General features: G+C 34.5%; 1 protein-coding gene across 1 annotated transcript; it reads left to right on the top strand.

The window, feature by feature from the left end:
- Window positions 1-78,699: 78,699 nt before the first annotated feature.
- On the top strand, window positions 78,700-246,507 carry LOC119620159 (protein eyes shut homolog). Its single transcript, XM_073006186.1, has 6 exons — window positions 78,700-78,939; window positions 80,066-81,832; window positions 239,851-240,041; window positions 242,914-243,005; window positions 244,977-245,004; window positions 246,325-246,507. The coding sequence occupies exons 1-6, from the start codon at window positions 78,915-78,917 to the stop codon at window positions 246,505-246,507; spliced, it is 2,286 nt and encodes a 761-aa protein (XP_072862287.1). The 5' UTR covers window positions 78,700-78,914.
- Window positions 246,508-288,358: the final 41,851 nt, after the last annotated feature.

The following is a 288,358-nucleotide window of genomic DNA, read 5'->3' as shown; positions in this document are numbered from 1 at the left end:
TTTAAGCAGAGCAAGACTAACTATAAAGATAGAAGTCTTGCAGAAGTTGAAAAGGAATGTTTCTAAATGTTAATGTCCTATATCTGTAACTTTTTCCTGAATATGAATGCTCCCCTTTCAACTAAGTTTTAGAATACTGGCAATATTTCATTTCCCTGTGAGGGTTATAAGATAGGAGTAGTAAAATAAATAGTTTGAGTCACTTATCTGCTTTTCAGGGCTTGGTTCAAGTTTAACCAGAAAAGTTAAATTACTGTTTTTTCTAGTTGTCAGGAAGAGTCACAAAGAGAAATGTATTAGTTATAACTTCTGTCGACTATGCAGTTACTGAATTCAAAAGACCAAGGCACATCAGCTTCAGGAAGTGATTTGGTTTAGTTGCGTAAGGTCTCAGAAATCCAAGTTGATAGTGGAAAGGGAATAGTGAGAGAATAAAAGGGTTGGAATTATATATTTCAGAGGAATTTACATTAGTATGTGAGCAATACAATATCCTCATCATAGAGAGTAATAAAAAGTGAATGTCTCTCTGCTATTTCTTTTATGCCTCCCTTGAATATTTTAAAAGGCTTGAGGGAGGTTCAAATCCCATTATACCTAAATTAGAATCCTAGTCTAAGAAAAGAGGAAGAAAGTTTAGTTTTCAAAGTCATCAAGATATATAGAGTTCATGACAGGGGGAAAAAAGAGAACTCAGATTGTACGTACTTGTATCTAAACAAAGGTGTTGTGTTTTTGTGTGATAGGCTAATGCGTTTGAGTCTTGGAATGCTGTCGTTCTGTGGCTGCTGTTTCATTACGGCTGAGTAAGATGATTTGAGAAAAGGGCAGAGGACAGGGAGTGGGTAATCAGAGATCAGGGCATCAGTTAAAAGGGAAAGGTTATTCAAAAGAAAAATCTCACAAGCTAAATATATATTTGAAAAGCCTCTGGAAGACACAGCTACGAAATGACTTTCCTTTAAAGGTATCTAGATATGATCTAAAACCAGAATAATTCAGTAATAAAAGGCCATATTCATTTAATTTATTTTTAGAATTCAATAAAATAATTGTGCTTTGAAGATACATAACTTCTTCTTGGTGGGTTTCCACGTATTAATTTTTGTATGCAAAATTATTGTTTTTTCCTAAAAGCAACTTTTCTTAAAAATATATTGTTTTTTTCTATCAACATAATAATAATGTTGTTTTCAGACATGTAGAAAATCATGTGCATATCAGGGGAAATGAATACGTTTTAAACGCTGAGCAGGAATATATTACTAGACATATTCTAATGTGGTGAGTGTCTCCCTCTTCTAAAACTACATTTAAAAAAAAATTCTATTGTAATATACAACTAGGAAGCCTTAGGATAATATTTGCCACAGAACTGTCAGATGTGTATTTTCATCGTTAAAATATATAATCAGTTTAGAGTGTCTTATAAACAAAGTATAGCTATGTTGAAGCTCCTTCCTCATCCCTGAAATGACATACCAACATACTATTTCAAAAAGGTGGTTCTTAGCTCATTTAGTCTGCTATAACAAAAATATCACACATGGGTGGCTTATAAACAACAGAAATTTGTTGCTCAAAGTTCTGGAGGCTGGGAAGTCCAAGTTCATGGTACCAACAGAGTCAGGGTCTGGTGAGGGCTCTCTCTCTGGTTCTTAAATGGCTCCTTGCTGTGTCCCCATATGGTAGAATGAGCCAGTTATCTCTCTGGGGTCTCTTTTATAAGGGTACAGTTTCTTTCATGAGGGCTCCACCCTCCTGACCTAATCACCTCCCAAAGGCTCCACCTTCTAATACCATCACATCGGGGACTAGGTTTCAATGTGTGAATTTTTGGGAGACACAAACATTCAGACCATGGCAGACGGTCTGACCCTTTATCTTCCTTAACCCTCCTTCAGGTAAAGAAGTAGATACATTTCTTCAGGGTTTTAGAACGTAAAAGTAGAATAAATTAGAGAAAGTGTTTCTAGCCTTGAGGGAATGGATGCAAAATAAAGTACTTTCTCCCTGTAGGAGGAGGAAATAGTAGGCCTGGGAATGAATTTGAGTTCTTTCCAATATTGGGAGAAGAAATGGGTTCCAGAAGCAGAGTCCGGGACACCACTTATACTTATCATTTAGGATTGGAGGGCAGGGGAAGGAGGCTGCTGGTGAAGGAGAGGGTCTACTGTGAGTTACTATCCTTAATATACCTGAGGGAGTAACTCTTGGGGAAAAAAAAAAAAAAAAGTATAAACCTGAGTTCCAGAGCAATGTAGAGTGTGGGAAAAAAAGTACAGCATTCTCCATGAAATGTATTTACGTCGTTGACCATTTTTTTGGCACTAAGACAGCCAAGATTCTTGAATAAGCCCTTGTTAGCAGACGAAAGGTAGTTCCTAAAACAAGAAAGATTGCATGTTCCTGCTACATGGAAGCTGGCGATATCAAAGATACTGACTGTGGTGTAGTGAAATACAGAAATGCAAAATGTCTCATACTCTATGTTTTGAAGTGTAAACAACTGAAGCTGTGTGAATGCAATAATGGTAAAGAAAAGGTCAAACAACACAGTTCTGCCTGTAATTTTTCTAGTGCTATTAGCCCTTTTTTTTTTCTTTTCTTTTCTTTATTTTTTGGCCAGTTTATATTGTCAAAGTAAAAAATGCACTGGACAAAGTTAATCAGGCAATGAAGACTTCGTTCAAGGCTGTTGAAATAGGGGAGAGGCCATAACTCAGTCTGAGCTCAACTCCTCTAAAACAAAAGGTGGATGATATTTTAAAAATGAGTACGAGAAGGATCCACGAGTCATCTGTGTTTGTTAATTGGCTTTACCCAAAGAAAAAATAGTCTTTCTTCATGATAGGAGGGAGTTTTACAACTAGGAGTAAGGTGCCCACCAACGTTAGGCTCCTACTTTCCGTTAGAGACTGGGAGATCAGGGCACTATCTCTATGATGATTGTATTTCAAAAAGGTGGCTCCTGGGTCCTGGAGAAACTTAGTCCAAGGTTGTAAAGATTGTAAGAGTTTTTAAAAGATGTACGTGTCAAAGGCTAGAAAGTTAAAAGTCCTCTATGGTAATTCCTCTAAGAAAAGGAAGGTAAGGAGTCTAAATAACCTATCTAATGTTAAGCTAAGAAGAACATTAAGGACTTTTTGGTCATGATGCAAAATTAAGTACCATAAGATTAAGAACATTTTGTGAATTTGACCATGTCAGTATAATTATCACTTTTTTCTTACAACTGTCAAATTCTGATTTTAAAGTTGTCTTTTATTCCCACTCTCAACATTTTGAAAAGAACTAAAATCAAGAAAATGTCATTTTAAGAACAAATAAAAAACATAGCCTTTATAAATCCTGAGGCCCAAGCAACCAAGGCTCTGCAGACATTTGCACGTATTATAGCACAGTCCATTGCACAAATAAAAATAAATGCAATCACTTAATTGTGTCTCTTAAGGAACAATAGAGAAAGTTCATTTCATTATTCATGTAATCGCTTTTCAAAGCCCCCTTTTCTCCTCAGTTCTCTTTCACAGAACAGGTCCAGGGCCCTTCAGTCACTGAATTCCACGAAACTCTTACACAAGCCCAAATCTGAGGGCATTTCTCTCTCTCTCTTCATCTTTCCCCCACTCTGCAAACCTATCTCTCTCTCTCTCTCTTTTGCATAAAAGGGTGAATGTCAGTTTTTTAAGAAAAAGATCTACATCTGTACAGGTCATATCCATTCAAGCCTCTTAAGTCTCTTTGCACCTCCTAGCATCTTAGACTAATCTGTAAAGTAAGATAAGATTGTTGTGTGGTCAATATCAAAATTTCTATTACAGTTGCTACTATTTTTAATCCTGTTTGGTAAGGATCAATTGCATATGTTTCAAACTGAAATAAGCCAACTTGTTTTTTTTTTTCTAAGAAATAAGTGAGTATGTAAAGGTCATGTTAAAATGTTATTTTTTACAGCAATATAGAAGATACTGTGAGGGTTCTTCTTTAATTTACTTCAGAGAAGAAATATTGGAAGATACAGGCAGAAACTAGCAAGAAAGAAAAGCACATAGATAACCAACTACAACTGGAAAAATAAATGATTTATTTAAACTAAGTAAATTGGGAAAAATGATGGTCACAGTGCCAGTCAGTGTCCACAAGAATTATGGTACTAGCTGGAAGGCTGGGTGAGGGTAGTGCCATAAACAGGGAAATAAGACACTAAAAAAGGAGCAAATTGTGTTACCTAAAATAGGTGAAAGTAACAAATATGATAAGCATTTGGAGAAAATATTTATTTTGACCTTTTTCAACCTCTACACCCCAGGGAACCTTTTTGTGAAGTATGTTTTGAAGGTAATTCACACTTTTCTGTACGTTTAAAACAACACAAAATGTTATTATGAAAGGTTTTGCTTTCATCTATTACTTCCAAAAGGTTTGTTTTATTTTGATCATTACACACTTTTGTTCTGTTAGTCCTTTTAGCATGAAAGCATTAAAATAATTGATATCTTAACATGCAATTTATTAGTGCTATTGTCTGCATTAACTATATTTGCTAGTTTCAGTTTGCTTTTGGTTTTTCAGTATTTCCAAATATTCTATAGGTGACTTCAAGCAGTAGTTCCCACATTTTGAGCAGCAGTAGCCTTATCTGAGAAGTTATTATCGATGCAAATTCTTACACTCAACTGTAGACTCACTGAATGAAAAACTCTGGGATGGGTAACAACCTGAATTTTTAAGCCCTCCAGATGTTACGATGCATGGTAAAGTTTGAGACATTTGGCTTATAATACTTACCTGCAAATACTGGCTCAAAGTCTTTAGCTGAATACATGGAGTCCTTTCACTCTTCTACCGGCTTGTAGAGCATTTTTTATTATTATATATTTGCATATGAATTTATTCATGATGGACAATAAAATGACCACAATGTACAATAATATTAAAAATCTTAAAACAATATTTAAATTACCTTTTATTTTGAGTGTTTCTAATGTTTTGTGGGTGCTGAATTTCCCTCTATATGAAAATATAATATTCCCAATAAATGAAAGAAAACTACTACTCTTTAGAGAAATTTAACATGATAAACTAGAGGAATGAACTCAGAAAAAAATTAAAAATAACAATATATGTTAGTCATAAAGTATATAAGGAAATAGCAAAAAAAAAAAGTCATAAGTTCCCAAATGATCTTTTAAAATAACTATTTAACAGAATGTCCTTCCCAGCAATCCATCCAAGATGTAAAAGAGATAATGATGCCATCTGCACATTGTGTCCAAAGCTGCAAGGAGGCACTGGGGCATCTGCTCTCTCCACCCACGATGTAACAAAATGGGATTCTGCCATCAGGACATCAGGGGAAGGCTCCATGTATTTGGCATCTTTAAGAAATTAGGAGTTTTAATAAATTAATTTTTATATTAAAAATTAGATAGCAATAAATGATGTTAATCATTTTAAAAGAAAAATAATATATTTTATATTATTATATATTATAAATATAATTAAATATTTAATAAATTCTCTGTGCTCTTATTCATTTCATTAAGCAGAGAATCCTGAGTGAGGATATAGGGAAAGTTCTTGGTGTTCTTAAACATCAACTATGAAACTCCTCTTGATTTCTGTGATTCTTTTTGTCATGTCACAGTGAATAAGATGATTTGCTCCTTTCCCTAAATGCCGTTGAACTGTAATAAAACTATTCTGGTCTGCCCATTGATCTCCAGGGGAGAAAATAAAACAAAAACACAAAAGTGTAGGAAAATGAGAGAATTGAGAAATATTTCAAATGCTCTCAAAGGAGTCGACTGATCAGGATGAAATAAGAAAAAAAAAAAAGAATTCTTACATAGCGCATTAAATATATGGAATCAGGTTATGAGGAGAAAGGATAAACAGATTGGTTATTGGTAGGTTCCTTTTGAGATGTGTGTAGAGCATCTATGTGGAGATAATTAAGTGACCACTGAAAATATAGGTCTAGTTTAATGAGAACAGTTAGCACTAGCAGCACAAGTTAGTAGTCATTGTCATATCAGTTATAAATAACATTGATTTGTGGTTAGTATTATTTACCAATAACTTGTTGAAAAGACGACAACAGATACTAGAGTACTTCAACTGTGTAATTGAAGTTGACAGAGTGAAAGAAAATAAACAAGTAGCAAAAGATTGGAATGGGAATGTCATGGGAACTAGGGGAGAATTAACTTCAAGGAGAGATTGATTTATTGCATTGATCCCAAAATGAAGTCAGGATTAGCAGAGAGTCTTGACTTTTGTAATCATTACATTGGATGATTTTTGTTAGAGTAATTTAAACATTAGAGGTGAAAGATATGTTGTCATGAATTGAGAAGTAAATGGGAAATTAAAAATCAAAGCAATAAGTGCAGGTTTTTTGCTTTGTTTTATTTTTAACTTTTAGGTTTGGGGGTACATTTGAAGGTTTGTTACATAGGTAAATTCACATTACAGTGATTTGCTGTACATATTATTTCATCAGCCAGGTATTAAGTTCAGTCCTTGATAGTTATTTTTTCTGCTCCTCTCCCTCTCCTCACTCTCCACACTCAATTAGACCTCAGTGTCTGTTGTTCCCTTCTTTGTGTTAGTATGTTTTTATTTAGCTCCAACTTGTAAGTGAGAACATGTAGTATTTAGTTTTCTGTTCCTGCATTAGTTTGCTAAGGATAACAGCCTCCAGCTCCATACATGTTCCTGGGCCTCCAGCCACACCCCTCCCCCGCCACTGGAGTACACATTATGTTGATGATAAAGGAAAACAGCAAATTGGGTAATAGGTAGGAAAATCGGGCATTCTCTTTAGAATGGAGAGACAAATATATGGCATGTTGACAAATACGGAGTCCCAGCTTTGGAAAACAATAAGAGCATAGCTTTCTCAGAAGAGCAGGGACTGAACTCAGGATAGAAAAAAGAAAAGGGAGAAGGGGTCTTGGAAGTGAAAACATGTCACAATTGGTTCAATTGAATCATAGTATTAAGTATGCTTTTTATACCAGGATAATAATTTCTAAATTTATATATACAGATACATTTCAGACCCATTAATTTCAGACATTTAAATATAATACAAATGTGCTTTTAGCATAACGATAATTTTGAAACATCCAAAAAACTTAGAATGACGATATTAATGGTGACTAGGGCTATTTCTCCAAGTTAAAATTTTATACAAAACCTGGAACCTAAAACATAGTCTAAACAAAAAAAGTCTATGAGCCAAGCAAGGCTAAATTTGATTTAGCCTATAATAGTTTGAAATCCAATTTTAGATAAATCCCTTACTCAAAGCACTTACAACAATTTAATTATGTTTTGCTTTTATCATTTCTACTTCACTCTTGCATTTTTTCACAATTTGTTCCACATTACCTAAAAAGAATATTTTACTATTTTATTTAAAACACATACGTGAATTTACTAATTATTAAAAACCTCACATGCAGTATTTTATAAATGCCAGAACATTATTACAATGGACAAAATTTTGGAAAAAAAAGTGTTCCATTTACGAAAACTTTCAAAGTCTATACTATTTGTATCACAGTTGTATCATGTTTACACATTCCCACATATGTATATTTACAAAGATAAGACTTTTTGTGTCACTCTTTTTTCACACATATGCAGAAACAAGCAAGAAATTAATATACTCTATAGTAATAATAGATGTATATTAATATAGGTATAGATAATCATTTCATGTTGTGGTACTGTCTTGGTCTATTCAGGTTGCTACACAAAAACCTTAAACTGGATGGCTTGTAAACAACAGAAATTTATTTCTCATATTTCTGGAGGATGGGAAGTCCAAGATCAAGAGGCTAGCAGATTCATGTCTGGTGGGGACCCATTTTCTAGTTCATGGATAGCCAGCTGTCTTCTCACTGTGTCCTCATGATGAAAAGGTCAAATGAGCTCCCTCTGGCCTCTTTGATAAGAATATTACTCCTATTCATTAGAGCAAAGCCCTCAGGACCTAATCATTTTGTAAAAGTCCCACCTCCCAGTTAAATCCAGCCTTGAAGGTTAAGATTTCAACATTTGAATTTGGGGGGCGGGGGTGGGGAGGTGGACATAAACATTCAGCTCATTGCAGTATTTTTTAACTCTTTTTGGCCAAATATCCCACTTCACCTCTTTCCAGACATATATTGAGAGACACGACTAGCTGGATTTCCTAGGCCAACTAAGAATTGCTAAGCCTTGCTGGGGAAGGTGACTGCATCCACCTTTAAACAAGGAGCTTGTAACTCAGCTCACACCTGACCAATCGGGTAGTAAAGAGGGCTCAATAAAACATCAATTAGGCTAAAAACAGTAGGTAAAGAAATAGTCAAATCACCTATCATTTGAGAGCACAGGGGAAGGGACAATGATTGGGATATAAACCCCAGGCATTGGAGCAGGGAGTGGGCAACCCCCTTTGGATCCCCTCCCATTGTATGGGAGCTCTGTTTTCATTCTATTAAATCACAACTGCATGCTCTTCTGGTCTGTGTTTGTTCCGGCTGGAGAGGAGTTATCACTGGCTGTCCACCACTGCTGATCACCACGGTAGCAGACCCACCGCTTACTTCCACCCCTCCGGATCCCGCAGGGTGTCCACTGCCCTTCTGATCCAGGGAGGCACCCATTGCCGCTCCTGATTGGGCTAGAGGCTCGCCATTGTTCCTGCGGTGGCTAAGTGCCCGTGTTCCTCCTAATGGAGCTGAACACTAGTATACTAGTTGCTGGATTCCACGGTTCTCTTCCGTGACCCATGGCTTCTAATAGAGCTATAACACTCACTGCATGGCCCAAGGTTCCATTCCTTGGAATCCCTGAGGCCAAGAACCTGCAGGTCAGAGAGCAAGAGGCTTGCCACCATCTTGGGAGCTCTGGGAGCAAAGGCCAGCTGGTAACAATATGACTGTACATCTAGTTTCCTTCTGTTTGGTTGAAGAAACATCAATGTTTTTCACTAACAAAGTTGGCTGGAAGTAATGTATTCCTCTGTGGGAAGAGCAATTAAATACTCATGAGAGAATTTACAGGCTCACTTTTTTTGCTGATATGGACATTGACAGTGCACCATCAGCCAGGTCCAAAGGGAGGACAATGATCCTAAGAATGTAGCTCTGGTGAACCTATGATAGCTTTGTCTTATAAGCAAGAAATAAGCTTTTGTTACTTTAAGCCTCTGAGATTTGGGGATTTTTTTTTCAAATAGCATAAGTTAGTCTACCTTGACCAATTCACTTATCAACCTTTTGAAAAAGTTGCTAACTGACCAATTATTGGTGTTACCAAATGAAGTGGTATCCAATTAAAGTTTTCCTCACTCAGACTTTCTTGAGACTTAATGAGAATGAAAAGTGAGCAATTTTCCCTTATTACCAATGGCATATTTTGTCAGAATATGGCTTTCTTGTTTTATAGGTATATGTAATTACTCTTGTCAGTGGATTTTGAATTTTTAGCACAATTGTTACCAAAATAACTAGTAACATTGGGAATTCTAGTTCTGTTATTTCTTAGGAAAATCATCAATTTGCCAAGCTCTGATTGACTCTTATAGATTTTTAAAAATCTAATTCTCTTCAATAAAAAGCTATTTTCTTGAATCCATTCCTATTCAAAGATCTGCAACTTTGTGTAATTTCTGACCTGAATATGTACAGATACTTGGTAGTTATGTGTTTAGATACAAACAGTCTAGGCTCCTTTCAGAAAAGGTCTAGAGCTGTAATTCTCAAAATGGGGTGGAGGTATATCAGAAGGATCTCAAGTCAGAATTCCTTGAGTTTGAATCCAAATACATTATTTGCTAACTGCGTGATCTTGGGAAATTACCTAACCTTATTAACACACAATCATTCTCATTTATAAAACAAAAATAAGAGTAGGAGCTATCTCAATATATTATTTAATTAAGACTAGAGAGCATTTGAAGAGTTGTGTATTCACTGTGAGTTTAATAAAGGCATTTGAGAATAACATTTGCTGGATTCAATGCATATCTGATTTCTGTCCCACGGGACAATAAATGATAACCTTGGGGTTATTTTTGTCTTCAAAACAGAAAGTATTTGCATCTCTACTGGACAAAAGTCTATAAGCAAACTAAATCTGGGACTTTTAACTGATAATCTTAATAGCTGCAAATACCTTAGCTCACTCTGTCATGATGTTGTCTAATGGGCAGCTATCACTCCTATTGCTCTGATCCTACCATTTCAACCTTTTACAGCCAATCTCCAGCCAACTGTGTATTTATCTATGAGCTTGAGGACTTTCAGAAACTACTTTCATGCAAAGCAGAACAGAAATTCTGGGGAATTAACACCCTTCCCCTTCTCATCCTCCCAATCCAGGATACAGCCTCCAACAATTACTGATGGCAGTTTGGGTATGCATACCTTAGCTTGTTAGCCCATCAGGTGGGATAATTCTGAAGTGTGTGTTTTTTATGGTTGATCAGCGTTTCCTAGGGGAATAACCTTTAAGCACCCACTTGAATAGTTGATTTAATTTCATTTTCTACATTTTCTTTCATCTACCAACTTACTCAACTTTAGGTGTGTTTTATATCTCCTAAAAAACTACTTCTACTAAAACTTTTTGCTCAAGGTCTGCTTCTGGAGAATCCCAACTAAGGTATTCCTGTCTTGGAAAGGTTCCTAGGACCTACCACATTCTCCATCAACAGTCAAGCCTGTAGGGTTAGTTGACTAAATATGTGTCTGAGTTAAGCCTGTTATTCAAGAATAATTGCTAATGCTCCCCTAACTCACTCTCAAAAGAACAAGTATGGGAAAATCTTCTTTCTCCACCTCCCACCAACCCAGTCAATCAAGTTGTATCTCTTATTAGACACCATCTTAAAACATAGCAGCATTTTTTTTTTTTTCTGTGATACTTGTTTTTCTCTGTATATTTGATTGCAATATCTGCGAAGATCTCGTCTATGGTGCTCATCATTTTATGAAACCTACAATACCTCATAACATAATAGGTAATTGACAAATACTACTTGAATGTTGTTCATAAAATAGAGAAAATTGAAGTAAACATAAAAGTGATGCTGTTAACTTTTCAAAGAGGTGAAGACAAACATAGACAAGTTTCCATCACATGTATTTTTTTGGTAAAATAAAAAGTAGAAATATTATAAATTTACATATTTTTAGGTGTCAACTCATAAAACAGTTAAGAAACAATGCTATGCTCAATTTTAAATTCCATCATCTACTTTTATTTTGATGTATACATTCACTATACTCTTCATTATGGACCGTATTATATTATTAAATAATGTAAGAGCTGTATGATAGAGACCAATAAGCCAATTTATTTGACAATAATCCTTTTTTAAATAATTGCTCATCCATAACTTGTTGTTGTATACATAGAAAAATTATCAGTAAGTCAGTCATATTTGTTCAGAACAGGTTATGTGAGGCATTTTTAGAATTGTATTGATGACCATTTTAAGGTATATAACATGCAGTTTTAAGACACATATATATAGCAAAATAAATATTTTCTTTATTGATATGTCTGTTTTCCTTTTTTTTCTAATTACTATGTGAATTACTGTGAATAATCCACAATGAAGGGCTAAAAGGATAGATCTTAATATGACTCAAACATATAATATGCATTAGATATTTTTATAAAATATTAATAAATTTAGACACTTTTTAGGCATCGAAGATTGATATCATAACATTATTAGACCTTGAGCAGAAAAGGATTCAAAAGCATATTTTAAAAATATGAAACCTACTTATTTTATCAAAATAAAAAATATTTCACAGTAAAATCAATCTCTCTTAATGCAGTTCAGCAAGGTCATTTCTTGTAAGTATTAATGTAACAGAAAAGCATTTAACTCAAAAAATTTCTGGCAGGTCTAAAGATGTTTGAATTTTACAGCTGTCCTTGATCACCTTTCTTGGAGTGGGGGCTTAGGAGGAAGAGGGCTGCAGGTGAACATTGATTAAATGAATGATAAGTTTTTTGATGGATCGATTTTTTTTCACGTTTTTAATTTAGAAGGTAAAACTTTGTATCACAGTTTAAGCAAAAAATTATGGCTGAGATAATAGAGGTCTGATTCCAGTGCAAGTTAAAGAGGAAAAAGTTGCTGCTCAAATGTCAAGACATCTTGTGGTCCGGGATGATTAAAACTAAACTGTTTGCTATATGAATCCCAAGGTGCAGCTATATCTCAGCTTTGGTGACATTTAGCCAGTGACTTTTCATAGCTTGTTAATAATGTATAGCTGTCCCTATATAAATTTGCAGTGACAGAAGTGGCCATTTGGAGTGGAGCAGTTAATGAGATTTATTCTTGACAGAAAATGCAGATTTGAAAATATTTCTAAAAAATCACGATTGATGTCAAAAGAAATCATGTATTTAAAAGACAATAGCATCATAACATTTTTCAGGTGTTTTAACTAAAATCACAGAACTTTGTCAAGCAACGTTTGTTCTATTTTTAATCATTCCATACAGCGCAAGCCCCGGCTCCCTCTGCAACTTGGTTCTACTTATCCTGCCAAATCGGAAAACTTCACCTTACAAATCACTTCCTCAGAGGGCATTTTCTCACCTTTGACTTGGTTAGTTCTATATAATTCATGTTTCCCTTTGTACGACTAACCATATATTTTTGTAATTGCTTGTTTGATGCCTGTCTTCCCCATTAGACAACACTAACATATTTCTTAGCCAATTTTTGGATTTCAATGAATCCTAAAATGATTATTGAATGGTCAAATCAACACTAGCAAGTAGAGATATGCATATTCTTTGCAAAAGTGAGAGCTATCATTAATTTATTAGACAATGAATTGGAAGTTTTATAAGAAAAATTCAGTGCATGGTCTATTAATATTAATCTCCCATTAGTGATTTTGCTCTAGTAGAAAGAGAAAACTGCTGTTTCCAATGACGTCTGTTTCTAATATTTCAATTTAAAACCTGATAGATATACAAATAATGCGTAAACTATAAAATGTCTTAAGGTAAATATGAAGAGACTGAAGGCAGAAAAAGAAATAAAGGAAGGGAAATGTTTTTCAAGTTAGCGATTCATCTTGATTTAACATCTTCATGAATATAAATAATTCCAACGTTTGCTTATTTGAAGAGGGTTGTCTACTTTTTGTGATTATCAAGTTTATTTGGCTATGGACATAACACACATTATGAAAACTTCAAAAATTTAGAGGAGGTTAGGTGTGGTGGCTCATTCCTGTAATCCAAGCACTCTGGGAGGCAGAGGCGGGATGATCACTTAAGCCTATGAGTTTGAGATCAGCCTCGGCAACATAGCAAGACCTCATCTCTACCAAAGGAAAAAAAAAAAAAAAAATTAGCTGGGCATGGTGGTATGAGCCTGTGGTTTCAGCTACTCAGGGGGTTGAAGCAGGAGGATTGCTTGAGCCCAAAAGGTTGAGGCTGCATGAGCCGCGGTCACCCCACTGCCTTCCAGTCTGGGGAATAAGACCCTGTCTCAAAAAAATTAAAAATTAAGATGAGCACAAAAAATATAGAACAAATTGATGAACTGAAACATGTGAAATTGCCATGTTTATAGGTTAAATGTGTCCAGATATTAAAAATTGCATACTAACCCACCTAAATATATTCCCAATAACTGAGCGAGTCACTGTTAAATTTTGTTGCAATTCCATCTACATGAGCATAGAGGTATCTGTATTACTTTCCTGGTTGCCATAACAAACTATCACAAAATGGGTGGTTTAAACAAAATAAATTTATTGTTTCACACTTTGGTGCTAGTCTGAAATCAAGGTGTTATCAGGGTTGATTTTTTGCTGGGAACTGTAAGGGAAAGCTCCTTTCCTCTCTAGTAGCTTCTGGGAGCATCAGGAATTCCTTGGCTTGATGGTGGTCTCCCTGTGTCTAGATAGTCTTCCCTTAGTGCATTTCTCTCTGTTTAGCTCAATTTTCTGATTTTAATAGGGACACCAGTCAGACTGGATTAGAGTCCATTCTAATAACCCCATCTTACCTTCATCCGCAAAGATTCTATTTCTAAATAACCTTACGTACAGGGGTACAGAGAATTAGGACTTCAAATATCCTTTTTTGAGAGATAGAATTCAACCCCTAATGAATAATATGCAATGTGAAGCTGTACGAATGTATGTAAGATGCACAAACAGACACATATATGTACACATACACATGGAATTTTATGCAAAGTTCTTACCAAGGTTGTAAGTAGGCTTTGCAAACATGAGAGTTAATTGCTGTGTGTAGTATATCATATTTTGTTTACCCGTTCTTTATTGCTACATGTGGAGGAGGTTTCCATTTACTTGCTGTCATAAATGATGATTTCATGAATATGGTATTAGTTTCATATTGCTGCATAACAAATTATCACTGATTTAGAAGTATGAAACAACACAAATTTATTTTCTCACAGTATTTATAGACTAGAAGTTCAGGCATGGCGTGACTGGTTCCCTGTCCAGTCTCACTGGGCTAAAATCAGAGTGTTTGCTGGGGTTGTAGTTTCTCTCTAGGCTTTAGGGTTTCCTTCCAAGCTCAATGGATGGTGGCAGAATTAATTTCCTTGTGGTTATAGGACTGAGGTTTCCATTTTTCTGTCAGGTAGAAAATACTTTCAGCTACTAGATACATCGTTAGGTCCTTGCCCCCTTGTTCACAACACAAATTATTGCTTCCTTCCAGGCCGGCCAGAATGAATCTTTCTGCCCCTTTCTGCCCCATCAGAGAAAATGCTCTGTTTTTAATAAGCTCACCTGATTAGGTTAAGGCCCAACCCCAGATAATTTCCCTATTGCCATATAACTTGATCACAAAGTGACATTTCATAATGTTAGTAGGCCTCACTTATACTTAAGAGAAAATTATGTACATGACTGTGGGTCACCTTAGAATTCTGCCTACTAAAAATCTTCTCATTAGTTCATCTTCATGTGTTTGAGAATAACTCTCCTAAAATAGGTTCTTGGCAGGGAAATTGCTCCCTCAAAGTAAATGCAAATTTTTGTAAACTTTTAAAACCTGTTGTTAAAGTCTAATTTTCACTCCCACCAGTACACTTGGAGAGCCTGTATGCCACTGAACGCCAATTAACAGAACTTTATATCAACATTAAACAATAACAGCAAAATATTTTGATAAGTGATATGATAAAGTGGTATCTTATTTTATGTAACTGTAGATTATTAAAATTATAAATAAATGAAAACATTGAATTAGGTTTATTGTTCACTAATATGTCTTTCTTTATGTTCATATTAATTTTGTTCTAATTTTCCATTCTCAGTGATAGGTAAAATCTCTTATAACAATATTGAAATTTTCTCTGATATATATTTTGTGAATTTTTTTTCTTTTTTTGAGATGCAGTCTTGCTCTGTTGCCAGACTGGAGTGCAGTGGCACAATCTTGGCTCACTGCACCCTCTGCCTCCCAGGTTCAAGTGATCCTCCTGCCTCAGCCTCCCGAGTAGCTGGGATTACAGGCTACCACGCCCGCCTAATTTTTGTATTTTTAGTAGACTTGGGGATTCACCATGTTGACCAGGATGATCTTGATTTCTTGACCTTGTGATCTGTTCACCTCATCTTCCCGAAGTGCTGGGATTACAGGAGTGAGCCACCGCGCCTGGCTTTTATGAATATTTTTACAAGTTTGTTTTTTGCCTTGTATTTTTCCTTCCTTATTTATTTTACTTTGTTATTTTTCATATTCTCTCTCTCCCTCTCTCTCTCTGATTATTTGCATAAATCTACTCTCTAATTTAATGGCTTATTTTTAGGTACTTTGGAAAAAACGTAATTTTTGAACTGTGCATATATAGAGATACATTCTCAATATGAGGGATTTAAGTACTATAGAACTATAGACTATAATATTTCTTATAATAACATCTTTCCCCTGGCAACTATTTAGTCTTTTTTCCAGAATAATTACAATTAACAGAGTGATATGTAAGCATTCTATACTTTCTGTAAGCATTTATCCATCTATAATATTCATGTGGCCTTTTTTTAAAGTTAGAAACACATTGAAATCAATGTTTAAGTTATTGACTTTTTTAGTTAATCATATGTAAGCATTCTATACTTTCTGTAAGCATTTATCCATCTATAATATTCATGTGGCCTTTTTTTAAAGTTAGAAACACATTGAAATCAATGTTTAAGTTATTGACTTTTTTAGTTAATCATATGTAAGCATTCTATACTTTCTGTAAGCATTTATCCATCTATAATATTCATGTGGCCTTTTTTTTAAGTTAGAAACACATTGAAATCAATGTTTAAGTTATTGACTTTTTTAGTTAATAATATCTTGGGGGATCTGTCTACACAAATAGTTAAATTGGCCGCTTTATGATAGCAATATAATATTTCATAATATAGGTAAATCATAACTCATTAAAGAGTTATTATCAGACAATAAAGTTGTATTTATTCTTATATTAGTCAAACAATAAACATGAAGATATGTTTTTATATTTTATTATTTTTAATATATTGCTGTGGTCTTTTTGTTTGTAATTTCTTGACTATTTTCAAAGCTATATTTATAATTTATTTAGTGGATAGACGTGCTTACCTGAATTATTTTATTATCAGGTTACTCTAGGTTTGTAGGTAGGTGTGAAAAACCTTTTTTCTATGTTCTGAGACAGTTTATACAACATGAATTTACATATTTCTTAAAATTTTTGTAGAACACATGATACTAGAGCTCAGGCTTGATGACTGTAGGAGTCAAAATTTCTACTATCTTCTATGACAATCTGTGCTTCCCAATTTTCTACCTTTCCCCAAAACAATATTGAAAGTTTATATTTTCTTTGAAAAAGCATTCCCTTAGCATAAGTTTACAAGCATGCTGCTGTATAAAGTTACCTTCTCCTATGAATCTTTCATTTAGTCCACATTTTCATCAGTTCATCTTTCATGTAATTAATGTTATTTATTTATTTATGGGGTTTCTCTTTGTTTTTAGTCATACTGGTGAAAAGTTTTCTACTCATTGATCAAGGGATAAATGCAACAATTAAAAATCTTGGTTTTGTTAAGTATTTTTAACTTACTGTTTGATATCTATCACATGTGTTATCACTTTTATTAATATAATTTTAATTCTTATTTATTTTATTCATTTTGTAGCTACTTATGTTAAATATTTAGTTTTCTTAATTTTTAATATTTTCTAATATATGCATTAAAAATTTTGAATTTTCTCTGAGAATGTTTGATTAAACCAGAATTTTTGCTATGTAGTAGTTGCAGTAGTTGCATCACTATATATCTATATATAGAGATTATGATTTAAATTTATATTTTCTCTTTAACCCATTAACAGCATTTTCTAAAATTCCCAATGAAAATATTTCTGTTAGCTGTGAAATTTTGTTAAATATCAAAGTTTGATTTTAAAAATTGTTCTAAATGATTTATGATTTGGGGGAATTATTAAAATTTCTTTGAGACTTAAAAACTGATTTAATTTCTGTGAGTAGTCCATGGTACCCTCACAAAATGCATTATATGTTTCCTTGGCCCATGGTTCTAGATATATATTTATCAGATCAAATTTCTTAATCATGTATTATAAACATGTTAAAAGTCCTAATTTTTTGTTCACTGCTCTATCACTTTTTGAAAGAAAGATCCTCAAATTTGTCTCTTGGACAATGATTTGTCATATCTTTGAGATATTTGTCAGATGAATTCGTGATAGTAAAATAGAAAACAAAGCAAACAAAAATGAGAAGCAATTATGAATTCTATAAAATGAAAGCAGTTGGCTGGGCGCAGTGACTCGCACCTGTAATCCCAGTACTTTGGGAGGCCGAGGCAGGTGGATCATCAGGTCAGGAGTTGAAGACCAGCCTGACCAACATTGTGAAACCCCGTCTCTACTGAAGTCTCTACTACTAGCCAGGCATACTGGCGGGCGCCTGTAGTCCCAGCTACTCAGGAGGCTGGGGCAGGAGAATCTCTTGAACCCCGGGAGGCAGAGGCAGTTATATAAATATATGGAATCCTAATATTATATGTGAACCATATTATTGAAGTTACAAATATAGATTTAACAAATATGGTTATAACTCAAAAATAAAATTATAGTGGCAAAATCTGGAAGGTTGAGTGTGTTGGGTGGAAAAGTTTTATGATGGTAAAGTGTCTTTTTTCTTTAAATTTTATTATAATTTCAAACAACAGGAAAATTACAGTAAGAGCAAAAAAAGGCTTGTATATTCTTCATTTGTACTCATCAATTCTTAACTGTTAGATCTGCTAAATCATTCTTTTTATTGTTCTCTCTGTGTACATAAGATAGTGCAAAATATACACACACATACACAAATGCATGCAAATTTTTCCTGAACCGTGAGAGAAAATGTGCAGACATTCAGAACCTTACTCATCAATAATTCAGCATTTCCTAAGAATATTCAATTATATAACCTTGGTAAATTATCAAAATTAAGTTATTAAACTCCATATAAAACTATTTGCTAATCCACAAGCTTTACTGAAATTTCATAATTTATCTCAATAAAATTATTTTTAGCTTTTCTTCTATTTCCACTTTTCCCCCTCCAGAATCTCTTCCTAAATTATAGTTAGTAGTTGTATCTTCTGAACGGTTCAACAGTCTTTCTTTTATGACATTTACTTTTTGATGACTATAAATCGTTTACCTTGTAGATTTTGCCTCAATTTTGGTTTATCTGTTGTTTCCACATGATTTGCCTCAGATTATGCACTCTTAGAAGTACTGTGTTAATTATCTATCAGTTTTTTAAGTGCCCTTAAGCCATTGTACTTTAACCTATAGATTGTAGTGGTTTTAGAACATATTCCCAAATTATATGATATTTCTCTTACCAAGAAGTTATATCTATGACACTCTCAAACACAGAAAGAATTTTATGATCATCTCAACCAATAGAGACAGAAATAATAGAGTAGAAATGATGCTTTCATGGGTAGGTTGGAAAAAAGCTTATAGCTTCTGCCAGTTGCTGTTGATATTCTTTTTCTGGGAGTCTATGGCTGTCACATAAGCAGTGTGGTTACCTTGGGGCCGTGACAAAGAGAAACTAGTAAGAGCAGGGAGAGGGCAAGGAGCTCAGCTGTTTCCGCCCCTAGATTTTAGTCTTTTCAGTCCAAATAACAGGTAGGTGAGATAACATCAGTGCCAGCCATCATAAGGCTATGAGTGTATGAGAGACCACACCACCTAGCTGGATCCAGTGAGCACAAGATTTGTATGCAAAATACATGATTAATTAATCAACCATTTAAGCATAACTGGCTGTACAATGGTTATAATTGCCCTGTAATTCACAGGGCGATTGGCATGACCACATCAATTATTAGTAGGCAAATGTCAGGAAATCAGATATTTTTCTACAGAAGCATGTTTTTTCTTTAAAACCATTTATTTATTCATGAAGGCACCCATGCATTCTATAAACCCTTATAACCACCAACTGGAGGTTAAATTTTAAGAAATATGTAAATTCATGTGTCTAAACTGTCTCAGAACATAGAAAAAAGGTGTTTTTCACACATACCTACAAACCTAGAGTAACCTAATAATAAAATAATTCAGGCAAGCACATTTACCCACTAAATAAATTAAAAACGTAGCTTTGAAAATCGTCAAGAAATCACAAACGAAAAGACCACAGCAATATGTTAAAAATAATGAAATATAAAAATATATCTTCACATTTATTGTTTGACTAATAGAAGAATAAATATAACCTTATTGTCTGACAATAACTAATGAGTTATGATTTACCTATATTATGAAATATTATATTTTTATCATAAAGGAGCCAATTTAACTATTTGTGTAGACAGATTCCCCAAGATATGGTTAACTAAAAAAGCCAGTAACCTAAAAATTGGTTTCAATGTCTTTCTCACTTAAAAAAAAAAAAAGGCTACATGAATATTATAGATAGATAAATGCTTACAGAAAAGATAGAATGCTTACATATCACTCTGTTAATTGTAATTATTCTAGAAAAAAAGACTAAATAGTTGCCAGGGGAATATTTTTAAGGGATTGAACAAATGAAAAATGTCAGCCATAATCTTGCCACAAAGTGATATTCATTGGTATAGTGATACAAAGCATCTTTCCTTTGTAATAATGTACACATGTAGAAAATCTGTACATAGCTATTTATTTAATAGTTCATAAAGTTGTAGAGCAGTTTTGATGAACATAATGAACAATTTCAAAACAAAGTTACTTGTATTAAGATAATTCTATCTTGCCGGGCGCGGTGGCTCAAGCCTGTAATCCCAGCACTTTGGGAGGCCGAGACGGGCGGATCACGAGGTCAGGAGATCGAGACCATCCTGGCTAACACGGTGAAACCCCGTCTCTACTAAAAAATACAAAAAAACTAGCCGGGCGAGGTGGCGGGCGCCTGTAGTCCCAGCTACTCGGGAGGCTGAGGCAGGAGAATGGCGTGAACCCGGGAGGCGGAGCTTGCAGTGAGCTGAGATCCGGCCACTGCACTCCAGCCTGGGCGACAGAGCAAGACTCCGTCTCAAAAAAAAAAAAAAAAAAAAAAAAAAAGATAATTCTATCTTGTAGAGTTTAAACAACCTCTAGAAATTCAGTATAGCTGGCTCTGTCTCTCTCAATATGTGTGTGTGTTTATTTAAAAACTTCCTTTCATATGAGATTATGTTCTTTTTTGCATTACTTTTGACCTTTCTTAGTACTACTGTTGTTTGTAGTCATTTTTGTTTAGAAATTCTTTTGTCATGGTGTTCTTTACTAAAATTTGGTAAATAAAAATAGGCATGATATGAAGAATTTTCAAGTGATGTAGTTTAAATTTTTATATGAAATGTTTTTGGACGTATAGTTACTTCAGCTTAATTATGTAAATATTACTTCTTGAAGTAGACTATGTCTCACAGTTACACGATAAGTGATTTCTAAGTTGAAAAATCAAAAAAAAATCAACTTTACTTCTTTATTAGCATAGTCTTTGATGTTCCATTCACTACTCTTTCTTCACCTTTATTAAAATGCCTCACGAATATTTGTCAGAACCGTCACAAAGAAGTATAAGCTAGGCAACACTCCAAGAGCTCATCACATGTTAATAGCATTATTTTGCTTATGAGCAATAATGCAACTCAGCATTTATAAAGAATTTTCTTATAGATATCTCAAGCTTCATAAATATCTGAAAGCAGACAATCATGTACTTACAATATGAGAATATTTGGGAAGAGAATGTTAAATGTCTCTTTAAATTACCATTATATGAGTCAGAATCGTATGTCTAGGGAAATGAAATCTTCATAATGAATTCAGTGTATGATTCACTTTTGATTTTTTTTCCCTTTCTCATGCATTTCACCAAAGTTGATCATGTATATTTGTTGTTCTTTATTGACAGCCCATCCACAACTCAAAATAGATTTTAGGGTTAGAAATACGATATATGTCTCTATGCCTCAACTGAAGTATCAGGGCAGAAGTGATGCTTCCACAACCAGGTTGGAAAATGCCTTGTAGCCCCTGCCGGTTTCTCTTGATTCTCGTTTTCTGGGAGTCTATGGCTGTTACACAAGAAGTGCAGTTACCTTGAGAATTTGGGATCCCCAAATGATTATTACTTCCTAGGATAGTTTTTAAATATTAATATTTCAAACTGATTAACTATAACTCTCTAATATTTTAACACATTGTCTATTTTAGCAGAAGCATCAAAAGATTTAAAAATATACTTTTGTGATAAGAATAGCAAGCTGTATTTATTTTAGAGTATTTAAGCAAATGAAGATAGATTAACCTTAGTCATCTCAACAGTATGCCTTTTGGACTATTAATAAAGTAAATTTAATTATTCAGTAACAACAATCGCAGCAATAAAAGAGAACTAAAAAAGATAATTAAAAAATCACTAGTATTTAAATACCTTTATTTTTGACAGCATTCTAATAAGTTAATTTTTTCATTTATTATTACACTTATTATTTGCATTCATCTTTAAAAAGACCTATGATTTTGGTTCTAATGTAATACTAATATTGTAGATGAAAAAGCTTATGGATATTTACAGATGAAAAGCATCTGTCATTTACCAAGGTCACATATCTAATTATCAGTGATCTTACTCATCTCCATGCCATCTGATGTGAAGAACTTTAAAACTGACTCTTAATATTTCACACGCTTACTATTGCATACTGCTATTTCTTGGTTTCTGTTAAATTAGAAAATGGTCTTCTGGTGAATTTCCCATGAAGTTAATTTCAGATCCATGATTACATACAGGACCGATGTTCCCAGAGAGGATTCAATATTGTAATTTGTCTAAAATCGTTCTACTTTAAGTTGTTTAAGCACCTCATTGAAACCTAAATGCTTCTGTTTTATTTGTTGATTCAAACGCACAACTGCTCCAGTGTCTGATTTTCAATGTTTCATTGCTCGGATAATGATTTGTTCATTTCAATCTCCCAATTGCTTAGTGTTCAGCCTGGATTTTAGCAGTGAGGTATACCTAAAACTTTCTATTAGTCTGGTGGCAAAGAGAAATGGTAAACTATTTAGTTTTCCAAAGAAATTTAGCTACTTCTTAAAGGCTAGTTGATGTAAACTAATATCCTGATAAATGAATTGGTAAGTGATTATTTCTAGTTGTTTACTCACTAAACGTGATTAGAGATTTTAAAAAAACAAAATTTTACACAGAAAATAACTACTAATAAAAGAGTTCAGGAAGCTGACATGCTGATGCTGCATCTTGTAGGCTCATATAGAAATTTCTCTCATCCAGTAAATGTGCATCTTTTTTATTCAGAGCTGTCTGGCATAAGTAAATGATTGCACTAACTCTGAGAATATGACATGCGCTATAGTTAGCAATTGCAAGGTAAGAGAACCCAGACCATTATTTTAGCTGCATTAAAATATACATGTATATCAATTCAGGTAGGCTGAAATCAGGCATTGGTTTGCAAAAATAGTTTTCCATCCATATATAGTTTCTATATAGTTTCCTTGCTCACCATCTTTTCATAATATCATAATGTTCTACTACTTCTCTGGATATTAGTGTATTTAAAATGGTTAAAAATAAGTATAAATCTCCAGAATGTATTAGCTTTGTAATGATTCTTATGAATATATTTTCTGTCTCCAGAGAGTATGCATTCCTAAAAGCATATTGCACATTAAAATGTAAAAAATTCAAACATTCTCATCATGATTCAGCCTCACAATAGAAATAATTTCCTATCTTAATTCCGGTTACTCTCTTGGTTCTTACCCTCTTCACTCCATCCCAATTCTTTTAAATCCTAAGATGACAAAAATGCTGTTTTAATACTGTCAACTGCAAGTAAAAAATAAATAAATAACTCTGCCTAATTAAATCATATGCAGAATTTTTATAGCTCATAAAACTGGGATGCTCCATTATGCTGCTAATTTCAAGCACAGCTGGATCCAGGAATGACTCCGTCCAGAAATTATTTATCTTTTGACTCTGCTCCCCTGTATATAATGACTTTATTGAAAGGTAGACCGTATACATATGGTGGGAAAAATTGCTGCTGGTAACCTTGACTGTATCTTAGGCTACAATTCAAAAGAAAAATCAGGTCATCTCATAAGAAAATTTAATTGATACCACTTGACTAAAATTCTCACTTCCAAAGCAAACAAAATTGCAGGAAATATATTAACTAACTTTTTGGATTAAACACCTTGGATCACTTCAGTGCCTTAGAGAATGTGTTAGTCCATTCTCAGGCTGCTGATAAAGACATACTCAAGACTGGGCAATTTACAAAAGAAAGAGGTTTAATGGACTTACAGTTCCACATGACTGGAGAGGCCTCACAATCATTGTGGAAGCAAGGAGAAGCAAGTCACATCTTACGTGGATGGCAGCAGGCAAAGAAAGAGCTTGTCCAAGGAAACCCCTTTATAAAACCATCATATCTAGTGAGACTTATTCACTACCCAGAGAAAGCAGGAGAAAGACCCATGCCCATGATTCAATTACCTACTGGGTCCCTCCCATGACATGTGGGAATTGTGGGAGTTACAATTCAAGATGAGATTTGGGTGGGGACGCAGCCAAACCATATCAGGGGATATGTGATGGGAAATCACTGTTAACATCACACACTTCCTTACTCCTACACTCACCCCCAACTCTGCCCAGGACCACATGGCATTTCCTTAGAGGAAAAGATGCCAAGCATCCAAACAGCATAGATCTTTCATGGGTAGGATGACCATACATACCACTTTGTCTGAAATTCTTTTTGTTTATTCCTGTTTTTGGCTCAGGACAATTAACATTAAGACTTACTTTAAACCTCCAAAGTATTGGGTTGGTGCAAAATTAATTGCAGTTTTGCTGTGAAAGTGATGACAAAACTGCAATTACTTTTGCACCACCCTGATATCTAAATTTAGATGCAAATTATACACTCTGGATAAAAGCACGTGTCTTTTCTCCCTAACAAAGGAAGTCGGTGCATTTGGACCAACTAAGAGGAGTTGAAAAGTTATCTTTTCTTCAATGTAATTTGTTTTTGGCGGGGAGGAGGGATGGAATTTCACCCTTGTTGCCCAGCTAGAGTGCAATGGCATGATCTCGACTCACCACAACCTCTGCCTCCCAGGTGCAAGCGATTCTCCTGCCTCAGCCCCTCAAGTAGCTTGGATTACAGGCATGCCCCACCATGCCCGGCTAATTTTGTATTTTTAGTAGAGACGTGGTTTCTCTGCGTTGGTCATACTGGTCTCGAACTCCTGACCTCAGGTCATCTGCCCGCCTGTGCCTCCTGAAGTGCTGGGATTACAGGCATGAGCCACCACACCTGGCCAAGTACTATCTATTAATAAAGGAAGGGATGCACATTTCTTCTATCCTCTCAATGTAGAGAAGGGTTTTAGAGAGAATGAAAAGAATAGATACATAGGTTTTGTTGTTGTTGTTGTTGTTTGCTTGCTTTTTAGTACTGCATTAGCTGAACAAGTGTCAACTCTCTGGCAGGAACCCTGGCTACTCACAAATTGAATGTAAGTTTTCCTCACAGGCAGCATTTCATTTATGATTTCTCCAAATAAGAGGAAAATTATATATGTTGAAATAAATAATGTGGATAAAATGATGTAGAGACAAGAGCACAGCACAGAAAGGGCTATGTCATATCTGTCATCTTCACTCACAGTAGAATAACTTTATATGTTAGGAGAAGAAAAGGATTTATCAATTGTAAATATAAGAAAATGTGTGTATACAACCATGGAGAAATACAGAGTATAATATATAGTGGCACATTATATCTCAGCTATCATAATTTTTCAAATATCATATTCTGAAAACTGGTAATTATAAAAAGTTTATTAAGATGAATGTTAAATGTAAAGATAAATTATGAATGAAATTTAAAACAAAAATGTTATAAATCAAGATGCTTTTGACTTTAACCATCAGAACAACAAACTGACTAATGGACAAACAATACAAATTTATATTTTTCCCCAAAATAAGAAACCTAGGATTTGGTGATTCCAGATTTCTTTCATCAGCTTGATGATGCAATTGAAGAGCCAGGATCTTTCTGTTTTCATGTTATTTCCAGTCTAACTGCATTGTTCTTTTTGTGGACACAGTGATAGGAACAGCTATCTCATCCTTACACCAGCAGTCCCCAACCTTTTTGGCAACAAGGACTGGTTTTGTGGAAGACAATTTTTTCACATATAGGAGGAAGGAGTAGTTGTTTGGGGATAAAACTGTTTCACCTCAGATCATCAGGCATTAGATTGGCATAAAGAGCATATAACCTAGATCCCCTGCATATGAGGTTCACAATAGGGTTCACACTCCTATAAGAATTTTATGTGGCTGCTGGTGTGACAGAAGGCAGAGCTCAGGAAGTAACGCTTCCTTACCCACCGCTCACCTCCTGCTGTGCAGCCCAGTTCCTAACAGTCCATGAACCTGTACCAGTCCCCAGCCCGGGTGTTGGGGACCCCTACCTTACACAATAAACTTTTTTAAGTATGAAAGGGAAACTGATAGTGAAATCATTTTTTTCTCTCAAAGTGGACTTCACACCCCACCACGATGTCTCTGTGAAAGGGAGAAAGAGAGCAAGAGATTCCCTTCTGATGCCATTTTGATGCATGGAACCCATTCATTGATTTGGTCTTCTTACTGTACCATACAATCTGTAGCACGTAAAGTTGGCGAACTATTATAAGCATGATATGGTTTGGCGTGTCCACACCCAAATCTTATCTTGAATTCCCACATGTTGTAGGAGAGATCTGGTGGGAGGCAATTGAATTATGGGGGAGGGTCTTTCCTGCGCTGTTCTCGCGATAGTGAATGAGTCTCCCAAGATCTGAAGGTTTTCCAAAGGGGAGTTTCCCTGCACAAACTGTCTCTTTGCCTGCTGACATCCGTGCAAGATGGGACTTGCTCCTCCTTGCCTTCTGCTGTGATTGTGAGGTTTCCCCAGCCACGTGGAACCATAACTCCAATTAAACCTTTCTTTTGAAAATTGCCCAGTCTTGGGTATGTCTTTATCAGTAGAGTGAAAATGGACTAATACCAAATAGTTCTATTGTGAAGATATAGCTTTGGAGTTAAAAAACAAATGCTGCCTGCCCTACCTGGTTAGGCAGACTTTCATTTCAACTGAACATTTTTCATAAAGTAGAAATGTCATGTCATTAATGAATGAGAGGATCCAGAAGTCCTATGCCTCTTGGATAGGGCACCTTAGATTCTGAGCTGCGTGTTCCAATGGCATTTATCTAAAATGAGACACTAAATGTGTTTAGTGGATACAAAGAACAAGAAAATAATACAAAGCTGTTTTTGTTTTGCTTTCATCATGAGGCTTAATGTCTTTATTTAATACTTTGCATGAACTTTGATCTTTAGTGTAAGGGCCTCCCATGCAATGCTTTTTCACTAAAAGCTTCAAAAGGCTTTTTAATTTATAGGATGTTTTGAGGTTTGTATATTAAGAAATGGGAAAAATTTATATAATGCTTTTAACTGACCACAATTTCAAAAGCCACAAATTGATGAAAAGAGAGATGTACATTTACATGTAATACTCATGCTTGAAAACAGAAATGTTCATGAAGTTTCTGAAAATTGATTTTGTAATTTTTAAAGACCTGCTTTAAGGTTTTAGGATATGTTTGAATGTTCAGCTTTACCTAGAAATTCCTGTATTTACTTTCTTTTTTTTTTTTAATTTATTTTTTTTTCTGTGAATGTATTCCTAGATTTTTTCTTCTGGGTGTGAGGGAAATGTTATGACGTAAATGTTGTCCCTTACAAATTCTTTTGTTAAAATCCTAAATCCTAAACCCGTAATAACTCAGAATGTGACTGTATTTGGAGACAGGCCCCTTACAGCGGTAATTAAGGTACAATGAGGTCATGAAGGTGGGCCTCAGTCCAACATGGCTAGTGTCCTTATAGAAGGAGAAAATGGGGTTCACAAACATGCATGGAGGGAAGACCATGCAAAGACACAGGGAGGAGACAGTCTCCCACAAGTGAAGGAGAGGGCTTCAGAGGGCACCAATCCTGTCATCTTGCCCATACATGGATCTTGGACATCTGGCCTCCAGAACTATGAGAAATTGAATTTCTGTTGTTCAAGCCACTTATCTGTGGTGCTTTCTTACGGTAACCCACAAAATCTACTAGAGGGGGCAGGGAGGTAAACAAGGAAAAAATTTACTAAAGCAACCAAGGAACTCTTAAACACATTAAATGGTTAAAGACAAAATGAGTGGCTTGAATATGTTGGTAATTGGTAACATTAAAACAGCATTTGGTAGGGAAGTAGAAACACCATCACCATGTTCTTAACACCCTCAAAAATCCCAGAGGAAAAGATAAATATTCAGAGAAAATTGCTTGAAAATGACTGCACTTTAATATTTTGAGGCCATGGCTTTAAATCCCCCACTACAAAGTATGTGTGAAATAGATGTGTCAGGGAGGATTTTGTTGTCCCAGGGTGAAGACAGTCTAAGAACACAGGCAAGATGTCTTGCTCATTCTAGAACATTGCCAAATAATGAAAAAGACACATGTTAAAAATGAAAAGAAAATGAAAAACAGAGAGAAACTGCCTGAACTAAGACAAGAGCTTTATGTTGTGGAAGTAACTAGATGAATGACAATTCACAGATATTAATAATTATCATTACAACATTATACATTTATTTTAATAAATATTTAATTTATTAATTTGTGTATTCTATTGTAAACACAATTCGTATTCTCACTATTTAGAGTCTAGTCATAGCTTCTTTAGAAAGGAATAATGTGTCTATCTATAACTAAACACTTTCAGAAATAAGTTGATTCTGTTTAAAGTTTAGTCCTGTCCCTGACTCAGAAGGTCCTACATTCTTCCCAACATTTATATACAAAGTTCAAAGCAGTTTACCTGTGTTTAAAATTGTTTTTTTCATAAAATAATTTTTAAAATATCATATAGTTGTATTCTCAGAATGCACTCCTATATATTTTTGAACTGTCAGTTCAGGACTCTGGGTTGGTCTGAAACACTCAGTGTATCCTGAAGGTCAGTATATTTGAATTGTGTTGGGTTTGGTCCATCAGGTGCCTCGAGGAGTTGTTCTTTAAAAAGATGATCTAGAAGTAGCATGCTACTGTAAAAAAGAAAAAAATAGTAATTCTTATTTTTTTCTTTAAAAAATTGTTTCAATTTTGCAGAGTCACTTCTCACCTGAAGGAATGATTTCTTTCTTCTTTTTTACCATAAACTTTTATTTTATCTGTGGTACGCGTACAGGTTTGTTACATAGGTAAATGTGTATCATGGTGCTTTGCTGCACAGATCAACCCATTACCTAGGTATTAAGCTCAGCATCCATCAGCTATTCTTCCTGATGCCTCCCTCTCCCATCTCCCTGTCCCCACTGACAGGTCCCATTGTCTGTTGTGTCCATGTGTTCTCATCATTCAGCTCACACTTATAAGAATGTGTGATGTTTGGTTTTCTGTTCCTGCACTAGTTTCCTGAGTATAATGGCTTCTGGTTTCATCCATGTCCCTGTAAAGGACATAATCTCGTTCCTTTTTATGAATGCATAGTATTCCATGTTATATATGTACCACATTTTCTTTATCCAGTCATCATTGATGAGCATTTAGGTTGATTCCATGTCTTTGCTATTGTGATTGGTGCTATAATAGGCATATGCTTGCATGTATCTTTATAATAGAATGACTCATATTCCTTTGGGTATATACTCAGTAATGGACTTGCTGGGTCAAATGGTATTTCTGCTTCTAGATATTTGGGGAATTGCCACACTGTCTTCAACAATTGTTATACTGATTTACACTCCTACCAACAGTGTAAAAAGTGTTTGTCTTTCTCTGCAACCTCGCCAGCATCTGTTGTTTCTTGACTTTTTGTAAGTCGCCACTCTGAATGGTGTGAGATGGTATCTTATTGTGGTTTTGATTTGCATTCCCTATTGAGCGGTGATGTTGAGCTTTTTTTCATGTTTGTTGACTGCATGAATGTCTTCTTTTGAGAAGTGTTTGTTCATGGTCTTTGGCCACTTTATAATGGGATTGTTTGTGTTTTTCTTGTAAATTTGTTTAAGTTCCTTGTAGACTCTGGATATTAGACCTTTGTCAAATGGATAAATTGCAAAAATTTTCCCCATTCTGTAGGTTATTGGTTCACTCTGATGATAGGCTTTTTTTTTTCCCTTCTGTGAAGAAGCTCTTTAGTTCAATTAGGTTCCATTTGTCAATTTTTGCTTTTGTTGCAATTGCTTTTGGTGTTTTTGTCATGAAATCCTTGCCCATGCCTGTGTCCTGAATGGCATTGCCTAGATTTTCTTCTAGGGTTTTTACAGTTTTGAGTTTTACATTTAAGTTTTTAATCCATCTTGAGTTAATTTTTGTGTAAGGTGTAAGGAATTGTCTTAGTTCTAACTTTCTGCATATGGTTAGACAGTTTTTCCAGCACCATTTATTAAATAGAGAATCTGTTCCCCATTGCTTGTTTTTGTCAGATTTGTCAAAGATCAGCTGGTTGCAGGTGTGCAGTCTTATTCCTGAGTTCTCTATTCTGTTCCATTTGTCTATGTGTCTGTTTTCATGCCAGTACCATACTGTTTTGATTACTATATCCTTGTAGTATAGTTTGAAGTCTGGTAGTGTGATGCCTACAGTTCTGTTCTTTTTAGTTAGGATTGATTGTCGTGGCTCTCCGGGCTCTTTTATTGTTCCATATGAATTTTAAAATAGTATTTCCCCCCCCCCCCCCTTAAATTATGTAAAGAATGTCAATGGTGGTTTAATGGGAATAGCATTGAATCTATAAATTACTTTGGGCAGTATGGCCATTTTCATGATATTGATACTTCCTATCCATGAGTATGCAATGGCTTTCCATTTGTTTGTGTCTTCTCTGACTTCCTTGAACAGTAGTTTGTAGTTCTCCTTGAAAAGGTCCTTCACTTCCCTTGTTAATTGTATTCCTAGATATGTTATTTTCTTTGTAGCAGTTGTGAATGGGATGTCATTCATAATTTGACTCTCTGGACTCCTGTTGTTGGTGTATAGGAATGCTAGAGATTTTGCACACTTAATTTCAAAGCTGTTCATGGGTCCAGGGGAGGTCATCATGTTTGGAATGATTGGTGCATCCTTGTGAGGTAATATATCTAGAGATAGTAAGTTATCCAGAGTGGACAGAGGGCTTTCCTGTTGAAACATTTAGAGTGGCCCGGGTTCTACACACATCTACTTGTCCTAAACCTCATGTTGATCTCCCTGAAGCCATCCTCGAGGAAAGCTTCTATGACTCTCACTTGTTCCTGCTGAAAAATCATACTTCAGTTACCATAGCATATCTTTCCCTGCCTGGCTGGTTTGTCCTTTAAGGAAATCCAGTGGGAGGAAGACTCTGCCCCTCTGCTGCCTCATCTCCACCCCATTCCAGCTTTCTCACCTGCACTCATCTGCCTCACTACCTTGGGGAGCATAGGATTGGCCTTACAGGTAGCCTGCCCCAGCATGGATTCTAACCAACCCATTTTGTCTTCACTTTTCCCCTCCTCAGACTGCCCTGGATTTTTGCTCTGAAGTAGTACGGTTTATTGCTAAGGCCCACTTACCACTAAGGCCTCACCAGCTGCCCTTTGCTGTCCCTGGCCAGAGTTCAGGCACCACCACTCAGTGACCATGAGAAATAAGTTACATGTGAAGTGCTTCGCATGAATGACCACTCCTCAAATGGCAGAAACTATCTACCAGTGTCCTCTATGTATGTAAAACTCTTAAATTCCTTCATCTAGACTTAACTAAGCCCAATTTTAGGTTATCTGCAAATGATTATGAATTCATGATTGAAAGAATTCTTTAGAAATCATGTTATTTGAACCCTGGGAACACAGTTAAAACTGTGACCAGATGAAACTAAGGAAAACTTAGTGTTTCATATAAAATGTTGTCATAAACGTTATTTTTGTTAGATAAGCAAATATCTATACTCTAGGTTTTTATAATATTGTTTAGAAAGTTTCTTAAAATTCCTCAGTTAAAAGGAAAAATAGGGTACAAATGTACAGTTAGAAGAAGTAAAATCTTGTGTTTGATAGATTAATAGGGTTACTATAGTTAACAAAATCTATTGCACATTTCAAAATAGCTAGAAGAAAATAATTTTAATGTTCCTAGCATTAAAAACAGATAAATATTTAAGGTGATGGATATCCCAATTACTTTAATTTGATCATTATAGATTAGATGTATCAAAATGTCACATGTACCCCCAAAATATGCACATCTATTATGTATTAATAAAAAAGAGAAAATATTTTATGTCACAGTTATTTCACAGCTATAAGTTTTATAGAGTTAATGGCATGTTAGGATAAATATGACTCTACTATGTAAATCAGTATCTACAAGTGGGGCTTGTACTTGTTTTCCCTTCATTCAGTTCTCAAATAACAACATCTCAAATTAGAACAATCATCAGGAAATGTTTCATAAGTAAGTGGAGGTAAGAATAGTTGATTAGTATTTTTAAATGCGTAGTAGAAATCATAAATCTTCTTAAAAGGGATCAATTATCTGGATATAAATAATCCTAAAATAATTTTTTAAAGTCCCATTTATGCACTGATTTATTAATTATAAGCTGATTTTCCTGATGAGTGGCCAGTGAGTTTTTAAATTCACTTGTGTTCATTCATGGAGCATTACAGAATGCATACTGGCTTTGTGCTGGAGAATTCCTCACAATGTTGGATATATTAGTGATGAAGTTATGATTAAAAATTCAGAAATTTCTGATTCCATTCTAAACCAGAATATACATTCAAAATTTAGTTTAAAATAAACTTTAGAAATAGATATTATCCAGAAAATAAATTTTACATGCACCTATTTCTCTGCTATGATTTTTGGCAAGATGGGGAAAAGTATTGCCATGCCTTCAGACTTTCACTTTGGTATAGTCATATACATAAAAAGAGAAAAACTAGAGAAGTTTAGTTATTTTCAAACTACATATTATATTGTTAAGTGTAAGGGATATTTTAAATGTGTTTTCATTAGTTAGTGCTAATTTTCCAAATTGTGCTGTTACGAGCTTGTGTAAGAAATTAAAACTTCTCACTTTTAATATAAATCCCAACTGAAACCAGCATTGTAACCAAGTACTACTCACCCATTGAGGAATCAGGAATCAGATACTTGATAGTTGGCAAAAAATCCAATGAAAACACAAAGAAAACTAACTTATGAGTAGAATTTAAAATCTCGTCATAGATGTGGGATCTTCCTAAATTGACAAAAGTTCTGTTGGAGAATTATTTCAATCATACACTATTGCCAATGGAGATCAGACAGAGTTAGACTGGCTAAAATTGAACGAGGGTACATCACCAAGATTGTTTACGTGAGAAGTCATTCAAAAGCTAATTATTTGTATATTGAAGATGAAGAGAGATATTTTGAAAAACTGAGGAAGTCATAAAATAATTTTATTAAATTAATTTTAATCTATTTGTCAAAAAAGAAATAAAGAATACAATAAGGCTGGGAACAGTGGCTCATGCCCATAATCCCAGCACATTGGGAGGCCGAGGTGGGCGGATCTTGAGGTCAGGACATCAGGACTATCCTGTCTCTACTAAAAATACAAAAAATTAGCCGGGCATGGTGGCACATGCCTGTAGTCCCAGGCTACTTGGGAGGCTGAGGCAGGAGAATCACTCGAACCCGGGAGGCAGAGGTTGCACTAGGCCGAGATCATGCCACTGCACTCCAGCCTGAGTGACAGAGTGAGACTCCATCTCAAAAAAAAAAAAAAAAAAAAAAAAAATACAACAAGATTATGTGGTATATGTTAGGATTGAGGGGCATGTTATGAACCATAACTCACAATTTCAAATGTGCTTTGTAAAACCTAAGATATCCTTTAAAATGTCTATATTTTAGTATTTTTCTAAGATTTAAAAACATTCTTGTTTTTACTATATAATGTGAAATTTTGTTTCCCTTGTTAATTTGGTTTATTTTCAATTATCTAGGATTGTTTCTCCTATTAGTCCATGATGATAGCTTCTATATCATAACATATGTATGTATATATCTACCTATCTACCTGTTTATCTACATGTGTGCACACACATCTGTGCCATAGGGCTTATAGGTATATGTGTATATATATGGAATACATTTGAAAATGTACAAATGTAAAACATTAAACAGCTCCACCACAATGCCTCCTTTAGTATTACTCAGATATTTTTTATTTGTTCAAATACAAAAATAAAGTAGTATAAAATGTGTTATTTGTGAAAAGAACTTTGTTTTTTTATCAAGTATGTATGAGTCCACATACATAGACAAATATTAAAAGATCTAAAAAATGTAGTATTAGAGCGTGTAGGGTAGGAGTGAATACCTGGTTGTTGGAAGAAACTGTTCTTCCAGAGATGGGTGGTCATGGCAGTGATAGATACAGAAGCTATTCTTTTGAGAATAGGTGAAGAAAGTTGGGAAGTAAGTATCCCATTGAAATAGGACACTTTTGTGATTACATGAAAGGTGTTTTCAAGTTCATCTAATGGATTAGAATGCTCATGGATCCTTTTTGCTAATAGAATTCTATCAAATGGGTGGAAGAATTTTTAAAAGTATATTTAAGATGGCTGGGTGCAGTGGCTCACGTCTGTAATCCCAGCACTTTGGGAGGCAGAGGGGGTGGATCACTTCAGGTCAGCAGTTTGAGACCAGTCTAGCCAATGTAGCAAGTCATCGTCTCTACAAAAAATACAAAAGTTAGCTGGGTGTGGTGGTGCACACCTGTGGTCCCAGCCACTTGGGAGGCTGAAGCATGAGAATCGCTTGAACCTAGGAGAAAGAGGTTGCATTGGACTGAGATCATGCCACTGTACTCCAGCCTGGGTGACAGAGCAAGACTCTACCATATATATATGTGTGTATATATAGATAGATCATATGTATATTCACATATAGATAGATCATATAGATACACATATATACACACATATATACATATATATGTATATATATGATCTATCTATATATATGTGATCTTTACAATAACAATATGGCAAAAGTCTTGACACTTTGCAAGTATTATAAAAAGGTGGTTAAATTTAATTTTTGATGTTAGAGCTGTTGCAAAACCAAATTTGTTGTCTTGTGAAGTTGTGTGTTTCTTGACACTGGAAGGGTCCTGAAAAATCCAAATAATTACTTCTTGAATGTGCTTTTGGAAAATTTCAGCACTAGAAAATGTGGACTTTCAAATGAAATAAGAATTTAAAAACATTTTATCAGAAACCACTTTTATACCTGAGTACATGAGTGGATCAGGATTTGGACTGACTCTTACCATGGGGAACACTGTGTTTTCAGTGAAACCTAAAATTGTTCCTGTCAACAGAATTCTTTTTAATTTAAACTCAGAGGAGATACAGAGCTTCATTTACTGGTAGACTCAAAATATGATATGTCTTAGATTGTGTTTTGAGGATTTTCAAGTGTATATAAATGACCCTGAAAAGTGCATAGTACATAGCTATAAAAGGTAACTACCATTGACATTATAATATTTGTTTATAATATTTGCTGACTTGACTAGATCAATTTAACATAAATTTGCAAACTTTCTTAATAATTGAGAATTTTGCCTTGAGAAGAGGTTTCTGATCACAGTGGAGTAATATACAAATGGTGATAGATTGAAGTAAGTTTCATTGTCCAGGTTGGTTCTGGCAATTTGCTTGTTATCTCTTAAAAATAATCCCCTTAATAAAAATCTACTTTCTTTTATGTTGAATGTTTTATTCTTAAAAGTGAAATATAGAAGAAAAAGTTATGTTAACCAAAGTTCTCAGTGTAGTTTGAATTTATTAAATTCCTGTGTCCATTTTTTCTTAGGTGTTTTTTAACATATGAAATAGGTTGGGGTTCCTCATATGGCATGTGGAGCAGTTGTTTAATGCTTTTCATCTCATCCCAGCTGTGTTGGACAGTTCCCAAGTATACTGACTAGGCTACACTTCAATATCTTGTACTGTTGTGCCTTAGGGCTCTTTTTTTTTTTTTTTTTTTTTTTTTTTTGGAAGCTGGTGTGTCTTAGTGAGTATACACACAAGATAACCACTCACAGATCAGCCTGGAAGTTTGCCCCATTAGCCTACAAGCTACCTTTGGCTAGTGGGGAGCAAGAATCAGTGAATACTTGCTTCATTCATCAGTCATTCTGAGGAAGTTTCTGATTTGTCTTCTTTACAGATTTTTCAGTTAGTCCTCATTTTGTACATAATTATGCATTGCATATAACAATTTACCCTCAAAATTCTGTTGCTTAAACAACAAGCATTTAGGCCAGGTGCGGTGACTCACGCCTGTAATCCCAACACTTTAGGAGGCCGAGGCAGGCGGATCACGAGGTGAAGGATCGAGATCATCCTGGCCAACATGGGGAAACCCTGTCTTTACTAAAAATACAAAAATTAGCAAGGCACGGTGGCATGCACCTGTAATCCCAGCTACTCAGGAGGCTGAGGCAGGAGAACTGCTTGAACTCAGGAGGCAGAAGTTGCAGTGAGTCGAGATCACACCACTGCTCTACCACCTGGACATCAAAGTGAGACTCTGTCTCAAAAAAACAAACAAACAAAAAAGCACAAGCATTTGTTATCTCACCATTTCTGTGAGTCAAGAATTTAGGAGCAGCTTATCTGGGTGGTGCTGGCTTAGTATATTTCAGGAGGTTGCACACAAGACGCCAGCTGGATTACAATCACATAAAGACCTGCGTGGGGTTGAAAGATCCCCTTCTATATTTACTCATTGGTCAGGTTTATTGGACCAAGTGGCTATTGGTCAAAGCTCCAGTTCTTTTCCACGTGGGCCTCTTTCTGGTGATACATGAGTGTCCTTATGATAGAGCATCTAGCTTGCCTGCCCAAGAGATCTAAACAGAGTAGGAGGAAACTACCTTTCCAATGACAGGGGTGGGGAGGGGGATTAGACTTCATGTTTTTTGCTGAGAAAAGTATGAAAGAATGTGAAAACTACTGCAGTCAGACTAAGTCCCAGTTACTCAGTGTGGCAAACTGTTAAATAATGCATTCTTATGTGACTTTTCCTTTTCCCTGTTTTGTTCTTTCCACTCCTTCATTTCTGCTTACATGGATTACCTTCTAAATAAACAACCTGCACCCAACTCTGTCTTAATTTCTTCATACGGAGCATTCCAAATTAATGAAGTCTAAATACTGTCAATATCAATATATAAAGCAATATTTTACTTAAAACTGATATGAAATAACATCATCTATAAAAAGGAACTTATTTTGAGTTTTATTCATTCATAACTACTGAGACAGTTGTAGTTAATGTCCTTTTTACCTAAATCCTTGTATATGTCTACATACAATGTCAACAGTTATTTAGACAATATTCTAGTTTTTAAAGTGGTTTCAGAGAACTTAGGTTTATGTTACAATAATTGCTTTCTAAGACTAGCTCCTCTTAATCTGTATGCATAATTGATAGTAATAATAGAATTACTCAGGATAAAAGTAAAAATGTTAAATTAAAATGACCTTCAAGATACATAATGTAAACAACACTAAAATTACTTATTTTATAATTCAATTTGGATTATGCTTTATGCAGTTTACTTAAGACTATAATAAAATTAAATTACACATTTGAAAATACATATAATAATTAGATTCCAATCTATCACAATCTCTGCAACAATGAAATGAGTTTAAAATACCTATATTTTTAAAAACTTAGAGCATATAATGTGATCAATTGAGTAGCAATAAAAAATACCGAAATGAGAAGCAGAGTAATATTGAACTGATAATCAAGACCATTCTGGTCAGATCACTGGCTTTGCCTATTCACTAGACATCCCCTACTTATCAACCTGATGCTCCTATTGTGTTTCCCAGAAGCATAGTAGTTTACAATATCATCTATAAAAATAATGTTTTATAGAAGAAAATAAGTCAAATTTGTAAGTCCATGGTCATTCATCTGAAGGATGAATATAAATAGAAATATGTGAATTCCAGTGACCTAGATGAGCTAGATGACAATTTCTGATCCAGTTAGATATTCTGGTATATCATTCAGGACAGAGAAGAGGTCAGGACACATTGGTAAGTGAAGTGTAAAGTGGTTTGGTTTGGTTAGTTCATGGTTATTCCTCAGAACTATAGCTTCTTATGTAAAAACAAGGCAAAAATTCCAAACCGTCAAAATTTTTGGCTACAGCACAGGTAAATAAACAAAATTAAGCAGAGGTAATATCCGAGGTGTGTAGATTTCTAACTGGGGGCTTCCTGTTCATGATTAAGTATGATCAGTTACTGATAGAGTACTATTCAGAGATATATATACTTATAATTTTTGATTATTTTAAAGAAAATAAGTTATGTGTAGTTGTGGTCACTAATTATTAAAAAAGAAGATAAGTCATAGAAAAGAACTGTTATAATTCTGAAAGTGTATGAAGTCATTTGTTTATATATCTGATACTTTTCAGCTATGCTAACTTGAGAATTATTGGCTTCAGTGAAGTTCATAAACACTCAACTTCTGAGCATTTAGAGTTAATGTTTTAAAGTTGATGCTTTGCAAATATAAAAAGTCATGTTATAACATTGTTCCCTCCTTGACAATTATTAAACTGTCAATTCTATTATCAAAGCCCAGCAAAAGGGCTATTAGAAATTATAAATGTAATATAAATAGAGTATAAATTTAATCCTTTTTAAATGTAAATATTTCAAAGGCAAATAAGAATTTAGTGAGTGTTTGTAACTTGAATTAAGTCCCATTTAAATTAAAATATTATCCATCTCAAAAAATAAAAAAAGGTTTCTGAATAGAATAGATTGTGGAGGATGAAAATTCAGTTTTTGAACGCTTCTTATTCTTTCTTACTTCAGTTGTATGATACCAGACACATTTGTCTAATAAATAAAATAATTCTGGAGAATTACTTTGTTATATGCCTCATAATTTATCATAATAAATGAACCAAATGCTGTTTTTGGAGTGGTAAAATCTATAAAATTCCCATGGACAAGACCAACAGGGACATGGGCTATGCATTATCTTTAAGGAACAGAAACAAATGAAGAAAATAATGAAAAATAAATACTACCATGTTGGCCTTAATAAATGAAATAAAAGCAGCTGTATCAAAGGAACGTATCAACAACAATAGTGAGGGCCTAAAGGAGGATTTTCAGGAAGGGCTTTGGTAATAAGTGGTGACTACCAGAATGGTTATGGGAAAGTATTCAGGCCAGCTGGTTATGCAAACAGCTGCAAACCATACAAAATAATTTCATTTACTTCTTATCTGCAACAACAGGTTGTAAGACAGCACTTTCCAATTTGAAGAATCATTTGAGAGTGGCTCCTGTCACCTGTTCATAGCAGTTAAACTAAATCTTTTGTATCAATAAGCTAAATGGAAGCATGACGTTGGGTCCCTCTAATGTTAAGTTCTGAGTTCTCATTTTTAACAATTGTTTTCGTTATTGTATTTTTTAGTTGCTATGCTGAAAAATCAACTTGCCTTTTATGCCCCTTCTCTTAGTATTGCAGAGCAATTCTTATGTTAAAAGCCCAGTGTGACAGTGTCATTATGTAGTAGTGTTTAACAGTTTTTAACAAATCCTTTTGTATAAACAAGTTCAGTATGTAATTTCAATCTGTCGGACATTCTATTAAAATGTTTATAAAGTGAATAAATATGTATGGGATAAAACTGCTTATAATATCAATATAAGTAGCACAATTTCCCCACATGTTATACATTTTTACAGATCATTGTGTAAATAGTTTTGTGAAACATAGGGTTATAAATTGTTATGCACTTCTGTTTTATAAGTATTTTCAAAATCTTTCCTCCATTCACATAACCTTGAAGGAACGAAGAGTAAAAGTTTAACGTTAAGGGTTTAAAATTGAAATCATAGGCTCTTTGCAAAAACAAGAAGATGACTGCGTTAACACACCCTGAAATTAGCAAGTGGAGTTCATTCCAGGAAAGCAAACCTTAGCATTCGTAAAACATTCAGTATAATTCACTATATTAACACTTGATCAAGAAAAATACACATGCCTGTATCAATCATTATCATATCATATATCATTTAATCTATATGATTATATATCAACAGATGAGTAAGTAAAACCATATAATGATCTTAATGGATGCACAAAAAATCACTTGACAAAACCTCATTTCCACTCATAAAAACTGTCAGAAAAACTAAGAATAGGCCTGGCGCGGTGGCTCACGCCTGTCATCCCAGCACTTTGGGGAGCTGAGACCGGCAGATTATGAGGTCAGGAGATCGAGACAATCCTGGCCAACATGGTGAAATCCCGTCTCTACTAAAAATACAAAAAAACAAAAAACAAAAAACAAACAAACAAAAAAATAGGTGGGCGTGATGGCGCAAGTCTGTAGTCCCAATTACTCCGGAAGCTGACGCAGGGGAATTGCTTGAACCTGGTTGGCAGAGTTTGCAGTGGGCTGAGATCGCGCCACTGCACTCCAGCCTGGCAACAGAGAGAGGCCCCATCTCAGAAAAACAAAACAAAACAAAACAAAACAAAACAACAACTAAGTATAAAAGATAACCTCCTTAACCTAATAAAAGCTGCACTTAAAAAATAACTCAGCTAATATCATTCTTAATGATGAAAACTAAACCCTTTCTCCTTCAGATTTGATACAAGAAAGCATTTCCTCTCACAACACTGCTATTTAATATCCTACTAGAAGTCCTACTGACTGCAATAAGATGAGGAATAGAAATAAAAGGTATGCAGATTGAACAGGAAGAAACAGAACAGTCTTTATCTGTTGATGCAAACAGAACAGATGCAATCATTACCTTTGTAGAAGATAATTTTCTCTATAGAAAACTCTACTATCTACTATTTTTGACAAAAAGATCTTGGACCTAATAAGCTAGTGTAACAAGGTTTGCAGGATATAAGATCATCATACTGAAGTCAATTGCTTTCCAGTAATGAACACTGGAATATTGGAAAGAAGAAACATAAAACAAAACAAATATACCACTTAGAACAGTAAACAAAAATGAAGCATTTAGGTATAAATCTAATAAAATAATTATAATATCTCTATGTAGAAAACCGTAAAATATCTAAAAGAAACCAAAGAAGATATGTGTAACTGGAGAAATATTTCTCAACAGAAATTGAAAAAATCAATATCGTTAAGATATTATTTCTTACAACTTGATTTATAGATTCAAAGCCATTTCACTCAAAATTCCGGAAAATATTTTAAAAATATATATGAAGAAATTATTTCAAATTATTTATATAGGCACTTCTCTTTTAAAAAGGTGTGCCTGACTCCTCATCTCTTAAGCATGGGATGTGCAAAGCAACTTCCCTCTAAAGAGTAATGTTGATATAATGTGATGAGAGCCTTTTCTATGATGTCTTTCTCTCAGAAACCTGTAACACCAGTGTAACCATGGGAATAATATTAAACCTAAATTGAGGTATAGTTTACAAAATACTTGACCAATGCTCTTCAAAACAGTCAAGGTCATCAAAAACAAGGAAGTGTGTGAAAATATTACAGCCTAAAGGAGCCTGAGGAGACATGGCAACTAAATGGAATGTGGTATTCTGAACAGCATTCTTGAACAGAAACAAGACATTAGGTAAAAGCTAAGGAAACTGCAACAATACATAGACTTTGGTTAATAATAATGTAATATTGTGTCACTAGTGACAAACATACCATGTGAACGTAAGATGTTAACAATAAAGGAAACTGGATACAGAGTCTATGAGAACATTCTGTGCTACCCTTGCAACTTTTCTGTTATCCCTAAAATTATAGCAAAATACAAATTCCATTAATTTTTTTAAACTATCCTCTTTAAAAAATATATATTAGGTAAGTAGTTTTTTTTCTTTGCAATGGAAATTAAAATAAATGTTAATATTGTTCATAGGTAAGAACGTAGACAAATGGACATTTTACATAACTCTGCCAAGAATGTAAATTGATAATGTGACTGGGCAACATAGCGTGACCCATTTTATATTATGGACACACAGAAAATGTCCATTTTATGTAATGAACACATACACAAAAATTAGGCAGGTGTATTGGTGCATACCATCTATAGTCCCATGTGAACTATAGGTGGGAAGCTGAGGTGTGAGGATTACTTTGAGTTTTATATTACAGTGAGCGATAATCAGGCCACTGCATTGCACTCCAGCCTGGGCAACAGAGAAAGAACCTGTCTCAAAAATAAATAAAATAAATATATTGATAATTTATTCTTGAAGAACAATTTGTGATATTCAAGGAAAGACAATGAACACTTCAGTTATTAACAAAATGAGCCCTGAGTTTATTTTGCATATAAGCTTATTTTGCATATGAGAGTAAACCACTAGTGATGAATTCCTCTAAAAAAAAATAAACTGCTCTGGGTTTCTTTTTGCTACAAAGATGGGGAGGTTCACTGTGGCAGTGGGAATTCAAATGCTGAAGATTTCATCTTGACAGTGCAAAATCCGACCGTCCATAAATCCACCTACAGTAAAGGAAAGTCTTATTGTTTGTTGGTCAGGGAAGTCTTCAGTTAGGTAAGGATCTAGCACAGTGGAGTTACTAACATTCTGGATTGTCTAAAATTCACAGTTACCTAGCTTCAGCTGGGTAGACCCAGTTGCAGTGAAAAACAGAACTTAATTTTTATATCACCTCAGCAACTGTGTATCCAAATAAAACAGAGTGGCTATATTTGGCTAGCTGATTAGTACAGACCAACAAATTCTACTTTTGCAAATTTGCTAGTCTTGCGACTTTGGTAAAGTTATATATTGTGAATAAGTTTTTAGTAAATATTAGCTGTGGTAAAATTTATGATTCAATACTATATAATGATCAAATTTCTATTTATTTAATTTATCCTTTTTCATCAGCATCACCCCAGATTGTGCTTTATTTCAACCATTTAGAACTACTTGCAATTTCTGGATTAACTCACACTCCTTTCTTATTCTTGCCCTTGAATATACTCTGCCATGATAAAAATACGTTCCTCTATATGCTGATTATAGCATTTATCATATAATTGTGTCAGCTACTTGTCTATTTTCCCAACTAGGCTTGGTGCTTCTTGAAGGCGGATGCAGAGTTTTACTTTTGTTTGTAGCCTTAGCATTCATAAGATAGCTACATGTTGTAGGCACTTGACAAATCTGTACCTATAGCTATGGACATTTCACTTTAATCAATATTGTGGATCCTCCATCAGTTCTTGAAGCATGGTTTAACAGCTGACATCTAAATGGTTTATATTAAAGCACCCTAAAATATAATAAGAGGAGGTACAATAATCTCTGACCTATCGACTCTTTCCTTATCTCATCTTCCAATTATGGAGCATACCTTTCATGACATGCCCCCAATTGCTCCATTTAAGAGTCTCCTAGAGACCTCTGTTTTATTTATTTTCAAATAGTTCACTTGGATTTAAGCAGATACATGCAATAATATAATCTCTGTATTAGTTTCCTACGAATGACATAACAAATTACCACAAACTCATTAGTTTAAGAGAACAGAAATGTATTTGTCCATAGTTTTGGAGATCAGAAATAAAATTAAAGTGTCAGCAAGGCCATGCTTCCTCTGAAAACTCTAGGAGAAAATTTGATCTTTCCTCTTCCAGCTTCTAGAGGCTCTGGGTGTTCCTTGACTTAGGACTGCATAACATCAGTCTTTATGTGCATGTTCACATGGCCTTCTCCCCTGTGGTCTTCTGTGCTTGTAAGAACACTTGTCACTGGATTTAGAGCCCACCGAGTTAATCCAGAATGACTTCATCTCAAGATACTAAATCTGCAAAGACGCCATTTCCAAATAAAGTCACATTCACAGATATTTAGTGTTAAGTATTATACATTTTTTGGGGGGGCCACAATTCAACTCATTGTCACCCCAAGGCAGGCTCCCAGCTATATGTTGTTGGAGCTCTGAAAACATGTTTGAATGATGGAATCCCAAGATGAAAAGTGATATTGCTCATGTGTATAACATATGCAAATTTTTTTATTTTTTTTCCCCTTAGATGTCTTCCTGGGTTTTCTGGTCAATTTTGTGAAATTAATATAAATGAATGCTCTTCATCACCATGTCAACATGGTGCAAACTGTGAAGATCACATCAATGGATATGTTTGCAAATGCCAACCAGGTAATTATTTTAAAAATAATAAGCATATTGCATATATATTATAATAATATGTATGTTTATCTAAATGTATATGTACATGTATGTATAATACGATTTTGACAATCCACTCCACCAATACTGTTGTTGACTTTTGTTCAAGTTCTAAGCAATGATCATTCTTTAAAAACCATGAAATGAACGTTGTATAATACTAGAAAGCAAGCACTTAGGCTGTCATCAGGAAACAGTAATGTTTAGAGTACATACCTTATTGATAGATTTTCTAAACATATGTAAGACTCATACTTCTGATCTTTGTATCAATTATGCCTGGCACACAGCAAGTACTTTATAAATGTTAGCTCTTATTAATATTGACATTATTATTTCTTCCAACAATTGTCAGCACAGAGATGGACAAGCTGAATAAACTTGTTTTCTTCAAGGAATAATTGCTGCTATTGTCTAAATATTTGTATCTCCCTGAAATTTATGTGTTGAACCCTAATCAACAATATGATAGTATTAAGAGGTGGGACTTTGGAAAATTATTAGGTCATGAGAGTAAAGCCCTTGTAAATGGGATTAGTGATTTTATAAAGTAGACCCTAGAGAGCTAGCTGGCCCCTTCCACAATGTGAGGACACAGCCAGAAGGCAACATCTAAGTACTGAGAAGCAGGCTCTCCACAGCCACAGGATCTGCTGTCAACTTTTTCTTGTACCCTGCAGCTTCCAGAACTGTGAGAAATACATTTCTGTTTTCTGTAAGCTACCCAGTTTATGGTATTTTTGTTATAGCAGTCTCAAATGAACTAAGAAAACTGCTCACTAAAAATTGGCCTTTTTGACCATCTCTACCTTTGGTCATATTCCTTTAGGTCTATATTGATATAAGTGACTGGTGTTCATGCATTTTTTTCCTTCTTTTTTCTTTAGTTCTCTAACTGCAGATTTGTTGCTCTTTTCCTACATCTTCTGCCACTCATCTTATTTTCAACATTCAGTTACAACAACCCAAAAGGGATATTGAATGCCTAAATTTCCTTGAGCAGCAGTAATTTCTCAGAAATATATGTAGGGGATATTTCTGGTCACTTAAAAAAAAGTTATTGAGCCAGGCATGATAGTAGCATGCCTATAATTCCAACTATTTGGGAGGCGAGGTGAGAGGATTGCTTGAGCCCAGGAGATGGAGGCTGAGATGTGCTTTGATTGTATCTGTGGATAACCACTAAACTTCAGCTTGGGAAACATAGCAAGGCTTCATCTCTTAGAAAAAAAATCACTATTTACCTACCTCACAGAAGTCTTCAGAAAGCCTATGGAAACCCTGGGGTTCTGGGCTTCTGGTTATTGGGTCCACTAAGGAAATAATAGCCGTGTGAGTATTAGGACTAACATGATTTATGTGATGTCATACAAACTAGTGAATACCCATCACCTGAGTGTCATCCACATACTATTTAGAAGGTAAACATCACTCATAGACCTACTCTGTGTTTTGAACATTCATTACTAGTACTAGGTTTTATTTGGTCACATAGAACATCTGGAGAACTTTGCACTTCCCTTTTGAAATAACCACCTTTGCATAAAACTGGAACTCTTGTAGGTAAAATAAGTAGAATGAAATTAAAGTTTTCTTATATAAGAAATGAATACCATTTCAAACATTTTGCCTCTTTCAAGCAAAAAATATCTTTATTGTGCCCACAAACATTTAATACTCTATGGTAGCTAGTATAAACAATAAAAAATTCTACAAAAACAGTTAAGAAATAAGATATCCATATAAATTTTGTTTATCATAACAATAGATATCTTATAACTACTAGATTCATTTTCTGTTTCATGTTAATGAATGTCTTAGAGGCGCTAGATTAGTTTTGATGCTGTAGGTTGATTCCACTACTCCGGATTCACTTGGAAGCATGAGGATATTTTTAAGCTGTTGAATCATTCAGGCTGCTTTTCAGATCCCTATTGGGAAGCAGAAGATCTCAAAATGATATCCACCTGTGCTGTTAGGCATTATTCAAAATCTGCTAATACCTTCGACTTAAGAATTACACTCTTCCCAACTTAGTTATGGGAATGAACACTAAGCGACAAACGAAGAAAACAAATTTTTGGAAAATGCTATTGACACGTCCCCAACATTCCTGTCTCTGCTCCAGCCATAGCTCTTAATCATGCCAATCTATCCTCCCTTTAAAGTTATTTAAGGAATAATCTTATTCCTGCAGATTACTCTTCCTCCCTTTCTCATTTTCTTAATGGGCATAGTTTGCCATGGTTTCAGGGTGTTTTCATTACCACAGTAAAATTAACTATCTTGTGTACAATTTTCCAGCTTTGGCAAATGCATAAAGTTGTGTAACCACCCTCACAGTAAGGCAGTTAACCACTATCCTCTAAAATTTTCTCATGCTGTCCCTTTGTAATTAACTCTTTACCCCCAAAAGGAACTGATTTTGAGAGAATACTAATTATTTCTCCATAACTTTTATTGAAAATTCTACCTTTGGTGAGCACTTCTTTCTCCTATGTATGAATTTTATATTTCAAAGGTCAAATGTGTGAGTTCTTTGGCATGTAGGTGCTTAGGAAATAATAATATCAGTATTACTGCATAGACACCATTTTATTTTAGATGTATTAACTAATTAAGTTTTCCTAACATTGAGAAAAGGACATCTCATTTTACCTATCTAATTTTTCTAATAAGTAAACAGAGTCCCAGAACCACTGGGTAATGTCCCATAACATGTTAGGGGCAAAGCTAAGAGTCACACCTAAGAAGTCTGCACTGATGCTTGTGCATTCATCGTCTCTCATATTCCCCCAAAATGTTATCTTGGTGAAGAGAAACTCCCCATAAAGTTTCAGTTATGCAAGATGAATACATTCTAGAGATCTGTACAATATCATGCCTATAGTTTATAGTAATGTATTGTACAGTTGAACATGTCAAATGGTGAGAGCTCATGTTAAATGTGCTTACTACAGTAAAAAATTGAATTGACCGATCATTAGAAAACAAAGGCCTTCCCGAGTAAAATCTATCAGTGTGGTTCAGCTTAGTCTAGATGTTAGCAATTCTAAACACTGTGAGAATTCTCAGGAAGTCTCCTACCCAAATCTGTTTGATTTTCTCTCTCAAATATTCCATTAGAAAAATATGAAACTTTTCACTCTTCTGAGTAGTTCACAGCAATTTGCTTTCTCCTAAATGCCATAGAAAAACACAAAGACTGATTTGTTTCATTTGCACATGTCCACTTTTCTATGTCATTCATTTTTAAAAAGCTTTAAATAATTCTGATAATTCTTTCCTAGGCTTTGATCTCAGTCACGCCATTATCCTTATCTTACACAGCTCCAGGTAGAAAACTACACTAAGTATTCCTCTGTCTTTAAATTGGTTAAACACTGTAAATCATTGCCATTTTCTTCAGTTGTGGAAATCTTTCTTACATTCATATTATGTTGCTAATTATCAAAATACTCTTTTCTTCATCTAAAAACAACTCCATGGTTGTAACCCTGGATAACTCCTCCTCTATGGCAAAAGATTTTATCTCTTTTCTCCCTTCCCTCTTCATTTTAGTACAAACAGAGCTGCATGAATCCTTCAGTATTCTGAACAGAACACAGTTTGAAAAACTAAATGGTGTTTTCCCCACCAGATATTCTGCAAAACACACTGAAATTTAAACTGGATATAAGTGGATTAGAAGACATTGTAAATGTTGTTTATTTTTGTACCACCAAATCCTAGTAGAGAGTTTGTATCATAATCTGTCCTTGGCGAGTGTTCAGCACATATTGAAAAAGTACAGTTCATTTGTGATGGCTAATGTTGTCCAGTCACTGACAGGGCCATGGTAAGCGTAAAGCCCTCCATCATCTCTAGGCAGAAAAATTATATAAATATGCCCCTTCCTCCAAGCCAACAAGGTATAATACTTGACAAGTGGAGTACAGGTTAGATTTCAGACCTCACTCATCCTCTCTGCATGAGTTCTTTGTGCAAGAAACAACCTGAACATAATTTAGGACAGTCCTAATCACAGAGTTCATCCTGTACCTATATAGGGAATTAAATGGGTGTTTGATCTCATTTCCAATGAAGTATCAATACAGCTATTCAGATGTTTTTTAATAGAAACAGAAACACAGTGTGTTTTTACTTGAAATAGTACCATGTATAACACCCAGTAAGTGATATCAGAGCTATCCCATGAGGTGCAAACTGAAAGTGATAGGGAACAGTTTGTGTATCGCAAATTCACTCAGAGTTGTTCTCTATCCCTGGGACAGTCACTGTGGCCAGATACTTTTTATACACAGCAGGGGTGCAATGGTGTTTATATTGCTGGTGATGTAAACTTCAAATGCATATTTTGCTCTTAAAGTAGTATTGTTCATTTTGTAGCAGAAATGCTGGACTCTCCTTGGGGTAAAAAAACAGAGAAACAAACATAGATAATATCTGCCTCCAGTAGCCACAATTATTTTCAGTGATGAGGCGGCTGCATTTAGAACAGAAGAGATGCGAATAATCTTTCTTTTTAATCAAGATCCGTGAAAAGTAAAGAAATCCTTATTATGAGATAAAAGAGTGTATACTATTGTATTTTCATGAAGATGTACATGTACATTTTTTTATATATTCTAGAGTTAGACTAAGAAGAGAAAATAATTTTATGTATCCAATTATTAAATAATATATTAACTAGTAAGACAAAGTTATTTTAGGTTTAGTTTTATTTTTATTTTATATTCATAAGATCAGATACAAATCACTATGGTCTGAGAGGGAAAATGAAATGAAAATAAGATATATAAATGTTAGAAGTTGTGACATTTATTTTCATTCGTAAACTCAAACTATTATAACTGTTATGTTATAGACTAGTAATATTAAAACTGGTCAATATTTCTAGCTGAATATATCAATGTATTTAAAGATTTGGTTTAGTCTTCAATTTAAGATCACTCTAGCTTTAGGCTGGGTGGGTTGGCTCCCTTGAACCTGGGAGTTTAAGGTTGCAGTGAGCTGTGATCATGCCACTATACTTCTGCTTGGGTGACAGAGGAAGACTGTCTTTACAAAAAAAAAAAAAAATTAAAAATTTACTCTAATTTTATTACAATATGTCAGCTAAAGTTGTCTTTATTTTGCACCACAATTATTTTCTATCATTTATTCCTTATGCACTTACTTATATTATGTGTCAGACATTAGGTTAATACTACAAATTTGACACCATAATAATTTGAATGCTTTTCCTAGATTACTAATGACAATTTTTGGTTTTTGTTTTCAGTTACTAAACTATTTTCTGAATATTTGGTTACCTCATTAAGAATGAACATAAAACCTACATAAGACTCAAAAGAAAATATATTTTGTTTCTGAACATTAAAAAATATCTTATTCAATAAATATTTATTTGCCTGATCTATATTTTCTTATTATGGTCTCATTTCTTACTATTACCTTGTCCCACACCAGTATAAGCACCTATTCATTTTATGCATTTCTTTATACTAATGGGTACCTTTGACACTCACTATCCATTCCCATGTAGTGTGGTTTCCTGTACTGTGGAGGCAAGAGTATTAAAAACTACAATTTCCAGACTCCCTCAAAACTGGAGTTGCAAATATAATTAAGTTCTGCCAATAAGAAACATACCTTAAATCCGAAGGCTCTGATGGAGACCATTTCTGGTTGTCTTACTAGATTCTTCTGGTAAAAAATGTCATGAAGCTATGTGGTTCTTTGCAGCAGATCTCACTGTAGAGTCACTATTTCAGTGCATAGGTACATTGAAATGGCAGCTCCCTGGTAATCAACTTTCCTTGGATTAGCACAATGGGTTATTTGAATTAGAACTCAAAAATTCTAATAGTGCTTTTCTTTTTCTCATCTTCCTGATTCTGACTGAGGGGACATCTCCCAGAAAGTCATATCTGTGGTTCTTAGTGTTACTCCTACAGCTTTCCTTCCTTCTGATAATTTTGTAAGCATCTAATTCCATTCTTCAGATCCTTTTTGCTTAAATAACTAGAGTGATTTCTGTTTCTTGTAATGAATGTTAACTAACTTATTTTCTATCCTTGTTTGTTGTCTTTGATCAAGACAGCCTTAACGTTTTTCTCAGTTTGACTAGGCTTTAGACAGACTTCTTCCTGACTATTAGTCCTGATCTCCCTTCTTGTAGAGCATTTACTTTAGAAAACTTGTAAATTATTTCTTTGTCCCTTTGAGATGTTAATCTTCTCCCAGGCTGTTTCCCAAGGACCTGGGAGTCATTCCTTCAAAATGTAATCCTGTACTCCGGAGGCTAAGGTGAGAGGATTGCTTGAACCCAGGAGATTGAGGCTGCAGTGACTTGTGATCACACCACTGCACTCTAACCTGGGCACTAGGGCAAGACCCTGTCTCAAAAACAAAACAAAACAAAACAAAACAAAACAAAACAAAACAAAACAGCAAAAACAACAATGAAAGACAAATCAAAACAAAATGTAATCCTGGAATAGTGCCCCTATTTCCCAGTCTCTTCGGGAGAGTAGAAGCCTAACCTCAGTAAGAGACACTTAGCAAGTACAGGTGACCTATTGAAATTGACCAAATTCCCACCCACCGAAACATCCCCCCAGTACTTTTCCGTTAGCTCACCCGGCCTTTAAAACTGTTCCTGTCCCATTTATTTCAGTGGGGTTGAGTACAAGCTCTCTACTCTATTGTAAAAATCTCTGTCTCCTATTGCAGTACTCTTGAATGAAGTCTTCCTTGTCTGTATAACTTGTCCAGTGCAATTTTTCTTTTATACTTTCCATCTTAGGGTGTAAAGCTTTGTCATGTTTTTCACAGGATAAGCAGCAAAGGAAAACTGTGTCATTTTAATTGCTTAAAATATATTTAGAAATATTCAATCAGAAGAGGATACAATATATAAAAAATATAAAATACACTGTAATAAATGTGTATAAAACTACATGTGTTCTGAGAAATAGAATATTAGCAATAATTCCTGCCACCTCTATATCCCTCCAGGAATATCCCACTCCCTGAAGTAACTGTTCTGAATTTTATATTCAACATTCCTTTAGTATTCCTTAGACTTTTATTATATATGTATGCATCTCTAAGCAATGTTATTAAGTTTCATATGCATTTGAATTTTATAAGAGCAGTTATCAGGGCGTATTTTTATGCAATATGTTTTTATGCTCAATAATATGTTTGTGAGACTCAACTATGTGAATGACTAGCCCTACTGGCTTTTTATAAACCCTGCAAAGATGTTTTTTTCCATATCACCTTTTATAGCCTCCTTAGTAGAGATCCCTGCAGAATCAGCTCAGCACATGAAAGAGCATTGCAAAGTGGAAAGAGTCTTGGATGAGGATTTGATAAATTTAGTCTCTTGGCAGCTATTTTTAAGTTTGATGTAGGCATTGCCATGTCTTTTAGACTCAGGCCTTATTTTTTTCTTATAACGCAGTGTTTCAATAAATTATTTCTAAGTACCTCAAAATATGTATTTAATTGTTTTGTTGCAATTTATCAGGGAAGAACAATCAGAATATCTTCCAAAGTATAAACAATAATTAAATTTTACATTTCCCAACAGCCAGGGTTCAGATTTATTGGACAATACATAGAAAAATAAAGAAAAGTCAAAAAGTTGTAGTTAGAGTAAGCATAGTCAGTGAGCAGTGAGAGCTGCCTGTAAAGACCTGTTGTCCCTATGTAGAAGAGTATGCTTAGGTTAACATGGTGTTGTGGCTAGCATGTTAGGCATATTAAGATACATTAGAAGTAATTATCTGATAGGAAAGAATCAATGGTTTCAAAAAATGTTCCTAATACGTACCCAGTAAATCATAGCTGAGATATTAGCTTATGGAGTACTTAGCAATGTTGGTTGATAGGTTGATGATGGAAATAATGAAATGTTTGACTAGCAAAAGCCCAACAAAATACATACAATCAAACTATGTTTTGGTATGGAAAATTTTAGATTGTCATGTTTAACAAGAATTCTTATAGCCAACAGCCAAATGTACATAGACACAATACTTATATTCTATAGAACCACGGTATAACAAATACTAAGTGTAAAATACTAACTGTAATACTACAAGTATTACAAAAAGCATCATATATCTAGATGTCTATGGTAGTTGCTTTCCTCTGAATTTAAGATTCATATTAAGGGAATTATGAAGTATCTTTATTCTATTGCTTTCCATGTATTTATTCCAAAGTAAAATAAGTAAAGACATTTGAATATGTAATGCTGAATGGCACCATGGAAAAGCACTGAGACATACCATACATGTACTCACTTTCATTTATACTTAACTGTGTGATTTTAGAGCAAATTATTTATTTTCTCTGAGTTTAATTTTCTCATGAACTAAATATAGATAGAATAATAGCTACCTGATACACTGATCATGAAGATATGCTGAGGTGATCTGTACAAAATGTCTAGCATAATCATTTCAAATGATAAAAGCTAGTAAATATAAGCTATTAGCAAAACTGCTTTTATTTTATCATTAAAAATTGCATATCTGCTTTGTAATTTTGTTGAACAGGATGGTCTGGACACCACTGTGAGAAGGAACTTGAGTGCATTCCCAATTCGTGTGTTCATCAACTGTGCGTGGAAAATGAACCTGGCTCGACATATTTATGCACACCTGGACTTATGGTAAAGATTATTGGTGGTTGTGGTTGTAATAATTTTTTATTCTCTTTGATATGCAGTAAACAATAGAAAATTACATGGTGAAAAATAAGGTTGGAGTAGTTAATCTTCAGTGCATCTCTCCTTCTCTGTCTGTACATGCTACACTTTTCTCAGCGTTCCTCATTCCCTTCTTGTCCATGCATCATTTGCACCCTCAGTCCTTTCTTTCAGGAGAAAAATATTCTGATAAATTGATCCACACCAAGGTGCAAGTAACTTAATGTATTGGCCTTTAATGTCTTAATGGATTTGGAAAGAGGATGCCAGTGGAGGAATTACTTAATACTGTCAGGGTCTTGGCAGAACTTTTATTTTGCACAAGGACATAGTACTACTTCCAGGGTTGGGCTCAGCATATTCTATGTCCGAGGAGGACAAATCTGCTTCCTCAGCAAGTTTGAACTGGCCTGAACTCCATTAGCACTAGAAATGACTTTCCTTGGTAAAAATGTCTCTATTAAAAAATAGCTTTTGACCACAGTCTTTTATTAAAACTGACCGCAGCCCATGAATATAGTGAAAAAAACAACGATTGGTAAGACTGTGTTATCAGAATTTTTAAATGTGTATTTATAAATATCATTATTAGACCAGCCTTCACTGAGATTAAGGCTAAATAATTAGAGAGGGAATATAGTCAGGTGACCCAGTTCAAGAATAAAGAATCATACTTCAAGCATCTGGCCAGTGTATATAAAAGATGAACAAGTGTGAAGGGAAGTATGAATGGAGCTAGAAACTCCTTCTCAGAAGTGAAAGATCAGAAAGGAAAAACTAGAACCAAGAGTCTCTAGACGAGGTTAAGGAATTACACAGAAAAAAAATAACCAATAACTGTCACCAAACACAAGAATTTGAAAAATCAATTGTGGAAGGACTTGGGCTTAATCCAGCGCTGTTCCCTCTTAAAAGATGTACCCAGGGCTCATAAGTTTTTTAGGGATATGAATGAGCTCAAACAGAAATCTTCTTTTCTCTGAGAATGTTCTAATTTTGTATTTGCCCTAGAAAAAAGATTTTCTCTCACTGCTCCCAAAGCAATAGATCTTTGGAGAAAAATTTCAGATGCTCTGATACTTAAATTGGAAGTTAGTTGGTACCAAGAAGTTATTTTTCTGACACCTCGGATTAGACCAATAATGCCTTTCTCAAAGAGTCAGTATAAAGAGCAAAATACTGAGATGTGTCTTTTATTTAGCTGTATCTTCCACCAGTACAGCCTGGTGGAAGATACATAAAAATCTAAATAACTTGGAAAATCAATGCTTATTTTATATGTGATATGTTTCCATAAACACAAATAACTTACTACCAAATATCTCCAAAATTTCCTGAAATAATCTCCTGGTGTATGTTCTTTCACAGGTGAAATATGAATCTATTAATATTTGAGCTTTTTCTTTAAGAAAAAAATCAAAGCTGAAGTATAAATACATTAGTATATGTTAGACATATAAATATCTTGATAAAATATAGTTTTATAAGATCACATGTCTACTAAATAGGAGAAAATGTTATAGACATAATACATTTACATTTTAGTAAGGCATTTACTAAATTAATTTCAAATGGATAGTTTTGCAACTATTCTGTAAGTACTTGAAAGCTGAAACAAAATTTAAAGATTTGTCATAGCAAGAGATAATATTTGTGTGAAATGCTACAACGAGATAAGGGAGATTCAACTTTTGCTAATGCATTAGTTACACTTTAAAATGAGTAGCTAAAGATAGGGGAAATTTAGTTTATTGAAAAAGAATTTTAACACTGAAATGTTATTCATGCCAATGCTATAGCAGTATATATTTACTCTAAATTAGATATTCCTAGGAAATATACTTTTGAAAAATCACATGCAAGTTATTACTTGGAATAGAATATAAAATAATCTGCTGAAGTATCAGAAAATCAAATATTCAAAATATTTGATAAAATATTTGTAGCAAGTTAAATTTGTAAATGTTGAAATAGAATATTGAAATGGATACAGGTATGGAAAATGCATGAAAACATTAGAAAATTGCTTTTTAGGTTTATTTTTCCCTGCCCCACTAATCTTGAGTGCAAATGGGATATTAAAAGAATAAAAATCACAATCACGGGGAAATGTGAAACTTCATGGGTACTTCATTCACAGGAAGATATCAAACTTGAGAGAGTCTTAAGAATAAAGCAGTTATAAGAATTAAACAAAAGATAAATTGATTTGCATTAATACTAAAAATAAAGTGTATATGTAGAGTGTAGGTGAACATGAAAGCAGGTCCATAGTGGAGAGTTGACAATGTACAAGGGGTAAATCATAGCATTCTAGCACAAGAGTAGATGGGAAGAGACTAAACATTGCATCAGTTATCACATTCTGGTGGAACATTTGCTCACTTCTCTGTCAACTCTGAAACATTGTAAATTTCTGAAGGACAAAGATAATGCTAGACATTGCAGTATTCCTAAGAGTACAGAGCACAGTACAGGCGGTCACTAATTTATAATTATTCAACTTTATGATTGTACGAGAGTGACATACATTCAGTAGAAACGGTATTTTGAACATCCCTACAACCATTCTGCTTTTTACTTTTAGCATGACATTCAGTAAGTTACATGATCTATTCAATACTGTAATATAAAATAGGCATGGGGTAGAATGATTATGCCCAAGCTGTTGGCTAATGTAAGTGTTCTGAGCACCTTAAAGTAGGCTAGGCCAAACTATGAAGTTCAGTATATTAGGTGTATTAAATGCATTTTCTACTTACAATATTTTCAACTTATGATGGGTTTATTGTAATATAACTCTATCTTAAGTCGAGGAGCATCTGTACATGTGTTTTGATTTTGGTCATCATTGTTAAAGTTGTTTTATTAGCGTTCGTAGCATATTAGTCACAGTTGTTTTAAATTCCCAGTCTGATAATTACAGTTTCCCCACCATATCTGAGTCTGACTTCAGTGCTTACTCTGTCTCTTCTAACTACTTTTTGGTTTTTAGAATGTCTTGTAATTTTATATTCAAAGACATGATACGTTGGGTAAAAGGAACTCAGTAAATAGGTCTATAGCTTAACATTTTATGTTTATCTGGCTAGGAGTCAGGCTGTGTTTGCTTTGTTATAGCCATAGGTGTCAGAGGTTAAAATTTCCTCTTATATTTTTATTTTTATCTTGCCTGTTGTATTTTGGTTTCATGAGAAAATTCTTTTTAAAGAAATGTGAGGTGTGGAGTTCTTTCAGTTGTAATCTCCTGTTGTTATAAAAGATCCCTGTTGATGTGGCAGTAAGGTATGGGGAGAGGGTAAGTCTTTAATAGTCCTATGATTAGGCCTCAGTCTTGGTGATCCTGTGCCTCTGGCTGTGACCTTCATATGTGCCCCATTCCCTTAGGTGAGACAGAAAAGCTACAGAGGGCTGGAGTTGGGTATGTCCCTTCCCACAGGTCAATTAGGCTCTGGTAAAATAGTTTCACTTGAGGACAAGCCTTGTTAAGAGGAACAGAATGCTCTGGGAGTCTTCAAAATGGCTCTCCTCTCCTCTCCTCTCCACACTGGAAGCATGAGGGGATTTTTCTCCAAACCTCACTGTGAGAACCTTGTAGTATTTTTGAACATAAAGTTCATTACAGTGTGGGATATTCCCTAAGAATGGGGTCCCCTGTAGTTTCTAACTAACTCTCAAGCTCGTACACACTGAGTCTCCAGCATTTCATCAATTCCAGTTTGTTTTTCTACCCTGATTTTGGCTCCAGCAGAGGTTTCTGCTTCTGAATTTCTGCTCTGGTAAGCTATGATTCTTTCTACCTGCCTGACTCTCTCTCCGATGTTTGGGGGCAAATGTTTTCCTTTAATGGGAAATGACTTCAATTTTCTTAAAAATCTGAGGAGAGTTGATTTTTAGTTTGTTCAGTTTTTCTCTTACTGTGTAGATGGGAATGACGCCATCCAAATTACGCGCCAGACCAAAACCCACAATTTTGTGATTGTTTGAGAACGAAAGAACCTATGAATATATTTATTAAGAAAACATGATGGATTTTCTTTCATTCGTGTAATTCAATGTGTCTTTTAAAAAATGGATTTTATTATTCTAATTAGGCTTCTCAGGTATCTCAACTTGAATGGTGATCCTGTTTTTCAGAGTCACTAGAAGTCTTTATGGGATTGTTCAAAAGTCATTAATCGGACTCACAATCACATTCTTCATTAACATGTAAAATACGAAAAATTAAAAATTTTCTTGCATGTGTACTCTAATTACACCCACTGATATGGTAACACATGCAACCTAGAAAGAACATTCAAGTAATTCAAATAATTGAAATATGCTTGTATTGAATTTTTAATTGAACTTGAAACAGCAAAGCACAATTCAAAGCAATAAGCCTTTTCCCTAACAATTTGTAGCAATTCTCTTCACATCCATTCCTTTTATGTTCACCTAAACTTCCCTCTAACATCTTTCTTCCTCTCAGAGATCTTCTGAAAAATGGCAAATTTTTTCCTGGTTACTTTTAGTTAAGTTACTTTAAAAGTTTCACTAATTAGGTCATCATATAAAAATGTTAATTCAGCTACATATTTACAGGATTAGAAAGGATTAATATTACTACAATTATTTTTGTTTAATTATGAAGGTGATGTGGGAGGTAAATAGCCCCTGCTGGATAGGGAGATGGGAACCGTTTTTTTTTTTTTTTTTTTCTTTACTTCTGAGAATTAATTTTTTGAAAATAACATTAAAGGTCTGAACTCTCAGGTTTTTCTTAATGTTTCGAGCTATGACAATCTCTGACAAGCCAACAATTAGTGCAGATTATTCGTTTTAGCAGATCCAATTACAAAAGTGCATCCAAACAAGATTAAAGTACTTACATCATTTTGAAATTCAAATGTTCTGTAAAAGAATTTAAATGACAGAATGCAATTTTTGAATGTCCTATACTTGCTGAAAAATTCAAGAAAAATGATCATTCTCTTTTTCATTTGATCAGAACTGCTCATTTCTTCCTTGGTAAATGAAATTCTGCCAAACAAGATTGATCTCCATGCATTAACCAATGAGTGCCTATTGGTCAGGCTTATTGTGTTTTGTAAATGATAGAGTCGATGAAAGTGTTAATTACAGTTCTTAAATTAAAACACAGATATTTATATAGTGTGGAAGCTGTATTTGTATTAAAATGAGGAAAAAATGGAGAAACTATTTTCTGAGAAAAAAGGTTCTGAGTTCTATAGAAGGACAACTTATTTGTGGTATTCAGTTTTTAAACGTCATCTTCAAATAAACCTAACACAGAAGACACCAGTACAGCAAGACAGACAAACATTTTGATGTATGTCTGTGGTTCTGATCTTTATTTTCTCATGAGATAAACTCATCAATTTTATTAATAAATATTTACCAAGTGTTTTCTGTGTTTGAGATGACTTGTTCTATTAAAAATAATTATTATCTCTTAATAGGAAATAAAGCAAAGATGCGATTTTAGACAAACTCATAATTCCTTTTTAAATAGATATTTTTGTGGTTTTGACATTTATCCTTATTTTAATTCAAGTAATTTGTATTTTAGATCAGTCAAAACACATCCTTTGGATACTCACTGAAATAATGTATTTGGAAAACTTATTAAGGAAATACATATACACTAGTCTTACATTCAAATAAAGGAAAAGAGGACAGGCTCACATCTTCTTGCAATGCACTAAAAAAAAAACATCAATAATGCTTTTATTCAGGTGAAATTTGATACTTTGCTCTAAGGTATGTTGAGCATAATTGTTTGCAGATCCTTAAAATGATATAAAAATCAATTAGTATCAGTTTGTTATCCAAAGAGAACACTCAGCTGTATGGAAGAGACAAATAATGTGTGGGATAATAAGGAAGTCAGCATTGGGTGCAAAATGCAGGAAACCGTATGATGAGGAAAATAAAAACATTAGCTAGGACATTTATTTGGTAGTAATATTAAAAAATAATAAAGCAATTGGCGAACCCTGAGTGAAGTAGTCATTAGAAGAGATTTCTCAATGGACAAAAGATATTGGCTTCCTCCTAAGGATTAGAAAGGTACCTCTAAAAGCACTGAAACTCAATCTGCACCGCGCAGTGGAAGTCCACCCCGAGGGTTTGCTCAGTACTGCTGATGAGAATGCTAAATATAAAATAACCATGAGAGATAAGGCTCCATCTGCTTCTCAGGACAATTTTTACCACAAACAACAACAACAACAAAATACACACAAAAAAATGTATTTTCCTCTCCCCAAATCAATTAGGCTCTGGTAAAAGAGAGCCAAGATCCTTGCTTTTATGAAATCTATCACCTAAAAGCAGAGGATGGCAGTGGGGAAGACACCAAATTATTGTGTTTATTTATTTGTTAATTTGTTTATGGGCAGCAATGAGTGCTATGGGGAAGAAAAAGGTGGAGGGATGGGTATTCTGAGCATTTCTAAGCAACACAGTGACAATATTTTGTAATGCAAGGTATGTGAGGGTTTTGGAGGAAAAAATGGTGCAAACGAATAAAAACATAAATATTAATGAAAAGAGGAAGCTTTCTGTATTAAATAAGGATAATGTATAATGAAAAAATGTAATTTAATATTTTCAGAAGTAGAATATTTAAAATAACAAATTGCCTTACATTTTATGTAATAGACATGGCACAGCTATGATGTACAATCTAAATGTCTTATAACATGATGGGCGCAGTGGCTCATGCCTGTAACTGCAGCACTTTGGGGAGCCAAGGAGGGTGAATCACTTGAGGTCAGGAGTTTGAGATCAGACTGGCCAACATGATGAAACCCCGTATCTACTAAAAATGTAAAAACTATCCGGGCGTGGTAGTGGCCATCTGTAATACCAGCTACTGGGGTGGCCAATGCACAAGAATTACTTGAACTGGGGATTTGGAGCTGGCAGTGAGTCGAGATCTTGCCACTGCACTCTAGCCTGGGCGACAGAGTGAGATTCCAAAAAAAAAAAAAAAAAAAAATTCTTACAACAGTAGTTTTTATTGGTAAATTGAGTATAGTAAAATAATGACCAGCTCATAGACCTATTTAGATATTAAAGATAATGAATGCCCACCTTTCATCTTTATGCATCAGATTTTTGCTTCAATGTGACTGGTGGAAGAATGTATTTGGTAGAAACCTAGAATATATTTAGTGTCATATATTGACTCAAAAAAGTAATGGCTTAACATTTTAGACTTCAATGAGATGGAAAATTCTCTGAGCTTCAGTTTCTTCACTTATAGCATGAACGTGTGGATGAATTAAAAGCTTGGCCATATGGAAGATAACATTGTTAACTCATTGGAGAGTTGGGCACAGAATTTTAAATGCCCATACTTACAGACTGGTAGATCAGTGTTCTTTCCTCCATGCCATATATCTTATGGATTTATTTTTAAGATAGATAACTAAATGTAATATCCATTTATTTTTAAGGTAAATAACTATATTATATGTCAGGGCTGAATAATGTTCCATCGTCCAGATGTACCTTGGATTATCCATTCAACCTACTGAAGTTTTTAGTGATTGTTTCCAGGTTTTGGCAATCATCAATAAGGCTGTTATAAATATTCTTGTGGAGGTTTTTGTGTGAACATGTTGTCAATTCATTTGCTATACATCGAGGCACACACTTGCTGGATTATATTGTAATAGTGTGTTTATTAGAAACTGCCTGTTTTCTGAAATATCTGTACCATTTTGCATTCACACAAGAAATTAGGCAGCATTTTATCATTTGTATAGCAATTACTAAAATTGTAATTCAACAATTATTTTTGTGGCTATGTATTTACTGTTTGACCAGCTACTCTCACCTCCCTTCCTCTCCTTCTCTATTCCCTTCTCCCTTTCTGGTCTGCTTTTCTCCTCTTCAGTAAGTTCCATAAAAACAGGAACTGTGCACACATTACCTACTTCTGTTCTCTAGGCAGATACGAGATAGTAGATTCTAAATAAAATTTTGTTGATTATTATACATGAACAAAAACATGGATGGATTACAATTATTGTGGTGTTCATCACAACTAAGCACAAGAATTCTGTGGAACAGTCTGTTGAATGAAATATCATACACTGTTAAAGATATAATGCATTGTTTTCTACCATAATATTTAGAGTGATTTAAAATATCCCTTGAGCCATAAGCTTCCATTAAAATGTTATTATTTGTGAAGGAAGCCTAACTATTTGCCAGACTAAATGTCTTGGATACTTTGCCTTATTGAATGATTAAAAAAATTTGGAATGTAAGAATCATTATTTATCCCTATTGTGATGATAAGGAAACCGGCTCAGAGAGGTTGGTCGCTTATTCATAGGTAGCAAATGTTAGAATGTAGTCCGTCCAGTGAATCCAAACCCTGTATCCATGAGCACTATGCCAGAAAATTTTCACCCTGCAACCAAATACCGTTCTAGATCTTCTCACTCTGAGCCATACTCAGATTTCTTTTGGTGAGCACAGACTATATTAACTTATATAAAGATTAGCTTATATATTCTGTTATGGCCTGAGTGTTTGTATCTCCCTCACCCAAATTCAAATGTTGAAGTCCTAACCCCTAAGACTGTGGTATTAGAATGTAGGGCTTTGGGGGAGGTGACTGAGTCATGAGGTTTGAGTACTCATGATTAGGATGAGTGCTGTTATAAAAAGGCTGCAGATAACTAGATAGTCCCTTCCAGCCTGTAAGGACATAGCTAGAAGGCACCATCTGTGAGAAAGCCCAGACACTAAACATCCCTCAACTTGTACTTCCCAGCCTCCTGATCTATGAGAAATAAATTTCTGTTATTTATAAGTCAAACAGTTTATGATATTTTTTGTGACAGCAGCCTAAACAGACTAAGACATGGTTCCTTCAAATTCTTTTTTTTGTTTGTTTGTTTGTTTGTTTGTTTTACCAAAACTTCTTTTCTTCACATGGTTCTTACATGATAACAAGTGGAACTGTGCATTTTACACTTGCTAGATTATTCAATAAATAAATTAAATTCTGGCAAGGCAGTGGGAGAAAATATAACTTGCATCTATTGCATTTTTTATGATAAAAACCAGTCTCTGTTTCTCTGCTTTTTCTGGCATTGCCACTGAGAAACGACAGGGTTTTACACTTCTCTTTTGACTTAGAAGTCTTTTTTTTTTATTCATACAGAAACCACCTGCTTTAAGCTTTTTCCCCCTTAATTAAAAATAAATGAAACTAAGAAAAGAGTCAATGTGTAGGAAGGAAGACCTGTTGGTTGTTGCTCTCCATGCAGCTCAGGGATACAGACGTCCAGCACAGCATATCTCGCTTGCTGTTTTTGATGTATTTTGGATGTTAGATGGTATCCTTGTATGATAGTGTTTGATTTGATTTTGCCTTATTTTCTGTAACTGTTTTCATGTCATTTGCACTTGAATTCCCAAGTAAGGAAAGGGCTGTGTGCACATTCCCAGAGTTTGAAGATTAGTTTCAAAGACATTCTAACTATAAGGCTGACTCACTTCAATCTGAAAGGAGAAAGAAAAAAGTGTATTGCCACAGTATGTTGTAGAAAATGAGAGAGGCTTGAAAGTGTTCAGAAGACATTGTTCTTAATGTTCTCCAATGAAGATGCCAACTTTATGTGTCTAATGATAAATCAGTTAAAGAAAAGTATAAAATGATCAGTGTATTCATTGGTGTGTCACATGCACACAACTGTGGCTGTTTGGGTTGGTATAGAATACTACTCCATGGGAGAAATGGATAAATAAATTATAGAATATATTAACAAATATGTGTTGATAGAGGTATAAACACAAGATGCTCTGGATGGCAAAATAAAGGTATGTAGCCCAAATCTCCTCAGATTGGCTCAAGTAATAGCCCCTATAGGAGGTCAAGTGTAGCAAGTCTGCTTGAATATAAAGAGACATTGTTCTAGGGAGAACAGATAGGAAAGCTTGCAAGTTACTTTCAAGGAGTGTGAATGGAAAGATTTGAGGTAATGTTATTTTTTAAATATCCTTTATGACACATATTTTAGCACTTAATATCTATATATTATTAAACTTAGATTCTAACAACTATTTAAGATATTTATCCTAAGAATCTCAAATTCATAAGAGATACAACATACAAAAAAACAATTATAACACAGAAAAGAAATGGGTAAGCAGCCTAAAATGTAAACACGCAACATTATAGTGATTCACAGAATGAAGACATTATTTCCAATGGAAAAATATAAAGTGTTTCATGAAATAAATGTATTTTCTCATGAGCAGTCAGTTGAACATTCTGTGACTAAGGAAAGCTTCCCTAAATGGTATAGATATTTGGTGGTTAAAAAAAAAAAAAAAAAAAAAAAAAAAAGAAAGTTTTAAATTTCTACTTGCCAGTTCTCAAAAATGAGTTTGAAATATTGGGATCCTCACATTGATGACCCACTAATTTACCTGCAGTGTCTGCTAATTCCATGCGTTCTTACTAAAATAGTAGAAAGATCAAACAATTTGAGTTCTGAAATGTTTCATGGCTGTTTTACTTGTACATACTCAGGGTTCTGTATCAGATATCAGCTTCTGGGACTGGTGAGTCATAAACAGTGGTCTCAGGGAAGTCTTTAAGGTATTTGATTTCAATTAGGTGAGAATTTAGAAACAAAAATTCAGAGGATGCTATTGACAGTAGGACCACAGAGTTTTAATTATGTTATATATAACTGTATATGTTAGTCACACTGATAATTTGCACCTGTAGTAATTATGAGTTATTAAATTGTTCTGATATGATGTCTGACACGGAGTAATTTCTTGATTTTGTTATTTGGAGTTAAATACAAAGTACTTAAATTTAAATTAAAAACAATGGTATTTCCAACATGAACTTGGCCATAGTCAAGCATATAACTTTAACATTCAAACTTTTTTTGCTTTTAAAACTCAATATCTACAAATGTAATTAGTGTAAAGAAGGCCATTGACAACTATTTGATTAGGATCATGGATATCAAGAATAGTTGACATGTAATTAAACTTAATCATTGTGAAAAGTCGAGAAAATCCCATATATTTAAGATTTGGGGGTAACCTAAATACCTTTCTCACCATGTTTTCAATAAGAAAAATCAATAGTCAATAAGAAATAGCCAGTGATATTGTGTGCTAGGTTAAATTGTTTTACTTTTTTCTAAGAAGAGTGGTAAGCCAGTGATGATTTGTTGAACTGAGGAATGATCTGGTCAGACTTTTATTTTGAAATATAACTCTAGCATATATTTGGTACATAGTAAATGTGCATCTGAGACCTTGCCTCTAAAACAATGCATCTTGACCTCTTGCCTCATCAGCCTTCTGCAGTAATATTTGTTGCCTGAGCATCTGTCTCTAGTATTAACCTTGACTTCTTCCCCAATCTATGCTTTGCATTTCCCTTCTTATTGCATCTTCTTTTGTATAGACTAGAAACAAAAGTGAGATTCAGTGCATTCCTTAAGATCCTTATTCCTCCATTCTTTAGTCCGCTAGAAGATCTCCCTGCAGATAAAAATTACACAGCAAATCAATGAACTTGTGTTTTCAGAAGCATTTCCATTGAAGCAAATCCCCTGAAGTTCTGGTAGCCAAATGCAATAAGGAAAAATAAAATTGTCCTTAAAGACTTTACTACCAATTGTCACACACCAGGGAAGAAGTGACTCTTTCAGAGTTATATTGTTGTCACCCCATAAAACTTAGATGGAGCTTGTGTGCTTCTATTTTGTGAAAATTTCACATAGTCTTGATGTTCTTCAGACTTCATACAACTTTATAAAATTATGGACCCATAGCTTTTATTTATGGTCTATGATTTTATTCTCTTTAACCTTGAGAAAGATGAAAATAACTAATTTGAATTAATTGACTGACATACTTGAAAATGTTTTGAAAAGCTTGGGCCATACATTGTGATGTTACCAGACAGAAAACATCGTTATCATCCTCCCCCAGGAAAGACATTTTAAACTTTCATGGCAGGATATTGTAGATAACCTAGGAAAATAAATAAAACAATGTTACACTGCAGTGTCCCAGGCAATGACTCTCAGGAGCCATTCTAGATGAATTATTCTAAACTGAGAGAAAGAGACCAAGATACAGAGAGAAGCACATAAATTTGATGTAACATGCTCCACCTAAAAATTAAAAAAAAAAGGAAATAATGCAGATGAGGGGAATGAGAACTCCTGTTGTGTGTTGTCAAGTTGTCATAAAGGAAGAAAAGAATACCTGCACTATATGTATTCTTGAGAGCTTGACTCCCTTTTTGGTAGATGCTTGAGGCAGAGAAAACACACACACACACACACACACACACAAAATCCATTTACTTTACTACTCTACACAGCCTAAGCAGAGCGATAATTCATGTGGTCTGTAGTACTATCTATATAATCCATTAAGATAGACTCTTTAGAGAGGACATGCATAAATCACCCTTACTTCTTCAGATCTGACCACTGACTCACCTCCACAGAACCAGTTTGAATGATGAGCATCTACTTCTGGAAACCCTATCACATATAGAAAACTACATGAAGGGGCTTTCCTTTTTGGAGTCTTAGATAACGTGTTTTTTTAGATCACAAGGTTTATATGAGGCTGTATAAGATTTTGATAAACAGCCTACATGGTTTGGAAATCTGAGAGAGACTTCACCAGACTCCTCTAAAATTCTGAATGATTTCCCATCTAATGGTTTTTTCAAGAAGAGTGAAGTTCTGTGTGCTGTTGGGAGGCAATAGAGGTTTTCCAGTATTTAAAAATCTCCTGATCTCTAATCTCGCTCTTTCCACTTCAACTCATTGTATATCAGTCTCAGTGAAACAAAATCTCTGTGGGGTTATGCTTTTGAAATGAGGAAGAAAAAGGAAGAGGAGCAGAAGTAGGATAAGAAAGAAGAGGAGGAGGATGGAGTAGAAGTTGGAGGAAGAGGAAGAAACAGAAGAAAAGCTAAATGGGACTAATTATTTTGTCCTGTGACTATTATTTTCCTATAAATCTTTCCTGGTTTAAAAGAGTTATCTCAAAAAGGGCCAGAGCTACTACCAGGTAGAGCAGTGTTTGAACCTGGAGGCACTACCTTGTGGAAGATTAGCATCCGTGATATTACATATGCTAATGTCCTAGCCTGGTATAACTCATCAGGAAGTCCACTCAACACAAGAGGCAATTGAACCTATTCTTCTACCAGCTTACATTTTTCCTCTAGTAACTTACTAAGCAACCAGAAAAACTCACACAGGGATCTGTTTTTATTAGTCCCTAAAGCCTAGGAGCTACCTGACACATGTTTAAGTGGGATGGTTGTAAATGGCTTTGAGATTACTTAGTTTTCCAATTGCTAAATTTTCAAATAATTTACCATTTATTTTGAGTTCATGTTTGGCAGCATTAAACATTTCTTTTTAAAAAATTTCTTTTTTTAATTATACTTTAAGTTCTAGGGTACATGTGCACAGCGTGCAGGTTTGTTACATATGTAAACATGTGCCATGTTGGTGTGCTGCACCCATTAACTCGTCATTTACTTTAGATATATCTCTTAATGCTATCCCTCCTCCTTCCCCCTCCCCACAATAGGCCCCGGTGTGTGATGATCCCCTTCCTGTGTCCAAGTGATCTCATAGTTCAATTCTCATCTATGAGTGAGAACATGCGGTGTTTGGTTTTCTGTTCTTGCGATAGTTTCCTGAGAACGATGGTTTCCAGCTGCATCCATGTCCCTACAAAGAACACGAACTCAACCTTTTTTACGGCTACAAAGTATTTCATGGTGTATATGTGCCACATTTTCTTAATCCAGTCTGTCACTGATGGACATTTGGGTTGTTTCCAAGTCTTTGCTACTGTGAATAGTGCAGCAATAAACATACGTGTGCATGTGTCTTTATAGCAGCATGATTTATAATCCTTTGGGTATATGTCCAGAAGTGGGATGGCTGGGTCAAATGGTATTTCTAGTTCTAGATCCTTGAGGAATCGCCACACTGTTTTCCACAATGGTTGAACTAGTTTACAGTGGCACCAGCAGTGTAAAAGTGTTCCTATTTCTCCACATCCTCTCCATTTCTTAATGAAAAATCTTGGAATAAGGTGGAAAATGTTTCTTGGTGCATGTTTAAATGGGATGGTGGTAAATGGCTTTGAGCTTACTTAGTTTTCCAATTGCTAAATTTTCAAATAATTTACCAATTCTTTTGAGCTCATGTTCGGCAACATTAATCATTTGTTAATGATAGACCTTGGGAAAGGGGGAAAATGTTTCTTAACTGTAGAGGACACAGAGAAAGAGTTTAATCATATTAATTGCACTTCCATTTCATCTGTCATCTTTGGTTTCAAGGCAGACTATTCACATCATATGGGCCCTTATTACTCAGAGTAAGGTTGGTGACTCTAGTAATTCAAGACTGGTACTTGTTGAACTGCCATATTTGGATGGTTGTTTTTCTTGTAATATAAAGGCATCTAAAGGGCTATCCTGTGTTTCAAATTTTAATTAAACAAGTTATGGGTAAAAATACTTACATTTTACTGGCTCAACTCTTTAACCTAATGTACAGAGGCAATTTTGTAAATATAATTTTATGTACATTCAACAAACACTAATTGGTTAGCAGCATACAAATAGTGTGCTGAATACAATGCAGAATGGAATGCAGATAAATTTCTACCTAGTGACATTTACAGTGTACCAGGAATTGCATATCAATCAAGGCAATAGAAAAATAAAATATCCATGCATCCATGGATGCGGCTGGAAACCATCATTCTCAGCAAACTATCGCAAGAACAGAAAACCAAACACCGCATGTTCTTACTCATAGGTGGGAATTGAACAATGAGATCACTTGGACACAGGAAGGGGAACATCACAACCGGGTCCTATTGTGGGGAGGGGGTAAGGGGGAGGGATAGCATTAGGAGATATACCTAATGTAAATGACGAGTTAATGGGTGCAGCACACCAACATGGCACATGTGTACATATGTAACAAACCTGTACATCGTGCACATGTACCCTAGAAGTTAAAGTATAATAAAAAAAGAATAAATTATGACAAAAGAAAAAAAAGAAAAAGAAAATATAATTCAAATTGTATTTAGTAGTCAGAAGAAAAAGAAAAAGTTACTGTGATAGAAAAATAATGTAGATAGTAAAAAGTTTTCTCTAAGGAAGGGACCTTGAAGTTATAACCCACGGGATAAAAAGAAATAATCCAAAGCAAGAGTGAGGGTATGGATGTGCTGTCAGATGTATCAGGATAAACAAGGGTCATGGGGGAGGAAAAGATCTTGTCCTGTATGGGACAGAAAAGAATGGATAATGGAAGTTGAGCATGGTAAGTATGGTGGGGGCAAAGGCACAGAAGTGCTTGCAGAAGTAAACAGGGTCAGATTAGGTCGAGAGTCAGAAAAATAGAAATTAGTTTGAATTTTATTCAAATGCAATTGACATATATACTAACAAGTTTTTTCAAAAGGGAAATGATGTGATCTTATTCAGGTTCTTAAAATATCCCTATTCTTCCATAAAGAAAGATCTAGAAGGAGGTTAAAAGTGGGAGTGAAGAAACCAGCTAGGCTCTAACAATTATTATGTAAAAGATAATAATGGATTGATATTTGTGGCAAAGCAGAATCAGAGAAAAGGCTGGATTTGAAATGTGTTATGAAAGAAAAATTAGCAAGACATTGTATTGAGTGGATGTGCGAGATAGAAGAGAATGAAAAATCAGGGAGGACTTCAGCAATAGAGTGATGATAATAAATTTCCTGTGATGGGACAGGTGGTTGGAGGAACATGTTAGAATGGAGGGACTGACTCAGCAGTTCAATACTGTACACGTTATGTTTAAGGTACCCCCGAGATATTTAAATAATGATTCTAAATTAGCAGGTGGTTATATAAGAATGTATTTCAGAGAAGTGTGAAGTAAAGATATAATTTTGGGACTTATCAATGTATGATACCTTTATAGTCTTTTTGAATGTATGACTATGCTTCTGGGGAGAATGGAGAAAGAAAAAAGGTGAATACAAAGCTATGATAAGTTCCAACCTAGAGGCCACAAAGAAAAGGAGTCAATAGAGGAGATTGATAATGAATAGGAGAAAGAGGTAGAAGGCTACGGAGAACATCAAATTTGTTAGAAGGTGGTAGTTAAGTATATTGAATATTGTTGATACTTTTAATAAGATGAAGATCAAAAACTGTGCTTTGTATTTAACAGCACAATAGGATTTCTGGAATTTCACTAGAACAGTCCTATTGGCAAGAAGACATGAAAGCTAGATTCGAATGGTTTGAGGAAAGAATGAAAAGTTTAGATGATATAATGAATATTCCTTTCAATACATTTATCTATGAAAGGGAAAGAGAAAAATATGTATATACTTAGATAAATACGTGTTTTCAATATGTTTCTCTTAGTTTTTCCAATAAATGTTTACTGACCATCAAGTACATCAGTATGTGCCAGTCATCATATTAACCCTGGCCATTCAGTGGAAAATGTAACATAGTCCCCTGCCTAGGGGCACTGGTAGTATGCTGGAAAAGACATATAAATCAATTTGGCACAACAACAGGAATGTCATTAAAAACTATAATTATTACCATGAACCTACATACTGATTTTGTATGCAAAAATATTTTTAAAAACCTAGAAACAAAAATATCTAGCCCAGTAATATAACACAAAGATATCTCAATATTACCCGTTTTGGAGCAATGTATTCTTTACATTTGATATTTGATTATTACTAGAGTTTTTTTATTATTATGGATAAATGATATCTTCAGAATATTATTCACACTTTCTGGTTGCCACCTACTTTGCCTTTTGTCTCCCAATCAAGTTAGATGATCACATAGAGAAATATGCCATGTATCTTTTATAGAACACTGAATCTGTTAATATCTTAATGAGGAAAACAGAAACCATTTCTAACACTTAAATAATAGAGATAATTGGATATACAGGTGAAAAAAAGAGAGCTGACAATAACCAGAAGTTAGTGAGGTAAACAGAGGTCTGCAGTGGCATGAAATCACTCCATTTCATGGCTGGAAAGACAAAGGGAAGAGGAACAAGTCACGTGAAGTATGCTGGATTATTTTCTGTATTATGTACTCCTTATTTCAAGTAGAAAATAAGAATAAACCACAACTTTGTCTTCAAATGTTACTGTAAATAGAGTGAAATGTACTAATAGTCCACTGGATTACTCATCTGACAAAGGGCTAATATCCAGAACCTATAAAGAACTCAATCAAATTTACAAGAAAAAAACAAACAACCCCATCAAAAAGTGGGCAAAGGATATGAATAGACACTTCTCAAAAGAAGACATTCATACAGCCAACAGACACATGAAAAAATGCTCATCATCTCTCACCATCAGAGAAATGCAAATCAAAACCACAATGAGATACCATCTCACACCAGTTAGAATGACAATCATTAAAAATCAGGAAACAACAGGTGCTGGAGAGGATGTGGAGAAATAGGAACACTTTTACACTGTTGGTGGCACTGTAAACTAGTTCAGCCATTGTGGAAAACAGTGTGGCGATTCCTCAAGGATCTAGGACTAGAAATACCATTTGACTCAGCCATCCCATTACTGGGGATATACCCAGAGGATTATAAATCATGCTGCTATAAAGACACATGCACACGTATGTTTATTGCAGCACTATTCACAATAGCAAAGAATTGGAATCAACCCAAATGTCCATCAGTGACAGACTGGATTAAGAAAATGTGACACATATATACCATGGAATACTATGCAGCCATAAAAAAAGGTTGAGTTTGTGTCCTTTGTAGGAACACAGACGCAGCTGGAAACCATCGTTCTCAGCAAACTATCACAAGAACAGAAAACCAAACACCGCATGTTCTCACTCATAGGTGGGAATTGAACAATGAGATCACTTGGACACAGGAAGGGAATCATCACACACTGGGGCATATTGTGGGGAGGGGGGGAGGGGGAGGGATAGCATTAAGAGATATACCTAATGTAAATGATGAGTTAATAGGTGCAGCACACCAACATAGCACATGTATACATATGTAACAAACCTGCACATTGTGCACATGTACCCTAGAACTTAAAGTATAATAATAAAAAAAAAGATTGTAAAGTCATTGAGATAATAGAAACTGTTTTGCACAGATCTTAAAACACAGTTTGTGATGATTAAATTTAATCGACAATGATGTTTGTTAACTAGACTGTCAGAGTAGAAGATTATTTTAGTTTTATTACCTAAAATAATTGACTTTAGCATAGAACTGTTCATAACAAATCTTGATGATGTTTCATATATCAAAAATATAGTATAGTGGTTTGAAGTGTGGGTTCTGGAGTCTCACTTCTTGGGGAAAAATCTTGGCTGTGCCATTTTCTAGCTCTATTATCAGAAAATTAGACAGGACTACAGGTAACACTGCTTTTCATTAAACCATACTTTCTTATTTTATTTAAACTATTTAAGAATAATTCTCAAGAGACTCATATTTTTAACTTGTTACATATCTAGTGCCAATAAGCTTCTCAAATTTAATATACTTAAACAGAAATTGTCATCTATCCTCCAATCTGTAAATGGTCTTCTTTAGTAAATTTGCTTGCCTTATTTAATTTTTATTTCTATTTTATTGATAGAAATACAAATTTACAAATCATTCACCAAACTTCTTTTGTTTTCACCCCATGCAGCTAGTTTATCAGCATATACATTATAGGCTCTGCCTTCCACATATATCCTGAATACAAACTTTACTGACTATATTCACCATTTCCACTCCAGGTCAGTCAAATCATTTCCCTTTCCTAGACCATTGCCTGCTTCCCAAATATACTTTAGCTTCTATTCTTCCCCCCAACCCAAACTCCATTGAGGGTCTAGTATCTAAAGTAACCTTTTTATGATATCAATAAGATCAGAACTTTCTTATTTCAAATATTCCAATGGCTTCCCATAATTCTCAGAATCAATTCCAAATTCAACAACAAACAAGAAACCACATTATCTGGTTTCTAATCACCTCTGTGACCTCACTTCTACCTACATGGCCTTCCCTTATTCTCTTTAACTGTCCATCTTGCTTTTACATAAACATACTAAGCATTTTCCTGCCTGCAGGCCTTTGCACTGTCATTATTTTCACCTTCAATACTCTTTCCTAAAATACTCACATTAATTTATATCGCTGTTCAGAGAGGACTTCCCGGCCACTGCCTCCAAAACAGCGCTTGCTGTTTTTCCTTATTATGTGTTTTAGGATATTTTGTCTTAAAATTACTTATCACTAATTGATATTAATTAATTAATTCAAATCTATTTCCTAAAATACAAAGTATATAATGGAGAAACTTTGCCTATCTTGTTGACCAATTCATTTCTAACAATTACAACGGTCACTGGCACTTGGATACTGATCAATAAACGCTTGTTGAGTGAAGACATAGAGGGCTATACAATATCCATGTGAAAACAGATGACCATATTCTCATAAAGCTCTAATTCAGAAGATCTTATTTGCACGTTCTTTCTCAAATATAGATTCATAAAGAAAAGAGTTTTTTTAAGTTATTGTGTTTCATAGAAATTGCTGTATCATTTTGGTACCTATTAGGGTTTTAATACGTATCAGTGACTCATTATGCTATTTGTAGTAGGCACTAAATACTTGTTTTGCAGATAAATAAATGAGGAAAAGAGAGACAGATTGGTAAAATAAATTATAGTAAGCATGAAGTTGAAAAATATGCAAGTTAAATGTTTACTGAGTTAAAGCAAAACTAAATATTTGAAATTCCTGTATTTGCCCTGTGAAATCAAGCAATTGAGAAAAAGAAATGCCCAACCCTTTTTGAGATGTTTTCTTTTGGTTTTATTTCCTTGTTGGTATTAAATAATATTATCAGAAATATCAGGTGAGGCAAAGTTTTGCGTGTGTGTTAGGGCAATGACAGCTGCTATAAAAATAACCTCCAAAATTCACTAGATTAATATAATAGGAATATATTTTCATTCAAATCAAGTTCAAATGAGTGTCCAATTTCAGCTACTGTCCTTCAGATAGAGATTTAGGGACCAAGGCTGTTTCCTTCTTGTGGCTTCATCATCTTTAGCATGTGTCTTCGTAAGTCACCAGGGTGAAGAGGTTGGAGGTTCATATATAGCAGAGTTTTATGGATCGATCTAGTGGCCCACATAATGGTCATTCACATTTCATTGATTAGAACTAAGTCACTTGGTCACAAAAAATGACTGAGACATATGATCCAAAAGTAGGAGGAAATAGCTTTAGTGAACCTGTACTAAACTTTGCCACACAGTTTGGGATTTAACTAAGGAAGATATAGAAATTTCTCTAGGATAAATTGTATTGACATGCATTGGGGTGTGTGTGTGAGTGAGTGTATCTATATACATATTCAAAATTTGTATTAACATGACCAGTGAATGCATTAATATAATCAATAGATAGGAGAGAAAGGTCACATAGTTATGATCTACTTGGAGGAACATTTAATAAAATTATACACATTGCTAGTTCTTGGAGAACATAAACAGATATTTGCTATTAACTTCAAAATTGAGAAAATAAATTTGCCTTTGGGAGTTAAACTCCAAGAACAGAACATAATAGATGTGAGCCTAGGCATGCAATATAGGAAAGAGAAAGTATGGCTTCCTTTCTGCTGTAGGTTTAACCTGGAATAATGAATGTGGTAATACATCTAATGATTTAGTAGTCCACATTATTAGCATATCAGAATCGTAAAGATAAATGTTGGCAATACCAATGTTAACAGGAATAAGGATAGATAGCTTTAACCAATGAACAAATATTTCAGACCTGTTAATGAGATCATTCTTATGGTAATATCTTACGGGATTAAATGTTTGAATCACCTACTTCTACATGTTCTGATATAATGCTCATCAAGAAAACCTGTTCTTGTATAGCTATGCTGACAGAGAGAGAGGGTTTGATAATTCCCTAATTCTGTGATGGCAGTTTTTCAAGGTAATTGATAATGACTTCTGATTGTGATTTGGGAGAAAACTGCTGACCAGGGCCATGAAAGTATTTATTAGCTATATAACAGCAATATTTTCATTGTAAGCTGGTATGTTGGCATTCTGATCTCTACCTAGTTTTATACACATTTTCTTTAGTCTGTGAAGCCTTTCCAGGGCTTGTTCCTTACCTTAGAGTAGAGAAAAGAAAAAATCACTGGGTCTTTAAGGTGTGGAATCAGATTCCATTATTTTTCTTGCTGTTTCTTTTATCATTTCTAGATTCTCTTTTTATTCTTTTTTTTTTTTTTTTTTTTTTTTTTTTTTTTTTTTTTTTTTTTTTTTTTGAGACAGAGTCTCGCTCTGTTGCCCAAACTAGAGTGCAGTGATGTGATCTCGGCTCACTACAAGCTCCGCCTCCCAGGTTCACCCCATTCTCCTGCCTCAGCCTCCCAAGTAGCTGAGACTACAGGCGCCCGCTACCACGCCTGGCTAACTTTTTGTATTTTTAGTAGAGACGGGGTTTCACCATGTTAGCCAGGATGGTCTCCATCTCCTACCCTCGTGATCCGCCCGCCTCGGCCTCCCAAAGTGCTGAGATTACAGGAGTGAAACACCATGCCCAGCCCCTTCTCTTTTTTCTTAATTTACATGCATTCTATATCCATTAGGGTAATGGATCCTGTCGTTCTTGTGTTTTTGTTTGCTGTGGATATTTTTCCATTTAATGTTTAGGTTTTTATACACAGAAACTTTATTCTTTTGTTCTTTTCTTCTATTTTTAGTTGACACATAATAATTGTACATATTTATGGAATACATAGTAATATTTCAATGCATGTATACATTGTGTAATGATAAAATCGGTAATTCGCATAATATTGAAGATATCTTTTTTGAGTGTTAGGAGCATTAATATTCTCTTTTAGCTTTTAAAAAAATTGTATCAAATTAAGGGTTACAAGTGCAATTTTGTTATATGACTATATGGTATAGTGATGAAATCTGGGATTTTAGTATATCCATCACTCCAATAACAGACATTGTACCCGTAAGTAATTTCTCATTATCCACCCCCGCTTGTCCTCCCCCACCCTTTTAAGTCTCCAGTTTTTATTTTTCTACACTCTATGTCCATATGTACACATTATTTAGCTCCCACTTGTAACTGAGAACATGTGGGTATTTGTCTTTCTGTGCCTGGGTTGTTTCACACTGGAAAATGACCTCCAGTTCCATCCCCATTGCTGGAAAACACCTGACTTAATTCTTTTTATGGCTAAATAGTATTCCATTGTGTATATATACTACAATTTTCTTGATCCAGTCTTCACTGACAGGGTGATTCCACATCTTTGCTATTGTGAATGGTGCTGTGATAAACATATTAATATATGTATCTTTTTTTCTATGATGATTTATTTTTCTTTACATATATACCCAGTAGTGGGACTGCTGCATTGAATGGTAGTTCTATTTTTTAGTTCTTTGAGAAATCTCCATACTGTTTTCCACAGAGGTTGTCCTAGTTTACATTGCTACCAAAAACATATAAGGATTCCCTTTTCTCTACATCCTTGCCAATATCTGTTATTTTTTGTCTTTTTAATGATAGCCATTCTAACTTATGTATGATGATATCTCATTGTGGTTTTAATTGGCTTTTCTCTGATGATTAGTGACATTGAGCAGCTTTTCATATGTTTATTGGCCATTTGTATGTCTTCTTTTGAAAAAAAAAATGCCTATTCATGCCCTTTGTCCACTTTTTTTTGATAGGGTTGTATTTTTTATTGTTTTTGAGTTGTTTGAGTTCCTTGTAAAATTATAAATATTAGTTCCTTGTTGAATGCATTGTGTGAAAACATTTTCTTTCATTCTGCAGGTTATCTGTTGACTCTGTCAATTGTTTCTTTTTCTATGCAGAAGATCCTTAGTTTAACTCAATTCCATTTGTCTATTTTTGTTTTTGTTGCTTGTGCTTTTGAGATCATACTGATACAAATCTTTGCCTATACCAATGTCCTGAGGTATTTACCCTATGTTTTCTTCTAGTAGTTTTATAGCTTGGGGTCTCATGCTTAAGTCTTTAATCAATTTTGAGTTGATTTTTCTTTATGGTGAGAGATAGGAGTCTAGTTTTATTCTTCTTCATATGAATATCCAGTTTTCCCTGTGCTATTTATTGAAGAGAGCATTCTTTCTCTAACGTTTGGTATCTCTGTCAAAAATCAGCTAGCTGTAAATATATGGATATGTCTCTTTCTTCTCTATTCTGTTTCATTGGTCTGTGTGTCTGTTTTTATAGCAATACCATGATGTTTTAAGTTACTATAGCTTCACAGTATAATTTCAAGACAGAGAGTGTGATGCTTTCAGCTTTGTCCTTTTTGCTTAGGATTGCTTTGGCTATTTAGAATCTTTTGTGATTCCATATAAACTTAGAATTGTTTTTCCTATCTCTCTGAAAAATATCATTGGTATTTTGATAGAGATTTCTTTGAATCTGTAGTTTGCTTTGAGTGGCATGGTCATTCATATAGTTTGAATATTTGACCTCGCCCAAGTCCCATGTTAAATTGCAATCCCAGTGCTGGAGGTATGGCCTGAGGGGAGGAGTTTGGGTCATGGGGGCGGATCCCTCATCAGTTTCTGCTGTTGTCACAATAGTTGGTGAGTTCCTGTAAGATCTGGTTATTTTAAAGTGTGTCTCCTACCAGTCCCCTCCCTGGCTCTCTATCTCTCTCTTCCTCTCTCTCTTTGTTGCTCCTGCTTTTGTCATGTGATGTGCCTACTCCCTCTTCATCTTCTGTTATGACTGTAAACTTTCTGTGGCTTCCTTAGAAGCTAAGCAGATGCCAGCGCCATGCTTCTTCTAAAGCCTGCAGAACTGAAAGCCAATTAAACCTCTTTTATTTATGAATTACCCAGTCTCAAGTATTTCTTTATAACAATGCAGAATGGTTTAATACAGTCATTTAAACAGTATTAATTCTTCTGCTCCATGAGCACGGGATGTCTTTCCCTTCATTTGTGTCCTCCTCAATGTCTTTCATCAGTGTTTTGTAGTTTTCCTTGAAGAGATTTTTCACCTCTTTGGTTAAATTTATTCCTATGTATTTCTTTTGTGTGGCTATTGTGACTGGGATTGCATTTTTAATTTCTTTTTCAGATAGTTCATTATTGGTGTATGGAAACAATGCTAAATTTTGTATGTTGATTTTTTTATTCTACAATTTCACTGAATTTGTTCATCAGCTCTAAGAGATTTTGTGGTAGAGTCTTTAGGTTTTTCTATATATAAAATTATGTCTTCGGCAAAGAGGGTCAATTTGATTTCCTCTTTTCTAATTTGAATGCCCTTTATTTCTCTCTCATTCCTAATTGCTCTTGTTGGCACTTCCAGGACAATGGTGAATAACAATATTGAAAGTGGGCATCCTGTCTTTTTACAGTTCTTGGAGGAAAGGGTTTCAGCTTTTGCCCATTAGGTATGATTTCAGGTGTAGGTTTGTCATTCGTGGCCTTCATTATGTTAAGGTATTTTTTATGACAAATTTGTTGAGGGTTTTTATGATGAAGTGATGTTCAATTTTATCAAATTAGTTTCTGCATCTATTGAGATATTTATATAGATTTTGTCCTTGATATTATTGGTTAATATATCACATTTAATGATTTACATATGTTGAAACATCCTTGCATACCTGGGATAAATCCCACTTGATCATAGTGTATTATCTTCTTGATGTGTTGTGTTCAGTTTGCTAGTGTTTTGGGGAGAACTTTTGCATCTAGGGTCGTCGATAATAGTTGCCTGTGGATTTTTTTTTTTTTATGTTCTTATCTAGTTTTGGTGTCAGGGTAATGCTGGTCTCATAGAATGAGTAAGGAAGAATTTCCTTCTCTTCAGTGTTTTGTAATAGCTTGAGAAGAGTTGGTGTTAGTTCTTTTCTAAAAGTATGATCAATGTCAGCAGTAAAGCCATCTGGTCCTGGGCTTTTCTTTGTTGAGAGAAGCAGTTATCTAACATCAGGAATCATCTGACATTTATTTATACAAACTTCTTGGTGTGAGTTCAAAGTGACTACAGAATATGGAACTGTGAAACAACCACCACCTACATCTGAAACAAGAATTAAGTGTTCTGAAAAATGAAATGTAATCTTTAACAAATATTAGAACACTAAAGCAGGGATGCCTATTACGTATGTCTTTAGTGTTAGGAAATAGACATGTATTAGTATTTTAAAATCATTTTGAAATATTATTTTCTTACAAATAAAAATGATTCATATAGTATAACTAGTTTTTAACTCTACATTTATAAAAGTATCTCTCTGGTCCATTTGTACTTATTTATACAGCATCACAATTTTCATTCACAGTTTCTTCATGTGAAAGCTATTTTATAGGATATGGTAGAAACAGCCTTTTCATGTCAAACTAAAACATATAAAGATCATTCCTAATGCAAGCCAATACAAACTAAAATAATTTGCAAATTACAAGAATATATTTTCAAATTTTCTGTTGCAGATACTACATTTTGCATTAGTTTCCAACTAAATTTTACTTTTAGAGCAGAAAAGTTTTATAATTTGTAATGTGACTTTTTTTATATATCCACATTAATTACCATAGAGTACAAATTCCTCATTGAAAAACTATATTCTCAAAACAAATGTAAAAGTAGTATTTTGACTTTAAATTAAAGGAATTAAGAATAAATTTGGGCATTCAACTGTGCATATCTCTAATTGAAAGGATTGAGTCCATTTTGAAATATGGGTAAAATTTACTATAGAGATTTAATTTTCAAGTAAAATATTTTATTTGAGCTATCCAATGTGTCTATGAAAATGCAAATGGATTCCAAAACAAACTTTAAAATTTCTCTCAGGAACAAAGAAATTGAACTTAATTTAATTACTGTAATTGTCATTTTCAGACCTGCTCCATTGGGCTTCTTTGTGGTGATGAAATAAGGAGAATTACCTGTTTAACTCCCAGCTTTCAAAGAACAGATCCCATTTCCACACAGACATATACAGTTTCCCCTTCTGAGACTTTGGTCAATAGCTTTCCATCTATAAAGGCTACTAGAATACCAACCATAATGGATACTTATCCAGTTGATCAAGGTAAGTAGAAGTAAGATATAAAGAAGTTTGAGTTTGAAAAAGTTGTGTATTAAAAGCATATTTTCTGAATTATTAAAATCTTTCTTTCTGAGATACATGATTTTTAGGGGTGAAAATTGAGCATTATTGGTTATGTGTCCTGTTTAAAGTTTTGTTTTAAGCAATGTTGTTTGCTAATACTATTTCTGGATCAGTAAAAAAATGTAAATTAACAGTTTTTATTCCACTGTCCACTGTGTAAATTTTAATAGACAACTGGACCTCAATCCCAGCACATTTTGTTTTAAAAGGGCATTGTGCTACTTGCTTCAGTGTGTCTTTACTTCATAGTCTCTGAGTCATTAATGTAAATTTATATTCCTATTAAATTATTTGACTAACACTCAGATAAAAGATATATGCTTATTTTCCTATTGTGAATTATTTTAACAACTTGAGGCTGTTTTTTACATGTTCAATTATTTAACTTTCTAAATCAAGTGATGTCATATTATAAACAGTACATTATATATTAAATTCCAAATTTACTCTTCATGTAGTCAATGCCACTTCAGATAATCAGAGTAAGAATTGTAGTTCTTAGCAAGGAATTCTTTAAGAAAAAATAATTTTGAAGGCTATTGGATATTCTAAGTAGAAATGTACCTTGTCTATTTTTCATCTATGTAATTTCTATTCTTTTAAAAATTTAAATTGAAATATAGTGTTATCTAATATAAACAGAACATTTTGCCTATTGAAGAAGTAAAACAATATTTCTAACATTTCTAACCCGATAGGTCAAACATTCATTGGTTGTGTCAATGCAAAGGTGTTGTAATTTTTCATGTTTTCTAATTTAAAGGAGTCATTTAGTTGGGAATATGTCAATTCCGTGTAATGCCATTTAGCCTGACTTTAACCCTCCCATGGAGTGTAAATAATAGGAATCTTTGCATTTATGCAGTTTGTGAAATCATTAAACCTCCTCATATACTTTTATTAGAAATATGATTTACAGAACCATATTTGTCTGCATATAATGGATGTAAGGTGGCAGTGCAATTTGCCTGAGATTTATCCCAGTGCCAAAGTGGTTCATTTCTAATTCATTTTTCTAATCTTTTTGACTTTTTCCTTTTTGTAGGTCCAAAACAGACAGGCATTGTCAAGCATGACATTCTCCCAACCACTGGTTTGGCAACGTTAAGAATTAGCACACACTTGGAAAGCTACTTACTCGAAGAACTGATTGTCACTAGAGAGCTTTCAGCAAAACACAGCCTTCTTTCTTCCACAGATGTTTCCTCTTCTCCATTCCTGAATTTTGGTATTCATGACCCGGCACAAATTGTCCAGGACAAAACATCGGTATCGCATATGCCTATTCGAACTTCAGCAGCCACACTAGGTTTCTTTTTTCCTGATAGGAGAGCAAGGACCTCATTTATTATGTCTTCCTTAATGTCAGATTTTATTTTTCCTACACAATCTTTATTATTTGAGAACTATCAGACTGTTGCTTCATCTGCTACCCCAACGACTTCAGTAATTAGAAGCATTCCAGGGGCTGATATTGAGTTAAACAGACACTCATTACTCTCCCGTGGATTCCTGCTTACAGCTGCCTCCATAAGTGCAACTCCAGTTGTCTCTAGGGGGGCTCAAGAGGATATCGAAGAATATTCAGCTGTTTCTTTAATTTCAAGAAGAGAGCACTGGAGATTGCTCAGCTCCTCGATGTCTCCCATTTTTCCTGCTAAGATAATTATATCTAAACAGGTAACCATCTTAAACTCATCAGCTATGCACCGGTTCGGTACAAAAGCCTTCATTCCCGGTGAATATCAGGCTATTACTGAAGCTTCAAGCAACCAGAGACTCACAAACATCAAATCACAGGCTGCTGATTCTTTAAGAGAATTAAGCCAAACATGTGCAACATGTTCTATGACTGAAATAAAATCCTCTCATGAATTCTCAGATCAAGTTTTGCATAGCAAACAGTCCCACTTTTATGAGACATTCTGGATGAACTCAGCGATATTAGCCAGCTGGTATGCACTAATGGGAGCTCAAACTATCACTTCTGGGCATTCATTTTCTTCTGCTACTGAAATAACACCATCAGTGGCATTCACAGAAGTGCCATCTTTATTTCCTTCTAAAAAGAGTGCAAAAAGAACAATTTTATCCTCATCCTTGGAAGAATCCATTACCCTATCAAGTAATTTGGATGTTAATTTATGTTTGCATAAGACTTGTTTATCCATTGTCCCTTCACAAGCTATCTCTTCAGACTTGATGAATTCTGATTTGACTTCAAAATTGACTACTGATGAACTGTCAGTATCAGAAAACATTTTAAAACTATTGAAAATAAGACAATATGGCATAACTACGGGCCCCACTGAGGTACTAAATCAAGACAGCTTATTGGACATGGAAAAAAGTAAAGGATCTCATACACCGTTCAAACTTCACCCAAGTGATAGTTCTCTAGATTTTGAGTTAAACTTACGAAGTTATCCGGATGTTACTTTAAAGACATATTCAGAAATTACACTTGCAAATGACCTCAAAAATAATCTGCCACCATTGACAGGCTCAATGCCTGATTTTTCAGAAGTCACTACCAATGTTGCATTTTATACAGTTTCAGCAACTCCAGCACTTTCAATAGAGACGTCTTCCTCCATGTCTGTAATTACTCCAGATTGGCCATATTTTATAGATTATATGACCTCTCTTAATAAAGAAGTCAAGACTTATTCAGAATGGTCCAAATGGGAACTTCAGCCTAGTGTACAATATCAGGAATTTCCCACTGCAAGCTGGCATCTTCCCTTCACTAGATCTCTTACTTTGTCTTCACTGGAATCCATTGTGGCACCTCAACAGCAGATGATTTCTGGTGAGTTTCTCAGTTTCTGTTCAGTAAACTTTTAGAAATGAGTTTCTTTTCTACAGAGAAGAAAGAGCCTGTCATGGTCACCAGGTGCTCTAAACAGCCTCATTGTAATCAGGGCAGCAGCCAGTTCAATGGAGAAGGCACCTGCTGTTGTACCTGACACAGATGGTTATTCTTTATGCACTGCCACAAAGGCTACCAGATCAATACAGTAGTAGGTTGGAGACAGCTATACTGCTGGCAAGCAATCAGAAACTGAACTAGTTCAATTCATTACAACAGATCTTTCAAAGTTTAGAAATAACTTTTATTATTCTCATTTCTTGAAATAGCTTCTTTGTCAGGTTGAACACAATGTGGCATACTCTTTCTAACGGTATCTTCGGTGGTGGCCTTTTTTTATATGGGAAAGATGAAATCACTGGAACTTTATTGAGATTTCCTGTCCTCTATGGCATGGTATATCATTTTTAAATTTAACGTTTTGATGTTTCATTTTATATAATTCAGAATGTAAGTTAATGTCATGTATTTTATTTAACAAAAGCACTATACAAAAAAATGAAAGAGATAATATCTGTGAATTTGAATTCAGAGCCTTGGTATATTAATGACAAGCCAGTTTTCTTAGATAACAGTTCTTACTCTAAAGCACATTTGAAAGCACTAATCTCTTCTCCCCTTGTAATTGCTATCAAATTGGTAAGATAATGCTATCAAATTGCGCTTATCGGAAATAGAAGATTTTCCATTATTTAAAGAAGTTCTATCTTATGGAATTTTCAAGTGTTACTTTGTGGCAGTGAAATTAATTTTCTTTTGATGATAAACTTATAGTGTTTTGTGTCTGTGTATTTATGGTTGTGTTTTTTTGCTTCATATATTACCTCAATATTTAAAGGGGTTGGGTGTATAACTTACGGCTGAAAATTCAGTAACATGAAAGAACAAGTCATTCTATTTGGTATGTTTAATATGATATAATTTTGTCTACAAAATTTCTTATGCATGATAAAATTAATTACAAATTTAAATGTGGCATTCTCCTTGTACTTTTACAGACTGATAGATTGTGGTTTAGCTGTTACAACTCACACAGAATGCCTAATACGTCATTTTCCACATATAAGGTTCTTGGTAAATGTAGCAGAGTTAAAATGTCTTTCAAACAATACATCCTATAGCCAACTCTTGGAAATAATCAGAACACAAATTCTTAATTGTTAGGAAATAAAACCTTAAGTTTTGTCTTTTAAAACATAATTTTGCTACTTTTCACTCTTCCCATTCTTCATTCCCATTGCAACTATTCTTTGATTATTTTGACCTCACCTGCATCTCCTAATCTCCTTCCAGTTTCTCATGCCTTTCTAGTCATTTAATCATTATGATAAATCATTTGCAAGGCATTTGTTGACATTTTCCAATATGTTTATCCTCTGTGTTGATCAGGGTCACATCAGTGAATAAACACAGTCTAATTGGGTATTTGAGGAGAGTTTAATAGAGTGATTATTTATTAAAATGTGAGTAGAGTTTAAGGAAAACTAAGGATCTTATGGTTCTGAAGAGAGCAATAACAGCAAAACATAGTTACCAGCACTGGGCCTAAAGAGACAGAGGAAAGAGAAGGATCAGAACCTAAAATGGAAGGCTTCTAGGTTACAGAAGCTGTGGCCTTTGGAAGTAGGACACAGGTAATCCAATACGGACAGACAGGGAGGAGACTAGACCATACTAGACAATCCCTTTCCTGTTGTCTTCTAGTCTTTTGCAGGTGCTTCTTACTAGCCAAAGTTGTTCAGTAGCTGGAGGCTAAAGCCAGTCCTTTGAATTGGTCTCCAGTGTTTAGAGGGTAGAATAAACAAGGGTGGGAAGAAGATCAGGAAGAGCAAATGTTGATGTATTAAATTCCTACGTTTGTCAGTTTCCAGCTTGTATTTTGTCAAAATGCATAATAATGGCTTGTTCCACTAAAATTCTTATGAAATTCCTCAACTAGGCTCTTAATTCTTCTAGGCAATCCTAATTAATTTTGAATTGGCTTCCTAAAATTTTCATCACAGTGATTATTTCAATTTTTTCTGATCTTAGCATGAATATCATAACCATCATATTTGTTTAGCAAATGAACTTATTTCTAACTTCTCAACTGACAAATACCATCTAGTCTAATTCATCTGCTTTTCCATCTAATTCATCTTAAAATTATCTGGCAATGAAGGAAAGGAAAATAGAAAAACTTGGTGATACAATTGTTCCAGAGCCCTGTGTTTAAAAGCGTATTCCTTATCCATGGAATTACTTTTACACCTCGTCAAAAATCAATCAATGATATACATGCGGGTCAACTTCTGGAGTCTTAGTTTTTCTCCATTAATCCACATGTCTTTCTTTTACGCAATTCCCAACTGTCTTGGTTACTAAAGTATTTTCTTCTTTTAAAAATGTTTTACGCAATTTAGATGGAGATATTGTCATAGTAGTCATTGTTTTGTATCCATGAAAGATTGGGTTCCAGGGACATGCAGATACCAAAATCCATAGATACTCAACTCCCTTACAAAAATTAGTATAATATGGCATAAAACCTACACACATTCTCCCAAATCTTCATTACTATACCTACAAGGACATCTGTTTCTCCTCCAAAATCTTATAATGCTTCTAAAGCTGGGTTGGCAAACCACAGCCCTTGAAATCAAATCTTTTTCCATGCCTGCTTCTTTAAATAAAGATTTATTAAAACACAGACATGCCTATTTGCTTGCATATTGTCTACAGCTGCTTTGATACTTAATGTCACAAAAGAATGAGTAAGTGTTAAGGAAGCCATGTGGCCTACACAACCTAAAATACTTATTGTCTAATACTTTGTAGAAAATGTTTGTCAGTTCCTACCTGAAACATTTTCAAGGAGTTTAGTTAATGTCTGACTAAAGTAAGTACCATGGAAAAATCTGCCTGTTTACTTGTTTTCCTCTGTATGTATTCCTGGTTTGTCGTTTGATTTTTTTTTTATTTAACCAAGTCATTATCCAGGCATAATGTACTTATATCATTGTTTGATTTAAATCTAATTATAATATACTTTTAATATAAATACAATGAGAAATATTTCCAAGATAGTAAGGGATTGCTATAGTATATATTTTATTACACATATAAGGATCTACAAACATTTTATTTTATCATTGGAAAACCTAGGTATAGAGATATATTTTTGATAATAAAAGAAATTTGATAATTTAACACTGTGTTGCTTATCGGAAATCTGTAATAAAACTAAAGTCAGAAAACTTAAAACTAAACAAATGTATAGATTTGAAACATTTTATAATATTAAAAATATGACTCATTTTTATATATACATTCTTATAAATATGAACTGAATATAAAAAGACAGTTGAAATATGTATTCATTCTGTTTATTTTATAGCATATATTTATAAAGAAAAGACATCATGTTTTTGGCCTAACTACTGAACTTCTCAAGAAAGAATTAATGTTCAGTCACAAGTAAATTAGAACTCCTTAGGGTCCCTTAAGAATATAATGAAAACATATGTTGTTTCTCATGAGATGCATATTCAATATTTATTCCTCCCATAGGTATTTTTATTCTAACATGGTTTCTACAAAAAGAAAAGATCAATTTTTCATCATTTTAGGATATATCCAGTCATATTAAAATGAAAATATGCAAGTTTTCATTTATTATTTTTGCTATTAGTTAAAACATGCAGCAATTATAGTAAAACAGAATGTATTGACAAGAGTTTTTATAAAACCGAAGTTAAAATTTCATTATTATAAGTTTTAATCAAAACAAATTTTCTTAGTAAACTTTGAAAATATCCTCAATTTAATTATTGTCCCATTTTTGTAAACTGCATGTGAGGTGGTCCTATAAAACCTAAAATGATAGCCAGCACCAAGTTAAACAACTAGCATGACATAAGGATGATTTCTGTGTTGTTCATTCTTGTGCACCTAACATATAACACAAAGTGCCATTAAAATAGCTGCTTAATAGTCGTTGTATAAAGTCATTAAAACATATTACTGGAAATGATCTTTATAAAAACTCTGGTCTAATCTCTTCATGTGGAGAAATGATATGATAGGCCATAGTCTAATGTTCTACAGTGGAAAGATCTTGAAAGATTGAACTATTATATATATGACTGTTTCTTACACATAATGGTTTCCATGACACTGCCAAAATATAGAACAAATGTGCAACTGACGAAGAGAGATGTCTGCTTCCAAAGTGGACCACTGAGTGCTATCATTTTCACCATATGTGGTATTCCCATAATAGAAAAGTGGCTAAGATGGCAAGCCTATAATTTTAGAGTCCCTTGCTGATGGTGAATTTCTCACTTTGTATTGGACCACTAGCAAAAAATAAATAAATAAATAAATAAATAAATAAATAAACAAATAAAAAGACACTCTGAGCAACCTCTTGTAATTAACAAAGTGAGGCATCATGGAGCCACCTCTATCAACTTGATTCTTTGAGCTTTGTGTACTTTTTGAAGTGCATGATTGCCGGTCCTGTAGTACAGTGACAGCTGAATGAAATTGAATCGAAGTCCTTTTCTCGGACATCTTCGAAACTGGACGAATTTGTGTGATTTAATTTAACATACTAAGGAAATAAAATTTAAGAGAAAAAGGGAATATTCTAGCAATTTGTCATTATTTCCCTACAGCAATATGACTCTATTCTTTTTCTACCAGTTATTTGGGAAGGATATAAAAAAAGAGCAACCAGAGCTTCATGAACCAAATATTCTCGAATAGCAATGGATAGGAAAAAATAGAGTGTTTGAGTTATGTTTATTCCGTTTTTAGTTGTAAAATTCTAAACTTAAAAATATACACTGTAGATAAAATTGTAATAAATGATAAAGGGGCATTTCTCCAAGAATATAAAGGATAAATCAAGTTAAGATATAATTTACTGCATCATTAAACAAAAAGACTTTAACACTCAATTGATAGATTATTAAATGTGTTCATTTTATCTCTTGATTTTTTTTTCTAAAAAGAATTACATCTTCAAATCTTTTTGGCATCTATTAATATTTCCTAATCATACCAATTTATAAATAGCTTACAACAATATTCAGTGTCTTAATGCTGAAACAGAAGAGATAGTTTCATTAAACTCATTAACAGTTAAAAATGCCTTATGTATACATGTACACAAATTTCTTACACATAATTTAGAAAATATGGAAAAATGCATTAAGCGTCTCAGTCTATTTGTGTTACTATAACAAAATACCACAGAATGGGTATTTATTTCTCAGTTTTGGAGACTGGTAAGTTCAAGATCAAGGTGCCGGCAAGTTCAATGAGTGTCTAGTGAAGAATGTTTCCTCATATATGGGGCATTCTAGATGTCCTCAAGTGGAAGAAATGTCAAAAGGGCTGAACTCACCCCATCAAGCACTGTTATCAAACCCTAATTATATCCAGAAGAGAGAATATTTCACGGTCTAATCACCTCCTAACGACCCTACTTTTTAATACTGCAGTACCGGTGACTGAGCTTCAACATGAATTTTAGAGTAGACACAAATATCCAAGTCATAGCATTAAGCAACAGAAAATTCCAACTACTGCTTATTAAAACCATACAGAACAGTTTAAAAGGTAAAATTTACTAACCATAAAAGTGTATAAATGAACATGTGATATCTTAATTTGAGCACTCAGAAATGTAGGCTCTTAATGTTACATACAGTATTTGAAAAGTGTAAAGATATTCCAAACAAGTCCAAATAAGATAATACTTAGAACTTATATTATTTTTAAGTGCAAAAGTATAATCAAGAAAGTGTTGAATGGGAAGGGCAATAAGAGAATGTGTATGTTTATGTAATACATTAAAACTACAGTTAAAATATTATATTGTTTCAGACAATGCTGACAAAAGGAAATAGAATAGAAAGTCTAGATATACATGCTATATATAAAACTACATCCAAGGAGGGAGGATTGTGAGTCCATAGAGAAAGATTCTTTAATGAATTCTATTGATGCATTGTGTTATTTTGAAAACTCGTTCTCTATGTTTCAGACCAAAATAAATACTATCAGGAATAACCACATGAAATTGCAAAACAAAACATTAAATGATCTGAATAAAAGTTTCAACACTTGTTTTAGATACAGTGGGTATGTGTGCAGCTTTGTTACATGGTGTATTGTGTGATGCTGAGGTTAAAGTACAGATCTCATCACTCAAGTAATGAGCATAGTATCGAATGGGTAGGTTTTTCAACTCCTACAAGCTCCCTCCCCAGCTTCTACTAGTCCAAAGTGTCTACTGGTCCTATCTTTATGTCCATAGGTACTCACTGTTTAGCTCTCACTTACACATGAGAACATGTAGTATTTGGTTTTCTATTCCTCTGCTAATTCACTTAGGATAGTGGCCTCAAGCTGTATCCATATTGCTGCAAATGACATGATTTTGTTCTTTTTATGGCTGTGTAGTATTCAATGGTGTATACGCACCACATTTCATTTATGAGTCCACCATTGACTGGCACCTGGGTTGGTTCTATGTCTTTGCTGTTATGAATAGTGCAGTGATGAATATACAAGTGTACATGTCTTTTTAGTAAAATTATTTTATTTTATTTTGAGTATATATCCAGTAACGATATTGCTGGGTCAAAGAATAGTATTTATTTGATCTCAAAATGGAAAATGTTTAACTCTGAAAGCAAAATTAGAAAATTATAAATTAAATGATGATAGTGAGTACATTTTATAGTACATTAACTAAAACTAGTACCTTTCTAAGACAAAAAAAAATGGTCTTAAGCATTGTTAAAGAAAATATATGCAGCTATGTTTTACCTTGTAAGACAGACATATGATTTTTAAGTGGTCTTTTAAATTAATGGCAAAATGCTGACCACTAGAACAGTAAAACAATTTGCAAAAAATAACTATATGCAGTAAAATATATTCAAAAATTATTAAGAGCAACTCAGTACCAAATTCAAAATGTGACACAAATTGTAACTACTTGTTAGTCTTTTTTTTTTTCCCCCCAATTGTAATGGTCTGAATTAGGAAAGTCACAGTGAAGGCACTCTGTGGGTGGGAGTGTAAATTGGCACCATCTTTCTGGAGGATTATTTTCTAATAGACATTTTAAAAGCATTAAAATATTATAATTTCAACTTTAGAAAATTATTACTGATATAGTAAAATTACATGAAAATTTAAGAAAATTGGAAAACAACTATTATCCTAATATGGTGGCTTTATTAAGTAAATATTGACATGGAAAATTGCTTTTTCTCATCCTATAGGAAAAAAAAAAAGGTAAACCATGTATACAACCTACTTCTAGATACATGTATACATGCACACCACACAGAGGCAACCTAATTCTTCCGGAACCTTAATATTGTTTTTAATGTTTACTTTTATTTTCTACATGCTTTACAGATTACTATATATACTTTGTCAGAACAATATGTTCTTGCAAATATGTTTTATTGAGATATTAGGAATACTTCAAAAAGCATATTTGATCATTTTATTCATATTAGATTAAAATAAACTACAAGAATTTTGAGAAATATATTCATGTAGAAAATTATTTTAAGTCAAGCATTATAATAGTTAACAGGAAATCAATTGAAAAAAGTATAATATATATCTTGCATGGAATACAGAGATATACTTTATATACAAACTTGCCATCTACATATTTTTAATGAAATTATATGTTTATGTTAAAATCATTAATCACATTTCTACAGCATTCTTTACATTTTAGTGAAATTAGAAGAAAAATTGAAAGGAATTAATCGCATCTTTTTTTTTTTTTTTTTTTTTTTTTTTTGAGGCGGAATCTCGTTCTTGCTGCCCAGGCTGGAGTGCAATGGTGCGATCTCGGCTCACTGCAACCTCCGTCTCCTGGGTTCAAGCGATTCTCCTGCCTCAGCCTCCTGAGTAACTGGGATAACAGGACTGTGTCCCTACTCCCAGCTAATTTTGTATTTTTAGTAGAGATGGGGTTTCTCCATGTTGGTCAGGCTGGTGTTGAACTCCCAACCTCAGGTGATCCACCCACCTCGGCCTCCCAAAGTGTTGGGATAACAGGTGTGAGCCACTGCACCTAGCCTAATCACATCATTTTATTCAATATTCAGGTGTTCATTGATGGTCTACTTTGTGACAGGCACTAGCCAGCACTATGGTTGTTTGTTTGTTTTCCTGCTTGCTTATTTGGGCCCAGAAGTGTTAAAATATGAGCTATAACTCTTTAAAACAGTAATACATTTTTTTTCTTTTCTACCTATTTTGAATCGTATGTTTATATCCTAGTGTTTTTTGAATAATGTTTATATCCCAGGGTTTTCAAACTCTTCATTCCTATATTTACATTTTATAAACCAGCAAATAAGGAAGAAGTTTTCTTTCTGATTAAAACTATTAAACACCAAAGAAGATGTCCAACCTACAAGTAAAATGTAGACACTTCCAACCGTACCTCTCCAAGTTACTTTACTACATTAGGAGCCACTCAGAACCCTTTTCCTGTTGCCAAGGAAGTACTTGCATAGAAGACAGAATCTTTTGTAACAATATATAACGTCACTTTTGTTCTAACTTACTTAAATTATATACAATTAACCTAATTTGGAACTAACCCAGTAATGAATGCTGCTGGTTTTCCTACAGGCCCGACTGTATCTGCTGAAACCCAGCACACACGAGCAATAAGATCAGAAGTAAAATCCTGGCATTTTCTTTCCTTTACATCTCCTAGTACCTTCCTAACAAATGAAAACCCCATGTTTTTGTATTGTGCTAGTTTGTAGTATTCCAGAGCATTCATTATTTGCATTTCATTCCCACTAGTCACTGTGTGGAATAGAGTTATTGATATTATATAGAGAATACAGTAGAGTAATTGTGATAGTTTAATAATACAAACATTTTTTGTGCATGCTACAGCTCTTTGGTTTTGAAATACTTTCATTTTCATTGCTGAATACCCATCTCACTGGTACGTGACCTTGGAAAAAATAGCATAGACCAAGGATTGGCAAACTATGGCCTGCAGGCCAAATCTGGCCCATTCCTTGTTTTTGGAAAGACAGATTTACTGGAACACAACTATAACTATACCAATTCATGTACATCAGCAGTCCCCAAAATTTCTGGCACCAAGGACCAGTTTCGTGGAAGACAGTTTTTCCACGGGGGGCTGAGGGATAGTTTTGGGATGAAACTGCACTACTTCAAATTACCAGGTATTAGTTAGATTCTCATAAGAATCATGCAACCTAGATCCCTCACATGTGCAGTTCACAATGGGGTTCACCTCCTAAGAGAATCTAATGCAGCTGTTGATCTGATAGGAGGCTCACCTCCTGCTATGTGGCCCAGTTCCTAATAGGCCACAGACAGCTACCAATCCATGGCCCAGTGGTTGCCGACCACTGGTTTACATATTATCTATGACTAATTTTGTACAATGACAACAAAGTTGAATAGTTGAGACAGAGATTGTGTCACACATAACGAGCTCAGAATCCTTACTCTGTTGTTGTTCTTTATAGGAAAACTTGCCAGCATCTGATACAATGATATGGGTAAATTTTGACAATTCTCAGTCTGGTTTATTATACTTTTCTGGCCAAGTTTTAGTAACAGCCATAAATGGACTCAGAAAAACTCAGATTTCAGACCTGCTTAATTCTATTGTTCTATCTCAAGTCACAACGACCCTGTCTTCTCTACCACTCTGATGGCTCCCTATCATAAACACATAGACAGTGGCAGACACCCATTATCTGCCCTTCGTGAAGTCCTCAGATCTGTTCAGTGTTATCTTCAGGGGTGTGTGACCTCAGAAGGACTTCACTCTTGGTGGAGCTGTAGTATGTAATAGCTCAGTCAGATTCAAAGGGAGTGCAACGTAAGGGCATTACGCAAGCCACTGGTTTCAGTGTTTCCACTGTTGTGGAAAGAATAGAATGCATGTGTGAACCATGAAATATGAATTATGTAATTTTGATGTTTCCTCCTAATTGTTAAATTCTGTTATATTTGTCATTAAAGCTGGCATTACACAACATAAAGATAAATGATAGTATTTATGCCAACATTTGAAAATTTTTCTTACATAGAATGACATTAAACAGCAAATAAAATACCATAAAATGATGAGATAAAGGCCATAAAACAAAGGAAAAGGCTTTAATTACCTGTAACAGTACGTTTTCCCTATTTTTTTGAACAAATGTCCCTGATTTTCCTTTTCAGTTCAGCCCAGAACATTTTGCATGTAACCCGGTCCAGGGTGCCACTATTTTGTAATTTCCTTCCCTACTCTGCCACCCCAGTTTTATGCACAGACTCCTCTTCACATGCTGACAACTTAAATGTTAGAATACTCCAACATTTGCTTTTAGATGTTTCCCATCACTCTCTTTCTCCCTGCTTTCTTTCCACTCATCTTTCATTCTTTAGTCAATTTTTATTCCTTTATTCCACAATTTGTCTTTCCTCTTTCACTCATAGCTTCAAATATCTGCAGAGATATATACTCTTATTTTGTACTACTTATTGTGTTTCACCTATAAGTCTCTCAATACTTTAAACTTGAGATAAAATAGTTATCGTCCCAACACCAAAATCTCCATCTCCCTCCCTACCCATATTTCCTTTACCTTGATTCATCTCTCTTGTGAAATTTACATCCATCTGGATTTCTAAACTTCAGTGTAAACTTTATTTTATCAAAAATACTATGAATTCTGTTTAGGAATTCTCTCAGCTTTTTATGTCTGTTTATTATTACTCCAGTTTTGGCTCTTATGTTCTCTTTTGAACTAATGCAGTTCTCTCTAAATGGACAATTTCTAGTCTCTATTCTTTCTATTCTGCCTTCCACATTATTTTCAGAGGTTTAAAAAATAATATATACATATACATATTATTTTTTTCCTCTGTTTTAAAAGTTATAAGAGTTACTCATTTTTCATGAGAAAAGGTTTAAAATCCTAAGCATTCCAACTAGTAGATTCAACCTTGATTGCATCATCTAAAGTCATTCTCTACCACTCATTTCTAAGCTGTTTTATGATTCACCATTCCTCAGTGCTGTCATACAGTTGCACAACTCTGCACTTAGTGTTCATGAATGCCCTTTATTGCCCAGTCTATCAGAATGCCCGTCCTAAGACCCAATTCAAATATCACTGCCCATTGGAGGACTTTTGTAAAAAAAAAAAAAGAAAAAGAAATGAAGATTTAATTTTTCCCTTTATCCTTGCTCCTATAGAATATTGTGCATAACTCAATGTCACTTTGACTTTGGTCATTTATTGTTTCTGTTAGCTTCCCTCAGCAAAATTTGGGCTTTTTCGGGAGAAGTTATGTGTTAATAGATATAATACTTTATCCAAAGCTTTGCTGTAAGGATGGAGATCCCAGAAAAGTCTGTAAGTCATCTATCTTAAAAACTGTCTTATCAACTTAATATAGGCTAAGAAGGCTTAGCTGTGAAAGCTTCTATGAACAGAGCAACATAAGCTATGAATATGTAGAAGTCTAGGAAGGGAAAACACCCTAGGACTAAAAATAAACAAATATAATGTGACTGGTTCCTAAGGAAGAAGTTGGGTGGCTCAATATACAGTAATCCCAGTAAATTATCAACTTAATGAGGGCTAAGAGTGACTTTGAACAGGTAAATGATTTGATACCACGAGACTCTAGGCAGCTAGTGAGACATGTAAAGATAAGAGATTATGGCTTATTTTGAAGGAACCAGCCAATGCTTGATTCCAGATGTCCAGAAAGCAAGATTCATATAGGAAAGAGCTATCTGTTCTTGAACGAAGATTCAGCTCAGCAAAGGTTCAGCTCAGCAAAGGTTCAGGTCTTAATGTCAATTCTACACTGAGAATATGAATGAGAATGAGCATTTTCATGTTCTAAGCAGAGGACCTAAGCCAATAACCCTGTCTGTGACCTGGTCCAATGATAATAAAATAAGGCTTGTGGAGGACATTTATAAGGAGGAAATGGTTGGACCAAGAAACAGCACAGATACTCAGCGGGTATCTCTAGAAATCATTGCAATGAAGATAAAAATTCCTGGTTTCAAGGATAATTATGATAGTAACTGGCATTTATTTAATACCTGCTTCATAAATGAGAATGATCTGGGGTTGAATATTTGGTGTCTATACAACTTTCCAGATGATATAAAGGCAAGGACTACCTTGACTCAGGTTCCAGTGAGCTGGCATTGGAATTTGAGTGTGTGAAATCCAGATATCATGGATTTTGCCTTCTAATATACTGTTCAAGGAAGGAAGTGAGGTTCTGCTTATCATTTTTATCCTTCAGGCCTTCATTAACTTTCCTGCTAGGGCAGTTCTTAGCTGGGCCTTCTGGCGAAGAGCGTCTCTCACTCCGGGTATTGTGAGAGGCCAGGGCAGAATTGATTAAAGCAAGGGAGTAGGGATCAAAACTGGTTTCATCTCAAACCTGAGACTCACATTCTTTTGCCCATGGGCAGGACCAACATACCTAATTCTGCTAATGAGGAGAAGAACTTGCTTCTCCACAGACTTTTAAAATTCTATTTACTAATGTCAGTCACTTGTACATAGAAAATTAATGAAAAGATATTTCTGTTGCCTCCCAAATCTATTTATACTTAAAGCATGTGGTGCAATATGACAAGTTGTCACTTTAATAGGCATCAATCAGCAATATTTTGAGATGGTATTGAATGTCAATAATTAAGATATTATTTAAACCCCTCAACAGTGTTATCACCTAAGTACAATAGTGATTACCATAAAATATATTCTTCTGTAATAACCATGTTTCACTTAGTAGCATATTTTGTTGCGAGCACACCATATCCTGGACTCCATAGTTGGTGATACATTACTAAACAAGAAAATGAGACAAATTTTCTGCCCTCTGGAGCTTAACTTCTATTGGAGAGAGACAGATAATAAACACTAAGTGTGAAACACACACACACACACACACACACACACACACACAGAAAGAGAGACAGAGAAAGAGAATGTGATAAAAGAAAAAGCAGAAGTAGAGCAAGTGTGGGATGTCACAAGTTCTGGATTGAAGAGTGAGTGACAGCCATGTTACATTCTACCATCAGGATTGATCTCTTTGAGGAAGACAATTTGAAGAGGATGAGAACTAGCTGTGTAGCTATAGGAGGGAAGAATAGCCCACAGAGCAAATAGCCAGTACTGTGTTAAGGTAGGCATACGTTCACATTTTCTAGGGTCATCAGGGAGCAACAGTGTGGATGAACAGGCAAGCAAGGTAGAGACCTGTAGAGGATGAAGTCACATAGATAATGGGGGAGAGGAGCACAGTTAGATTCCAGTAAGTTTAGGCAATTTTAAGACCTTGTTTTGTATTCTGAGTGGAAATAAATACTTATTCCAGGGGTTCGGGCAGAGATGTGAAATGATCTGAGTGACCACTCTGACTGTACTATGGAGAACAGATGAATGTGTGGGGTTTGGGCAGGAAGACAGGAAAGGAAAATAGTTAAGAGGCTAATGCCCTAATCCAGGCAAGAAATGGCCATGGCTCAGTCTAGTCTGTCAGACTTGAAGGCTTGAGAAATCGTCAGATTCTGGACATGTTTTGAAGGTTGAGTTAATGGAATTTTCTGATGCATTGGATTATTTTTATTTTGATAATCAACTTTATGAAGCAGAGAGAAGCATCTTAAGCCACTCTCTAAGGACAAATAAAGGAAAATAATGGAAACTAATTTTTAGATATGCTACAAGTAGGCTTATCAGAAATTTTTGTCAGCTTTGAAACTGTCTGTAACAACAGCTCCATTATAATGCAAAACTCTGATAAGTTTATAGTGACATTCCTGATTAAAACCCTGAAGCACAGAAAGAAACTCTTACATCTGTATCTACCAAAAGTTAATAAGTCATGTTGATTCTAAAATACATGTTTAGTGTTGTGCATCTATACTCATTCTTGGAAACTGATTTATGTCTTCATGTCAAATTGAGGAACTCTACTTAACTGTAATATTTAATAACATAAGCTATGAATGCCCTGATCATGTGATTTTTAACTAAAATATTCTATGCATATGTCTGTGTGTGTGTATGTGTAGTGTGCATTTTTATGTAACAGAAAGACAAAATGGAATGGAAAAACAAATACAATTTGAAGGATTGAGAGAGAGAACAGAGGTAATAATTAGAAAATACAGAACTATAAAAGAAAATATTTAAAGAGGATGGTAGATGTTGAATACATGACATTTGATTATATTTACTCTAAATATTTTAATTGTGACACCAATGCTTGAATAGTGAATATTTGATGAACAATGTAATATATTAGTCTTCTAGGTCTGCCATAATAAAACACCAGAAACTGGTTGTCTCAAAACAGCAGAGATTTATTGTCTCACAATTCCGGAGTCTAGCTGTACTAAAGCAAAGTGTCAGCAGGGTTATGCTTCCTCAGAAAGCTACAGGGGACAATCCCTCCTTGCCTCCTCCTAGCTTCCTTGGTGGTGGTCAAGCTTTGATGTTTCTTGACTTGAAGCTGCATCACTCCAATGTCTACCTCTCGTCACAGGTAATCTCCCCATGTGTCTTCACATCATCTTTCTAGAAGAACACCAGTCGCAATGGATTCAGTCTCGATCTCATCTTAAACAATTACATCTCCAATAACTCTGTTTATAAATAACATCACGTTCTGAGTTATTGGGGGTTGGGATTTTACATGCCACGGGGGAAATAGAATCCAATCCATTTTTAAAAGCTTCAATACTAAATTAGCTTTCTTCGAGATTACTGTTTCCTCCTAATGGCAAATTAAGCACAAGGCTGATACATCATGAAAAACAATTGCTTATATTCTTCATAATTTAGTAATTTTCTTAAATAAGAAACTATTTTTAAATAAAATTATTTTGTTTGAAAGCTTAAAAGAGATATGAGATTTTTTGTGATTCAGACAAAAATTTCATGAATAAATATGCATAGCACCATAGATTCGTTGATATTCTTCAGTCTTCTAAAGACCTTTCCCCATAAATATCTAAGAGAGAACAAGTGAGGAAAGATATTCTCAACATGTTTGTTTGGTATTTTTCCCCCCTCTGCCCTGGACAGATGTATTATTAAATTTTTAAATATATTAACCTGTCTTAATCTCAATTTTCTCATCTGAAAAATACTTAGGACTTTCAAAGTCACTTCTTTCTTTGCATTCTAAAAACCTGGAGTTGGGCATATATTCATTACAAATGAGTCTCATTCTCCAAAAAGATGGATTGAGGAAGTTACTTTCAAAGAACAAGTAGGAGATGCACTGATCACCAAGTCACAATGTTGCTTACATGATTTTGGTGAACTCTCACTGTTCTCAGATCACTTATTACAGGTTTTTCACTGGCTAGTCAAGGTTGATATAAATGCTACAATACTGAAACAAATGTTAGCTCAAAGTTCTTATGCATTTTCCAAAATTTTTTAAAGTCCTTCAGTTGTTCAATTTCAGTGCCTGGTAATATGGCAGAATTTTGGAAGGTGAATAAATTCCAGAATTTCTATTCTATAACTTCCTAGCTCTTTGTCTTTAGAAAAGTTCTATGGCATAGCCTCAGTTTGCTCATCTATAAAATAGGGCTACTACTAATTTTGTGCAGTCATTTTGAGGAGTATATGAATTTATCTATGTACATTGCTGTAACAGTGCCACCTAAATGTTAGCCTGTCCTCAAACTTTCAGTTTTTAAATTTAATTCCGTATACTCTTTAGTTTCTAAACTACTGACACAACTCATTTACTACCTGTCTAGTTCCTTAAGCTTAGAGTACTTGAAACCTAAACTTGGTGCTTGCCCTGAATTTTATTACTATGTACCATACCTTTGACTTCTTCACTTACTGCTGACTAATTTACCATATTCTGACATTTGATTTCTAAACATGGTCACATTCTTGCCTCTGTTGTGGTTCTGTGTACCTGACCATACTTTAGCCAGGGGCTTCCAATGCTTCTCTAGATCTTATTAATTGCTATTTATATGTTTTAATGCTTCACTAGTTCGCTAATACTCTGAGTCAGTTCTTACCACCTTCCCTGGACTCCCTGCTTCTGCCCTGAGGTTGTCTCTTCCTTCCTAAGAGCCTTACTCCTCATCCTGCTTTGACAACTTGAGGTTATGCAATATCTAACCCCTCCTTTCTATGTTTTCAGTTCTAAGAACCTTCAAGTGTAGAAACCACATTAACTTTTGTATTCCAATAATGTCTTCCTTTTTAAATAAAATGCTCTTTATTTTACCTTTCCTTTGAAATTTTTGTAATATTTTATTTTCTGAAAAGCATTTTAATCCTGAAGAAACAAGACATGAAAATTCAATCCATATTTTCATGTGGATAAAATTCTGTATATAATTTGGAAACATCAGATGATAAGGATAACTCTTTTAATTTAAGATTGCGATTAAGCACTATACTTTTCTGTTTGATTTTCAATCACACTCTTACTCTGGGTGAAGTTTTCCTAAGTAGCTTACCATTTTGGTTAGACATTGGATACATTTTTATCTTTTCTAATGTACTTTCTCTCTTTTGATACTAGTGTCTCTATCACTCTCTAAACAGCCTGATGAGGTTTCTGTAATAGAAGGAAATAAAGTTGTATTTTATCATTTTGACACCTGAAATCAATAAAGCAAAATTGTGTTCTTTTAGATCATGTAATATTTCTACCTGAAGGCATATATGTATCATTGTGTACACTTGAAAAATACTTTGTTTTTAAAACCAACAGGGGCTGTAAATGAAATTACGTATTTTTCATCAACTGACTGAATAAATGCACTTATTTTATTAACCCCACAGGAATTATGCCCTCAATTTTATATTTGATTGAACTTTGAAAACACAAGAAATGAATATATCAGTTTTCGTTTATTTTTGTTTTAACTGTGAACATTTTATTAGGACTGATACTTCTCCCTCAAGGTTTTTCTTTGTTTCCAGCTGAATCCCGTTAATTGACTCAAGGTAACTTTTGAGCAAATCTTACTCTGAGACTCTGTGATTCATGTGTTCCTTGCTTATCAATATTACACTGGGAAATGGTTTGTTATTTTATTCAACCACAACTTAACTGAAAATCTTTTTTTAATTAATTGATTTTTTTATAGTTTAAGTTATAACATACAGGTGCAGAATGCACAGGTTTATTACATATGTATATACATGCCATGGTGGTTTGTTGCAACTGTCAACCTGCCATCTACATTAGGTATTTCTCCTAATGCTATCCCTCCCCAAATCCCCACCCACCAACAGGCCCTTATGTGCGATGTTCCTCTCCCTGTGTCCATGTGTTCTCATTGTTCAACTCCCACTTACAAGTGAGAACATGTGGTGTTTGGTTTTCCGTTCCTGTGTTAGTTTGATGAGAATGATGGTTTCCAGCTTCGTCCATGTCCCTGCAAAGGACATGAACTCATCCTTTTTTTTATGGCTGCATAGTATTCCATAGTGTATATGTGCCACATTTTCTTTATCCAGTCTATCATTAATGGGCATTTGGATTGGTTTCAAATCTTTGCTATTATGAATAGTGCTGCAATAAACATACATGTGCATCTGTCTTTATAGTAGAATGATTTATAATCCTTTGGGTATATACCCAGTAATAGGATCGCTGGGTCAAATGGTATTTCTGGTTCTAGATCCTTGAGGAATTGACACACTGTCTTCCACAATGGTTGAACTAATTTACACTCCCTTATATTTTACATTTCCTAGAAATAGAAAAAGCTTTCTTATTTCTCCACAACTTCGCCAGCATCTGTTGTTTCCTGGCTTTTTAATGATCACCATTCTAATTGGCGTGAGATGATATCTCATTGTGGTTTCCATTTGCATTCCTCTAATCACCACTGATGATGAGATTTTTTTCATGTGTTTGTTGCCTGCATAAGTGTCTTCTTTTGAGAAGTGTCTGTTCATATTCTTTGCCCACTTTTTGATGGTTTTTTTTTTTTTCTTGTAAATTTGTTTAAGTTTCTTGTAGACTCTGGATATTAGCCTTTTGTCAGATGAATAGATTGCAAAACTTTTTTCTCATTCTATAGGTTGCCTGTTCACTCTGATGATAGTTTCCTTTGCTGTGCAGAAGTTCTTTAGTTTAATTAGATCTCATTTGCAAATTTTGGATTTTGTTGCATTGTTTTTGGTGTTTTAGTCATGAAGTCTTTGTCCATACCTATGTGCTGAATGGTATTGATTGCCTAGGTTCTCTTCTAGGGTTTTTATGGCTTTAGGACTTAATGTTTAAGTATTTAATACATCTTGAGTTAATTTTTATATAAGGTGTAAGGAAGGGATCCAGTTTCAGCTTTCTGCTTATAGCTAGCCAATTTTCCCAACACCATTTATTAAATAGGGAATCCTTTCCCCATTGTTTGTTTTTGTCAGGTTTGTCGAAGATCAGATGGTTGTAGATGTGTGGCATTATTTCTGAGGCCTCTCTTCTGTTCCATTGGTCTGTATATCTGTCCATTGGTCTGTATATCTGTTTTGGTACCAGTACCATGCTGTTTTGGTAATAGTAGTCATGTAGTATAGTTTGAAGTCAGGTAGCATGATACCTCCAGCTTTGTTCATTTTACATAGGATCATCTTGGCTATACAGGCTCTTTTTTGGTTCCATATGAAATTTAAAGTAGTTTTTTTCTAATTCTGTGAAGAAAGTCAACAGTAGCTTGATAGACAGCATTGAATCTATAACTTATTTTGGGCATTATGGCCATTTTCACAATATCGATTCTTCCTGTCTATGAGCGTGGAATGTTCTTCAATTTGTTTGTGTCCTCTTATTTCTTTGAGGAGTGGTTTGTAGTTCTCCTTGAAGAGGTCCTTCACATCCCTTGTAAGTTGTATTCTAAGGTATTTTATTCTCTTTGCAGCAATTGTGACTGGGAGTTCACTCATGATTTGGCTGTTTGTCTATTATTGGTGTATGGGAATGCTTGTGATTTTTGCACGTTGATTTTGTATCCTGACACTTAAGTTGCTTATCAGCTTAAGGAGATTTTGGGCTTAGATGATAGGGTATTCTAAATATATAATCATGTCACCTGCAAACAGAGACAATTTGACTTCCTCTTTTCCTATTTGAATGTCCTTTATTTATTTCTCTTGCCTGACTGCTCTGGCCAGAACTTCCAATACTATGTTAAATAGAGTGGTGAGAGAGAGCACCCTTGTGTTTTACCGGTTTTCAAAGGGAATGCTTCAAGCTTTTGCCCATTCAGTATGAAAATGACTGTGGGTTTGTCATAAATAGCTCCTAATATTTTGAGATACATTCCATCAATACCTAGTTTATTGAGAGTTTTTATCATGAAGGGGTGTTGAATTTTATCGAAGGTCTTTTCTTCATCTATTTAAATAATCATGTGGTTTTTGTCATTGATTCTTTTTATGTGATGGATTATGTTTATTGATTTGCATATGTTGAACCAGCCTTGCATCCCAGGGATGAAGCTGACTTGATCATGGTGGATAAGCTTTTTGATGTGCTTCTGGATTCAGTTTGCCAGTGTTTTATTGAGGATTTTCACATTGATGTTCATCAGGGATATTGGCCTGAAATTTTTTTGTTGTTGTTGTGTCTCTGACAGGTTTTGGTATCAGGATGTTGCTGATCTCATAATATGAGTTAGGGAGGAGTCCCTCTTTTATTGTTGTTTGCAATAGTTTCAGAAGAAATGGTACCAGCTCCTCTTTGGACCTCTGGTATAATTTGGCTGTGAATCTCTCTGATTCTGGGCTTTTCTTTTGGTTTGTGTGCTATTAATTACTGCCTCAGTTTCAGAACTTGTTATTGGTCTATTCAGGGATTTGACTCCTTCCTGGTTTAGTCTTGGGAGGGTGTATGTTTCCAGGAATTTATCCTTTTCTTCTAGATTTTCTTGTTTATTTGCATAGAGTTCTTTACAGTATTCTCTGATGGTAGTTTGTATTTCTGTGGAATCAGTGGTGATATCACCTTTTTTTTTTATTATTGTGTCTATTTGATTCTTCTCTCTTTTCTTTATTGGTCTAGCTAGTAGTCTGTCTATTTTGTTAATCTTTTCAAAAAAACAGGTCCTGGATTCACTGATTTTTTGATTTTTTTTTTTGTATCTCAAACTCCTTCAGTTCTGCTCTGATCTTAGTTATTTATTGTCTTCTGCTGGTTTTTGAATTTGTTTGCTCTTGCTTCTCTAGTTCTTTTAATTGTGATGTTAGGGTGTCGATTTTATATCTTTCCCACTTTCTCTTGTGGGCATTAACTGCTATAAATTTCCCTCTAAACACTAAGGAGTATCCCAGAGATGCTGGTACATTGTGTCTTTGTTCTCATTGGTTTCAAATAACTTCTTTATTTCTGCCTTCATTTCATGATTTACCTAGTAGTCACTCAGGAGCAATTTGTTCAGTTTCCATGTAGTTGTGTGTTTTTGAGTGAGTTTCTTAATCCTGAGTTCTAATTTGATTGCACTGTGGTCTGAGAGACTGTTTGTTATGATTTTCATTGTTTTCCATTTGCTGAGGAGTGTTTTACTTCCAATTATGTGGTCAATTTTAGAATAAGTGTGATGTGGTGGTGATAAGATGTAAATTCTGTTGATTTGGGGTGGAGAGTTCTGTAGATGTCTGTTAGGTCTACTTGGTCCAGAGCTGAGTTCAAATCTTGAATATCCTTGTTAATTTTCTGTCTTGTTGATCTGTCTAATATTGCCAGTAGCGTGTTAAAGTCTCTCACTATTACTGTATAGGAGTCTAAGTCCCGTTGTAGCTCTCTAGGAACTTGCTTTATGAATCTGGGTGCTCCTGCATTGGGTGTATATATATTTAGGATAGTTAGCTCTTCCAGTTGCATTGATCCCTTTACCACGACATAATGCCCTTCTTTGTCTTTTTTGATCTTTGTTGGTTTAAAGTCTGTTTTATCAGAGACTAGGATTGCAACCCTTGCTTTTCTGTGCTTTCCATTTGCTTGATAAATATTTCTCCATCCCTTTATTTTGAGCCTATACGTGTGAGACAGGTCTCCTGAATACAGCACACCCATGGGTCTTGACTCTTTATCCAATTTTCCAGTCTGTATCTTTTTATTGGGGCATTTAGCCCATTTACATTTAAGGTTAATATTGTTATGTGTGAATTTGATCCTGTCATTATGACGCTAGCTGGTTATTTTGCCCGTTACTTGGTGCAGTTTCGTCATAGTGCTGATGGTCTTTATAATTTGGTATGTTTTTGTAGTGGCTGATACTGGTTGTTCCTTTCCATATTTAGTGCTTCCTTCAGGAGCTCTGGTTAGGCAGGCCTGGTGGTGACAAAATCTCTCACCATTTGCTTGTCTGTAAAGGATTTTATTTCTCCTTTGCTTATGAAGCTTAGTTTAGTTGGATATGAAATTCTGGGTTGAAATTATTTTCTTTAAGAAAGTTGAATATGGCCCTACTCTCTTCTGGCTTGTAGGGTTTCTGCAGAGAGATCTGCTGTTAGTCTGATGGGCTTCCTTTTTGGGGTAACCCGAGCTTTCTCTCTGGCTGCTCTTAACATTTTTTCCTTCATGTCATCCTTGGGAAATCTAAGGGTTCTGCATCTTGGGGTTGCTCTCCTCAAGGGATATCTTCGTGCTGTTCTCCATATTTCCTGAACTTGAATATTGGCCTGTCTTGCTAGGTTGGGGAAGTTCTCCTGGATAATATCCTGAAGAGTGTTTTCCAGCTTGGTTCCATTCTGCCCTTAACTTTCAGGTACACCAATCAAATGAAGGTTTGTTCTTTTCACATAGTTCCATATTTCTCAGGGGCTTTGTTCGTTCCTTTTAATTCTTTGTACTCTCATCTTGTCTTCATGCTTTATTTCATTAAGTTGATCTTCAATCTCTGATATCCTTTCTTCAGCTTGATTGATTTGGCTATTGATACTTGTGTATGCTTCATGAAGTTCTTGTACTATGTTTTTCAGCTCCTTAAGGTCATTTATGTTCTTCTCTATACTGGTTATTCTAATTAGCAATCCCTCTAACCTTTTTTCAAGGTTCCTAGCTTCCTTGCAATAGGTTAGAACATGCTCCTTTAGCTCAGAGGAGTTTGTTATTACCCACCTTCTGAAGTCTACTTCTGTCAATTCATCTAAGTCATTCTCTGTCCAGTTTTGTTGCCTTCCTGGCAAGGAGTTGTGATCCTTTGGAGGAGAAGAGGAGTTCTGGTTTTTGGATTTTCAGCCTTTTTGTGCCTTTTTTTTTTTTTTTTTTTTTTTCCATCTTCGTGGATTTGTCTACCTTTGGTCTTCGATGCAGGTGACCTTCAGATGGGGTTTTTGTGTGGATGTCCTTTTTGTTGATGTTGATGCTATTCCTTTCTGTTTGTTAGTTTTCCTTCTCACAGTCAGTCCCCTCTGCTGCAGGTCTGCTGGAGTTTGCTAGAGGTCCACTCCAGACTCTGTTTGCCTGGGTATCACCAGCAGAGACTGCAGAACAGCAACGATTGCTGCCTGTTTGTTTCTCTGGAAGCTTCGTCCAAAGGGGCACCTGCCAGTTGCCAGCTGGAGCTCTCTTGTATGAGGTGTCTGTCAATCCCTGCTGGGAGGTATCTCCCAGTCAGGAGTCACTGGGTTCAGGGACCCACTTGAGAGGCAGTCTGACCCTTAACAGAGAGCTCAAGCCCTGTGCTGGGATATCGGCTTCTCTCTTCAGAGTTGGTGGGCAGGAACATTTAAGTCTGCTGAAGTTGTGCCCACAGCTGCCTCTTCCCCAGGTGCTCTGTCCCGGGGAGATGGGAGTTTCATCTGTAAGTCCCTGACTGGGGCTGCTGCCTTTCTTTCAGATATGCCCTGCCCAGAGAGAGAAACTGTGTTTTAAACTATTATATTTGACTAGGGAAAGTTCTTGGCACTACGCTCACTGATTTTTCTCCTTTTTTAGATGCTAATTTCTGGTCTATTTTTCATGTTCATTTTCCTTCACTAGCTCTGTTTTCTAGGCCTTCTTCTCCATCATGTGTCTTGCTTTCCTCTGCACACATTTCTCAGCTATATGCTTTCTATTCTTATCAGTTTTCTGTTGGATCTGTTCTTTTCTGGTGGCTTTTTCCAAACATCATAGCTTCCTCACATAATTATGATGATCAGTGCTCAGTTGAAGACTTAAGGCTAACCCTATGCAGGTTTCTGGAAATCTCTGCAACTCACTTCTCTCTGGTACTGTGCACAGAAAATTCTATTTATTTTTGCCTTCCTGCGTTCTCAACTCTATCTTCTCTACTCATGGAGAATGCCATGTTCCATTTGTGTTCCCACAATCTGTGCAGAAGACCAGAGATTTTCTCCAGACAGTATGATGGGATAATCAAAGAGTTCACTGGCATTTCTAGTCTGTTGTCCGAAATGTAAAACCCTTGTTTTAGTTGTACTGGTCAGTTTTCTAGTTGTTTAGAGCAGAAGGTTAAATCCGGTGTATATTATAACATTATGGCTGGAAAAGGAAGATAGTTTATTTTTTATTGCTCTTAAGATAACTGCTTTTAGAAATTACATTTTTTATGAAAAATTCTTACCATATGTTATAATTTTCTTTATACTTCTTAATTAAATTCTAGTTTTTAGAAATACTTCCCAACTAAATCACTTGAGACTTCTTTCATATATCACTCTTTAGACAGCTTTTTCTTCTACCTCCGTTTTCCTTAGATGTCAGCATATTGTGCTACCAAGTCATTCGTTCATTCTTTCCAGTATTGCATTATGTTTATTTTCTTATTTAACTCTCCTTTCACTGGACAGTGAGTTTCTTATAAAAGCATAGCAATTCTTATATTTATTTGTATGTATGATATATAATACCATGCTTGACATCTAGAATGTCTTCAACTATTTGTTTAATACACATTAAGTAATCAAATAGATAAATTAATAACAAGAAACCCATTCTTTTCAATATAGAGAATTAAATTTACACTTCAAGAGTGTCAGTTTAACAGATATATGTTTATTATTGAATCATGTGTTGATTTTATAAAATGTATTATACTAAATTTTGTATGGATATATACTCTCACTCTGTATCGAGAGATGTTGACAAATACTGGTTTCTAAAATGTGCTATTGCATTTTTGGTAGGAATTTTTTTTTTCTTTTAGTCCCAGCTTAAAAAAATAAGAGTTACAATGAAGTCTATTTTAAAAAATATCTTGAAAGATTAGAATTAAGGCCGGATGGAGTGGCTCATGCTTGTAATCCCTGCACTTTGGGATGCTGAGGCGGGTGGATCACCTGAGGTCAGGAGTTCAAGACCAACCTGGTTCTACTAGAAATTCAAAAAAAATCAGCTGGGCATGGTGGCGGACACCTATAATCCCAGTTACTTGGGAGGCTGAGGCAGGAGAATCGCGTGAACCCTGGTGGCAGAGGTTGCAGTCAAAATCATGCCACTGCACTCCAGCCTGGGCAACAGAGTGAGACTGCCTCAAAAAAAAAAAAAAAAAAAAAAAAAAGGTTTAGAATCAAATTGGTGTCATCCTTAATCATGCACAGGATCAAATGCTTTGTTATTTCCCTACATATTTTCTATTAATGCATGATTTTAATCTTGTATTAAATACTTTTCACCAACTTTAAGCCTTAGGTGGACTGGTGTAGAGCATAAAAAATGTGTAAATAGCCAATTTAAATAATGTATTCCATTGTTAAACATTAGATAAATGTGTAGTGCCTAGGACATATCCCCTGTACTGCTGTGGAAAGAAATATGAATTAAGTGCCCATTCTTATCAATTCTGCATTTTATCCAGATTTGCTGAAGTAAACATTGCTTATTATTAACATAAGTGATGAAACTGATGATAATTTTGATGATGACAATAAGAATAACTACCATTTATTTTGCAGTGTTTACCAGCAGAGGCACTGTTAGTTTGTAAACTTTCTCAGAATCATGTACCTAGTCACTATCAGATCCAGGTTTTAAATACATATCTGCTCCTAGGGTGTCAATTTTTCTTTCCTGTATAGAAGAAAGAATACAGAGAAATAATATACTTTGTTCCATTTGCTTGCCTGTAGTTTATTAGTGAGATAAGGTAAGCTAAACCGCTATCTCATCATAGAATATTTGTGTGTTTAAGTATTCATTCCTCCTTATATAGGATATCATAGTGAAAAGCAACCTATAGCTTGAAAAGAAGATAAAAGTTTTTGAAATAATATAGAAAGTCACATATTTAGGATTTCTCTTAGATTTGTGAAACCAGATGTATTATACACAACACCTATATATATTGCACTAATTTGTAGTTTGAATGACTTAGTGTTTTTTTTTTTTTTTTAATTTGTACGACTTCTTTTTCTTTTCTTCCCAACTTTATTGAGGTATAATCTTAAAAAATTGTATTGTATCTGTTTAAGGTATATAATGTTATGTTTTGATATATATATATAATATAAAATGATTACCATAATTAAGCAAATTAACATATCTATCACTGTATATAGTTACCTATTATACACATATTTGTGGTAACAACATGTAATTTCTATACTCTTAGCAAATTTCAAGTATACAATACAGTATTATCAACTATAACCATCATGCCACATATTAGATCTTTTGAATTTATTTAATCTATACAACTCAAACTTCATATCCTTTGACCAACATCTCCCCATTTTCCCCTACTTCCCAGCCTGTGACAACCACTATTCTATTTTCGGCTTCTATAAGTTCTGCTTCTATAACTTCTATAAGTTCAATTTTTTTATACTATATATGTAAGTGAAATCATGTGATTTTGTCTGTGTCTATTATTCCACCTTTTCTAATGTCCTCCAAGTTAATCCATGATGCCAAAATAGCAGTATTTTCTCTTTTAAAAAAAACTAATATTCCATTATATACCACATTTTCTTCGTTCATCTATAAATGGATACTACTAGGAAATAAACAGAAAAAAAAAACTTCCTGACTTTGGACTGGATAGTGATATTGGTCTGGATAGTGATATTTCTTGGATATGACATCAAAAAACACAAGCAAGAAAAGCAAAAATAGAGAGATGGGATTGCATGAAATGAAACTAAAAACAGACAAATGGGATTACATAAAACTATAATTACATAAAACTACTTCCTTTTCTGTTTCTGCACAGAAAAGGAAGCCTTCAATAAAGTAAAGAGACAATCTAGGGAATGGGAGAAAATAACTGCAAACCACACATCTGATAGGAAGATAACATCCAAAATACATGAGAAACTCAAATTAACAGAAAAAAATTTACGCAAAGGATCTGAATACACATTTCTCAAAAGAAGACATACAAATGGCAACAGTTGTATAAAAAATGTTCAACATACTAAAACCAGGTAGTATAAATCAAAACCAAAGTAAGGTATCACCTCACACCTGTTTGAATGGTTATTAAAAAGACAATTCATCATCTACATTAGGTATTTCTCCTAATGCTGTCCTTCTCCTAGCCCCCAACCCCCCACCCCAACCTACAGGCCCCAGTGTGTGATGTTTCCCTCCCTGTGTCCATGTGTTCTCATTTTTCAACTCCCACTTATGAGTGAGAACATGCAGTGTTTGGTTTTCTGTTCCTATGTTAATTTGCTGAGAATGATGGTTTCCAGCACATGTATACCTATTTAACAAATCTGTACATTCCGCATATGTATTCCAGACTAAAGTATGATTTAAAAAAAAAAAAAAAATGGCTGGGCATGGTGGCTCACGCCTGTAATCCCAGCACTTTGGGAGGCTGAGGTGGACAGATCACAAGGTCAAGAGATGCAGACCATCCTGGCTAACATGGTGAAACCCCTTCTCTATTAAAAATACAAAAAAAAAAAAAAAAAAAAAAAAAAAAAAGCTGGGTGTGGTGGCGCGTGCCTGTAGTGCCTGTAGTCCCAACTACTTGGGAGGCTGAGAGGCATGAGAATTGCTTGAACCAGGGAGGCGGAGGTTGCAGTGAGCCAAGATCATGCCACTGCACTCCAGAGCAAAACTCTGTCTCAAAAAAAAAAAAAAAAAAAAAAAAAAAAAGAAGACAAAAGGTACCTGTTGGTGAGGATATGGAGAAAAGGAAACCCTTGCTCCCTGTTGATAGAAATGTAAATTAGTACAGCCATTATGACCAACAGTATTGAGGTTCCTCAAAAAATTAAAAATAGCCTCACTATGTGATCCAGCAATCCCACTAGTGGGTATATATATATGTCCAAAAGAAATGAAATCAGTGTGTTAAACAGCTATCTACTCATGCTCATTGCAACATTATTCACAATAGCTAAGATATGACATTTGTTTTTTTGAAAGCAGGATGAACTAAATGTTGAATCCATATTGAGATAATAAACGTAATAATACTTCTGATAATTTTAAAGTATTTACATGAAATAAATGGAAAATTACAAATTTTAAAAATAAAAAGTAGATATTTTTGGTTTTCTAAGATTTAAATTTACTTGGAGAATATTTTATTCCTTTTACATTTTTATTCTGATGTATAATACCTTGTACATTCATTTTATAATCTGTATAGTGAGTATTTGACATTACTTGCGACCGATTAGTCTATGAATATTTCACTAGACTGTCAATGCCTTGAGAAAAGTGACTGTCTTTTTTTTTCCTCAAGTATGGTAGCCTTGGTGCTCAGCAAAAGTGTATAGTAGATATTTCATAAGATTGGTTGAATAAATGAGTTAATTACAATCATGGCTTATATAACATGCAATTTGACAAGTATTTTTAGACATCAGGATCTGGTTCAGATTTAGTAGACATAATGAGTACTCTCTGTGCATCAATTATAATAATAAGACTGTGAGAATCCCTTTAAATTCTTAAGTCAAATTTGGTCTCAGAATTTTGAGTACATGAGATTTCTCTATACAGCTTAATTATTAATGATTATATTAGCGTTTGTTTGAAAAGGCTCTCTGATGTTCTTTAAAGACCAAGAATTCTTTTTCATCTGCTTCAAAAAAGAAAAAAATAAAAAGAACGCTGTAAACTCGTTCTCTCAATCAGAGAAAAAATATTGAATGTCAGAACTTTAGACTATGCATCTTTAATGAGCTCTAAGTTCAGAGAAAATATATTCCAGTAATAACCCAGAAAATGTGAGAACTTAGATGGTGATTGACCTTTTCTAGCCAACCAAATTAGGCATTTTGATTATAAAAATTATTAATTTCATTTCTAAAACTAAGTGCCTACTTCAATATCTAATTCCAATTTACTATTTTTTTATTATTAATGTACTTAAAGTTAAAATATTTGCATTGTTCACAACCATTAAAAAGTTAATTATTAATGCATTTGCATATTGCATAAATTTATTGTCAGAATACTGAATTTTACCATTGACAGTTGTGCAATTTATTGAGAATAATTCATTTTTCTGCAACCAAATAAAAACCATTTATTTATCTATGGAAATCCAGTTAATAGCTACTCAGAAAAGTATCTGACAGAAACATACATATAGTAAATATTGTTTTAAATGAAAGAATGTGAATTATATACTGAAAATTGTGTTATAAATATTAATACTGATATTAATTATTAAACATAGCATAAACATATAGAATATTAAAGATAAAAGTTTAGAATTAATCTATAACAATCTTCTAATTTTTTCAAATGAAAAATCTTAAATCTTCCAAGTTTGGATCTCTTTCTCTCTCTAATAAATTAGGAGCAGAGGAAAAATTACAGTAAAAATGGGATAATTGCTTTCCACACTCTAAGCCAGATACAGGATAATTCCCCTCAACCATCATTAAATGAGAAAACCACATTTTTTTCTATAATAGCATTATTATTGATTATTTAAAGATTAATGGGTTTCCACATATTCTTGAATACTTTTAAACTTTAGGTTCTATAATCTGTAGACTCAGTCAGTCTATTATTTTTCTCTAAGTTTCTATTTAAAAACTTACTTTTCATTGAATTAAATATACGAACATTTTTGCTAAGTAGATTGAACAAAATATTGGCCATTAAAATATTTTTGTAGACTTCCAGGAAACATCAGATTTGACTAATAATATATTTTAGAAATTTCAGAATTAATAAGAAAAAGAATAAGATAATGATAACTGTCAAAAGTGAAGAAGAGCTTAATCCTAAAAAAGAATTCTGATGATGAATAGAATTCTGCAAGTAAATGTAGTCTCTAAGAAGGCCTGATACTTTGAAGTCATTCAATTAATATTGTTTTGAATAAAAAAAAAAAAAAGAATATGTTTCCATTGGTCTATGTGCCTGTTTTTGCACTAGTACCATGCTGTTTCAGTTACTGTTGCCTTGTAGTATAGTTTAAAGTCAGGTAATATAATGCTTCCAGTTTTGTTCTTTTTGCTTAGGATTTGAACTCTTTTTGTTTGTTTGTTTGTTTGTTTGTTTTTTGTTTTTTGGTTCCATGTGAGTTTTACAATAGTTTTGTGAAAAATGTCTTCGGTGGTTTGATAGTCATAGTATTAAATTTGTAAATTGCTTTGAGTAATATAGCCATTTTAATGATACTGATTCTTACTATCCATGAGCATGGGAGCTTTCTCCATTTGTGTCTTCTCTGATTCATTTAAACAGTGTTTTGTAATTCTCATTGTAGATAGAGATCTTTCATCTCCTTGGTTTGCTGTATTCCGAGGTACTTTCTTCTTTTTGTGCCAATTGTGAATGGGATTGACTTTCTGATACAGTTCTTGGTTTGTCTGTTGCTAGTGTATAGGAACGCTAGTAACTTCTGTACATTGATTTTGTATCCTGCAAATTTTCTGAAGTTGCTTATCAGTTCAATGAGCTTTTGGGTGGAGACCATGGGGTTTTCTACATATAGAATCATGTTGTCTGCAAACAGAGATAGTTTGACTTTCTCTTTTCCTATTTGGATTCCCCTTATTTCTTTCTCTTGCCTTATTTTTCTGGCTAGGACTTTCAATACTATGTTGAATAGAAATGGTAAGAGAGAGTATTTTTCTCTTGTGCTGGCTTTCAAGGGGAATGTTTCCAGCTTTTTGCCCATTCAGTATAATGTTGACTGTGGGTTCGTTATAGATGGCTCTTATTATTTTGAAGTATATTCCTTCAATATCTGATTTATTGAAAGTTTTTAACGTTTAGGGATGTTGGATTTCTGCATCTGTTAAGATAATCGTGTGGTTTTTGTCTTTAGTTGTGTTTATGTGATGAATCACATTTATTGATTTGTGTATGTTGAACCAACCTTGCATCCCAGGGATGAAGCCTACTTGATTATGGTGAATTAACTTTTTGATGTGCTGCTAGATTTGGTTTGCAAGTATTTTTTAAAGATATTTGCATCAATGTGCATCAAAAATATTGGCCTGAAGTTTTCTTTTTTTGTTGTGTTTCTGCCAGGTTTTGTTATTTCTTATTCGTCTCAGACTATCCTATTCTTTATCATCTGCACTTATCTCATTAGTACAAATACTCTCATATCTCTAGATTAGACAAAGTTTGGAGAAGTCAGACACTCCCTCCACTGAGCCTATTTTTATATAACAAACTTTACTTTTTTATTTTTTGAGGAAAATTTTTATTACCAGTAAATACAATGAGACATTTCATGAAATTATATAGGACACTGTGTACCTACCTATGTATTTCAGAGGGCTCGCCTTCAGGTATGTTTTTGAAGTCTGTGAATTAGGCATAATAGTGAGATGGTTTTCTATATTTTATGAACCTTTTTGTTTCTGTGGGAAATTGAGAGAATAAGGGAATTGAAAGTGTAGATTTGAGAAAACCATTACAATTCATACATAATGGGACTTTTCTTTAAAACCAGTTAGTGTTTTATTTAAGAAAAACACCTAACTTACAATTTTTGTGAAAATTAATTCAGATTAACTGTAATAGATGCAAAAGAAAGTAAGGCCAATGTATATAACCTTAGCAGAGAAGAAAATTTTTGTATGCACAAGCAAAAATTATAAAGTCTAAGATTTATTTCTTTTTTTTTTTTTTTTTTTATCATTTTGAGACGGAATCTCGCTCTTTCGTCCAGGTTGGAGTGCAGTGGCGCTATTTTGGCTCACTGCAGGCTCCGCCTCCCTAGTTCAAGCCATTCTCCTGCCTCAGCCTCCCGAGTAGCTGGGACTACAAGCACCCAGCACCACGCCCGGCTAATTTTTTGTATTTTTGGTAGAGACGGGGTTTCACCGTGTTAGCCAGGATGGTCTTGATCTCCTGACCTCGTGATCCACCTGCCTCGGCCTCCCAAAGTGCTGGCATTACAGGTGCGAGTCACCACACCCGGCCAAAACCTAAGATTTCTATACTTGAACATAAAAAATAAAGTTATACACATCATAAGGATTGTTCGTAAAGTTTAAATTTAACATACAGTAAAACTAGGAAAATATAATTTAACATATAGGTAAAAAATTAATATATCGGGTACGAAATATAAAAATGATGAAAAATATCTTACCAAATGAAAACAATGGAATATGATAAAGAAATACAAGAACAATGATGTGCACAAATTTTATGCTATATTTTCATAATTTTTCTTGAAGTAAAAGGATGGATTATGAGTGGTATGTGAATGTTCTCTCTTATAAGTGGGAGCTAGATGATGAGAACACATGGACTCAAAGAGGAGAACAACAGAGGCTGGGTCCCACCTGAGGGTAGAGGGTATGAGGAGGAAGGGGAGCAGAAAAAAAATAACTATTGGGTACTAGGCTTAATAACTGGGTGATGAAATAATCTGTACAACAAACCCCTCTGACACGACTTTACCTATATAACAAACGTACATATGTATTCCTGGAAGGAAAATATATATATATATATATTTTTTTTTAAAGAGTAGTATATGAAATGTGTATGCATTTTCAAAATTGTAAGTTGTTTAGTCTTTATGTAATACAATTGTGTCTAAATTTTTAACAAAGAATCAATATTACTCTTGAAACACTGCATTGTTTTTAATGATAGTTACAAAATCCTGTTCAAACATGACATATAGAAAAACATTAGGGAAATATATGAATTTGTTTAATGGGTATATATCAACAATCACCACAAAAAAATGTAACTGAGCAAAAGTCTTGTTTTTATATTGATTTTTATCACCTATTTGACATATGAATAAATAATTGACATTACAACAAGAAATGCTGCAATACTTAATGCTAATCAAGAAGTGCTATGAAACGCTAAAGTGGTAGGATCCCTTGAGGCCAGAACTTCAAAACTGCAGTGAGCTATGATCCTGCCACTGCACTCCAGCCTGGGTAACAGAGTAAGACTAGGTCTCTAAAAGCACAAAAAAATAAAAAAATAAATAAATAAATAAAAAAAAAGAAAGAAAAGAAAAGAAAAAGAAAGAAAGAAGGAATGAAAAGAAAATGTTAAATAGTTTAAGATCATTACAAATGTTAAGGTAGATAATTAATAGTAACTTTAGGAAGAAAGATTATTACACTTATTTTTTAGACAAAAGGTTTGCAAAAACTGAGGAATAACATGAACAGAATTATGGAGATTAGACCATGTCATAACTCTAATTTTTGTGAAAATTTTTGGTGCTGGAAATTATAAGATCAAACAAACAAAAATCTTTAAAAACTGCATGTAACTATTAGTTAACAAGTTATGTTGTGGGACACTCTTACCTTTCTTCCTTAGTCAAAGACACACTGCCTTAACATGCAAAAACTTTGAAACTGCTTTGTCATGTGATCATACAGTGGTTTCAAAAAAGATGAGATAGCAACAAGGCCATGTTAAGAAAGAGTCCTTGAAAAAGTGAAACCTTAACACTGAATTCTACAGAAAACAAAATCAACATACTAACAGTTAATTTTCCTTGCAGGGAAATTATTTTCAGGAACTTCCTAAAAAGTTCCTAAACTTATGATCCTTGTGATTGTTCACTGTTTATTACATGATGTCTGCTGTAAAGAGCCTCCTTATTTTTCTTCAGAAAGATGCTGCAATTGGTGTATATTACAATAAAAGCTGTTCTGGAGATGGGAATTCTGAAATAATATTTTTATCTTGAAATCTAATTACTTTGTGTTTTTTTGTTGTTGTTCCGTTCTGTTTTACTTTGTTTTCCCATATGCCTATAGGAAAATGTATCACCCTCAGCACTATTGACATTTTGGGGTGAAGAGTCCCTGGTTGTGGGGCCCGTCCTATGCATTGTAATGTTAAGAGAGCAACTGGCCTTTTGTTCTAGATGCCAGTAGCATGTTTTTCTTCCTCCACTAGAACTATGCCAAGGAACAATGTCTACAGACGTTGCCAAATTTCTCCTGGAGGGGCAAAATCGCCCCTGACTGAAAATTACTCTAGAGCAAAAGTGTAAGAATATTTTTAAGAAATGATTCTGTAAAGCAGAATGCTTATGATTAAAATATTAGAAAAATGTTTAGTCCAAGCAGCAATCTTAAGTTAAAGTATAAAAATACATGTTTAGAAAATATATTATTCAATCAATGTACAATTTTAGTTTTCAGGATTGCATCTCTTAAATTCTGTCATTGCCATCACTCAAATCTTTAAGTTCAAAAGTTAAAGAGAATTATCTCCTTTTGTCCTATACTATTAAAAAGAAAGGGCAACTTTCTCTTTTTAACTTAGTTGAAAGTGTCTGTAGTATCACAGATGTTCCCATGGTGCCTGTATGAGCAGTGCAGAGGCTGACAGGTCTGTAAAACAACAGATAGTAAATGTTTTAGGATTTGAAAACCAGAATGTTTCTGTTGCAACTACTCAGTTTTGCCATTGTAGTATGAAAGCAGCCATGGACAATACAAAAATAAATGTACCTGATTGTGTTCCAACAAAACTTTATCGACAGAGATTGGAAGCAGGCCGGATTTAGCCCATAGGCCATTGTTTGCTAATCCCTGTAATTACTGCTTCTTTCTTATAATATCAAATTTATATAATTTACTGTTAAACTTTTAGTAATAAAGTTAATAATAAGTTAATACATTTTTATATTTGTCCATATGTCACTGTGGTTTATCTTATGAAGGTGATTTTAATTTGCTGTGTTTTCAACCTTTTTAAAAATATATTTCTAGTAACTAGACTACACAACATTATTGTAATTGAAAATAACCAACACCATTACTTTAAAGAAAAGAAAAAAGAATCTTACTTGGGAAATAATATTGACAATTCAGCAATTTTCTCTTAGAATTTCAAAAATAACATGTTTTGGAGAATGAAGTAGTTTTCATATATTTTAACATCAAAAAGAAGCAAATAAATCTTGAATGGAGTTTAAAAAGATACAAATATGCCCAGTCGCCAAACTTGTAATCACAAATTTTCCAAGCTTTCCTACACTCAACCTGAGATCTTGATATTCATTTATTTAAAAAAAAAAAGTGTGTGTGTGTTGTGTGTGTGTGTGTGTGTGTGTGTTTTCTAAATCTCGCTTCTGGTATCAACTTCACTCCTTCTATTTGTATTTCTCTTCTTGGCAAACTGAATTCTTTAGTAGTTCTTTTAGAAAGATCCATTTGACAATAAAATTGTTTTATATATTTAAAAAGGTATTGTTATTTTTCTACTTATTGTCAGCTTATGTGAACAAATAATTGCATATTGTAGTTACTTTTTCTCTTAGAACATGTTTCTTTTCTGACTTCTCCATATGTAATGTAAAATTGTCAGTATTACTTATTTTTGTTAAGTCGTATTGAAAAATATATTTTTATTCTTCAGATTCTGCTATTTTACTACAGTGGTTCTTTTTATCTATTTAGTTTTAATTGTCCTTGGTTTTCAGTGATAACAGGCCAATATGAAGATCTATGTCTTCAATTCTGAAAAAGTTTTATAAATTTTACTTCAAATATTTCTTCTCCATCACCTCTGTTTCACAGCTGCCTATTCTTGTTTCTCAGTGCCTTGTTCTTGTTTCATGGATATTATTTCCTCCTTTATCTTCCTGAGAAGTTTTTTAAAATTAAATCTATTGAGATATAATTTTATACAGTAAAATTCAACCCTTGTATATATATAATTTGCTTAATTTAAATAGATGTATAATCAAAATACAGAATATGTCTGTTATCTGAAAAAGTTCCCTCATACCTCTTTGTAGTCAATAAACACCACTCAAACTCTGGACCCTCAAAAACTACTGATAGTATTTCTATCCCGATAGACTTTTCTCTCCTCAAATATCATGTACATGGGACCATACACTACAGACCCTCTGTGTCTGGCTTCTTTCACTTATCACATTGATTCTGAGAATTATCTATACTGCTGAATGTACCCATAGTTCATTCATTTTGATTGTTAAATAATATTATATTGTCTGAATATACCGTAAGTTTTAATCTATTCTCCACATTATAAAAATTTAGTTTCAGTTCTTGTCAATTTTGAATAACATTGCTATAAACATTTATGCACATGTCTCTGTGAAGACAAATATTTTTATTTATTGTAAGTAAATACAAAAGTAAAATTTATCAGTTCTTGGTAAGTGTATATTTGAGTACAAAATAAACTTTCAAATTGTCTTCCAAAATGACTGTACTATTGCAGTCCCACTAGCATTATGTGAGAGTTCTGGCTTCTCTACATCCTTGTCAGCACTTTTTATTGTCTGTTTTTGTTCTTTGAATTTTTGCTATTCTACTGTTATTTTCAGTATTATTTTAGATTTTACTTTTCAGCAGTTTTTAATGTCTGCTTTTGTTCTTGTTTCAATTTTTGCTATTCTTGTGTGTACAGTATTTTGGATTTAACTTTTCAAATGATATATAATAGGTGTACATATTTTCAGCATACATGTGATAATACATTCATGTAATGTGTGATTTAAATGTTCCCAGCATATCTCAATTACCCTGATTTGATCATTTTCATTATTATAATAATAACTTTGACTACCTTTTCACATGCATATTTGCCATCTGTATTTCCTTTTTGTACATTTATTTTTTAATTTATTTTTTATATTACAAATTGTTTATTTTTATTGTATACAACATGATATTTTGAAATATTTCTACATTATAGAATGGCTTAGTCAAGATGATTAACACATGCATTACCTCACTTTTATTTTGTGATAATAACACTCAAAATAATCTCTCGGCAATTTTCAAGAATACAATGCGTTAACTATAGTCACCATGTCATACATTAGGTCTCTTTATTTCTTCCACATGAATAAAATTTGGTATCCTTTGTACAACATCTCCTCACTTCTCCACCCCCAGATAATCCCCTGATAACCACCTTTCTCCTCTCTACCCCTTCAAAGATTCAAAATATAAGTAAAACTGTGTGATATTTGTCTTTCTGTGCGTGACTAATTTCACTTAACATACTGTCCTCCAGTTTCATCCATGTTTTAGGAAATAATAGGATTTCCCTTCTTTATACGTGGTGTGTGTGTATAATAGATATACATATTTATATGGCTGTTTATCCATTCATCTGTTGATGGACACCTAGGTTGATTCTATATCTTGTCTATTGTGAACAGTGTTGCAATAAACATGAAAGGAAAGATATCCTTTTGACGTACTAATTTCTTTTCCTTTGGATATATAGTCAGTTGAGGGATTGCTGGAGCATATAGTAGTGCTATTTTTAATTTTTTGAGGAATTTCCATATTTTTAAAATGCCTATAATTGTTTACATTCTCATTAATAATGTCCAAGGATTCCCTATTCTCCACATTCCTTCCAACACTTGCTACTTTTTATCTTTTTGATAGTAGCCATTCTAACAGCTGTGAGGAGATATCTAATAGTGGTTTTAATTTTCATTTTTCCGAAGAATAGTGACATTAAACATTTTTTAATATACTTATCCATTTGTCTGTCTTCTTTTGAGAAATGTCTATTCAGATCTTTCCCATTTTTTGACTGGGTCATTTGTTTTCTTACTGTTAAATTATTCAAGTTTCTTATGTATTTTCAATAATAATCCCTTATTGAATATATGATTTGCAAATATTTTTTCCTATTCCACAGGTTGTTTCTTCACTCAGTTGATTGTTTCCTTGGCTTACATTTATGTTTATGTTTCTAAAAGTCATTTGTATATTAACTATGCAAGATCTTTTTTTTTTTTTAGGGTTGGAATTATCTACTTATTAGTAATTATCTAATTTGTCATTGTTATTCAGTATTTTTAGTGTAAGCTAGATATAGTTATGCCCATTCTTATATGCCTAATTGACTCATTTCTTCACCCCAGGAGACACATAACCTTTTTCTTTAAATTAAAATTGAGACAAATTGGAATACTATCAGCATTTTCCACTTTATACATTTTAGTATTTAGAGTTATTTCTATGGTATAGCAGAAAATGCAATGGCATTGCAATTTCAATTCATAAGTAGAGTGTTGTTTTATTTGGCTAAAATGAAAATAAGAAGCCAGGGACTATAGCCTTTTGAAAGTTGAATTTTTCACCTGTTTTGACACAAAAAAGCACTAAGCACCTTTCAACATATGATAACAGGAATAAAATAAGAAAATCCAGTGTGTGATTCCCTTTGGATGCCCTTTCATAATCTTATCACAGAAAATATTTTAAAAGTGAGTTTATTTTATAATATATCTGTATAAGATAATTGTAAGAAGGCAATGAAAACAGGTGACTCAAGCACTGGCTTAAAGTCGTAGTAAGAAATAAGAAATACATATAGTATATGTATAGCAAAAATTATTAAGAATATGAAAATGATACTATATTGCCAATTATGTCTTCATAGTTGGGGAATACATTTTCTTTGGTGTATCTACATTTTTCTGAAATTTTAAATGATCAATTACAAAGCTCTAATTTCTTTTTTAAAAGAACCCTCATTAAAGAATCCAAGGTCTATGAGTGCTTTATTGACACAGAATTAACTCAGGATACTTGAAATGATTTCAACAAAGGCACCTTATGCTATTTAAAGCAATTACTTGCTTGTTGCTATAGTGATTCCTAGAGGAGTATGCACATTTGCCTTGTAATTGCCTATGGGTCAAACAAAAGTCACAGATGTTCTTGATTTTCATTTCTAAAACTGTTAAAGCAAGCTTTTCACTAATAATTCTCAGATATAAATGTGCTACAAGCCTGTGAAGTATAAAGGATGGGCCTTCTATGCTTGAAGTAGGTAGTAACCTCCATATTACATTGCATACTATAAATAGAAAACTTTAAAGAAGGGTTATAATCCTGTCAGTGTGAAAATAAATTTGATGTAAGGTATTAATAAGTAAGTGATGAAAATTAAAATCACTTACTATGCTTATGATATATTAAGTATATTACTGGATAATTTCTTTTAATGCTTTATATTTTGTTGACAAAAAGAGTCAAACTCTGTAAAATATTTGGAGATTTATTCTGAGCAAAATACAAGTTACCTTGGTCCCATGACACAGCTCCATGAGATTCTAAGAACTTGTGCCAAAGGCGGTTGGGCTACAGCTTGGTTTTATACGTTTTGGGGAGACATAAGACATCAGTCAATACATGCAAGACGTACATTGATTGAATCTGCACAGAAAGTCAGGACAACTTGAAGTGGGTAGGGAGGGTACTTCCGGGTCATAGATGAATTCAAAGATTTTTCTTTGTCTTTTTTTTGGTGGGGGGATGGAGTCTTGCTCTGTCACCTAGGCTGGAGTGCAATGGCGTGATCTCTGCTCACAGCAACCTCTGCCTCCCCGGTTCAAGCGATTATCCTGCCTCAGCCTCCCAAGTAGTTGGGATTACAGGTGTGTGCCATCATACCTGGCTAATTTTTTTTAATCTTTAGTAGAGGTGGGGTTTCACCATGTTGGCCAGGTTGGCCTTGAACTCCTGAACTTGTGATCTGTCAGCTTCAGCCTCCCAAAGTCCTAGGACTACAGGCGTAAGCCACCTTGCCAGGCCAAATTCAAAGATTTTCTAATTGGCAATTAGTTGAAAGAGTGCATCTAAAGATCAGGAATCAACAGAAGGGAGTGTCTGGGTTAAGATCAGGGTTGTAGAGACCCAGGTTCTTATTATGCAGATGAAGTCTCCAGGTAGCAGGCTTCAGAGAGAAGACATTGTAAATGTTTCTTTTCAGACTCTAACAGGTGCCAGACTCTTTGTTAATTCTCGGGATCAGTAAAAACACCTGGAAAAGGAAAAAGATTCTCTACAGAATGTAGATTTTCCCCCACAAGAGACAGCTTTGCAGGGCTGTTTCAAAATATGTCAAATAAATAGATTTGGGGGTAAAATATTAATACTTCAATTTCTTTCAGAACCTGCTGTCATGTAGGTATCTTACTGCTACAAAGAGTCTGTTCTGTCCATCTTAACGTTTCTGTTTTAATATTAATGCTGTCCAGTTGTGCCCAAATTATTCCAACAGGAAGGTGGTGTAATGAGGCATGTCTGACTACCTATTCCTATCATGCCCTGAACTAGGGTTTCTGGTTTACTTTAAAATGCACTTGACTGATGGCTGTATGCGGTGGCTCACATCTGTAATCCCAGCGTTTTGGGAGGCCGAGGTGGGTGAATCACTTGAGGTCAGGAGTTTGAGACCAGCCTGCCCAATATGGCGAAACCCTGTTTCTACTAAAAATACAAAAATCAGCAGGGCATGGTGATAGGTGCTTGTGGTCCCTGCTACCCAGGAGACTGAGGCAGGAGAATAGCTTGAACCCAGGAGGCAGAGGTTGCAGTGAGCCAAGATTGCACCATTGCACTGTAGCCTGGGGAACAGAGCAGGACTCCATCTCAAAAAATAATAATAATAACAAGAAGGAGAAGGAGAAGGAGAGGAAGAGGAAGAGGAAGAAGAAGAATTCACTTGGCTGAGAGGAGGGGTCTATTCAGTTGATTGGGGGATGCTTAGAATTTTATTTTTGGTTTACAGTTTCCAGATTATTTTTATTAATTGATTTGACACCCAGGTAGTAAGAAGAATAGGCAAAGTGATCAGATGTGCAACAATAGCTACTAAATATCCTCAAATCAAAGACGCCTTCTACCCCTCACTTGTACAATTGGTTGTTGGATTCCTCTGACATTTAAAAAGATACTCTCCAACCCTTTATTTTTTATTCACCTAAAATCAGATAAATTTAAATACACTTATTAGGAAGTTACTGCATATATATGTATTTAAATTATATGTTATTTTCCAAATTCAAAATATATTTGTAATTACCTAAAAATAGAAAAAGTGTGATGCTACTATAGAAAGGATTTTCTGCTAAGCACTTGAGGAATTTCTGTTTCTGACCAGTTCAAGTAATCACTATTAGAAGTAAAAGCAATATTAAAACAAAAATTTCTTGTGCTGTAGGAAGGCATAAGGAGTGTATATTGGATATTTCCTGTTTGTAAATTTGAAATCATGTGAAGAGCCAGCTACCTTCTGAAAAGTTTTATTTTTCATTAATTTAACCATAAAACCAGAGAAGGAAATAAAAATTTGTGAGTGGGCAGGAGAAGTTTATCCCAGAATATAAAAAGGTGTATAACTGTTGTAGAAAGAATTGGCCACATCATTGATTAGCATAGACTTTCCTTAGCCATGTCACAGTTAATCTTCCTCCTATGGTGGTGGATGGAGGGGCTCTTATTATTAAAATAGTGATAGAAAAAGAAATGTGACACAAAAATCAACTAAAAAATTGAGAAACGTGACATGCACAAATTCTAAAATATTGGTTGCATCATTTTACAAATAATTATAGCAGTACTGTTGGCATCTTCCAGGAACATGTCAGTTATTGTTTCTTCGCTTGAGATCCTTTACTTATGATATGGTGAGGCAGAGTGAAGGTCAGGTTTTACGTATTGAATGGATGAGTATCTGTGTGTTAGAATCTGCTTTGAGGGAATATTAGCATGGATATCCCCAATAACTCAGTGTGAGATGCTGTTTCTGCCTTTGGAGGGTAGTTTTTATAGCTGTTGAGTACATAGTACTTGGTCGGAAGAACCTAATTTGATAAAATGAACAAAGTGATTTGAGTTCTTCTCAAATCAAACATGCCATAGCTTGTAGAGTAATGATCGTATATTAAGAAGGCTGACCACTGTAGACACTGTTCCCTGGATCCCACATTGCCTGAATTCCAGCTGAGTCAGCCTCTAGAGATGGGCAACAGTTGGGAGGAAGGAGCTCAGATATTTCTCCTCTTACTCTGCCTCAGCAGCTATTCTTATAGTGGCTACATGTCCTCCATGTCTCGTAACTCCAGCTTCTGTTCAGGGACTGGTGCTGCTTCAAATGACACCACAATTTTCCTTTCTCTCTCCAGTCTAGGAGGAATAGATGGTTTCCTGCAGTTCCTAATATCTAGGTTCCTTTACTCTGGTCTGATTGGTCCTCAGCTCCTTCTTTACCATCTTAACCACATCTTTGATCTGAATTCACTTAGTTGCAATGCCTTTCCCTGGTTGTGCCTTGACTGAAACAAAGTGCAACTACATATACTATTATACCTATTTCTGTCAACTTATTCCAAATTGTATTCTCTTAGTGAGTGTACAGGTTAAAAAGAAAAATTCTCAAATTGAGTAGAAGGCTGTGGTTTTGTCTCAAAAACCCAAATGGCAGTAAGCTGCAAGAGTTACAGGTACTGGTGAACCATCAAAAACAACTCAACCTAGTAAGTGATGGGAGTATTTTAAACACCGTTTTGTAGATAATAATTCCTAGGAGATATGTTTTGTACATCCAACATATTCTAGCTATGAATAAGAAATTAAATAATCTGAAACGCTATACATGATTTGTGCTTAGCAAGGAAAATGTAGCATTTTACAGCAGGGAGTATAAAGTTTGAATAGTAAATCTACAGCTTTCTCTTTGTGATACCTTAGATCTCTTAGCCTCTCTAGATTTTAGTTTTCATATAAGTATAAGAGGGATAATCCTCACAAATTTCTATGATATGCCTTTTGTTATTCTCACATCACAGGATAGGAAACTGATAAGTTGTTTTCTTCTCTGGACCTCATAGTTCAATAACTAGTGTGTAAGTGAGATGGATTTTAAATCTCCAAAATTCTTGGTTACAAATGTTTATTTGCAAATAGCGTTTTGTAAAGTTGTTTAGCGCTCTCTGTTAATACAACTAGATTGTATTGTATTACTATTACTAGCAAACATTTTGTGACAGAGCCTTCAAGCCCTTTTCAGAGGTGGCAACATTTTACATAGAATCCAAAGGTGTAATACCATGACTATCATTTGAATTTTGAATTTTAAGAAAATTTATAGATCCAAAGAAAATTTGTCCCACTATATTTTTCTATAAATAAAATCATTATAAATCAAGGAAAAAGCCAATTTCTTTAACTATAATATAGGAAAATCTGTCTGAAATAAATAAGCCACTAAGATAATTGGCCTGCATTTTAATACTGTATTTTTTAAAGTCTGTTTTTCCCATAATTATGCATTTTATTTCACAATTCTTTTCTAATCTCTGGTGATTTAGAGTATTCTAAGCAGTCAAAGGGGAGGATGAAACATAAAAAGCTCCAGATATTGTGGTAACTTATAATTCTCCTTTGAAACTTAAAGCTATAAATTAATGGCAGTGAAAAAGAATACATTACCTGTTGTTTGCGGTGATATGTCAGGTGGTGGACTTTAAAGGACAAGAACTGGTGAAAGCCAACATCTACTCAACCATGGAAATTATATGACTCAATTATAGAGCTATAACAGCATTTCCTTTTCAACTAAGACATCAATTTCCTAGGACATAGAGGCCCTTGTACCTAATGCATTTATTTGTTGTAGGATATAATTGCAAATTCAGGGGTTGCTTGGTAAGATTAAAATTAAGAAAAGAAGCAGAAATCTTGCATTAGAACCTCTTCTAAAATGTGACAGTAGAATCACTCTAAAGGTAATTGCTCTGTAGTCCCTATTATCATATGCCTCCTTAAAAATACAGGTGCTAACTTTCCTTTGATGAAAGATACTCATCTAGCCTATTTGTTAGGTGTCTGATGTGCTTGAATAGTCCACATCAGAGAATTAATTATTAATTTTTGGTCCATTTATATATGTTATTTTATAGTCATACTTTATCTTAAATGCAAAATTGAGCATTGCTTTAATCTCAGTTTTGGAATGGCAAAAGGGGCAAGGCTCAAAAACCTACTTTCACAATCACTGTAGACCAAATACAACTGTAACAAAAATACCTGGCAATAAATCTTAGGCACCCAGATTCCCACTAAACTATATGTCTTCTCTATCCAAAAGCTTTATATTCAGGTAAACGCTAGAGTTTTTGTCTTAGCTAATAAACAATGTAATTGAGAGGTTTTTCCTCCCTAAGGGAAGAAGTACATAAACTATGTATACTAGTAATAATAGAACTTCTAAATAGGCAGAATAATAAATTGGTAAGCATGAAACACAGTTCTCAGGTACATTTTGTTAGATGATGTTTACGTAAATTAAGTCATAAAGGTCACTGTGACAGCAATATTAATATAATAATATAAATGAATAAATGTATTTGAATGAGACAGCTGAACTGAACTGAACATGTTGATTTGCTCATCAAAATTCAGAGGTGGACTATTTTATTATTTTTGACAACTAATATTCAGAGTTTTCTGATTTCTATTTATCTTTGCATTTTAACAAACTGAGTTCAGGTTTGAAAATAATATATATCATACAGATAAAAAAGTAATGACACTTTTTAAAACGGTGTGTGACTAAATAAATATAAATGGCGAACCACATTTTTAAATGCAAAAGTCTTGTTTCTGAGAGCACTTCCTCATTTAATATCTTGTTTCTCACTGTATAAAATGAAAGCAAGATAGCTCTCTAGATAGTATGTAAAACTCATGTAAAACTTTGTAACTACAAACACCTCCATTGTACGACCATCTTTCATTCTCACAAATCTATGCAAAGTAGGAAATGCAGGCATTTTTAGTCCCCATTTACAAATGTAGAAATGATGACTCAGTAGGATGAAGTAAACCACATGGTAATAAATAGCAGAAATGGAAAAAGAACCTTTTCTGAAATATCAATGGATTAGGAAGGTGAATGGCAAAGTTGAAAGAATAGCAAATATGGAAGGGAAGGGAAAATATACATTAGTAATATGTGAAGAAAGAATAGAAAACATGGTATGTTTGAGGTTTCTGACAAAAAATGAAACAGAGAGAAAGGAATTCCTAATTGACAAATCAGAAATATGAGTTAAGAGCACAGTAGTGGTGGGATACAAGTTAGGAGAGGTAGGTGAACACCCTTTTCTCTAAGCAAATAAGTAGGAGAAAAAGGTAAATTTAGGAAAAATCTCAAGATTATCATTTTAATTGGCTAAGCACATTTTTTTAAAGGCTGCTGGGACTTATAATAGGAATAATGAAAACAGATATCTTTCTTGAAAATGAAGTATTTCTAAATACAAAACAGAGCTGCCCTTGAGTACAGGTGTCATGAAAACTATAAAGATAACTTAATAAGAGGCCTGGCATGACCCCTCCAGAGCCAGCTCAGGCCAGTCATTGATGGAGTGGAAATCATAGCCTTGGTCAAGGCCAGAATCTGTAAGATTTATTAAGACTTGATTGATGGGCAAAACTAATTCTGTGTTTAAGCATTTTCAATTTGCAAGAAATCAAGAGAACTTAGGATTATTCCAATGAATGCAAATATATTGGAAAGACATGTGGGAAGGTAAAGAAAAATTAACTCAACAGTCATGGATCAACAGGTGAGTTTCAAGGTCCGTTCAGCTCTGGAAATAATTTTCTTAGTAGAAGGCATCTCTTGATTCTCTGCTTTCCTTTAATTCTCTTTTTATCACATTCACTTCCCAAATCAGAAGATATTATTGCCATAGCACATTGCCGTGTAATATAAAATTGTCATGTCAGGACACTTCAATTAGTTATTAGAAGAACCTGTAGGCGGGACATGATGGCTCATGCCTATAATCCCAGCACTTTGGGAGGCCGAGACAGGTGGATCACCTGAGGTCAGGAGTTCGAGACCAGCCTGGCCAACATGGTGAAACCCCATATCTACTAAAAATACAAAAAAATTACCTGGGTGTGGTGGTACACGCCTGTGATCCCAGCTACTTAGGAGGCTGAGACTGGTGAATTGCTTGAACCTGGGAGGCAGAGGTTGCAGTGAGCCAAGATTGTGTCACTGCACTCCAGCCTGGGTGACAGATATAGACTCCATCTCAAAAGAAAAAGGAAAAAGAAAAACCTGTACATGGACTTCAGCATCAGTTTCTATTGGCTTTATCACGTATCAGTGAGGGTGGGGCTACAGAGCAATAATACAGATTATTATGTATAAATAATCACCTTACATTGCTTCTCTGAACAGGTGACTGTTAGCATGGTTTCTTCAAGAGAAAACTTTGAGATTGGTAGTGTGAAGGTGAGACCCGTAGGTCCTGCTAACTTTGTTTTCCTTAGTTTGGTGAGCTACTTGAGCAGAGTCAAGCCAAAAAGGATATAAGACAGAAGCTGGAACCTGGGATTGCGGTTGCAGTAGAAATTCTCCCCACAGGATTTAAAGTGGCTTCTTCAGCGGCAGGCAGCTGACAGCAGCTTTTTATCTGGAAAAGATTTTGCCTGATATTTTCTCAGACTCTGGAAAATCATTCAACTTGTCAGTGAAGCTGAAAAGACAGACTCTTTGATATGTAGCTGCAGCTTGGAAATGGTTCCTCTCTTCTCAGCTGTCAGGGTAGGAAGAAACTTTTCAACAGTTATCATCACAAAAGGTATTTCAGGACACAATTATTTTAGAAGTCTAAGACAAAAATGCTTCCAAGGCCAAAGACATTATTAGAATCTGAACTGTCTAGGGAATTGAAGGGTATCACAAGCAATGGACACTTTTTGCTCACCTGTCCTGTTAGTGTGAATGAGGACATGCATGTTCGTTGGAAAGAAAGTATAGTAGGTAGCAAAAACTCAATAGGCTTTATTAATAACTTACATGCCAATTCAAATCAAATAGCAGTGGTTTCTTAGAGGTAACCCTGGAGAAAAATATCTATACCCTTGCATGGCAAAGGGTGGTTATAAACCAGTGGCATCAGCATCACCTTGGGCTCACCCCAGACCCACCAAATAAGATTCCATTTTTTTGTTTTGTATTTCTGGCTTCTTTAAGACAGGGTCTCACTCAGTTGCCCAAGCTGGAGTGCAGTGGTTCAATAATCTCTGCCACCTCAACTTCCTGGGTTTAGGCTATCCTCCTACCTCAGCCTCCTGAGTACCTAGGCCTACAGACAGTCTCTGTCACACCCAGATGATTGTTTTATTTTATTTTTATTTTTCTAGAGACAGGGTATTGCTATGTTGCCCAGGCTAGTCTAAAACTCCTGTTCTCAAGCAATCCTCCTACCTGGGCTTCCCAAAATGCTCATATTACAGACAGGAGCCACTAAGCTTGTACTTTTAAAACCTGCGGTAAAATACACATAACATAAAATTTACTAACTTAAATTTTAAGGGTGAAGTTCTGTAGTGTTAAGTATATTCATATTGTCATGCAGCCACTCTCCAAAACTTTTTCATCTTTCAAAACTGAAAATCTCTACCCATTAAACAATAACTGCAACATGCACAGAACTTGAGGACATTATGCTAAGTGAAATAATCCAGTCACAAAAGACAATTACTGTATGACTTCACTTATAAGACAGTCTGTCTTAACAAGATTCTCAGGTGATTCATTTGAACACATGAGCACTAATTTAGAGCACATCAGGGCTCAGCGGGCATGAGCATCATAATAGGTTAGCAGCACAATTACTAGGTATGTTATTCCTGGTGGAGTAGAAAGAACACAGATTTTGAGTTAAATGGATCTGTTTTATAATCCTAGCTCTACTGCTTACTAGCCATTTGATAATGGGGATTTCTTTAAGTTGTCTAAGCCTCATTTAAAAAAAATCTGTAATATGGTCATAATTGAAACCCATTATGGATATCTTTTAATGATAGTTAAAGGAGATGCATGCTGAGCATTTATTGCAGTCCTTGGGCACAGTAAGTGCACTTAGTAAATAATGTATTAGTATTGTTATCTGGGTGAAAAGCACTATCACCATTGGCCTTTCAAATGTATTCTGTACTATAGCAGGATAATGAGTCCTTGAAATTTATAAAATCTTGACCTAATGGAACAATCTCAAATAAGAATACAGAATATGATTTGAGGGCATAGATAGTATGAAAAGCAAAAACACTGTACAGTTTTGAATAACCTTGAAAGACATCTTTATAAAAGACTAAATATATATATACCTTACCAATTACAGAATTTGCCTATTTCTGGCTCCAGAAAGAAAATATCAATGATAAATTCAGAAATCAAAGTTATTAAAAGTTATTCAACTTTAGTTATCAATAGATTTTGAGTAATATATTTTTCTTCTAATGAATTATGAACTAATTTGTCTAAATCATTTATTCCTGGAAAAAAAATTTGATAACCATTAGGTATTACATCAACATACCTCAAGCTTAAATAAGTTTGGTTCCCTTAGACCGTATTATCATAAACACCAGCCAAAATCTTAATCTTTTACTGCATCTTCATAAATCTGATGCTGGATAATATTGTGCCAAAAATTTTCTGAACAATTTTTTAATGCATCATAGCTATACACTTAGTAGCTTGTTTAATCATGACATCTATGGTATAGACCTGACACTTATTAAATGTCTTACTTTATGTAGCTAAAGCCAGTATTTTAGTTAGCCAGAATTGTGCCCGGGATCTCTTACGCAGTAAAAAATTCTATCCATCAAACATGTAATGAAAATATGTTCTCATTCATAGTTAGCTCAACTCCTATTTGATTTCTAAACATTCTTTTAAAAAGATTACCCCAGAGGTGGAAGCCCTGGAAAGTCAAGAACAAAACAATAAGTCTATCACAAATAGGAAGTTTCATTTAAGAGGGTTAAGAACAAGAAAATAAATGAAAGTTAAAATAACAAAATTGTTAGAAAAACTTAGGGACAACCAAGTACTCACCATGAGGTCTCTAAAAAATACTCAGATGTACTCTACAAAAGAGATTATGCATTAAGTGGAAGTCTAGTAAGTAACTTTGAGCAGCTATAAAAGGCAAAGTTAAATATTATGGTGACAAATTTTGAGATAAAAGCCATATGAATAAAAATATATGTTTTACTGCCAAAGATATAGGAGTCAACAAAATGGAAGTTAAAACTGCCACTTTTTAAAAAGTCAGAATGTATTGATTTATCCATGTGTTAAACAAAATAAACTTTACAAAGAGACACATAAATACATAAATTTAGCTGTAATACATAAACAAATGTATATTAATTGAGGGGAAAAAAGATTCTTGGACAAAGTGTTCTATTAAATTAAAAATCAGATAATCTGATTGACTAAAGAGCTATACTTATTTACAAAACAGATATTTTATGTATGAAAAAAATAAATGTAATTATATATATATATTTTTTAATAAGTACAGGTCTTCAACTAAGGACATTGCATGATATTTACATTATAAGCCAAATGGTAAATGCTATTTATCTTTCTTTTACTAAATTTTCTCTTCTATTTGTAGAGATTCCTATAAGTATATGAATGGTTCCATTCACTTTTCAAGCAAGTAAGATGTAGCCCTATGCATTACCCAAATATGGGAGAGAAAATATAAAGATTAATTTGGAAAAAGGATAGATTTTAAAATGAAAAATCAATGCATATGTTGGTGATATGCAGACATTTCAAAATGTCACAGTTTTGCTACTCAAATGCATTAACTCAACTCAAGCTGAGGTTCAATGTTGAACCATGTAATAAAGACCTATAATTGTCTTCAATTAACCTATAATTGTCTTCATAATGTTGTGAAATTACCATCACTGAATAAATGACTTATTCTGGAATTCCTGCTGACAGTTAAGGTGAATGATCTCTCTTACATAGTTTATTAGGAAGGTCTTTTTTATTTTCCCCTTTTGTTCCATTTGATTTACTTGTTTTCTTCCTTACATTTGTTTTCCCGAAGCAGGTAAGAGGATTTCAGATAAAAGAAGTTTATTCATACAGAATAATAAATTATTTATCATTAGTTAATATAGTTTTTTATCAAAAAGATATGAATGAAAATATACTCTATAATTTGTTTTTTCATATGATTTTTGACATATCTATATAAAAATGGATGCTAAAATTATGCTTAATAACATATAGTTGATATATGGTATTAGCAAACAAACTTTTAAAAACTGTATTCTCATCAGTAAGTCTAATAAAACAATGAATTAAAAATAAAAGTAAGCCTTAAAGAAGTAAGTTGTAAAATAATTAATATAATAATGCAAGTCTTAATCTAAGATTAAGATGATATTTTATATCAATGTTCTTGAACTTAGTATTGACATTTTAATAAGCTAAAATGACAAAAAAAAATGGTTAACTCCTTAAGATAGCATACTCCCTTAAAAGCTACAGAAAAATCATTTTAATCCATCAATGTTTTAATGGATTTAACTGAATTATTTTCTTTTTCTTTTTTTTTCTTTAGTTTTGAGATAAGGTCTGGCTCTGTTGCCCAAGCTGAAGAGCAGTGGGCACAATCTTGGCTCACTGCAGCCTCGATCTCCTGGGCTCAAGCATTCCTCCCACCTCAGTCTCCCAAGTAGCTGGGAGTACAGGCACACACTACCACACTGGCTGATTTTTTATTTATTTATTTATTTTGGTAGAAGCAAGGTCTTACTATGTTGCCCAAGATGATCTCAAACTCCTGGGCTCAAGCGATCCTCCTGCCTCAACCTCCCAAACTGCTGTGATTATAGGTGTGAGCCACTGTGCCTGACTGATTTTAATTTTGTGATTGTGGGCCCAAGGTTGTTTTTGGTATAACAACTTAGTATCTAAAATACATGTTAGTCTGTTTTTCAACTTGAGTTACTTAATGCCTGGTTTGACACAGTGAGATGTGTTCATTTATGATTTCATGATTATTTTAGGAGCGTATTAATCAGAAGGTAAGAGAAACAGTAGTATTCTAAGGCCTTAAAGTCAGATTTAAAAAATTCTCATTCTCAGACTTAAAAAGAATTTTTGTTCAATATTGGTCGAAGAATATTCCCAGACAATTTGGGAGTTGGTGAGTTTGGGGTGCAAAGAAAGGGAGACTAAAAATTCCAACTCACATAAAGGTTAGGAAGGCAAGATAATCAATAGGTCAGATGCAAGCATAAAACTAAGTAGAATGAGCTGCATCTGAAACTACTACAATGAACAAGGACAGGCAAGACCAAAGAGGAAGTTTAGTAGATACACCCAAAAAGGAGATTCATTGAGAAAAATATAGGTGTTATGTGTATGTGTGTGTATGTGTGTGTGCATGCACCTTTGTGTGCAAATTGGATGTCTGGAAAGACCTGAACAGTCATATTGTATGTCAGTTTGCCAATATCACTAGCTCACTATTGGCTAATTCCCTGATGGCTGTCCATTGGGGGGGAAAAAAAAGATGGTGTTAAATTCCTCAGAATGTGTTGAATTAAGCAATGTATTGGGAGAAAATTTTGTTGTATCAGAATTAGGGCTAACAAAGTTGCAAAATAATTAATTGGAATAGCCAAATGTTAGTATTAGTTGATAAACCCAGATACAAAATTATTTTCAGGCCAAAGATTAGAAGTCAAACTAAAAGAGAAAGAGGAAGAAGAGCAACAATGACAAGAAAATACATAATCATCAGAGAAGCAGAATGAAAGGAAAAGGGAAAAAGAAAAATTTAGAAAAAAATTAAAATCTAAGATTTTGGCTTATGTTGGCTTATTTACCGAATGATTAATGTAAACTGAAAGATCTTATTGAGACACAAGATTTCTTGCTGAGGCAGTGCTATTATTTTATTCATTTGTTTGTTTCACATAGAACAGATTATGTTCTCTGATAACACAGATTCAGTTTAGAAAATTTGATAAAGAAAACCAAGAAAAGTAAAAATTTAAATTAAGAAAAAGTTTAGTAGCTAATTTAAATGCCTTGAAACCAAAACGAGGAAGAAGAACATAAATATGGACATCATGCTAAATTCATATGCATTCAATTTTTTATTTTTAATATTATTTTTGTAATTAAAATAAAATAAAATGTAGAGATCTAAGGGTTTAGGTTTGATAATTTTTGACAATTTTATATGCCCATATAACACAAAAAAACAAAAAGAAAATATTCCCATTATAGCAAAAGTTCTCTCATCCACTTTTCTGATTAACCTACTGCCCCAACAACTTTATGATTTTTAATACCATAGATTAGTTTTGTATATTCTTACCTCTATTTGTCCTCTTGTCATATATTTTACTTTTGCATGTAATATAAACCATATAATACATTGTTATGTTTGCTTTAACTAATTAACCATCTTTAAAATTATGTTAAATGCATATGCATGTGCATATGTAGTTATGTTTGTGTATATATGTGGTACGAAAAATGTTCTTTATGTTTAATGATATATTTACCTTTTAGGGTTCTTAGGTTTTTCTGGAGTTCTAGATTTTTGTCTGATATAATTTTCCATTAGCTTAAACAAGTATTTTTAGTAATTTTTATATTATAAATATGCTGAAGAAAAATTATCTCAGCTTTTATTCTGCCTAAAAAGTGTTATTTCTTCCTTCTTTTTGAAAAACAGAGATATAGGTAAAGAGTTTTTAACAGAATTTTTCCTAGCACTGTAAAGATTTTGTTCCAGTGTCTTCTAACTCCAATGTTTCTTAAGTCAATTGTCATTCTTATCAATGATGTCATGATGTGATATATCCATCCTGCTGCTTTTGTTTTTTTCTATTTTTCTTTGCTTCTAAGCAGTTTGATTTTAATGTACGTAGATAACTGATTCTTTGACTTTATCTTGTTTGTAGTTTGCTGGCTTCTCAGAACTAAAGATGTATGCTTTTCATCAATTTTAGAAAATGATTACTACATACTTCAAGTAGTTCTTTTGTTCCACTCTTTTTTACTTCTCCATCTCTAGCTATAATTATAGGTGAGAAGCTATTTGTCATTATTCTATAGATATCATATGCTCTGATATTTCTTAATAAGTTTTTTCTTTATGTTGATTTAGACGATTACTATAGAAAGCCTTCAGATTCAGTTATCTTCTCCATGGCTTTTACTCTTTAAACCCTTCAGATACATTCTTCATTTCTAATATGAATTTTTTTAAGTTTCTAGTTTGTCTATCAGAATTTATTTTATAGTTTAAATCTCTGTTGACATAACTTGTCTTTGCACATATTGTTCTCTTTTTTTCTTTAGATCTTTTAGTATAGTACTCACAGTTATTTAAGAATGCCTATAGGATGATTGTAGCAACCGAATACAAAATAGGGGGTTGCTCCAACTGACTGTTTCTTCTTTTGACCATGGGTCATATTTTATTATATCTTCAAGAGACTCATAATTTTTGATTATATGTTGAACATTGTGTAAGAATCACAAACATTGTAGTAAATAAAATTTTCTCCTCAGAATGTTTTATTTTATTTTTATTATTACTATATTTTCTGAGACGGAGTCTTGCTCTGTCGCCCAGGCTGGAGTGCAGTGGTGCGATCTCCGCTCACTGCAAGCTCCACCTCCTGGGTTCCTGCCATTCTACTGCCTCAGCCTTCAGAGTAGCTGAGACTATAGGCGCCCGCCACCACGCCGGGCTAATTTTTTGTATTTTTAGTGCAGACGGGATTTCACCATGTTAGCCAGGATGGTCTCGACTCCTGATCTCGTGATCCGCCTGCCTTGGCCTCCCAAAGTGCTGGGATTACAGGTGTGAGCCACGCACCCCGCCTAGAATATTTTAAATGTTTCCTGTAATATTCCTAGTTTGGCAACCTGAGGAAGCCTGAGTGAATCTAATCTGCAAGTAGACTGGTTCTCAGTTTTGTTGCAATTTCGAGTCAATTGATCAGAGCTTTCAAGTATTTTGAGAATGAGATTATGATGTCTTCAGCAAGACTTGGAATCTGAGCAAGATTAAAATCCCAAGTTTTTTTTTTTTATATATATTTTGCAGATAGCTGTCAGCTTTCCAAACTCTAGAACATCATTCTCTGCTTTGTAGCCTGGGTGATGACTTTGTGGGTTACTGGAAAATTTTATTGCCGTCTAGTCCTGCCAGACTTTCTGAACCTCAGAAGATCTTTGCCCGTCCTGAACCTTGTTTCTAGACTTTGGAGGGCCACTGGAGAGAATTCCATAAAAACCCAGGTTGCCTGGTAGAATCATCTTACCTCTCATGCTTTATGCCCACCTATTTGAGACTGCAGCAATGGATGCAATATAGGCCCAGAGGACTTGAAAGAATGTTTTTCAACTCACTGGTGTGACTTCAGACTCTATACTTTCAATGTGCTCAATTAAGGCCCATGGGAAAAAGTTTTGAATGGGTAGACTTACTCCACAGCAAGGGTGCCTTGATATTCTAATCTATCACAGTCCCTGCATGAACATTTATGAATGCATTAAAATTGTAATTAAGTTAGTTTAAAAATTAATTTTATCCACCAGATGCCGTGGCTCATGCTGGTAATCCCAGCACTTTAGGAGGCTGAGGCGGGCAGATGATGAGATCAGGAGATCAAGACCATTCTGGCTAACATGGTGAAACCCCGTCTCTACTAAAAATACAAAAAAAAAAGTTAGCCGGGCACGGTGGCAGGCACCTGTAGTCCCAGCTACTCAGGAGGCTGAGGCGAGAGAATCCCTTGAACCCAGGAGGCGGAGCTTGCAGTGAGCCAAGATCCCGCCACTACACTCCAGCCTGGGCGACAGAGTGAAACTCCATCTCAAAAAAAAAAAAAAAAAAAAAAAAAAGAGGGGGCAGAGCAAGATGGCCCAATAGGAACAGCTCCAGTCTCCAACTCCCAGCGCAAGCGACACAGAAGACAAATGATTTCTGCATTTTCAACTGAGGTACTGGGTTCATCTCACTAGGGAGTGCGGGACAATAGGTGCTGGTCAGCTGCTGCAGCCCGTCCATCAAGAGCTGAAGCAGGGCGAGGCATGGCCTCACCTGGGAAGCGCGAGGGGTAAGGGAATCCCTTTTCCTAGCCAGGGGAACTGAGACACACAACACCTGGAAAATCGGGTAACTCCCACCCCAATACTGCGCTTTACCAAGGATCTTAGCAAACGGGCACACCAGGAGATGATATTCCCACACCAGGCCGGGAGGATCCCACACCCACGGAACCTCCCTCATTGCTAGCACAGCAGTCTGCGATCTAAAGGCAAGGCAGCAGCGAGGCTGAGGGAGGGGCACCCGCCATTGCTGAGGCTTAAGTAGGTAAACAAAGCCTCTGGGAAGCTCGAACTGGGTGGAGCTCACAGCAGCTCAAGGAGTCCTGCCTGTCTCTGTAGACGCCACCTCTGGGGACAGTGCACAGCTAAACAACAACAACAACAAAAATAAAGCAGCTGAAACCTCTGCAGATGCAAACGACTCTGTCTGACAGCTTTGAAGAGAGCAGTGGATCTCCCAACACGGAGGTTGATAACTGAGAACGGACAGACTGCCTGCTCAAGTGGGTCCCTGACCGCTGAGCAGCCTAACTGGGAGACATCCCCCACTAGGGGCAGACCAACACCCCACACCTCACACGGTGGAGTACACCCCTGAGAGGAAGCTGTCAAAGCAAGAATCAGACAGGTACACTCACTGTTCAGCAATATTGTATCTTCTGCAGCCTCTGCTGCTGATACCCAGGCAAACAGGGTCTGGAGTGGACCTCAAGCAATCTCCAACAGACCTACAGCTGAGGATCCTGACTGTTAGAAGGAAAACTAACAAACAGGAAGGACACCCACACCAAAACCCCATCAGTACGTCACCATCATCAAAGACCAGAGGCAGATAAAACCACAAAAATGGGGAAAAAGCAGGGCAGAAAAGCTGGAAATTCAAAAAATAAGAGCACATCCTCCCTTGCAAAGGAATGCAGCTCATTGCCAGCAACGGATCAAAGCTGGATGGAGAATGACTTTGAGGAGATAAGAGAAGAAGGCTTCAGTCCATCAAACTTCTCAGAGCTAAAGGAGGAATTACGTACCCAGTGCAAAGAAACTAAAAATCTTGGAAAAAGAGTGGAAGAATTGATAACTAGAATAATTAATGCAGAGAAGGCCATAAACAAACTGAAAGAGATGAAAACCATGACACAAGAAATACGTGACAAATGCACAAGCTTTAGTAACTGACTGGATCAACTGGAAGAAAGAGTATCAGCGATTGAGGATCAAATGAATGAAATGAAGCAAGAAGAGAAATCTAAAGAAAAAAAGGAAAAAGAAATGAACAAAGACTGCAAGAAGTATGGGATTATGTAAAAAGACCATATCTACATCTGATTGGGGTGCCTGAAAGTGAGGGGGAAAATGGAACCAAGTTGGAAAACACTCTTCAGGATATCACCAGGAGAACTTCCCCAACCTAGTAGGGCAGGCCAACATTCAAATTCAGGAAATACAGAGAACACCACAAAGGTACTCCTCGAGAAGAGCAACTCCAAGACACAGAATTACCAGACTCACCAAAGTTGAAATGAAGGAAAAAGTCTTAAGGGTAACCAGAGAGAAAGGTTGGGTTACCCACAAAGGGAAGCCCATCAGACTAACAGCAGATCTCCCAGCAGAAACTCTATAAGCCAGAAGAGAGTGGGGGCCAATATTCAACATTCTTAAACAAAAGAATTTTCAACCCAGAATTTCATATCCAGCCAAACTAAGTTTCATAAGTGAAGGAGAAATAAAATCCTTTACAGATAAGCAAATGCTTAGAGATTTTGTCACCACCAGGCCTGCCTTACAAGAGACCCTGAAGGAAGCACTAAACATGGAAATGAACAACCGGTACCAGCCATTGCAAAAACATGCCAAAATGTAAAGACCATCAAGGCTAGGAAGAAACTGCATCAACTAATCAGCAAAATAACCAGTTAATATCATAATGGCAAGATCAAGTTCACACATAACAATATTAACCTTAAATGTAAATGGACTAAATGCTCCAATTAAAAGACACAGACTGGCAAATTGGATAAAGAGTCAAGACCCATCAGTCTGCTGTATTCAGGAGACCCATCTCACATGCAGACACATACATAGGCTCAAAATAAAGGGATGGAGGAAGATTTACCAAGCAAATGGAGAACAAAAAAAAGCAGGGGTTGCAATCCTAGTCTCTGATAAAACAGACTTTAAACCATCAAAGATCAAAACAGACAAAGAAGGCTACTACATAATGGTAAAGGGATCAATTCAACAGGAAGAGCTAACTATCCTAAATATATATGCACCCAATACAGGAGCACCCAGATTCATAAAGCAAGTCCTTAGAGACTTACAAAGAGACTTAGACTCCCATACAATAATAATGGGAGACTTTAACATCCCACTGTTAACATTAGACAGATCAACGAGACAGAAAGTTAACAAGGATATCCAGGAATTGAACTTATCTCTGCAGCAAGCAGACTTAATAGACATCTACAGAACTCTCCACCCCACATCAACAGAATACACATTCTTCTCAGCACCACATCACACTTATTCCAAAATTGACCACATAATTGGAAGTAAAGCACTCCTCAGCAAATGTACAAGAACAGAAATTATAACAAACTGTCTCTCAGACCACAGTGCAATCAAACTAGAACCCAGGACTAAGAAATTCAATCAAAACCACTCAACTACATGGAAACTGAATAACCTGCTCCTGAATGACTACTGGGTACATAACAAAATGAAGGCAGAAATAAAGATGTTCTTTGAAACCAATGAGAACAAAGATACAACATACCAGAATCTCTGGGACACATTTAAAGCACAGTGTAGAGGGAAATTTATAGCACTAAATGCCCACAAGAGAAAGCAGGAAAGATCTAAAATTGACACCCTATCATCACAATTAAAAGAACTAGAGAAGCAAGAGCAAACACAATCAAAAGCTAGCAGAAGGCAAGAAATACCTAAGATCAGAGCAGAACTGAAGGAGATAGAGACACAAAAAACCCTCCAAAAACTCAATGAATCCAGGAGTTGGTTTTTTGAGAAATTCACAAAATTTATAGACTGCTAGCAAGACTAATAAAGAAGAAAAGAGAGAAGAATCAAATAACACAATAAAAAATGATAAAGGGGATATCACCACCGACCCCACAGAAATACAAACTACCATCAGAGAATACTATAAACACCTCTACACAAATAAACTAGAAAATCTAGAAGAATTGGATAATTTCCTGGACACTTACACTCTCCCAAGACTATACCAGGAAGAAGCTGAATTCCTGAGTAGACCAATAGCAGGCTCTGAAATTGAGGCAATAATTAATAGCCTACCAACCAAAAAAAGTCCAGGACTAGATGGATTCACAGCTGAATTCTACCACAGGTAAAAGGAGAAACTGGTACCATTCCTTCTGAAACAATTCTAATCAATAGAAAAAGAGGGAATCCTCCCTAACTCATTTTATGAGGCCAACATCATCCTGATACCAAAGCCTGGCAGAGACACAACAAAAAAAGAGAATTTTAGACCAATATCCCTGATGAACATCGATGCAAAAATCCTCAATAAATTACTGGCAAACCGGATCCAGCAGCACATCAAAAAGCTTATCCACCTTGATCAAGTGGGCTTCATCCCTGGGATGCAAGGCTGGTTCAACATATGCAAATCAATAAATGTAATCCAGCATATAAACAGAACCAAAGACAAGAACCACATGATTATCTCAATAGATGCAGAAAAGGCTTTTGACAAAATTCAACAGCCCTTCATGCTAAAAACGCGCAATAAATTCGGTATTGATGAAACGTATCTCAAAATAATAAGAGCTGTTTATGACAAACCCACAGCCAATATCATACTGAATGGGCAAAAACTGGAAAAATTCCCTTTGAAAACTGGCACAACACAGGGATGCCCTCTCTCACCACTCCTATTCAACATAGTGTTGGAAATTCTGGCTAGGGCAATCAGGCAAGAGAAAGAAATCAAGGGTATTCAGTTAAGAAAAGAGGAAGTCAAATTGTCCCTGTTTGCAGACGACATGATTGTATATTTAGAAAACCCCATTGTCTCAGCCCAAAATCTCCTTAAGCTGATAAGCAACTTCAGCAAAGTCTCAGGATACAAAATTAATGTGTAAAAATCACAAGCATTCTTATACACCAGTAACAGACAAACAGAGAGCCAAATCATGAATGAACTTCCATTCACAATTGCTTCAAAGAGAATAAAATACCTAGGAATCCAACTTATAAGGGATGTGAAGTACCTCTTCAAGGAGAACTACAAACCACTGCTCAGCGAAATAAAAGAGGACACAAACAAATGGAAGACCATACCATGCTCATAGATAGGAAGAATCAATATCGTGAAAATGGCCATACTTCCCAAGGTAATGTATAGATTCAATGCCATCCCCATCAAGCTACCAATGAGTTTCTTCACAGAATTGGAAAAAACTGCTTTAAAGTTCATATGGAACCAAAAAAGAGCCCACATTGCCAAGACAATCCTAAGTCAAAAGAACAAAGCTGGAGGCATCATGCTACCTGACTTCAAACTATACTACAAGGCTACAGTAACCAAAACAGCATGGTACTGGTACCAAAACAGAGATATAGACCAATGGAACAGAACAGAGTCCTCAGAAATAATACCACACATCTACAGCCATCTGATCTTTGAAAAACCTGAGAAAAACAAGAAATAGGGAAAGGATTCCCTATTTAATAAATGGTGCTGGGAAAATTGGCTAGCCATAAGTAGAAAGCTGAAACTGGATCCTTTCCTTGCTCTTTATACGAAAATTAATTCAAGATGGATTAGAGACTTAAATGTTAGACCTAATACCATAAAAACCCTAGAAGAAAACCTAGGTAATACCATTCAGGACATAGGCATGGGCAAGGACTTCATGTCTAAAACACCAAAAGCAACAGCAACTAAAGCCAAAATTGACAAATGGGATCTAATTAAACTAAAGAGCTTCTGCACAGCAAAAGAAACTACCATCAGAGTGAACAGGCAACCTACAGAATGAGAGAAAATTTTTGCAATCTACTCATCTGACAAAGGGCTAATATCCGGAACCTACAAAGAACTCAAAAAAGTTTACAAGAAAAAAAACAAACAACCTCATCAAAAAGTGGGTAAAAAGTATGAACAGATATTTCTCAAAAGAAGACATGCGTACAGCCAACAGACACATGAAAAAATGCTCATCATCACTGGCCATCAGAGAAATGCAAATCAAAACCACAATGAGATACCATCTCACACCAGTTAGAATGGCAATCATTAAAACGTCAGGAAATAACAGGTGCTGGAGAGGTTGTGGAGAAATAGGAACACTTTTACACTGTTGGTGGGATTGTAAACTAGTTCAACCATTATGGAAAACAGTATGGTGATTCCTCAAGGATCTAGAACTAGAAATAACATTTGACCCAGCCATCCTTTTACTGGGTATATACCCAAAGGATTATAAATCATGCTGCTATAAAGACACATGCACACGTATGTTTATTGTGGCACTATTCACAATAGCAAAGACTTGGAATCAACCCAAATGTCCATCAGTGACAGACTGGATTAAGAAAATGTGGCACATATACACCATGGAATACTATGCAGCCATAAAAAAGGATGAGTTTGTGTCCTTTGTAGGGACATGGATGCAGCTGGAAACCATCATTCTCAGCAAACTATCACAAGAACAGAAAACCAAACACCGCATGTTCTCACTCATAGGTGGGAACTGAACAATGAGATCACTTGGACTCGGGAAGGGGAACATCACGTACCGGGGCCTACCATGGGGAGGGGGGAGGGGAGAGGGATTGCATTGGGAGTTATACCTGATGTAAATGACGAGTTGATGGGTGCTGACGAGTTGATGGGTGCAGCACACCAACATGGCACAAGTATACATATGTAACAAACCTGCACATTATGCACATGTACCCTAGAACTTAAAGTATAATAAGAATAATAATAAAAATAAAATAAAATAGAGAAAATAAATTAAAAAAGAATACAGAAGTAAAAATGAATGCAGTAGAGTTACATGCAGTGTCATGGATGAATTGAAAAAAGGTTGAGCAAAAGTATCAAGTCAGAGAAGCATATATACAATATAATTCAATTTATATAAAGGTGAAAATCATGCAATAGAAAACAACATATCACAGATGCATACACTTGTCCTAAAAATACAAACAAGGCAAAGGAATATTGATACAGAACTCAGGAAATGGTAGAGAAGAAGTGGTGTGGAAGAAGAAGATCATGAAAAAGGGGATTTCAAAGGATCTGGTAATGCTCTTTCTTAACATCAGTGTTACCTGTACTATATTTTAACTGTTAATATATGTTATATACATTTTTGTAAGATAAAATTTTAAGTAAAATCTTTTAAAATTCAAAAAAAATTGAAATCTCAATTTTTCATCAATTTTATTAATACATAATACAATATAACCCAGGCATACTACAAAATCCTCTCCTGTTTCTCTGCTAGGCATAAAAGCAACCATTAGTTAATTGACTTCTTTGAGCTGGTAACTTATAGTTTATTGTTATTCTTAGGATGGGAGTAATGATCCCTTAGGACTCTCTCTATCCTAAGTTACAGTTTTCTTTTAATTTTACTTATTAAGAAAGTGATACACTATATTTAAAAATATGAGAGCTGTCTCATGTAAAACAGTTTCTAATTTCTCTTGTTTCTTGACTACTTTAGATAAGTTCTTGCTCCATAACATGAGAACTCAATTTCATTTTGAAATTGCCCTTAATCACAAAATAGTGTGGCAATCTCTTCAATTTTACCAGTATATCGAAGGTTAGAGGTGGGGAGTGTCAGAAGAACCCAAAAGTGGCAGAGATTGTTCAGAAAAATGAATATAAGAAGAACAAAAGTAGAATAAATTTCTTGTGAGAAATTGTAGATTAATTAGATTTGGAAAGGTTGTACTCACCTTTGGTTTTTGGAGTCTGAGTGCTGTAATTCTGCTTGATTTTGAGAAAATTAAAAAAAAAAAAAAACAGGTTATCAATGATTATATTATTTTAATGAGACATTTTTTAGACTCCTTCCTCCCTAGGCAGGTGTTGTTTTTCAAGATTATTAGAAGCTTAACAATAAACAGTTGTTGGATTATTCCTAGTAGCTTGTCACTGAAAGGGAAAAAAGCAACCAAACACAAAAACAAAACCAGGGTCATTAGTTAATATTTGTATACAAATTACACTTAACTTGGAAAAAATAAAACCTCACAATAATATCATGTTATAAATCTCCAAGTTATTAAATCAATCATATAATTGTAAAATTGGTAAAAATTACTTCATATGTTTATTTTCTAATTTTATTATTTCTGGAAAATATTTGTTACCAAACAAAACTTTAATATATTTAATAAGTCTAGGAATACATGTCCTGCACATATAAACATGTAAGAGTATCTGTCTAGAAAGAGGAATAGAGAAATAAATATATTGTATTAGATTTAAGTTGTATTAACTTCTACTCTTTTCACTTACTAAGTCTCCTGTTCATTAAATATTTAATGAAAATCCTAGATATTTTAGTACTTTTAAATTATAATCTAAGTGTCTGAAACAGTGCATCTGGTTAAAGTTTTAAAAAACAATGGTTTACTTATTTTACTTATCAGTATCAGATAATTACACTGAAGCAGCCACTTTACTAAAAATTACTATACTAAAAAGGCTGTTTTGCATATGACTTAAGTAAAATAAATACTAGAATTTAGTTCAACATTAAACGTGGTCTGCATTTGAAAATGACTAGGATAATTAAGGTTGAATACTTCTTGCTTCTCCTTATCGATATGAGAAATACCCATGCACAAATTTCAAGTGACCAGCCACTCTGAAGCTGGTTTTCTACTTACAGAATCTTTTTCTTCACTAACATTGTGTTCTGAATTTCCATCTCAATTCTTTTTGCTGGAATTTATTTCTCCATCTTCATTTCATACATTTCAAAACTTTATTTATCGTACTTAACGTGTTCTGCTTGGCACAATCAGCAACTCTGAAAACTTATTTTCTGCTTTAGATTTATAAGTTACTTGACAGCTGAGCTCTAGTATTCCTTTACTTAAATTTTATTTTAACAAAATCTCATATAGCACTGATAATACATCAAGCAGTATTCTAAATGCTTTACAGTTATTCATTTTAATTACCAAAACAATCTCGTAAAATAGGCACTGTAATTATACTCATAAGAGAAAGCATCATTCATCTTTTAATTCTTATAGTAGGTGGCACATAAGAGATGTCCATTAAATGTTGAACTAGACTTCAGACATTTACTTAATGAAAAAGCATTTATTTAATGTCAATGTTCTTGGGACTCCACTAGAGTATACAGATTAAAAAGATGATTAATTCTAATTCTCATCTTCACAATTAAGTCCGGGAGAATGGTACAAATGGGATAATGACCACTTTCACTAGAGGGAGGAATATATCAAGATATGATCAAGAATGAATATTGTGTATGAATTGGTATTTCCTAATACACAGACACTCAACAGACTGCTAATAGGAAGTCAAGCATTCTAAGCAAAGAAGAAAAAGAGTTGTGATGTACTTGGAGAACTACAAAGTTTGTTGAGGCCAAGACATTGAATGATGTACATGTGTAGCACACAAAGAGGTAGGCATGGATTACTTTGTTCAGAGCCTTCTTTGTACATACAAAGCACGTCAGATTTAATCCTGACCTAATTTTTCCAAAACGTGCCCTAGGAAACATTGGTTCTGTGTGGTGTTTTATGGGAGAATAAATAAATTTGAACAAACATAGAAACCTTCTTAAGATCTAATACATTCAAAAAACTCTGTATACTATTGTATATCTTGGTCTAGGAAAGAGAAAAGATATTCAATTTCTTAGAAACATTGTAATATAAAAACATTATTTACTGTTGTTTAACACAAATTTCCATATCTTTTTGATGATAGAAAAATGTTTAACTCCAATTATTATCAATAAAACAAATTTGATAAAGCAGTGTTGTAAGATTTTCACCAAATTTGTAACATGATCAGACTATTATTCTAGAAGGCTTTGTAAAATGGCAGTACACAAATGGACTGAAGAAGGCAAAATAAAAGGTGACTGGTAGAAGTTATTTCCTCATTAAATTACCCAGGAATAATTACCCAGGAGGAATTAGAGTTGCTGAGGGCTAAGATGGCTGATATTGGTGGGAGGAAACATTTTTAAGACAGTGTTCAAAGTAAAAGCACTTGCTACTAAATAAGTAATGGGAAGAGAAAAATCAATGACTTGACATGAATGACTAGTTCAATATTTGACATAAATTAAGATAAAAGATTCAAAGCAAAACACATTCCAGGAGAGAGATAATGATTGTTGCCATATGAATTTGAATCCACATGGAACATCTGGACAGAGCCCCCTACTAGGCTACTGACTCTCAAGAAGTGGGTAAGGTCATGAGGGAGAAAAAAAAATAGAAGAACCCCAGGTTTGAGAGCCATAAAGGAGACGATGTAATAAGAGATTGTAAAAAAAATGGGATAAAGGAACATGCAGGGATGCAGAAGTGAAAAGAGGACTGAGAAGTCCCTGGTAGATAAATGATCTGGGAGGAATAAAACAAGAATACCTGTCAATGCATGAATGAGAGTCGTAAAAGTTGAAACCTGGAGGAACATGAAGTATACAGCAATCAATTTTCAAACTTTGGAAAAATGTATTCCAGATTATTTGTTAGAGTCATTCAAATTGCTGATATGTTGTAGCTGAATTCATATTTTACCATATGATCTAATTTTCTACAGACTCTAGGACAGTGGTTCTGTGAGTTTATGTATACTTACATCTACATATATGTGATATATTTATATATAGAAATCTGTCTTGTGTAATGATGCTCCAAATGAAAGAATTCTCAATTTTTAAGCAAACAGAATATTATTCTCTAAATGATAACTTTTAAGTATATTGGTACTGTCTTGTGATTTCTCTTTTTTCCCTTGTCTTTATACTTAAAAATTTTCAAAAATTTCTATATTTTCTATTGGAGCTATAGGTAAAATGTTGTACAATAAAAACACAAGCTTTGGGTTTCCTTTAAATTTTACTTTTTATTTATGATTCCTTATTAAATATCATATATTAAATAAGATGTCCTTACTATATGTTATTTTTGTGTGTAGGAAATATTAAAATAATAAACAAGCTTTTCTTAATTTACCCTAAGCATTTATTTCAGTCATATTTCATTGAATTGTACCCATAGTTCAAAAACATCATTTTGTTTTAGCAAAAGAAAACAGCTGGTTTACCTAAGATATCAAGATATCAAGGATAGCTGTGTGAACAATAAAGTGTTACAAAATGTATATGGTCAGGGAAATAAGAATGCCTGTGAAATCCTACTGCTAGGACTGCCGGAAACTCATATATTTTTATTTGCAAAAGTTGACATGCAAGCATCATCGTATTTTATTAAAAGCATTGAATATGAAGGAACAGAAGAAGTCCCCTAGGTCTGGCAGATCAACTTCCATTTTGTTTTACTCATTTCCATTTTTCTATTCCCCTTTTGGTTGTTATTTAAAACAGACAATAGAACTTTGGCCATATATTGATCCTAGGAGCTCTCACTTTAATATGTTTCTATTTCAAATGTGAGAACATTTGTTGACTGTGGAAATATTCAGTAAATCTCTATATTTAGCTTTGAACTTGTTGTAGTTATTTCCTTTTAATCTAGGTATTCCTATTTATCCTTAGCAAAATCCTTCAAAATTTTACCAGAAAGAAATGTTTTAAGAATTTTTTTTCTTTACTCAAAGGATTACTAAATATTCTAAAACTATGATCCCAACATGGAATCTGCTCTCTGTGCTCTGTTTTTTTTTTTTTTTTCTTAAAGACATTATTTTATTTTAATTACAAAATATTTTATACATTCAGAAAAAAATAAAAACAGCATGTCATTCAAGAACCAAATTTAAGAGAAATTAACACTTCATGTTTGCTTCAGATCTTTTTTAAAAAAGAAATTTCATGTTATACATGTTATAGATTTAGCTATAACTATTTCCCCTTCCTAATTTCTTAGAAGTATCCACTGTCCTACATACACTTTATATCATTCCTATGAATGTTATAGTAGCCAGTGCCTATGTATTTATACATAGTAATATTGTTTTTGTGTTTAAATTTACATATATTTATATTACAAATCTGCAACTTCCTTATGTAAACAATATGCTACAAATCTGCAACTTCTTTTTCCACTTGATATTGTATCTATCAGGCATCCATTTTATATATGAATATTTGGTTATTTATTCTTTAACCAATACATTATATTAGCTTGCATTTAAAATTTTTCAGATGCCTATATTTTGACCATCAATTTTACAACTTATTACGATTTAATTGCAATTTTGCTAAGAGATTCTCGGTGGCCAATGCATTTTTTAAAAATTATTATTATACTTTATGTTCTAGGGTACATGTGCACAATGTGCAGGTTTGTTACACATGTATACATGTGCTGTGTTGGTGTGCTGCACACATTAACTCATCATTTACATTAGATATATCTCCTAATGCTATCTCTCCCCACTCTCCCCACCGCATGACAGGCCCCGGTGTGTGATGTTCCCCTTCCTGTATCCAAGTGTTCTCATTGTTCAATTCTCACCTATGAGTGAGAACATGCATTGTTTGGTTTTCTGTCCTTGTGATAGTTTGCTGAAGATGATGGTTTCCAGCTTCATCCATGTACCTACAAAGGACATAAACTCATCCCTTTTTTATGGCTGCGTAGTATTCCATGGTGTATATGTGCCATAATTTCTTAATCCAGTCTGTCATTGATGGACATTTGAGTTGGTTCCAAGTCTTTGACATTGTGAATAGTGCCACAGCATACATATGTGTGTGTGTATCTTTATAGCAGTATGATTTATAATCCTTTGGGTATATACCCAGTAATGGGATGGCTGGGTCAACTGGTATTTCTAGTTCTAGGTCCTTGAGAAATAGCCACACTGTCTTCCACAATGGTTTAACTAATATACAGTCCCACCAATGGTGTAAAAGTTCCTATTTCTCCACATCCTCTCCAGCACCTGCTGTTTCCTGAATTTTTAATGATCACCATTCTAACTGAGATACCACAGATGGTATCTCACTGTGGATTTGATTTGCATTTCTCTGATGGCTAATGGTAATAAGCATTTTTTCATGTGTCTATTGGCTGCATAAATGTCTTCTTTTGAGAAGTGTCTGTTCATATCCTTTGCCCACTTTTTGATGGAGTTGTTTTTTTTCTTGTAAGTTTGTTTGAGTTCTTTGTAGGTTCTGGATATTAGCCCTTTGTCATATGAGTAGATTGCAAAAAATTTTCTATCTTTCTGTAGGTTGCCTGTTCACTCTGATGGTAGTTTCTTTTGCTGTGCAGAAGCTCTTTAGTTTAATTAAATCCCATTCGTCAATTTTGGCTTTTGTTGCCATTGCTTTTGGTGTTTTAGATATGAAGTCCTTGCCCATGCCTATGTCCCGAATGGTATTGCCTAGGTTTTCTTTTAGGGTTTTTATGGTTTTAGGTCTAACATTTAAGCCTCTAATCCATCTTGAGTTAATTTTCATATAAGGTGTAAGGAAGGGATCCATTTTCAGCTTTCTACATATGGCTAGCCAGTTTTCCCAGCACCATTTATTAAATAGGAAATCCTTTCCCATTTCTTGTTTTTGTCAGGTTTGTCAAATATCGGATGGCTGTAGATGTGTGGTACTATTTCTGAGGGCTCTGTTCTGTTCCATTGGTCTATATCTCTGTTTTGGTACCAGTACCATGCTGTTTGGGTTACTGTAGCCTTGTAGTATAGTTTGAACTCAGGTAGTGTGATGCCTCCAACTTTATTCTTTTGGCTTAGGGTTGTCTTGGCAATACAGGCTCTTTTTTGGTTCCATATGAACTTTAAAGTCGCTTTTTTTTCCAATTCTGTGAAGAAAGTCATTGTTAGCTTAATGGGGATGGCATTGAATCTATAAATTGCCTTGGGCAGTATGACCATTTTCACGATATTGATTCTTCCTATCTGTGAGTATGGAATGTTCTTCCATTTGTTTGTGTCCTCTTTTATTTCACTGAGCAGTGGTTTGTAGTTCTCCTTGAAGAGGTCCTTCACATCCCTTGTAAGTTGAATTCCTAGGTATTTTATTCTCTTTGAAGCAATTGTGAATGGCAGTTCACTCATGATTTGACTCTCTGTTTGTCTTTTATTGGTGTATAAGAATGCTTGTGAATTTTGCACAATGATATTGTATCCTGAGACTTTGCTGAAGTTGCTTATCAGCTTAAGGAGATTTTGGGCTGAGATGATGTGGTTTTCTAAATATACAATCATGTTATCTGCAAACAGGGACAATTTGACATCCTCTTTTCCTAACTGAATATCCTTTATTTCTTTATGTTGCCTGATTGCCCTGGCCCGAACTTCCAACACTGTGTTGAATAGGAGTGGTGAGAGAGGGCATCTCTGTCTTGTGCCAGTTTTCAAGGGGAATGTTTCCAGTTTTTGCCCATTCAGTATGATATTGGCTGTGGGTTTGTCATAAATATCTCTTATTATTTTGAGATATGTCCCATCAATACCAAATTTATTGAGAGTTTTTAGCATGAAGGACTGTTGAATTTTGTCAAAGGCCTTTTCTGCATCTATAGAGATAATCATGTAGTTTTTGTCTTTAGTTCTGTTTATGCTGGATTACGTTTATTGATTTGTGTATGTTGAACCCACCTTGCATCCCAGGGATGAAGCTCTCCTGATCATGGTGGATAAGCTTTTTGATGTGCTGCTGGATTTGGTTTGCCAGTATTTTATTGAGGATTTTTGCATCGATGTCCATCATGGATATTGGTCTAAAATTCTCTTTTTCTGTTGTCTCTGCCAGGCTTTGGTATCAGGATGATGTTGGCCTCATAAAATGAGTTAGGGAGGATTCCCTCTTTTTCTATTGATTGGAATAGTTTCAGAAGGAATGGTACCAGCTCCTCCTTTTACCTCTGGTGGAATTCGGCTGTGAATCTGTCTGGTCCTGGACTTTTTTGGTTGGTAGGCTATTAATTATTGCCTCAATTTCAGAGCTTGCTTTTGGTCTATTCAGGGATTCAACTTCTTCCTGATTTAGTCTTGGGAGAGTATATGTGTCCAGGAATTTATCCATTTTTTCTGGTTTATTTGTGTAGAGGTGTTTCTAGTATTCTTCTATGGTAGTCTGTATTTCTGAGGGGTTATTGGTGATATCTCCTTTATCATTTTTTATTGTGTCTATTTGATTCTTCTCTCTTTTCTTCTTTATTAGTCTTGCTAGTGGTCCATCAATTTTGTTGATCTTTTCAAAAACCAGCTCCTGGATTCAGTGATTTTGTGAAGGGTTTTTTATGTCTCTATCTCCTTTAGCTCTGTTCTGATCTTAGTTATTTCTTGCCTTCTGCTGGCTTTTGAATGTGTTTGCTCTTGCTTCTCTAGCTCTTTTCATTGTAATGTAGGGTGTCAATTTTAGATCTTTCCTGTTTTCTCTTGTGGACATTTAGTGCATAAATTTCCCTCTACACACTGCTTTAAATGTGTCCCAGAGATTCTGGTATATTGTATCTTTGTTCTCATTGGTTTCAAAGAACATCTTTATTTCTGCCTTCATTTTGTTATGTACCCAGTCGTCATTCAGGAGCATGTTGTTCAGTTTCCATGTAGTTGAGTGGTTTTGATTGAGTTTCTTAATCCTGAGTTCCAGTTTGATTGCACTGTGGTCTGAGAGACAGTTTATTATAATATCTGTTCTTGTACATTTGCTGAGGAGTGCTTTACTTCCAACTATGTGGTCAATTTTGGAATAAGTGTGATGTGGTGCTGAGAAGAATGTGTATTCTGTTGATTTGGGGTGGAGAGTTCTGTAGATGTATATTAGGTCCACTTGTTGCAGAATTGAGTTCAAATCCTGGATATCATTGTTAACTTTCTGTCTCGTTGATCTGTCTAATATTGCCAGTTGGAAGTTAAAGTCTCCCATTATTATTATGTGGGAGTCTAAGTGTCTTTGTAAGTCTCTAAGGACTTACTTTATGAATCTGGGTGCTCCTGTATTGGGTGCATATATATTTAGGATAGTTAGCTCTTCTTGTTGAATTGATCCCTTTAATGTTATGTAATGGCCTTCTTTGTCTCTTTTGATCTTTGTTGATTTAAAGTCTGTTTTATCAGAGACTCGGATTGCAACCTCTGCCTTTTTTTGTTTTGCATTTTGCTTGGTAGACCTTCCTCCATCCCTTTATTTTGAGCCTATGTGTGTCTCTGCACGAGAGATTGGTCTCCTGAATATAGCACACTCATGGGTCTTGACTCTTTATCCAATTTGCAAGTCTGTGTCTTTTAATTGGAGCATTTATCCCATATACATTTAAGGTTAATATTGTTACGTATGAAATTGATCCTGTCATTATGATATGAGCTGGTTATTTTGCTCATTAGTTGATGCAGTTTCTTCCTAGCATCGATGGTCTTTACCTTTTGGCATGTTTTCGCAGTGGCTGGTACCATTTGTTCCTTTCCATGTTTAGTGCTTCCTTGAGGAGCTCTTGTAGGGCAGGCCTGGTGGTGACAAAATCTCTCAGCGTTTGCTTGTCTGTAAAGGATTTTATTCTTCTTCACTTATCAAACTTAGTTTGACTGGATATGAAATTCTGGGTTGAAAATTCTTTTCTTTAAAAATGTTGAATATTGGCTCCCACTCTGTTCTGGCTTGTAGAGTTTCTGCAGGGAGATCTGCTGTTAGTCTGATGGGCTTCCCTTTGTGGGTAACCGACCTTTCTCTCTGGCTCCCCTTAGCATTTTTTCCTTCATTTCACCCTTGGTGAATCTGACAATTATGTGTCTTGGGGTTGCTCTTCTCGAGGAGTATCTTTGTGGCCTTCTCTGTATGTCCTGAATTTGAATGTTGGCCTGTCTTGCTAGGTTGGGGAAAGTCTCCTGGATAATATCCTGCAGAGTGTTTTCCAGCTTGGTTCCATTCTCCCTGTCACTTTCTGGTACACCAATCCAATATAGACTTGGTCGTTTCACATAGTCCCACATTTCTTGGAGGCTTTGTTCTTTTCTTTTTACTCTTTTTTCTCTAAACTTTTCTTCTCACTTTATTTCATTCATTTGATCTTCAGTCACTGTTACCCTTTCTTCCACTTGTTCGAGTCGGTTACTGAAACTTGTGCATTTGTCACGTAGTTCTCGTGTCATGGTTTTCAGCTCTATCAGGTCATTTAAGGACTTCTCTACATTGGTTATTCTAGCTAACCATTCGTCAAATCTTTTTTCAAGGTTTTTACTTTCTTTGTGGTGGGTTGGAACTTCCTCCTTTAGCTTGGAGAAGTTTGATTTTCTGAAGCCTTCTTCTCTCAACTCATCAAAGTCATTCTCTGTCCTGCTTTGTTCCATTGCTGGTGAGGAACTGCATTCCTTTGGAGGGGGAGAGGCACTGATTTTCAGAATTTTCAGCTTTTCTGCCCTGCTTTTTCCCCATCTTTGTGGTTTTATCTACCTTTGGTCTTTGTTGATGGTGATGTACAGATGGGGTTTTGGTGTGGATGTTCTTGGTGTGTTAGTTTTCCTTGTAACAGTCAGGACCCTCAGCTGCAGGTCTGTTGGAGTTTGCTGGATGTCCATTCCAAACCCTGCTTGCCTGTGTATCAGCAGCAGAGGCTGCAGAAGAGTGAATATTGCTGAACAACAAATATTGCTGCGTGATCATTCCTCTGGAAGCTTCTTCTCAGAGGGGTTCCCGGCCCTGTGAGTTGTTGATGTCAGTCTGCCCCTAGTTGGGGATGTCTCCCAGTTAGGTTACTCGGGGGTCAGGGACCCATTTGAGCAGGCAGTCTGTCTGTTCTCAGATATCAAACTCTGTGCTGGAAGAGCCACTACTCTCTTCAAAGCTGTCAGACTAGGACATTTAAATCTGCAGAAGTTTCTGCTGCCTTTTGTTTGGCTATGCCCTGTCCCCAGAGGTGGAGTCTACAGAGGCAGGCATGCCTCCTTGAGCTGTGGTGGGCTCTGCCCAGTTCGAGCTTCCTGGCCGCTTTGTTTACTTACTTAAACCTCAGCCATGGTGGGCATCCCTCTCCCAGCCTTGCTGCAGCCTTGCAGTTAGATCTCAGACTGCTGTGCTGGCAATGAGGAAGGCTCTGTGGGCATGGGACCCTCTGAGCCAGGCGTGGGATATAATTTCCTGGTGTGCTGTTTGCTAAGACCCTTGGTAAAGTACAGTATTAGGGTTGGAGTGACCCAATTTTCCAAGTGCTGTATGTCACGGTTTCCCTTGACTAGGAAAGAGAATTATCTTTCCCCTTGTGCTTCCCAAGTGAGGCGATGCCTCACCCTGCTTCAGCTCTCGCTCCTTTGGCTGCACCCACTGCCCTGTACCCACTGTCCGATACGCCCCAGTGAGATGGACCCGGTACTTCAGTTGGAAATGCAGAAATCACCTGTCTTCTGTGTTGCTCACGCTGGGAGCTGGAGGCTGGAGCTGTTCCTATTCGGCCATCTTGAACTCAGCCTCTGTGCTCTGTTTTGTATAGATGGTGGTCTAAAATATAACTGTTGGATCACTTAGAATTTAGCAGTACATAAGTCAATATAATTATGTAGCTCAGTATTGGCCTTGCTTGAAGAAGAATCTTTACTAATACATAGTGGCATAAAAGTCTGGATTCTGAGAAACATGGCTCCAAGTCTCAGTCCATTAAATACTTGATTATATATCATTTAATTCCTTCAGTTGATTTAGAAACCTAAACAGAAGAATAGAAATGTCAATAATATCCATTGCCTTCACATCTCACTCCTAATCTACTTTCTCTTTATCCCTCTTTCCAAAGATGATCAGGTGGTATGGTAAAATTTCAGAAGTGATGACATTCAGAAAACAAAATTTAAAAACTATAAAAATGTAGGCATATTGTGTGTATATATATATACACACACACACATATATATATATATATATATATATATATATATATATATATATATAAATGTAGTAGAGATGGTACAACCTAAGTAAAATTGTTAATATGTAATAATTTGGCCATAATCTATATTTTAAGTCTGGAAAAATATATAATTTTTTAAAATGAATAAATTAGGTCTAAGTTTTTAAAAACGTTTTTTAATTAAACTTTTTGACTTTGGGATAATTATGATTCACACACATTTGTAAGAATACAGTGATTCAACATAGTCTTTAACCAATTTCCCCCAGTGTAATGTCATGCAGAACTATAGTAGAATGTCAGCCAGTATATTGACATTGAAAAAGCCAATATAGAAAACATTCCTATCACCACAGGGATCCCTCCTGTTGTCCTTTAATAGTCACAATCATTTTCCTCCCACCCCCAACTCTCTCCTTAAACCCTGGCAATCACTATTCTGTTCTCGATTTCTGTAATTGTATAATTTCAAAAACAGCATATAAATGGAATTATACAGTGTGTAAACTTTTAGGATTTGCTTTTTTCACTTAGCATAATTTTCTGAAGGTTTATCTCGGTTATTACTGTATCAATAGTTTGTTCCATTTATTTGTTGAGTAATAGTCTACAGATGACATTAAATTTTGTTTTTCCAGTTCTTTTTTTTTTTCTCTTTTACAAATAAAACTACCATAAAGATTTGTATACAGGTTGTTTTGTGAACACAGATCTTCATTTCTCTGGATTTGAATGCCCAGGAGTACAATTTCTATAGCATATGATAGATGCGTGGTTAGTTTTTTAAGAAACTGGCAGACTCTTTCACAGAGTGACTGTATCTGTTTACTTGCCTACCAGAAATGTATGACTGATCTAAATTCCTTGCATCCTCACCAATCATTGGCATTGTCACTGTGTTTTTATTTTTATTTTTAAATTTTATTTTAGGTTCAAGAGTACACTTGCAGGTTTGTTGTGTAGGTAAACTCATATCACAGGGGATTGCTGTGCAGATTATTTCGTCACCCAGGTACTAAGCCTAGTACCAAGTACTTATTTTTTCTGATCTTCTCCTTCCTCCCACCCTCAAGTAGTCCCCAGTGTGTTTTGCTCCCCTTTCATGTCCATCACTTCTCATTATTTATCTCCCATTTATAAGTGAGAACATGCAATATTTAGTTTTCTGTCCCTGAGTTAGTTTGCTAAAGATAATGGTCTCCAGCACCATCCATGTTCCCATAAAGACATGATTTCATTCTTTTTAATAGCTAGATGGTATTCCATTGTGTATATGTACCATGTTTTATTTATCCAGTCTGTCACTGATGAGCACTTAGGTTGATTTCATGTATTTGCTCTTGTGAATAGTGCTGCAATGAACATTTATGTGGATGTGCCATCATGGTGAAATGATTTAGATTCCTTTGGGTATATACCCAACAATGAAATTTCTGGATCCAATAGTGGTTCTGGTTTTAGCTCTTTGAGGAATTGCCGTCCTGCTTTCCACAATGGTTGAACTAATTTACACTCCCACCAACAGTGTATGAGTTCCCTTTACTTCACAACCTCGCCAGCATCTGTTGTTTTTTGACTTTTTATTAATAGCATTCTGATTGCTGTGAGATGGTATCTCATGGTGGTTTTGATTTGCATTTCTCTAATAATCTGTGGTATTGAGTTTTTCTTCATATGATTGTTGGTCATGTGTATGTCTTCTTTTGAAAAGTATCTGTTTATGTGTTTTGCCCACTTCTAAATGGTGCTACCATAATAGACCCATAGACAAATGGAACAGAATAGAGAGCCTGAAAATAAGGCCAGACCGTTTAAACCATCTGATCTTTGGCAAAGCTGACAAAAGCAAGCAATGAGGAAAGGACTCCCTATTCAATAAATGGTTCTGGGAAAACTGGCTAGGCATATTAAGAAGATTGAAACCAGACCCCTTACCATATACAAAAATCAACACAAGATGGATTAAAACTTAAATGGAAAACCCAAAACTATAAAAACCCTGGAAGACAACTTAGGCATTATTATTCTGGACATAGGAACAGGAAAAGATTTCATGACAAAGATGCCAAGTGCAATTGCAACGAATTCAAAAATTGACAAGTGGGATCTAATTAAACTTAAGAGCTTATGCACAGCAAAAGAAACTATCTACAGATGAAAGTTCTTTGGCACAGCAAAAGAAACTATCTACAGAGAACCTACAGCAAGAACATATTTGCAAGCTATCCCCCTGTCAAAGTTCTAATATCCAGCATCTATAAGGAATGTAAACAAATTTACAAGACATTTTAATTTTTAATCTTATGTCTTTAACTTTGAATGAGTTTTAAATTTATAGCTGAATTCAAACATGGAATTATCTTAAAAACATTTTATATTTAGAAATTAAGAGCATTATGGCAAAATATACATATATATCAAAGAATAATTTGTCTGTATATATGGACAAAAGCATGTATTTCTAGTCTATTAATTGAAAGAAGATAAGTTATTAGTATTGGTTATGGTGATATCTCAGAGAGTTAAGCTGTTAATATGTGTGATCTTTAGCTCCATATTTATTTCAGCATGTTTCCTGGATGATAAGTAAAAAGTACAAAAATACAAAATGTAAAAACATAGATTGGAAAATCAGAAGTTGTAAATACTAAAAGGAGAAATAACCAAACAATTATTCAATCATTGAAATCTCTTATTTACGTAGATAAAATTTCAATTTCAGTATTTTGGCTAAACCTTTTAAATGGATGGCTTTTCTAAAGATTTCAGATGGGAGGAAAGAGGAAGTGCTTTGATTGAACATGACAAACATCAATTAGAAGAATCTTACCACCATTTTAAGCGTGAATTTTGGATACTCATCATTCAGGGAGTTCCACTTATTCAATAATCTCTTCATTTTCCTGAGTCCTCTCTTTCTTTAGTATGTTTTATCACACCCATTCCTCTCTCAAGAAGCAAACAAATTTTCATCCTCTTCTTTTTACACAGAATAGCTTATGTCCTCCTTACTAAAACCATGGTACCAGAAAACTTTTACCACTTGGGGGTTGTGTCTTCCATTCTAAATATTCATCAAGGAATTTTACTATATATACAGTATGTTGCTTCAAGGGAAATGAAGGAATTTCCTGATTTGATAATAATTGTGTATGTGAGTAGTAATAAATGAATAAAAATCCTACAGTCACATGGTTTTACAGATAGTTATTCGAATCTAAGTATTCATTTCAGTAACTAATCAAATTGAAAAAAATAAACACAAAGCAAAAATGAGATTTAATCAGGTTAAAAGTGTTGAGTAGAAAAAGGACATAAATGAAACAAACTGGCTGACTTAGCCTGCATCATCAAAAGTTACTCTTACTTGTATTCTTGCTTATTTTTAATTCTCTGAGCACATTTGTTTTAATCAATCAGTTTCTAGGAAGGCCAAAACCATGAGTAGCAAAACAAGAGCTTTCATGCCAAGAGGATTTGGTTGTAAGCTCAAATAGCTCTGTTTAAATGCTAAAACCATTTCACCTGTAGGAAGAAAGAATAGCTCACAAACCTTAACTAAAATGACATGTCAACCCCTGACATTTTTTTTTCTTTTGAAAAGACAAAAGAAAATGAAACAAAAGAAATGTCTTCTAGTTTCAAATATGTAATTAATCATCCAGATATTCTTTTGATCACCCAAATAAGTGAGCTATTTTCTTTTCATCTTTAACTGTGCACTTCACATTGCTGTCACCTGGAAAACTTGGCATTCAGATACACTTAATGATATTTTGTACTTTCCTTTGACATCTGTTTTATTTATAAATTGTGCTTTATATTTTTAACCTTCAGCGATCAAGTATATTTGAAAACAAAATGACCTGAATATGTGAAGAAAACAGTAATTCAGGTCAGAGTCAGTCAGAGCTACATAGTGTGGATGAGAGCTATTACTGGGGGCCATACACTTCCTACTCAGTCTTGCCCCCTGAATCCCAATTTCATATGCTCGAGAGATTTCAGGAGACCCTGGAGTTATCAGGAAATTGTTTTATCAAACTGGTTTCACAAAAGACCATACAGATACATTCAATTTGTCTTTAAACATCACCTAGGATTCCCTTCTTCCAGCATACTTACTTACTCTGGATGCTTGTTGGACTGGGGAATTTTTTCCTACCCCACTCCACTGCCCCTTTAAGTCTGAGTTTATGTTCTTTTCTGCATTCCAACACTAGTTAGAGGTGGTGAGAACTTGGTATGGCTTATTCAATTCATAATTCCCTGAGTGATAACCATGTTTCGTATATGTTTCTATATGTGATTATATGCTGATATCTGCCATAAAAAATACATAAAATGAAACTGTATTTGAAAATGTCATATAATAAGCATTACCAATTGAAATTGAACACTTGTTTTTGCGTAGCACAAGAAGAGCACCCCATACTTCCATTTATGTTCCAAAGTTTTTTAGTTTGTACATTTAACACATCAATAGCAGCAACTCATCTTCAAATATCTTCTTGAAGTCTTTCTGTAGATACAACATTCTGTTGTCTCAGAGATAAAGGACTGCTTACTGTCCACATATGAAAAGTATATATTTATATGTTTATTCATTCATGGACTCTCAGTAAACACTTGACTGTTTCTCATGTGCAGATAAGTGCGGATGATAAGACTATACTTCTGAGGAGTAGTTGTATCTTATCACTCACTATGCTCAGAGCCTGAGAGACTGAAAAATGGTCAAAACTCTCATTATATGCTGCATAGATAAGTGAACAAGTGATTGAATCAATATGACTCCTGTCTTCAAGAGTAACATAATAGCAGTAAAATAGTAAAACATGTCACTACAAAAAAAAAAAAAAGTCATAAGGGAAAAGGGACAAAATAAGAAGTGCCAAATTAGTTGTGCTGCATTATTGGTTACGAACTTGGAGTCATTGTCACCCTTTTCAAGAAGAACCTTTCTTTGAGTTTTCTGTCCTCTGTGGTTCTGTGTTAGAGTCTGTCCGTGACGCACTTGTGCAGTTTGGAAGGCAGAATAGAAGGAGCAGCCGTAACTCTGGCAGCTTCAGGCATATCTATGGCAAGCTTCTTGAATCATTCACTTCAGTATTCTCAGTAGCTGAGATAGCAAGATGGTGCTTCTTAAGAATCACTTCTGTTGGCGTTGCAGACTAAAATAATCTGTGGTAGCCCCTCATGAGTCGTGAAATTCACGGTGACTTCTGGGCAAGCTTTTGAAACCCACCAGATGCAGCTGAGATACCTGACCTTCAATTCTCCATCACTTCCATGATACATTCAATTTTTCTGATAGACTAAATTAAATTTGGCTTAACTTTGCCTCTGTACATAGCAAACTGTACCCTACCTAATATGTAAGCAAACTGCAACTTAAGAGTACATTTTTTTAACAAGTAACAAAGTCTAGGCCAACCATAGCATCTTAGCTTTAAGTCAATCACAGGCTGAAAACTACTCAGACATGTTCAGATAAGGCAAATGTTGAACTGTAACCAATCAGGCTATTTTTTATGTCACTTCCTTTTCTGTCGATAAATATTGCCTGTCCGTATTGCTGGATGAGGGTCTCTGATCTTTTAATGGTTTAGGGAACTTCCTGATTCATGAATTGTATCTCTGCTCAAATAACTTGGCTAATTTGTTTAAAGATTTTCTTTTAATACTCCTAATTCCTGGAATTGAACTCTTTCTTACCTGTGGCTTGTCTTTTCCTGATCAAATCCTGACTAATACACCAGAGTTCCAAGAAATGATATCAAAGTAAATAATTTTGTATGTGGTATGAAGTTTACAGTACTCGTAGCAAAGCTAAATGGTTCATTGGACAGGTAAAAGTTTCAGGGAAAAAACATTTTTAATGTACTAAATCTTTTATCTTGGCTGAATGTGCATATCCATTCTCTCATCCGCTAGAAGAAATAGAATTTCCATGTCATTCTCAAGTCATAAAAATGTTCTGAAGTAAATTTATCCTCTACAGTGTTAATTCATTAATATTTATGTCCAACTCAGTACTATAATCAAAATACAAACCCCACTCAAAATCAAGTTCTCCCTTCTACAGCTCAGGCCCCCTACAGAGAAGAAGACTATAATGGGAACAAATGCTTGGCTGGATTATTTTATTTTTGTTTACCTGGTGTTACCTGATCTCTGGCTCTTCCATGGTTGGTAATAGTAGAAAAACAATTAATGTGACAGAAAAATCTTACTTTTCAGACATAAATCTGAAGTGTGTTTCTGTCACATTTGTGATGAGTCAAAGCTGACTCATAGGAGCATTTTTGTGGAGTCTTAAGGAATATCCCCTCCTCCATTAGGGAGTTTCACCAGCAGTTCTCAAAATGGGTTGAGAACACCCTAGCCAGATGACAACCTCCACAGAGAAGTTTACAGATACTCTTTGATAGGGTCCCATTAACCCTGTAAGTGTACCTCTTAGCCAGGATCTAGGACAGCCCAAAATTTTTTCTCCTCCTTTCTCTCTGTCCTATTGTGTCCAGAAGAATCACATAATGTCGAACCATGCTTCTGTTGGAAGTACAGTTTCTTGCTAAGTTCAACCCTCTTTTCATTTTGCATATGGTAGCAGTTTCAGTCACTGTTTCTTATCCTTTATATTTCTAGATGTGAGTTAGACATTTATCCAGCCTTTTATAAAATTTCCAGCAGACAGGAAACACAGTGAATGTTTTTTGACATCCCTTCCTCTCCTGTTTAGCTTACTATGGGGATGGAACACCACCCCTCCTTCTTAGTTTAAGGGACTCACAGAACACAGACAATACTCTCCAAAGATATTCTTCAAGTTTCAAACTCCTATTGTCTCTCCGATGTTAACCTTTTTACATCCTCCAATTGTTGGGTAGACAAGGGTCACAAAACTTGTTTATAGCCACCTTTTTCCAAAGCCTTCAAAAGTGATTGAGTGCCTTCCTCTGGTTTTTAAAGACAATTGACAGCTTTTTTGAGGGATCTCAGCTAAAAGTGAGGTACACAAAGTCACGGGTACATATAAAGGTATTTAAAAGCCCACTAGGATTTCTTTCCTCTTTACTTCTTTACCAAGGAAAATGTGTTTTCTCCTCTTCATTCAGCATTTATGCTTCTGCATGATTTGTGTATCCTCAAATTAGGAGCAGGCAAATCTCTATGTCAAAGACTTACAAAGACTTACACAAAACAATCTAAAGTCCTCTCCTTTTTTCCTCAAGAAACTCCCAGCATCACTCATGTCAAAGCATTTTATTGATGGATGTTGGCCACTCATAATCGCTCTCAGGTGCTGTTCACCTGGTCTTTTCTACTCTTCTGAAGGTGAGCCACTCTTTCTCATCTCCTGGAGGATGAGAGCATTTTCCTTAGCCTTGTCCTACTACTACTATTGCTCACTCAAGCACCTACGCAGCATCATAGCCTCTTACCACAGCAACCTTCCTAGAGGCTCTGAATTCAAGATTTAATAACTAAAGTACATGTGCTTCAGTTCTCTAGCTGCTTCTGGTTTTATTTTCTCCCCAGTAAAATTCGTTCTTATTCCCTGTATTAGTTCATTGTCACACTGCTAAAAAAAAAAAAAAAAAACCCGAGACTGGGTGATTTATAAAGGAAAGAGGTTTAATTGATTCACAGTTCAACATGCCTGGGAAGGCCTCAGGAAACTTACGATCACGGCAAAAAGGGAAGCAAAAACGTCTTTCTTCACATGGCAGCAGCAAGGTGAATAATGAGTTCCCTGAGAAGGTGTAAGCCCCTTATAAAACTGTCAGAACCCATGAGAACTTACTATCACAAGAACAGGATGGGAGAAACTGCTCACATGTTTCAGTTGTCTCCACCTGTTCCTTCCCACGACATGCGGAGATTATGTGAGCAACAATTCAAGATGAGATTTTGGTGGGGACGCAGCCAAACCATGTCATCCCCATCTGGTCAGTAGCGACTTTAGGTCACATTTAAATGTGATTATCAACTAAAGACTATTTTAAAGGATAAAATATACTTTGTTTATAATTACGTAGTAAAGGGGGAAACTTAGTTTACAAGAGAGTTCTTCAGCAGTACATATACATATCATACATTTCAACTCACAGTATGAAATCAGACATATACTCAGAGTATGCATGAAAAAGCAGAAAATGTCATGAGCAGCATCCATTAAGATCCAGCCCGGGGTAGATTACATGATGGAGACCAGCCAACCAGCCATAGGAAAAAAGGGTACAGAAGGAATCTGCACTAGTCTGAAGGTTTTATTAGCAGGTAAGGTGTTTTGTTTTTGTTTTTACATCCAAAATCAACTGGGTCTATTTCTTAGACTGGATAGAGAATGAGAGAGAGGTTTAATAATTTCTTTAGGAATTTGTCACTTTGTTATGCTGACGGCACCAAAAATTTGGATAATGTTTTTAAGCTGTTAAACATCAGCTTTCCAGCACATATGGGAGATTATAAATAGTATGTAAACGTTTGAAATGAGGCCAGCCTTGTAGGACACTTTTGCATCTTTGCTTCTGTTAATAAAATGGCTAGATTACAAAGAAAAGGCAAGTAACCTTTGGAGGACACCTGCATGAAATATAGGCAACATCAGCTGGAAAAGAGCAAAGGGCTAAATGTGCTTTGCCAAGGAAGTTATTTTCATGTTTGCCGCATAAAAGGAATTGAAAATTTAAGTAATAATGTGAGTTGGTTTACAAATACTTTTCTGGGGAAGTTTTGACGTGCTCCAATAATGTGTACAGTTCTATTATTAGAAGAACATGTGTGCTAGAGTATACTAGTAAAAGTAATTTTTTAAAATTTTCTATTCTGAGAGCCCTTTAAGTTTCAAAATGAGAACTAATTAATCAGAGGCTTTCACATGCCTCACACTAACATGAGGATCCTTTCTCTTGGCAAGATAAACGGAAGGAAGCATTCCTAACTGAGCTCTCCACTCTGACCTTGTTCTGCTACCTAGGCTCTTGTCTTGTTGTTCTCCAACAACTCTTGATGTTTTGAATCTTTTTTGCCAATTGGAAAATTGTGCTGATTGATATACTTGTAGGTTAATTACTGAAGTTTCACTTACTGCCAAACCATTTTTTATTTTCTACCCTACCCAGTTATTGCCATACATTTCTACTTTCCATGGGTATGGCTTTACCACCCACTGCCTATTGCTTATTTACCAAATTCTTCCCCAAATTCTCTCCTGGCAAATTATCCTACACTGTACAGTTAGACATCCCTCAAGCTGTCTGCCTGTGTGCCAAGGCACACATCTGTTCTGGTACTCACTAGAAATCTGGGTGCCTGATTTCGGGTGTCTTTCTAATTTGTGAGGTTCTATTCATAATTATTTGGCCTATCTGCTCATTACTAAACCCATAATAACTATTCTTGTACTATATTACTAAGACCACGATAACTCCACATTAATGGCTTTCAAGATATGACAGTATATAATCTTATAAATGAATAAGTGAATATTTTTAATGTTTTTCCAATAAACCTGAGTTATTTATGCTGTGCTAGTATTAAGAGATATCTTTAACAAAGCATGACTTTGCCATCAACATAAACTGATATTTGCAATTACATGTACTTATATAGTTTTATATAGAGTTCCAGATAAGTTTTGATATTTAACCCTACATTTTTTCTACAATTAAATTAAAAACATGTTTTTCTATGTTACTATGGAGCTAGATTTCATATCAAAGTAAATTATAAAATTACTAAAGTAGTTCAAAAAAAACCCAAATTTTATTAGACTAAACATCTATGAAACCATTTTAATTTTCCATTTAATCACTTACAAATGTGAATATGTTTATTTCCCTCAGTGGTCTACTGTAACAGAATCCAGGACTGTAACTGTGTAGAGGAAAGGGTTTAGGACTGAGGAGGTCTGCCATTCTAGGACTGACTCAGCTGCAGATGAAATATGTAATTTTAAGATGATTCATTATTTGTTTACCCATTACACAGCTGTGTTTGTAGGTAGAGTTAACTCACTCAATTTTGTGATTTAAAAAAAAATTAAAATATTTTATTATTTTGAAAAAATTATTTAATTTTTATTTTAAGTTCAGGGGTACAAGTGCAGGTTTGTTATATGGGTAAACTTGTGTCATAGCAGTTTTTTGTAGAGATTATTTCATCCTACAGGTATTAAGTCTGGTACCTCTTAATTACTTTTCCTAGTCCTCTCCCTCCTCCCACCCTCCACCCTCCAAAGAACATCTAGTGTGTGTTGTTCCCTTCTATGTGTCCATGAGTTATCTTTGATCTTCAATACTTGATTTAGTGTTTAGAGATTCATTTATCAGAATGGAAAGTATAAATTCAGAATGTTTGGTATAAATATTATAAATTAATTACATCTTAGGTGACTTTTAAAAGCTGGAATTTAATGCACATATATGAATGGGAAAACTTAGTTAATATACAATAAAATTATATGGGAATTACATAAAGTTAGGCTATAAATGTAAATTACATTCTTATTAGCATGTAAACCTTTCTTTATTGCTGTTCTCAAGATATTTGGGTATTGCCATAAAACATAGTCACAGCCAGAGTTAAGGTTTTGATTTTTGCTTTTAATAACAACAGGATTCTTTCTTTTATGTTTTTGATGATTTTAAAAATCTATTAATTTCTTTAAAAAATTATATTAAGTGGAAATTTAGTAATTAACATCATCAGCATTGCCTAAAGATTTTGTTACAAACAGTGACATATGTAGGTACACATATATAGATAGACATATATGTATCTCACGCATCATGTACATATCAATAAAAATTGATCAACATATTAATATCAACTTTTAAACTTTTTGACACTTGACAATGACATAAATTAGGGTCTATTTCAATTTAAAAATACCAAAGTGACTAAAGCAGAAAAATTGAGATCATAAGGTTTTAATAGTACTAACATTTAATAGGCATCCATAGCAATTTTTTAGCAAAAAAAAGAAATAAAAAATAAATACTTACTTAAATTAGATATTTTGTAGAGACATGGATGCAGCTGGAAACCATCATTCTCAGCAAACTATGGCAAGAACAGAAAACCAAACACCGCATGTTCTCACTCATAGGTGGGAACTGAACAATGAGATCACTTGGACTCGGGAAGGGGAACATCACACACCAGGGCCTATCATGGGGAGGGGGGAGGTGGGAGGGATTGCATTGGGAGTTATACCTGATGTAAATGACGAGTTGATGGGTGCTGACGAGTTGATGGGTGCAGCACACCAACATGGCACAAGTATACATATGTAACAAACCTGCACGTTATGCACATGTACCCTAGAACTTAAAGTATAATAATAATTAAAAATAAATAAATAAATAAATAAATAACATAATGATACAAGTAAAAAAAAAATTAGATATTTACAAATTAAATATATAATCATTATGATTCTTAAAGCCTTCCCATTTACTTACTTTAACAAATAAATCTATAGGCTTAGTCAAGATATTTTCTTATTAATATAGAAAGTAAGGTTATATTTTCCTAATCAATTGAGAAGCACAAAATTAATCTATATAAAATGTAAAACATACTGTGTTTTTTCCTATTACAAAATGCACAGTAAAAATACATTATGCTCACGAATCACTAGTTTACACAAGTTTGCTTTCAAATTTTATTTTCAAGGTACAAGTAACTGAACTACTAGTAGAAAATCAATAGTGGAAGTCATATCTTGGGCTATAAATTCTATAGACCTGTGTGGAAAATAAATTCAACAAAAAATTATGACAATAGAGAAAACTTGCACAAATATAATTATAAGACAAAAGAGTCTTACATGTTTATAATGTGCGAGGCAAAATACGCGACACTCAGATATTTGTGATACTGCTTTGCTTTTGTGAATAGAAATTTCCACTCTTACGCTTTTCTTATTCATTTTTCCACTCTTTCACAAATTTCCACTCATACCCTTTTCCACTTTTCCAGTCCTGCCACCTCTTTAATGCTGTCAATATGTCCTGAGTTTGAATTTCAAATTCTCCTCTCTCTGTAGCCCTTCCTTTGACAATTATGATGCTATATTAGTCAGGGTTAGGTGGAACCTGACTTGGTAAACAGTTGCTCACAGAATCCTGCTCACAGCAGGAGTCCTGAAGAATCTGGTTTTTGCAAGAATACCCAGATAAAGGCAAAACCTTGACAAGAGAAAAGTAACTGGGGATGTCTTTACTCCCCTTATCACAGCTGGACACTGGTGGACATTGTAGTTGCTATTAATAATTTCTCAAACCTTATGCCTTTGTAGTGTTCCATTAAAATATAAAGTCTTCTGCAGGATGATTCAATTGGCCATGCTTGGGTCACAAGGCCATGGCCCAGCTGTCTAGAATAAATCAAAGGAAAGTGTTTGTTCTTTTAAGATCAATGGGACCATGTAGTCTCCTAATTTTCAATCTGTCTGTTATTGTTTTCTCCTGCACTTCCTAATTAGCACTGAAATTCATCATCCTACACTGATAACTAATATCCTAGTGATTTCTATCTTCTGACATCTTGATATTCACTCACACTTAGTTTTACATATTTAATTAACATTTACCCGAGGCAGGTCTAGGGCACATAATAATAAATCATGATTACATAAATTATGTCCTGGCCAGAGAGAAGTTGACAATCAATAGAGGAGCTCAGACAATGAGCCATTCTCTTGTGTGATAAAAGCTACTCTAATCAGAGACATGGTGTGATATCAATGTAGATGAAGAATGATTCAATGAAGGATGCATTAAAAGGCATTGTAATTATTCCTACACTATTGACCTCCTCCTTGACCTCACTGCCTCTGGTCCATTCATGCTACACTTTCTTGTAAGAATGTTCTTTCCATAGTAAAGCAGCAGTCATACTACTTTCTGCTGTAAGATCTTAATTGTTCCTGTTTTACAAAGATAGAATGAAATCTATAGTCTTTATCATTAGATCTAAGATTGCGCCACCACTGACCATTATAGTTTTTCTTCATGTTAATCAAAATTCTTTTCCTCCAGGCCAGGCACAATAAAATTTTACACTAATTATAACATTCACTGAGTTAATACATTTACTCACGTTTTGCACTCTATAATGTATCTCTCTTAATTGTTCCTGTAAAAATTCTATAAATATTGATACTTCAAACATTCCTGATGATTTAAAGTCGTTCTTGCTTGCCTTGACATGAGGAATTTTCTTAGTGTTATCCATTAGCTACCCATTATCCATTACCCGTTTAGCACTTAATCATTTGTTGTAGGGACAGTAAAATATTTTCTTTCTATGTCCTGTTCAATGTCTCATGCAGTTAATAGATACTACAAGTTTATAGGTCTCAGAATTCAAAAGCAAATTAATACTTTTCTCTCTGCTTAACATACTAGTTTATCATTTCATATTTTTTCATAGAATGTCAGTTGAAAATGTAAAAGTAAACTATCCAATGAACAGGAACAGGGTTTTTGGATAAGCGAAAAACAGTATGTTTAACAATGACAATTTGCCAATTTATAATTTTGTGAGTAGAGGACACAGCATCTCACATATAGCTAGTCCATTTTTAATTTAATTATGTAATCTTTTATGAATTTTAAATTACCTGTCATGAAAATGTCTACCTAGCTATTTTATAATTAAATTAAATTGAATTACCTGATAGGTTTAAGATTTATAAGAACACTATAGTAAATCTATATCAAAGTTTTTATATAGAAGTATAAGTAAAAAAAGTGTACTATGTATGGATACTTGGGCCAATCTTATTTAAGTTTCTTTTTTTTTTTTTTTTTCGTTTAAGTAAAATCAATGCAACACAGTACTAGGAGTTATATATTCATTGCTTTTTCAAGCTGTCTTTATTTTTCAGAAAAAAAAATTAATGTGCAAGTATAAAGATGAAGAGTACATAAAAAGGAGTGTTTTATTATTTTTTTTAGAATCATCTTACACCTGACTTTGGAAAATGTTGAACACTAAAAACCATTGTGTTCTAAAAAAATTATATAGGCTATAAATTTAAGCTGTTCTCATTTCTTTACTTCTGTGTTTACTATTTCCTCTAGGAAAATCTCCTGCACTTTGTTTTCTTCTCTTTTAATCCCTTTTATTATTTTTTCTTCCTATTATGAGGTGTCATATCTTTCATTTTTTTCTTTACCATTTTTTCCACTTTCCTCAAATAACGCAGATCAATTATATTGTAATCTTCAACTCTGTCTCTTTCCCGAAAATGATTTCTTCTTCTCTCTTTCTTAACCTCTTCTTCCTTCCTCACTGCAATCCATGGCAGTATAGATGGCTCTGTCCCCCTTCCCCTGGACCATCAGGGTACAGGACTTTCTCTGATGAAGATTACCATCTTCATTGTCAAAATAAGTGTTGTTTCTTCATCCTCATTTAGCTTAATCCTACTGCAGTATTTATTGCCTATCTATGAAATACATTGCCTATTTTGGCTGGTACTATTCTTTCCACATCTCCTCCTGTCTCTTTGAACATGATTTGTTGGTGATGTTTTGCTGTGATGCTTCTCTTCTCCTACATAATAAAATATATTCTAACTCTTTAGAATTATAAATACAGGTCTTCATTAACCAGTGGAACCCAACTCTGGGTAATTTATTAAATGCACAAACATATCACATGTACACATGTGTGTGTATGTGTATATGTTTGTATATATGCATGTATGTATGTGTGCATAAATGTGTATGTATACACATGCACATATAATTAAAAGGAATATTTATCAGAAGGATATTGAGGGAAAAAGCTGAAGAGGTTGCAGAAAGGACAAGGTATGGAAAAGTCGAGAACAATTAGCAAGAACTATTGATGGTCTTTTCGGATACTGCCATTCCCATGAGCCTCTTCCAAATATTTCTTAATTTATATGTTATTTACCTAAAGATGCACATTTTAGGAAGCTAACATCTGATTTTCAAAGCTAAGGTCAGGAGAGGCGACACATTTTAACACCCTCAAAAATTTAGTATCTAATGGCTAAATTACACAAACAAAATTCAGATTTTTTAAGAGAAAAAGAGAAGTAGACACTGGATAGGCAGGAATAGCAGTTATCCATGGTATGTGCCTTTCTTTGTTCTCTCAGAAAACACCCTATCTCTGAGAGGATGTACAGAAGGATTAAAGTCAGGGAGATTAACTGAAGCAGCGTTCATGTCCTGGAGTCACTGAGACCCAGAGTCGTGTACATCCTTCCATCTCAACTCAGTGACACAACATAAATGTCGCTAAAACACACAACGATAGTATCATAATGGACATTCAGTTATTAGGTACTACACTAAATGCATTAAATTGAAGCCTCAAGAACACAGTTTATTTCCCAGATCTTTTTGATTGTATACTGCTCCTTGTCCTAAATCATCTTGTGATTTCCTCCTAAGGGACATATTAACAGATAAATAAGAAAGCAAACAAACTATTTTTAATACAAAGAATTTGTCCATTTGGATCATATATTCAACATATAAATATAAACATATATATCATATATATCATATATATCTATGGAGAGAGAGAGTTGTGGTGGCCTTCTCTTCAGGGTCAACTACATTACAATCTTAACTGGATGAAGGAAATAGTGTTATATAAATAATTATATAGCATTAGGAGATATACCTAATGTAAATGACGAGCTAATGGGTGCAGCACACCAACATGGCACATGTATACATATGTAACAAACCTGCACGTTGTGCACATGTACCCTAGAACTTAAAGTATAATAATAAAAGAAAAAGAAATCTTTGTTTACTATATAATATAGTTCAGAGCTTTCAAATCAACCACATATTTCTCCCATCTTTGCTATTCAGAATTAGGAAAGGGCATAGGAGGAGAGAAGGACAGAACAGATGAAGCTGAAGCTCCACCCAAGGAAGGATGGGGTCTGGATCTCTTAACTGTGGCACCAGGTGGGAAGCCAAGTGCCTGTTGGGATACAAAGACTATCAACTCTGTGCAATTGTCTCAGTCATTACCAGAGAGACACAGTACAGGTTCTAACATATTCTAGAAATAATCTTTACTGGTTTCTTTCCACTAACACATATGTGAGAGATACACAGATTCTCTAACTACATGACTAAGGATAAATTGAAAATCTCATTACTTTTCCACCTGATTTTACCAAGTAGTTGACCAATATTTTGGGATTATGCAAGTGTACATATTTAAATTTTAAATATAATTTATGATTTTAAAACAAAATTTATAGCAATTTATTTTTTGTGTAGTGCACTAATAGTCACTATTAGTGACTATTAATAGATTTAATTTTTAAATCAGGTTTTATACAGAGGTATTTTTGATTTTTTAAAGATAGTTGTTTTTAATAAAGACTGCATTTTTATGTATTGTACAATCTCTTGATGTATCTTTATCTTCTTAAAGCAGAAGTTAAATGAATTTATGAATAATTTCTTACAATTTTAAAGAGCTGCATATACCATATAAGAAAAAATTTTTAGCATGACATTAAATAAAAAACAATGTGGGATAGTATTAAAAGATTTTAGAAAAAGAATTTAAAAAATTTCAACATTTTTTATAATAATTTTAATCTTTCCTATTCATTATGAATGTTCATGATAAAGTACATTTTCATTAATATTTCCAAAAGCAATATAGCTCCTGAAAATTAATTAGAACATTTACCCCAAAAATATCCTGTCCGTGAAATTTCATTCAGATGTTGTGTCATTTTATGATATTCTATCCTTTGTGTTTTTTTAGGTCTAAATAATTTGAGTTTGTCTTCTCCACTTTTTCTTAAAACAGCCTTTAAATTATTACTACCAGTATGTAATCATTTGCTGCTAGACTAAATTTACTACTGAGTAGATTTGAATATACATTATGGCATTTGGGAGAATAAAATAATAAAATCAATAAAAAAGAGATTGATTCCCAATATTTATTATAAGAAATAATGCCCTCACTAAAATTTATGTGGGAGAAAGGAATTAACATACAACTATTTTCATGAATTGGCTTAGTTCTTGCTTATGTTGCTCCAAAGTAGCACTAACAAAAGTTTGCAATTATATATATTTTTTTCCTTTCTATACTGCCCATTATTGAAAATATCACGCACATAATTGTTCCCATTCTAAAACAGAACAAAAGCCATCTGTTCATGATTATTTTGTATGATAGAGAGTTGCTCCTCAGAAAGACTCAGGCCCCTTGATATATATAAATGAAAAATACTCTTTCACTACAGGGAAATTACGACACACCACACCATATCCATTAGTGTGTGCCCTGTAGAATTGAAATTGATTATTATTTTAATGTAGTCATGACGGCAGTCTCAATATTTTCCTAGCCACATCAATTCCATTGAATACATTTGAAGTTTGTTCTCACAAAGGCCTTGAGCAAAGGAAGAACTAAGGACAATTACATGACACACTTTAAGGAACATATAATTTCAAAGATGAAATGGTGGAGTAGGTGCAGGGAATTCTGTCAGTAGCCACAGAGAGCTTTAGGAATCTGCAACCTCAGACTACATGTCAAGAGTTCATCTACTACACTGTCAGGCAGACAAATCATAAAGAAGCAATTACTACCAGGATAAAATTTGACTGTTTCAGCAAATACTGTGCCTTCAAACTTTACACAGCCTGGAAAACATTTTTAAATCTAAATTTTAAAGATGAAGAAATAAGCATAATGCCTTTTAAAAGTATTAAAATAGGGACTTGCCACAGCTCTGTGTTTGTAAAACTGTAATTTTTGTAATTTAAAATTAAAATTTAAAACTAACATTTTCTTCTTTCAAAATATGTGACCAAAAAGTTTCAGACTCTTTTAGTAAGAGGAGGTAGAGATAATTTACGTAGACACAGGAGACATAATATTTTGTTGATCTATTTAACAAAATTAGCAAAAATCTGCCTAAAGAATAACCCAGAAAAAGATACTAGCTCTGGCTAAAAGTATAAAAATAAGCAACTGAGGTCACAGTCTTGAAACTCATGATACAGTAAGGAAATGAGCTCCCTGTCTTTGAAGACCAGTTTGAATCATGCTAAAACTGATGAGACCAAAGGTTGCTGGAGAGCTTAAGCAACAATTGGCAAGTGATACTTAACACTAGTGATCACTTAAGCTTTAATGTACTGTAATGTAATTCACATAAACAAAAGGTCTTTGGAGTCCTCAATAATTTTTTTAAGAGCATAGGAGGGTCCTAAGACCAACAAGATTGAAAACCACTAGAAGCCTAAGATAACAAATGCAACAATCACTTGAGTCCAAACCCAGTAATAATAATAATAATAATACTTAGAAAATCGGAACTCATGCCAGTCATGTGGATATCATTTCTCCTTAGTCACATGATCTTAGGGCTTGAAGAAAAATTAGAGCTCGTTCTTAATTCATTTTCAGGTTGGGGAAACAGACCCAGAATACAAACAACTGCATATTTACCATTGAATAAAGAATCCATAATTCTTGACCCTAGGGCAATGCTGTTTGAGTTACTCTGCATGGCTTTATTTGGAATTTACATTTATATTTTATTTAGCTTTAAAGGGACATTATTTCCCTGTTTTGATCACTACAGAATAACTGAAAGCAACAAGACCAATTTACTTATTTGTTGGAACATTTCTTTAGTGCGTATATAATTTTTTGACCACATGCCTGCTACTTTCTTCATTTAAACAAATGTTTTAGAAGAAGCAATAGAATACTTGACTATTTTTATATTCCAATTTCATTGTTTCCTAATACTTGTATCTCTGCTAACGTGAAAAGATGCGAACATTCACAATGTCAGACACCCAAACTACCAAAGTAGTAGAGAGCCTAATCTTACTAACTTCAGTAAAATTAAAGAACACCTTGTCATTCCACTCAGGAACCATCTCAAGTGTCAAAGCCCTTGCTATTCCTTTGTCACTTTACTTAAAAAATGTACTTGCCTGTGAGTCCATTCTTTCTGACCTCTTTATTTGTGGTATTAGCTTGTCATTTTTTGAAAGAAAGCAAAACTAAACAAAGAGAGCTTACTGTCAGGAAAGCCAGGCCCTAAGAGAATTCCTTAGAGAATTAACCAGTGGAATTTTTTAATAAATGTGGGGATGAAGGAAGAGTGGGATCTCTTTTTCCAAGTTTCCAAATATTTGTTTTTCCTGACTTGAGAGATTCTTATGCCTTTAAAATTATTTAGTTCTAGTTTTACCCAGTTGATTCTTATTATGTATCTAGAAACCAAGATGTTTTCATTTAAAAAAAACAATATGATGCAGTCTCTTATTATGGTTTCCATATTGAAATAAAAATGCACTTCCTTCCCTCTTCAGCTTTCAAAAGATGCCTTATATGATGAACAGCCCCTTCTGTGTTACAGTATGCGTATATAGGGAATGGACAATTTTTAAAGCTACCTATAAGTTTTTACAAATACTGTTGAGTTATTTCAATTATTGCTTCACCTTGATTATATAACAGAGCCATGAAGACTTCATTTTCTTCTCTCATCTTCTTTTAAACAGGTAGTCTGCTTAAAAAACAATTTTATATTATTTCTACTATTAAAAATCCTTTAGAGGTTGATTTATTTTCAAATATATTTTGATAACAAGATGGTGGTTGTCAGTCCCATGTTACCACAAAAATGTTTAATTTAATTGAACTTTTTGTGATAATATTTGCAGTATCAGATTTTTATAAAATTCTAAAGATTTTTCATATGCAAGTGAAAGAACTAAGTCTTAATTGAACTGACTTAATAACTGATAGACCAACTGTGAATTCAGCCTTTCACTTGTTATGTGAAGCAAGGTAGAGATCACAAGAAAAGAAGGCAATGTTCTGGTTGAATTTCCATGCTATCTTCTGTTTACTTTCCATGCTATGTTCAGGTTTCTCAGGTTTACAAGGAAGGAGATACTAACAAAATTATAAGATAAAATCTGTGGAACAATCAACAAATTATAATACCATACTCCTAACTCTTACATTTGCAGAAATCAAATGAATAGGTTCTTGTATATCTATATACAAGATATATATATAGATATATAGTATATATAGTAGATGTCTACTATATATCTATATATAATCTACTATATATCTACTATATATCTTCTATATGTATCTACTATATATATCTTCTATATATCCCTTCTATATCCAGATATATATCTATATATCTACTATATATAATATATATCTCTATATATCTATGTATCTAGTATATATATCATATATACATATATCTAGTATATATATCTAATATATATATAAAGTAACATGCATGTGGTCCAAAACTACTATAGATATATAATATATAGAGATATATATAGTAGATATATACAGATATATAGATAAAGATATATATAGATATAGATATACTATATATAGATATATATATCTACATAGATTTATATCTATATATATAGATAGATCTATGTGTATATATATCTATTATATATCTAGTAGATATATCATATTTCATTAGTATGCTTATTCAGATAGAGAGAAGAAGGAAGTTAGAGCATGGTGGGAGTATCGTTTTTCATCTATCTGCTACTCCAATTTCAGTGCGTGTTCTAGAATATTTTGGTTCCTCTCCTCATCATTTGTTGAGGAGCATGAGAAAAATGGAATATTATTTTTTCAGCTTCCACTTCATTGTTCATGTTAATATTTGTTCCTCCACAAGGACGGGTAAAATTAATGAGATCTCAGTATTCATTGTGCTCCATTCCTTTATGATACAGGTCAGTGCTTACATGTGCCATACACTCTTGTTTTTTTTCAGTTCCTCCTAGACTTGACAATCTTTAGATAAAACAACCCTTGTGCTTTCGGTCTCTAGGCCAGAAGACTTCCTGAACAAGCCATCCTCATGGGCGGTTTGTACAGCAGAGGTGAGATGAATTATGAGGTCAGGCATTTTCCAGCCTCTCTACCTTCAACTTGAAGGGAAATAGAATGCAGTGAGCCTGGTTATCGTGAATTAAAGGTGATAAGTCAAAGACACGCCTATGATCTTCAATAGTGCTATCTAGCTTTGTCAGGAAACTAGTACCATAATGGAACCAGTACTTGGACGCCTTTTTGTCTCCTATGGTTCAAACCAGGGTTAAAAATACAACAGAATATAAGAGAAATACATGACTGGATTCCCAACATCCTGCAGCAGGCAAATAACCAAGTTAGAGAGAAAAACAATTACCACGTGTGTTTTCCCATATAATCAGTTAAATTTTAAGTTACAATGAAGTGATTTAGAAGTCCAATCTACGCAAATGTATGTGTCCATTACATTTTGAAACCTACCATAATTAGAAATTGTTTTGCTATGCAAATCTGACAGCATGCATCTTTCTCTTTGACTATAAAATATGTGAATAATCAACAGAACAAATATTTACAATCCATATCAATTTTTCCTGGTAAACATTTTGATGTATTAAATTACATTTTGAATGCAATGATTCTTAGACTATCTTAACATTTATAAAAAGAAAATAGGACTCTTTCTTTCCAATATGCAGTCATTATTAAGGCTCCTTTGGTTAACTCATGCTGTGTGTTAGAAAGCCTAATCACTGTGAGATTTAACAAAACGCAGTCAATACACTTGTTCTCCTATGTGGTCTGAGTTGTACTAAATGGGCTTCTAGTAAATTATTACTTATCAGACTCAGAAATAATTGTAGATCAGGTGTTTCAGAGCATTCATGTCGCCAATCTGGAAAATAGAAAGTCAACATTAACTTCTTTATATAAGGTTTGGGTAGGTAAATGGAGAACATTTGGGACAAATTTGAGGGTTGTTTGTGTGTGTCTAGGTTTGTAGTGCTAAACCATGGGGCTTTAGACAGCTAGTGTTCGGTTTTGTGACTTCAAATATATACAAGATTCTGTCACCAAAAATATATCTCCCCTATGTGATTTCAGCCTCATAAAAATACTCTGGAAATAAAGGTTAATCATAGACAAAACATGGCAAATCCTTACTTTGATTGTCAAAAATGAGACCAATTCAGTAATAAAATAAAATTATTAAAATAATCTTGACATTGTCCATTGTATTTCAGAACACTGAAAAATTTACATTAAGAAAATAGAATTAATTGAAAATTTAAAATAATATATGACAGAAGCCCTTGAAAATTATAATATATAAATTAGACATATATATACACACATATATTTTATTTTTACTTCTTAAAACTGGAGGACTCCTCTAGTATTTATTAGGTAAGGCAGTTTTAAATCAGGAAAACCTAGGAAGTTAAGCTATTTTGAACTGATCCTTTGACAAGACATTCACTTCTCAGCAGAGTTCTATGAGGGATTAACAAATTATTAAATTTCCTTGTGCTAAAACTAAAGTGAATTTCAAATGTGAATAACAAAAATGTGTCCCATCCAAAGCATAACTGTACATGTTTCTTCCTTTAATGTTAGGTTAAAACTAACTCAGCATTATCATTAAGCTATCACATTTAGGAAATAGTTGATCTTCAAACAAAGCATTTTTTAAAAAAATTTAATTTTATCAGCCAAGTTTAATTCAGGATAGATGAATAGTGGGCATAGAGTGGTAAAATATATGTCTCTTTCATAATGAAAATATTAATTTTACAGTAAATTTACTATGTTAAATGCAATGTCCCGCAGCCAGAATTTCTATAACTCATTTACATCCTTTTTAAAATGCAGTTTTATAAAGTATACTGTATTGAGATATTTTTATATACATTTTTTCAATTTTCATAGTTCTATGAGAGAATGATTTCTGTCTTACAGATGAGGAAGTAAGATTTTCAGGAGATTGCGTGACTTTCCCAGTTATACTGTGAATGAGTTGCAAAGGTGATGTTGAAAGGACCACATTTTCTGATTTCAAAGCTGTCACTTATTTCTACCTGCCATAGGCTCCTGCATAGCTATGATTCTCAAGCATATCAGCATACTGACATGCCTTCAACAATGCCAAATAACGCTTTAGGTCATTATTATTTCTATTGTACAAAAAAGCAAGTTCAGATCATAAGTGGTGATAATTGAGGTTTTTATGTGATTATAGTTCATGGTGCAGATTGAATTGTCTATAGATTACCTTTACTATTTAGATTCTTAAAGTTGGGAAGAAATCCCAAAAGGTTAAAGAGTTTAATTGATATGTATATCCTTTTTTTTAAGTTGCATTTAGAAAATTTCCCTGTACATGACAACTCAATGCTTGTATATTTCTGAAACCACAAAAAATAAAAAGACAAGTGGACATAACAAGGAGAATGGATTTTGCCATTGCTGTCTTCCAAAAATAAGACTGGCAGCCCGCCTGGGGCGCATCATTGAGGGTGAACCTGTGGCTGTGAGCATCTTTTAAGGTCATTTCCATGTGAATAGGCCTGAAATGCATAAGCAGTGTTAACCTTTTCAAATATCGTTTTCAAATAAATATGAGTTCATTTACACTCAACGTATTTCCAAAACATATTTGAGGTAGCCTATGATAAAAGCTACCAAAGAGTTAATATCAATATAATTGAAACAGAAATTAAAAGCCATAAAAAGGAAGAAGCATGCATGCCAACTCTGAGGACCACATATAATTATTGCATAGCTCTGAATTTCATAGCCTTCAGGAAAAGGAAGAAAAAGTTATGGAAATGTCAATATCCGAAAGAGGAATCAATGGTAAAATATATCTGAATTCCAACATGATTCTGTATCTCTACCCTTAGACTCTTGTAGCAGTCTCATAACTAAGCATTCGACTCAGCAGATAGTAATTAAGCATATGCTATTTGTTTGAATCTGTTCTACATCCTGGTAATACAGGAATTTTCAAAGCACAATAACAGTCTATTCCTTTAAGAAATTCACAGACAGTTCATCTCATAAATCTGACTGTGTTGTTCACCTTAAATTTAAGTTCATTATGGACCCTTCTTGGTCCACAGAGTAAAACTTGCGATGGAGCTTAGCATACCAAGTTTTTTACGACCTACCCTGAGAGATCCTTTTCAACCTCAGCTCCTGCTAGTATTTCTTACTATCCACATGGAACTTCTTACTCTTAACTACACATAACTTTTCTCACTGTTTACTTTTCACATCTGTGCTGTTGTTAAAGAGCTAATAACTGTCCCTAAGGCCCTATCCTGTTGTTCTACGTACAAATATTTACTTATGATGAAACACTGTGCCAAATGCCACTTCTTGCTGTAGACTTCTTCCTGAGTCTCCAGTCTTCCCTGGCTCATCATAGCATCAGCTTTTCCTGTATCTTTCTGTGACTTGACAATGAGTTTTCTGAGAGCAGTAGTGAATATCTAGCATCCAGCACAGAATATGGCCCCTATGGTAGTCGGCCAATATTTCTTTGATAAATAAATGAACAAAAAATGAGCAGTGACTCTCTTCAACAAAAGTATTTTTTTCTTCATGCTAAATTCTAGCAAAAAATTGTCAGATGGGTTCTTACATTTGGGCCATTCATCATCATAACAGAAGTGTCATTGGTAAATTTTCCTAAAATGTTAGGGTGATTTTCAAATATCCTAATTTTATAAAAGTCCTCTAAAACTTGAGGGAATAATTATAAAAGCAAGGATGATGACCATTGTGAGGGCCGAGATAATGAATTTCAAGAATGTACCATTTCAGAGATGTAATAAGCTATAAGGCTAGAACTCAATGTATCAGGAGGAAGGATTGGATGCCAAGGCCCTTCTTTTAGTCTCTTTTCACACTGTTATAGGGAACTACCTGAGACTGAGTAATTTATGAAGAAAATAGGTTTGGTTGACTCACAGATGCACAAGCTGTACAGAAGCATCGCTGGGAGCCGTCAGGAAACTTACAATCACGGTGGAAGGTGAAGGGGAAGCAAGTCACGTCTTACCGTGGTGGAGCAGGAGAGAGAGAGAGCCAAGGGCGACATGCCACATACTTTTAAACCATCAGATCTTGTGAGAACTCACTAACTATCATGAGTACAGCAAGGGAGAAATCTTCCCCAGGATCCAATTATCTCCCACCTGATATGTAGGGATTACAATTTGACATAATATTTAGGTGTGGACACAGAGCCAAATCTTATCAGCCCTCAACTTCCTCTCTTACATATTACTGAGCTTTTGATGGTTCAGAGTCAAGGCCATTCTCTAGGTTGTGGGACTTTCTGGCATTAGTCCCCCATGCTGCAGTTTCAGGACAAATATTTGGTAGCCAAACTATCAGTTTGGACACTGCATTACAAGAGTTAGGGAGCTGAATCTGTAGATTTGACCTCAGATATCTGCCTAGGGAAGTTACCTGTAAACCCATTAAACCCTTCCTGAGAAATCATTATTAACAATCACCAGAACAATTTAATTCCACTGAAGCAGTTTTGAAAAAGCTTATAAACAAGATTTTTCTCAAAAACCATCATCACTTTTACCTAAGAAATCTTTGATTCAGATCCCCCAGAGTTTTATAACATAAAGCTCTGAAAGGATGATTTGACTTGGATTATTTTTTTCCTTCAAATCAAGTCAGCTTCCTCAGCATTAGAAAATACATCCCAAGGACTCTCTGTCTTTGAACTGGCTAGTGTACCTGCCAGGAAAATTTAACTGCCAAATGTTTCCATAGATATGTGAAGAAGTTGGCTTACTTTGTACAATGATTTCATATTGACTATTAAATTAAGTAAAACATATAAAAAAGAAAATTGCAAATTTTGAGAGAATGTGTATGTTGTGTCTTCTCAGACAGAAATAACTGAAATTTTTAAGCTCATGATAATAACATCACTAGTCTAAAGAAGACAACTATGGTAACAACCTATTTTAGCAAGAGGAAGGAAGTTAAGCTCATCTAAAAACTGTATCAGATTATTAAGAACTTATATTGCTGATAAGGGGCCAAAATAGCTCAGATTTATGCCATGAGAAACTATGCTTTGATGTGCTATAAGAGTATTCCTGGCTACCTTTGTTTTTGAAATAATTTTAAATTCCTATGATGTACAAATATCAGACGTCTATTTTAAACTGATTTAATTTTAACTAATATAATTTTTTATTGTTTCAAATACTGTTGATGGATGGATTTATGTTAGTTTTCCTGCAAGAGTCCAGCACAAGATTTAAAAAAACAAACAAACAAACAAACAAAAAACTGTCAATAGCAGAGAAAAATAAATAAAGTTGATTTATGCCTGATATAAAACTTAAATGTGTACTTTTTAAAAGGAAAATAGATATATAAATAGAAAAGATTATTTTGAAAATGAGTGCATTGCTAACATAGAAGAAATTGATGGTTAACCTTAAAAAAACAACAGCCTCGCCTCCTGTCTGGTTCTACCATTTCTTTTAAACCTTTAGTCTTGTCACTCATTCTTATATACCCACCCTCACTATAAGGGAGCCATTAACACAAATACAAAACAAATACAAATGTAATAATTATAGCTACTGCCTGTATGGCACTGCTATAAGTACTTGGCATGTATTTACTCATTTGACATTTACGACAACCCTATGAGATTGGTGTTATATTATTACTACTGTGTAAATGAGGCAATTGAGGCACAATGGTTAAGTAATTTGCCCAAGTTCCAGAACTAGTGCATGCAGGAGCCACTCTGGCACCCTGATGGTCTGGTGCCAATGTCCTCATGGTCATACATGGTGGAGGTGAGGTCCCTGTTAGACTTTTGCTTTCCTACCCATTTATGCCAAGCTCACTTGCCCATTTTTGATAATGTCAAGTCACTGAACACATATGCCTGGAAAACCCAGACCTTCACATTTACCCTCATAATCTCATTAGTGACTGATGATACTCACCTGGTTTTACTTCGTTAAAATTTGTCAAAACTTCTTTTATCCAAAGTTTGGGTATCTCTGAGTAGCAGCTTGAAGCAAGGAACCCTAGATCACGGGCTAGTCCTTCTTTCCCAAAATGGCATCTTCAGTTAATAGGTATTCACTTTCCCTGATTAATATTTTAATCTTTTTTTAATAGGATGTTCTAAGAACCTTGTTTTATTTTCAATTATCAGAGATATATAGATACATATATGTGTGTATGTATATACATACATACATATGTAAAATAGTATAAAATATGGAACTGCATCACAGAAGGAAGCCATAACATTTTTTGTTTCTGCTTTTTATATTGAATCTATCCTAATGATTTGTTATTGTTTTTCAATATTTTCAGATATCATTACTTATTTTAGTATTTAACAGCTCAAAATATCACAAGGTAAATGGAATAGACATTTATTCTCTTGTTTCACTTATGTTGAATACTGTTTATAGAAAAGACAACACGCCCTGTGCTATTGCTTTTTTTCCTTAGGAAATAATGTACTTAATCATAGGATATCAATGATTGGGTTTTTCTAAATTCCCAGGCAATGAAATTAGTAAATAAAAAGTTAAAACACACACACACACACACACACACACACACACACCTGGAATTTAAGATGGGGAAGAGGAATTCTAGAATTCTTAAACACACAAACAAACAAAAACTCTCCCAAAATAAAGTAGAATGTAACTAAACAATTCAAATAAAAAGAAATTGTGCCAATGTCAATCTGTTATTTTAGCAAACTTAATAAGTAAATTGGAGCTCTGCACAGTTAACATAATCAATGTTTTGCAATCAATAATGAAAACAGCCAAAAACACTGACTAAACCTTGCCATGGTCAATTTAGTCCCATCATCTTGACACAATCACATTGGTTTTCTAAAACAGTTTTCTTCCTGATGGATGCTCTGAGAACATAAAATAATCCATTTAAGGATCTGTGGTAACAACTTGCCACACTCTGCATTTGAATTTAAAATGTTTATGCAACTTCCACTAATTCATTGCTAAGAGGACTTAGTTGGTGAAACATAATAAACTGGGGTTAATCAATATAATTAACACAATTTCCTTTTGATATGCATGTTGAAGATATTTTAAACACCATTGGTATTGACACAAACAATTTTGCTATGCCTACACATTTTTTTTCTCAGAAATGCACATTGTTTGAATGTGTGAGTTAGCCTTTTAAAATGAGGAAATGTGATGACTGAATGTCAGCTTAGATGAGGCTTTATATTTCTATTTGGATGTTTGGTACCTGGAGCAAACATAAAATTGTTGTTCCTAGGAACTTGTCTAAGAGCAAACAGATATGTACCATGAAGCAGGAAAATATGGTCCTCTAAAATTAATAAAATATTGTCTTTTCTATAAACTGTATTCAACATAAGTAAAACAAGAGAACAAATGTCTATCCCACTTACCTTGCAGTATTTTGAGCTGTTAAATATTAAAATAAGGTACCCGAAAATATTTTTTTGAAAATAACATATCATTAGGGTAGATTCAACATAAAAAGCAGAAACTAAAAATGTTATGTAACAGTGCCATACAAGCATTAGCTGTAATTATTGCATTTATGTTTCTTTTGTATTTGTATTAATGCCCCCCTTATGGTGGGGGGGGTATATAAGAATGAGTGACAAGACTAAAGGTTTAAAAGAAATGGCAGAACCGGACAGAGGCTGTTTTTGTTTGTTTGTTTGTTTGTTTTTTGTTTTTAAAGTTAACCATCAATTTCTTCTACGCTAGCAAGGTACTCATTTTCAAAATAATCCTTTTCTATTTATATATCTATTTTCCTTTTAAAAGGTACACATTTAAGTTTCATATTAGAAATGAATCAATTTTATTTTTCTCTGCTATTGACAGTTTTCATTCTTTTAAATCTTGTGCTGGACTCTTGTGGGAAAATTGTAACATAAATCCATCTATCAAAAGTCTTTGAAACAATAAAAAATTATAGTTGGTTAAAATTAAATCAGTTTAAAATAGATGTCTGATACTTGTATGTCATAGACATTTAAAATTATTGCAAGAACAAAGGAAGCCTGGAATACTCTTATAGCAAAGCATACCCAATGTAGATGACAAGTTGATGGGTGCAGCAAACCACCAAGGCATGTGTATACCTATGTAACAGACCTGCATGTTCTGCACATGTATCTCAGAACTTAAAGTATAATTTAAAAAAATTTACAAATGTAACATAAAACAAAAAATACCTAGAGCAGTTATTTTAATATTTTATCCAAATATTTGCAATATTTAATTCAAACATATTGAAAAACTATAATCGAATAATATGGGAAACATCATTTAAAATAAAAAATATTGAAATATATGTAATTTTAGATTGATTTTTATTACTTGAAACTTTACTAATTTGTCATATATATATATATATATATATATATATATATATATTTTTTTTTTTTTTTTTTTTTTTTTTTTTTGAGGAATCTCGTCCTGTCGCCCAGGCTGGAGTGTAGTGGCCAATCTCGGCTCACTGCAACCTCCGCCTCCCCGTTCAAGCGATTCTCCTGCCTCAGCCATCTGAGTAGCTGGGACTACAGGTGTGTGTCACCAGGCCCAGCTAATTTATTTATTTATTTATTTACTGTATTTTTAGTAGAGATGGGGTTTCACCATGTTAGCCAGGATGGTCTCGATCCCCAGACCTCGTGATCTGCCTGCCTCGGCCTCTCAAAGTGCTGGGATTATAGGTGTGAGCCATCGTGCCCGGTCACCATTTATAATTTTGAAAAAATTAGTGTGATGGTCATTTCGTGCTTCCTCAATTCCCCTTCAGGAAAGAAAATCAAATTCTCAACAGCTACTGCAAAGGCTGCTGCATAGAGCCCTTAGCTATCATCTGGGATCACAGAGCTGCCTAAATCAAGGTCAGGGTTTAGTTTTGGGGCACCCCTCATATAAGACCTCTAGAGATTCAACTTCAAATGTTGTTTTATATTGTGGCTAATGTATCTTCTTATACAAGCTTCAAAGTAAAACGTTGAATATGGTTTGTTCTTATTTATCTTCGTATATTGTAAATATTTATTTAAAAGTAGTAAAAATCGAGTCACCTTTTGACTAATAAAGGCAACTAAATAAATTTGCTATAATTTTGGCTAATTTATTCTAATTTGTAATTAGGTAAAAATTAGAAAAATTCAAACACTGGATCTGTATAGAGGATACTCTGGGGCAGGTGAGGGAATCTGAAAAAATTGATTACATTTAGCTAACAGTTCTATTTACTTATTTTTTTATCATTTTATTCAATTTATTTTCATCATAACAAATTTTTATACCCCATATAAATTTATTTCCTTCACTCAATTTTTAAGCCCTCTTTATCAAAAAGCAGAGTGTTACTTGTCTACTTGTAGTGATGTCCACATCAAAAGTTACCTTGCAGTAGAACAAAATGACTATTTCTGGTATAATTATAACTTTCCAAAGGCCTCTTCAATGAGCATGGCATTTCAGAGTTAAGCAGAAATGATCAAACTACAAGAAATAGCACATTATCTCCTTTACTCGGGAGCAGGGATTGTTTATCTTATTAACATAACTTATAGTTATGTTACAGTTTTCAAAATCAGAGACATGAACATTTTGATAAGGGAGAAGCAACTAAGGAACTACAAAGCACTCTGAGCCAGGTGGATTCGCAGGTGGTACTAAGAGCTTTAAGTACAAGGAAGAAAGCAGCCTTAAAAAAGACAGATAAGAGGTGGGATATGAGCAGATCATTCTGACTGGACCAAAAAATAAAAATAAAAAATAATAATTAAACCAGGACACTAAAACAGTGCAAACGTCTCACTCCTGAATTTCTTTAGTACACTCAGTTGCACAGGCATGCTATAGCAGCAAGACTCCAAAAGTCTAGATTTAAAACAAATAAAAACAAAATCAGGCCCAGACAGTTGTTGACAACCACAGTATGCTTTACAATCATAAAAGCTGATTAGCAGTTTCTAGTTAGCCATGGGAATTTTCTGTTCAGTTGAATTAATATATAAAAAGCCAAGAGACATAAAATAACATGACACAGTCTCTGTGCTTAGAGAGCAGATTTGGTGGGAGGAGTTTTCGGAAATAAAGTTAGCTATACATATAATCACCAGATTTTAAATATCCTTATCTTCCATGTTTATTTTGATGGTTCATAATGAGATACCATCTCACACCAGTTAGAATGGTGATCATTAAAACGTCTGGAAACAACAGATGCTGGCAAATATGTGGAGAAATACGAATGTTTTTACATTGTTGATGGGAGTGTAAATTAGTTCAACCATTGTGGAACACAATGTGGCAATTCCTTAAGGATCTACAACCAGAAATACCATTTCACCCAGCAATCTAATTACTGGGTATATACCCAAAGGATTATAAATCATTCTACTATAAAGATACATGTACACATATGTTTATTGCAACATGATTTATGATTGCAAGACTTGGAACCAACCCAATGCCCACCAATGATAGACTGGATAAAGAAAATGTGGCACATATACACATGGAATACTGTGCAGCCATAAAAAAGAATGAGTTCATGTCCTTTGCAGGAACATGGATGAAGCTAGAAACCATCATCCTCAGCAAACTAACACAAGAACAGAAAACCAAACACCACATGTTCTCACTTATAAGTGGGAGTTGAACAATGAGAACCCATGGACACAGGGAGGGGAACATCACACATGAGGGCCTGTTGGTGAGAGAGGAGGAAAGGGAGGGAGGGCATTAGGACAATTACCTAAAGCATGTGGGGCTTAAAACCTAGATGATGGGTTGATGGGTGCAGCAAATCACCATGGCACATGTTTACCTATGTAACAAACCTGTACATTCTGTACATGTATCCCAGAACTTAAAGTAAAATTAAAAAAAAAAAAAAATGAGTATATAAGAGCTAAAAGAGGTAGAGTAGATGTGACTTGTTTATACTAAACGGACTATTTGGCCTGAAGGAATCAATATATATGCCAGTAGATAAGAGCAGAAGATTCTTGGGTTCAAAAATTGTTTTCAGGACTTATTAACTTTGTTACCTTTGCTAAGCTATTTGATTTTCTATACTTCCCTGTTCTCAGCTATACAATTGTATAATAATAATTTAGTAACTCTCTTATAGGGTATTGTGAGCATTAAACAAGTTAAATATATAAATCACTTAGAGCAATAAATAACTTAAAAGATACTAACAATAGCTATTTAGATGAAATATACTGATTGATGCTCTTAGAGAACAGAGATGGTAGAAAACTGCCACAAATCAAATTAGAGAACGTAAGTGTCTAAATGAAGTGAGTCTGGTTTTGATTTACTATATCATTCACTCTAACTATACCCAAGATGGAAGTTTGAAAACTTGGTGTGTTTAGGTTTTCTTACCCTTCGCGCCAGCTATACCCAGACTCTAAATAAACTCACTTCCCAGTGCCCTTGCCTGTATGCATGTCATTACCATTAATTTTTGTTTACCCAGGCTCAAAAATTTACAATGGCTCTGATTCATCTTTCTTCTTCCTCCCTTTTGTCAAGATAGTTACCAAGATTTATTATTTTTGAAAACAAATAATCAAAACACCATTATTAATCACTCTTATATATTCACATTTCCAAATCTCAATCTGGGTCGTTATTGTAACATGCCTGGGTTAATGGTATACCTTCCAAACTGGTTTGCCCGCGAATCTGTCACACTTACTCATGAGATTTTACATACATATCAGTTTAGTGTATCACCCCTCTGCCTACACTTTTCAGTATAATCTTTTTCTAACACCTCTTCCCTATACTTTTCTTCTATTTTATCAATTATGTCCCCTACCCTTTTGCTAACCCTACTCTTGCCAGTGGGTTTCTTGTTCTTACAATCACACTGTACGTATCTGCTTCTGGGCCCATGTTCGTTTACTTGCCTGGAATGCATTATGAAATTCTTCAACCATGTAAGATATCCAGATTCTATCTATCCCTCTAGAGTCAGATCATCAACTAAATGTTTAAGAATAATTATGTATTTTGAATGCAGAATTCTTCTTTTAAATTGGCTTGAGCAAAGATTACAGTCAGAGCCCTTTTGACTGTGCAAGGCCTCAGCCTTCTGAGTTTGCAAAGAAATCACAGATAAAATTTTGTATTCTATTGTACACTATGTGCAAGTAGAATAACTTTGTAGAATGCGTGCTCCCCAAACAAATAATATTTTGGAAGTCTTTTATAATTGCATTGTTTCTGTTACTACATCTGCTATGATTTCTGGCAAATAGTAGTAGGTCTTCAATATATATTTAATTGAACTGGGATTTGAGGCATTACTCAGAATTTAGTGGAAGTGAAGAAGAATTATAAAATCGCAATATTAGGCATGATAAAAGTAATTCACATCCATAATTCATTATTTTTATACTATGGTATATTTGCTTATTTACAATATACAACAAACAGGAGACAACTAAATTATGTGGACAACTTTATAATTTGTAAAATAGAGAATCCAATCCAAGACAAAAATATAAAAGTGTTGCTTTTGGAACTAAAAATTTGAAACTAATAATCATGTGGCATAATTTTAAAAGAAAATGATTAGCATCCACATAGTTTAAAGAATGTGTTTGACATGAAAGCTTATAATTATAACATTTAACATAATTTCTCTGAAAACAACAACAAAAAGAATAATAGAGATCCAAAATGGTTTCTGAATATTTTTCAAAGATAATATCAAAAGAAAATATGTAATGGATGGCAACATGGAGGGAGAAACAAGACTGAACTCTACTTAAGAAAAAAGACATACTTAGAATTAATATCTACTTATATAATAGAATGAGACAATGACAATAAAAAATATAAAGTGACTTTGACACAGAGACATTCTTCTTGTTAACAGTGGAATGAAGAAAAGAAAATTAAGTCAGAGCCCTTGTGTCTTAAAAATTAACTACTAGGTTTACAATATAAACAAGCAAAGTCACTATTCATTTGCAGAGAACTAAACAAAAGTCAAGAGTAACACGGCAGTTTTGTTGACTTTTTCATCACTAAACTATAATCCAGTTGTAATTTTTAATTCAAAAGAGATAACTTTCTAATTGTGCTACTTTCTCAATATTAAGCAAATCAAAATTTCCTACTTAATATTCAGTATTTATAAATATTCCAGGGTATCAGATTAAGAGAGCAAAGATCAATCAGAAATTCACTCTTTATTTAAATAATATATATTTTCCTAGCTGTGGACACCCTATCCTCAAAGCCCATAGTTTATTCACCTTTGCATATCTTGATTAAAATGAGTGTTAAATAAATGATTACATGAATTCATATTAAATAATGAAGGTAAATGTTGCCACTTCTAGAAGGAAAAATATGTTAAGAGTAAATTTTTAAAATACAGCACTTTTATATGTGTTTTTCAGGGTAATATGTTTTCGAAACAATGATTGAAGGAAAAATAAATATCTGATATCATTTAATACTCAGAAAATATATTATTAAATCTTCCAATGGAAATTTAATTAAGTTCATTGAAATGACAGATGTATTTAGAATTATTTATTAATTAAAACTAGAGAATCATAAGTAATTCATGGCATACAAAACGAAAAAGAAAAATACAAATAACAAAAGGATAGTTAAAGGAAATAAAAGGTTTAATTTATTAGACAAGACTCTATGTCTTGAGTACATTGCTCACTTTGATTTGTTCAAATTGACTCTATTCATTACACTGTTTCCCCAACAAAAGCCATCAGGCAGTTATACAAAGTCAGAAAGGAATGCTGAAGCCACCAAGCATAGCCCACGTCTAATTTGCTCGATTTCTCATTAAGTTTTCTGCTATTACTATCATTCATTTAAGAGTCATTCTGGCCTGGAATGCCCTTTAGCTTCCATTTCATTCTATCCAAATCATTTTGAATCTTTAAGCCCTAATTCAAGAACCAACTTTCCTGGCTCTTGAAGGACAGGTGATTCCAAGTTATTGTCATCTCCCAAGTCAAAGTTGAGATCCTCATTTAGGATTTGACTTTAGAATATGTGACTAAAAAGCATATATAACAAGAAGCTAGTTGCCGAGTTGTCTGACCTGACTCCTGGCTCCATGGATATTACATTCCCACCAACATGTATGTATCACATATGGCCATCTCTAGCCCCAACCAGGGTGAGTAGGGCAATCTGTTCTTTATTATCTCAGCATTAAAATAATATAAAATTTTTTTCAGTCTACTGAGAGAAGTACACTTGGCTACTTCTGCTACCCTACATATGATAATAATAACCTTACATGAGATAATAATTATAAACGACAGGAATTTATCAGTTTTTTAGTAGTAACAGAATAATAAACTGTGGTTCCTTAGATATTTATAATAATCAACAGTGGTAGCTTAGATATTTACACATTTACCTACGTTATCGAGAAGCTTCTGTATACATTAATCATATTTGATGCTTATAACTCTTCTGTAAGAAAATTTATTTCATCGTCTGGAAAATGTGCCTAGAGAACCCAAAGAATATAACATTCATGAGGTATAAAATGGTACCAGAAATTAAGGTCACATATTCCAATGATAAGAGTAGTGGTTTCTTCAATCCACTGTTACACCAAGTAGAACTACAAATATGAAAAGACCAAAAGTTCCATGTAGAACCAAGCCATTATCCGAGACATGTTTGTGCATTTACTCACTAACTTACTCACTCATAATCCATTGAACTAATAACAGTTTATTTGGATGTCATTACATGCTAAGTATGAAAGAAAGGAGTAGATATTAGGAACTTGTAGTAGAATGGCAGAAATAAAGAATAGTGAGAGAAACAAAAAATTGTATACAGTATATGAAAAATACAGTCCTGGGTGCAATACATTTTGCCTGGAAAATCAGGAAAGATGCCTCAGAGAAAGTAGGTGGTGAAAGTCTGAGAATATATCTAAGGTATTTGGACTTTATTCTATAGAAAATAATGAACTCATTAAATTTTAATAATCTAAGTGCCATAATCACATTGCATTAAAAAATAACTTTAGCTGCTCTGTGGATAATGGTTTGAGGATAAATGAAATCAGACCCAAGAGACCAGATGAGAGACCATTTCCCCTCTTGAGACAACGAGGATAGGAAGGATAGAAATATATTCAGTTCAGAAGTTGAATTTTACACATATAATGCAGGAAATCATCCTTGCGGCATGTGAGTTTTTCTAGCACTGTGTGAATAAGACAATTATCCAACTCTACTATGTTCTAGTGAAGATACTGTTGACCATGTAGCTCACAAAATAAGCTGAAATAATACCTTCCTTCAGGACCCCTTAGTCCCTTTGACAGTTGGAGTTCCTGTATATCCTGGTCCCAAGTATGGGACCCAGGTATTGGGGAGAAGACGGTTCTGAAAAGAAGGAAAAATCTGCTTTTATGCCAGTGCCTCTTGGCAGTTCTTAACTGAGGAGAAATAGTAAACTTAAGTGTAAGGAGAAGGGGAGTTATTCCAGTCACCCCTGTTGTGGTGTTGACTCCAGTCTGCATGTTGAGACCTAACTCAGTAAAGATAGAATACAATGGAATATAGAACTCGGCCTCATAAATCATTTTACAAAAGGGAGGAGAACATTCATAGAAATTGAAGGGAACTTATTGATATAGAAAGGCCGCAGGAGGTTAGAAAGATTCTGAAAATTGATCATCTATATGTAAAGTACTTAATGACATTTCCTTTTAACGAAACATTAATTGTTCCATGTAGCCAAATGTTCTACATTTCTATCATAAAGCTACTTTTTCTTTTTATTTACTTGCAATTTAGTCAATAGTTTGGCTTTTGCCTGTTCTTATTTATAACCCTGCCTCCCTCTTCTAGCTGTGAGCAGATTTTCCCTTTTTATGGGGTCTGGAAAGTCTCACTAGATGATTTCTTGTATTTAATTATTTTGATTTGCAGCTCTGCTATTTGGTTTTTATATTCATTCTTGTTTAGAGTCATGTCTGCTGTAGTTTGCTGCTTTATTAGCTGTTTATTATTAGGTAATAAAGGCTTCTGAATCAGAAATAAAAATTATAATGAAATGGAAGAAATGCCTCTCCTAGTTTTTTCCTCAATGCTCCAAGTATTCCTCTAGGTATAGATGAATTAGCGTGGCAAAATATTTTTAATAGGAATTATAACTTAATATTGCTCCAGGTGGCCGGGCGCGGTGGCTCAAGCCTGTAATCCTAGCTCTTTGGGAGGCAGAGATGGGCGGATCACGAGGTCAGAAGTTCGAGACCATCCTGGCTAACACGGTGAAACCCCGTCTCTACTAAAAAATACAAAACACTAGCCGGGCGAGGTGGCGGGTGCCCGTAGTAGTCCCAGCTGCTCGGGAGGCTGAGGCAGGAGAATGGCATAAACCCGGGAGGCGGAGCTTGCAGCGAGCTGAGATCGCTCCACTGCACTCCAGCCTGGGCGACAGAGCGAGACTCCGTCTAAAAAAAAAAAAAAAAAAAAAAAAAAAAAAAAAAAAAAAAAAAGATTGCTCCAGGTGTTCTATTCTAGTTTACTCACATTTTATGTTCAGTCTCCTTTCAATGCTTTTGAATTTGCTTGCATTATGACATTAGCAGACAGAAGAAGAAATTCTCTCCATGTCACCGTTGTATCTTTAGCCTCTAGAACTGTGCTTAAAGCAGACAAGGCATTGATTGAAAAATTCAGTTTGACCCATAGCAGTCTCTCCTTTTACTGTATCTCTGATAAATGCTGTCTGTACTAATGTATTTGCTTCTCTCTACATTACTTCCTCATGTCTATCATCACTTCAACCACCTGATGGATTTCCGTTCCATTTATAAGCCTCCATTCCAGCTGTAGATCTCCGAAGTAACTCCCTAGGTAGAGCTGCTCTTCCCCACACACCCAGCATCTTGGATATTCTTCAAACTAATATTTAAGAAGGTTAATTACATAATTCCTTGTCTTTGTCATGATTAAAATCCAGAATCTTTTGGTGGGGGGCGGGGGCAACATAATTTATCACCCAAATTAGGACACTCTCGTTCAAGACAAATGCTAAATAGAAAAAAAAAAAAACAAAAAACAAAAACAAACAAAAACAAACAAACAAACAAACAAAAACACAGGACCAGCATAAACTGGGACTTCAGATGGCTCCATGGGTAAGCAAAGAGGCATATTTTAATCTGTGTCAAAATTGCCTAGCATAGTTTTGGGCATACAGCAGGTTCTTAAAAATGACTATGAAACACAAATGTCTACAAATGTATGTAAGTATTGAATAATACTCAGCAGAAATCATTAGAATTTGGTTATGAATACATGGACTTCAGGCATTGGTCCTATTTACTAATTATATTTATGAACTTTTGACAATTTATATTTCATATGTCTCACTTTCTCATTTCTGATGTAGCAATTACACACTCTTATATAACTAATAAATTGATCTATTATTGAAAAAAGATATGTTATATGCATACTAAAATAAGTAATATAAAAATATTAGCAGTCTTTGAATATCAAACTTAACAATTTTCTGAGTGTTGCTTGTTTTCTCTTGGCTATAGCATTCCCATAAAGTAAGGGTGCTGTACATTCCAGGCCTGAAATTCTATGATTAAAATCACTTGGCATTAAAGGAATCAATATATGTAAATATTTAGAACAAGGAATAGCATGTGTTATTTAAGTGTATGCTTAATGATTAAGTATTAATGTTTATCTTATTTTCTTGCATTTTGATATTAACAGAGAGAATAAATTTACAAGAAACCTGAAGTGCAAAGTCACCTTTATAATATAGCTGATAAGAGTTTAAGGGTATAAGCTCTGCTCGTGAGTCATGTCTTTGAAACACTGTATGTGTTATCTCAGGCAACATATTTTAGCACTCTGTGTCTCAGTTTACTCATCTGCAAAGAGAGGATGATGGTATTTATTTTATAAGGTAGCTTATGAATATTACATTAGCCATTAAAGTTGAGACTGTAAAAAGTGTCCAGACCAGTACTGGCACAAAGAAATGTAAATAATTATTTTCTGTTAGCTATTATTTGCATAAAGTTTTAAAAAAAATTGAGTTATTTTCATAGTATTCTCTGGGTTCAGTCAAAATATTTCTGAAAATTTGAAAATGTTTATTACAATTGAAACTTCCTTGATACTCAAGGAGATAATAATTTGAAAAATCTAATTTCTATCAAGTGAATATATATTTTGAGGAATTTAAAGATTTTTTTTTCTAGGATAAGATTGTCAGAAATATTGCATAGTTAAATAAGGAGTTGTGGTTTATTTTGTTACTTTTCATTTTAGAGTAACAAAGCTTTATGTGCAAACATAATATTTTTTCTAAATTTAGGTTTAACCCTTAAATTGCTTTGTAAGCTTGTGGATATAGCTGTCTCCAAACAATTACATAGATACCATTAAAAGCATCTTCACATTTGATGATATTCTTCTTATCACTATTATCCACCCCATCCTTTTCCTCTAAACATTAATGTTGATCATTTCAACATAATAAATAATTAGTTCATTGGTAGCATAAATTATTGGGTTTCTGTAGATTTTATGCAATTTTTAAAACTTAAAATTTTCTGTTGATTTTAGTTTTGTGGTATTGATGTATTTAAAAGTTTCTTGTTTTTTAATAGTTCTACCACATAATATGCATGATTAAAACAAAAAGGTGTGGTTTTATATGTAATAAAAACTGGTGCTTTATATAGAAGTTTTAAAATACATTTTTAATCTTCCAAGCACTGTCCATTTGTCTGTGGTTAATGCTAATCTCAGTTCCCAACATTTTAGTCATTAATACACTGAAAAAAATTTTAAAAGTTCTGTTGCTTTTTCAATATTTATAAATCTTTCATCTGTCTAGTTACTGCATTTCTTATAATACTACATATTTTATTGCACTGTGTTGAATTTTAAAAAGCCCTTATATTAACATTCCTTGTAATCTTCTGACTTGAAGCATTCACATCTTGACTTGAATGCAGGAAAGAAAAACATACCACACACCAGAGGTTTCTGTCATCATTAATCACAAAGAAATTAAAAGCCTAAATATTTGGACTCTGAGTTATAAGAATTTGCCTCTGTTATTGATGATAAAAATTGCTTTCAATGTCTATTGTAAAATATTGATTGTATAACAACATTAAACAGTTAGATATTACCTTCTATCTTTTAACTACCATGATGTATTTTATGACTATTTAGTCACTAAAAGAAAATATTTTACTTGAGAAAATCTTATAAAACATATGGTATTGTGCTTGGTATATGGTAGGTGCTGAATATTTAATAATTGTTGACCATTCATTTTCAGTTTTAGTGTATTATATTGTTATTCAGGGCAGTAGTCTTATATGACCCAGGTTCCGTATATTGCAATTCAGTCTGGACTCTAGATTTCCTCTTTCATGAAAAGGAAGGGTACCTATTGTTCACTTCTTAATTCACAATTTCAATTCATGCTATAGAGGGACAGAGTTTTTAAATGAATAAGCATTCTAATCATTAATAAAATTCTCTGAGAACTAAATTAGTTCTGACGTTAATTGCTTTGCTGGATGACTGCCTTTTCAGACTGTGCCAAAGTGTGCTTGAGTCACTATCATTATGTTATTCATTTGTGAAGCCTCTTCATGAAGCATGTGTCCTCTAAAGATTAATCATGAATTCAGAAAGGAGGCAACCTTTGTAAAGAGCTCCACAATATGTAACCAGAAGTATATAAAAATATGTAATGTTAGGTGCCAACTCCTTAACAGTTTAATGAGGAAACAAACGGTTCATGTTATGCTTTTTGATGAAGTACATTATTTTTAAAAAATCAGAATTTCAATCTATTTAATGACAATATTCTATCAGTCTAAGCTGATAGAAGAAACATTGCATTAACAAGTACCTAAAACAAAAATAAGAAATTAGTGGATTTTGTATTAAAATTTAAGATTTTATATTAAAACTTAATATTTTAATATAAAATCTATAGTAGATTTTTTTATTTCCATTATTGGCATACTTTTTAAATATTTTAATAAATAGTAGATGGATTTATTTACATCTTGAAAATATTATGCATATTGATATGTACAGTCAACACACCACAAGTACACATGTGTATACCAAAAAAAAAGCTGAATTGTCTGACCACTAGAGACTAGGGTTTCATAAATTTGAATTTGAAAGCACCTTAACCACAGTCAAAATCCACTTAGCAAAAAGTATTTTGAAGTTAGATTTTATGTTTCTATGGTCTGTGTAAATGATATATTACAAATTTCAGTAAAACCTGTGAACATACTTTGTTACAGTACAAGTTCCCTAATCTCTAATAAATCTCTCTGTAAAAAAGCAGTATGTGAGCACTGAAAACTAAAGAACAGAAAGCTGGGTTCTTCATAGTTCTTTTGTTTTTCTATGAGACAGCATTTTTTCATCATCATTCTCCAACTGAAGCATTCAAAGTATTACCATAACCTAATGAAAAATGTGCTCTACTGTGCTAAGAAACAAAGTGCCAGATCATATAGAAATAGATGTAATAATATCAAATAATTCCTAAAGGTTTACTATGTGCCTGGCACCATACAAATCACTTTGCAAGTATTAACTTGTTACTTCTCCTAACAACTCTGGGTGTTATTCTCCTATTACAAAGAAGCACAGAAAGGTTAAATATTAGAAGTATATTTCCAAAGCCTGTATACTTTTCCATGGATACAATGGCAAAGGGTTGTAACTTTAGCATGCTACCACATGATGCCTCTGCTACGTTTACTTTTCACTGAAGAATATTTAAGCATATAATTTGGTTTAATTAATTCACGTGTACTCTATTTTATTTTTATTATAAACATAATTAGTCTTCTTTGTTCTAAAGTTATTTATACATGTGAATTTTCCCAGACTTGGTTTTGAAATCATTTCTTGGCCAATTATCTATTTTGCAATTGCATATGGCAGAGAGTCTTATAAATAACAACTCAACAGTGAATACTCATCTGTTTAATTTCATTTTAACAATTTTCTATTACAACAAAGTAAACTAGATGTCCCATAGTGCCAACCACAATAGCACTTTGTAAACAATTACATCTGTTTTTGATTTTATGAGCACTTTCCAGGTAAAAGGAGAGAATCCACTAGTGAGCACAGAATTGTATGATTGTGATATCTGGGGTGATTCTGAAGTCCAAGTTTGACTGAGCCAAGCAATTACACTTGCTATTATATTTGCTTGGCTTCCTACCTCTAGCTTGGAATTTGGCCAAATTAAAGATACTTGAAAATTCTTCTGGTGAATTTATTAATATTGAATTATCAGAACAGATTATTTTTTAAATGTATTACCTAAAAATCTTCCATTCTTTTTCAAAAATAGGTCAAAACAACTTAACAGTTTCATGTGTTTAAAACCAAATTTAATCAAGTATGAACTATACAAATAGGTGGGTTGAACTTAGAGATAACATGGGTAATTAAATGTAGAAAATCCCATGTTGCCGTCCAGGGGTTTGAGATACTTTGTTCAACTGGGATCTGTGTTTATGTATGACATTAGATTTAAGTTCTGTAAAATTTATTCTACAAAAACTAAGGTATGACTAATCGATCATATCCCTTGAGGCCTAGAACTACTTTTATATTTCTATTGGTTTTGACTTCCAGCACTTACACATAGTAAATACTCAAAATAGTATGTATTGATATAAATTTAAAAACATTATTATACTGTAGGTACACCTTTACAATCTAGTACAGAGGCATATAGTGCAGTTTTAAAAAAATATTTGTAAACATATACTCACTAGAAAGTACACATAAACATTATGAAACTGAAATTATTGATAGTATCCCATATTTAATATATCCTTATAGTTTTAAAATAAATGAAAAAAGATTAGGATTAATGTCAGTTTTTTCTCTTAGTTCTAAAATATTTATGTTCACACTTCACTGAAAATTTTCTTAGGACATAAGCAATATTTTAATATACATTTTAAATGGATATTAATTCCCAATTATGCTTATTTTATTGTTGCTGTACTAAGGAAATCACCTAATTAGATTAGGTATGGTTTTAGTTTTCTATGGTATTACATTTCTCAAAAGTGCATATATCATTACCATTTTACAGCTGTTTTTTGTTTCTCCTTTTGCTCTCTCTATTTCTGTATGATTTCAGGTTAAGAATAAGCAGTTTATACATTAACAAACATTCTGGCAATGATAAACTGTCCTATACAAGTGGTGCCTCTAATAAGATTCTCTCTTTCTAAGATTTTCTTCAAAAATGTTGTGTCTGCTTAGCATGAAAAAGCACTCCAGACTGTCTCTCTTGATTAAGTGCCAATAAATCTCTATAGATCAGTTTACACACAAATGCTAAATGATTTTTTTAATGAGCCAATGTTTAGAAAACCTGATCTTTACATTTCTGTTTCCCTGTACTATAATGATAGAGTATGAGGAAAAAACCTTGGACCAATGTTCTGAAATTCTGAACTAGAATAATTATCCTAGCTATGTCATTTATTATAGTGACCTGTATTTTCTAGTGTATTAACTGTAAAATATAATAAATTTGTGTAAATCGTAACAGAATGGCTATAGGCTTTTTGCAGAAGATTCCACTTCCTAGGAATATGGTCCCCTCCTTCCCTAGTTATCTCTCTTAAAAGCCTTCCAATGTTCATTAAGCCTGGATGATTTGTATGAAGGCAGCCATAGACTGAATTAGATGACCCTTTAGGGTTCCTTGGGGATTCATGATTCTATATTATTCTAAGTTGACTTTGGGTTTATTCCAGAATTAATCATGTGGAACACATGGATAGTTTTGCTTAGAAACAGATCCAGCGATACCTTCTGATTGAAGTTTATATTTTCAACATACAGACCGCATGCCTGCTGCCCTGCCAATGTTCAAGCAATTAATCAACTATAATAATTGTGCCCCTGTCTACTTAGCAGTAAATATATTAAATCAATAATTTTGACAATGAGTTATATACACCATGATGATTGCAAAACTAGCAAAATGTTACCTCTTTAAAAATAGCCTATTATTCAAAATCCCTTGAATTCTTTTGGATTTTGTTAGTGGATCATAGTTGTTGATCTCGTTATCTGACAGATACTCGCAAGCGACTTGTAAGACAATGCAAGATACTGTAAGATACTTTGTTTCTCTCACAGTGGATATTTCTTAAAACTAAAATATTATGGAATGGATTGTGATATGTCATTTCACAAAGCCAATAACTGTATTCTCGCTTTACTTTGAGCCAACTTAAGTTGTCTAAGTTCCAGGAATTAAGTATTTAACCTTTTGATTTCTAATATTACAAACCCTGTAATCACAGAATTTTGAGATTCTCTGTAACTAGGCTTAATCACATTTGATTACAATCAAAGGTTACAGTAGAAAAACAATACTTTTAAAATAGCTATTACTTGTTTAAAACCAGCATATAATTTCCTTTGTCTATTTTCTCTTGGGTTCTTTCTAAGTCTGCCATTATCTTTACATATAAATCCTCAGTGTTTATATAATCATAATATAGAAATATGAATATTGTTGACTAATAATGAATAGTAAACATTGGCAGTAGTCTACTTCAATTACCCTCAGGCCCAATAATTAATACATATTTGCCTTTGGATTCATTGTATAAAATTCAGTCCATCTGAAGTGCTTTATTTTGGAGGAATTTACTGATAGCATCCTCAATTGAGTATATGACACGCTTCATTTGGTGGTTAGCAATCTTGGGGCTCAGAACTAATTTTCTATAATCATTGAGAGGATTTTCTAAGTGAAATGATTATAGAAAACTAGGAAATGTTATCTGGATTTCTGCTAAAGCCTGGTAATCAGGACATTGAGTGGGTGTTAGGTTTGGAAAGGGGAAAGACTCACACAAAGGTGATTTTTTTTCACCACCTCAGTTTGGATCAATGAATAGTTAATCAGTGTCTCTTGGTTGCCTATTGAGCAAAAACATAAACAAATACATAGTTCAATGCCACATACTGACTATGGAAACTTCTCCTTAACATCCTTAGATTTCTTTCAGTTGGAGAATTATCCTCAATGTAGTCTTAAACTGAAACTTCTGCTGTTTTTCAAATTTGGGCCTCCTAATAGCTTAGAGAAAACCCAATCTTCTGCCATGGACTACTAAATGCATTGTCTTTTCTTAGTCCTAAAGGGTTCTCTAACATTTCCCTGTTCTTCTCTTCCTTCCTACAGGCCAATTCAGCAAGTGTTTAGCAATTTAACCTGCTTCTTAAGCTGGACTCTTTCTTTCTTTCTTTCTTTCTTTCTTTCTTTCTTTCTTTCTTTCTTTCTTTCTTTCTTTCTTTCTTTCTTTCTTTCTTTCTTTCTTTCTTTCTTTCTTTCTTTCTTTCTTTCTTTCTTTCTTTCTTTCTTTCTTTCTTTCTTTCTTTCTTTCTTTCTTTCTTTCTTTTTTTATTTTTTTTTTTTTTTGAGACGGAGTCTCGCTCTGTTGCCCAGGCTGGAGTGCAGTGGTGCAATCTAGGCTCACTGCAAGCTCCGCCGCCTGCTGGATTCATGCCATTCTCCTGCCTCAGCCTCCCTAGAAGCTGAGACTACAGGCGCCTGCCACCATGCCCAGCTAATTTTTTTGTATTTTTAGCAGAGATGGGGTTTCACCATGTTCGTCAGGATGGTCTCGATCTCCTGACCTTGTGATCCACCCGCCTGGGCCTCCCAAAGTGCTGGGATTACAGGCGTGAGCCACCGCATCTGGACACTTATTTCTAACACAGTAGAGGCAGCATTTTCTTTCCTTGGTCTCAACCCTTTCTTTCCTTTTTTGGGGACACTTCGTGGCCCAAATACTTGTTTTTTCTTTCATATTTCTAAAGAATAATTCATCTTATAATTTAAAGTAACAAATGTTATGCTACTCACCAATGCTTAATGCCAGTATGGATACCATCCTTTTCCTATATCATATGTTAGCCTCAGCCATGACTATGTAAGAAAAACCTAAGTAGTTCAATGTCAAGCCATACCAGCCTACACCTAAGGCCAGCCAAGCCAGTTAAAGCTCTGGAGTGGGCCCTTCTTTCCAACTTGCAAGCCCATGATTGTGTTTTCTGATATGCATGAGCAGCATTTTTACTAAAACTTGCAACAGACACTTTTTTTTTTCTCTTATGCCCTTTGCTGAGGTGCAGTCTTTGTAGAACCCCATAACTTCGCTGAATCAACATAATCGGACTTTCTTTAGTAGGCTTGTACACAGCCAGTATTGTGTGAAGGCATTCATGGTCTGACTGAAAGTAGAGGCAATCACTTTTGCTTAAAGTAGGTAAGGCCTTAATGCTACTCCCTTAAGATGTAGGAAGGTAGCCCATCTATAAACAGGAGCACCATAAACTGATGTGTCCCAACATGCTGAACATCCTGTGTGATTTTCACTCAAGGTCTAAAGACACATTAAAAAGTCAATTGAAGAATATCTAATTGCTCAATTTAGCCTCTGCCAACTGCCAAGATAAAAATTAGTTTTTCCCCGTATTAAAACTCAAGGCCCAAAGCCATGGACACTGAGTACGTAAAAAGCCTCTGCAAAATTGTAATCTATGTCTGCGTCATGAATAAGACAATACATGTTAGAATTTTAGAAAGCACACAACAGCACCTCCCTTCCCTAGTAAAGTCTGAAATAAAATAAGTCATAGATAAATAGTGATTTCTGACTTAGAAATATGCGCGATCAAAATATCACCTTTATTATTAATGAAGCTAACACTAGAAGGTAGCTTGCATCTGAGGGCAAATGAGTCACTAAATATCTTTCCAGGGAATCAGGCTTTCCTGGTTATTCGTACTAGATTGAGGCAGGCTTCCCTTTTCAGAAACAGAGCCTGCCTCTTCAACACTATGAAGAAGTGGAGAGTACTTTAATTCCTGGGGGGTCACCAGAGAGAAGGAGGAAGGAAAAGGAAGGAGTGTTCTAATTCTGAAATTACAAATCAGATAAATAATTTCCTCTTCCCTAGTGAGGAGTGAGAGAGAAGCTTGAGCTAAGGAAGAATTTAAAAGAACTCGTTTCACATGAAAGAAGCCACTGATGTTGGGAATACAGAATTCTTCAGCATCTCCAACGTTTCCCAGTTTTTAATACTCTTGACCTGATATCCGCAGTCACATTTTTGTTTAGCCACAGAGTTTAAGTGTTTTACTCCATGAAGGGGAGACAGCAGGAAAATATTACCCTCATTTCATAGAACTTTGCGCATACATTTTGGTAAATAAAATTTTATTGGAACATGGTTATACTGATTTATTATATTTTCATATTGTCCATAGCTTTTCACACAATAGGGGTAGAGCTTAACGTTTGTGTGAGAGCCCCATGACCCACAAAGCCTGAAATATTTACTATCTGGCCCTTTACAGAAAAAAAAAAAAAGTGTCATTCTCCATTCTAGAAACAGGAAACATAACTTGATCATATTCAGGTCACCTCTAGTGGCCTACAGAGTAAATCTTGATAAATTTGTTGATAGAATAGTTCAGCGATCCTACTCGTTGTTTAATAAAGGAGGTCAGTGGACGCTGCCACTGCTATGGCTTTTATTTCTAATTTGGAACCCATGAAAACACTTTATTTGAGGAAGTAGCAAGAAGTTCATTGAGGAGGTAACATAGAAAAAATATACTTAGTGATCTGCAGGTAAAAAAGTTGTTAGCTACTGTTTGCAACACTTTTTTTTGTAAGATGTTAGCTCCGCCAGATGCAAATTGTAAGCAAAAAGAATTTTTCTTAAATCTTTGTGCTAAAATACAATTTCTGTGTTGTCATATCAATAATAAGACAATGATAGCAATATCAACAACCATAATACAATAATAGTTCTACATTACACTGATAAAACATTTGCTATATATCATACAACATTGTAAGCTATTTACTGTATTTATTAATTCCTTGTTCAAAAATCTATGAGATAGAAGCTATTATGCCCATTACACTGATAAGTAAACTGAGGCATATAAAACTTAAGTACTTTTGTCATATAGATAAAAATGGCAGAGCCATATTTGAAAAAAATAAGCTATCTTCTTAAAAAGTAAATCCCCGGCTAACTTACACATATGTAGGCAAAGTATTTTGAAAGGAATCTTATATGGTGGCCAATACTATTCAAGAATAAACTGATACATGGATAATGGACATTTGAGTCCCCAATATCCACTCCCCACTGGTTGCATAAGCCAAAATATTGACCCTATTCCACTTGTAACTGAGTGGATCAGGAATGGACAGGCAGGCTGTTACCTTAGACCAATGAAGTAGAAAAAGCAACTTGCTAGTACTTTCTAACAAAAAAGTATATTTTTTTATACTATATACTTTTATATACTTTTTATATATTTTTATAATAAAAGTATATTTGTTTTATTGAATTAGAGCTAGAAAATGTAATTCTGATTGTTTCTAGCAGCCCCTGATTGAGTTAAACCTTAGGATAGATGTCGTGCTATGGAAAGAGACTTGGTAATATTAGAATAGGGCTGAGTTAACCAAACCTGAGCTCACTTTACTTCCATTGTCCTTCCCGTAGGTGAATTAACTTACTTTTAACATGCTGTTTGAGTTTCTTTTTTGGCATTAATAGCTGACAGTGTCCTGACTAATAAAAATTTAAATCAGACTTAAATCCTTAAATGTAGAGAACAGATATTAAGCACTTTGTCTAACTTTTATTTGTGATTATATATATGTGATTTTATATATATACACACACACACGAGATGTATATATACAAACATGATTATGCATAATCATATATATATATCATATATATGATTTTTTGGCTGTCTGCATTCTGAATAAAGAGAAAGCTGTGAGTTTTCAATGGCTTTTATAATAATGACAAAAATAAGCAGCGCATTAAATATATTCAGCACCAAAATTAATCATATTTAAGGAAAACTGGTCACCTGAAATATTGGACATTTTCAAAAATTGTAATTGTAAAAAAGAGTAAAGAATCATAGACATCAAGGTTATTGGTGAAAATGTGGTATATTCTGACTTTAATTTGAATCAATACCTGAAAAAAATGTCTTGGAAAACTCTGGTGACAATAATCAGTGTAAGTACAACGCAACTTGAATGAACACATATTTTTTGTTTAACCTGATGTCCAGCAAATTAAAATGTATGTTGTAGCTTATAGTTGAGAATTTATGCAACAGCAGTAAAATAAGTGCCAGCCAAATTAACAAGTGATTGTGCAAGCGACAAACCTCATTTTAGCTAAACTGCATTTGACAAATTACATGACATTCTGTCTGGTAAATTTGAGATTTATAATGTTTACTGCTATCAACAATAATGAAACAGCAGAGAATTTCAATAGCTGACATTTAATCTGCACATTTTAGTTTTCTTCTTACTAATCAATGTTTAATTCTGGAATATATTTTATGTTTTGTTACCCTTTTGGCTGCAAATTTTGATGTAGTCCTATCAACATTAGCTGAACTGTAACATCGCATAAAGATTAACTTTTCCTTCACTCTTCCCATTTTTAAGGATGAGAATTACTGTGGGGAAAATATATTTTAAAGTTTACAAGAATCTCCACAATTAAATTATTTGCAAGTTGAGACAAAATTTGGTAGCGCATCTTTTAAATCATATTACTATCCATTGGTATGATTGATATATGGTAATAGAGTTGTTTAATGACAGATTTAAAGATAAAGAAGTGATAGTAAATATCAATCCTGGTGGTATACTTATGAATGGTTCACAGCCATAAGAAATAAAATTTCCAGCTTCCATGTATAAGACATCAGACTTTAAGAAATCTCCAATGAGTATTATATGAGTTACTAGTGGTATTTAGTAGACCACTACAACTTGAGAAAATGAATGAAATAACATTTTTATATAGGGTTAGAACAACTACTGCTCACTTGCAAAAGCTTGCCCGTGATTTCTGCATGTGTGTATGTGAGGCATGGCAATGGACTTATGAGACTGATTTTCACACCAATCTGAATGCTTATTTGGAATGCTGCATTTCAAACTCCCACTTTGGTGACAACAGACTTGCTCTATTTTTATTGTTGTTGCTCCAGTATTTTCAGAACTCTCCAAGGCTCTCAACAGTCAATTCATTCACTTTGTGCAAAGTAAGAAAATGAAAAAAATAAACTTCCTTGTATTATGCCAAGGAGATTTGGATGTTCTTTGCTACTCCAGTTGAACCTAGCCCATCCTGATAAATTCAGCATCTACAGAAATAATTCAGTATCTAATAACATGTCAGTACAGCTGCTTAAAAGTGTTGAGAAGTAGCTTAATCTTCTGGCTTAAAATGCTTTAAATTATCTCTAAATATAGGAATAGTACTGTAGACTGAGGCAAGGTTAAACTTCAGGAACAAAAAAAGTGGCCTCATATTTAGAGAGAAAAGGATTTAAAACAAAGAGCCAAGCATTTATAGTTCAAGGAATGATGCATTGCCCGGTGTGACAGACAAGAGTAAATTGTCCAGTGCAGTTGGCATTTGCAGTAAGAGATTGGTGGGAGCTGGTAATAATGGCAGTAATGTAAAGTAAATGGCAAAATTAGAAAGTGACATTCTTTGAAAGGTCTTGAATGTTCTGCTAAATAGTTTGAATTTTATGGAGCAGGCAATATCATGGAGTAGTAAAGTGACGTAATCAAAACTGTTAAGGGGAAAGTAATTCTGCAAGTGAGAAGAATCCTGAGAAGAGGACTAGGTCTTGAAGTCAGTTAACAGGTTTTGACTGTAGTTCAGACAACAGCTAATGAGAGCCATAGTGTTATTAGAAAGACAAAAAGAACTACAATGCTAATCTCTTGATAATTAATTCAAAGCACTTTCTACTATACCATGTTACCTAAAGATTAACTTTCACTACATTTTTTACTATATTGATGATTTTGATAGTATAAGAAAAATGTTAAACATTGTGATTTTACTACAATATATGACATTGAATAAACTTCTGGGAATGCCTTATCTTGACAATTACATTACTATCTAACAAGGTTGCCTTCAACTAGTTTACGTATAAAGGGGATAAGCTGTATATTCTTTTATTATTCTAAAACCTTGAAAAAATAAAATAGACTATTTCAATGAAATTACCTTGATACCTTTCTGTCCTTATAAATTCATAAGAAAATTATTTTTAAATTAAGATAAAATCAATTACTATTATTATACTACAGATTATTTTTAAATGAGAGAATTAAACAAATATATATATTCTCAAGGCCATAGTTTACCCATATTAAATTGGGATTGTAATGGTGCCTACATCATAAGATTATTATGGATATTAAATAAAATAATATTTATAAAGCACTTGACTTATCTGACACAGTGTAGACCATATAAATATTAGCATTTTTAATATTTTTACTATATCAGTCATCAAATAGAAGTAATAGACAAAAATAGAAGTAAAAAAAATGAAGTGACAAATGGGTCATTTAATGTGACAAAATTATGTCAAATACTGGCAATAATGTGTTTTCTTTTGCAGAGCTTTTAAATATAGAAATAATTTTAAAATTTAAAAACATTTAAATATTAAAATTGTCTAAATTATCTTTTCCATCCATTCACCTGATTTTAGTAAGCATCTCTTATGTACATTATTCAAGTTTCTGAGCGGAAAGACACAGAAACACAGTTCTAGCCCCTAAAATTTTACATTCAAATGGGGGAAAAGCCTGTTTTAAAAGTAAATATTATTGAAAACATAATATATTAATAAAATTGCATGTAAAAAGTAATAAGAATATAGCTAATCAGACCACTTAAATACCTTTTTTAATAGATGGTGGAGTTTTACAGAGAAATTCAGTATCTGTGTTGAATCTTGATGTAAAACTCAGTATGTTAAGGACACAATGGTGGAAAACTTTCTACAGAAGTAGAAGGGATACACACAGGCACGTAAGATCAAGTTCATAATAATGGTACATAGTGCTTTTGCTGGGAGTGAGATGAATGGTAATGACAGGGATAAAAATCAGAGGTCTGTTTTACAGATAACAAAACTGAGATGGAAAGACTATGGATTGTTTGACCCATTCAGACAACAAATATGAAGGCACTGATTTCCACACAAATATTTTCTGAAATATTTTTGATGTTCTACAGTGCTTTAATTTTCAAAGATTTTTTTTTCAAACCACATATTTTTAAACACGAAACACATGTTTCCTTTTGAAGCAATATCTCAGTAAAGTAGTGTTTCTCAGCTGGCTCATTGGCTCCTATTTATCTTGCATCATTTCCAAAGCACTTGTGAATAATACCTGGTTTACCATCATTTCTAGTGAAAAGTATGGATGAGTTATAAGCAGAGGATTGGAGATACATCTCCTTTGACGCAACAGCAATGAATAAAAGGGTGGCCTTGGGTCGGGAGGTGATCAGCAATGGGCCATGTGGAAAGAAAAGGAAGCATACTTCCAGTTCCATTTATATATCAGACATCAGACAACATGAGGCAGAGAGCCAATTATTTACTGACCACAGCATGAAACATGAGTTTGAAGCGAGTATATCAAAATCTGTCTTCCAATTATAAAATTCCATAAAGTTAAGACTTCCAAAATAAATAACACTACAAGGTGATGAGGAGGGGGTTTTAAATAAAATATGAGTTATGTCCCTATGCTCAAGTAGCTTATTCTCCAACAGATTAAACAGTATATATGTATCGGTATTAGCAAAATAAAGGATGCAAGTGCAGCATTAAATTCATAGGAGATGGAAATAGAAGAAAACGTTATTTTTCGTTAGAGAATCAAAAACAAATGATGTGTAGCACCCTTGAAGGGAAAGCATAATTTGCATTGAAAAAACTGTGGGGGCTGGTGTGAGGGCCTTGGTGAGTCATTGGTTGGGGACTCTCTTGAAATTTGGTCAGAAAATGACAGGGAAGAGAAACTTCTTTCTTTTTGTCATATTAGAGAATCATATGCCTATATGTCAGTAAATGAATTCCTCTATATTTTATAATAGTAAAATATGGCTACTTGGTAGATGTAACATGTGCATTTTATAAAACTGTAACTTCCCTAAACCACATCAAGTCGATGAGAAACTGAATGGTGTCATTTGCACGGTCTCATGTAAGATATTTGGGCTAAATATTAATTTTTAGCTTGAGGTATACTTTTTATTGATAAATCAAAATTTATACAAGTGTTAGAAAATATGCTCGTGTGTTCCCTTATGACATATTTGTATATCTTTGAGGAAAGAAATTATTTTAAACCGACATTGGCTTGTATCACTTTGGCAATAATAATGAATATAGAGCCAAATGGCTAACATAATTGGCCCTTCTGAGATGAAAAGTGCAGTGGGGAACCAGAGAAATTCAAAATGATCAACTTTCTGAAATTAATACAGGATTTTTGAAAAAGAAAAAAAAATTCTATGTTTTTTTCACTCTGCAACAGAGTTAACTGTGTCGCCTTGGATACACCCGGAGATCTTCTGGGGAGAGTTGCTACTATTTTATCATTCTGAAAGTGCTTTTTCTGTGCTGTCTAAATCTAGAAGCAGAGAAACAGGTACCTTACTTCAAGCAATAACATTAATTCATCACATCTTTTTATGTTATTTATTCACATGTTGATGTAGCAGACCTTCATGGAGCATCTGAAATGTGACTCATACTACAGAAGCATGCAATATAAAGATAGACATGCGAGTAGTTAGCTACAAGTAAAGGCAGCAGGGACAGGAGGGCAGCATGCACAGATGGCAGTGAGGAGGAATTAACTATTGGTGTCCGGGATTGCTAATTAAAAGCTCCCTGGGCTGAATGGCCTAATGATTTTCTTTTAAAAAAATTAAAAGTCAGAACAAGCCTGGGAACAGTAGCTTACACCTGTAATCCTAGCCCTTTGGGAAGCCAAGGCAGGAAGATTGCTTGAGGTCAGTAGTTTCAGACCAGCCCAGACAACATAGCAAGACCCTGTTTCTACAAACATTATTTCAAAAAAATAACTGGACATGCTGGCATGTACCTGTAGTCTTAGCTACTTGGGAGGCTGAGGTGGGAAGATAGCTTGAGCCCAGGAGTTCGAGGTTACAGTGGCTATGAACATGCCACCGCACTCCAGCCTCTGGGCAACAGAGGTCTTGTCTCATTAAGAAAAAGGAAAAAAAAATCAGAACAGTAATGTTTTAATATAACAATCATACAAATTAAATGATGCTTTTTATTCCTTTTTCCATTTTAAAAAAGAGGAAGTTAAGGCTTTGGGTGTTCAAGTGGTTTGTTTAACACAGCGGGATTGGTAAGTGGCGGAACTGGGCCGAGGACACAATCATGATGATATTTGCCTGATATTAAGTGTTTACTATGTGCCGGGAACTGTGTTAAGTACTTGCTGAGTTTTTTTGTTTGTTCGTTTTTGTTTTTGTTTTTGTTTTTTGTTTGTTTGTTTTTTGAGACAGAGTCTTGCTCTGTAGCCCAGGCTGGAGTGCAGTGGCGTGATCTTGGCTCACTGCGAGTTCCACCTCCCGGGTTCACGCCATTCTCCTCCTTCAGCCCCCCGAGTAGCTGGGACTACAGGCGCCCACCACCACACCCGGCAATTTTTTTGTAGTTTAGTAGAGACCGGGTTTCACCGTGTTAGCTAGGATGGTCTCGATCTCCTGACCTAGTGATCCACCTGCCTCAGCCTCCCAAAGTGCTGAGATTATAGGCCTGAGCCACCGCGCCTGGCCAGTACTTGGTATTTTTTATTCTCATTTAATATTCAGAGCAAATTATGAAGTAGAAACTATGGAGTATAATGTGAGGCAGAAAGACAGTATATGATACCACATGAGAAAACTTGTCAAATTAAGGAGAGACATTGGGAAAGAGTTATAAGAACTTGTGAACACAAAAGTATCTTTAGTAATTCAAACTTGATAGTATTCTGCTGACTTAATTATAACGTAAAATAAAACAAAAAGATATTTGTAAATTTATGTTTTCTCACCTATATTTCCTGTTGGCCATTGCCTCATGGCCAAGAGACCCAGGAGAAACAGCTCAGCATCAAAGAAAAAATGTGGCTGTCCATTTTCCTGAATGATGTGTTTCATCTCCTTTACAGTAGCCAAAAAGAACATAAGTGAAAAGTACAATTGAGACAACACAAATGCTGTATCATTTGGTAGTTGAGGAAAACTGAAGTTTCAGTAAATTACCCAAAGCCTCTCAGGTTAGCAAATTGAACCTAGGCTTTCTAACTACAGAGATTGTTTAACAAATATACTGTATTGTTCTTCTTGAGGACTTATCATGCTACATCTTAACGAAGACCTTCTTCTGATGCAGGTTTGTGAAATAGTCTACTATACATGAAAAGTTACCATGTCAAATCAGTTCTGATGAACTGGTAATTCACCATGGCCATGAATATTAATAGCAGGAAGTGAAAAGTTATGATCTGTGGTGCCTGTCATCTCGAGTATGCAAATTTATAATTAATAAGCTTCCAGGATGCCAAAATGACTTAAGAGTTGTTTTTAAAGTATTCTTTCATATTCATTCTATAATTCTAAGCAATAATCTTTATGAATAAAGAAAAATAAATAAAAGTTGAGTGTATACTAGTAGAAAATGTATGTGCTGTTTCCTAGTCACCCTGTTTCTAAAACAGGGAAGTAACCCCATGGTATCACATATGTGTAATTTCACTGTATTTTAGTAATAGGAAAACATCACTGAAGATTTATGCTAGCCTTAGTTGAACAAATTATAAATTTATATATAAAAGTCACTGAAACATCAGTGTCTGTTAATGAACAAAAATAAGTTTATTATAGCTCACTACAGTGGATAAACAACACCACATTGACAGAATGTGAGCAGTGTCACAGAGGAGAAAGTTAGAAATAAGATATTTATTGGGCTCTAGAGGGAAGATTCAAATGATCAAAGAAGAGGGCCTTTTAGGTTGGGGAACTAAAAATGGACAAAAATGGGGATATAAGAATTTATAAGTAATGAGCATAATTAAGGTTTTAAAGCAACTGTTGATAAGTAAACTCATTTTGACCAGTTGAGCAAATAATTGCTTCTTGATAAGACTATCTTGAAACAAAAGGTGAAGTTATTTATTTGTTTAGTGTTATTTTCGCAGCACAAAATTTTTGTGAAACCAATAACTAAGTCATGTTACCTTAGATGATCTACAGTCTTATCTAAAATTATGTGGACAACAGATGACACTATGAGAGACCCATTCTGGCTGGTGATCCATAAGTCCCAAAGTAGGAGTCCCAGAGATCCTCTTTCCTTCAAGTTGTGCCCATTTGTAGCACTAATTACATAACTAATAGCTTCTATCATTGTAACATCTATCAAAAGGTAATGGAAACACATTTTTAATTTGGAAATAGACACACAGTCTTTTATTTACTCTTTTTGTTGAAGTTTAACTTACATAATTATATTTATCATTTACTAATGTTTACTTTGTAAGTGGCATTTAGATTTCCATGTTGTTGCTGTAATCATAAACTCCAAAAAGGTCATATTAGCAAGTTTTTCATTCATTAGTTGTTACATGTGCCAGTTGGTACTGACTGCAGACTGACTTATGAATACCAATTACCATTATTTCTATTTATTCATATTAAAGTATTTACTTGTAATAATATTTTGTGTGCTACATCATTGGGTAAATATTTCACATTAAGATGAATGCTATAAAATTAATATGCCACTAAATTTGCTATACTCTTTAACCTAATGAAGAATACTGCATGATTGTTCCTGATTAAACTTAGCCTTTCATGTTTCAACTCAAAATGTTCCCAAATACATAAAGTTATAAGAAAGCAAATATCCCCAGAGTTTTATAAAATTACACATATATCTTCCTCTTTAATTTCAGAAACTTCTAATTTTCTTCTAAATCTTCATTGGTTACCTAATAAGTTGACTAATAAAGGCTGGACAGCATAGATAGTTAGTTACTATCTAACTATATTAAACACATGTTTTTCATTGAAATAAATGAAAGATCAAGGCTGAAAATCAGTAATTTCTTGTGGCAAAATTGCAGGCTAAATATTACAATTTTAACTCACTTTAGTTTGTAAATTACGATCTTCACTTTCATGGGATATCAAAGTGTTTTTAGTTGAATCTCCTCACAAAGGTGTGCTTTACAACTAAGGAATAGTATGTGTGGGATTATTAAAGGATGTCATTACAGTGATTTTTAGCTGCTTCTTCCCTTAACTTCTTTGTATTATGTCTCATCTAAGCGCACCTACGTATTATATTTTATGAATAAGTGTCAGGGTGTGAATTGGTATTTGATAAATATTTTATCTCTATTTTTGATGTGCCTATATCATATTTAAATTCCTTCTGTTGAGGTAATACATCGTTTTTCTAAATTTTATAGGTGAAATATTTACATGGTTTCTCAAATTCCTCTTTAAATTGATGAGCAAACAGATTTAAAGTTATATTTTGTGTTTCTCAGAAAGGCAAAACCTGAGTTTGATATTCTGAAGTTGACCAAATATGTATCTTTTAAGTCAAGATGAGGGGGAAACAGTTGGTTTTATAAACGCCCCAAATATATTAACCAAATTTGATTGTGTGTTTTTCTTATTAAGGTATTTAGGATATCTATCACCTCAATTTTTTTTGTGTGTGCTGGGAACATTTCAGTTTTCTCTTCTAGCTATTATGAAACATAAAATAAATTGTTAACTACAGTCACCCTACTGTGCTACTGAAGACTAGAACTTATGCCTTCTATCTAATTGTATGTTTGTACGTATTAGCCAATGTCTCTTCATTTCCCCCATCAAAGAGTGTGATGCTTACAGCTTTGTTCTTTTTGCTCAATATTGCTTTGGTTGTTTGGAGTCTTGTGATTCCATACAAATTCTAGCATTGCTATTTTCTAGTTCTGTGAAGAACATCATTGGTATTGTGATAACAGGTTGCATTGACTTTGTAGATTGCTGTTGGAAGTGTGATCATTTAAAAAATATTCTTCCGATCCATGAGCATTGAGTAGCCTTTCATTTTCTTGTAGCCCCTCCAATTTATTTCATCAGTGTTTTGTTGTTTACCTTATAGAGGTCTTTTAACTCCTTGGTTAAATTTATTCCTAGATATGTTTGTAGCTATTGTGAATGAAATTATTTTCTTGATTAATTTTTCAGCTTCTTTGTTATTGGTGTTTAGAAACACTATTGGTTTTTGTATATTGATTTTGTGTCTGGGCTTTACTGAATTTTTTAAACCAATTCTAAGTGTCTTTTGGCCTAGTCTTTAGGCTCTTCTTTATATAGGATTATATCATCTGCAAACAGAGACAATTTGACTTCATCTCTTCTAGTCTTGATGGCTTTTATTTTTCATGCTTGCCTGATTGCTCTAGCTAAAAAATTTCAATACTATGTAAAATAAGAGAAGGAATATGGGCATACTTTTCTTGTGGATATAATATTCTCGACCTACAGAATGTTTTTCTTTTAGTACTTAAATTTATCATCCCAGTCTCTCCTAGCCTTATGTGACTTGATGCCTTTTTCTCTGTTTATACAATTCTCCCTTTGTCTTTAACTTTTGACAGTATGACAATAATGTCCCTTGGAAGAAGGCTTTTTGGGTTGAATCTATTTGGGGATCCTTAAGCTTCTTGTGTATGGATGTCTGTATCTCTTGGAAGACTTACTAAGTTTTAAGCTATAATCTTTTTAAAAGGTTTTCTATGCCTTTGTCCAACTCATCTCCTTCTAAAATTCTCAAAATTCAAATATTTGTTTTCTTTATGGTGTCCCATATGTCCTGCTGGATTTTTTTATTCTTAAGCATTTCTTTTTTTTTTTCTTCGATTTTTTCAATGTTAGTATAAAATACTTATCTTCAGTTCAGAAATTTTTTTCTTCTGCTTAATCTCATCCAAGTTTGTCCAACTTGCAGCCCATGGGCCATATGCAGTCCTGGATGGCTTAGGATGTGGTCCAACAGTAATTTGTAAGCTTTCTTAAAACATTATGAGACTTCTCGTTATTTTATTTATTTATTTATTTATTTATTTTTAGCTCATCAGCTATCGTTAGTGTATTTTATGTGTGGCCCAAGACCGTTTTTCTTCTTTTGGTGTAACCAAGGGCAAAAGATTGGACACCCCTGATCTGATCTGTGGTTGAAAATCTTGATTGTATTTTTCATTTAATTCACTGAGTCATTCAATTCTAGAATTTCTATTTGGCTCTTTTTAAATAATATTTATTTATTTTGCTTTTTAATTTCTCATTCAGATTATCAACTGTTTTCCTGATTGTTTTTGTATTGTTTATCTGTGTTCTGTGGTACCTCACAATTTCTTTAATATCACTATTTCTATTTATTTTTTCCAGAATTTCCTAGTTTTATTATTAGAGTTGCTTAGTAGATTATTATTAGAAAAATGCAAATCAAAGCCACAATGAGAAATCATCTCACACCAGTCAAAATGGCTGTTATTAAAAAGTCAAAAAATAACAGATGCTTGCGAGGTTGCAGAGAAAAAGGAAAACTTATACACAGCTGTTGAAAATGTAAATTATTTGAGCCACTGTTGAAAGCAGTCTGGCAATTTCCCAGAGAACTTAAAAGAGAATTACCATTTGACCCAGAAATCCCAACATTGGTTATATACCCAAAGGAGTATAAATCATCCTACCAAAAAGGCACATACACATGTGTGTTCACTGCAGCACTAGTCACAAGAGTAAAGACATGGAATGAACATAAATGCCCATCAATGGCAGACTGGATAAAGAAAACATGATATATACACACCACAAAATACTACACAGCCTTGAAAAAATGAGATAATGTCCTTTACAGCAACATAGATGAAATTGCAAGCCATTATTCTAAGCAAACGGACTCAGGAACAGAAAATCAAATACCACATGTTCTCACTTATAAGTGGGAGCTAAACATTGAATACATTTGGACACAAAGAAACAACAGACACCAGGACCTACTTGAAGATGGAGGGTGGGAGGAGGGTGAGGATTAAAAAATACATATTGGATTGTATGCTTTATTACCTGTATGATGAAACTTGCACATGTATCCCTGAACATAAAAGCTTTAAAAAAGGGAGATAATTATTGTATTCCTTTGGAGTTGTCATAATTCTTTGGTTTCTTATATCTGTGTATCAATGTAAAGACATAAAAAACATGAAACAGTCACTTCTTCCAATTGTTTGGATTGGTGTTCATAAGGAAAGACATTTCCCAAAAATGCATTTATAGTGTTGTTCAGGAAAGGTTGATTTTAAATGGACTCAACAATGTAATCTTCATGTGAGTTCTTTAGCTGTAATCAGTGGCAGTGGTGTCAGTTCCTCAGCAGCTTAGGCTGTATTTGTTAATGGAGGCTGTGACAAGGCTTTGTTGGGAACGAGAATGCCAGGCAGTTCAGTCCTTGTACACCAGTAGTGATGGCAACAAGCTGAATATGTTGGTCTTTGGGCCACTAGTGGTGGTGTGGGCACTGGTATTGATGGGTCGGGGCAGGCTCTTTCTTGGGTCTTCAGACAGCTTGCTTGGGTGATGGCAGTGGCAGTGGTGGGTGGAGTGCATGAATTAGTCCCTTGCCCCCAAGTAGTATACATGTTGTTAATGGTGGTAGTAGCGGATGCCAGCCAACCTTCAAGTCCCTGAGTGGCACATATAGCAGCAGTGGCATTAACAGGCTGGGCAGGCCAATCCCCAGGCCCCTTGGGTGGCATATGCAGATGGATGCCCGCAGTGGCAGTGCAAGCTGGGTAGGTTGATCCCTGGGTCTCCAAAAGGTGACTGCAGGTGTCAGCTGTCGATGGGGTGGGCACTTCCTTATTCCTCTGAATGATACTTCCGTATACTGGTAGCAGTGTACAGAGAAGGCCTATACCTAGGTCCCCAACAATGTACACAAGCAGTGGTGGTGGGAAAGCGGGCTCATTCTCATGTTCCGAGAATGTGTGCATGGATGTCTTCAGTGGTGATGGTAAGTGGGGTGGTACTGCCCTCAGGTTCCTCCAGATGGTGTGCACAGATGCCAGCTGTAGCAGACTAAGCTATCAATCTCCAGGCTCTAATTATTATTTTTGATCAACATTTCACTCATTAGAATTTACCATGTTGATGAATAGTTCATGCTTCCTAGTACATATAAGCAAGAGTTTCTTCAGGATGTAAGCATACAAGTGGACTTGCTAGATCATAGAGGGTAAAAACATTAATTTTTTCTTAACTATATCAAATTACTTTTTCAAATGCCATCATCTATTCCTATCCCTACTGACATTATGTAACTGTTCTAGCTATTTTAAAATCTTGAAAACACCTGAAATTTTCAGACTGTAAGATTTCTGCCAATAAGGTGGTTATATAAAAAAATCTTAATCAGAGTAATTGCATTCCTTGAATACTAATAAACATAAGCATTTTGTCCCATGTTATTAGAAATTTGTATTTTCTCTTTCAAGAAGAGTTTTTCTAAGACTTTACACATTTATTTGACTGGATTAATTGCTTTTTTTCTTATTAGACTATTGAAGTTTTAGCTTATCTGTTTGTAGTGAACTTTGGATACCTATCTTTTGTCAGTTATATGTTATACAAATGTCTTCTCGCTGTTTCTGACTTTTCTCTTCCTTATTTACTTTAGTGTCTTCAGATTAACAGATTTTTAGAATTTAAATTAAATATATTAAATGACACAAATTGTATATATCTATCATGTACAACACAATATTTTGAAATATCTATACATTGTAAAATGGCTAAATCAAGCCAATCAACATATACATCATCTCACATATCAATTTTTGTGTTAGTAACACTTAAAATGTACACTCTTTGCAATCTTCAAGAATATATTAATGTGTGGTTATTAACTAGAGTCACCATTTTGTACAACAGATATCTTTAACTTACTCCTTCTAATTGAAATTATGTACCCTTTGACCAACACCTTCTCAACCTCCTCCCAAATCCCTGCTAACCAACATTCTACTCTCTGTTTCTTATGAGTTCAACATGTTTAGATTCCGCATGTAAGTGAGATCATGTGATATTTGTCTTTCTGTGCCCGGCTTATTCACTTTACATGGTGCTCCCCAGCTTCATCTTTTGTATTGCAGATGACAGAAGTTTTTCCTTCTTTAAGGCTGAATAGTATTCCATTTTGCATATATGCTACACTTTCTTTATCCATTGATGGACATTTAGATTGATTTTATAAATCGCTATTACAATAATGCTGCAATAAACATGGAGGTGCAGATATCTTTTTTGACATACTCATTTCATTACCTTTGGATGTATACCCAGGAGTGGGATTGCTAGATTATATTATAGTGCTATTCTTTATTTTCTTGAAGAACCTAATACCATTTTCCATCATGGCTATTCTAATTTATATCACTACCAACAATGTTCAAGTGTCCCCTTTTGCCACATCTTATTCAATACTTGTTATCTTTCATCTTTTACATAATCATTCTAACAGTCATGAGGTAGTATTTCATTGTCATTTCAATTTATATTTCTCTACTGATTAGTGATTTTGTGTATTCTTTTCATATACTGTTGGCCATTTGTGTATCTTCTTTTAAGAAGAATCTATTCATGCCCTTTATTCGTTTTTAGAGTTGGAATATTTGTTTTCTTGCTACTGAGTTGTCTCAGTTTCTTAAATATTTTAGATATTAACCTCTTAACAGATATATGGTTTCCAAATATTTTCTCCAATTCTGTAGGTTGTTTCTTCACCATGGTAATTATTTCCTGGGCTGTATGGAAAATTTTTACTTTGATGTAATCTCATTTGTCTATTTTTTTTTTTTTTCACTTTTTTTGCCTATGCTTTTGGGTCACATTCAAAAAAATATTTTTTCAGACCAATGTCATGAACTTCTTCCTTAATATTTTTTTCAACTAATTTTACAGTTTTAGGTCTTACATTTAAGTATTTAATCTTTTCAGTTTAATTACATGGTGTGATGTAAAGGTTTAATTTAATTAGTCTACATGTGGATAATCACTTTCCTCAACACCATTTATGAAAGATATCATTCTTTCCTTGACATATTTGCCACAATTCATTGGCTTTAAATGCATATATTTGTTTCTGGACTCTCTGTTCTGTTTACTTGGACTATGTGTCTGTTTGATGCCAGGACCGGGCTGTTTTGATAATTATAGCTTGGTAGTAGATTTTGAAATCAAGTAGTATGCTGCCTCTAGGTTTGTTCTTTTTGCTGAAGCTTGCTTTGACTATTCAGGATTTTTCTTGTGGCTCCACAAAAACATTTTTAATTCTTTTTCTATTTTTGTGAAGAATGTCATTGAGATTTTGACAGGGATTGCATAGAATCTGTAGATCACTTCGGGTAGTATGAACATTTAAACAATGTTTCCTCTTCAAACATATGAACAAAGGATATTGTTTCCTTTATTTGTGTTTTCTTCAGTTTATTTCATCAGTGTTGTTTTGGTTTCAATGTACAGGTCTTTTATCTCTTTTATTAAACTTACTCCTAAGTATTTTACTTGTTTAATTATTTTGATATTCATTTATTTATTTTGTAACAGAAATTGTTCTTTTGAATTATTATTGTTTTATTTTTAATTGATAGTTTTGTTTAAAACATTGCTAGTTCTTTAAAGATTTGTTTTCCAGATTTAATAAAACATTTTTCTTTTATCTTAAGGTAGCTGTAGTTTACATTTAGTTGAAAAAGCATGTATTTGTGAACCAAGATGAAATATATTTTTCTCTCTAGAATTCAGAAAATATTAGTACTTCGTATTTTTATAGCAATGTAGTTATTCTTATAAGTTCAATAATAATCTGTTCTCTTTATAACAGAACATAGTAGGAAATATTTGTTATGTCATCCAGTTACCTTGACTTCTTTTTTGTATAGTCTGTTGTTAGTATATATAGATATTACTGATTTTTGTTGATTTAGTTTTCTGCAACTTTGCTGAATTCATTAGTTAATTTTAATGGTCTTTTTAGTTGAGTCTTTAGTGTGTCCATATATAAGATTATATTGCTTGTGAACAGGGATAAATGAACTATTTCTTTTCCAATTTGGCTGTCTTTTATCTTTTTTTCTTTGCTGATTGCTTTGGCTTGGACTTCCAGGATTATGTTAAATATAAAGCACCCTCATCTTATTCCTGATCTAAGAAATGTGAATGTGAGAGCTTATAACTTTTCACATTCTGATGTTAGCTGTAGGTTTGTCATCTATAGCTTCTTTTGCTTTGAGATTCATTCCTTCTACACCGAATTTGCTGAGAGTTTTTTTATCATGAAGGAATACTGAGTCTTGTCAAATGATTTTTCTGCTTCTATTGAGATGATCATATGATTTCTGTCCTTTGTTCTGTTAATATAATGTGTCACAATTATAGATTTGGGTAGGTTGAACCATCCTTGTATTGCTGGGATAAATCCCATTTGTTCATGGAAAACAATCACTGTAATGTGTTGTTAAATTTTGATTTGCTAGTATTTTGTGAGAAGTATGTAGGAGTATCTTATGTTTCAAGGACATTGGTCTGTCATTTTCTCTTTTTGTTGTGACCTTATCTGGCTTTGATATAAGGGTAATGGGGTAATGCTAACTTCATGCAATGAATTTAGAAGTATTTCTTCCTCTTTAATCTTTTGGGAGAGTTTGATAAGAATTGATATTAGTTCATTAATTTTTGGTAGAATTTAGCAGTGAAGCCATCAGTGGGGATTTTGTTTGATAAGAAACACGTTATTACTGATTCAGTCTTCTTATTTTCTCTTATAATCCATTATATTTCCATGGTATTATTTGTAATGTGTCTTTTTCATTTTTGATTTCATTTGTTTGACTCTACATTCACAGTGACATGCTTATAGAGTGAAGTATAATATTTTCTTGCACTCTTATATTTTTCACTAAGTTATGCAGCTAATTGCATTATTTTTACTTTTCCCTAACTTTCAAAAATTGAAAATTTAAAATATCAAATATTCAAAGTCTCCCATTGGCTTTACAATATTATATAAAGCCCTGTACTGAAAATTATTATCAAGTCAATTCTAGAATGTAAGGATCAACCTGAAGGCAGCAGAGGCTTAACTAATATTTATATATTTAAATGAAAAGTAGTACAATATGTTATAATGTAGAATGTTTCTCTAGAAGGATGGCTGACTACAGGCCTAGCATCTGTTGATAAACTTATATTTTTAACAAACCAAAGGTCGGAATTGTAATATAATCCTGATATGGGAGGCAGAGTCTGCACATATTTTGGATGTACCTTTAAGATTAAAGCTGAGAATAAGCTATACTTGAAAGCAGTTCTGTAGAGAAGTAGAAAAGAATTTTGATAGCTTTTTAAATGAAAGATATAAAATAATAAAAATTACCATTCCAGTTGAAGATAATGAATTAATTTACATAGATTTACCTGTGCTCTCTCCTGAAATCCCACAAATAGTTAGTAAAATATTTGTTAAAGCTAGCAACCCACTGGAATAAAACAGGAGGAGAAAACAGACAAAATCTTAGAAGCTAAAAAACAAACAAGTATTAACAGACTTGGGAGATCTGAGAATTTGGAAACTGAAATTGGCAGTGAGAAAAGTGGAGAAGCGTGATGATTTATAGCATACATTCACAAAAGCCTCAGGAAGTGGCAACACCACATAACTAGAAGGGTGAGTAAAAGTGGAATAAAAATTCCACTAGTTAAATGTTTTCAAGTTGATACATTTTTCACTAACCCATCTATGTGCTGACATATCCAGCAGTCTTTGAATAAAATCACACAATTTTTAACCTTAATATGTCAGATAATTCTCCATAACCCACTGAGCCCAGTGAGATGTACAAGGACATCCAGACGACAAGAAGCTTCAAATTTGTACAAGATATTTTCTTAATTAAATGCTATTTTTATATTTCCCATTTTGATTGCAATTTGTTCTCTAAGCATTATGTCATCCAAGTTAAATTAAGTTTAGTCAATACATCTGTATCTTACACAACTTTAAAATTAAAAGGATTTATTTTAGGTTACACTATTAAATTATTCCTCAATAAAATTGTGAAGTAGGTTTTTTATAACAGTAAAAATAGAAATATTAAGTGCTTGTTACAGTTTTGAGAAACTCTAATAATTGACAAACACATTTGGAAGCATTTTATACACAAATTGTTACTCTTAAATGTTTTATTTTTTGTCCATTCATTTACAAGTATAATATAGACAAGTAATGTAAAATATCTATAAGTCTCTAGAAAGGAAATGTATTGCTTATTTTAATAAAGGAAAAACAACTTAGCCTTTTTATTTAATAGTATGAGTTCCAAATTATTTCTTCAAAATCAAAATAAAATTAATTTTCAAAATATGTGTCCTGAAAACAAAAACTTGCCAAAATTATCATACTGAAAATATTTAAAAATGACAATTTTTCTATAGACATATTATCATATTGTTTCCAAAATTTACACAACTGTAAAGTAATGAGTCCACATTCAAACTAGGTCCTCTGAGTAGAGATCCAATATTCCTGCTGTTAAAATTACTGCTCTCGATCAGCTTTCAGTAATATAAATGTGCATTTCTGTTAAACCACTGGAATTTCCACAGTCACTAGAATATAAAGAAAATAAGGCAAAATATTTTTTAAATGTGTCTAAAGAACACAAAATCTATATTTAATGTACTTGTTTCTCAATCTTCCATTAATGCCACCACCAGACTGTTACCATAGGTAAACCCCTGCTAGTCATTTCTCCTAAACCTTCCCTCCCTGACTGATCATCTCCATGTTGGGAATTGCAGTTTTTTGACTTGTAAATCTTCCCTCTGCACTCTCACAATCAATCAATCAATCAGTCAATCCTCTCTCATTTCCTTTCTCCACAGTATAATCCAGGAGGAGTAATGGTTGAAAAGAATGTCACACAATGCAAGTAATCGAGAAAAAAAATCATATTTATGTGGTTAATGCCTTAACTTATTTTAATCATAAACTTGTAGATAACCAAAAGGCATACTAAAATGTTAATGGTCAATAAGCCTTCTTAGAGTTTTCAACAAGCAGCATTCTCAATATAAATCTTCCTTACATGAAACTTCCTGTCTCCAATATTGCCTTAGGGGAAATGTTCACCCGCAGGAACCACTCCCATCAGTGGGAGTCATATTAAGGACTGATCTGTGTTTGTGCATTATGTTTACGTGTGTGTGTATGCACAACATAATATTACATGTACTTTTTTTATTTGCATAGTCTTTGTCTGTATACCGACATACCCACATTTTGAGAAGCATGAATATGCTTTTTTTTCCCATTCCTTCCTCTGTAGCCAGCTGCTGGTTAATAGTAGAAATCAGTGCTGAATTTTTAACAATGTTGAAAAATCAGATGAAGAGTTGAAAATTACATTTGATTAAAACCTGATTGCTAGAAATAAGGTAAAATACAAAAATCACTATCAACACCTCTGTACTCCTCTTAACTATCAGAAAATGTGAACATTAAGAAGAGTTAAAGCTGATGATTTCCAAGACAGCTTGAGGGAGATTATTACTCCATAGGCTTTTTTGAAGCACGGTGATAGATTGTGAAATAAAATACACTTTACAAAGATATTAGGTTAGTAAATACAAAGAATGTATGATCCTATCTAATCATATATGAGTAAAAAATTGTTCACTTTTTTAAGCATAAGAAATCTATTTGACTCCCTAAACGTTGCTTCAAACAAGCAGCAAGATATCTGGAAAATTAGGAATGAGATTTTCCAATTTGTGTTCATTGTAACATACATTATTGAGACAGATTATTTGCTTATGGTGCATATGGGAATAGTACTGAGAGTAGCATTTTTATTTTGTTTCACTGGAGATTAAACAAGCAACACACACCAGTGATCAACTTTTAGATCTTGTTAAGTCCTTAATTTTCAAATGTATTATGGATAATCATTATAGCATAAATCTAATGGCTTCTGAAGACTATATAACATAACATAACTACTTAATATTTATCCACATTTTGTGCCATAGTGTATTATAATTAGGCACATTGAGATGACAAAATTTCTCATTCAATACATTTTTTAAAACTATTTTGTTATCACCAATCTTCTAAGTAGAAAATGGAATCTGTTGAAATTGTAAGAAAAAAATAATAATATAGGGACCTGGCATTGAAACAATGGGCTCCACCCAAAATTTGAATAAAAGTCATTGAGGAAAGAGTCCTGGCATAACAGAAAAATTCCCTGAGTCACTAGTTTTTTGGGTTTTGTCTTTTTTTTTTTTTTTTTTTTTTTTTTCCGGGATATTACTTGGTCAGGAGATGTGATGGTTAATATTGAGTGTCAACTTGATTGGATTGAAGGATGCAAAGTATTGTTCTTGGGTGTGTCTATGAGGGTGTTGCCAAAGGAAATTAACATTTGAGTCAGTGAACTGTGAGAGACAGACCCACCCTCAGTTTGGGTGGGCATTATCTAGTCAGCTGCCAGTGCAGCTAGAATAAATCAGGCAGAAGTGGAATGACCAGACTTGCTCAGTCTTCCAGCATTCATCTTTTTCCCCATGCTGGCTGCTTCCTGCCCTCAAACATCAGACTCAGCTCTTGGATTCTTGAACTTACACCAGTGATTTTCCAGGGGCTTTCAGGCCTTTAGCCACAGACTGCAGACTGCACTGTCGGCTTCCCTACTTTTGAAGTTTCGGGACTCAGACTGGCTTCTTGCTCCCCAGCTTGCAGATAGCCTATTGTGGTACTTCATCTTGTGATAGTGTGAGTTAATTCTCCTAATAAAATCCCCTTCAAATATAAGTATATCCTATTGGTTCTCTCTCTTTAGAGAATCCTAATACAGGAGATGAAAGGTTTAAGAAAAAATAAGGATTCCCCAGTGTTCTTATACTCTCCTTTAACTGCAGAAATACATTTTTCTCATCATATTACCTTTTAAATAGTGCATAGACTTTCAGCCTACTTATAAAACCCTGTATAGCCTATGGTATTCTTTATACATTCAACAACAGAAGAAGGAAAAGGAAAAAGAGTATACAAGTCATCTCAAAGATTAAATATAAGTTAATTTCAAATTATTATGAACTTGCTATGAGTTTAATATTTATAAATTATTTTTTAAAAACATAATTCTAAAAACCTAGCTTATGAAACATTTTGGAACTCACTGGTAAGTGGAGCAGTGTTTATACATTCACTAATACTAATTGTTATACCACTCTCTCAATCTGGAATTTGTATAAGGAACCCCATTGGATATCTTAGAAATAAGTATTTTTAAAGTATTACGAAGACTGTGTTTAACACAATAAACAGTCTGTTCACAAAGGATAAAACTGGTGTTAAAAAACATGTACCTTGATGAATGAAGCCCATTTCTGAGTTCCATGATTTTGATCAAATTACCTTCACAAAGCCTCGGTTATTTAGCATAAAAATACGGTGATCAGAGGATTTCATGGAGGGGTGGAACAAGATGGTAGAGTAGTACTCTCCATAAGTTTTTACTAATATCTTTGGTAACCTGGAGAAATATGCGAATAGCACATTAAAAAAAAAAAAAAAATCCAGTTTAAAAAAAAAAAAAAATCGGCCGGGCGCGGTGGCTCAAGCCTGTAATCCCAGCACTTTGGGGGGCCGAGACGGGTGGATCACGAGGTCAGAAGATCGAGACCATCCTGGCTAACCTGATGAAACTCCGTCTCTACTAAAAATACAAAAAACTAGCCGGGCGAGGTGGTGGGCGCCTGTAGTCCCAGCTACTCGGGAGGCTGAGGCCGGAGAATGGCGTAAACCCGGGAGACGGAGCTTGCAGTGAGCTGAGATCCGGCCACTGCACTCCAGCCTGGGCGACAGAGCGAGACTCCGTCTCAAAAAAATAAAATAAAATAAAATAAATAAAAATAAAAATCAGAGATAATAAGAGGATGCTAAGAGCGTCAAGAGAAAAGAAGCAAATAAAATATAACGGAGTTTCAACACACCTAGCTGCAGACTTTGCAGCCAAAACCTTATGGGCCAGGAGATTGTGGAATGATGGAGCCAAAGTGCTCAAGAAAAAGAAAAAAGACAAACTATTAACTAAGTTTACCTTACCCATCAAAGCCAACCTTCAGAAATAAAGGAGAAATAAAGACTTTTCTAACACACAAAACCTGAGGGAGTTTATCACCACCAGACTTGTTTTAGATGAAATGCTAAAGCTACTTCTTCAAGCTGAAAAAATGGTACTAAGCAACACAAAAACATTTAGAAGTGTAAAACTGACTAGTACAAGTAAGTATACAGTCAAATTCAGAATATTATAATACTGTGAGGGTGGCATGTAAATCACTTATATATCCATAGTCTAAAGGTTTGAAAAACTATCAAAAATAATAGGTACAATAATTTCTGAAGGTATATGTAATTTAAGAAAATGTAACTTGTGATATGAATTTACAATGTAGGGCGTAAATGGAGTCAAAGTGTAGAGATTTATTTTTTCTGATCATAGTTATGTTGTCATTCATTAAAATAATCTATTATAACTACAAAAATGTTTTATATAATAAGGCCCATGGTAACCACAAGGCAAAATCCTTTAGATACACACACACAAAATAAAAAGCAACAAGAAAGGATTTACAGAAAAGCTAGAAAACTGCAGTTATAAGTCCTCATCTATCAATAGTTGCCTTGAATGTAAATGGAGTAAATTCTCCAGTCAAAAACATAACATGACAAATGCGGGGGAAAAAGACCCAATTACATGCTGCCTGCAAGAGACTTATTTCACTTGTAAGGACCCATAGATTGAAAATGAAGAACTGAAAAAAGATATTTCAGAAAAATGGAAACCAAAAGAAAGAGTAGCTGTACATATTTCAGATAAAATGGATTTTAATTCAAAAATGACTTTAAAAAGACAAAGTATGTTACTATATTATGATAAAATGGTGAATTCAACAAGAGGATATAACAATATATGCAGCAGAGGATCTAAACACGTAAAGAAAATATAATAGATATGAAGGGAGAGATAGACTGCAATATAATAATAGTAGGCAATTTCAATGCCTCCCTTTTAGCAATGAACAGATTATCCAAACATAAAATCAGAAAAGGATCATGAAACTAACTTAAATTACAATCTAGAGCAAATGGACCTAAAGACACATATACAGAAAATTTTATTTAACATCTGCAGAGTACATATTTTTTTCAACTAAACACAAAACATTCCCTAGGATAGATCATATATAAGACCACAAAAAGTATTAAAACTGTGAGAAGACTGCAATCATATCAAGTATCATTTTTGACCATGATGGTATAAAGTGTGAAATCAATAACACAAGAAATATTGGAAAATTAACAAATACATACAAATTAACATGCTTCTAAACAACTAAGGAGTTAATAAATAAATTGAAAGGAAGTTTAAAATTTTCTTAAGACAAACAAAAATGCAAACACAGCATACAACCTATGGGTTACCTCAAAAGCAGTTCTAAGGGGTAAGTTTATAGCAATAAACACATCAAAAACGGTCATAAGAACATTGACTTTACACACTTTTCAGACTGAAGTTAGAATGAATTAGGTAATGTGCTACGTAAAGAGTAAAGGGCGATGTAACATGTATTATTCTTATAAGTAAAATTTATAGCTTTAACAATTAAACAGTTAAAAATGTGAGCTGCTTTTATAATGATGGGAAATGAGAGCCTTTTATGTACCACAGTGGGCTTAGGGCTCCTTCCAGATCTGTTTAGTATGATAATGCCATGTGCTTCAGACTTTTCCAAATATATGCCTCAGAAAAATTTAGAGCACATGCCTGGAAAAAGAAAAAAAAAAAAAAAAACCTTTATAAATGAAATATTTGTTGAAAAACTTTCTATTTTATTACAAGAAGAGATTTTCTTCCCTAAATACAAACTGGAGCAAATTATAAGTGTTCTTATATAGTGTAACACAGCAACCCTCTTATAGCCATGGCATTGATGAAAAACCAGAAATATTCAAGGAGGTTAAAATATTTCTCCAAGATTCCATATATGTAATTGATAAAGTACATAATTAAACTCAATAGGTCTAGCTAAAATTAGACCTGTTGTAACTACAGGCTTATAATAAATTATACCCTAGTTTTATGGGTAAAGGTAAGGAAAGTGGAGAGGTGAAATGACTCACAAAGTAAGGTACCAAATATTAAAACTAAGTCTTCTTGAAGTCAATCCATTTCAACTATAACATTCTGATTCTTAATCAATACATAAATGAAACCTTTTGTAGTTAGGTTAGGATATTGTTAAATTCACAATTTTGTAGTTTGACATGGAATTTGAGTGATGGGTCAACTAAAACTCTTACAGAAATTTATGTTACCAAATTTGTTTAAAGAAGCTAAATAAAACTTTGGTATGAAAATCAGAAAGAGTATCATGAACAATGAAAATTCAGAGGCAATGTCAATAGTCAACATAGATGCAAATATCCTAAATATAAATGATTAAAAATGAAATTCATATATGTACATACCATCAGAACACTTGATTTATTCCTGGGATAAAAAACTGGTTTAATATTAAAATACCAAAGTTGTTCACAATATAATCATATCAGTAAGTGATCAAACATAATTAATGTTAAATTCTGCCAAAATTTCTAGCAAACTAAGAATAGAAGGAAAGTTTCTTAATGAGTTAAAGGGTATCACTTATAAAAGAACTGAAAACTTCATGTCCTTTGCAGGGAAATGGCTGAAGCTGGAAACCATCATTATCAGTAAAATAACACAGGAACACAAAACCAAACACTGCATGTTCTCACTCATAAGTGGGATTTGAAAAATGAGAACACATGGACACAGGGAAGGGAACATCACACACCAGGGCCTATCTGGAGAGTGGGGACAAGGGGAGGGAGTTCATTAGGGCAAATACTTAATGCATGTGGGGCTTAAAACGTAGATGATGGGTTGATAGGTGCAGCAAACCACCATGGTACATGTCTACCTATGTAACGTGCCTGCAGATTCAGTACATATATCCCAGAACTTAAAGTAAAATAAAATAATAATAATAATAATAATACAAAAGAACAGAAAACTTTAAACTCAAATGTGAAAGCTTAAAAGCCTTACCTGAAAAATCAAAATAAGAAAAGTAATCTTAGTGTCATTATTTCAGTTCAGTGTTGTTTCTGAGGGTTCTAGGCAGGGAATAAACTCATAAACTATTTTAAGAATTAGAAAAAAAGAAAGGTCTCATTATCACAGATGATATAATATTATTAAAAATAAAAGTATCTGGGTGTGGTGGCTCACGCCTGCCTATAATCTTGACACTTTGTGAGGCAGAGGCGGGAGGATTGCCTGAGCGCAAGAGTTCAACATCAGCCTGGGTGACATAGCGAGATCCTGTCTCCACAAACACAAAAATAAATAAAGATAGACGAGTTCAACAAGATTGCTCAATATATAAATGAATTGCATGTCTATACATCAATACAATGAGTTAAATATATGTTATAAAATATTTTAAAACGGCAACAAGTTAATAAGATTTCTATAAGTTGAGAAAGTAAGCACATGCTCTTTATGAAGAGAAATTATGCAACTACATTAAAAATGTTATAGAAGCCGTCATATAAGGGAGACATCTACTGTATCCACGCCCAAGAAGATAAAGTATCGCAAGGATATAAATTAGAGTTATCCCTACATATCTCTTTGTGGTGGGTGTTGGTTCCAAAACTCCCACACATACCAATACCAAAACCTGTGGATACTTAAGAAGTGCATTTGGCACTACAAAAATCCAGGATAACCCCCACATATGAAAAGTGTCCACCACACAACACTACGTGTAGATTTCTTATACCACAGGTATACATGTTGTATTTTGGATTGGCATTTGGTTGTAGATACAGAACCCACCAATTGGGAGTACAGAATGTATTTACTGAAAAAAAAAAAAAAAAAAGCATATAAGTGGACCTGTACAGATTAAATTCATATTGTTCAAGGGTGAAGTGCACATATACATTTTCTGTAAAATAAAAAGAATTCAAACTAATTTTTAATGAGTTTTTATGTAATAAAATAATAATAGGATGCTTGCATATGTAGCTGATTTCAGTATTGATATAAAAGGGCACAGGGCAAAAATAAAGCAACACAACCCTGAAGAAGAAGAACAATACGCAGAACTTGACCTATCCTATACGAAATCTCATCATAAATCCAATTAACTCTGTGTTTGATTGGCTCAGGGTTGGCAATCTGTCAAATGAGATAGGATAATGAGCCCAGAAACAGATTCATATACATGGAAGAATGCTGCCTGACAGAGCTAGTAACACAGAATAATAAAGGAAGGATGATTGTTTTGTATGTTATCCTAGAATAATTGGTACTCTACATTGCAAGGCCAAAGGCAGGGGTGGAAGGATTCTATACAGAGTGAATACTAAACAGTTTTGTCATAGCCAACTGGTAACAAATGTTTTTAAGCAGGGGAGTGGCATGATTTGATTTTTATTTTAGAAAGTTACTTCCTATCCTTACACGTTGCTATTAAAGAACTTTTTTCTTAATCAATCTCCTTTTAGTGGTGAAGAGAAATATTACGATTATAGATGTTTCACTTCCCTTCAAAAAGATCATTGATTGCTTTCAGAAAAAAAAAAATACTCTACCACTTGACTAGTCCTCCTGGAGATTTCCTTGCAATAATCTATTTTCATATAATCTGCCACTATTGCTTATATATTTCCTTTAGCCACATTGAGGAATCTCTGCAAATCTTAAACTGTGTAGTCTAGCTTTTAATTTCAGTATTATTGATTGTTTTGTAAACTTTTTTGGCATTTTATGATTAATACTTGCTCTAAAATATGCTTTGTATAAATTAGTGACTTATGGTCAATGTACTAATGAATCTCTGGAAATCCATTAAAGAAAAAATATTTTATAACTTATTTTGAAACATTTTCATATAACTTTTTTTATTATTATACTTTAAGTTCTAGGGTACATGTGCACAACATGCAGGTTTGTTACATATGTATACATGTGCCATGTTGGTGTGCTGCACCCATTAACTCGTCATTTACATTAGGTATTTCTCCTAATGCTATCCCTCCCTGCCCCCTACAATAGGACCCAGTGTGTGATGTTCCCCTTCCTGTGTCTAGGTAATCTCATTGTTCAATTCCCACCTATGAGTGAGAACATGCGGTGTTTGGTTTTCTGTTCTTGCAATAGTCTGCTGAGAATGATGGTTTCCAGCTGCATCCATGTCCCTACAAAGGACACGAACTCATCCTTTTTTATGGCTGCATAGTATTCAATGGTGTATATGTGCCACGTTTTCTTAATCCAGTCTGTCACTGATGGACATTTGGGTTGATTCTAAGTCTTTGCAATTGTGAATAGTGCCGCAATAAACATACGTGTGCTTGTGTCTTTATAGCAGCATGACTTACAATCCTGTGGGTATGTACCCAGTAATGGGATGAGTGAGTCAAATGGTATTTCTAGTTCTAGATCATTGAGGAATTGCCACACTGTTTTCCACAATGGTTGAACTAGTTTACAATCCCACCAACAGTGTAAAAGTGTTCCTATTTCTCCACATCCTCTCCAGCACCTGTTGTTTCCTGACTTTTTAATGATTGCCATTCTAACTGGTGTGAGATGGTATCTCATTGTGGTTTTGATTTGCATTTCTCTGATGGCGGGTGACGATGAGCATTTTTTCATGTGTCTGTTGGCTGTATGAATGTCTTCTTTTGAGAAGTATCTGTTCATATCGTTTGCCCACTTTTTGATGGAGTTGTTTGTTTTTTTCTTGTAAATTTGTTTGAGTTCTTTGTAGGTTCTGGATATTAGCCCTTTGTCAGATGAGTAGATTGCAAAAATATTCTCCCATTCTGTAGGTTGCCTGTTCCCTCTGTAGTTTCTTTTGCTGTGCAGAAGCTCTTTAGTTTAATGAGATCCCATTTGTCAATTTTGGCTTTTGTGGCCATTGCTTTTGATGTTTTAGACATGAAGTCCTTGCCCATGCCTATATCCTGAATGGTATCACCTTGGTTTTCCTCTAGGGTTTTTATGGTTTTAGGTCTAACATTAAGTCTCTAATCCATCTTGAATTAATTTTCATATTAGGAGTAAGGAAAGGATCCAGTTTCAGTTTTCTATTTATGGTTAGCCAATTTTCCCAGCACCATTTATGAAACAGGGAATCCTTTCCCCATTTCTTGTTTTTCTCAAGTTTATCAAAGATCAGATGGCTGTAGATGTGTGGTATTATTTCTCATATAACATAAACCTTTACATTGCCAGGGAAAAAAATCAGAATTTCAAGAAGCATATGTAAAGCTTCTAATAAAACCTATTACATAGTAAACAAATAAATGCTAATTTTCCTACTTTATCCTGCTCTGTTAGTGGGTATTAAACTAATTGGGATGACCTGAAATGGATTATGTAAAGTTGAATTTTAAGGTGAATTAGACACAATTTGTAGAACACAGAAATATAAAGTATAAAATATGCAGAGATGTTGTACTGATAAAATTCAAGCTCTTCTTTACAGAAATAACACACAGAGACCCAAGTTATAGACAGTAACTGTGGGTAATACACAGTTGCTGATCTGCTTACTGTTAGAATCAAGAATCAAGATGTAATACAGGTTTCTTCATAAACAGGATAGTAACCCTTTCAATATTATATTTAAGTGTCATACATAAAGTTTTTTTCTCAAACTAATACTTCACTTAACAGAAAAAGTTGCAAATGTACATGAGCGCCCCCCCATGCACATACATTATAAATTTCCATTATTATTTCTTAGATATTGTTTTCAAGATACCTGGAGAAAGGGATCATTTTACATTTTGGTTGCAAAATGTTTTCTAACATTTATCTAATAATACATACTGCAGAGAGCAATACATAATTACTCTTTCTTTGGGCAGTTACTCGTGGGTTATACTATATTGGCAATAACTACCAGACATGGGACTAAATCATATATATCTTAAGCTAAGCAATCACTACCGAGTAATTACTAAACTATCAAATTTATAGAAAATCCTAGCATTCAGATATTCTCTCGTAATATTCCAACTTTCACGTTTAATCTTGTACATAGAAACACTAACTATAAGAAAGACTCGGTTCCTAAAAATTGATATAGAATTTTATGATCTGCCAACCAAAACAAAACAAAACAAAAAAAAAAGAAAAATGCCCCAAGCTAACATTCCTTTACACTTTAAAAATATATGTATTTGTCTTGTTAAAAGGAATATATTGTGTTAGAGTAAATGTTCATAATTTAGCTGAGAGAAATATATTCATTTGTTTTATTTTGTTCTATATATACATATATACACACATATACTTCAGAGCTTCTATTATTCATTTCTTCTAAAATACATGTATTCTATTATTTTTCTATTCTATTATAAAACCTCTCTTTGTTGCAGTAGAGAGGGAAGGGTCATTGATTCCTGATTTTTCTCTTACACAACTTTTAAGTTGTCCTTATTCTCACGCAGTGGGAGTGGCTATTAGTATGCACTGCAAACTTAAATAATTACACATTGAAAAAAAAAAAAAAAACACTGGCAACTACCCGTCTAGCAACAACCATGTTTCAAGTAAATGTTTAAATGGCTAGACTCATCCATAAACTCAATATGAGTTTCTGGAAATAAAGGCAAGAGCTACTGCATATAAAGAGAAACAGAGGCAGGAAGTTGAAGTTGAAAGTTAATATCTTTAGCTTGGACATGTGACTGTGCATCTTAAGTCTATAATCTGACAATCAGATATAAGCCAGGAAATAATTCATGAATCTGGAGAAATACTGGAATTAGATGTTGAGGTTTCCCTCCTAACCGAATACCAGTTTTGCACATTATGAATCCCGGTCCATAGCTCTCAGTGGGAGCTGAACCTATCCTCATCTCCAGCAGATGGCTTCATTGGTCACCCAGTTCTAGCCAGTTAACTTCTAGGAAAGGTTCTCTTTAACTTGAGAAAGTTCTTTCTTCCTCTTATGACAGAAGAACAGTTTTGGAAACGGAGTGACTGGCCATCACATTGGAATCGTGTATAAAGCAAGTCTCATATTAAAATTCAGCCTGTGAATATCAGAGTGGAGAGACAGAAGTAATCTAGGTCTTTTATGAGAAGTCAGTAAAGCTTTTCCATAAACTTGCATCCATCTGAAAACCCACCCTATTCTTGAACTTCCTTTTATTTAAGCTATTTCATTTCTTTACGGCTGATACTATCTGGAATTAGAATTTCTGGTTATTTGTACCAAAAGCATAAAAATTATAGGTATAATCATAATATGAATCCATACAATTCAGATAAAGTTCCTTCTATTTAGGAAGGTAAAAACTTAAGTGCAGAAATTTATTCTTTAATTCTAGATAATAAAAATATATAGAATTATAATTTTACTTTAGCCCATTATTACTGAAAATAATCTCAGTATTTATGTTTTCTTCATGAAGCTATTCTGTGCTTGCTATAATTATTCTCATCTGTTTAAAATTTTTGCTGAGGGAAGTGTAAAATAAAATCTGTACTTACATATTTGAATAGAAAACACCACAAATATGATTGAAAACACTATGCAAAATATCTTCCTGACTTTTTAAAATCTATATTTAACTATATAATTTTCCAAGCACATTTAAACAAAAGCAATTATATTTTCTATTAGATACTGTGTTAGTCTGTTTTGTATTGCCATCAAGAAATACCTGAGGCTGGGTAATTTACAAAAGAAAAAGGATTAATTGGTTCACGGTTCTGCAGGCTGTATCAGCATAGCACTAACATCTGCTCCGCTTCTGGTGAGGCCCTCAGGAATCATGGTGGAGGTGAAGGGGGAGGCAGGGTATCACATGGCAAAAGAGGAAACGACAGAGAGAGAGGCTCTTTTTTTTTTTTTTTTTTTTTAAATTTATTTATTATTATTATACTTTAAGTTGTAGGGTACATGTGCATAACGTGCAGGTTTGTTACATATGTATACTTGTGCCATGTTGGTGTGCTGCACCCATCAACTCGTCATTTACATCAGGTATAACTCCCAATGCAATCCCTCCCCCCTCCCCCCTCCCCATGATAGGCCCCGGTGTGTGATGTTCCCCTTCCCGAGTCCAAGTGATCTCATTGTTCAGTTCCCACCTATGAGTGAGAACATGCGGTGTTTGGTTTTCTGTTCTTGTGATAGTTTGCTAAGAATGATGGTTTCCAGCTGCATCCATGTCCCTACAAAGGACACAAACTCATCCTTTTTTATGGCTGCATAGTATTCCATGGTGTATATGTGCCACATTTTCTTAATCCAGTCTGTCACTGATGGACATTTGGGTTGATTCCAAGTCTTTGCTATTGTGAATAGTGCTGCAATAAACATACGTGTGCATGTGTCTTTATAGCAGCATAATTTATAATCCTTTGGGTATATACCCAGTAATGGGATGGCTGGGTCATATAGTACATCTAGTTCTAGATCCTTGAGCAATCGCCATACTGTTTTCCATAATGGTTGAACTAGTTTACAATCCCACCAACAGTGTAAAAGTGTTCCTATTTCTCCACATCCTCTCCAGCACCTGTTGTTTCCTGACTTTTTAATGATCACCATTCTAACTGGTGTGAGATGGTATCTCATTGTGGTTTTGATTTGCATTTCTCTGATGGCCAGTGTTGATGAGCATTTTTTCATGTGTCTGTTGGCTGTATGAATGTCTTCTGATCTTTGACAAACCTGAGAGAAACAAGAAATGGGGAAAGGATTCCCTATTTAATAAATGGTGCTGGGAAAATTGGCTAGCCATAAGTAGAAAGCTGAAACTGGATCCTTTCCTTACTCCTTATACGAAAATTAATTCAAGATGGATTAGAGACTTAAATGTTAGACCTAATACCATAAAAATCCTAGAGGAAAACCTAGGTAGTACCATTCAGGACATAGGCATGGGCAAAGACTTCATGTCTAAAACACCAAAAGCAATAGCAGCAAAAGCCAAAATTGACAAATGGGATCTCATTAAACTAAAGAGCTTCTGCACAGCAAAAGAAACTACCATCAGAGTGAACAGGCAACCTACAGAATGGGAGAAAATTTTTGCAATCTACTCATCTGACAAAGGGCTAATATCTAGAACCTACAAAGAACTCAAACAAATTTACAAGAAAAAAACAAACAACCCCATCAAAAAGTGGGCAAAGGATATGAACAGACATTTCTCAAAAGAGGCTCTTTTAAACAGCCATATCGCATGTGAACTCAGAGTGAGAACTCACTCGTTACTGTGAGGATGGCACCAAGCCATTCATGAAGGATCATCCCCAATGATCCAAACACCTTCCACTAGGCCCCACCTCTAACACTGGGGATTACATTTAAATGTAAGATTTGGAGGGGACAAACATCCAAGCTATAGTATGTGTTTTTCAGATGCTTAACAGAATCATATATTGTGCTAGGTTACTGGAATAGAATGATAAACCCAACATACTCTCAAGTACTTTACAATTGAGTGCATATATGGGTTTCCATACAGGTAATTAGTCACATAATGAAAAAGCCACTGAATTTCTTAAAAATTAGTCTATAAAATACATATCTTAATAATATTAAGGAGTTTTTGAGTTTGTTGTTGTCAGGTGATATATTTCTTCCTAAAAGCTATAAAACAATATGAAAAGACTTCAAAATGTTGTGAAAAATGGTATTAGATAAAAATTTTTAAAATAAACTTTATTTCTCAACATAAACCTCAGCAAGGTCAACACACTTTTACAAGCAATAATACCAGCCATTTAGTCCATCTCTAAGGAAATGAGTGTCCTGGGACTGTACCCATGTCAGTGCAGCCTTTTTACATTATTAACTGAAGGAAAATAAAGATTAGAAAACAAAAAGAAGTCAGAAAGCGGCAAATCAGAACTATAAGGTAAATGCCTAAAGATTTTCTATTGAAAATCTCACAAATTACCCATAATTTCATGAGAGGAATAAGCAAGAGCATTTTCATGGTGGAGTAGTACTCTCTGGTGAAGCTTTCCTGGGCATTTTTCTGCTAGAGCTTTGACTAACTTTCTTAAAACACTGTAATAATATGGACATGTTATCCTTCTTTGGCCCTCCAGAAAGTCAAAAAGAAAAATGTCTTGAGCATCCCCCAGAAATCTTTTTTAATGACTCTATTAGTCCATTTTCATGCTACTGATAAGGTCATAACTGAGACTGGGCAGTTTACAAAAGAAAGAGTTTTATTGGACTTACAGTTCCACATGGCTGGGGAGGACTCATAATCATGGCAGAAGACAAGGAGGAGCAAGTCACATATTACGTAGATGGCAGCAGGCCAAGAGAGAGATTTTGCAGAGAAACTCTGGTTTTTAAAACCATCAGATCTTGGAAGACCCGTTCATAATCACAAGAACAGCACGGGAAAGACCTGCCCCGAATTCAGTCATCTCCCACCAGGTCCCTCCTACAACATGTGGGAATTATGGGAGCTACAAGATGAGATTTGGGTGAGGACACAGAGTCAAATCTTATCATTTCACATCTGGCCCCTCCCGAAACTCATATCTTCACATTTCAGAACCAATTGTGCCTTCCCAATAGTTTCCCAAAGTCTCAATTCATTTGAGCATTAACTCAAAAGTCCACAGTCCAAAGACTCATTTGAGACAAGGCAAGTCCCTCCCCGCTATGAGCCTGTAAAAGCAAAAGCAAGTTAGTTACTTCCTGGATACAATGGGGCTACAGGCATTGGGTAAATACAGCCATTCCAAATGGGAAAAATTGGCAAAAACCAAGTGGCTACAAGTCCCATGCAAGTCCAAAATCCAGCAGGGCTGTCAAATCTTAAAGCTCTAAAATGATCTCCTTTGACTCCATGTCTCATATCCAAGTCACGCTGATGCAAGAGGTGGGTTCCCATTGTCTTGGGCGGCTCCACCACTGTGGTTTTGCAGGGTACAACCTCCCTCCTGGCTGCCTTCATGGGCTGGTGTTGAATGTCTGTGGCTTTTCCAGGTGCACAGTGTAAGCTGTCAGTGGATCTACCATTCTGAGGTCTGGAGAATGGTCGCCTTCTTACAGTTCCCCTAGGCGGTGCCCCAGTAGGGACTCTGTGTTGGGATTCCCACCCCACATTTCCCTTCTACACTGTCCTAGCAGATGTTCTCCATGAGGACCTTGCCCCTACAGCAAACTTCTGCTTGGGCATCCAGAGCAGATGAAATATATCTTCTGAAATCTAGGCGGGGGTTCCCAAACTTCAATTATTGACTTCTGTGAACCCGCAGGCTCAACACCACATGGAAGCTTCCAAGGCTTGGGGTTTCCACCCTCTGAAGCAACAGCTCAAGCTGTACCTTGGCCCCTTTTAGTCATGGCTGGAATAGCTGGACCATAGGTCATCAAATCCCTAGACTGTACACAGCAGACAGAACCTTAGACTGGCCCACAAAACCACATTTTCCTTCTAGGCCTCGAGGCCTGTAATGAGAGGGGTTGCCATGAAGACCTCTGACATCCCTTGCAGATATTTTCCCTGTTATCTTAGGGGATTAACGTTCAGCTTCTCATTCTTATGCAAAGATCAGCAGCAGGCTTTAATTTCTCCTCAGAAAAATTTCTTTTCTATCTCATTGTCAGGGCGCAAATTTTCTGAATTTTTATGCTCTGCTTTCCTTATAAAACTGAATTCCTTTAACAGCACACAATTCATCTCTTGAATGTTTTGTTTCTTAGAAATTTTTTCTGCCAGATTCCTAAGTCACGTTTCTCAAGCACAAAGTTCTACAATCTCTGGGGCAGGGGAAAAATACCTCCAGTCTCTTTTCTAAAACATAACAAGAGTCACCTTTGCTCCAGTTCCCAACAAGTTCCTCATCTCCATCTTAGACCACCTCAGCCCGGATTTCATTGTCCATATCATTATCAGCATTTTGGTCAAAGCTATTGAAAAAGTTTCTAGGGAGTTCCAAACTTTCCCACATTTTCCTGTCTTCTTCTGAGCCCTCCAAACTGCTCCAACCTCTGCCTGTTACCCAGTTCCAAAGTCGATTTCACATTTTCAGATACCTTTTTATAATCATGGTGGAAGGAAAGGAGGAGCAAGTCACATCTCACATGGATGGCAGCAGGCAGAGATAGCTTATGCAGGGCAACTCCTGTTATTAAAATCATCATATCTCATGAGACCCATTCAATCTTGCAAGAACGGAACAGGAAAAATCCTCTCTGTGATGCAATCATATTCCACTGGGTCCCTCCCACAACACATGGGAATTGTGGGAGCTACAAAATGAGATGTGGGTGGGGATATAGAGCCAAACCATATCAATGATGTTTGATCTTAACTGGTCCACTTTTGCTCTGACTGGACCAATTTCACATCTTAATAGCCATTCCTTTGTGCTTTTTCTTCAATATCATACTAGTGGAGCCATGTTTCATCTCCTGTTACAACTCTTCAAAGACATACTTCAAGATATTATTATTATTTGTTTAAAATTTCAGTTGAAAGCTCTGTTCTTGTCTACAGCTGATCTGGGCACAACAGTTTTGATACCCACTGAGTGGAAAGTTTGCTCAACTTTAATTTTGCATTCCGAGTTGTGTAACCTGAATCAGTTGAGATGTCAATGCTGTTGACTATTGTTTTTACTGTTAATTATTGATCCTTTTCAATTAGGGCATGAATATGATTAATTTTTACCTTGAAAATTGATATAGATGGCCAGCCACTAAGGACTTCATCTTCAACATAGTCTTGTCCCTTCTTAAAACAAGTTTTTCACTTGTAAACTGTGAATTTCTTTGGGGCATTGTCCACATAAATTTTTGTAAAGCATCAGTGATTTTACCATTCTTCCACCCAAGCTTCATCATAAATTTGATATTTGTTCTTGCTTCAATTTTAGCAGAATTCATGTTGTACTGATAGGGACTACTTTTAAACAGATGTCTTATCCTTCTTAGTAACTCAAAATAGATTCTGTTCAGACATGTTATGATGAGTGAAATTCATCCATAGTTTTTAAATAATACATATTTTATGTGAACTTTTGGAAGATCCCCTGTATGTTATAGTTTTTTCTTTTAATCAATATTGGGTATATTCTTGTTGTAATGTTAATTTTTGAAATTATTTTATGCTCTTTCACAATTTGAACTTTAAATCAAACTGATATATGGCTTTATTCTCAATTTGTTAAAATAAATGCCAGAAATCTTTAAAACAATTTCTTAGTGTTTAAAATGTTATTATGTTATGCTTTTAACATCACCATTGAAACTCTACATGGGAAAAAAAAAATATGTCCCTATCATTTAACAACTGAAAAAATTAGAATGACAAAATTGAAAGGACATTGTTATTTTTTCAATCATTAAGCTGTCCTTCACTAATGCACTCAGTCCTTGATTAAACACACACACAAACACACACACATATACACATGCTTTTATGTCTATGAAGTGCAAATATTTCTTGGCAGTATTTTGAACTTTCTTATTTCTAGTGAAAAAAATTAATTTGAGACTTAGCTGATTATTTATTTAGAAATTGTTACAAATTTGAAAACGTAGCAAAATAAGTAATTCTAAAACTTCATTAAAAATTCAAAATAAAGACAGCATATATAGGATATAAAATTTCTTGAAGTTTTAAAGTACGGAATCAAAAATGATTATTATCCTATGATAGACAGCAAACTAAAACTCACGTGGTTTTACAAATAATATTTTCTAGTAGTTATAGATAGTACATAATTCGAAAGTTTTAAAAGAGAAAGATAGCTTGAGTTGGGGAGGTCATGAAAATAGCAAAAGAAGAAAGGAATTGGAAGAAAGGGGATATTCAAATCCATCGTTTCAAGAATCATTAGCCAAGAACAATCAATCCAGTATTTATCCAGCAAAAAAAATGATTTAATAATAACATAATGTAGTTAACAACTTATTCAAAAATAAGCTAACTTGTTTTTATTAGTCACATATTTATAAATGTAAGAAATTTAATCGTGGAATATTTTGCTCAAAGTGTCTTCATTTTTTTCTGAAAATCTACAGCTAATTAGAATATCATTCAGAAGGTGAAGAAGAGAGAGTTGTTAAGAAACTCATATAATTTAGAGTGTTAATACAAAAGGTTAACAATTTCTATGCTTCTCAGTCTCTAGCATTCCCTCATAAACCTCCCAAATCAAATTATTAACAATACTAATCATAATTTTGTATCAATATCATATATAAAGAAGAAATAAGTACATATTTAGAAAATGTGCCATTTTCTGTTAACTTATAAAATCTAAGTAAAAGCAGTGTTGAAAAGTAATCATCTTGATTTCCTTGCCTTACAATGAGATTTCATCATGAAGCCATCAAATACAAAGAAATCATGACACAACTGCTATGACTATTCCAAAGGAAATAAATGCCTGGGCTTGAAAGAGGCAGGAAAGAGTCATGTATGAGCCATCAGAGAAAACGTATCCTATGTTAATGTAAAACCTAAGTATTGAATATTTATTTCAACCTAAATTGTATTTTCTTTCTGACTCCACAGATTTCAGTTGTGTTTGCTATTATGGAGATTCCTATCTAGAATTTCAGAATGTGGTTTTAAATCCACAAAATAACATCTCCCTAGAATTTCAGACCTTCAGCTCCTATGGACTCCTGCTCTGTGTCAAACAAGACTCAAATTTAGTAGATGGATTTTTTATTCAATTGTTTATTGAAAATGGTACTTTAAAGGTAAGTTATTCGGTTCACTTAATTTTTAAAAAAATACAAAGTTGTTCTAATTATGTGCTTTATTGGTTATTTTCAAAATAAAATTTAAACTTTATATTTTATACTGATAGCCAGGATGTCTCTTCCTCTACTTTTATAATTTCTTTCTACATATATATGAACCAACAACAAAGTATTTTTAAGCAAAAAAAAAAAAAAAAAAAAAAAAATTCATAATAATATCAAGTAGTTAAGAACTTATTCAAAAAATAAGCTAACTGGGTTTCATTAATCACATATTTATAAATTTAAAAAATTTAATCGTCAGCGTATTTTGCTCAAAATGTCTCTAGTTTTTTCTGGAAAATATACCTAATTAGAATATCATTTAGAAGGCAAGAGATAATCATTAAGAAGCTCATATAATATACAGAGAAAAATTTACACAGATAGATCAGTTTATAGATATTTAGATATTAATATTTCAAACAGTACATGATTTGAATTAACATTCATTGTCTTTTTTTCTACTTATTTTCAACTTCTACTTCTTTATTGAGCATTTTCCCAATTTCTTAATTTCCCAATGATAATAATTGTTACCGTTTTTATAACCTTAAGGGCAGGTATAGTCTGGGAACCCCTAAGGAATCCCAAGATTTATTTAGAGGGTCCTGAAGAGAAAACCTGTTTTCATAAGTTTTCTGTTAGGCAAGGGGTGTTATTTGCCTTATTCACTTTTACTCTCATAAGTGTATAGTGGAGTTTTCCAGAGGCTACATGACATGCAATGATATCCTTGCTCTAATCGCTAATGTATCATTTTATTACGTATTTTTGTATCTTAAAAATGTCTGTTGTAATATTTAGCAGTGTAAATATTGATAGACACAACCCAGTTAAAAAAAAAACTCCTTGGGGTTCTCAATAATTATTATGAATGCAAAGGGATTGTGAGATCAAAAAGTTTGAGATTGCTGACTTTGCACTTGGTAAGCGTTATAAGAACCTTTCAAAAGTCCAAGATTACGCAGCTAATAACATTTTGAAACCAACTTTGATTTGAAAGTGCATACTCTTTTCCCAACATCATTCTACCTTAACAAATTGTCTCATACCCCTGCTCTGAATACCTGGTTTAGGGAAGTCATCCCAATTATCATTGCAATAACTCAGCACAATAAGGTAATTAACTCATGTAATTCTAATATATGAAACATAATAACCGCATTTGGTCTACCATCTCTTTTATGATGCGATTTAAGTGTACATGTTGTGAATTTCCATGAAAGGATGAATGAGTTATACCTTATTATTTAAATAGGCAAATTCTCTTAGTTTGATTTTCTTTAAATGTCCATGTTTCTGAAGTAATATAATACATATACATATAGCACCATGTCACTCCAGCCTGGGAGAAGGAGCCAGAAAAAAGCTAGCCCTCATAGCCTTCATATATGATTATATCCCAGGTATAATTCTGTGTGTTCTACTTTGACTGACTTATTTGCCCACTTGTAATATTTACTTCACAATATTTATTCATTTACCAATTTAAACCACACAAAAATTTGTATTGCCCCATTTTACAAGTGAGTAGATTTTAGCACAAAACACATGTGAAGTCTCAAAACTCCTAAGTAATAGAGCTGGGATTTGAACTCTGATCATCTAACTGAAGACTAAATAACCTTAAATTTTCTTAAGACGGAGACTGACAAATTACTGCAACTAAGTAAATAACAGTAATTATTATAGACGCGTAAGTATATATCCTTTCTTTTTCATAAAACCAAAGGGAAAGAAATGCTATACCTCTCTTCACTAATTAGTTTTATAGTTCCTAAATATCTTCATTGAACCTATTGTGAATTATTTTTTTTCCCATTTTATAGGGAAAGCAGTGGCTATCCATTAGTCTTAGTAATACATTATTTCACAAAATATTTTAACCTACAATCCTACAAGTCTCCAGTAATTCCTCCTAATGCTTCTTATTAGAGTTTTTAAAGTCAACTGACAATAATCTTATAAAAGAAAGGAGTGTTTTGCAATGGCCAAATATCATAAAAAGTTAAAATATATAGCATTATCTTTGTCTTTGGACTACATGTGAGCGTATTTGGGTGTATCTACTTAAATACAGCTAGGGACACATGTTATGAAACACAATGCAAGTGAGTTTCTTAACACGTGGGTTATAGATCACTTTTAGATACAATAAAAACATTAAAACCCCTCTCTGGGAAAGAATAGACATGGTATAATCAATATACGTGTAGGCACATGCTTGCTAAGAAGCTTAATAAGCCACTGTAGCACATCCATGGATTTCCTGGGGATGCTTGGTTAATCATACCTGATATAGAAAATGATTTTTCCTCTGTAGATCATAACTTAGTTGCCATTAGCAATAATTCTGCAAATGCCAGACACCCTGATATCTCCAAAAGCTTGGAATGAATGGTTAGATTTCACAATCTTAAAGTTTCCCTTCCTGTGACATTAATATTGTCCTCTAGATTGTATTAACTACTCCTTGCCTTGCTCAACTGCTGTTATGTAAGAAAGATTCCAAGAATACTTGCTTTCTACTAGTAGAGAATGTTGCCTTTCCCAACCATGTTCCTCAGAATACTGGAAAATAATCTGGATATGTGTGTGTACACATATATGCATGTGTATTTGTATCTATATAATACTCATATATTTGTGCATATTAATTATAGGACTTACTAGTTGTAAACCTTCAGTTATCACTTCTCTTTAAGTTTCAAACTTCATGTCTCTCCAAAGTGATGTAAAATATATTGATAAATTATAAAGTCCAGTGCAAATATAAGGTATTAATTTCATGCTGAAAAACTGAGGACAAACTTTTTTTCCCCAACAGTACCACTTTTACTGTCCTGGTGAAGCAAAATTTAAAAGCATTAGTACTGCTATTAGAGTGGACGACGGGCAAAAGTATACACTGCTTATCAGGTAAGATAATTATTTATTTTCCACTTAATCTCATTAAGTAGCAAAGTAGCAAATATTATGAATATTATAAAATACTCATAATATTGTCCTTGTCATTTCAAAATTGAGGTTATACTGATTAGTATTAACATGTGCATGTGTATGAATTAGTATCTGTCAAGCTTTTCTATATATTCTAAAAAATGTACTGAGAAAATAATATAGGAATTACATTATCATTATTTGTTGTTGTTGTTGTTGTTGTTGTTGTTGTTGTTGTTGTTTTGAGACGGAGTCTCGCTCTGTCTCCCAGGCTGGAGTGCAGTGACGCGATCTCGGCTCACTGCAAGCTCCGCCTTCCAGGTTCATGCCATTCTCCTACCTCAGCCTCCTTAGTAGCTGGAACGACAGGCGCCCACCACCAGTGGACCTGGCTAATTTTTTTGCATTTTTAGTAGAGATGGGGTTTCACCATTCACAGGATGGTCTCGATCTCCTGACCTCGTGATCCGCCCACCTGGGCCTCCCAAAGTGCTGAGATTACAGGGGAGCCACTGCCCCTGGCCAGGATTATATTACCAATGAACTCACATAAGGAGATTTACAAAAGATCCATAAAAGCCTCATATTTTTCTCATACGGCAATTGTTAACACATAAACTTAACTGGTAATTTATTTTGATGAACAAAGTAAATTATATTCAGTGTAGAAAATGTGGCACTTCCAGAAAAGCATAAAGAAGGAAATTAAAATGGCCCACCACAATCCAGATCCAGTAATTAAGGTATATTATTAATATTTTCAAAGCTGTGTTTTAAGGTGACCCTATCCCCAAATGCTCATGAACATCTGAAATAAATCAGTTTGCCAATCTGATAAGTAAACTTCTCCTTTTTCTCATTTGATTTTTAGTAAATTTTAATTTTTAATACAGATGTAACGCTTTTTTGTTATGTGCCTTGCCTCCCTCCACCTTTTTTATTTCTTGGAATGATCCTGACAACACATACCACAGCCATAAGCTGGTATGTAGATTAAATTATTTTCTGGCAATAGATTATTCAGTAAAAGGAAATATCTATTTAAAGCCAATATAAAGGGGGGGGGAGGGCGGAAAAGAGAATCCTAAACAGAGACTGGGAAAAAAGTTAAATGAGAGGTTTTAAGAAAATTCTACCTTCTTTAGGCCACAACTACCCAAATTATATTATCTAGAATACAGATTCTTACAGATAATTGACCAAAAAATAATGTATCATCAAATAAATTGAGGAAAGCCTTCATCACATCTACCCCCCATCCAAAATACTCAAAATGAACATGAGCTTAGAACTCTGAGATGCTATTTCATAAATCATCTTTTTTTCTTTTTTTCTTAATGCTTAGTGTCACCATACTTGAAAGTGTCACAACACAGACACAAATTTAATATCTTTCTTCATCATTTTAATCTCCTAAATAACAAATGTTGAGGGCAGTACACTTTGGAAAATGCCATCTCAGCTGAGGTAATAATTTCCCTGGGCAGGGACGACCATCATCTCTAGGGAAGCAAGTCCATGAGCTATGGGTGGCAGTAAGAATCAAATCATGAAAGACATAGATGGGCTCCTGAATAAAGCAAAATGACAGGTTGGTATCATGGAGAGACACAGGGAAAACCCACAGAAGCTGTCCTGGCCTCAAGCATGGTTGGAAAAGAGTTAAAAAAAATCATTTTTTGAAAAAATCATAGTTACAGTTTCTTCATCAAGAATTTATATCAAGTACTAATTATATATATGAATTTATTCCTGTAAACAATTATAATTATCTACATTTTTCAGATGCAAAACTGAAAGACAGATTAAGTACAGATAATGACATAACTAGAAAATGACACAATCTCAAGGCTGCTTTCACTCCAAAATCTGAAAGTGTGAAGTTACAGGTCCCATGAACCATGCTAGGGAAATGTAATATGAATTGAATTACTGTTTTCCCCCTACCAGCAAAGAACTGCTGTATGTTCAAGATCAGGTAAAGATAAGAGTTATAAATGATGTGTCCAGGAAAAATACTAGCAGAAGAAACAACAATATTAATTAACACACACTAAACAATTACCGTGTACCATATGCTTTACACACACATAATTACATCTAATCATCATAAAACTTATAATGCCTATTTTACTAGGTTGCTGGGCTGCCATAACAAAGTATCACAGAGAAGGTGGCTCAAACAACGGTAATTAATTTTCTTACTATTCTACAAGCAATTTAATCTCACAATTGCAATTTAGTCTCACAATTCTGAGATTAAAATGACAACAGGTTTGATTTCTTTTGAGGTCTCCTTTTGCTTGTAGATGGCTGTATTCTCCCTGTGTCTTCACATCATCTATCCTTTGTATGTGTCTACTAATTTCCTCTTGTAATAAGATCACCAGACGCATTGGATTAAAGCCTACCCTGATGACCTCATTTTAGCTTATTACTTCTTTGAAGACCCTATTTCCAAATATAGTCACATTCTCAGGTACTGATGGCTGAGACATCAACATGTTAATTTTGAGTGAAACACAATTCAGCCGGTAGCAGTCATTTTGCATATTTGAAAGCTGAGACTCATAGAAGCTGGACAACTTTCTCTCTCACATTGGTAGTCAGTAAAGGAGCAAGATTAGAACCCAGATCTCCTGCCCCTTGACCTGACCATTGTTTCTACTAAAAACGGACAGTTTCTATTGTTAAAGTAACAAGACATCAGTCTCTTTTAAAAGAAACATTAAATGTATAAGATGTTTTAAATCCCAAGAATACATATTTTTCACTATCCTTATTACAAAATGTCATTTTTAAGAAAACCAAAAAATCACTTTCTTTTATGTTATATGACTACAATTTGGCTTCAGTTTGCATACACCGTTGCTTTTTATTTTTATCAAAAATTAGTTGATATCCTGTCTATATCTGATCTAAATAATCTGAACTCGGAAATATTTCTTCTCAGATTTTTGGTGTGCTTGAAGTAATAAAAAATTTATAGAAATATATTTTCTCCATGATTATCATCTATAAAGTACAAGAGTGAAGCTCCATTACTTTTATTTTTCTGTATCTTTAAAACATAGTCCTGGGGAAAGAAAGTCAAAACCCTGAATTGTGAGTTGAATACAATTCGCGAATTGTTGCAGCTAAAATGTTTTGACCGTTAACATATTCCTATAAGTAAAGGTAAATGGTGTGCATACAATTCACCCCAATTTTACCCTCTTTTATTTTGTTATTGTTGAAATAAGTCTTTCCTCTTGAAAATGAATGTAGGAGAAGGGTCTTGACTTACATACTCTTATAGAACTGTGAAGGAAAAGGACAGCAAAATGGTGCTAGGCCCATGATGAAGATCTGTCGCAGAAAAAGCGGAACAAATATGCTCTATGAAAAAGTAACCTGGCTCATTATTTTTGAGAATAAGGAAAGACAAGCTGTTCTGCAGAGCAGGACGGCCCTTTTAAAAAAGCAATGTGTGATTGCTTAAAATAACAAAAGCAGGAAGGAAAATATGGAGTGCTTAAAATCAGGTGAAATATACTTTGGCATGATAAAGATACTAAAAGCACACATACTAAAAATTATTTTAGTGAGAAATTAACTATAGCTGGTGCTCATATTTTAATGAAAGGGACAGTCAAAATGGGATAAAGCAGTAAAGTTAGAATGCGGAAAAATAGCATAGAGTATGTCATGAAGCAAAATGCAAATGGGTGAGCGTTTGTCACTCTATTGTTGAACACTGCCAGGTAAAACATTAAGGTAGAAGGGGATGAGAAGCTGAAGATAGTGGCACAGGTATTTTCTGTAAAACACAAATGTGAGAGTCTGATGTTATATTTTATTTGTGTCTGTTGGTGTAGTTATAATAATTATGCTTGTGTATTGTATTAAGTTGTTAATATACTATACACTACTTGTAATCATTGCATATATTACACTATAATATATATTACATTATAATTATATACTAAAGCATAATTATATTAATATAATAATTGAGTTTGCTTTTAATAACAAGTGTATTTTGGGGTTTTTTTTTTTTTTTCTTTTCCATTTAAAGTCACTGCTTAACTTCTACCTTGTCCTTGAAGAAGGGTAGAATTTGGCATTAAAAGACAGAGTTAAGGCTGGGCGCGATGGGTCAAGCTGAGATCGCGCCACTGCACTCCAGCCTGGGCGACAGAGCGAGATTCCGTCTCAAAAAAGAAAAAAAAAAAACAAAAAAAAGTACATAATTAGCCAGGCATGGTGGCACATGCCTGTAATCCCAGTTACTCGGGAGACTGAGGCAGGAGAATGGCGTAAACCCGGGAGGCGGAGCTTGCAGTGAGCTGAGATCTGGCCACTGCACTCCAGCCCGGGTAACAGAGCGAGACTCCATCTCCAAAAAAAAAAAAAAAAAAAAATAGAGTTAAGTTAGGCTTTTCTGACCTCCTCGACTATGGGATTTTAGATTTTTCTAAATGTCTACCAATTAAAAATACTGCCATTAACTTTAAAAAATTCCTTTATTTGTTGCCTTACATTTAAGCTCTGAGTCAAAATCCTAATTTGTAAGTAATTCGCAAACACTCTGTCAGTTCTAAAACTATCTCATGGTGAATTTATTGGTTTGACTCTTTGGGAGCAGGTGGCTCCTATTCTACAAACTCTGCAAAGCCAAATAACCTAGAACAAATGAGAACATCTTTAGTTATCCTTGAGATAATAATTTACCAGTTTTGTTTATGTACAGTCATCCATATGCATTGGATACAATAAATCATTGCATTAGATATACAATAAATTGCAAAGCATTTTGAAAAAGGGCATATGATTTATATAAACAGTAAATGACATGTCACTTTAGAAGACTGACATGTACCAATGAAATCCACACATTGGCAGATATTTTCTCAAGTGATATAGAACTAGATACAAAGCCTGAATATCATTATATTAATTTGTTAGATGATAATAGGAGAAGGGTGTTCCTTAACTAAGTACTGGTATCAAAACAAGAGAGGAAGGAAATAATTTGAGATCATTTAGGTAGGAGGGAATGAGAATCAGGTATGAAAATGCAATAGTAGTAAGGTTGTACAGGTCATCAAACGCCATAGTAAGAACTGTGAACTACATCGCATGCAATAGAGTCTTACTGGAGGATATTTAAGAGATCAGATAAATAGTCCAAGGAATACTCACTTTCCTTAATACGGTGGGCTAATCTACAGTACACAATAGGCGCTAAGTGTCTGGGCTTCTCCAGATCCGCTCTACAGGTCGTTTCCCGTTTCTTTTTGCACTGGTCCTCTGAGACTTACCTGTGTGGATTAAATTAGTGGGCTCTTTTATGGAATAAATTGGGTTTTCACAAAATTTATGCATTGAAGTGTTAACCCTCAGCAGCTCAGAACATGTGCTTATGGCTACAGAGTCATTACAGAGGTAATCATGTTAAAATGAATTCATCAGGGTGGCCCTTAACAAAATATAACTGGTGTTCTTATAAAAAGAGGAAATTAGGACACAGAGAGAGACCCATACAGAAGGTAGACACCATGAAGACAGAAGACAGCCACCTTCAAGCCAAGGAGAAAGGTCTGGAACAGATTCTTTCCTCATAGCAAAAAAATAGGGAGGCAGGAGGGTAAAGCCTGAATGTGTATTCCTTTGACCTTGTATTGTGTCCCATGGGCTGGTTCTCTCCCTGAAGTCAAGGTCTTTGCTCCTGGCAAATGGCCCTCTACTCTGTTCTGATAACTTCTCTCTTCCTCTAGTCTTTAGATGTAGAGGTAGTGTCAGAGCAACTATGTTGTGGTCCTGGTATTCTGTACTATCCTTTGTGGCTTTTCTATTCTCTGACCACATCTTTGTGAAAAGTTCGTTTATTTAATCTTACTCAAATTGTATTAGTTGAAGTGTTCCACGTATATTCTGCTGAGAACATGAGTCTTCACCAGTCAGTATGCTGAAGGACGGGTGAAAGGCTTAATGGGGAAGGACTAGAAGTGGCAAATACCACCCCTTTCTGCATTCTGTTGGCTAGAGATTAGTCACATGGGGACATTTCATGACAAGGGAAGCTGGAAAAGGTTTTCTAGGTTTACACCCACGAGGAAGAGTACATCAGCTAAAACAATGTGGAATAAACAAGATGAGAATTATTTCTATAAGGGAAAATATGATAACTGTCAATCTTTAGGATAAAAACAAAAAATCAGTAAACACAATTTATAACACTTAGTAGTTGAATTGGAACCAAAGTGTTCATATTTCTTTTATTCTTGGTTTTAAGTGATTTATTGCATTGCTTATAAAGTATGTACTGATATATATGCTATTTATCTATTAAATAATTATAACTTCATCAGAATGCATGCCATGTCAGATTACATGTTATAAATAATTGCCTCTTTCTACTATCTATTACTTAAACTACTCCAGGATTCACCCAGCGTACTAGTGCATAATGCCTAGGAATGAAAAATTGTTTTATCGTCACATCATATACCTTCTTATGTGTTTGAGTGGTAGAAAATATTATAAAAATCCAGCAAATTGTGCATTCAAAACACAGAACAGTCTGAAAGAAACTACTAATTTTAGTAACAGTTGGAACAAAGACAATGGAAACATTATCACTACAGCAAGCAAGCATCCAAGTTTTTCACTTCATTTGGAAGATATTAAGAATGAAACCAAGAATAGGACGTGTGTCAATTAGAGCAGGAACACTTTGGCTCAGAGTGCTGGAAAATCAATGAAGTGGAAACAAACAAACAAAAATTATCTATTTAGCCACTTTCCAAAAAATAAAAAATTTGTTTTTAATGAAATGTGTACATTATCCCATTAATCTTTTAATTAACCCCTGTCAGTAGTATCAAGAAAAACATGACCATGGAATACTGATTTTACTTTAACTTGAACAAAATAAAAAATGAACAATTAATTTTCATTTTGCATAATTACTCAACCAAGGAAATGTTCCTGTAACATAAACCTATTTTTCTCTTCCTTTCCAAGTGGTATATATTCCTTTAACACAAAAGATAGAGTAGGAGTGAAATTTCATCATTTAACTTGGGAAAAGAGGATTTTAAAATGTAACCTGCATAGGCCAGTTAATTAGAATAGACATTAACCATGTTTAAGTTTTTTTTTTTCTTTTTTTGAAACAGTGTTTCAAAAAAGAATCCTGCTCTATCATCCAGGCTGAAATGCAGTGGTGCTACCTCCGCTCACTGAAACCTCCACCTCTGTGGTTTAAGCAATTCTCCTTCTTCAACCCCTGGAGTAGCTGAGATTACAGATGCCTGCCACCACGCCCAGCTAATTTTTGTAATTTTAGTAGAGACAGGGTTTCACCATGTTGGCCAGGCTGGTCTCGAACTCCTGACCTCAAGTGATCCACCCACCTTGGCCTCCCAAAGTGCCGGGATTACAGGCCTGAGCCACTGCACCTGGCCTGTAATTTTTAATTCAATTTATTCCAGTGCTCTGATAAATTGGTTACCAATCACCTTTTACGGGCTATTTTTAAAGACAAATTAGAATAATTATAGATTTAAAAGTAGGACATTTCCCATCATTTTACTTGAAAACATATTACCTATTACAAAATTACTGAAATTAATAAAATATACTGCTATTATCAACACTGCTAGTCAACTCAGAGGAGCATAGAGTAGTTTTGGTTTTACTTGATGCATCCATTTAACATCAGAGTTTTGGGGTTTTTTTTCTCTTTAGAAAAAGATATTTGTTATTATTCTATGGAAGTTCAGCTGAAATGATGCAGCTGATGTCAGTCTAGAAGTCATCTGTACCTCAAGAGTTTTGAGAGTATTTTGGGTTGGATTTTGATCAGAAAGGGCAGATGTTACAAAAAGAAGCACACAGCAGCGCATTTACGTGGAATTACTGGGAAGCTATTGTATCTGGGTATGTTATCATAGATCCAGAATATAAAAATTCAAAGTGTACACAAGTCCAAGACCTGAGTCTTATTCTTTCAGAAAAAATAATTTCAAAATATATTTTGAAAGCACTTTTTAAAGCAAGATAATATAGGCTAGAAATAGACAAGATCATAAAGTATAATTGGCTTCTTTCTGCCAATGCATGCTTTTAATAAGAACTGGATCATGGCAATTTAGTGACATCTACTGAGCCATACAAATGTATGTCCTTTAGAGGCTCAACAACTTATGGAAACAAAGATTAGCATATCGTAGGTATAGGCTTCAATAGGTATCCACTAATTACTCATGTCCTTTAATTTTACCTGAAATATGTCTTGTTTTTGATGATTTTTTTACTCTAACCTGATAAGAGAAGTTCTAGTATAAATGACTTACAGTTAAAATTTCTACTTAAATCTTTCTGCTGCATAGGATTCACTTGATTCAGCTTTAATTCTAGCTTGCCTCATTTTTCTCTTATCTTTGCCAAGAGGTGAACTGTCTGTTATGCTAATATAAACATATTGAAAAGAAACTGAAAGTGAACAGTTTATAATTTTAGTATTTCATATGAGAAAACAGAGATGAAAAAATATCCTTGCTAAAAAATAAAACATGGTTATATTAATCATATTTTTAGAAAACCTTCCTGTGAGATATTTCAGTGTAAATATAAAAATAAAGATTATGGTTATCTTATTAAGAGAAATTTGCAATATTGAAGGCAATTATTGAATGATAAATTTTAATTCTTATTAACTTGTATTACGATCCAGTTGAGTGCATTTTGAAATGCTAGATACATGATACTCTGAATTTAAGTCTTTAAAATGTTTCTTGTAGATCACCATAGGGTAATTAGTTTACTGAATCAAAAAAATGTCAGAAAATTTAAATTTGGAAAGTCAGTTGTGTTATGAGAGGTAAACTCACTTTTGAGAAACATTTAGAATAATCATTATTATTTCAGAAAATTAACGCTTAATTCAAGTCATTTTATAAACACTATCAAATTCCTTTCCCAGTTTGAAAAGAATATATCCTACTTCATTAAGTGTTACTTCTTAAGTTTCTTCTATTAATGAAAACTTATTTGTGCAAAGGAATTCTGAAGTATACATTGTCATGTGTGTCCGTGTGAGGAGACCACCAAACAGGCTTCGTGTGAGCAACATGGCTGTTTATTTCACCTGGGTGCAGACAGGCTGAGTCCGAAAAGAGAGTCAGGGAAGGGAGATAAGGGTGGGGCCGTTTTATAGAATTTGGGTAGGTAAAGGAAAATTACAGTCAAAGGGGGGCTGTTCTCTGGCGGGCAGGAGTGGGGGTTACAAGGTGCTCAGTGGGGGAGTTTTTGAGCCAGGATGAGCCAGGAAGAGGAATTTCACAAGATAATATCATCGCTTAAGGCAAGGACCGGCCATTTTCACTTCTTTTGTGGTGGAACCTCATCAGTTAAGGCAAGGCAGGGCATTTGCACTTCTTTTGTGATTCTTCGGTTACTTCAGGCCATCTGGGCATATACGTGCAAGTCACAAGGGATGCAATGGCTCGGCTTGGGCTCAGAGGCCTGACATACATAATAATTGCTTTCACGTGCTTTCTCATTCTGTGTTCATTGAGGTGACTTCAGAATCAAACATCAAGCCCATATTTGCTTCCTTCGGTTGTGTATTATCAGGGTTACAATGAATAATATACTTTTTTTTACATCAAATCTTCTCAAAAAGAATAGACAAAAGCCGAGCGCGGTGGCTCACGCCTATAATCTCAGCACTTTGGGAGGCCGAGACAAATACAAAAAATTAGCCGGGCGCGGTGGCGGGCGCCTGTAGTCCCAGCTACTCAGGAGGCTGAGGCAGGAGAATGACATGAACCTGGGAGGCGGAGCTTGCAGTGAGCCGAGATCGCGCCACTGCACTCCAGCCTGGGCAACAGAGCGAGACTCCGTCTCAAAAAAAAAAAAGAATAGACAAATATCTTTTTGTTACATGGCCTTTTCAGATATATAATGAGAGCATATTGAAGGTAGCAAGCTTCAAGTTAAATCAATACAATAGCAAACTTAAATTTCAAAGCATTGTAATTAGGAAGTATGGCACACTTTCAAAAGGGTCTTCACAGTTAATTGACTAGAGCCCACATGGAATAATGCGGTCTGTATATCATTTAGCTTATATACATCAGTCTCTCCCCAAATTGACATTCTCTATAGTTGTTGGTTATCTGCTGCTTTGGTATACTCTCTGTTATGACCTTGCAGGTTGCTTTAATTGTTAAAGCCTCATTGATCACCGCATGTCAATAAAAATGAATACATTAAGTCCATATCCACAGATTCACTAGCAGAATACTTCTAGGAACCATTGAGATGTAAAGTCCTAGATAATTCTGTCAGATATATTTATTTGTAAGGGAACTAATAATTAATGACTGATTATCATGGCTGCAATAAAACACAATGCTAATGAAATTTGCCCAAATTTAAGCTAAAAGAAAAAATGATCTAGTTATTTTCCACTTGATAGCCAAAAGGCTAAGAAGAAATGATCTAGTAATTTTTCTTTTTTTTTTAGAAAAAGCTTTGTGAAATTTTCTTAACTATCATTTGAAACAACGCAATAATACTATACAAAATGATTCATATATATAATTGACTAAATAATAACTAGAAATATTGATTCTGTAATTACCAGAAACAGAATAATTCTAAAAAAGTCCAAAGAGTTCAGCATAGCTGGAAACTTCCATTTGAAAACTGTGGATACTCATGGCATGATAAGTTGCTTTTAGGAGTAGTTTAGAATAGAATGGTCCCAAATCTGAAGGACAAGTTTTAAGACAAATAGTTTATTCCTCTTGCTACTTGGAAGACTTGACCCAATTCTGTCCAAAGTCAACCCCTCCACCAACCCCTAGACTCCATCCCTTTTCACAATTTCAAGGACTTCTCTTCTTCAGGATCACCTTTATTTTCTTGTATTATCCATCTTTTTCTCTCTGCTGGACCATTTCCAAAAAAAAAAAAAAAAAAGGAAAAAGACTTTAAAATTTCTCAGCTGCAACACAGCACCTCTCAAGATCTTATATTACTTTGATTCTGTTCCTCTTAAATGCCAACATGTCAAAAGTTTGCCACATATGAGATTTTGATTTTGTTGCCTGTTATTATTCAATCTAATCCAATCTGGTATCCATGTTCTCATAACTGACACAGCTTTTGTTAATGTCACCTGTGAGTAGAGAGTTTTATCATTTAAACTAATAAATATTTAAAAATAAAGAGTGTTGTTAGTTATGACTCTGGGACAACATGTACAAACAGAAACTGTAAGACAGTTTCTGACAATGTGAGACGATGGTCACTCCATGTAACCTTCATGTTGACAAAGCCAATTTTTTGCCTTCATTGTTCTAAGCACTTTAGTGAATACACTCTATCTTCTTGAAATAATTTTCTATGTCTGCTTCAAAAAGAGTAAGTTGTTGGTGTTTCTCCTATCTCAGTGACCAATTTTCTTTCTCTTTTTTTTTTTTTTTTTGACAGAGTCTTGCTCTGTCACCTGTACTGGAGTGCAGTGGCATGATCTCGGCTCACTGTAAGCTCCTCCTCCCGGGTTCACGCCATTCTCCTGCCTCAGCCTCCCGAGTAGCTGGGATCACAGGTGCCCACCACCAGGCCCAGCTAATTTTTTGTATTTTTTTTTTTTTTTTAGTAGAGACAGGGTTTCACCATGTTAGCCAGGATGGTCTCGATCTCCTGACGTTGTGATCCGCCCACCTCGGCCTCCCAAAGTGCTGGGATTTACAGGCGTGAGCCACCGCACCCGGTCTTTTCTTTCTCTTTTTACACCCGTTCCAGCATGGACCTTTCTTATGAATTTCAGACTCATCTATCCAAACACCTAATATTTTCTCTTGCATGTCTCATCTGTATCTTAAATTTAACATATCCAAAATACAATTCCTGGTCTCCTACCCCTAACATTGCTATTCTACTTTCCTTTCCTTCCTTCCTTCCCCACTCACATATCCCTCCATGGCCTTTCTTGTCTCAGCATCTCAGCAAATAACACTATTGTCTACCTATGTAATCAAAGTCATCTTTTACTCTTATCAGTTGGCTCTTTATATCCAAGCCTTTCAGAAAGTCCTTTTCAACATTTCATCTTACATCTACTTATTTTTCTCTCTCATCTCTGAAATAATTCTGGTCAATAAGCTTCCTTTTTTTTTTTTTTTTTTTTGAGTTGGAGTTTCACTCTTGTTGCCCAGGCTGGAGTGCAATGGAATGATCTTGGCTCGCTGCAACCTCCAACTCCCAGGTTCAAGCGACTCTCCTGCCTCAGCCTCCCAAGTAGCTGGGATTACAGGCAGACACCACCACATTCGGCTAATTTTGTATTTTTAGTAGAGACAGGGTTTTGCCGCGTGGGCCAGACTGATCTCAAACTCCTGACTTTAGGTAATCTAGCCGCCTCGGCTTCCCAAAGTGCTGGGATTACACATGTGAGCCACCGCACCTGGTTGCTTCCATCATTTTTAATTTGGGTTGTGGTAGTTCTCCCTTGCCTACTTCTCAACATTGTAGCCACTATGGCCTGGGTGTTTTAAAAAAAACTTATTAAATCAAATCACTTCTCTGTTTGAAGGTTCTTCAGTGGCTTACTTGTACTCTGAAAATAAAATCCAGACTCCTTGTCATTGCCAACAAGGCCCTGCATGTTTGGGGTCCTGCCTGTGTTCCTCGACCTCACCCAATACCCGACTTCCTCCCTCTCACACATTCCATTCACTTTGACATTCCATTACTTCTAGGACTCTCTGAAATGCTTTTTACCCCAGAGCTCTTAATCTCACTGTTTCTTCCAAGTGGAATATTGTGTCGTTTTCAGTATTTTTCTCTTCTTCTGTCCCCACATTGGTTCCATGTGGCCTCCTCCTCCTTCTTCTTCTTCTTCTTCAAGTTTTAGGTTAAAAGTCATCTCTAGAGGTAAACCCTCCTTAACTGTTCCATCTAAAAGTTTTCCTCTCAAGTTATCTGTTATAGCACCTACTTTCATTTTATACTTACTTGTTTTACTCATTGATTTTCTATATTCCTAACCAGACTGTAAGCTTCATATGTTCAGGGATTTCTCTGTCTTCTTCCCAGGTGAATACACCCCTAGCACCTAGCATGTATCTGGGGCATAACTAGTTGATTAATAAATAAATATTAAATAATGAATGAAAGGCAGGGATGAAACTTGATTTCACATTCAAAGGTGGGCAGTTATTGGAGAGGAGAGAAAATTCGCACAGGAAAACATGCAATCTTAGAGTGAGCAATGTCTGTTGTCTTAAGAATAAGCAGGGTTTGCAGTGAAATGAAGCAGATGCAGTTTGGAGCAGCCATGAAAATCAGAAGTTATGTTTCAGTAGGATCTCTAGGCTGTCTGACTACTTAGACATAGTCACAGACATTTTTTTCTCCAGAGTTGCATGATATCATTTGCATGCTCACAATAACCTGGGTAGAAATCTAGTACATCATAGGTATTGAATAAAATATTGTTAATAAAATATCAGTGTGTTAAATGAGTCTTCCTTTCTCAAATATCTTAAAATATTTTCTGTTTTTAAACAGATGCCTATGAAGTTTACTGGATGTTTTATATCTGTGTACATATTTTATGTAGGTTGTAAATTGTCAAAAATATGAAAACAGAGTTAATTTAGCTGAGTTATCACTACTGTGGTTATTTTAAATAGATAAAATCATTAACTCATCTTAACTTTTGAGTCAAACTTTATCTCATAATATTTTATAGTTGAAGAATATGTTAATTATTGAATTACTTTCTCACTAAAATAGAAACTTTATTTTATTCAAATGGTTGAAAATTTTAGGATAGTGTTTAAAAAATAATGCAAAATGAAAGGTTAAGTGCTAAAATAAACATTTTCTTCCATGAAATGTTGGCAGTTAAAATAATCAAAAGTGATGTGTTCATATTAAGTTTATTTACAAGCAACTTAAGTAACGTGACCCTTTCAGAATTATACAAAGCTTGCCATTGGTGATATCACTGGCAACTCTAAAGAATTACTATTTTCCCCCCAAGACGGAGAGGCTTGCTCTGTCATCCAGGCTGGAGTACAGTGGTGCGATCTCAACTCACTGCAACCTCCGCCTTCCAGGTTCAAGCAATTATCCTGCCTTTGCCTCCTGAGTAGCTGGAATTACAAACATGCACCACCATGCCTGACTAGTGTTTGTATTCTTAGTAGAGAGAGGGTTTCACCATGTTGGTCAAGCTGATCTCGAACTCTTGACCTTGTGATCCGCCCGCCTCGGCCAAGAATTTGATTTCTTAACATATCTATGAAAGGAAAGCGATTGCTTTATTAGTATTGTATCACCTCAAGAGGCATGACGATTCTGTAATGTTAGGAAACACTACCTCCTACATGTCTGTCAGTAATAAGAATTAGAAACATTGTGTATATTTCATTTTGAATATACTCAACTTACAGTTAAAATGTTTAGCTGTCTGAATTCGAAATGGACATTGATTTTACAACTAGGAAATTAAATTTCTTAATGGTCTAGATTTGATGGTTTCAAATTAATCTGTATAGCATGTGACATCTTACTTGAAATGAAACTGGTTATACAATTGAATTGATTTCCTTTCCAATCAGTTTTCATATCAATAATGGTTAATCTACGAAGAGAAAATACTCTAACATTAAAATCTGAGTACTTTGAGAATGAAAACTTCGCTTATTCTTTTTTATATTCTCAAGATCTAACAAAATGCTTTGCAAAAAAATCAGTAAATCCTTACTGAATGATTAATAGAATGAATGAATGAATGAATAAAATATTTACAAAATAGTCATTCAACAATTTCAGAACAAAATTATCGAAAAGAAAAAATAAAAAATAAAAAAGAAAGTATTTTATATGCCTATAGTCCTAATTGACATGTATTACATTTTAAAAGACAGTTATAAAATGGTATCTATATAAACTGAACTATCTATTACTCACATTATTATTCTGAAGGAAAAATCTACACTACAAATGAAAGTAATGAATACTCTCAGATACACTTGTAAGGTGACAGGAATATTAAACCAAGTGGTAGCACAAGGTGAACATAGACATTATGTTCATAATAATTAACCTCTCACTCCATCGTTGTAAGAACAATTAAGACCAAATGTATTAATAGGTTCTATTACACTAATGTGATGATAATAATCATGTGAAGATTACTTCTGAGACTCTTCTAATATAAAAAGCAAAACAGGATTCAAAGATAACACTAAGAACGTATTTTTATACTCAACCAATTGAGCCTTCACAACAGAAAGTTCCATGTTTCCTCCCTGAGGCATCCCAGCCATTCCAATTGACCAAATACCCTGAGGTTTTAAGGTGCAAAGGTTCTCAGCAGATTTAGAATAGCAATATGATCTAACAGCTCTTATCCACCATTGACCTTATTTCTTGCTACAAAGTAGAACATACATGTTTATCCATATTCCAAGAGGGATAGACCCTTGGCTTGTCTGTATCCCTTTCAGCACCGCACAAATGCCCCACACTTTTTTGCCTAATGGAATAAGGCAATTGAGTGACTATTCTCAAAACAAAGAAGGTAACATGTTTCGAGTAACATGAAGTCTTCCCTTCAATGGGCACCCTTTAAATGTCTTCATTGGGAAAAAAAAAAAAAAAAAAAAAAAAAGTCTATCTGTCTGTCATCTATCTCTCTGCCTGTCTGTCTATGTATGTATCTATCAATCATCTAGCTCAGCACTATTGACATTGGGGCTAGATAATTATTGGTTGTAAGGTACTGTCCTTTGCATTGTAGGATGTTTAGCTGCAGCTCTGGATTCTACCCCTTCCCTCACTTGGGAGGAGCCAAAATCATTCCATTTGCTCTGAAATGTTTCTGGATGGGGAGGATGGAGAGGGCAAAAATCACAATCCCTGTTTGAGGACCACTGATCTACACACACACACACACACACACACACACACACCCCAAACAAACACGGTCTCTCTCTTGCTCTGTTTCCTTCCTTCCCTCCTTCCCTGAAATATTTGAAAACACTAATCAGCAGTTTCCAAGTTATTACAAAAGATTGGTAATTATTTTTATTTTTGTATCCTAGTTTTGAGAAAGAGGAAAACAGCAAGCCATTGATCTGTGCATTTTGATTTTTTAAAAGAGTAAATAGCATATTGATTGTGTTTAGGATTTAGAAAGTGGATTATCTTTAAATGGTTCATGAGCCAAAGATAAATTGTTCCTTGTCAGCCTGACCTTACTAGAAGAATGTATTTAATTAAAAAAAAAAAATTCCCTAGATATGAAAGACAAAATTAACATGTATTTCTGCTTGAGAATCTAAGAGTTATACTAATGAGAAATAACATGATCCTAAATTGCCCTCCCCTTCAACCATAACCACTGATATAGTTTGACTTTGTCCCCACCCAAATATCATCTTGAATTGTAGTTCTCATAATCTCCATGTTCATGGGAGAGAGTCAGCAGGAGGTGATTGAATCACAGGGACAGCTTCTTCCAAGCTATTTTCGTGATATTAAGTTCTCATGATATATGAGGGTTTTTAGGGGGCTTCCCCTTTTGCACTGCTCTCATTCTACTCCTTCCTGCTGCCATGTGAAGAAGGACATGTTTACTTCCCCTCCCACCATGATTTTAAGTTTCCTGTGGCCTCCCCAGCCATGCTGAATAATCAATTAAAGCCCTTTCATTTATAAATACCCAGTGTCTGGTATGTCTTTATTAGTAGTGTGAGAATGGACTAATACAGTATATTGGTACCACAGAGAGTGAGGTGCTGCTGTAAAGACACCTGAAAATGTAGAAGCGACTTTGAAACCAAGTAACAGGGAGAGGATGAAATAGTTTGGAGGGTTCAGAAGAAGAAAGGAAAATGTGGGAAAGTTTGGAAATTCCTAGAGACTTGTTGAATGGCTTTGACCAAAATGCTGATAATGAAATGGGCAATGAAGTCCAGGCTGAGGTGGTCTCAGATGGAGATGAAGAACTTATTGGGAACTTGAATAAAGGTGATTCTTGCTATGTTTTATCAAGGAGACTGGCAGCATTTTGTCCCTACCCAAGAGATCTGTGGAACTTTGAACATGAGAGAGATAATTTAGGTTATCTGGCAGAAGAAATTTCTAAGTGGCAAGGCATTCAAGAGGAAGCAGGGCATAAAAGTTTGAAAAATTTGCAGCCTGATGATGCAGGCTTTGATGCTTAAAGTCACAAGGTACAGCTCTGGGGGGTCGGGGGAGGGGGCGCTGTAGCTTCAGAGTGTGTAAGCTCCAACTCTTGGCAGTTTCCATATGGTGTTGAGCCTGTGGATGCACAGAAGTCAATAGAAAACAAAAACCCATTTTCTGAGGAGAAATTCAAGCCTGTTGCAGAAATTTGCATGAGTAACAAGGAGCTGAATGTTAATCACCAAGAAAATGGGGAAAATATCTCCAGGGCATGTCACAGACCTTCAGAGCAAGTCCTCCCAACACAGGCCCAGACACTTAGGAGGAAAATATGGTTCATAGGCCAGGCCCAGGCTCCCCCTGCTGTGTGCAGCCTAGAGAATTCGTGCCTAGCATTCCAGCCACTGTAGCCATGGCTCAAAGTCAGAAGGTACAGCTCTGGCTGTGGCTTCAGAGGGTGTAAGCCCCAAGTCTTGGCAGTTTCCACATGGTGTTGAGCTTGTGGATGCGCAGAAGTCAAGAACTGAGATTTGGGAAGCTCTGCCTAGATTTCAAAGGTATGAAATCTAGCTGAGAAATCTTTCATACCTCCACCAGGTATGGAAATGCCTGGATGTCTAGGCAGAAGTTTGCTTCAGGGGCAGAGCCCTCATGGAGAACCTCTGCTAGGGCAGTGCAGAAGGGAAATGTGGGGTCAAAGACCCCACACAGAATCCCCACTTTAGCACTGCCTAGTGGAGCTATGAGAAGAAAGACACTGTCCTCCAGACCCTGGAACAGTAGATCCACCAACAACGTGCACTGTGTGCCTGGAAAAGCCACAGACATTCAACACCAGTCCCTGAAAGCAGAGGGAGGTGGGCTGTACCCTGCAAAGCCATGGGGGCAATGCTGCCCAAGGCTGTGGGAGCTCACCTCTTGCATCAGTGTCACTCGGATGTGAGAAATGACTTCAAACGAGATCATTTCAGAACTTTAAGGTTTAATGACTGCCCTATTGGATTTTGGACTTGCATGGGGACTATAGTCCCTTTGTTTTGGTTGGCCAATTTCTCCCAGTTGGAGTGAGTGTATTTACCTAGTTCCTTTACCCCCATTTTATCTAAGAACTAACTAACTTGGTTTTGATTTTATAGGCTCATAGGCAGAAGCAACTTGCCTTGTCTCAGATGAGACTTTGGATTTGGGCTTTTGGGTTAATGCTGGAATGAGCTAAGACTTTGAGGGACTGTTGGAAAGGCATAATTGAGTTTTGAAATGTGAGGACATGAGATTTGGGAGGGGCCAGGGATAGAATGATATGATTTGACTGTGTCCTCACCCAAGTTTCATCTTGAATGGTAGTTCCCATAATTCTCATGTATGGTGGGAGGAACCCAGTGGGAAGTAATTGAATAATGGAGGTGGTTTCCCTCATGCTATTCTCGTGATAGTAATTTCTCAAAAGATATGATGGTTTTTAAAGGGGCTTCCCCCTTCGCACAGCTCTCATTCTTCTTCCTGCCATCATGTGAAGGACAATTTTGCTTCCCCTTCTGCCATGATTTTAAGTTTCCTGAGGCCTCCCCAGGCATGCTAAACTGTGAGTCAATTAAACCTTTTACCTTTATAAATTGCTCAGTCTTGTGTATGTCTGTATCGGCAGCATGAGAATGGACTAGTACAGCTACTTATAACAGTCTATAGAGAGGATTTGTGGGGAATTAGCCAGGATGAAATTTTGAGGAACTCAGATGGGAGCTGTAGCGAATATTTAAATTGTAATCAGAGTCAGGGCTGTTCTGTTTGATCTTGCATTTTACCAGTTCAGCTGACACCCTGGCACTCCCACACTACTCCAGACATTTATGGAAACAGAAACCTGGTGACCATTAACCACAGTTCACAAAGCAACCTTAATACCACAGCATACCTCACCTTTTCTCAGGGACTGTGTGATCAAACCACAATATAAATCTAACTTGAAACCGACGTGGGGAATAGAGCGGAGGAGGATGACTCTGGTGAAACTTACTCTTTTTTCCATGGGACAGAACCTTCCCTCAATTATAGCCATATGTTCCAATTGCAGCATACAGGAATCTCTGCCAAAAACTCTGGTATGCAAGACATATAATTTCATTTTCTACATCTCAACTTAATTTACATTTCTAGTCCCTATTCTGATAAGATAACAGAAAATCAATTTCAATCAATGAGAGTTTCCTTCTCTGTCCCTGTGATTTTATCACAGTGCCAAGGCATAGATGGTGCGGGTAATCACATAGATATTAATGTCATCTGATCACACTGGCCTCTGGTGAAATCGACCTATTTTGCCTGGTTTTCTCATTTGAACACACAGAGGGCAGAGCACAGGAAAGACTCCTTTAGACTTAAAGGCAAGAAGAAACTCACTTTAGTGCTTTCTGCCCTATAAGAAATGGCATAGAAGTGGTTATTATAAAATAAAAGGTTATGATTTTCCAAAATAAAGCTTCTTAAGACACATACTTTAATATGTACTCAAGTGTACTCAATCATGAAGAGCTAAATTGCCATACCACAACTTTGCAGAGATTTTTTTTTACCCAAGGTGTTACATAGATAACTATAGTATGAAATAATTAAAGGAGAGCCTCCTTTGTTTGAGACCTGGATTGGAGATAATAGGAAGAGTTGAGTAGGGAACTATTAGCCTTATCCTGTGGTTTCTCTGTGTCCCCTAGAATTTCTCCTATGTCACCACTCTGGAATCTAAACAATCATATGAAAACATTTTTGAAAAAACACTGTTGTGTCAGAAATATTTTAATGTGAATAATATTAATAGCAAAACCGTAGGCCAGGCGCGGTGCGTCATGCCTGTAATCCCAGCATTTTGGAAGGCCAAGGCAAGTGGATTACTTGAGGTCTGAAGTTCAAGACTAGCCTAGCCTATATAGTGAAACCTCATCTCTACTAAAGGCCCAAAACAATTAGCCAGGCTTGGTGGTGTGCACCTGTAGTGCCAGCTACTCAGGAAGCTGAGGCAGAAGAATCGCTTGAACCCAGGAGGCAGAGGTTGCACTAAGCCAAGATCGCGCCACTGCGCTCCAGCCTGGGCAACAGAGTGAGATGCTGTCAAGACAAAACAAAACAAAACAAAACAAAACAAAACAGCCAAACCCTTGCAGGTGAATATGCATTATTTGCTAGAGTTGGAAAGCTAGATTTTTAAAATATTATTTCTGAAATAATAACTAGTATGCAACTAAATAAAAAAAATTCTTCCTGAATGTCGCTGCTTTATTACTGTCAGAAACTTGTCATTATTCAATGCAATCTAATTCACCATCAATAAAATGTATCTAAATGGCCTATTTTGATAAAGTATCCATGGTTTTCACTTTTTTTTAAGAGAGGAAGCAAAGCATACCAATTAAAACAAGTTTCTGGAAACAAGTAAATTAAAAGCAAATTCTAGCACTGCTACCCATTGTAAACCCCTGTGCCTGTTACCAAACAACTCAGAACCTTAAATCTCTCATTTGTTAAATGCAGGTAATAACAGTACCTGCTGCAGAGGGTAATTGTGCATATAGTATAATGTACTACATATGCCTTGTATGTAGAAAACGCTCAATAAATGTTTGTAATTGATTTTACTCTTGAGCATTTTAAAATTTCAAATATATGTGTATAGCTTTTCATTGTAATGTATAAAAGCTCTAATTATCGTATCACTGTATCCAGGAACATGAAGTAATGGTTCAGTCAGCATTATGTCATTATTATTGCAGTACCATACATTGTTGTCTTGAAAAGAATGAGTTCTTGAGGTGGACAACTAGAGTTCTATTACCACCATCACTTGCTGTGCAACTTGGATCAAGTACCACAACTTCTCAGTTTTACTGGGTTTCTTGAGGATCAAAAAAGCTAAAATAGGTGAAACCATTTAGTAACGCTTAATAAATTAGCTAATACAATTATTATTAGGTTATCTACATTGATATTTTTTGTTACATATCATTGTCTTTTACCTAAGGACAGCCATATTATGCTGGGTAATATTTGGAACATTTACCCAAGTGCCTGGATAGAACTTAGAAAATTAAACTAAGATGTACCACTAACGTCTCAAAAAAGTTCAAAAGATGCAGAAATAAAGTTAAACTTCCAATTTCTTAGCACTTAGCTATGATGAGTGATAAATATTAAGTATTTATAAAGCTTTGCCTAATGAATAAATGAATGAATTAAGTGTGAATAAATGAGTTAATCAATATAAGGAAGACAAAACAAACCAGGGGTGGGGGGGGTGGGGGAAAAAGGCCTAACGGCTTAAAAAGAACTCATAGAACTCATGCAGAGATGCATCCACATACACTAAAATATGGAATAATTTTAATAAGCTCAGAAATTGAGTGGTTTACTGCTGCTCTTGTTAATTTGGCATAAGTTCAGCTGCCATAGATCAGAGACTAGAAAATGAAGATTTGATAACACCAGCATGAGAATTACTTTAAGCATCAGAATTTTATATCTGAGTTTAGGTTATTATTCCTTTCGATTATAAATGTAGAAAAATGGATTTGACTTTGAAAGTACTTGCTAAGGAATGATCATACAAGCAAAAACACAAATTCCAGGAACTGAGCCAGACTCTGATTTGTTCTGTCCCTGGAGTGCTTTATTTAAGGAAACCACTGATTTCTGCCACCACTCTGAAGAAATTCATGTGCGAAGGTGGCCAAAAAATCTGCCTCCAACTCAGTTTTCTAGGATCCTTTCCAAGGAGAGATCAACTTCTTTCGGATTAGCTCATGAGCAGCTATGCTGAAAGTAGCCTTTTATACATGAAGCTCAGTTTTTGTCCAATATGTTAAAAAGGAAAGACAAAACTCTCTGTGATCGTTTCTATAAAGCTTAGAAACTTCAGCTTGCTTTATTTTAATATTTAGGAGAAAGAGAAATGCTACTATAATCAAATGAAGTTTTTCCAAAGGGAATGTCAACAGCTTACCATTTGCCTGAGGCTTATTTGAGAGCATTTCCTTATGAGATGCTAAAGTAAAATTAAAAACATCTAGCTTTATACCTTATGATTTGAAGAACACTGCAAAATCACTAGCAATTATTATTAATTATTTTATTAATAATGGAACATATGAACTCCTCCCAGTAACTGAAACATTTACTCTTAATGCACATGGACAGAACATTGTACCCTCAGAATGGGCCTCAGACTCATACATAAGACATCCAAGAGCAGTGTGATACAGGTGGGGCATGCTGGATGTTCTCACCAAGAGTAATTCTCTATTAGGATGAAAAGAACGTGAACCACGATGATGTTTAGTCTCAGATAAACATGGCCAGTGATGCCATGACTGAGAAGCTACATAGATGCAGTTTGAATAAAATGCTTATTGTTTTTTGGAGCATCACAGAAAGCAGAATTGAAAATACAGGGGTGTCATGTGACCTTGTGGAGCTTGTGCTTTCTGTGTCCGAAGACGTAAGGCCTGTGTTCTTATTTGAAATGAATTTACCTATAATTTCATGAAAAACACCTGTGTGGCTCTCAGTGTATTTCAAACACCACCAAAGGTGCCACCAGATATAAAGGTGATGAAATCCATTTAGTGTAGTTGTTGGTTGTCAACACCCAGAATCTTTTCTTCACCAGTGTGGTTCTTCTGGTCACATATTGCCTATTCTTGTGTTTGTGTTCATACAACTATTGTGTTTGTTGCATTTTTGCATTGGGTTTTATATCAAAGTCTTCTGTAATTTTATTAGAAAATTAAAGAGAAGAGAGAGACACACAGATCCTCTCCAAATCCTACTTTATTTCAAAGGTAATTACCTATACATTTTCAGGAGTTTCTTCTATATTTAAATATTCATACTTCCAAGTAAAAAATGTGTTTTACTATTTTTATGTATTCATTTCCAAAATTATCACTGGCTTTTTGTTGGGAAGAATGAGAATTTACCTATCTTACATCAACCCTGATTGTTTTGCTTGATCATCTCCAAAATTAGGTCCATTGTTTGAAAAGCAACCGGCAAAGTATAAACCATTATAAAGGGCATATGCTGATGTTTGGCACAGCCAAGTATTATACTACAGTTAGCTTTCCTTTTCTTATAACCTCACCACCTTCTACCCAGTAAATAATGTCCTTGTTTATTATTTGCATAACTTTGTTATGCTTATCTTTTTTTAACTGTTCATGAGATTTACTTTATGACTCCTACCAATGAAACTTTGCTTTGCTATTCTTCTATGTTTGGCCTAATGGTTACTGAATGTCTTATTTTCTCTTTCTTATTTTGTTTCATTTGTCTGGAATAAAATGTTGGAACATAGTACATATTAGCTTTTTGAATCAAAGATTGCCTGGAAAGTGACAGTCTTGCCACATCTTTATGTATATCTATTCTACCCTCAAACTTAATTTTACATTTAGAATTTATACACAAAATGTGAACCATTTCCCTCAGAATTTTGAAGGCATGGATCCATTGATTTCTAGCATCCTGTGTTGCTATGAAATATCTAATAACTTTCTGATATTTATTTGTATATGATATCTTTTAATTTATCTTCATTTCTCAGGAAACTTTTAAGGGTTCTTCTCTATTTTTAGTCTCCTGAAATTTCACAAAGTTGTATAATCTTACTCTATTTTGGCTACTATAACAAAATACCATGAACTGGGTAGCTTATAAATAATACAAAATGAATTGTCACAGTTCTGGAGTCTAGGAAGTATGTGATCTAGGAACCAGCTGATTCAGTCATTAGTAAGGGCAGGATTCCTGATTCATAGACGACGCCTTCTCATAGTGTCCTTACGTGGTGGAAAAGGTGAATGGTCTCTCTCAGACTTTTCTTCTAAAGGCACTAATCTTATTCATGAGGACTCTGCCCACATGACCCAACCACCTCTCAAACATGTCACATCCTTGGGCATTAGAATTTCAACATATGAATTTGGGAAGACACAAATATTTAGACCATAGTATGTACTTAGTGTTTTTCTTTTATCTTTCACTCTGCTGGATTCCCATAAGCCTTTGTTGCATGGTACAGCAGTACTAGTCTCTTAGTCCCTTAAATTCTTTCATTGATTTTTACCTTTTGCCCTAACCTTTGGGTATTTTCTTTGTGTTTTTCCTGATACTGTTTCGTTTTCTTGTTTGTTTGTTTGTTTTGAAAACAATAACCTGTTTTCTCTATGAGGATGTTATTCAATTACAGTTTTTTGAAGATTTTGTCTATTCTCTGATGTATCAATCATGGTCCCAGCTGGAGACAAACGCGTTTATACTGAAATGGTTTAAACAGAGTTTAATGAAAAGATGATTTATAGATGTTTGGACCTTGGCAAGGGAAGCATCAGGAGACTAATGATGGCTGAGAAGCCATTATCAACTGCAGACCTGAGAAGGAGGAAGTATGACCATAGCTTAGATCTTGAAGCTGTGTAGGAGGCACTGTCTGACAGGAGTTTGGAAGTTGGAGAATCCAAACCGAAACTAAAGCAGAATAGAGGGGACAAATATCTAATCTCCTTTAAGGGAGAGTGGGGAATATATGGCTGCATAAGGTGAGGAAGGGGAATTTACTGCCCTGAACGTAAGCTTCAACTAGTATCCATAGTTTTAATCCTATCCTTGCAGACTGTACAGGAGTTTGGCCTTTTAGGAGTTTTGTGGAATAGGCGGTCTCTCTTCTACTAGTATCCTCCTTCACAGGCATGAATCATAAATTCTGCTGAATTAGTTAGCACTTCTCCGTCCAAAATTTTGTCTCTTTATTTCTTTTAACTTTACCATCCACTTACATATATATGCGTTTTCTATATCTTTGTGAATTTTTACTTTGTTTTATTCATAGTAAAGGAAAAGAAAGTCGAATCTCACTAAGGAGAGGTGATAGAAGGTAATTTCACATGTCTGATTCTTTATATTTAAACAGAACTAGTAATTCAATTAACTTTTGAGATAATATCCCTTTGTGATTTAGTGGCCATGGTAATTTCCACCAGAAAAATACAGTACATGCTTCACAGCTGACACACTTGAGGTTCCTCAGAAAAAGAGAGAAAAAAAATTAAAATAAGGATCTTTCTAGACATCAACTTCTACTCTTTTTGAAAAACAAATTTGACATTATTATCCCCCTCAGCATCTCAAAATGCCTTCTCCTTTTCTTCTATGCTTATTCACCCTCCTGTATCTCTCTACCAACCCCAATATTCATCTGGTATTATTAGGTAGACACAGTATTAGATAAATAAACACTAACAAAGACCTTTCAAGATCTCCTCAGTCTAAATCTCCTGAGTCCTCATTCTTCATTATTTGGAGACAATTGTTTTAAATATGCTATTCAAATTTTTTCTTTAAAACTTCTTTCTTACACTAGTTTATCAAAGAATGATTATTTTTTGTGTGCTTTTAGGAAAATTTACCAAAATATTGTTGGTTGCAAAATATAAAATGAATACAAAATATTCTGTTAATAGTAGAAAATTATATTTATTCTGTTTATAGGCAAAATTTTGATATATAGATTTTAATTACATTTTATTGGGCATATTTTTCAAATGTTTTGTATTATTTATTTTTTCAGTTTATTTCACAATCTAGTAATGATGTATTTATAGGCTATATTTAGGTATCAATTCATTCCTCTTGAATTCATAACAGATTTTACTAATACACATTCATCATTTTGTATATGCATGCATATATAAACATACATACATATAGACATGTATACATTACATATATAAAAATATACATATATGCAATCATATATGTATACACATATATGTGTCATATATGTATATATGAATGTACACACATATATGTGTGTGTGTGTATATATATTTGATACAAGGTTTCAATTTGTCATCAAGACTAGAGTGCAGTGGCACAATCATAGCTCCCTGCAGCCTCAAACTCCTAGGCTCAAGCAATCCTCCCAAATCAGCCTCTCAAGTAGCTAGGACTACAAGTGCAAGACACCACACCTGGCTAGTTTTGAAATAAACTTTTGTATATTAGTAGGATCTTGCTATGTTGTCCAGGCTGGTCTGGAACTCCTGGCCTCAAGTGATCATCCTGCCTCAGCCTCACAAAATGCTGAGATTATAAGTGTGAGCCACACTGTTCAGCCCATTTTATATATTTAAACTGCTTTGTGACTTTTATAAATGTATGAGCCTAATTGTCTTATTTTCTATTTTGAATTTTGATTGCTACTGAATGTTAATGCTTGACCTCATTTTTTGGATTCCATTTGTATGATGTAACTTTGCCAACTCACTTCTGAGTCATTGGTTCTCACATGTGTCTTTTATTTAATTCTCCAAATTTGAGAGACTTTGACCTAATTTCAATAACTTGTGTTCTGCTTGTTACTGTTTTATATTTTATGGATTGTCAAGATTTTTCCCCTTTATGGTGTTATATGATGCTGCATTGTAATCATTTTCTCACTAACTTCTAATATAAACCATTATTTTATAATTTGTGAATGGTCAGGTTAATTTTTATATAAAATCTTCAATATATCATTAAATAGCTGTCATACTTAAAAATAGAGCTATGGCTTTTCAACATCCCTTTAAGCAAGATTCAGTGTTTCTCTCCTGATTATCCCCACACATACACTTTGTAATGTAATGTGTAAAATCATTCATCTTGAGCTTCTAAAGACTTAAAACAGTCCACATTTTCTTAAAAGCTGATTAAATTTTATGCTGGTAGTTAAAACCAAGATTAAAATAAAAATTACTACCCAACTAAAAATTTCGAGTATCTAAAATTCTAATGTTTTTCACTTAGCATAAATGTTATAGATTTTGTCTGAGGAAAGAAAATGTCCTTGAACAGTGCCTAGAAAGTTTATCATCACAGTAGGTGAGAGTACATAGACACACAGTAAAAGCCAATATATATACATCAGGGTGGCCATGCAATATTTCAGTCAAGCCAATGTTCTGACTAGAGTCAATGTGTTTTATTTGTCAGATTACTCTAAAAGACAAAGACAGAATTTTTCATGTTTTATGAAAATATTATGAACATGCTTTCCTCACAAATACACATATACAGGAATGACTTGGACTTCTTAGATTTAAATATGGCTGTGAAAGAAAGATAGAATGGCATTTGGAAGCAGATAATAAAAAAAAAATAGTTTTCATTTAAATCCAACTAAGATTGTCTTTCAATGGCAGTGATTATTAGCCATCTTTTCCCCTTACACACAGTTTCAGTTCTTGCTTCAGTGGAAATAAAAGGCTCATTGGACGTGAAGATTCCCAATAGCGACAAGATAGCAATGAGACTCATTTTCAATTAGTAAAGCCTTGAAACTAGGTATAATAAAAATCATATTCTGTCTCAGATACTATTTTGAGGATTCACTCTCATCCCATGGTAAGAAAATACAATAAATCAGATTTTATTTTTAACTTGAGTTTCCATCAGCCATCGGGGAATACTGCAGAACAGAATCTGACTATTGGAAGCAAAGAGAAAATGTTAGCCAGGACCCCAAAATGTTGTGTTAATTCACAGACTCATGGGTCCTGCCTGGTTAAATGCCCTGAATCTCTTTTTTTATCTGCACTAACACAGTCCTACTAAATCTTAAGAGTCCATGAATGCCCTAATTTTCACAATTATAAATGCCCCAAGAATAACTCATCTGTGTTCCCCTCTATTGATGAGAAGCACTAGTTACTCTTAAAAGTCATGCTGGAGTTTTTAAACCCAGGCTATATAAAATATAAACTTACCCCTAATAAATGAATTTGTTTTCCCTCCTTTTGTCTCCCAAATAAATCCTCATTAAGAGCACTTTCATAGTACATGTCTTTTAAAAATTTAGATTTATCAAAATGTGCATAAATGTACTTGAGATCCTACAGATCTATCAACATAAATTGATATATCAACAAATTACTATAGTGTGTGTTATCAGCTTCCTTAAACAAAAACCATGTATCTCTTACCTTTACTCAGGTTTCATTTTGCTTTCTACTTTCTGAAATAAGACAATGCAGCCCAAAACAGTAAGAGCATTTTTTTCGGATTCTAATAATCAACATATAAAATTGGTTAGTTCAACCAAAGCCCCATGACCAGTTATGTATTCCCTTTAAAAAAATAATGTGTGTGGCCAAATGTGGTGGCTTACACCTGTAATCCCAGCACTTGAGGAGGCGGGTTGATCTCCTGAGGTCAGGAGTTCAAGACCAGCCTGGCCAGCATAGTGAAACCCCATCTCTACTAAAAATAAAAAAATTAGCTGGGCGTAGTGGTGGGCACCTGTAATCCCAGCTACTCGGGAGGCTGAGGCAGGAGAATCACTTGAACCTGGGAGGCAGAGGTTGCAGTGAGCCAAGACCACGCCATTGCACTCCAGTCTAGGCAACAAGAGCAAACTTCCACCTCAAAAAAAATAATGATAATAATGTGTGCATACTTACATATATATGTATGTATATATGCTAATACCATATAGTTATATTTTAAATTGCATGTATCTAATTCTTAAAATAGCATTTAAAACATTCCTTGAAAATAATTTACATTTTTATAGTACTGAATCTGGCTTAATATTGCCTGTGAGGAATTAGAAGCCCCACTTCTTTCATTAGCATCAAATATACCAAGATATTCCAGCACATCTGTTTTGCAATAAATGGTGTTATCTTCCATATTAATTGATGAAGCCTTTTTCTTCCTTTTTAAAATTATACTTTAAGTTCTGGGGTACATGTGTAGAATAGGCAGGTTTGTTACATAGTTATACACGCGCCATGGTGGTTTGCTGCACGCATCAACCCATCATCTACACTAGGTATTTCTCCTAATGCTATCCCTCACCCGGCCCCCCACCCCATGACAGGCCCCAGTGTGTGATGATCCGCTCCCTGTGTCCATGTGATCTCATTTTTAAACTCCCACTTATAAGTGAGAACATGCAGTGTTTGGTTTTCTGTTCTTGTGTTAGTTTGCTGAAAATGATGGTTTCCTGCTTCATCCATGTCCCTGCAAAGGATATGAACTCATCCTTTATTATGGCTGCATAGTATTCCACGGGGCATATGTGCAACATTTTCTTTATCCAGTCTATTGTTGATGGGTGTTTGGGTTAGTTCCAAGTGTTTGCATTGTGAACAGTGCCGCAATGAACATATGTGTGCATGTGTCTTTATAGTAGAATGATTTATAATCCTTTGGGTATATACACAGTAATGGGATTGCTGGGTCAAATTTCTAGTTTTAGACCCTTAAGGAATCACCACACTGTCTTCCACAATTGTTGAACTAATTTATACTCCTACCAACAGTGTAAAAGCATTCCTATTTCTCCACATCCTCTCCAGCATCTGTTGTTTCCTGACTTGTTAATGATTGCCATTCTAACTGGCATCAGATGGTATCTCATTGCAGATTTGATTTGTGCTTCTCTAATGACCAGTAACGAGCATTTTTTTCATGTTAGTTGGCTGCATAAATGTCTTTTTTTGAGAAATGTCTGTTCATATCTTTCACCCACTTTTTGATGGAGTTGTTTGTTTTTTTCTTGTAAGTTTGTTTAAGTTCTTTGTAGATTCTGGATATTAGCCCTTTGTCAGATGGATACATTGCAAAAATTTTCTCCCATTCTGTAGTAGGCCTGTTCACTCTGATGATAATTTCTTGTGCTGTGCAGAAGCTCTTTAGTTTAATTAGATTCCATGTGTAAATTTTAGCTTTTGTTGTCATTGCTTTTGGTGTTTTAGTCATGAAATCTTTGCCCATGCCTATGTCCTGAATGATACTGCCTAGGTTTTCCTCTAGGGTTTTTATGTTTTTAGGTTTTACATTTAAGTCTTTAATACATCTCGAGTTAATTTTTGTATAAGGTGTAAAAGGGATCCAGTTTCAGCTTTCTGCATATGGCTAGCCAGTTTTCCCAATATCATTTATTAAATAGGGAATCCTTTCATTATTGCTTATTTCTGTCAGGTTTGTCAAAGATCAAATGGTTGTAGATGTGTGGTGGTATTTCTGAGGCCTCTGTTATGTTCCATTGGTCTATGTACATCTGTTTTGGTACCAGTATCATGCTGTTTTGGTTACTGTCAACTTGTAGTATAGTTTGAAGTTAGGTAGTGTGATGCCTCCATCTTTATTCTTTTGGTTTCACATTTTCTTGTCTATGTGGGATTTTTTTGTTGTTGTTGTTCCATATGAAATTTGAAGTAGTTTTTTCCAATTCTGTGAAGAAAGTCAATAGTAGCTTGATGGGGATAGCATTGAATTTATAAATTACTTTCGGCAGTATGACCATTTTCACAATATTGCTTCTTCCTATTCATGAGCATGGAATGTTCTTCCATTTGTTTGTTTCCTCTCTTGTTTCCTTGAGCATTGGTTTGTAGTTCTCCTTGAGGTCCTTCACATCCCTTGAAAATTGTATTCCTAGGTATATTTTTCTCTTTGTAGCAGTTATGAATGGGAGTTCACCCATGATCTGGCTCTCTTTTTGTCTGTTATTGGTGTATAGGAATGCTTGTGATTTTTGTACATTGATTTTTGTATCCTGAGACTTTGCTTAAGTTGCTTATCAGCTTAAGGAGATTTTGGGCTGAGACGATGGGGTTTGGGGCTGAGACGATGGTGTTTTCTAAATATACAATCATGTCATCTGCAGAGACAATTTGACTTCCTCTTTTGCTAATTGAATACCCTTTATTTCTTTCTCTTGCCTGATTGCCCGGCGGAACTTCTAACATTATGTTGAATAAGAGTGGTAAGAGAAGGCATCCTTGTCTTGTGCTGGTTTTCAAAGGGAATGCTTCCAGTTTTTGCCTATTCAGTATGATATTGGCTGTGGGTTTGTCATAAATAGCTCCAAACCGGAACAAAACAAACTCCCTTTAAGAAGAAAACTAACATCCATTGAGCACGTAACTTTGTTCTAATTTCCCAAGTCTCCTATTTGACAATTAAAGGATGGGTTAATTAAGATATACATTTTTACCAATAGCATTAGACATGTCACTTCATGGATGTGAAAACAGAATGTTAAATGGGGGTCTGTTGGGGGAATAGTGGGAGAGAGCATCAGGAAAAATAGCTAATGCATGCCGGGCTTAATACCTAGGTGATGTGTTGACAGGTGCAGCAAACGACTGTGGCACACGTTTACCTATGTAACAAACCTGAACATCCTGCACAGGTACCCCAGAATTTTAAAATAAATGAAACAAAATAAATAAAATAAAATAAAATAAAATAAAAAAGAGTGTTTTAAAAAGTTAAGTGGCCTTGCCTTTTTCTCTCATCCCATTTTCGCCACCAGTGTACCCACACATGGTATGATTGAGCATCAGTCCTTCAGGATTTATTTCAACTCATGCCTTCCCACCTTCTGCCCCCAAGAACTTTTGTATATACTGTTCCTTCTGCCTAGCACACTCTTACCCAATTCTGCCAGTCCACTGATTCTTATTTATTATTTAGACTCCATCTCAAATCTCACATTCTTTGGTGTGTGTTCCCTGACATTTCAGATTAAATCAGTCCCCAATCCCATTAAGCATCTTGATGTTTGGTGCAAGTTGTCCTCTCCCTTGAGATTTGAATTACAAAAGAAGGGCCCTAATGCTGTTTTGTTAATCTTGCATCCAGCATGGACTCTCTTGCCTGACACGTGGTAGTATTTTAAAATACCTATCTGAGAAATAAAGAGTAAAAGTCTGCTAGATAGTAAATGGTAAAGCTGGGATTTGAAACGGATACTTTCTTACTCCAAAGACCAGGCTTTCCCTATTTCCCCTTAAAAGCGCGTGCACACACACACTCTATATATATTACAATTTAGAAAAAGGACCAGGGAACAAAAATAATTTACGTGTTTCTGAAGTGAAATTCAGGTGAATTAACAGCCTATGTGGTTTCAAATGAGCATGATGCCTCATTGTCTCTTTTATCCCTCATGTGTTACAACAAAGTAAACTAAAAGCTCCAGCGACATTGTTGAAGGCTAATAGATTTTATGAGTAGTTGTGGAAATGCAACTAGATTGAGCGGAAAATGCCCAGCTATAATATTAAGCTTTGTCAAACTTAATTATGTGACTAATCTGACTAGGGACTTACTCCCCAGTTTTACATAATTAAATGGCCATCACTCTTGAAAGTGTAATAGGCTAACCCCCACCCAGCACAGGATATAAGAAATACACTGTCAACGTAAGCTCTACACAAACTCCCAACATCTCAGCAATCCAATGGGCTGATTCTTAGATTCATGAACAAAGAGGCGAATCCAGTTTCTCAGAGGAAAATTGCATTACAAAAGTCATTCTGAAGCTGCCTTTGGATCTTCCCTTTATTTCTCTAAACAAGCAGGCTTGCTTTATCACCTCTACTTCTGGTGTTTTCTTGAATTGCTCTTGCTGATCTGAGGACTTGGAGGCGTTCACAACATGGACTAATATTCTCTTTAGGATTGCCCATGATAGTAAGAAAAGTATCTAACAAATTAAATTTAAAAATTACTTTTGAAGGCCAGGCACGGTAGCTCACGCCTGTAATCCCAGAATTTTGGGAGGCTGAGGCAGGTGGATCACAAGGTCAGGAGTTCAGCCAATATGGTGAAACCCCATCTCTATTAAAAATACAAAAAAATTAACCGGACCTGGTGCCACATACCTGTAGTCCCAGTTACTCAGGAGGCTGAGGCAGGAGAATTGCTTGAACCCGGGAGGCAGAGGTTGCAGTGAGCCGAGAATGCACCACTGCACTACAGCCTGGGTGACAGAGCGAGACTCCGTCTCGGGGGAAAAAAAAAACAAAACTTTTATTTTAATCCTTTTAATAATTAAGAAAAATAAAATTTCAAAGACATATTTTGTGAATATTCAGAAATTGTCAAGTATCATATTTTTAAATATTTTTATTTATACTATTTTGCCAAGTAATATAAAATATAAATGTATGCTAAATTAACCTAGTTCTCTTCGTGTGTTCTTTTTATAAAGTCTTTATTTTATCTCAAAGGAATATTACTAGATGTGATTTAATTGCTTATAATGATAACGATAATTGAATATATTGTTCTTGATTAAATTGTCAATGATCTTAGTATTTAATAATCTAATGTCAATTATTATTGAGTATTGTTGTACAGCTCCTGAAATATAATATAATGAGAATCACAATGATTAATGTGGAGTATTAACCATATCACTGATAATTAATCTTAATCACAAATGCAAAAACTATTTTAAAATCTATTCAGTGGAAAGATCTGAAGTTCTAGCAGTCCTTTCTAAAGAATCATAACACGATATGGAAATATTTTTGTCCCACATACAAACACAAAAGGAAAAAACAAGTCTATTTACATGGTTCTTAAGACTATGTACCCTAAAAGAAAAAAATCAACTAGAATAATGCTTACTTTAGAATTTGCCGGAGAACAATTGAATTGCATGATATTTTTAATATTGAATTCAACGTTTTTAGCTAATCTTTGTTCAGTTGCCCATCAATGTTAGAAAATCTGACTAGTGCTCAATGAATGCAAAGAGTTATTTTGCCAGTGGGAAGCCCCATGGGAAAATGAATGATCTGATCCTAACATAGAGACCAGAACCAATCTGTGGTTGAAGGAGGTGCCATTTAAGCACCTGGCAAATTGATGGCTTCCTGCGAATGAAAAGGTCACTACCTTAGAAACACATTTATTTAGGATAGAAGGGAATATTTGGTACATTTCTAGGAACACAGTTATTCCTATCAACTAAAACTCAAAATTTTATTTTCTAAGTCCTTAGTCAAAGGCCTAAATTTTATAAAGAAATCAAAGATGGATAAATCATAACTCTGCCAATTGAGTGGTTAGTTTTTCACTGGAGAAACAAAGTAGAAATATACAATCACATAAAAGGAGAAATCAATATGTAATTGAATTTGAAAATGTGTGGCACATTTTAATGGTGATAGACATTAAAGAGATCACTAAGACTGCATATACTAGAAACTTTTTAGGTAATAGGTGGATGTTAGATAAGGTCTTAATTATAAGTAATATATAAGTTGGTAAAATAAAAACCATGGCAAGTAGGGAAACGAGATTCAGCAAAGGGCCAGAAGAATTCCAAGACAAGTGGAGATCTTAAGATAACTAAGAGACTGACCGAGTAAACCATAAAATTTCTGTTACAGAGCTGTCATAGATGTAGATAACCAAATAAGAAAAGCCTAAATTGGAAACATGGGGGCTTGAATTCCAAATGAACATGTTTAGATTTTTTTTGGGGGGGTTGTCTTTTATTTATTTTTTTTAATTTTATTTATTTATTTATTATTATTATACTTTAAGTTCTAGGGTACATGTGCACAACGTGCAGGTTTGTTACATATGTATACTTGTGCCATGTTGCTGTGCTGCACCCATCAACTCGTCAGCACCCATCAACTCGTCATTTACATCAGGTATAACTCCCAATGAAATCCCTCCCCCCTCCCCCCTCCCCATGATAGGCTCCGGTGTGTGATGTCCCCCTTCCCGAGTCCAAGTGATCTCATTGTTCAGTTCCCACCTATGAGTGAGAACATGTGGTGTTTGGTTTTCTGTGCTTGTGATAGTTTGCTAAGAATGATGGTTTCCAGCTGCATCCATGTCCCTACAAAGGACACAAACTCATCCTTTTTTTATGGGTGCATAGTATTCCATGGTGTATATGTGCCACATTTTCTTAATCCAGTCTGTCACTGATGGACATTTGGGTTGATTCCAAGTCTTTGCTATTGTGAATAGTGCCGCAATAAACATACGTGTGCATGTGTCTTTATAGCAGCATGATTTATAATCCTTTGGGTTTATACCCAGTAATGGGATGGCTGGGTCATATGGTACTTCTAGTTCTAGATCCTTGAGGAATCGCCATACTGTTTTCCATAATGGTTGAACTAGTTTATAATCCCACCAACAGTGTAAAAGTGTTCCTATTTCTCCACATCCTCTCCAGCACCTGTTGTTTCCTGACTTTTTAATGATCGCCATTCTGACTGGTGTGAGATGGTATCTCATTGTGGTTTTGATTTGCATTTCTCTGATGGCCAGTGATGATGAGTATTTTTTCATGTGTCTGTTGGCTGTATGAATGTCTTCTTTTGAGAAATGTCTGTTCATATCCTTTGCCCACTTTTTGATGGGGCTGTTTGTTTTTTTTCTTGTAAATTTGTTTGAGTTCTTTCTAGGTTCTGGATATTAGCCCTTTGTCAGATGAGTAGATTGCAAAAATTTTCTCCCATTCTGTAGGTTGCCTGTTCACTCTGATGGTAGTTTCTTTTGCTGTGCAGAAGCTCTTTAGTTTAATGAGATCCCATTTGTCAATTTTGGCTTTTGCTGCTGTTGCTTTTGGTGTTTTAGACATGAAGTCTTTGCCCATGCCTATGTCCTGAATGGTACTACCTAGGTTTTCCTCTAGGGTTTTTATGGTATTAGGTCTAACATTTAAGTCTCTAATCCATCTTGAATTAATTTTTGTATAAGGAGTAAGGAAAGGATCCAGTTTCAGCTTTCTACTTATGGCTAGCCAATTTTCCCAGCAACATTTATTAAATAGGGAATCCTTTCCCCATTTCTTGTTTCTCTCAGGTTTGTCAAAGATCAGATGGCTGTAGATGTGTGGTATTATTTCTGAGGACTCTGTTCTGTTCCATTGGTCTATATCTCTGTGTTGGTACCAGTACCATGCTGTTTTGGTTACTGTAGCCTTGTAGTATAGTTTGAAGTCAGGTAGCGTGATGCCTCCAGTTTTGTTCTTTTGACTTAGGATTGTCTTGGAGATGCAGGCTCTTTTTTGGTTCCAGATGAACTTTAAAGCAGTTTTTTCCAATTCTGTGAAGAAACTCATTGGTAGCTTGATGGGGATGGCATTGAATCTATAAATAACTTTAGGCAGTATGGCCATTTTCACAATATTGATTCTTCCTATCCATGAGCATGGTATGTTCTTCCATTTGTTTGTGTCCTCTTTGATTTCACTGAGCAGTGGTTTGTAGTTCTCCTTGAAGAGGTCCTTTACATCCCTTGTAAGTTGGATTCCTAGATATTTTATTCTTTTGAAGCAATTGTGAATGGAAGTTCATTCCTGATTTGGCTCTCTGTTTGTTACTGGTGTATACGAATGCTTGTGATTTTTGCACATTAATTTTGTATCCTGAGACTTTGCTGAAGTTGCTTATCAGCTTAAGGAGATTTTGGGCTGAGACAATGGGGTTTTCTAAATATACAATCATGTCATCTGCAAAGAGGGACAATTTGACTTCTTCTTTTCCTAACTGAATCCCCTTGATTTCTTTCTCTTGCCTGATTGCCCTAGCCAGAACTTCCAACACTATGTTGAATAGGAGTGGTGAGAGAGGGCATCCCTGTCTTGTGCCAGTTTTCAAAGGGAATTTTTCCAGTTTTTGCCCATTCAGTATGATATTGGCTGTGGGTTTGTCATAAATAGCTCTTAATATTTTGAGGTACGTTCCATCAATACCGAATTTATTGAGCGTTTTTAGCATGAAGGGCTGTTGAATTTTGTCAAAAGCCTTTTCTGCATCTATTGAGATAATCATGTGGTTCTTGTCTTTGGTTCTGTTTATATGCTGGATTATGTTTATTGATTTGTGAATGTTGAACCAGCCTTGCATCCCAGGGATGAAGCCCACTTGATCATGGTGGATATGCTTTTTGATATGCTGCTGAATCTGGTTTGCCAGTATTTTATTGAGGATTTTTACATCGATGTTCATCTGGGATATTGGTCTAAAATTCTCTTTTTTTGTTGTGTCTCTGCCAGGCTTTGGTATCAGGATGATGTTGGCCTCATAAAATGAGTTAGGGAGGATTCCCTCTTTTTCTATTGATTGGAATAGTTTCAGAAGGAATGGTACCAGCTCCTCCTTGTACCTCTGGTAGAATTCGTCTGTGAATCTGTCTGGTCCTGGACTTTTTTTCATTGGTAAGCTATTAATTATTGCCTCAATTTCAGAGCCTGCTATTGATGTATTCAGGGATTCAACTTCTTCCTGGTTTAGTCTTGGAAGAGTGTAAGTGTCCAGGAAATTATCCATTTCTTCTAGATTTTCTAGTTTATTTGAGTAGAGGTGTTTATAGTATTCTCTGATGGAAGTATGTTTTTCTGTGGGGTCGGTGGTGATATCCCCTTTATCATTTTTTATTTCAACTATTTGATTCTTCTCTCTTTTCTTCTTTATTAGTCTTGCTAGTGGTCTGTCAATTTTGTTGATCTTTTCAAAAAACCAACTCCTGGATTCATTGAGTTTTTGGAGGGTTTTTTATGTCTCTATCTCCTTCAGTTCTGCTCTGAACTTAGTTATTTCTTGCCTTCTGCTAGCTTTCGAATGTGTTTGCTCTTGCTTCTCTAGTTCTTTTAATTGTGATGTTAGAGTTTCAATTTTAGATCTTTCCTGCTTTCTCTTGTGGGCATTTAGTGCTATAAATTTCCCTCTACACACTGCTTTAAATGTGTCCCAGAGATTCTGGTATGTTGTATCTTTCTTCTCATTGGTTTCAAAGAACATCTTTATTTCTGCCTTCATTTCGTTATGTACCCGGTAGTCATTCAGGAGCAGGTTGTTCAGTTTCCATGTAGTTGAGCGGTTTTGATTGAGTTTCTTAGTCCTGAGTTCTAGTTTGATTGCACTGTGGTCTGAGAGACAGTTTGTTATAATTTCTGTTCTTGTACATTTGCTGAGGAGTGCTTTACTTCCAATTATGTGGTCAGTTTTGGAATAAGTGTGATGTGGTGCTGAGAAGAATGTATATTCTGTTGATTTGGGGTGGAGAGTTCTATAGATGTCTATTAGGTCTGCTTGCTGCAGAGATGAGTTTAATTCCTGGATATCTTTGTTAACTTTCTGTCTCGTTGATCTGTCTAATGTTGACAGTGGAGTGTTGAAGTCTCCCATTATTATTGTATGGGAGTCTAAGTCTCTTTGGAAGTCTCTAAGGACTTGCTTTATGAATCTGGGTGCTCCTGTATTGGGTGCATGTGTATTTACGATAGTTAGCTCTTCCTGTTGAATTGATCCCTTTACCATTATGTAATGGCCTTCTTTGTCTCTTTTGATCTTTGATGGTTTAAAGTCTGTTTTATCAGAGACTAGTATTGCAACCCCTGCTTTTTTTGGTTCTCCATTTGCTTGGTAAATCTTCCTCCATCCCTTTATTTTGAGCCTATGTATGTCTGCGTGTGAGATGGGTCTCCTGAATACAGCAGACTGATGGGTCTTGACTCTATCCAGTTTGCCAGTCTGTGTCTTTTAATTGGAGCATTTAGTCCATTTACATTTAAGGTTAAGATTGTTATGTGTGAACTTGATCCTGCCATTATGATATTAACTGGTTATTTTGCTCGTTACTTGATGCAGTTTCATCCTAGCCTCAATGGTCTTTACATTTTGGCATGTTTTTGCAATGGCTGGTACCGGTTGTTCCTTTCCATGTTTAGTGCTTCCTTCAGGGTCTCTTGTAAGGTAGGTCTAGTGGTAACAAAATCTCTAAGCATTTGCTTATCTGTAAAGGATTTTATTTCTCCTTCACTTATGAAACTTAGTTTGGCTGGATATGAAATTCTGGGTTTAAAATTCTTTTCTTCAAGAATGTTGAATATTGGCCCCCACTCTCTTCTGGCTTGTAGAGTTTCTGCCGAGAGATCTGCTTTTAGTCTGATGGGCTTCCCTTTGTGGGTAACCCGACTTTTCCCTCTGGCTGCCCTTAAGATTTTTTTCCTTCATTTCAACTTTGGTGAATCTGGCAATTATGTGTCTTGGAGTTGCTCTTCTTGAGGAGTATCTTTATGGCGTTCTCTGTATTTCCTGGATTTGAATGTTGGCCTGCCCTACAGGGTTGTGGAAGTTCTCCTGGATGATATCCTGAAGAGTGTTTTCCAACTTGGTTCCATTTTCCCCCTCACTTTCAGGCACCCCAATCACACGTAGATTTGATCTTTTTACATAATCCCATACTCTTGCAGGCTTTGTTCATTTCTTTTTCTTCTTTTTTCTTTTGGTTTCTCTTCTCGCTTCATTTTGTTCATTTGATCCTCAATCGCTGATACTCTTTCTTCCAGTTGATGGAGTCGGTTACTGAAGCTTGTGCATTTGTCACGTATTTCTCGTGTCATGGTTTTCATCTCTTTCATTTCGTTTATGACCTTCTCTGCATTAATTACTCTAGCCATCAATTCTTCCACTTTTTTTTCAAGATTTTTAGTTTCTTTGCGCTGGGTACGTAATTCCTCCTTTAGCTCTGAGAAGTTTGTTGGACTGAAGCCTTCTTCTCTCATCTCGTCAAAGTCATTCTCCGTCAAGGTTTGATCCGTTGCTGGCGATGAGCTGCGCTCCTTTGCCGGGGGAGATGTGCTCTTATTTTTTGAATTTCCAGCTTTTTTGCCCTGCTTTTTCCCCATCTTTGTGGTTTTATCTGCCTCTGGTCTTTGATGATGATGGTGACGTACTGATGGGGTTTTGGTGTAGGTGTCCTTCCTGTTTGATAGTTTTCCTTCTAACAGTCAGGACCCTCAGCTGTAGGTCTGTTGGAGATTGCTTGAGGTCCACTCCAGACCCTGTTTGCCTGGGTGTCAGCAGCAGAGGCTGCAGAAGATAGAATATTGCTGAACAGCAATTGTACCTGTCTGATTCTTGCTTTGGAGGCTTCCTCTTAGGTGTGTACTCCGCCCTGTGAGGTGTGGGGTGTCAGACTGCCCCTAGTGGGGGATGTCTCCCAGTTAGACTACTCAGGGGTCAGGGACCCACTTGAGCAGGCAGTCTGTCCCTTCTCAGATCTCAACCTCTGTGTTGGGAGATCCACTGCACTCTTCAAAGCTGTCAGACAGAGTCGTTTGCATCTGCATAGGTTTCTGCTGCTTTTTTTTTGGGGGGGGGTTGTTGTCGTTTAGCTGTGCCCTGTCCCCAGAGGTGGAGTCTACAGAGACAGGCAGGTTTCCTTGAGCTGCTGTGAGCCCCACCCCAGTTGGAGCTTCCCAGTGGCTTTGTTTACCTACTTAAGCCTCAGCAATGGCGGGCGCCCCTCCCCCAGCCTCGCTGCTGCCTTGCTGTTAGATCGCAGACTGCTGTGCTAGCAATGAGGGAGGCTCCGTGGGCGTGGGACCCTCCCGGCCAGGTGTGGGATATAATCTCCTGGTGTGCCTGTTTGCTTAAAGCGCAGTATTGGGGTGGGTGTTACCCGATTTTCCAGGTATTGTGTGTCTCAGTTCCCCTGGCTAGGAAAAGGGATTCACTTTCCCCTTGCGCTTCCCAGGTGAGGCGATGCCTCACCCTGCTTCAGCTCTCACTGGTAGGGCTGCAGCAGGTGACCAGCACCGATTGTCAGGCACTCCCTAGTGAGATTAACCCAGTACCTCAGTTGAAAATGCAGAAATCACCAGTCTTCTGTGTCGCTGGTGCTGGGAGTTGGAGACTGGAGCTGTTTCTATTCAGCCATCTTGCTCCGCCAACATGTTTAGATTTAATTGTTTTGGCAATAGTCTACCATTCAAAGTTTTAAGTGAAGAAGTTCATTTTAAGTTTTTCAGAGATATGACAAGATACAGTGGAATCTGGGGACAATTCCATGTCACCTGTGGAAATTACTGGAATAAATATTATGAGAATTGAATGAGTCTCCCTGACAGAAATATCCACTATATCTGTTTAACTCCCTTTAAAAATCAATTTGTAGTTGGAGCTTAATAAGTATTTTTAAGCTAATGAATGTATTTTATATTCATTTAAATATAAAATATCTGTGGATATATGGGATAATTTGATAAGATAAAAATATGGCCCCAAAAATCACATATACCCCATAAATATGTACAACTATCATGTATCAATTAAAAAGTGTGTCTTAATCAAAAATTTAAGTTGATGCTTATAGTTTTTATTTCTATTTGTGTGAATAGCCAACTTACAGGCCTGAATCTTCCTTAAGAGGGTGAATTTGTTTTTATTTCATACTGAATTCTTTATATTTTTACGACTGATTGAATCAATTAATTTTTAATGCAAATATGATAACAAAGTAGATACACACAGACTCAGTTTCTACAGGAAGGTTTATTGCTTTCAATTAAGAACAATTTTGTTAAGCTTAAGGTTCGAGTCAGTAATTTCTGAAGCTTGACCATCGTAATGCTCAGAAATGATCAGATGACAGAGTTGATTTCCAATATGATAGAATTTTGCTATGTTTTGCCTTTTTGAATATTTGTCTACAGAATTTGCCTATTTCATCTATCCCCTCAGTCTTTGCTAACACCTGTGCAAGTTTAGAACTTGCCGTATAATGATACAGTAGCCATGTGAATAATATCACAGTAGGTCACCCTCATCTCTATGGTGTTCAGCAGTTACTTGACCTTTCCTGGCATCTACTCTGAATACATAAACTTAATGGATAGAATTTACAGCTCACTAAACTTTTCTTCCATGTTCTACTTAGTGGAGAGTAGTTAATGATTGCTATTATGTAAGTCCAAATGACAAACCTGAACAATCACTGAAAGTTTGGAAGAACAATGAAAGGTAGTTCAAACACCAGTGGTCTTCAAGAGAGTTTTACATACAATTATGCAAAAAAGAAAAACTATTCTGCTCATTTGACCTTTAAAGCACCCTCTGTGCTGATTTTAGAAAAAGCATTTCAAAAGCTTTGATGGAAAAAATTTACACTGCATGGTGAACTAAGCAAACTGTTCATCAGCAAATGCTAAGCAATAATGTTGTAAGACTGTTTTTCTGTGTTCAGTCAATTCATGTTAGATTCAATCGAGCACAATCAGCACAGGCTTGCCTCTGCTCTAATAAGCCTAAGGGGAAAGATACGAGTGCTGTTAAAAAGTGTGTCTCTTGAATAAAATAACCTGCTACATGAAATATTAGAATTGCATCGATGGCAAAGAAAACCTGATGGCTTACGTAGTTATAATGGAGGCATGCTTACCTTTCATCTTCCTGTAACATAGCTGCCAGCTCTGAATATATGTATGAGAAAAGATGATGTACCATTCTCGTTTTCATTTACAATGGGTAATATATTTCCGATATGATAATATCTTTGAAAACAAGAATAACCATGAAGAATTTTAAGTATGGAAGAAAAATTCTCATACTTATCCAAAGACGAAAACCTGCACAATTTTTATGTAGATAATAGTATTCCTGATGGTGAAGCTACCTTCTGTGACAATAAATAGAAATTCTCTAAAATAATAAAAATCCTAAGTTCAAGGAAAAACCTCAAATACAATATATCTATAATTCCCCCCATTATATATTAACTTTCCCCAAACCCTTTTTCTTCTGTTCATTTATTTATTTCAAAAATCATAGCAATTCTCTAGCTCAAAATTGATAGTCAAAGGCTAATCACCTGATCCTTTGCTGTTCATGCAGAAAATCTCAAGGAACTGAATTCCATTTAGCTAATACTAGTTGAGAGAGACATGAATTGAGATTTTAACAGAAACTATTATCAGGACCAGCTCCAATTAAAAAGTCAAATTTTATATTCCATCAGCATTAATACAGCTTCAAATAAGAAAATATAACAGATATTTTTGTACAATGAGTAAAAAATTCAGTCATCTTTATACTCTCCATACTCCGGGTACCAAAATCTCAGCCAGGGTCTTACCAGAGAAACAGAACTAACAGAAATCTTATATTAAAAGATTTATTTCAAGGAATTGGCTTAGGTAATCATAGGTATTAGATGAAAAGGTACAAAGTTTGCAGAGCAGGCCAGAAATTTGATGATAAATCATTAAAATTGCTTATAATTTGATTAAACAATTCACCTCTAGTGAATAAATTCTCCTTATGAGAAAATAACTAAACAAGAGTAAGATGACTTCCCAAGTATTAATTACTACATAATTGTGGTGTGATTCTAAATTTCAAAAAATAAACTAAATATCCAATAATGGGATTCACTTAAATAGTGATATAGTCATATAAGAGAAAATGGTGAAAACCAGAAAATAAATCCAGATATATAGTTATTATCCAATATTTTAGGTCAATTGATATAATAATTGATATGATTATAAAAGCCAAGTATGGATGTTGGGTAAATTTGTTTATTTTTTTAAAAAATTTTATAATGAGTTTATATTGCTTGTATAGTAAGGAAAGAAAACATAGAGTTCATATATATTGTTTTATGTTAGTCTTTCAGTTGTCATAACCAAAGATCAAATAAATATGTTTGATATATTAATGTGTTTCATTTATAAGAAATGAGTTCATGAAAAAAGTGTTAGTGAATAATTATTATTGCTATTTTAATATCATAAAACAGTACAAAGTCTTTTTCCAAACATTAAATTTTAGAGAATTATTAAAGCAGTTGTGCTTTTTTATTTTTATCATTTAATGACTAGCTTCCTGGAAGCTATATTCTCCCTCAGATATTTTTAACAGTTGAATTGTAAGAAGTAATTAACCCAGAAAGCTTCTAGTTTGCTTCTAAATACAGAATCCAAGAATATCTAGTGGTTTCTAAAAATGTTGAACAATTTTTTTTCCCATATTCTTAAAATAGGGAATATCACTGATATTTTCAAAAAACTGTCAAAGCTTTCTTTATCAAAGCCCCAAAGTTGGTTGCATGACCATACCTGGTCTTAGGTCTATGAGATTTATATTATGATATAGATAGGAGGATGCGAAGAATATGTGTAAATATTTTCTCAAGAAGAAAAAAGGTGTATACATCATAGACATGATTTCACTGTTTCATTATATTTATTCTAAATGTATTATAAACCTGGATAGATGTGTTGGAATGTGTATATATTTGTGGTGTGTGTATGTGTGTGTGTGTGTATGTGTGTGTGTGCGCACATAAAACCTGACAATATTCACATATCAAGAAAACTTCACCCAACAACAGACTTTCCAGTGTCATGAAAATATTATTAAAATTGACCACATGCTGGGCTATGCAGCCTGAGTCAACATATTTCAAAGAATTAAAAGAGAATCATTTACAGGATTGACCTATTTAATGCCTCTCCTTCTGTCTCCTAACATGTGTTCAAGTTTGAAACTTGCTGTGTAATAATGTGGTAACCATGCAAATAATATCAGTGTAGGTCAGCCACATCTTTATGGTGTTCAGCAGTTACTTGGACTTTCCTGGCATCTATCTTCAATACCTATTATTAAAAACCTATACAATTATTAAAAGTTAAAGGACAATATTTTCTGGACAAATTTTAGCTCAAATATTTTGAGCTAAAATTAGAATATTAAAAAATGACCAGAAAAAATACCTGTATATTTGTGAATTTGACAATGCAATTCTAAATAGCATTGAGGCCAAAGAAAAAAATCACAAAGGAAATTAGAAAATATTTTGAACAGATAATAATGAAAAATAGAACTTGTTGAATACAGCTGAATTTATGTTTAGAATAAATTTTTTTTCTTTTTTTTTTTTTTTTTTTTTGAGACAGAGTCTTGCTCTGTCACTCAGACTGGAGTGAGTGGCGTGATCTCGGCTCACTGCAAGCTTGGCCTCCCAGGTTCACGCCATTCTCCTGCCTCAGCCTCCCGAGTAGCTGGGACCACAGGCGCCTGCCACTGCACCCGGCTAATTTTTTTGTATTTTTAGTAGAGACGGGGTTTCACCGTGTTAGCCAGGATGGTCTCGATTTCCTGACTTCTTAATCCGCCCGTCTGGGCCTCCCAAAGTGCTGGGATTACAGGCTTGAGCCACCGCGCCCGGCCAAACAAATTTTCTATCCTGAAAGTGCATGATAGATTAAAAACCCTAGAAACAAATGAGTAAATTAAGCACAGAGAAAGTTAAAGGAAGGAAATCATGAAGAGCAGAAGTTAATGAAGCAGAAAACAGAGAATGGAGAATATCAACAGTGCCAAAAGTGTGTTCTTTGATATTTTCTGCTTTCTACCAACATTGATTTACAAAACAAAATTAAGAAGGACGCAATTAGCCAAATATCATACCAAAAAATGGCAGACATGGGAGTTCCAAGACAAATACCAATATAACCAAAGGAAATTATGAAGCATTTTTGC

Source organism: Chlorocebus sabaeus, chromosome 17 (assembly GCF_047675955.1).
Source record: "Chlorocebus sabaeus isolate Y175 chromosome 17, mChlSab1.0.hap1, whole genome shotgun sequence".
Lineage (NCBI taxonomy): Eukaryota > Metazoa > Chordata > Mammalia > Primates > Cercopithecidae > Chlorocebus > Chlorocebus sabaeus.
This window is presented reverse-complemented; position numbering and strand designations above follow the sequence as displayed.

What these genes read in the sequence shown, in the direction of transcription:
- LOC119620159 (XM_073006186.1), top strand. Translation starts at nt 78,915, where the DNA reads ATGGATACTTATCCAGTTGATCAAG. An exon ending in TACTTATCCAGTTGATCAAG is followed by an intron (nt 78,940 to 80,065) that starts GTAAGTAGAAGT and finishes TCCTTTTTGTAG; the next exon opens with GTCCAAAACAGACAGGCATT. An exon ending in AAGTATACACTGCTTATCAG is followed by an intron (nt 243,006 to 244,976) that starts GTAAGATAATTA and finishes TCCCCCTACCAG; the next exon opens with CAAAGAACTGCTGTATGTTC.